General features: G+C 37.4%; 10 protein-coding genes across 21 annotated transcripts in view; 8 read left to right on the top strand and 2 right to left on the bottom strand.

The window, feature by feature from the left end:
• LOC139138690 (uncharacterized) overlaps positions 1–12272 on the top strand; it is a 13464-nt gene extending 1192 nt beyond the window's left edge. Inside the window, exons 1-5 of one of the 2 annotated variants that reach the window (XM_070707184.1) lie at positions 4504–4628; positions 8153–8195; positions 8706–9329; positions 10141–10200; positions 11169–12272. In XM_070707184.1, coding sequence (XP_070563285.1) covers positions 4578–4628; positions 8153–8195; positions 8706–9329; positions 10141–10151 — 729 coding nt within the window. In that variant the 5' untranslated portion in view covers positions 4504–4577 and the 3' untranslated portion in view covers positions 10152–10200; positions 11169–12272. Of the gene's footprint in view, positions 1–4503; positions 4629–8152; positions 8196–8705; positions 9330–10140; positions 10201–11168 lie in introns of those variants that run through there. The other variant, XM_070707185.1, reaches the window with a different exon arrangement.
• Positions 12273–35776: 23504 nt separating this feature from the next.
• On the top strand, positions 35777–64138 carry LOC139138688 (uncharacterized). Of its 3 annotated transcripts, none has more exons than XM_070707183.1 (9): positions 35777–35899; positions 48756–48792; positions 49091–49717; positions 52254–52316; positions 52702–55234; positions 59951–59993; positions 61189–61815; positions 63123–63184; positions 63603–64138. In XM_070707183.1, exons 1-4 carry the CDS (start codon positions 35849–35851, stop codon positions 52274–52276), a joined length of 738 nt encoding a protein of 245 aa, XP_070563284.1. In that variant the 5' UTR covers positions 35777–35848; the 3' UTR covers positions 52277–52316; positions 52702–55234; positions 59951–59993; positions 61189–61815; positions 63123–63184; positions 63603–64138. The 3 variants fall into 3 exon arrangements, with proteins under 3 accessions (XP_070563284.1, XP_070563281.1, XP_070563282.1); XM_070707180.1 differs by lacking the exon at positions 35777–35899 and adding an exon at positions 39090–39231; XM_070707181.1 differs by lacking the exons at positions 35777–35899; positions 48756–48792; positions 49091–49717; positions 52254–52316 and having other exon boundaries at positions 55076–55234.
• A 2892-nt stretch (positions 64139–67030) lies between these two features.
• LOC139138687 (uncharacterized) lies at positions 67031–79914 on the top strand. The gene is made up of 5 exons (XM_070707179.1): positions 67031–67192; positions 72012–72057; positions 75447–76064; positions 79016–79069; positions 79739–79914. Exons 1-4 carry the CDS (start codon positions 67142–67144, stop codon positions 79042–79044), a joined length of 744 nt encoding a protein of 247 aa, XP_070563280.1. The 5' UTR covers positions 67031–67141; the 3' UTR covers positions 79045–79069; positions 79739–79914.
• A 3560-nt stretch (positions 79915–83474) lies between these two features.
• LOC139138700 (uncharacterized) lies at positions 83475–93532 on the top strand. The gene is made up of 5 exons (XM_070707203.1): positions 83475–83809; positions 88839–88971; positions 90532–90728; positions 91285–91463; positions 92364–93532. Exons 1-5 carry the CDS (start codon positions 83707–83709, stop codon positions 92505–92507), a joined length of 756 nt encoding a protein of 251 aa, XP_070563304.1. The 5' UTR covers positions 83475–83706; the 3' UTR covers positions 92508–93532.
• Positions 93533–95748: 2216 nt separating this feature from the next.
• LOC139138698 (oxysterol-binding protein-related protein 9-like) lies at positions 95749–153006 on the bottom strand. 8 transcript variants are annotated; one of them, XM_070707194.1, is made up of 21 exons: positions 152852–153006; positions 135106–135156; positions 133093–133171; positions 130860–130880; positions 127121–127197; positions 123607–123789; positions 116922–116972; positions 115487–115525; positions 112340–112451; positions 111356–111472; positions 106325–106502; positions 105589–105704; positions 105017–105176; positions 104074–104260; positions 103260–103344; positions 102127–102237; positions 101234–101438; positions 100453–100531; positions 100146–100237; positions 99581–99716; positions 95749–99070 (listed from the first exon to the last, which is right to left on the bottom strand). In XM_070707194.1, the coding sequence occupies exons 1-21, from the start codon at positions 152981–152983 to the stop codon at positions 98627–98629; spliced, it is 2655 nt and encodes an 884-aa protein (XP_070563295.1). In that variant the 5' UTR covers positions 152984–153006; the 3' UTR covers positions 95749–98626. The 8 variants fall into 8 exon arrangements, with proteins under 8 accessions (XP_070563295.1, XP_070563296.1, XP_070563299.1 ...); XM_070707195.1 differs by having other exon boundaries at positions 112340–112436; XM_070707198.1 differs by lacking the exon at positions 115487–115525.
• An 87-nt stretch (positions 153007–153093) lies between these two features.
• Positions 153094–171304, top strand: LOC139138697 (DEP domain-containing protein 1A-like). The gene is given in 11 exon segments (XM_070707193.1): positions 153094–153295; positions 154048–154319; positions 155449–155658; positions 156110–156288; positions 157295–157435; positions 158158–159441; positions 163387–163553; positions 164327–164372; positions 164375–164508; positions 166146–166319; positions 169220–171304. Coding segments are annotated over 11 exon segments (2802 nt in total). The 5' UTR covers positions 153094–153247; the 3' UTR covers positions 169367–171304.
• A 6928-nt stretch (positions 171305–178232) lies between these two features.
• LOC139138686 (serine/threonine-protein phosphatase 6 regulatory ankyrin repeat subunit A-like) lies at positions 178233–192840 on the bottom strand. The gene is made up of 14 exons (XM_070707178.1): positions 192611–192840; positions 188716–188825; positions 187697–187804; positions 186740–186988; positions 185868–185954; positions 185223–185321; positions 184700–184801; positions 184438–184572; positions 182212–182343; positions 181550–181755; positions 181056–181154; positions 180339–180751; positions 179190–179550; positions 178233–178750 (listed from the first exon to the last, which is right to left on the bottom strand). Exons 1-14 carry the CDS (start codon positions 192681–192683, stop codon positions 178585–178587), a joined length of 2340 nt encoding a protein of 779 aa, XP_070563279.1. The 5' UTR covers positions 192684–192840; the 3' UTR covers positions 178233–178584.
• A 19888-nt stretch (positions 192841–212728) lies between these two features.
• LOC139138685 (uncharacterized) lies at positions 212729–220380 on the top strand. The gene is made up of 2 exons (XM_070707177.1): positions 212729–213305; positions 217166–220380. Exons 1-2 carry the CDS (start codon positions 212963–212965, stop codon positions 218353–218355), a joined length of 1533 nt encoding a protein of 510 aa, XP_070563278.1. The 5' UTR covers positions 212729–212962; the 3' UTR covers positions 218356–220380.
• A 4056-nt stretch (positions 220381–224436) lies between these two features.
• LOC139138684 (potassium channel subfamily K member 18-like) lies at positions 224437–229355 on the top strand. The gene is made up of 2 exons (XM_070707176.1): positions 224437–225366; positions 226661–229355. The coding sequence occupies exons 1-2, from the start codon at positions 224946–224948 to the stop codon at positions 227602–227604; spliced, it is 1365 nt and encodes a 454-aa protein (XP_070563277.1). The 5' UTR covers positions 224437–224945; the 3' UTR covers positions 227605–229355.
• Positions 229356–233844: 4489 nt separating this feature from the next.
• Positions 233845–240641, top strand: LOC139138683 (potassium channel subfamily K member 18-like). 2 transcript variants are annotated; one of them, XM_070707173.1, is made up of 2 exons: positions 233845–234369; positions 238800–240641. In XM_070707173.1, exons 1-2 carry the CDS (start codon positions 233973–233975, stop codon positions 239723–239725), a joined length of 1323 nt encoding a protein of 440 aa, XP_070563274.1. In that variant the 5' UTR covers positions 233845–233972; the 3' UTR covers positions 239726–240641. The 2 variants fall into 2 exon arrangements, with proteins under 2 accessions (XP_070563274.1, XP_070563276.1); XM_070707175.1 differs by lacking the exon at positions 233845–234369 and adding an exon at positions 235660–236190.
• The last annotated feature ends 2357 nt before the right edge of the window (positions 240642–242998 follow it).

Genomic DNA, 242998 nt, shown 5'->3' with positions numbered 1-242998 from the left:
CCGTTACTTAAAATACATGTATGATACAATCAAGACGTAATAAAAGCAAAATGGGTTGAATAAAAAATTTAAAAGAATACCTACTAACTCACCAAAGAACGTTCATCAATTTCAGACTCGTGTTCTTTGCGTGTGCGGCTAAAATACACTTAAAACACCTCTTAGACCTTGAATAATCTAAACAACAGCCTGCTCCTATGAAGCACTTCGTGATAATATCCCAATTCTTTTGAAAACAGCCATACAATGCACTTTTTTGATATCGAATAAAAGTGCATATTTTCTGAAAATCGGTCTCATTCGGTTGATTCAAGAATTATACAAACTGAAGTCCGTAATGTTGTCAAAATGTTTGTCATACTTTTATCAAACTTCAATCTTCTGCTATGTTTAATCATTGATCTTGCTATACTCGCTCGGAGTGCTTAACGACTGTATAATCCATGACTAAAATCATGTGTACAGCTGGATTAAGCTTTGTGCAAAATCGTGATGGGAATGCTTTTCATCGTTCTACACGAAGAACTAGGAAATGAAGGCAACTGACTAAACAAAACGATCAAAGTGGGCCATCAGTTTATAAATAATGTCGCAAAATATCAAGTATTAAAGCTGTCTTCACAGCTTCTCCCAATGACGATGACCTAAATTTAAAGTAGACGTGACTTATAATGAGACAGTAGTGCCCAAGTCAATACTGGTACTTTTGGTCGAAAACTCCTATAGTGCTCGAAGCCACAATTGCCGATCTCAGAATCTCGCACTAGTTCTCCTTTACATTCACTGTTTATAAGTTCGAGGAAGTTGATCGATTTGTTCGGAGGAAAGAAAGCCCGATAAACAAACCTGTGCCTTCAAGTGCTGCCTCAAGATATCTTAATTTCATTGAAAACAGGCATAGACACTTAAAATTAAATGTAACGTGTATAGAAAACAGAATGTTATTAATTATTACAAGTTGTTTTTAAAAAAATGACTAATTTCATTTAATCGCTGAAACTATTTACAGTTATTTGAAACGCGGACCGTCACAGATGGCCGTAATGGCTCGAAATTTGCTTAATGAACAACTTTATGTGATAAATTTGTTTACTTAGATGTAACATATGCCAATTGGGTAATGCGTTTCATTACGTTTTCCTATTTAAAGTAACCAGGGAGCCCCTTCAGTTCATTAAAGACAATAGAACTTGGTTCTTTTTTTATGAATTGCATTGTTCGGCCTTGAAATTACAATATGGAACTCCCTATGTTATTGATATTTAGAGTGATATCTTTTTCCGAAGGCTGAAATGTTTAATACACTTGTACTTATTCCCACATTTATACGTTGCTCTGAATACAAGATTGTTTTTGTCTCAATCATAGGCAGTAAATGGGACAACAAACCTAAGTTTAAAACTACATTTTGTCTGTTGCATTTCACGCTTGCCAGGTGTACACGCTTTGGGATGATTATTTGAGTAACATGTATGTAATTGACCTGAAATTCAACCTGTTTTCAGTAATTATTCCTAATGCTAGATGCCATAACTGATATACATTTGACTGAATCTCTGATTATTTTACTTACCTTTTTCAGTCGTCTTTGATTTGTTTATGATGAAGCAATCCGATAACTTCGCGGGCGCAAGATGTGATATAAGGTATATTGCATTGTTCATCTTCGCTTCATAAAGACGTTCCATAAAGACGATAGTTGATGTTTTGCTCAGACATCAAGACAGGAATGAGAAAAACATTAAGAATAAAACCCTACGATTGAGGAAGCGGCAGAGCAATTGTTAAAACGACTGATTACAGCAAAGAAAGTAATAAACAGCTACCAAATGAAAATTACGACTGTAAAGCAACACAGGGTGACATTAATCATATGGTGGAAATGGCACGTGAAATCATTGAAAACATGTGACCAGGATGTCATTGACAAGGCGACCTACAGTTTCCTTAATCCAATAACAAACATAATACACGCACCATGATGGCATCTCCTGCCAAAATACTTTTATTTGTGGCTGTTGCAGTTAAACAAACCATATCGTTGAATTTCTAGACTATTTCATAAAACAAATCGTCCAAAGACCACCAACATTTGTGAAGTATGCAAAAGACTACATATATATATATATATAATATATATATATATATATATATATATATATATATATATATATATATATATATATATATATATATATATATATATATATATATATATATATATATATGAATGCAAAACATAAAATACATCCTCGTTCAAGTTAAGGTAAAGCACAAGAATAATTTATACAATGTCAGCCTCAATCCAAGCATCAGTCAGACCAAAACATAACAATTTTAGCAGCTCTCTTTGATGACCAATGGCTACCATCAACCTAAAAACGTGGGGAATAAAAAACAATTCAAGTGACAGATAAAGGGATTCCACATTGTTCTCGAATCACCATTTGGATGAATCACAAACATAAAAACATTTTCAAGTGAGCCACATTACATGACCAGGTCCAATCACGATCAAAACACCGGTTTCTGGCCATGTTTCCCGTTATTGTGAAACCACATTGATCTACTCAACATACCATATCACTAACAAAGGTGGAACCTGTGAGTGAAGTAGCCGTCATGAATGATGGAATTAATTAATTACGGCCACTTCACACATCGTTTTGCCTTTGTTAGTGATACAGTATTGTGAGTAGATCAATGTAATTTCATAATAACGGGAAGCATGGCCAGACATCACATTAATTAACTGACTTATTAATTAATTAAATGAGACAATTAAAAAAATGAATTTGTTGCAAATCAATTAATAGCTGATTAAGTAAGTAAGAAATTAATCTATTTTATTGCTTGATCAATTAATCAATCAATCAATAGATTGATAAATTAATGAGTAAGTCATTTCACGATCTGTAAAATGTTACGTATCGTTTAAATGGACAAATGTGTACATAGATTATAGCTAAAGGATGACTGACCAGATTCGAATCTTGTTTCTTGTTAGAATATTCTCAGTCAATTATTTGAGCCGCCGTGATCAAAGTCATTGGAATTTACACATGCTCGAAAACTAAAAGCTTAGACTAGTGAAACAATACTTGTGATATATTAGGCTTTAATCATTTTCAGAAGTGACCAATTGTTTACGAGTAGGCTGGTTTCGATAAGACATAAAACATAAAAAGTATGCTACTAAACGGATTTGGTGATGTCATTATCCCTGATGACAAAGTGATATTGATCAAAGCTTTCGGATTATAATGAATCTACGTATGTACATGAGGAAATACTGAGTGTGTCCATAATTAGACGTGAATTGGCTTTAAGTAGTTTCCGTTATTTAAGAAAGAACAGCCCTTACTAAGCACTTAAATGGCAAGTTTCAGATGCAAAACATTTCTGAGGTGAAGGCTGTGAAGTTTTTAGAAGGTAACAGACACACTTCACAGATCATCATATACGCTATTTTAGTGTAGCTTAATCAAAACAATCAACTGAGCAATAAAAGAAAGAGCACCATTTTTAAAAACTACAAAAATCACAAACTGAGCGTGACCAGGTAACGGTATCCCCTTGTCCTGTATATTTATGTACCAAATATGAAGAATTCAGTTATATCTTCATCACCGTCCCTATTTACAATATATTTTACTTCACTCTTTTAATCTGAAGAGGACATCTGAAGAGGACATCTGAAAGAAGGGATTCTGTCCCACATTAAAGACGCAATTTCTTAATCCCTTGGTCTTGCATCAGTGAGTTCTCCTACCTGGCAAACACTGTTATTTTTTTGCCCTAGCGTTAGTTAACGTTAACGTTAGTTAACGCAAACGTTTCTCATCTTTGCTATTCCTCCCGGGGGTTACTCCCATAGAAAGGTGTACAGGCGCTCGGCATGTGCCGTCCAAATATTTTCCTTTCACGAAAAATCACTAAACATGGGTCGACTTTTCATCCGAAAAAACTTCCGGACGAAGTATATGGTTCGATGACAACAAATATCCAGTGCTTCAGAAAAAAAAACTTCATACGCAACATATAAAGGTGAATACTCCCACGTCATTTGTCAACCAAATCCCTAACAATGATAACCCTTAACATGCATATATGCATTAAATTACAGTCAATGGTAGAAAGTATAAAATACGGTATTAATTCTTTATCTTCATCTCTGAACATTACCGAGCGATTTTGAATGTGGCGTCTTCGCCAGGTTACTGGATACCGTACGTTGTGAGTTCGAACTCGATCGAAAAATTTACTGTATTTTACAGTCGTGTTTATGAAACGCCTTTATCAGATAAAGATGGAGAGAGTACATTTAACTTTACAGTAATTTCCACGTTTATTTAACAGTTGGTAATAGGAGGTAAAAGATTTCCATAATGGCTCTCAGATCGTGTAATGAACCAATGGTGTGTGATAAACCTGTTGGCTTACATGTAACACATGTTAAGGGGGCATTTCGGTCGACTCCTTATAAATACCTAATGAGAGACAGTTTTCTTTTCATTAACGACGACTGAACAGGTTCGTTATCATATGTACAGCGTTGTTTGGCCGTGACACCGAAGATGAAAGTCTCCACATTGCTGATATTTGGAGTGATCTGCTTCTTCCAAAAGGTATATGTTCCCTTTTACCTTACTTGTTTGCGTGTTTGTTTGTTTTTGTTTACAAGTTTATTCGAGTATCGGATCGTATTTTCATAATTTTCACCTCAATAGAAAATAATGTAAGTTTTCAATCGGGTTCGAACTCACAAGCCAGTTAGAAATATTAGTCCATCTGAGAATAAGGCGACCAATTTTTACCCGTCTTTTTTAAGATTGTAAGCGTCACCCGTTTTGAAATGATTGTTTTGTGTGTAGTTTTGTGTGTTTTGAATTAAAGAACGTTCCTCGCCTTTCGGAATCATTTCTCTCAATGTAACGTGGTATAATTGAAATAATTCTGACTGAAATTGGATTGTTTTTTTGGACAATGGATTTAGAACCATATGGCGGATCAGTTAGGGTGCAATATGCCATTTATAATGTACTCTCTCCATCTTTATCTTATAAAAGCGTTCCATAAACACGACTGTAAAATACAGTAAATTTTCGATCGAGTTCGAACTCACAACGTACGGTATCAAGTAACCTGGCGAAGACGCCACATTCAAAATCGCTCGGTAAAGTTCAGAGATGAAGATGAAGAATTAATAACGTATTTTTTGACTTTCTACCATTGACTGTAATCTAATACATATATGTATGTTAAGGGTTATAATGCGCATGTAAGGTTAAATACTTATCAAATGCACATTTCATAAAAACGTAAAATCCCTTAGACATTAAGGGTGTTTTTCACGAATGTAGACTAGTATAGCTTCTTTCGATGTCGTCAAGCTCTCACTCACTCACTCAAAATTACTCAAAAAATACAACATGTTCCTATACAGTCTACTGTAATGTTAGCTTTTCGGTGAACACAACTTCTGTTATTACATCATGGCTTAACCCCTATGACAAGCCAAGTTTGAAGTTAAGGACTAAATGTAGACTTTCGACTCCCCACTATTGCTTCAGGAATCAATTGACGTATGCGAATTATTAGTTTTACATATTTGTGGATTGACCTTCAGAGCCTAATTTCGTCAAAATAGCATTATGAAACATGGACAGAACCTTGAATCAAGGAACGTAGCTTCAGAAATATATACGCGTACTGAATAAATCAAGAAGTCTTTGATATTCTTTTTTCCAGTATATGGTTATCGCCAGTCCCCTTATCAAAGGGAATCTGTCTTCATTAAAGGTGTTAAAGGCGTCAGATTGTCTTGCGAGGAAATTTACTTACTAGATTACAAATTCAATGGAAAACAAAATGGCTATGACAGCGTCATAATACTCTTACAGACTAGAACAAACTCTGTCCCTAGGATCGAGTCCCCTACCTTTAATCGACAGATATTAGGCAGAAATGTCAGTCTTCTCTTCGCAATCGGGGATTGTTTCCAAATTGAATCTCCGAGAATTGTTAAATTCATGTAAGCTCTTTAAATTTTGTGATTGGTCATACGGCACATCATACTATTACTTTATCTAAGGTATTTTAAGAAGAAAAAGAGTCTGGATATGTTGATATTGTAAATAGTTTTGTGATTTTTTAAAACATTTTTCATTTCATCTTTAATTTTTAAAACATTTTTGAAACATCATTAAACCCAATGGAGATGAAATGTATCCCGGGTGACAAAGTGGTGACACACCGCTGCATTTAGTGTCACAAACCTACGTATGCGCTTTAGCAAATAACTGAATGACAACGTCTGACTTTTCATTTTCAAAGTTTGCCGCAAAGCAGGGGTGTAGTGATCAATGCAGATGGCACATATTCATCATTTCGTATCATGTTTGCTTATTTGTTAAAACCTGACTCGTCAGACTTGACGATAAAAAGACTTACACCCCCGTGCTGACTTAATTCAAAAATCTAGCAAAATATATTTCTTTATATTATGATTGCAATTTCAAAAGAAGACAAAAGACAGAAACGCCTCATAATCTCCTTAACACCTCAGTTAATCCCGATCCCGGGCCTTTCAAACCGGGGTTTAAGGCATAAAACGTGCCTCGGGGACAAATATTCGGGCTTTCACATTTTATCAATTCTCTTTCGATATACCACTGGTGGTCATAAAGCTATTGATGTAAGAAACAATTCTCACCATCTTAGTGTTTTGAGAATCGGAAATTTTATTTGCCCTATAGAGTTGACAATGGCATGGCGGCCATTTTAAGTTTCAAAAATCGGGGAATCATGGGTAAATTTTGTCTCTCTTGAACTAAATTTTGTACGGTGACTCTGTTGTTATTCGTGTATTGCTTAGAGAATGGTCGAAAGTTTCATTGAGGAAAGTTTTAGCAATAGTTTAAGTCTTTCAATATTGAGGCGCAAACTACCTTGAGGCGAAAGTGTGTCACAGCATGTCCTTGTTGTTTTACCATATATCTTTCTTTCACGACTTTGACTGTGTATGTGTACAGATACTTTGTTTATAGTCTGCGCTTTGCTGTGTCGTGTCGTGCTATGTTTGTCATACACAATACCTATGGCATTTTAACTCACGATTGTTGATAACGGATGGGTATGATTGCTATTCATAAACTCGATGTTTCAAAGCCTTTCCTGACTTGAGTCTTAGAGTGTGAGTAATTCACAAACGTTTCCATGTCAAAATTCATCAAAGGGAAGTAAGAATGCATGAAGAAATGATCGAACGGCGTCTACGTGTCCTTTAGCGGTGACATTTCCTCTAGACACGGCAGTATTGATAGCTCTTTCACTGAGTACCTGAGCATTGGTGTAATTGCGATGATATCATAATCAATTATCGATTATTGACGTCGGGTAACGAGCTTGAAAGGAAGCGCGTGCCTTGAAATTGAAAGAGTGTAATAACATATTCAATATGTATAATGAAAACGTTACATAATGTGTGATTATACGCTTCTGCTTATCGGAACACACGTGTGTTGTACGTTAGTGTGTGTGTCGGTGTATTTGTTCGTGTGTCTTTGTGTTTGTCTGTGTGTCTGTGTGACGTCAAACGTTGTCATTGATTACGCATCGATAACTCAAAACGTTCTCAGCCAGCAGTCAAATTATTCGAAAGTGTTTTGATGTAAACACTAATCTAGTTCTGATATTTTTTGTGTAAAGTTCACAGTCAGTGGTTGTTAATTTTGTAGAATCAATGAACCTTAAATTGGTGAAAGTTCATGAAAATATGAATTGCACAACATAACTACCATTAGCATGAGAAAGAAGACGATACCATCTTCATTAGAATTAAACAATCTACCAAACGTCTGCAAATTTTTTGTGTGTCTCAAAAAGCAGGCAGTCTAATTTTGAGTAATCTAACATAAATAATATTCAGGCTTTACAGTTTACAATATGAAGTGCAATACTGCATTTTTACATAATCATTTTAAGACTGAAATGAACAAGAACGCGAACGATTGCGAAAGAGATTGCCCAATCACAAAAGAACTGAATTGAGAGATATCTAGAGTTTTTCTAGTAATAATTGCTAATTTTGATTTGAAGTATATGTTCTTACTGTATTTACTCATGGACCCATTTGGCTTTTGTTCCACAGGCGAAAACTTCAAGTTTTGAACTACAGAAGAGAGCTGAAGACGGTAAGTGCCATAGACGGATTAAAAACAGAGTTTCAAGTAAACACGATTGGAACTAATTTTGGAGAATATGATATTGTAGTAATGTTGGTTTCAACAGCTAATTTATGGTCATCTATTTTTCTTTTTTTGGCGATTCATATGTTTTTGTGGGTGATTTTTAATATTGTACCTTTTAGATAGAAGGCAACTAACACTTTTGATAAATTTGAACAGTTAAAAGATTCTACACACACATACACACATACATACATAAATACACATACATACATACATACATACATACATACATACATACATACATACATACATACATACATACATACATACATACATACATACATACATACATACATACATACATACATACATACATACAGACGTACATACACAGACAGACAAACAGACAGACAGACAGACGTTGTAACCGTCAAGTTCGCCATTCTTTACAATATTTTGGTCCAACGATATTTTGCTTTTAATATCCACCACAATTTATATTCTCTACAACAGACCACCATATGACAATACTAGGCGTAACCACCAACAATGAAATGGTTGTCTTGGATGAAGACGGTGCGTGGACTGATCCGATCGAAAACAGTTGCTGTGTTCTAAATGTGGCGGTACAACCTGGTGGAATCGTTGTCGGAGTGGGTACGGACAACCAGCTCTACGAATGGAAGTCAAGGGGTGGTGTATGGTCCTGGGTTGGCCCCATAGAAAACAGCTGCTGTGTAAAATCTATCAGGATGGGCACAAGAGGGTTCTTGATTGGAATCAGCCCCGACAACAGGCTGTTGGCTAGATCAAAGCTCAAGGGGGCAACATGGCAAAGACTAAAGAAAGGTTGTTGCTTCAAAGCTGTTGAAGTGGTTTCGGACGGCAGGCTTTTCGGTGTAAACAAGAAAAACATAATTAAAATCAAGACAGATATGTTTACTGGAAAATGGATCACTAGTAAAGTTAGCGGACCTAAAGTCAAGGATGTGATACATTTGGATGACGCCGAAATTTCAGTTGGTCTTTCTGTAGATGGATGTCAACTCTATAAGATTGACGACACAATGACATGGGTGCCTTATATGAGCACTGGAGATACTTGCTTCATATCTATAGGCGAAGGAGAGGATCCAGGTTAGTACTTTTATTTCAGTTCACCAATATGAACATACAATTGGCAATGTATGTTTTTGTTCTGTTCTTAAACCAGAAGAAAAACATTCAAGATATCACGGTCGATTCTACCGAGAGTTAGTAATTATTCACTTGCAACAGAACTCTTTTGCATGAGTAATGTTCACAAATAGAAAATCGAGGATAAACGACCTGACTTTTTCTCCAAAAGAAGCAAATATAACAAATTTTATTTGTAGAACATCACCCCAAACAATCATTATAATTGTATGACCCAAGTTAAATTTTCAAGTAATTACATGAGAGTGTTTTGAAGTAAAGAGACTTTACACATCTACCTGTCTTAGTTTGTGTGAAACGTACGTGACAAGGACCCAAAATACTTGACGGATTTTTGTTGCACCCCTTACCCTACGATCCCGCATCGAGCATGTGATGGGAAGATCCACGCAAGATAACACTTAAAGACATAATATTTTCTGTGTGTTTACCTTTGGTAAAGAAGGTTCTATCAATATGTTGGCAAGACCAACATCAGTGTAAAATACCAGAATCGGACAGACGGATAAGCGATGCGGCTTTGAAACTTGAAGCACTGTAGTTAAAATAGATTTTGATAGCTTCTTTATCGTCATATATCTTAAGATATGAAGAATCCTTCATGGATTGAAGGTTTTAGCAAACATGCATATAAACTACGGACACTGTGTATCGTATCTAAAATATTGGATGAATTTAATTACTCATTTACATATCGATGCCTAAAATTCGCACGTTAAACTCTATGTTTTATTCTTTGTTTACCCAACAGTCGTTGAGTGACACAAGCATTAAGTCATTGTCAAAGGGATTGCAGGTGAAAAACACAGAGGTGAGTTTCATTCTGTGCTACCTGTGGAAAATCCACGGCACCTCTCGAACGCTTGATTTGTTGTACTTTTCAGAAAAGGTCACTTTTTTCGATTACATGATGAACTCGATCGGAGAGGAAATAGTATGTTATTATTATTACTTCAGGCAATGTGTCCATACCAGCATTACACAAACAAAAGGAAAATTAAACTGAAATTATCAAAAAAAAAACACAGAAAGGAGAAAGAGATAATAGAGAAACACTTGCGAAAGAAAGACTTAAATTGTGTACAACTGCTTCCTCCAGAAACGGAAAATCCTACTGTGGCAATTCCAGTCTGAATTACATATGACAGAAATCAATGCGTTTGAAGATCTATCAATTCTGCATTTAAATTTGTAAATACTTTGTCGGATAACTTCCCCGAGAGACATAATATTGTTAGACGCAAACATATTTGAAGCACTGCTACCAGCAGATACACCTACAAGCCTCCTCCGAATCCAAACATTGTTATATATAACTTTTAGTTTGTTCAAAACCTTTGATTTGTAGTGCAACCACAAATGGCGGCAATAAATATTCCTACAGTAAGCAGAAAACAACACTTTCTTGACATCAGTACAGCAGTGTTTACATTGTCTCAATAGCATATTGACTCTAACACAGAAAGTACGTCTTTGTCGTTCAATATCGACATCATCAGCCTTATCATTTGTAATAACATGCCCCAAGTGAGTGCGCTAACCTGATAACCTGGTGTAAATTTCATTTTGTATCAGTCAAAGTTAATCTGACTAAATTGTATTCTGATTCCAATAAAACAGTCACAGATATTTTCACCAAGGGTACGCAACGAATATAGGGTTTCAATTCAATTTTATGATATACTTAGTATTTTCCCAGTGTAACCATGACTGTTAGTGTTACCCCTTGGACTACCAACAGGCTGCATGAGTTTTCGTTGTTTTCTATATGTCCTCTAGGTTTGAGCTGGATACCGGACAATCTGCGTACGGACAAGTTTGATCTGACTTCACTTCATTATGGATGTATACGGGAACTATACTCTTTCGTGCCTCCACATTGTATCTTAGACCTACAGTGACTTATCCACAACGTCGATCTTGGTCTTAAAGCCCCACTAGCTGTAACTCTTGAAATTTGTTGACCTCAAAATATCTTCCTATTCTCTCCACGTTTCACTTTATTCTACCATAGGAAGAAATACTGGCTATTACTGCTTGAAGAAACCATTCCTTTGTGAAACATTTGACAAATCATTTCAAATGTTAAGGGTCATTTTGTTTTCCTGCCATTTTCAAAAAGTGGTAATATTACAAAGGAACATTCACATCAATGCATTACATTGGACTGCTCTGTGCAGTTTATGTGAAGATTTCAGTGGAGATATGCACAGTATCCACGCTTTTTTCTTTTTCACATGGGGCTGCGATTTAATGTTTTGGCAAACATTTAATCACAGTGTAATTTTTATCTTGTTCAAAATTGCATTATACAGTCCCATAGAGTAGTTAATAATAAGTGTATACACGCTAGTAAATTAGTACACACTCACAAAATTAGTTTAGCTTGAAAGTAAAATCATAAAAATAATGCTAAAATACACAGCTAGTAGGGCTTGATTGTAGAAGTATAACGGTTCTTACCGGTTAATAGATTTTAGTCCGTTTAGATTGTATGTTTTCTAAGACTTATAAACACTTGCTAGCAGTGGTCCGGCATGGTCCAACTTAATGCTCTTTTACTTTGAATGGATATGATTATTAGACCATTTTCGATGTCATATTGTGACCAACAGGAATTGAGGATGCATACGTAAGAAAGGTGGTATAGATTTATATTGGGCTTCGACGATACGGAATGTATCCGATATACTAATCATTACCTGCTTAAGCAATAATTGTTCATTGGTGATAGGCATATTTGATTGCATGATGATACATAATATTTATCAACAGGATATAGAATTTAGAAAATTGTGTTTTAATGAGAGATAAATAAAACACTTGATAACTCCCTGTAAACACTTCACATGGTATAATATGGTCAATAAAGGTCTTAAATAAACTAAAGCTTTATGGAAATGCTGTTATACTATCATCATCATCATCATCATCATCATCATCATTGCAATAATCATTATTGCCATCACCATTGCCGCCATCACTGACAATATCAGCATCATCGTCATTATATTCGTCTTCATCGTTGTCATGTGGTCATGTGCAATAAGGCCCGTATGACAAAAGTATACACTTTACCTATCTTTCAGACAACTTTACGCATTTTGAATCATTATTTGATCGTATATTTCAATCTTACTGGCGCATTTGCATCAAAATGTATTATGGTAATTGGATATCCCTGGTGAAGTGACTGGAGTTATACTACTCTTTGTATCGTGCCCATTGTTTTAACCCGACTGCTTAGTTTCCATAGCGGACAGTTTATAAAAGAAGCATACTAATTAATTATGCATTCCAGTTGATGGGTACTGTTTTAAACAAAAGAAGTGTAAAAATAACTAGTAAACGTGTACTCTGCTGGTAAAGCAATACAAAAGAAAAGTCCGCAAACGGTTAACCAATACAACAGAAAAAATTACATATTCATTATGATAACAACCGAGTTCACTTACATAATATAAACCAGATATGAACTGAATATGCTCACGTGTTTTATCAACAGGTTCATCAATAGTAGTACGCTTCACAGAACAATGAGATATATGTTATCACTATATGTAGCAGGTTTTTTTTCAACTTCGCACAGTACTCTCAGAGTTTAATCACTAATTACAAAACTTTATTTAATATGCAAATGAGCTGTTAATTAACTTGACACTGCTCAATGCTTTATGGGACAATTAGATATCCATCAGATCAACATTTGTAGCACGTTTTATTCAATTTAATGCTGTAATTTTAGAGTAATGTCACTAATTACAAAGTTCATTAAATATGCAAATAAACCCTAAATTAACTTGACACTGTTCAATGATTCATAGCACAATTAAATATTTATCAAATCAATATCTGTAGCACGTTTCACAAAATTTTGGTGCCGAAATTTCAGAGTTATATACCTAATTACAAAGTTTATTAAATATGCAAATGAACCCTTAATTAACTTTACACTACTAAATGCTTTACAACACAGTTAGACATCTGTCGTATCAGTATGTGCAGCAGTTTTCATCACATTGATGCAGTTATTTCGGAGTTATATGACTAATTATAAGACTTTGTGAAATATGCAAACGAGCTAATTATTAACTTGACACTGCTCAATGCTTCTCAGTACAATTGGATATTTATCAGATCAACATCTGTAGCAAGTTTCATGAAATTTAACTCTGTAATTCTGGAGTAATATCACTAATTACAAAGTTCGTTAAATATGCAAATGAACCCTTAATTAACTTCACACAACTAAATGCTCTACACCACTATTAGATATCTGTCGGATCAGTCTCTGCAGCAGATTTCATCACATTTGGTGCAGTTATTTTGGAGTTATTTCACTAATTACAAAACTTCATAAAAATATGCAAATTACCAATTTGTTAACTTGACACTGTCAAATGCTTCTCAGTACACATACATATTTATCAAATCAATATCTGTACCTAATTTCACTGACTTGGGTGCCGTCATTTCAAAGTTATATACATAATTACAAAGTTCATTAAATATGCAAATGAACCCTTAATTAATGTCACACTACTAAATGCTTTACACTACAGTTAGATATTAGTTGGATCATTATCTTCAGCAGATTTCATCACATTTTGATGAAGTTTTAACGAGTTATATGACTATTACAGACCTTCATAAAATATGCAAATGAGCTATTTATCAACTTGACACTTCTTTATGCTTCTAAGTATAATTAGATATATATCAGATCAATATTTGTTGCAAGTATCATCAAGTTTGATGCAGGAATATCAGAGTTATCTCAGTAATAACAAAAGTTCATTAAATATGCAAATGAGAAGATAATTGACATGACACTCACAGTATCATCATAATGTTCTTAGATTGTCATCTGTGAAAAGTTTCATGAAATTTGTGCAGTATTTCTTGATATATGTCTACACTGTCATTACCGTCTCCATAGGGAAACCATTGTACGGAAAAAAACGATATTGTATAACTTCATTAATATGCAAGCCACACTAACCAAAATCTAATCAGTTCTTGCAAGTAGCATATGGTACCTGTGTACCAAATCTGACTTGAATCCGTTCAGGCGTTTTTGAGTTATCGTGTAAACAGACAGACAGACAGACACACACACACACACACACTAACACACACACACACACACACACACGGACAGACAGACAGACATCGCTATGACAATAGCCCACGTGTTTACACACGTGAGCTAAAAATGCACATAAAGAAACATGTGACAAAAGTATTTTCCGACTGCAATATTTTACAATATTTCAAAATTTTACTTCAAATATCACATCACCTTTCACGACATTTATTGTGACAAAGAGTCGGCTGATTTAGTGTCAATTTTGATGGTAGATTGTTCATCGTTTGAGTCTGGTGCTTTACTAACAGTGGCAGTACTGGGTCGTACGTCTTTCAGTTCAGCACTTACATTAATACCTTGGCTCGACGATGTATCGGTATACTCAGATTTCATCAACTTCGATTGTGGAGGCTGCAAGGCATCCGACACAGATTTAATTAGATCATCACTGGTCCGTTTGTAGTTTCGTATTGCCGAACTCCTATGGCCTGTCCGTTCAGCGATCAGTTACTCGTCAAAATTGTTGCAAAATAGAGTGGTTGCCTTTGTGACCTGTCAACAATAAACGATTTATTAGAAGACAAATTTCCAAATTTTATTACAACATGATATTGTTTTAACCCTGCCAAACACTATATAGAAATAAACCTTGATTACCTTTCCGGAGTGCCCAGTGTGGTATCCAGATGTACCTGCTTGTGTTGTCATTTGTTTGCTATAACTTTGCAGTGTATGGATTCCAATCTTTTGTGATGAGAATTTAATGTCACCAGCTTTCTTAGAAGTTATTGGTCGGCGATAGAATGGTCCCCCTTTTGGAAAGTGGGATATATATTTGTTGAACAATTTGACGACACAACGAGGATTGTCAGCCTGAGCATAGTGTTTGACTGTCTTATACTTTTGTCCGGGTTTTCGGTAAAAACCACCCTTGTCGATTTTGACGGGTTTCCTTGAAATACGACGTATTCATCGGTGGTATCGTGATGGAATAATTGGTCTACTGTCAGCGAGGCGTATTCATCTGCAGCACTTAAACAAAAGATTTTACACATTGTAAAAATAAACTGCGTAGCTCAAACCAAACCTAGCGCGGTGTTCGTATCAAAAACATGTTCCCATAATTTTTCTTCGTCGGCAAGAGAATACGACTCTGTCTGTTTCTTTCTAATGCCAACACCTGAATGAGAAAGCGCTTTCATAACCCCGTCTAAAGTGTTTCTAAATTCTAGAAAGCTAGTATTACTGTCTTTGGTCCATGAAATTTAAATCCGGCCTGTTACATTCATCGCGCAAATACCTGTAAATAGCGCAACGGAGCTGTCGCAACGATTCTGGAGGATAAACCTGGCCGTCTTGTCTTCTGCATTCTATTACGAATTAGCATAACCAGAAATTCAGCTCATGGGACTGTAAACCTCCGTCCAAATTTGGAACGAATGTATACGGCTCAACGGTTTGGACGACATTAATCATTTTTTGGTTTCTTTGCAATTGCCATATATCACACGTGGAAACACCCCATTTCGTAGCCTTACGAGTAGCTTTCAGAATACGTTCTTGTTGGTATTTGTGGACCGTTCCGTTGTCAACCGGAGGCGGAAAGCGAAATTCTTTCTGGATATTCGTTAGTTTGAAATCTTCAGCGTCGTCCACATCTATCGGTGACAAACAATATTCCAAATCCCAGTCAATTTCCGGCAAGTTAGATTCAGAAAAATGAACTGCCATCGTACTAGTGACACAATCGCTCAGCACAAAGAAAATGTGCGATGACTAGGTCTGCCGACAAGAAACAGGGATGAAATCGAACCATGAGTGCACGTGATAGAGCTGCACCTGCGAATTTGAATAATAAAACTTACCCAATCAACTACCTGATAGTTCGTTGTTTTCTATTCGGCATCTGTTTGTCAGTTTATGAATAAATGGAAATGATTACAGATTTCAGCTGCATTGTTTTGCGCTTGAATTTTGCCCCGTGAACATTGTGATATAAAAGACTTGCGTAACTTCAGCAACACGTACACAATTTTCAAGAATGTCGGCTTTGGGGGGAAAGTCGCTGAAAACTCGCCAAAATCGCAGTATAAATGGGTTATAGTCCTCGTACTGGTAGGTTTACTAGGAAAAGCAGACACTTTTGGGGTCTCAGTCAGGTCACAGACAAAGAGAAACACGGATATTGTTCAAGGCGTGAAGCGGTTACGTAACCCATCCATGTTCGCCTCGCCTCAGGTAGCTCTCGCCTCTCTTTTCCGAAGAAAATTTTCGGATTTTCGCCAATTGTCAACTGAAAGTATGTTCGGCAAAGTTTGTGTTGTTGTTGTCGTGTGGTGCTGAGCGGAATTGGCGTGCTGGCGAAAACGAGAGTGTTTTGAGCTTCAGGAAAGTGAGTTTTACCGTTTTAAAAATTCCTCTCATATTTTTATGAACATATAATGAGTGTGTTTGAACCAAATTTGAAAGTCTTTTATCGATACTGTCTGGTTTTACTCAATGGTTTACGGTCAGTCATAACGCCTTTTACACGTTCGTCAAGGAAGGACATGTTTATGAAACTGCTGGCGTGTTATGTTTTGATTGGCGTGAAGCAGTGTTTCTGCCCTGAGAGCTCACAAAGTAACTATGGTTGCTACGCGACTGGCAGCACGATTCCATCTCGTCGTATTTTTCGCATAATCTCTTGCAATTATCAACCACAAACAAAGTGTCCAAAAGTTTAACACCTTTGAAGCTCATTTTAATATGAAAAGGCCATAGTCTACCGAGACGACCATGGAACAAAAGGCATGCCGCGTTGCTAGTCAGGTAAAAGTCCTCGGCGCTAAGCGCCTCGGACTTTTACCAGACTGAGACCCCAAAAGTGTCCGCTATTCCTAGTAAACCTCCTCGTAGTCGTTCTATAACTAACCATTTAACTATTAAAAAGTGTCCGCGTATCGCTAGAATAAGTTTTTTACAAAATGCTGGTTGAGGGGGCCCGTTTTGCGCTGGCATGCTGCTATTTCACCACAGCCGGCGTGAATTCTCGTACAACGAAGACGAATACTGCACCCACTGATTTTATTTTAGACGTTTATCTGAATTTCAGTTCGTGTGTCCTTATTTTCGCTGGAGTCAAAATGTTTTCTTTTTTTGTAAATCATGGACCGTAGATACGACGATGTCGCAACCACTGTCCGTCACTTATCTATAAAGCGTGTTATCGTCAAACGATCGCTTTACAATGAATATTATGTATATGCTTTTACAAGTTATGAATTGAAACATGTTTCTCGTCCATTTTGTTATATTAAATATAAATAATACGTTCCGCAACTTAAGCACTTCTGGCAGAAAGTGAACATTTGCCTGTCGTGGTCGTTCGTGTATGATGAAGCAACCATGACACACCGGATCAGCGTGACTGTAGTAATTAAAAGATTCGGATACTGTCTATCTCCACTTCACAAGTGTCATGAACGTGATTAATACTATAAACGTTATATTAAAAAATGAAGACAAGGATACGACCAAAATGATTATGTAGAGGTAAACTCTGTGATCTATAATTACAAATTGCTTTTAAGTATTAAGTACCAGGTTTGTAGCATAATAAAGGTAGAATGTCGTTTTGGGCATCTTTTAGATAAAAGATGATAGGTCTTCGTACAATGAGAATTTCTAACTGCATCATGTAGGCTTAATCAACAGTAAAGTGGCCACGGGTGTATTTTGTTGTCCTTTAAAAGCTCATCAATACAGCAATACAACATGTACTTTCAGTGTCCAATTTTGATAAGAGCTTTTTTGGTGAACAAAATCCCTTATTTCACGTTTTGATCTTTCCTATCTCAAGCCAAGTCGCAATTTCAGCACTTAATCTGGACTTTCGGGTCACTATTATGGTTTGAGGAAAGATTCATTCATTGGACTAGTGCACTCGATATGTTATTAATTGCTTTGATTGACCTTCAGTGCCAAAATTCATCACAATAGCCTGCATCTATCGTGAGAAAACCAAATGTTAGGGAATGTAACTCCAAGAAAATACCAAAATTCTGAGTCTATCGCGCAATTTTTGGTTTTGTCATGAATTAATCGCGCACTGATTCATATCCATACATCAACTAGTACATAGTCATGGCGAATTGCCTCATTGAAGTAACAATGGCAAGATGTCGTTATATAGATCTTGATTGACAGATGTCATGCAGACATGCTTGATTTTGTTATGTCGTCACTGCTTTAATACCAATATTTAATTTTGATGCTAATTCGCAAAAGCAAATTTCAAAAAATTAAAACTCCCTCGGGATATCAGAACAATGGTGCTGCCGCACGGCTGTAGCCTGCAGGCGGAAGAGGAGATAGTCGCAGATTACAACTTTTTCTATGTGATTATTTAATTCATGCCAGTTACTCTGTGATGGGTCACATGCCACACCGTGCCATTACTTTGTCTATCTGATTACCTAATTTCAATAAAATACCATGGGTATACTGTGGTTTGTTTTGACGCATTGGCATTACACGAACTAGACATATTGTCTAAATTGAGTTGTTGCCAACACTGTGTGGTGTAATTATCAGCTCAGCAGTAATTCAAGTCGATTACAATAGAAATCAACTCTGCCAAAGAGTAAGCATGCCATTATGTACTCATAGTTACTGAGGCAAAAATATCATTATGAGAACAAATATTTTGTAAAATATTATGTTTTGCTCGTTTTGTTTATAACCTGAATGACGTTCAATAAGGTCATTATAGGAGCCTACGGGGCAGTTCAGTTGATCTAGATAGTTGTGTGTGCAATACGTTTGTTTCTACATTCAATTATACGCAAGTTTTGTATGTAAGATACAGAATAATTGTACATTAAGGTACAACGCGCCTCAGGGAGAGATATTTGGACGATCAAATTTCTACGATTCTTTTCTGATCTACCACTTTTAGGGGCTCATTTTAAAGCTTTTGGAGAAAGAAAAATTCTCACCAGTTTAGTTTTTCGATTATCTAAAATTTTCTTTGTACCCAATAGAGTTAACACAGGGATGGTGGCCATTTTTGAATTTCAAATATCGCAAAATGTTGAGTAATTTGTATCGCTGGTTTCAAACTATGCTCGGTAACCCCTGACTATATTGGTTGAAAGTTTCAGGATAGTTTTATCAAAAGTTTTGAGTCTTTTACCTTCGAGGGGCATACTACCTTAAAAACAAATGCGTTTTGTTGATAGGGCTATCAATAAAAAGAAACCTATTTGTATGTTTTGACAACAAGCTCATTAGAGGTATTTAATTACTTAGTAAGGTCATGCTATTTCATAAGAGCCTAATTGGGCTAGTCAAGGAAGCTAATTAGTGCAACATCATTATCTAAATAAGGAAACATGGGGTACTTACTAATTTGTACAAGGACACCTGTCGCATGCTGTCGTACTGTAATGTTATTCGGCCGTATCTGCAATATTGTAATCACATGAAGTTAGTATAAAATTGTGCAAATTGTGGCGCTATGGAAAAATAACCTTGAATCTGCAGATATGTGAAATTCAAATTATCGTCATTCTTGTATTACCTCGTCTAGAGAAAATGAAAAACAGCCTGAATTTTCACAAAAGTAAGCCGGTGAAAAGTGTAGTCACTTCATGAGCTTCAATATGAGCCCTCGCAAGTGGTCGACCAAAACAGTATCATAAAAGTTTGAGAGTCAGAATATCTACCCTCTAGGCGCATTCTACCTTAATGTGAAAATAATGTTGCTATCAATTAATCTCAAATGTTTTCTCATATATGTTTCTTTATACTCTTTGCTTTTTTTTCTTCCGGAAGACCAAAAGAAATCAGTACACATCCATATTTTATTGACAGCACGTGCATGAGACGAATTTCTCTAGATTTTAGAGTAATTATCGGTTTATATCATCTTGTTGCCGTCACTTCTTTGTCAGCTCAATGTAGTATATGTTATCAAAGTCCTGCCCAGTTGGCAAGTTCTGCTGGTTGGCTAGCAAGACGGTTCATGGTCGGTTTTGATATTTATAGTGTGTGCTTCAAAGCAATTCATACTTGGACAGAAAATAAAACGCAAAAATTTTGTGTATCAAGGTATTCTGTTTTAAATTGAAAAAGTGACAGTGGTTATGCTTACATAATAAGACTAATTGGGAATAACAGCTGCTTGTCAGTTGAATGACTCTGTCAAGTTGTCTTCATAGATGAGCACAGATGTCTGCGTAATTCGTTTACTTTCCTTCTGTCACGTAGATCACTGGCCATGTTGTCCTAATTAGTTCCACACTCTCTTTAGATATAGACAGTCTTATCGACAAAATCTATATATCTTAATTACAAAGCTTGCACAAAACGATAAAATGAAAACGTGACGCACATGCAGGTATCATGATTACTCAAGCAGTCTCATAGATTCTTACATACAAACATACATACATACATACATACATACATACATACATACATACATACATACATACATACATACATACATACATACATACATGCATGCATGCATGCATGCATGCATGCATACATACATACATACATACATACATACATACATACATACATACATACACACACATACACATACATACATACATACATACATACATACATACATACATACATACATACATACATACATACATACATACATACATACATACATACATACATACATACATACATACATACATACATACATACATACATACATACATACATACATACATACATACACACACATACACACACACACACACACATACATACATACATACATACATACATACATACATACATACATACATACATACATACATACATACATACATACATACATACATACATACATACATACATACATACATACATACATACATACATACATACATACATACATACATACATACATACATACATCATACATACATACATACATACATACATACATGCATGCACGCATGCATACATACATACATACATACATACATACATACATACATACATACATAGATACATACATACATACATACATACATACATACATACATACATACATACATACATACATACAAACATACATACATGCATGCATGCATGCATGCATGCATGCATGCATGCATACATACATACATACATACATACATACATACATACATACATACATACATACATACATACATACATACATACATACATACATACATTCATACATACATACATACATATATACATATATACATGCATGCATGCATGCACGCACGCACGCACGCAAGCACGCACGCACGCATACACACATACATACATACATACATACATACATACATACATACATACATACATACATACATACATACATACATACATACATACATACATACATACATACATACATACATACATACATGCATGCACGCATGCATACATACATACATACATACATACATACATAGATACATACATACATACATACATACATACATACATACATACATACATACATACATACTACATACATACATACATACATACATACATACATACATGCATGCATGCATGCATGCATGCATGCATGCATGCATGCATGCATACATGCATACGCATACATACATACATACATACATACATACATACATACATACATACATACATACATACATACGCATGCATGCATGCATGCATGCATGCATGCATGCATGCATGCATGCATGCATGCATGCATGCATACATACATACATACATACATACATACATACATACATACATACATACATACATACATACATACATACATACATACATACATACACACATACACACACACCTACCATACATACATACATACTACATACATACATACATACACAACACATACATACATACATACATACATACATACATACATACACACATACACATACATACATACATACATACATACATACATACATACATACATACATACATACATACATACATACATACATACATACGTACATACATACATACATACATACATACATATATATACATATATACATGCATGCATGCATGCACGCACGCACGCAAGCAAGCAAGCACGCACGCATACACCACATACATACATACATACACATACATACATACACACATACATACATACATACATACATACATACATACATACATACACTACATGCTGCATGCCTGCATGCTGCATGCATGCATACATACATACATACATACATACATACATACATACATACATACATACATACATACATACATACATAAATACATACATACATACATTCTGGATGTAGATCTAGAGAATGTACGGACAGACTTAAAATGGTGAGGTATTTTTGGCCAAACCTTTTAATTTTTGTTGTGGTTTTTCGATTACATAATCGCTTGATGGGCTTTCCTGATTTTCTGCCCTGCCAACTAAGTCAATTGCTTTATTTTGTGATGCATCAGTTTACATGTACACGATGGCTAATGTTACCAACGTTGCATTGTTCGGAACAGCCAGCGTATAGAACTGCTGTTCCCATTCCTTTAGTGATTGGTTTGATTGTTATCTTCTTTTATCCTCTGGTAACGCCAAAACCCCTGGCGAAAGCCCCACATCAGTGTTAGTGATGCGGTTCCCTGGCCAGCTGCAAGCACTTATAAAATAAGGCATACCCAACTTATGCATGTACGGATGCAAAGGGCCACAAAATGGGTAACCGTTTAATGAAAAACGGTAACTGTGAAATCCATCGTGCAGGACAAACTTGGCGAAAAAGAATAGCACAAAGCGTATGCCCTTGCAATGACTAACCTTCTCATACCTGGGATAAAGTTGTAATGGTGAAATAAATGTGAAATGCTACAAAACTGGTGGCCAATAAACTGCCGCAAAGAACATTTTTCTTACAATTATTAACATGCTCATAACTGTGAAATACGTGAAAAGTGTGCTACAAAAAGGGAGACCAATGAACGCAGCTACATAGGTAGCTCATTTAATCTTGCTCCGATCTTGTGGGGCCCAAAACACATAAAAGTCCATATATGGATATATGGTCAACTGCGGTGGTAAGGGGAGAAGATGTCTGTTGATAGGGCTCAGATGGGGGATAGCGGCAGAAATGGCAGCCTTGGAGGTACCCTCAGACGAAGGACCAATGGCACATTGGGGCGCTGTAACAAGATTGCCACGGGACAATAGGGAGAGCGGGTGGCGTGAGTTATTTCCATCGAATCGACAGTCTGTTAACAGTGGCAATACAAGGTGCTGTTTTTCGGATTTAATTCTCTCTCTATTATTCGGTTTCTTTAGTTCTTCATTGCGCTATATTATCGTTTTACAATGTCACCGTTTCGCCATTTCGCTGATTAACATTTTCCCTGCAAATTTGAAATTGAACAATGTTGCAAAGTCATTGGCGAACACTGGACAGTCAACGTTAAATATTATTGCCTGAATACATGGGTTTATGTGCCCGAGAGCAGGTGACAGTTTACCCGACGGCAGGAGGGCAAATTGTCTCCTGCTGCGAGGGCACATAAACCCATGTATTCAGGCAATAATATTTTTATTACATGCCTCTTCACAGTTAATGCTATATTATGACATTTAGTTACACGCAGGGCATTTTCTATGAAAGCCCATAAGGGACATGTTTAAAGGCAAAAAATAAAAAAAATTATCTTGTGCTCCCAAGAAACTATCTCGTGATCACAAGATCTTTTCTTGTGCTCACGAGATCTTTTCTTGTGATCACAAGATCTTTTCTTGTGCGCACGAGATCTTTTCTTGTGATCTCAAGATCTTTTCTTGTGGTCTCAAGATCTTTTCTTGTGATCACAAGATAGTTTCTCGTGATCACAAGATCTTTTCTTGTGCGCACGAGATCTTTCTCGTGAGCACAAGAAACTATCTCGTGAGCACAAGAAAAGATCTTGTGATCACGAGATAATTTCTCGTGAGCACAAGATAGTATCTTGTTATCACGAGAAACTTATCTCGTGAGCACAAGATAGTGTCTTGTGAGCACCAGATAGTTTATCGTGCTTTTGTGGTTGGCCTAGGGAGTAAAATTCCAAGCCGTGCGTTTTGCGGCCATACAGTTTAAACTTTGTGTATCTAAAGCTCAGAAGCAGTATATGACACTACAATTTCAAATTTCATGCCAGTTAAATAATAAACGGAATCAGCGATGTTTTAATGATCTGATTTATACTCTCACTTGTCCAAAATTAGGTTTGGATGGCTTCTTAATTCGACTTGCCGAGATCAACAATAATGCTTTATCAATCACACAGTCAAGTACATTTACTGTTATTAGTTGATAGTACTCTATTCAGTAATATAATGTGCTACCTGTATTTGTATATTACTTTTACTTTGATCAATGTCAACTTTAAATTGTATTTGCTCATTTTTACACGATGCGAACTGATCGTATTGTATAGTGAACATTGAAAGTGTGATCAAATTAATTTAGCATTTATTTGTAATCCATAACTTTCAAGAGATGAATAATTCAATGTTCAAGTTTATAATTGTCAACATTTTCATGGCCTAAGTTTTAACTTTATCACTAATCCATCAACTTGGTGATAAGCTATTTGTTAAAAATCAAATTTTCAAAATTCTGTAAAATATTAGAATAGGTTGATACCGCAAGATCTTTTCTTGTGCGCACAAGATCTTTTCTTGTGCTCACGAGAAACTATCTTGTGCTCACGAAAAACTATCTCGTGAGCACAAGATCTTTTCTTGTGCTCTCAAGATCTTTCTTGTGCTCACGAGAAACTATCTCGTGAGCACAAGATCTTTTATTGTGAGCACAAGATCTTTTCTTGTGCTCTCAAGATCTTTTCTTGTGCTCTCAAGATCTTTTCTTGTGCGCACAAGAAACTATCTCGTGAGCACAAGATCTTTTCTCGTGATCACAAGATCTTTTCTTGTGCTCACGAGAAACTATCTCGTGAGCACAAGATCTTTTCTTATGATCACAAGATCTTTTCTTGTGCTCACGAGAAACTATCTCGTGAGCACAAGATCTTTTCTTATGATCACAAGATCTTTTCTTGTGCTCACGAGAAACTATCTCGTGAGCACAAGATCTTTTCTAATGATCACAAGATCTTTTCTTGTGCACACAAGATCTTTTCTTGTGATCTCGAGAAACTACCTTGTGAGCACAAGATCTTTTCTTGTGCTCTCAAGATCTTTTCTTGTGCTCTCAAGATCTTTTCTTGTGCTCTCAAGATCTTTTCTTGTGCGCACAAGAAACTATCTCGTGAGCACAAGATCTTTTCTAGTGATCACAAGATCTTTTCTTGTGCACACAAGATCTTTTCTTGTGATCTCGAGAAACTACCTTGTGAGCACAAGATCTTTTCTTGTGCTCTCAAGATCTTTTCTTGTGCTCACGAGCAACTATCTCGTGAGCGCAAGATCTTTTCTCGTGAGCACAAGATCTTTTCTCGTGAGCACAAGATCTTTTCTTGTGCTCTCAAGATCTTTTCTTGTGCGCACGAGAAACTATCTCGTGAGCACAAGATCTTTTCTTGTGATCACAAGATCTTTTCTTTTGCGCACAAGATCTTTTCTTGTGATCACGAGAAACTATCTAGTGAGCACAAGATCTTTTCTTGTGCTCTCAAGATGTTTTCTTGTGCTCCAAACTTTGGCATTTTACACCAATAATTTCTCCTTGTTTACCTTCGATTTTACCAGATTTACAGTATTCAATGAAAATTTTCTGGTTGTTGGACTTTGCGATATGATGTTATTGTCCTTAGTATAACATTTGAGTATGTGTTGCATTTTCCCAAAACAAGACATTAACATATTTGCCAGAGTGAACATTTTTACTCTTTCATATCTTACCAATGTGAACAATATCCAGTGGTTCCCCATGTGAAAGGTTCCAACTTTGACAATGTAATATTACGTTTAACACATGTTTTCTTTAAACTAAAGAACGAGTTTTATGTGTTTACGTAGTGGCAAAGAACTAATTTATTTGCAATAATTATTTAGAGGATACAGTCTATCACCTGATCGGAAAGAAACCCATGCATTTATTTTTGGTTTGATATAATTTGAGGCGACCATAGTAGACACCTTAGTAGTGAATTTATTATCATGGTCACGGTATGCTGTAGATTAAAATGGCGGAAGACTTGAAATATACATCTTGGAAAGTTTGGAGATTACTGTTAATGCGCGAAAACGAAAATTAAACTGACATCTGCAACAAAATTAGAACTCTAACTTTGTATACGTTTCGTATGTTCGTTTGTCAGTACAGTGCAACGCAAGGTGTGAAACAAAGCAATAATTGACCTAAATCCCAACAGACATCGCATACTGGAAGCTGTCACTTCTTTTGGTGTTTGCCGCAGTGCTCCGGCTCTCTTGCTCCACTCTATGGCAAAATCAACTCAGTCTTAGTTTCTCGCAAGCACAAGAAAAGATCTCGTGAGCAAAAGAAAAGATCTTGAGAGCACAAGAAAAGATCTTGTGCTCACAAAAGATCTTGAGAGCACAAGAAAAGATCTTGTGATCACAAGAATAGATCTAGTGCGCACAAGAAAAGAACTTGTAATCATGAGAAACTATCTCATGAGCAAAAGAAAAGATCTTGAGAGCACAAGAAAAGATCTTTTGCTCACGAGATAGTTTCTCGTGAGCACAAGAAAAGATCTCGTGAGCACAAGAAAAGATCTTGAGATCACAAGAAAAGATCTCGTGAGCACAAGAAAATATCTTGTGATCGCAAGAAAAGATCTCGTGAGCACAAAAAAAGATCTTGTGATCACGAGATAGTTTCTCGTGAGCACAAGATAATTTTTTATTTTTGCTTTCAAACATGTCCCTTACGGGCTTTCATAGAGAAGATCTTGAGAGCACAAGAAAAGATTTTTAGAGCACAAGAAAAGATCTTGTGCTCACGAGATAGTTTCTCTTGAGCACAAGAAAAGATCTCGTGAGCACCAGAAAAGATCTTGAGAGCACAAGAAAAGATCTTGTGATCACAAGAAAAGATCTTGTGATCACAAGAAAAGATCTCGTGCGCACAGGAAAGGATCTTGTATGCAAAAGAAAAGATCTTGAGAGCACAAGAAAGATCTTGATAGCACAAGAAAAGATCTTGTGATCACGAGATAGTTTCTCGTGAGCACAAGAAAAGATCTCGTGAGCACAAGAAAAGATCTCGTGAGCACAAGAAAAGATCTTTTGATCATAAGAAAAGATCTTGAGAGCACAAGAAAAGATCTTGTGAGCACAAGAAAAGATCTTGTGAGCACAAGAAAAGATCTTGAGAGCACAAGAAAAGATCTTGTGATCACGAGATAGTTTCTCGTGAGCATAAGAAAAGATCTTGAGAGCACAAGGAAAGATCTTGTGATCACAAGAAAAGACCTCGTGCGCACAGGAAAGGATCTTGTAATCACGAGAAACTATCTCGTATGCACAAGAAAAGATCTTGAGAGCACAAGAAAAGATCTTGAGAGCACAAGAAAAGATCTTGTGCGCACGAGAAAAGATCTTGTGATTACAAGAAAGGATCTCGTGCGCACAAGAAAATATCTTGTGATCACGAGATCTTTTCTTCTGTGCACGAGATAATTTCGTGTGATCTCAAGATAGTGTATTATTCGCTTATTAATTTTTCTTTTGTGCGCAAGTCGAAATATTTTTCTATAATTTTCCTACAGTTGGTCTTTTTGTCAAGGAATTATAGGCCTAGACAAAATTATGACAGAATGTAATTGACTTTTTACTTCATGTAAATTGAAAATCGAGAAATAACCATAATTAAGATTAAATTTGTTGGAGAGACAATTTCGACCATGATGTATCATCCTCACAGCAGTATCAACCTATTCTAATATTTTACAGAATTTAGAAAATTTGATTTTTAACAAATGGCTATTCACCAAGTTGATGGATCAGGGATAAAATAAAAACTTAGACTATGAAATGTTGACATTTATAAACTTGAATATTTAATTATTCATTTCCTGAAAGTTATGGATTACAAATAAATGCTAAATTTGATCACACTTTCAATGTTCACTACACGATAAGATCATGTAACGTTGTATTAAAATGAACAAATGCAATTTAAAGTTGACATTGATCAAAGTAAAGGTAATATACAAATATTGGTAGCACATTATATTACTGAATAGAGTACTATCAAGTAATAACCGTAAATGTACTTGACTGTGTGATTGATAAAGCATTATTGTTGATCTCGGCAAGTCGAATTAAGAAGCCATCCAAACCTAATTTTGGACAAGTGAGAGTATAAATCAGATCATTAAAACATCGCTGATTCCGTTTATTATATAACTGGCATGAGATTTGAAATTGTAGTGTCATATACTGCTTCTGAGTTTTAGATACATAAAGTTTAAACTGTATGGCCGCAAAATGCAAGGCTTGGAATTTTACTCCCTAGGCCAACCACAAAAGCACGATAAATTATCTGGTGCTCACAAGACACTATCTTGTGCTCACGAGATAAGTTTCTCGTGATAACAAGATACTATCTTGTGCTCACGAGAAATTATCTCGTGATCACAAGATCTTTTCTTGTGCTCACGAGATAGTTTCTTGTGCTCACGAGAAAGAACTTGTGCGTACAAGAAAAGATCTTGCGATCACGAGAAACTATCTCGTAATCACAAGAAAAGATCTCGTGCGTACAATAAAATATCTTCTGATCACAAGAAAAGATCTCGTGCGCACAAGAAAAGATCTTGTGATCACAAGAAAAGATCTCGTGCGTACAAGAAAAGATCCTGTGATCACAAGAAAAGATCTCGTGCGCACAAGAAAAGATGTTGTGATCACAAGAAAAGATCTTGTGCTCACGAGAAAAGATCTTGTGATCACAAGAAAAGATCTCGTGCGTACAAGAAAAGATCTTGTGATCACAAGAAAAGATCTCGTGCGCACTAGAAAAGATGTTGTGATCACAAGAAAAGATCTTGTGCTCACGAGAATCTATCTCGTGAGCACAAGATAATTATTTTATTTTTTTGCTTTCAAACATGTCCCTTACTGGCTTTCATAATTTTCAAACAATTTTACGGAAAATTTTATCGATTTTAACGGAAGTCAAAATAGCAGTGCGCGCATGGATATTTTACATCTAGCGTTAAGCGTCTACTTTGACGTCGAAAACGTCGAAGGGCTCCACTGGACCGTATAACCATGGAAACCGGTTAGTACATCGTTCACCTGCCCGTTAACATCCCTGATGTTCCTATTCAAATAAATGCACTGATTTGCACTCACATCGAGGCATGTAATAAGGGAATACCAGTTCGCCTGAAAGCCTAAAGATGAACAAAAGTTTGTTTAAGCGCGTAAGTTGACGCGATTATCAAGGCCTTGCACGTTTTTGGGCGAATACCGAACAGCTATCACACAACCGCCGACACCCTAAATTAGCGGTTCATGGCAGAAAATAGTGCAAAATCCCTTGATTTACTCAAGAGAACGTTGTTAAGACTGTAAAAGAGCTTATAGGGCTACAAAATCCGACCATAATATTATAACGACTGAAGTTCACCAAATAATAAAACACGTCGCCCGTCTATTCACCGCAAGAAAAGAACGTGTACTTACACTTGCTGAAATTACTGAAGGAGTTACAGCACTTATATTCCTCAGACGAAGGATGAATGAATGCTCAAAGGGAATAACATGAAAGTGATATGTTGTTACAAAACAGTTAGGCCAAGAAACAAAACGTTTGTTTCTCAACCTAGACATATTTCAAAAATGATGCGATGACGCAGGGTTTTTCACTCTCACTTTTTTATTCTCCAATCAACAAAAACGCGGAAAACATGAAAACAGCATAGGAATGCACGCAGAGATAAATGCACAGCAGTATTGCTTTATTTTATTTGTATAGCAACAGTTCTGCGGTTTGACTTTTAGTGCAGCAATACACAGTTTTGACAGTTTAATATAACAGTGACATATGTGTACAGTTCTGAATGGGAAGTTAGTGTCAATTATTTTGTTTACGGTTCTATTTTATACAGCACTGTGTTATGTACTGTTGTTGCGTACTTTTGCGTTTATTTTTTATTTCCTCATGAGCAGAAAAAAGGTTGACGCAGCTGGTCTGAATTGACCCGCGCGAGGATGAGAAACAAACTTTTTTATTTTTCTTGGCCTTACATAGCTATCGCCTGTGATGATCAAGTTTAGATGAGGGAGATCGGCAGAAAATGCAGTCTTGCTTGGGGGACCGTCGGGGGCAAAAAAGGATCAGCCTTGAGGATGACCTCTTGACCTCTGCAGTAAGGTAAAATTACTTACGTTGAACTCCTTATTTTTCGATATCATTTTCAGTGCGTTCTGCGAGCATCGTGTTATTTTTTGAAGGGGATGTTCACAAGGGCCAGTTATGTACCTTTGAAATAGGACATAACTTTGTGTTGTCAGTTGTATGTGACGTCCATTCAATTTCAGTTTAAATGGGTGTTTTATGGTTTGTTTGAGTCTCAGAGTGTATCAAATTGTCACTTTATAGCTCAAATTGTTTGTATCGAGTAACAGCTGGATTCTGTCTGGGGGATTAAATGTTTGAATGAATTTTAAGCCGTTTCTGAGCATGGAGATTTCAATTTTTACAAGTTTTGTTTTGACAAGGTTTTTAAGAATCTGACATTGTTTGCAACTGGGCTGAGTTTTGTTTTTGTGGTATTCTGTTATTTTGATCATACTATGACTTTTTATTTCTGTGTTTTTGTTAGCCGTATTTTGCTTGTTGCATTTTTTGCTATTAAGAATGATGACTTCTCGCCAACTATATAGAGATTCAGTAAAAAAAATCCTGTATTATGGGGCGGGTGTACAGTCTGAGCTAACAGCTACACATATTGTACATATTTTTAAAATTGTAAACATGAACAGATTAATTGTTTTGTCATAGTACATTAAACACCAATAAACAAGATTGGAAGTAATTTTGGATAATTGGATGGTGAAGTAATGTCGATTTAATCTACAAATGTTATCTCATCTGCCTTTTTTATATATTACACACTTGTTTTTATGATTAATTTGCTATATTGAAACATTCTATATGGCACCTAACACTTTTGAGAAATTTGCAAAATATGAAAATCCAATTATCCCCAATTAGTTCCAATCGTGTTAATACAAATTACAAATAGTGCCGTATACAAATGATATCCGATGTAACTTTTCGAAAAAAATATGCGATTAACAAAAACTGATTAGAATCACATGACTGTCTTACATCTTAATTGTAACGCGTAATACCTTTAGAAATCATACATGTAAGACTCTCGAATCAGCTTTATAGTTCTTTACAAAATACGGCATATTTGTGGAGTATTTTAGTTCATTAGTATGTCACACATAACACGATTGGAACTAATTTGGGATAACTGGATTTTCATATTTTTCAAATTTCTCAAAAGTGTTAGGCGCCGTATAGCTGAATGTTGCAATATTACAAATTACTCATAAAAACAAGTGTGTAATATGAAAAGAAATGCAGATGAGATAACATTTGTAGATGAAATCGACATTACTTCACCATCCAATTATCCCAAATTAGTTCCGATCGTGTTACATGCATAACAACATAAACCTTCGGTTTTTTATAATGAATCGTTATTATGAATAAGTTTATAGCATGTTTATAATATTTTTAAATTAATGTCCAAGGATTTAATAGCTTACTTTTAATAGATTCCTAGTGCCAAAATATACCAGAACCCAATTTATATCAGAAGCTCTTAAGCAATGGGAAATTATTTTGGTAGTCATGTCCGATTTATGCCAAAGTGCCATTGTAAAACCCTGAACCCCCCAGATTTGCTTCTTCATGTCCAAGAAACGTATTTAAACTTTAACATCACTGAAATAGCTTGTTCAATACTTGATGTATTATTGTTCTACTGATTTAGTCGTTAAAGAAACAAGGCCGCTTGGAGATAATCTTACGTTTTTACACCTGTACATTTTATGACAATAAATACAGAGTAACTATAGGCCTATATTACCGCCGAGACGCAAACAATAACTTGTGTTTCATCAAATTTATTCACTTTATATAATGAAACAAGAAGATAGTGGCTCGTGAAGTGTTTGATTCAAAAGGATGTTTCATATCATGCTCCATGCTCTACCTTCTGTACCCATTATTACAATCTTCTCTATTGTTGCTGAAAGTGCAGTTTGACCTATACAGAGGAAAATAGACTGAAAGTTGGAGCATTTCGAAGTGACGAGCAAATCAATTTGTTAACACTCCGTGTACTTAAGCTAATAACCACATTGGTATTGATGACTTAAAAGCTAGCATGAAATTCAATTGTCAACAAGAACAATACGTAGACAAAGTAGTATTAACGAATTTAATAATAAACTATTATTTATTTTAATTATTATTTATATTTTAAATATAAACCATAATGCTTTTCGAAGTAGATCAAGAAAACATAAATAAATAATACAGAAAGCAGTTCTGCAAAAATGTCAGTCGGACTCTCAATTTTCTACAATTCTTTTCTGATCTACCACATGTGGGGGCTCATTTTAAAGCTCTTGGAAAAAGAGAAACTTTCACCATCACAAATTCTTAGTTTTTCAAAAATCAGAAATTTAATTCAAATCCCCCAATAGAGTTAACGCAGGGATGGCTGCCATTTTGAATTTCAAATATCACAAAATGTTGGGTAGTTTGTTTCGCTAGTTCCAAACTTTGCACGGTAACACCCGATTTTTATTGTTGATTCGGTAAGAGGATGATTGAAACTTTCGTTTGGGAAAGTTTGAGCAAAAGTTTAAGTCTTTCACTTTCGAGGTGCATACTAACTTTAACTTCACACATGGAGATGGAGCATAATGGTCCGAATTTCCATTTTAGTTTGACTGAATGGACAAAAATAAGTGCGGCCATTTCGATGAACATTGTATTTAATTGTCCTTGCCTTTATAGACATATCATTTTCAGTCTGCTAACCGTTAACCTTGAAGGCAGGCTTAATATTTTGGCAAGACCAAAATCAAAGTCAAATGATCGACTCGGACGAACGCATAAGCAAAAGCCACTTTAAACCTAAAATAACTTTTCATCAAAGATGCTCTGTTTAACGAAGGAAGCACGTCATTTTCTTCAACCTCATATATCGTGAGATCTAAACAGTCCCTCATGGGTGAAAGGTCTTAGCCAATTTGCACATGAACTGTGAAAATTTTTTCAACACACTTAAAATACTTGCCGTTTTATAACATTTTATGGGTCTTCAGATGAACATGGTCAAAAAGTTTAATTCAAATGTTCTAATACATGTTGTAATGTTCTACTCTTTCCCTTTTTACACGGTTATTGAGTTACATGGGCATTAATTCCCATTTAAAGGATGTGAATATCACAATGCAGATGTCAGTTTCGGTCTGCCTATGATCAATCTTTAAAAACAGCTGGCTGCCCTAGGAGAATCCACGACTCGTTTCGCCCTCTTATTTGTTCGATAAGTTTCAGAAAACGTCACCATTGTTTGAGTATATGATTCACGCTATCAAAAAAACACAATAGTATTATATATACATTGTAAAACATCGTGTATGGGACGGTTTTTACATCAACCAAGATTAATCTGACTAAATTGTTCTTCAATTATCATAAAAATAAAGTAATCAAGTATATTTCCACGAAGAGCTTACGCGACTGAATATAACGAATATAAGGCTTTAGAATTAGGCTTTAAAATATAGATGACATAATGAATGCTGACGTCACCCTCTTGGACTACCAACAGGGTACGTGAGTTTTCATTGTCACCTCTTTGCCCTCTACATTTGTATTGGACCAAGAAAGTGAACGATATGACTTCGCTTTGTTTCAGATGTATATTGATCTTTATGCCTGCATATTCTCACACAAGACGCCCAGTATGGATTCGTATGTAATATGGATTTGAGTGCAACGTTGATCTTTGACTACAACTAAAATTACCTAAGACCTTACGGGTTAATATATTTTATCATCTTAAACTATACCTTTCACGAGACTCATAACCCACAAACATGGAGGATGCCAAAGAAAGATTTGTCAAATTGGCTTGTATTGGACCTCGAAAATAGGTACCGCCCCGACAACGTTATTACCCCTTCGCTGAACCGATAACAGTCGTTTGGTGATGGACACGCCTTATCGCATGGTGACACATTATACTCATCAACAGGTTATAAACTTAGAACATGATGTTCTGATTAGGAAAATGCACTTGACGAATTTCTTTAAAAACTTAAATGATGAAATTTTCAATAAACATCTTGCATAAATAAAAGCTAAATGCAATGCTCTGTTTTGATCAAATCAGTTTCCCCCTCTTCCAATCCCCCCTCTTTTCATCACCATCACTATCATCATCGTCGTCGTCGTCGTTGTCACCGTCCTCCTTACTGTCGTCATCGTCGCCATGTACACTAGGATAAGACATTTATTTATTAAATATAACTTACATTTAATTTAGAAAGTTATGTGCTTTGAGTCGTTAACCGACCTGTTTTTTTATTTTCAAATGCGTGCATGTTTTTAAGAACGGGCTTAGATATATAAGAGTATCTCTGGAGAGGTAACTGGAGTTTAATAATTAGTGGAATTATAAATCCTACTTGATGACCCCTTTTATGTTCGCATTTGACTATAGCGAGAACCAACTTTCGTCCAATTAAATTACATAAACGAATTTGATTCGCTGATGGCCTCGGCCATATCTTATTTCCTGTCACATCATTAAGTATCCATATTTCGTACCATCTATGTTACTGTATGTAAAGTTGTCCCTCTTGATGAAGATGTTAGAAACAAAACAGGAGTCTGAGACATAAAGCACATAAAATAGCTATTTATGTAGGTTCCTGCATATTTACTACCCACTGGGAATGTGTCGAATAAGACCATCAGTGCTTTGAGACAATTGAATTAATAAGTGAGCAGTCCGACGTCTACTGCGCACACTTCCTGAAACTAGGCCATTAGCAAACTGTGTTTGAGCACTTTCTCCTTTGAAAATTTTCTTAAAAACACCATTGCATTTTGCTTTTTGTGACTAAGTGTCCTTACAACGAGATGTTAAACTAAAATTATCTGTAACGGTTTACGGTCTGTGAAAACAACCAATAGTGTATGCAAAATCTGTAGATGTAATCTAGATAATCTTGCATGTAACACATGTCAAATTTGAAGGGCGTTCCGATCCCTAATACCTACTTAAGATAATCGGGGAGCTCTTTATGTTTATTAAAGGCGACTGAACTGATTAGTTGCCATTTGTACCTCGTTCCTCGGGCTTGAAATCAAAGATGAAGATTTCGGCCTTGTTGATATTTGGAGTCATATGTTGCTTCCAAAAGGTAAAGTGTTCACAATCATGTTCGTTTTTGTTTATTTTTCCTCTTCAGACGATGTCATGTCTTCGCGTCGATCGTACGTATTATTCTAGTTATGTCGTAAGCGATGTATGTAAATTATGTTTAAAGCTTGTTTGTGTTTAACAAAGTGGTTTGATTTATGGTGGGGACAGCTTTAAAATAACGGTGAATTCGGTTGAAATGCGTTCCTTCTTTTCTTGGTAAATATTCATATTAATGTTATTTGTTTCAACTGAAATAATGACTAACTTTGAAATAATGATTAACTTCTGAAATAATGACTAAAACTGAAAATAATGACTAAAACGTCCACCAGTTACCACTATTACCAATGGCATTTCGGAATAATAACCATGGCACAAGCATATTACAACAGTTGTCAAGCAGCCATCCGGCATGACTCATAAGAAGCCCGACATAATAAGCCAAAGACTATACTGATTGCGACATACGAGATGGCATCTAGTTACAGTAGAGACGATTATTAGAACTGAATAGAGTTGCTTACTGTATAAACACGTACACGGGAGCATTCTGATTTGACATATACGCGCTGTGTAAAGCTTCATGTAACCAGATGCCGTCTGGTCTTTCGTAGTCTTTGTTTTGTTTGGCTAATTTTATCGGACTTCGTGTCAGTATTTCGCGGTGTTAGCTTGACAGTAGCTGTACTGTCGAGCAAAATTTCGTGACTTGGACTTTCATGTACCAATAACTTAAATTTGTTGTCATTTTTTTATAGAACTTTTAAAAGAATGATATCCTTTAGATCATACAGTTGTTGCTAAGTGAAAGCTTTTGTCGTAGTTATTTTGTACAGAATAAAAATAAATTAAGTGCCTTCAATACTGTGTTGGAAATGAAGAATTGAATTATTATTCCTGAAAGAGTAAGCACATGGAATAGTGACATAAAGATTATAAATATCATCATTGGTGGCCGTAAATTTTAGTCAACCTGGTCAGACAGTTTTACCCAAGGAAACTTGAATATTTTCAGATTTAATTATAAAACTTGAAGTCGGAAGATGTTCAGAAAAGTACCGGAAAGGTTCAATATTTGAATTCTAATACACCCAGCATGTTAAAGAAGAGAACGAATCGGACAGAATGGTCTATCATGCAAGTTTTTTTAGTCCAGTGCTCATGCATCTATCATTAACATCACTTCTCCCCAGGAGCCTTCATATGATAGACAGTGGAAAGATAAACGTCTGCTTGCTAGCATGCTGTTGTAAGGGAAACCACATTCATCGCATACATAACTGTAAAACTCCAGAAATGGGCTTCTTTCGATGTCGGCGATACCGTGGACATTCAAAGTCACCAAGCCAATTACTCCCAAATACCCGAGACACAATCCGAGACATAAAAGTCACAGTCCACACTCATTACTAATGAGGAACTTGGAAAGCCGCTGCTACATACAACATGTTGTATATATATATATATATATATATATATATATATATATATATATATATAATATATACTTTGTTTCAAAATATAATAAGTACATCATAGATCAGTTGCTGTCAGGATGCATCGTACTTGTCCGTGTCGCGCTATCTTGGATATAGCACAGACAAAGAGATGGAGGTAGTGCGCTAGACTAAGAGACCGTTGAGAGAGCGTTGCCCTGTCACCTGGCACGAGCGTTGCCGAACGCACGTAGGTTGCTTTCACTCTCAAGCGATAAACTGGGATGATGTTTTCAAGTTTCAAGTATTAAATCATAGGTATAATGTTCAATAATTCAAGACCTTGCATCAAATTACAATGGAACTTTACGAAATTACTATTTTTACTGAAAGAATAACCCTTGGTAATAATGGTAAAACATCTTATAATAAATCGAAGTGCACAGTGTAAAATATTTACCAATGAGGTATAAAGTCCGTACAAACGCATGTCACTCCCAACAACATGCATATAACCAAGACATTGTTACTTCTTTGCAGATAAAAGTTGAAATTGTATGCTGGTTTTACTGACAAACAAATCAATAAATGATTGACAAAAACTTTGGAGGCACTGGTATATCCTGGATAACCAAACAGCCAACGAAATGCATTAGGTGCACAACTGTGATATTCGCCTGTAAAACAACTATCTGACAAAACGTGCATATTAGTTAAGCGCGGTTTTGTCATATGGTCGTCTTACATATGCTCAACGCTCTTGACAGGTCTCTGTTTCTCCAGCACTGGTTTTCTGCTTTCTTGCTCCAAGATTTTTGAATGGGATTTCCCCAGACTGTGTTGGGGCAGCCGAATGAAAGCCCCGCAGTGCGAGACTACCCAGCAAGACAATATGTGCATTCCGTGTCTGTTTTGACGGTAGCTTTCTGGTAAACAGAATTAAAATGTGTACATGTGTAAGTTTAAATCTTAGCGCTGAATTTGAACTTTGGATTTAGCATTATCGCGAAAGACCTGTATTCATTTATGTGACGTGGAAATTTTCCGATCTAGACTTTCAGTCCCTTATTTCTTTAAAAAGGCATGTCTTACCACATCAGCATTCCATTTTAATTCTTCATCCTGCAAGGACAGTTCGCATACACGTTGATCTTTATTTTTTCCAATATTTGCATTGCTTTGCGTATGTCACATCAGGAGTATTCATATTCGGTATCATACGTGGCGTTAAATACAAAATTAATACTTACAAAAGTTACATTCCCACTGTATCCTTGATAGGGATTTTAGAGTACATCAGGTGTCGCAGACACGAAGCAGATCAATTGCGCATTAGTAGATTTCCGACTAAAAACTGCATATTTGTCGATTGGCCGTAAGAGTGTTTCAAATTATTTGACAAAATAAAACTTGCTGCTCCAATTCTACTAGATTGCACATCTTCGGCGTTTACCAGGCAATTGACAAAGTGGACTCTTCGAACACTTTCACAAAATATCTTAATATCATAAGAGCTTTATAATACTCCTAACATTAAATAACGATAAATCAGATAATTAAAAACATTTTTCTTTGATAAAGCAGTTTCATTTGCTCGTTGAAAGGATGTTTGTCCTTCAAAGCGAGACTTTCAAATTAAAGATACCAGCGACGGCCAATAGTTTATGCAAAATCTGTAGATGTAATCTAGATAATCTTGGATGTGACACATGTCAAATTTGCAGGGCAATGCATTCGCTAATACCTACTTAAGGTAATGAGAGAGCAATTTCAGTATAATAAAGGCGGCTGCTATCGTTTGTTATCATATGTAATGTGTTGCTCGGTTTTGAAGTCAAATATGAAAATCTCCGCAGTATTGTTGATATTGGGACTGATTTGTTTCTGCCAAAAGGTAAAGTATTCCCTATTTTTTCGTCTGTTTATTTATTGTGTTTGTTTGTTTGCTTACTTGCTTGATATAACTCGTTTATGTTTGTGTGTCGCCGTTTTTCCTCTTTAGTAAATCTGATGAATTTGCGTTCGACTTGCACTCGGGACTAGGCTATATTGTATGTCACATTCGTCAATCCCCAAGAAAGCTTATTTGTTTCTTACAATGTGAGTCCATCATTGATGGAGACGATTTTTTAAATAACGACGGATGCACTTGAAAATTGTCTCCCGTCTTTGTTGGAAGTGAAATAGTTCAGACAGAAAACTCCACCAGTTTTCATCACCTTTCTATGGCATTGTCGTTCTGTGTAAGAAGGAACAATCGTCATAAAGCTGAATCAGGGAAGGTATCAAGTATTATCTATCTCAAAAATTTCACCTTTTTTCATATATACAAGTGGAGACATTACATGTAGGTATACTGTTCAGTGTACCAACGAATTGATTATTGAGAAAATGGTTGACATAAACGTCGGCCATCTAAGTTTCAGAAAATCCAATCGTGCAGTGAAGGCAAACTTTAACATGCGTTCGGCGATAAAAGATCGTTCGACTTTTGCTGTTTGAAAGCTTTTCACGTATTTATTTTGTATGGTAGATAAAGATCTGAGTACTGAAAGTATTGTGTAGGGAGTCAATAATTTGATTTCCCTCATAGAGTGACCATAATGATTATGAACATCAGACATTGGTGGATGTTTCTTTTGGTTAGTCTGATTCGATATTCAGATATTTTACTCAATGTAACTTTTCTCAACATGAATTTAGTTTTTAATTTATTATAAAACTTGAAGACTTCAAATAGTTTTAGCAAATCACACGAAAACATTCAATATTTGATTTTATGGGTGCAGCAGAGTTTAATAGAATCAAACAAATGGTTGATCATAAAATTTTTCTAGTTCCTCGGCGTGTAGGCCTATTATTACAGTTAATTCTCCGAAACAGAGTACTTGTACATGTGTTCGACAACGGCAAAACAAGCCTTCGCTTGCTGCAATGTAGTTGTTTGAGAATCAATTTCATTGAATAAGTAACTGTCATATAAAGCCCGCGAAGTACGCATTTTTCGATGTCGGCAAGTTAGTACACAGTAAAAATTATCTCAGCAAAACTATACGTGGTTTTCGCATATATTTTGATGTTACCTCTTCAGTGAACATAATTCCCCGTTTTCGCGTCGTTGCCGTGCTTGAATCCCATGCCATGTTTAATTGCTGAATCTGATGCTGGATATCGAGAATCGTCTCGTCAAAGGAGGCACTGCAAAATACCTTCATTAAAGATATCAGTCCACAGACCAAAGAATGTTTATTTTTGCTTCTCCTTCGTTGTTTCAAGACTATGATTCACGGTTATATTTGTAGCTTAGCGGTCCGGAGTAAATTTGAATGGCTGAAATCATTTGGGACACAAAACACTTTGCAGTTTGGGTGATGGAAGAGCCGGATATGCTGAGAGTCAACGCATCTGAAATTGTTAAACTCACATGATTATTCTTAATAGCGAACGGTGCTATAACTTATTCAGGTTTGTCGACATGTATAGCAGCTCGGGATAGATTTCTCTAGGTCAGTGCCTTTTTAGAATTTTATCATGAATAAACGGTAAATATTCAATACGCTAGTGGTCAAAATTGTATAATATGGCATCTAAACAATTCTGAAACGTAAAATGTTTTGACAACATGAAGGATGCATGATTCATTATTTAGAAATATTAGTCATTATTCTTTAATTCCATCTCCCGCAAATTTATGAATAAAGCCATGCACATATATGGACTATTATTGGTTATTTCTTCCCTCAGTGGTGACATTTAAATTAGACTTCTTTGGCAATACCTTCTCCCTCAGCGAGATTGTGCGGGAATCTGTAGCAGCTGTGGCCCGGGGCGAGGGAGTATTTTACAAAGAGTGGGGTTATTATCATCACTATTGTGTAGCCAAGTTTCTGTGCCTATGAGTATGTCCATATCGTTTTCGCGAATAATGTCAGAGATTTGAACGGGTTTATTACTGATGTACCTTGTGATCATGGAGCAGTATCCATAATTCTTAATATTTGGTAAACTTTTGTCCAATGGCATACTCGGCAGAATAAAATGACAGGTTTCCCGTGAATGGCTGTAATTTGACGGGTTTTTTTCTCAGCGAAACGGTAATATGCCATTTTCATTGGCAGTTGTAACTCCTCCTCGTTGATAACAAAAACCCAGAGATTTCAGCTCATGCCAGGTGGATGAAGCCAATTTTGATAATCAGGAATTGGTCACTGCATTCCTCATGCTAAGAAGCGATAACCTGCTGTACACTAAAATACATAGCAATTGCACCTTTGCAGAAGACGCGTAACCATTCTTCTAAATCACGTAAAGTCAGTAAAGCCGTAATTCGATGATACAATAATGAATTAAATAACAAGCATTGGTCTTCAAACCTTTGAAATAAGTCAGAGTAAGTAAAAATCAAGACGTTCAAATAAACTTAAAGTAACAATGGGCAAGTAATTAGGGGGCATAGCAAAATCGTTATAAATTCTGCTGTTTGAAAGTATAGTATGGAAGCAAGTTATTACAATTGAATCACTGGAGAGTGAAATTCATCTTTTGGCGTTTGTAGATGAACTACACTGTGCCCTTATAGAGAATACGATTTTACCAAAAACAAATGAAATATCTACAGAAAGCCCAAAGGTTAATGTCAAGACTCAGCAACAATTGTCCGTGGCCAATAGTTCAATAAACCTATCAATAACTAAATAATAAATACAAAAATAAATATGTCAGTTAGTCAGTAAGTCAGTAAACCAACCAAACAATCATCAGTCAACAAACCAACCAGCCATCCAACCAATCAATCAATTTTATTATCTTTATGTCAAATTTTTATCACGTCATCAAAATAGTAAACTTTTGCACTGAGATAATGAGTTACTGGTTAATAAACTGAATTTTAGCAGAGTACGGCGCGCCAAATGTTTCAAAATATTTATCGATTCAGTGCAAAAATAAACTGTTTTTCTCAATTGAAATAAAATTCGGTCTCATTAGGAAGGAAATAAGTAAGAAAAGTATAATTAAAAAATAAAAGACAGAAATGCCATTTAATACTTCATTTTAACTTGAGAAAAAATCTTTTAAGCGTAATTAGGAAATAAACAATTTTCAACGATTTGAAAAAGTCATACATCCATACTTATCGACATACATACACGTATAATAGTTCGCGAAAAAGGTGCAATGAGTGCTGATTTTACAAAAAGAAAAAAGAAAAATATGTTATACAGTGATACGTCCAAAAAATTCACAAGAAAATCACTAAAAATCACTACTACCACTCGGAAAAAAATAGTTCAAAAATAAAAACGTGAACCACATACAGAAAATAATTGTAAAAGAATCAGACAAAAAAGCCATGCACACATAAAATTATTTATGTACTTCAGAAAATTAAAAAGCACTACGTCTCATAATAAACGTATTATAGATAATCAAAATATAATATGAATCACCAGCCGCTTTGACAGTAAAGAGAAAATCAGAGAAAAAATCGGCAGTGATGGCTCTAGACAAAAGTGGATCTCATCTACAAAAAAATAAAATAAAATGAAATAAAAACGAAAAAATAAAAAAATGCCATGAACAGAGATACAAAAAAAAAAACGCGTAGGCCTGTGGAAAGAAAAAAATAAATGAGGACTCGCCACAGCAAAAAAAAAAAAAAAAAAAAGAAAAGAAAACAAGAAAAAAACAAGCACTCGCCACAGAAAAAAATAAGCCCAAATTACAATTATTTTATTCAAAAAACTCATGGTTCACGTTTCCTTCGATCGATGAATCCCCAACAGCAGGGAATCCGATCACCACATACTCCAATGTTTGACGAAATATTAATCGAGCATTTCAGTGATAACGTGACATCTTGAAACCTAGCTCTGTTTGGCTGGGCCCTGCTCTACTTGAAACCATACTTGATGAAATGAAGTGGGCAATATCACCTAAAGAACGTCCAAGTTAACAGTGAATAGTTCCAGAGAGTCAAGTTAACTGAGCCAATTTCAGGCAGTCCACAGGTCAGATCACGAGCGAGACGTACAACCCATGACCCTTCATAGCAACACTGCGAACATATCAATGCCTTAGGCGCGGTATGGCAGGGAGCCCACTGCAGGCCTTCCACCGAGCCGCACTGTCATCGCCGTTTGGCCTACATGATTTCTACATAGTTTTATACGTATGGTTCGATACATCGGGTTCAAATACCATGATAATAAACCACCTCGTTGTTTGCTAATTTCTCGTCTATCCTCAAAGATCACCCAAATCATGATAAAATGAATAGTTTTGAAGAAATCTGCCGCGTGTTGAGAGAACGTCCATCGCTTTCCGTGTTCGACAAGACAAGCGACGCAACTGTACAAGCCTTACCTTACGACTACGAGTATGGCGAGAGTGTCCGGCCTTCGCAACGCCAGACACTCTCACTATACTCGCAGGGCTAGACAGGCACATACACGACATGTCGATCCCCATTGCAGAAATCTTTATATCCACACAGTCCAATATATGGAGCTACGATATTTGTGCAGTAGCCTATACATAGCTCTTGGTGGCAGGGCAGGGCTGTGAGTTACCGACGTTATACGGCCTGGCCGTATAACGCCGGTGTTATACGGCCTGGCCGGATCCGGTAACTCACAGCCCGGCCTTGCTGCGGTTCCGTAGCCCTACCACTCCCTTTGCTGGTTGTGTTGAGCTACAGTATACAGAGAAATAGCGGCTGCTTGATCAGTGTTTGTCAAGTCGGGCGCGTTCGCGTTCTACAGGTACTAGTGAAAACGTTGCCTCGAATTTAAACGGAGTGTTTCAGCCCGAGTATTTTTGCCTTTGCCACACTCCGTTTAGAGGCTAAACCCACGGGATACGTGTGTGGTTCGATACATAGCGGCCGCTGCTAGCTTTGCATGGCAGGGCTGTGTACGTGTTATAGGCGTTATACGGGAGGCCGTGTCACGCCGGTAACACACAGCCCTGCCATGCAGAACTAGGCCACAGCGTGCTGCGTGGTATGCAATTTTACTATGCATACCCACACGGCGGCCGCTGTGTATCGAACCACACGTAACCGTGGGCTAGCGGCAAGCCATCGTTTTGTTGGGGTTTGGGCACAGACTGTCTATGGTTTGGGAGAGGCGGCCCTACACTTTACAGCGAGGGGATCGCTGGTTGCCGGCGTGTAGGCCTACTGTACTAGCGACGGGACCGCCGGCCGCTGGCTTACCACCTCGAGTGTACATTGGAGCGAGGAGACCGCTGGCAGCCGACGAACCACCACGAGTGTTTTGTCCACTTTTAACCAAAACTGGTAACTGTTTAATATAGAATGGGACGTGTACGTGTCGGTAACTTGGGCGTCCATGAGATGATATTGAAGACTAGAAGCTGAGAGTTATCGCTGAAATACCCCAAATATCATGTCCAACATCCGAGTGTGATGATCCCAAACCCTCTGGCATTAAACTGTAACAATCATGACGTTGACAATTATTCAATTTTCATGTTGGGCTTTTTCTGCGGGGTGTCCCACTCTGTTTTCTTTTCTCGAACGGGCCTCTTTTTTTCTACTGATTTTTTTTTTTTTTTTTTTTTTTTTTTTTTTTGGTAACCTCTTTTTTTTTTTTGTAACCTCGCTTTGGTTTTTTTTCCAAGCTGACCTCGTTTTGGTTTCTTTACAGCCTCAACGCCGGCGGCGCGATCTCGGTCGACTTTTCAATTGTGATTCTCTTTCTTTTTTTTAGTCAGACCTGATGGTGGTTCGTTTTGTTTTTTGGTAGTAGTGCAAGTACTAGTTGTGTTTTGTTTTTAATCATTTCAATATTTTTTGTGTATGCTTGATTTTTTTTCTTATTTCCCTTATAATCAGCATTCATTGCACCTTTATATCAAATACACGTGTATGTGTACGTCAATAAGTATGGGAGTGTGGTATTTCCAATTTTTGAAAAGTTTATCTTCTCATTACGATTTAAAATATTTTACAATTAAGCATTACATAACATTCTGCCCTTTTTTCAATAATACTTTTCTCGTTTATTTTCTTCCGTAATATTTCAATCAAGAAAGACGGTTGCACGTCATCTTTATCTGTACAGGCACATTCAAATATTTAATGACACGTATTTTCAAACGAATGCTATTTTTTTGAAAAGGTACATTAATAAAATGCAATGATATGGACGAAAGAACTTTTTTCTTCATTATTCATACACGTTTAAGACTTTTTTTATAAATAAAATTTGACAGTTTATTTTTACTCTATGACGATAAATATTTTTGAAACATTTGGCGCGCCGTAGATGATGTATCACAATTTTATCCTCATGACACTGGGGATGCCAATGAGCAAAAAATAACATATGTTCGCAATGAGGTATGTTTTGGCAGTTACCTGTATTTAAGAAAGTATGTAACGTGAACGATGTATTGAACAGCTATTGGACTCAATTGTTTCATAAGTAAGTTTTCAACACTGCCTTAGGCGATGTAGTCAAATTCTCTGACGCGTGATTTTACTAGCAAATCACCAAGCGCATATGACATAATTGGGCATTTGAGTCAACTAAAGGCCAAAAAAAGAGTTGTTTCTGGTCAGCGCGAGTGTCATTTCAGAACCGGTCCGTCATTTCTTTTTTTTGGTTACATACTCATTGGCACAGCTATCCTTGATATCCCTGTTTTGCATGTCCAAAATGTTAAAAGGTAACAAACCGAAATATTGTGCAGCCAGTGATAAAAGAAATAACTGTAGCGTTTATAGTGTTAAATCAGCATTGTTAGGATTAAACAAAATTGCATCATCGCATCACTCTTGAATATAAAGGACCAGAAACAAACATTTTTACCCTTATGAAAAAGCTTTAAATAATGATCATTTGCTTCAACGTCTTTTCATTCATATATAGCGGTTGACAACCGCAAATGAGCTCATATATTTATTTTTTTATTTTATTTGCTCATCAATAGCGCCATCAGGCAGCCACTTTACAGACAAGAAAAAAAAGAAAAGGATATAATACAACAATGACAAAAATAAATTAACATATCTTTTAAAAGTTGAATGAGATTCTTCAAAAACATCGACATCGCAAACCTTATCAATCAATTATCGTTAAAAAGTCGTGACGTACGTCCAATCAGGCCATTTTTTGTAACATCAACTCTACAGTAAGGGATGTGTAAGAGAGGTCTATGTCTAGCAGAGTATCTAGGCACGCAGAGGCCATAAACACCTGTACAATCTGTAGAGTCATAAGAAGATAAAAGGTATTAACGCACAAATATACAATCAACTAGTTTCCTACGTAAGAACAAAGGTTGAATTTTAAATAGATTACAGAGCAAGTTATAGTCACAATTACACCAAGATGAAGAGTCACTGTGACATCCCTGCTTATGATGTAAATATATAAGAAAATGTTTCTGAATTGACTCAATACGGTTTGCCTGACTGTCAGAAATTGAATTGAAAATGCCTGTATTACATTCTGAAATTGGACGCACCATAGTAATAAACAGATGTCGAAGGACAGCAACTTGAATGATCATGTTAAAATTGCATTTAATGAGACCAATTATGCGATTGACTTTACCTACAATAGAGTCAATGTGATGAACAAAAGTGAGTTTGGAATAAAAAATGATACCCAAATCCTTAATGTGAGAAACATGATCGAGCAAACAATTATCCACATGGTAATTAAACTTAATAGATTTCTTTTTTAAGGTGATGGTAAGTACATTTACTAGCATTCAAATTTAAGCGCCAAATTTTTGACCACTGAATAAGTTCTACTTAGGACTTTTGTAAGTGCTTGCTATCATCAAGAGTTTTTAACACGACTGAAAAGTTTGGCATCGTCTGCAAACAGCAATGACTGAACAGATACAGTCATCGGCAAGTCACTTATGTATAATGTAAATAACAAAGGCCCAAGAATGAAACCTTGTGGCACACCGGATGTTATCTGGCACCAAGTCGACGCTGCTCCATTTACTAGGACACATTGCTGTCTGTTATTCAAATAACTTTTCAACCATTTCAGAATATTCTGATGAATGCCAAAATACTGTAATTTGTAGAGCAGCAAAACGTGGTCAACTCTATCAAAAGCCCTGCTCAAATCTGTACAGATAACATCAAGTTGTTGCTTACTATCTATTGTATCAATAGCATTTTTGACAAGAACAGCGAGATTGGTTGTGCAAGAGCGCTGTCGAACAAAACCATGCTGATTTGTTGTGATGACTGGACTAACATGAGTATAAATATTATCACAGGTTAGCCTTTCGATCAATTTTGCTGTAGTTGGAAGCAGCGACACTGGCCTATAATTAGTGACCTTTTCCCTCTTCCATACTTGTGTATTGGTATTACATTAGCCCCTTTCCAGATGTCAGGAAAATACCCTGAGAGAGTGATATCACAAATAGCTTCCAAACTTGGACTGTTAGTCCAATTGAACATTTTGATAAAACATGATTACTAATATTATCAGCACCCTGGGCCTTCTTAACGTTGATATTTGACAACAGATCATACACGTGTTCTGTACTGATTTCTACATTTTACATAACCTTTTTGCATAACCTTATATATATATATATATATATATATATATATATATATATATATATATATATATATATATATATATATATATATTATACAGATATAATCGAGCGAAATTAGAAATCACACTGCTCAATGCAAAAGCAGATCATTTTTAACATTAAGATAAATTTCTTTACGTAAAAAGTAATAATATCTGTTAATTAGGGAACGAGTACAATAAAAGACAGGAGCTCGGAAGAGAACGTTAGGGCTACGAAAAAAATCTTTCTCTTTAAAAGGACCTTGAAAATTCCAGAGTAAAATGACGAGGCATCCAACGTTTTATTCAATGCAAATCGCTTTGAAATGGTCAGATCACAATTCTTTCTAAGGTTATACAGTGAAACAACTGTTTTTGAATGACTGATGATCATAAATAGTTTACGAACACTACAGTGCCGACTGGCAAAAATCACTGCGTCAAAAAGGTGGTTCAATGAGCGAGCTATATGCGCGCACATGTGTGGCTAGAAAATATATGTTTATGTTACATCAATTAAAAGTAGTTTCTTTTAAAGATATATCGTAGCGAATTTACCATTGTAAGCTTTGCCATTCGGCATTAAAGGTATACTGTCACCTGTTCTAATTTTGCCACAGTTACCATGAAAAGAGAAAATCTAACCAATCACAGATTTTAAGCAGGTGGTTTCTTTTTAAAACCAGCGCTCAACATGGGCATTTTGAATACCAAGGAAGACCCCTTTGACTATATGTGGGCATATTTAGATTACAGGCGACTGTATACCTTTAAAGTACATGTTCTTATTCTATAAACACGTTAATCACACTGACATTAATTTGCCTTGCAGGCAACAGCATCAAGTCTTGGAAGAAGAGCTGCAGAAGGTAAGTGTCAAAAACAGAGTAAGCTCAGCTTTGCATTTTTGCATTAATGCTCAGGCAGTACAGATGGGGCTATATCAACTTGTCGGTCAATTCATCATTTCCCCAATTATTTCCACAAAGATAACAATTTTATCTTAAGTCGTATTTACCTTGCACATTTGCTCGCATGCATATATGCATGCAAATAAACATACATACATACATACATACATACATACATACATACATACAGTGTGCTTAGACTTTCACTCTATACTATCGTATGAATAGATATTGTTATTAAATTTCCTGTCGGCAGAACACCATTCAACGTTAATTGGGGTAACCACGGACAACGAAATGATTGTCTTGGATGAAGACGGTGAGTGGAGTGACCCGATCGAAAACAGTTGCTGCGTTCTCAGTGTGACGGTGCAACCTGGTGGAATCGTCATTGGAGTAGGTACAGACAACCAGCTGTATGAGTGGAAGTCAAAAGGAGGTAAATGGTCTTGGGTTGGCCCTGTGGAAGACAGCTGCTGTGTAATGGCTATCAGGACGGGCACAAGAGGGCGCTTAATCGGAATCAGCACCGACAACAAGCTAATGACTAGGGCGCAGCTCAAGGGAGCAACGTGGCGGAGACAACCGAAAGGTTGTTGTTTCCTATCGGTGGAGACCCTTGGAAACGGCATGATGTATGCCGTTAACAAGAATTACAAGGTTAGATCTAAGATAGACATCTACACTGGAAACTGGAGTCCTGTTAAAATCACAGGAGCTGAAGTCAAGGATTGCTTATATTTAGATGACAATAATATTTCACTCGGTCTTTCCATAGATGGATGTCAGATCTATCAACTTGAGTATGAAACTATGACCTGGCTACCCTATTTGAGTCTTGGAGATAAATGTCTAATATCTTATGGCGAAGGGGAAGACCCAGGTATGCACCGATATTATATTTCACTTTTTTTATTTAAGTGAATCCAAAATGAGGATGGAATCATTACAATCTAAGCAAAAAGCAAATGAGCACACCTAACTTTGCTTCAAAGTATAGTTAAACATCATAAAGGGGAGAAAGATGATCTTTATAAGTATTACCGTATTTCAACTCGGGCCAGATGGTTTGCAAGATAAGGTGTTAAGGGCACGTGCCATACCGCTAAAATGGGTTTTGACGACATGGTGCTTTTAACTTTTGCTGAATGATTTAAAAGTTCCAACTGTAATGCATGTGTAAAACCAACACGGACGAATTTGTTCATTCACTTCGGGCCAGGGGCCTGTGGCACTCATCTCTTTGTTAACGAGAGTGTCGAATCAGTTAGATTATTTACAAATTGCACTCAAAGCCAAACGGAACTGACGATACAACCAACATTTAACGAGTTCGTATTCTATTTATTGACTTCACCTCAGCATTCAATACTACGCAACCCCTTCTTCTCCTTCAGCGGCTCTCTGATTTGAATATGGATGTACAATATCCATTCCATACGATAAGGGATTTTCTACTTTACAGGTCACCAAAAGTGCTATGAGTGTCACTTTTTTGTTTCACTTGTTTGAACAGGGGTGCCCTAAAGGTACTGTACTCAATATCTCAAATCAAATAAAAATTCAAACTCCAGTTGCAAGTTTATGCAAATATGATGATGACGTGGCTTGTACGGGTCTCTTCGTGGAAGAACAAAACATGCTTTATGTAATGATGTAATTGGACCATGTTTCGATCTTTCAAAAATGGTGTTAGTCAAGTAAATGGAAATGAACTTTTTTTAAAACAAAGGAATTGAGAATTGATACGAGTGAATGGGAAAAATGACAGTGAATGGTCAGTCTGCTGTTAAGATTGTTGACTGTTTCAAATCCCGAGTCTCAAACTGACAAAATGTTTTAAAAATAATTCTTTGCTATTGCAAAAACTCTTCTAAACTAAGACATCATCAGGAAAAAGCGCTGACCCCACGTTGCCGATTTAGAAGTTTCTGGTAAGCGTTTAATACGATGACAGGTATATTCTTGGATGATAAATTTTTTTCCATGTTTTCCACCTTAATGTTTGTGGAGTGAAAAATGATTTTTCAAATTTTCTTAAAATAATGGACAATTAAGTTAATTTAGCATGTAACAGGGTTAGCATGAGAACCGGTGCAGCTTACCGTATTGATGAGACAGATGCCGACGTCTATAGATAGCTTCAGAGCAGTAATGGCGGGGTATCGGAGCAGTTTTCCAAGATACTCATGATTTGCCTGCATAAGTCATAAGTAAAGGATACAGTGAGTTGCTCCCTGCCTCAAAATCACAGAAATATGCATGCTTTGCATGTTGCACTAACTGAAAGACATAAAAGTAGGCCAAATGTCATCCGGTATAATTGAAAATCAAAGAATAAAAGTTTGGTCCCCGGCTTGTCCAAACGCGTAGGAAAAAAACAATAATGTGCATAATCAATGGGTTATGTCACTAATTCAAGCCACAGCGCCCCCCACCCCCGATCCAAAGTGTCTCATGGCACTGAATAGGTCACACTTCGTTATTTATGGATACATTTTGGTCTGTTTTTGTCCCTATGCAAGGCATCCTAATATTCAATGAGGTTAAAAATCGTGAAAAAGCGAATGACTACGTGATGTCTGTTATATAACCAAATAAATGTTGATCTGTACTAGTTTCAATAGGTGAGATAAGTGAAAGTGGGTCTAGGATTATTCATCCCAAAATTTGGAAAAACACTCGACCCAATACCGATCACTATCAAACAAAAAACCTACCCTCTGACAACATTTAGATATGCGCAGTCAGTGAGGTGGAAAAGTGGTTCAATAAGAGCCTCCAACATGTGGCCTATACCCTTTAATAGTTGTTGCTCTTAGTTATTGAGATACATGAAAGTATAGCAAAGGTCATGTAAGGTCATTCCAAAATATTGGAAAATGAATTTATCCTCTACTGCTTCATATCCAATAAAACAAAACCCCTAGCCCTAGCCCTACTGGTTAGCTTACAGTCATATGTAGATATACTGTGCAGCTAACACAAAGATACATTGGTCAAGGGTCATAAATATCTTAGAGTTAAAACTTAAAAATCCTCTTCTCAATTGTCATGAGTTGGGATTCGTTCATTTTCGCCTGTTTTCCAGAAAAGCCCGTATTATATATATTTTTATGTCTACCAAACCAACTTTGGAGTCGGAAGAAGGGATAAATTTGGATTAAAACGTAGTTGCAGTTCAATGGAGAATTCGTTAATCCCATCCGCCTCGTACTTCGTAAGACCAACAAGACCCCGCACAGACAGAAGTTTAAACTTGAGTGGTAAACAAACAGTAAAAATTGTGCAAGATTGTTGTATTTGAACATTCCACAAGCTTTCTTACATTAATTTTATGATTCTTCAGAATGTACATGGTTTTGAGGTCAAATTCAAATGTTCTACTTCCTAACTTATATTGTTTTGTTTCTCCACAGTTATTGAGTTACACGGGCATTGAGTCATGGTTGTAAGACGATTTTGGATGACCAACTGCCAAGGTGAGTTTTGTCTGGCGCATGACTAGTTTTGTAGAACAATTTCCTGCCTCAGAAAAACCTAGTGCACACCTCGCGTTTCAATTAGGTCCAGGAAACTCAATCAATATATAAGTACCAGATGTATAACTCTATCAGCGAAATGATCTGATATTCTACATCGGTCAATAGTTACAGCGACTGGGTCTAATCTCACTAAATTGTACTCCAAGTGCCGCTACTTACATCACACTCAACCTTTCTTCATTAGAAGTTCATGCCATGAACATCACTCTTGAGAAAGAATTTACAACATCCATTCAACTTCCAAATCCACTATCTCTGGTTTTGTCAGCATCTTGCGATAAAAGGTACATTTTAGGGTGCATGTCTTTGTTATTTTCCCTAGATTTTATTGGACCTAGACTCCAAACGAAACATACCGGAATAAGCTCGTCAAGCTTTATTGGACAAGTCACTGATACGATTATATAGAACCGATCCCACCGTTACTATTGCATACTGGACCAATAGACTTGGAAACCCTCGTATCGGATGTCAGCAGTACACGGGTTTATGTGGAACCTTGACCTTTGGAACCTTTGGTTATACGTAGAGGTCTATCGAACTCAACGAATGATTAGATTTATAACTGATTGAACCTTTAATTTTGCATAAGACTTGAAACCCACAGAGGTGGAGGATATTCACAAAGCAAGACTGTATATGTATTTATAAGGGACTTGGGCAACATGGCATCGCTCCAAATTGCTTATTTGTCCCCCTGGTGAAGTAAAAAAAGTTAATTGGTGGCAGGAAAATTTGATTGCATGATGATACATGATATTAATAAACTGAATAGAACATATAGAAAAAGATTCGTCAATGTAAGACACAAAAAGGACCATGAACGATTCCTTCAATTATTTCAATGGTATAATGTGGTTAATAAAGATGCATAAACATAACCTACGTGTAAATGCTCTGTCGCCATAACAAATATCTTCATTTTCCTCGTCCTTCAAATCATCATCGTGATTACTGTGATCATCGTCACCATCATCGTCGCCGTCGTCCCGTAGTCGTCATGTAGCCGTTTTCACTAGGTAGGGACATTGCAAATATTGTACAACCTACATTTCATTAAGCCTTTGAGCGCCAAAGTCAATTTTTGTCGCCTTTATAAACTGTACCTCGGTCCATTTTTTCAGATTTTTGCCAAAATTTTGATGAAAACTGTAGCCAATAAAATGTGATGTCCGTTTGGTCCAAAATTATCGAAAAATTACATAAAAATTCATAAAAAATGTTAAAATGTTGCACTAAAATTCTGGTCGGAAAAATTACAGCTCTCCGAGGGTTGAAATAATTGTCTTATGTTTTACCATATGGGGCAATAGCTGTCCGTCAAATTAAGACGCATACACTGATAGAGTTACCGTGACTCTTTAAGGTAGAACGCGTCTCGGGGACAGATATTCGGACTCTAAAACTTGTTCAATTCTTTTCTGATCTACCACATGTGGGGGTTCGTTTTAAAGCTCTTGGCGTAAGACAACTTTTCACCGGCTTAGTTTTTTTGAAAATCGAAAATTTAAATTTTATTTTTTCTCTATAGAGTTAACACAGGGATGGCAGCCATTTTGAATCAAATATCGGTAAACCTCGAGTAATTTGTTTCTCTTGTTCGAAACTTTGCACGGTGACCCCCCGATTTTTAATCTTGATTTTGAAAGAGAATGGTTGAAATATTCTTTGAAGAAAGTTTGAGCAAAAGTTTAAGTCTTTTACTTTCAAGGTGCATACTACCCTAATAATAAATTAAATTTAAACAGACACGGTGACGCTAGATTTTCAAGCCGACATTAGGGAAAAATTAATCGGAATAGTTATTTAATGTCATCTCATAATAGAAGAGCAGGAAATAATAATTTTGAACAAGCAGGCACTTAAACATCATCAACGACATTTGAAATACTGAATTCTCCACGAAGAATGTCAGCATATGAATCATAATCAGTGGGGTGAGTTAATACGTTGTAGATGAACTAGTCAAATGAAAATTCATCGACAAACAAAGTAGAAATGTTCACTGCTTTCGTCACTTTAGCTTTAATCTACACAAATAAAAGCCAAATCCCCTGGTTATTAATCTTCAGGCTGCAAAAACGGTTGGCTTACTTGTTGACCTATGTGATTCATAAATATATGCAATGGTTTGCATATTTCATGTGACCCATTGTGTTTACTGCAAATACGCACAAACGCTTAACTCCTACGGGGACCTTGATAAAGATATTAGACATACAACAGGTGTCGCGGACACGAAGCGGACTAAATAGTTAATAATAGATGTCTGTTTATTAACTGACCACTGCAAATATGTCCGTTAACAGCAAGGTGCGCTTAAATGATTTAATCAAGAAAATGTGCAGCTCCACTTCTATTAAAATACACTTCTTCGACATTGAAAGAGCCTTTTAACTAACTGTGGTTTTCGAGCACGTCTTCAATATATCTCAAGTTCATTAACAAGGGTCATATAATACTCTTCTTTTGACATTAATTAAACAGTCTTATAATGAATAAATTAAAAACATTTGAAAAAGTTTCTTTAAAGAAAAAAATCAATTCATTTCTGTTGTAACATAGCGCGTCCTTCAAAGTGGGATGATCAGGTTAAAGATGACAGTGACGGCTTACAGTCGTCGTACACAACCAATGGTGTGTGAAAAAACTGTTGACTTAGATGTAACATATGTCAAGTGGGCAGAACGTTCCATTCCTTAATACCTACTAAAGGTAGCTAGGGGCTCCTTTGTATCCATATGCAAGACGGGCTGAATTGGTTCGTTATTCTACCGCTGCGTTGCTTGGTCTTAACATCAAAGATGAAAATCTCCGTAGTGTTGATGTTTGGGGCGATCTTATTCCTACAAGAGGTAAAGTGTTTTCTGTCGTTTTGTTTGTTTGTTTATATTTCGCACGGTTATGTTCAGTTACTGTCGTTTTCTTTCTGTCGATTTTATGAATTTGCGGCCATCGCACATGAGAAACTAGGCTATTCGTACGCGATGCATATCAATTCCATGTGAGTTGATTATTGTGGGGACGGTTTTCAAAAAACGCTCTTGAAAAATTCTTCTCGTATATTAAGTTATCAATGAACACGATTGGAACTAATTTGGGATAATTTGATGACGAAATAATATCTCTTTGATCGACAAATGTACGCTCATCTGCTTTTTTTTAAGTTATACACTTGTTTTTATGAGTAAATGGTAATATTGCAACATTAAGCTTTAGAACACCTACCACTTTTGAGAAATTTGAAAAAATATGAAGATCCAATTATCCCAAATTAGTTCCAATCGTGTTAATGATACTAATGTTACGTGTTTCTGCTGAAATGATACGGACTGAAACGTTCACCTGTTTACATTGCATTTCTGCGGTTTCGCTGTTCTGTGTATGATGGAACAGTAATTACAGAACAGATCCAGCCTGATATCAAGTATCGTCTATCTCCTGCTAATAACAATGTTTCATGCATACAAGTGAAGAAGTTACGATTGGAACTAATTTGGGATAATTGGATGGTGAAGTAATGACGATTTAATCTACAAATGTTATCTCATCTGCTTTTCTTTTGAAGTTGCACACTTGTTTTTATTAGTAATTTGTAATATCGCAACATTCAGCTATAGGGCACCTAACACTGTTGAGAAATTTGAACAACATAAAGATCAAATTAAAGATCAAATTATTTTTAGAAACATTAACCAAGGCACTCATATATATCATGTACTGCATATATCATTTTGAAATTCAAGTGTGCGGTGAAGGCAGACATAAGCAGACCTTTAAAATTAAAGCCTCTAGATCATCCAGTTTGTTTCATGTGAAATGTTTTCCCGATCGCAAAAAAATCTGAACTCTTTTTGATATTGTATAGGAAATCAAGATTTTTTTGTCCCATAATGATATCATACGTTGGCGGACGTACATTAAGGTTACTCTAGTAAAATATTCAGACAAGTTTGCTAAACGTAGCCGTCCTCGGCGTATATTTCTTGTTTTACAGTGCCAAAACAAGCCTTTGCTTGCCACGATGTCGTTGTTTCGGGGAATGAATTTCATTGAATAGTGGTAAAATTGCGAGACGTACTTCTTTTGATGTTGGCAAGTTCATACTCATTCAACATTACCTTGGCGATACAATATGCGTCTCCCGCGCCTACTTTGATGTCAATTCTTTAGTAAGCAGAGTTTCTGCCTTCGCGTCGTCGCTTCGCCTGCATCACATGCCCACGTTTCAATCTTAGCACTGAACTCTTGGTGTTATTGCCAGAGACCAGTAAAAACCGGTAAAGTGGCGTGTAACCGTGATTAGGTTTATCAATTTTGCCACTGAGTTTCAGTACAAAACTTCAAACAACAAAACGTATGAAACATGAACATATCTTCTATTGGATACTTAGCTCCGGTAAAATAACCCTTTACCCGTTTTCAATCAATTCAAGGCAATAATGGTCATCGCAAAGGGCTTTGGCAAAGTAGTGTTGCAGTATATCTTCATCAAACGCATTAATCGACAGATGTTACTCAGTAATGTTTGTTTTTTACTTCGTCATCGCTGTTTCAACACTGTAATTCATAATTAAATTTGGTAATCAGCTATCCTTTGTCAATTTGAACGGTTGAAATCATTTTAGCGTACCGAAGACAATAATGCAGCTGTATGGTTGCAGCGAGCAACAGCAAGAGTGATAGTTCTGACGGTTCTTCTAGAATTGTTAAATTCGTGTCATTATTCTGTGTTAGTCTCATGACATATGGAGCCATCACTTGGTCAACCAAATTACGTCATTTTCACAAAATAAAGGTTCTTGGCGACACATAAAATGGCTAGGGGCTAATTTCTGTACATTGTAATTTTTCCGTTTTTTCCTTCTGAGAATTGCATCATGTACATAAAGCTTAAAATTGCGTACAGTAATCGGTTAAAATGTACTATGCGACGTTTAAACAATCCTAGAAAGTCAATTGGAACAGGAGAAGTTGTTTTCCCTGCAGGAGTCGATGTTTTAACAATTTTAACATTATTAATCTGTAATAATGGGTGAAAACTAATTAAAAACAGATGACAAACAGGAGCAATGAAAGTCGATGGCAAAACTAGCACATGAAACATGCAATATTTTTGTCAATTCTGCCGTTTTCAAAATTTACAATTTGTCTCACGAGTACAGTATCAAAGTGTTGCAAGAGAAATGTGAGAATGTGAATTGACTTGCTGGCATCTTTAAATTACATCAAGTACGCATGTCTCTTAATTCAGAATACGATTTCACGTGAAGCAAATCAATCAATCAATCAATCGATCGAGTTCAATACCCGGTATATCAAAGGTCTCGCGTCGCCAAATAATGATCATTGTCATAAGCGACATGCCCCTTTACGGCATCAGCTTTGCGTTACCTTGGTTTTTGCCTAGATCCACGGAGCGGAAATCATGCTCCGGCTCGCGACAATGAACAATGATAGGGATAACGAATAATTGTGTATTACACTGACAATCAGTTTGCTAGGACTTCAGGGCTATTTTTGCACCAATTCTTTTCTCAGAGTTTAATGTCAAGTTTCAAGTGTTAGAATCAAGATATTTAGTTCAAATTTCCAGGATAACTCCCTTAGTTAATACTTTCTCCAACGAATATGAAAATTGTATATTTGCAGCCATGATTTGAAATATGACACCAGTAAATATTAAAATTTAATTTTTCACATTTTTTTACATATTTGAATTTAATAATAATGGATAGTATTAATATTACCAAATTAGTTATAAATATGTCGACACCATTTATTGTAAGATTTGCATGGCAGGATTTGTAAATAAAATTTGTTTTTATGATTTTACATGGGTTTACATATTAAAAATTCTTTCAAATTTAAATATATGATTTTTCAAAAAGTACTTCAAATATAGGTAAATTGTGCCATACAAATCTTATCTGTAACCTTGTTAATAGGCTGTAAAAATTCCATGTCTATATCTCATTTCAAAGGTTTGATTAAATTGGTATACAATTATGTAGGAAAACTGTTATTCTGTCAAAAATGTTGAAAACAAGCCATATTTGCACCCTCTTTTGAAGTCACAGAGCAGTTTTTTGGTTAATCTCACTTTTGACACCTCTTTGACACTCAAAGAATCTAAAAATGCATTTACAATAGCAGTCACTCACTCTGAATGCCAGCACCGCCTTGTCAAACTTTCCTGAAAAACAGCAAATAATGACTTTCCCTTTTCAAACATTTTATTAAAAGCTAGGGGACCTCTACCATAGTTAATACACTAAGGACTCCCCAACTTCTTCTTATTTGGTCAGTTTTTCAGAAGTTTCAACAGGCTATAACTCTGCAATGCCTTTGTGCCCAAATGTCTAGGTTTTTTTATTCCACAGAGAATGTTGACTACTTTTATATTTTAATAGTTTTATTGAAGTTTATAACTGACGCTCTAGCCTTTCCAACCACCCTCATGTTTCTGAATTAATCAGTGCCCCTGCACGCGAACCTTAAGTAGCTGCATTTTGTCATCAAAGAATCTTTTGTATGGATGAATTAATACTCTAAGCTTTTTTCCGAAGTGCCCAATCGTTGTCGAGTGGGCTGCTTTCGATAAAACCAACAAAATATTAAGTATTACGTCGTTAGGTTTGAAAAGATACACAGATTTGGTGATGTCATTATTCCAGATGACAAAGTGATGATGCACCAAAGCCTCCGGTGTTATGAAACCCATAATGCGCATGAGCAAACAACGTCATATATTCAGAATGAGGCGGGCACAAAAATTCAGTTGTTTTCATGGTTTAAAAGTACGTCGCGATGTCCCGAACAACGAAAGAAACTAAATTGTTTCATCAGCGAATCTCCAACGCTGCCATAAACGACTAAGTCAAGCTCTCATACGCGTCTATTTACGAGGAAATCGCCGTCAAAGTTTGAAATGGATCAACGGCAAAAGCATCCGTATGAGTAGCAACTTCTTTTAAGCGCTTCTGACATAATTGGGCAGACATTCCCACTGTTGAGAATCATGTCCTCCGGTGTCATATTTTGTGACAATGATTAAGTTAGAACGGTTAAACTTGCACTAGCATATACACAATGAAGTTGCATATGCCATATCCATACTAGATTTGCCCTTCTTTGATGAAGACATAATATATCTAAGGTATGTTTTAATGTTGTCAAATTTCAGGGTTTTTAATAAAGCCGAGACTTGAATAAATTTGGGAGAATGGAATCTTTTAATTGTTCAAATTTATCGAAAAAAAGAAAGTAGATGAGCTTAAATTTGCTGAGTATACCACCATTACTACAGAATCCTTTCCTCGCAAACTAGTTCTAATCGTGTTTAAAAACAATATGAGTGGAATTCTGCTGGGTTTCATTGAGTTCTGCAAGGTAGCAATATATTCTTAGTAATTTTGGTAACAAGGAAAGTAATATATGCTCGCCTTCTTTATATATATATATATATATATATATATATATATATATATATATATATATATAGTTATTATTGACATTCTTCATTTGAAGTATATACGTCGTGGCCATACTGGCTTTAATTTCTACCACAGGCGGGGGCATCAAGTCTTGGACTGCAGAGACGAGATGAAGACGGTAAGTGCCATGCTATATGCGGGGTTATTTCAACCTTTCCATCATCTCTACGGCAGCTCTTAGACTGTTTTTTTAACATTTTGGAAGTTTTCTCATTGTCGATGGAATCACCTCACTTTAAAATTTAACGATTTAACAATATCTGCATTATTTCCCAATTCTCGGCAGACATTCCGTGTCTTCGGTCAGTCTCCTCTACCGTGTGCTTGCAATGAGGGGTTGTGATTTATAAAGTGACGCATTTAGGGCCTACATACATCGGTGTGGGTCAGTCCCAAAAGTGGAGACAAATTAGTATAACATCCCATAATATGTGATTATCCGTTAAGAGTCATCTGAAATGCGCAAGGCAGGAGCAATGGTCAAACGTCATATCCCTCGGCTAACCCCTGCGAACTGCTTTATGAGTTCCCTACCCAAGCTGTGCCGCTGGCTGCGCTGTGCCAACGAAATTAGCCAGGCGTGCAGCATGGTACTATAATTTATCCACAATTAACTTTGATTAAATATTTTCAGTCTAATAACCTATTTTCATATTTACATATTAGCCATAGTGATTTAGTTATATCAAATTAAAGGCATGTGTTGGCACCAGATTGTCTCATCAGAAAATTTACCAACCTGATTACAATTTCAATGGAAACAAAACAACTATCGCACCTCCGTAATCCTCTTACAGACTAGAACAAAGGCGATCCCAGGGATCGCGAGCAATGCCTTTAAAGCACGTATAGATAGTATAGGGAACTTTCAAAAGTCACGGTAAAACAACCACAAAAGTTGTTGTCTGCAGGTACTATTTATGCCGTAGATTTTGAAAGAAAGCTGCGACATTGATACAGATATATACGTACGTATACATACATACGTACCTACCTACCTACCTACCTACCTACCTACCTACCTACCCACCCACCCACCCACATACATACATACATACATACATACATACATACATACATACATACATACATACCTACCTACCTACCTACCTACCTACCTACCTACCTACCTACCTACCTACCTACCTACCTACCTACCTACCTACCTACATACATACATACATACATACATACATACATACATACATACATACATACATACATACATACATACATACATACATACATACATACATACATTTTAACTTCAGGCGTTAAACGTTAAACGAGGGCTTTTGATATGCTGTTGACAGATCACCATACAACAATACTTGGAGTAACTACTGACAACGAAATGGTTGTTTTGGATGAAGACGGCGAGTGGACTGATCCGATCGAAAACAGTTGCTGTGTTCTCAATGTGGCGGTACAACCTGGTGGAATCGTGGTCGGAGTGGGTACGGACAACCAGCTCTATGAATGGAAGTCAAGGGGTGGCGAGTGGTCATGGGTTGGCCCTATAGAAAACAGCTGCTGCGTAACCTCTGTAAGAATGGCCTCAAGAGGACACTTACTTGGGATTGGTACCGACTTCAAGCTAATGGCTCGATCGCAGCTCAGGGGCGCAACTTGGCAGAGACAACCCAGAGGCTGTTGCTTCCGAGCCGTTGAAACCACTGGAGACGGCACGTTGTATGGCCTCGCCAAGAACAACAAGATCAAATCGAAGATAGACATTTACACCGGCAACTGGCGTAATGTCAAAATCGCTGGACCCGAAGTGAAGGATATCATGTATTTAGATGAAGACGAGATTACACTGGGTCTTTCCATGGATGGGTGTGAAATCTACCAACTAGACATGGATACAATGTCCTGGCAATCCTTTGTCAGTCTTGGAGACGAGTGTCTCATGTCTATTGGCGAAGGGGAAGGACCAGGTTGGTAGCGGTTTTCATTTCATCTTAGTCACTGATATATTGTAATAATGAACCGAGAATGAAGACGGGACAATTGCTATTGAAGAAGGCAATTTCTACTACTGTGGTATACATGTGTACTAGAACATACCAGTACACACTATAATGCAAACATCACCAAACAGGTGTGATACTATTTATACACATTATTTATTTTAACAAGTTTATTTTATGTCACAACCCTCCCTCAGGAATGCAAAGAATTCGACTTTAATGACATATAGCCAAGGTGAATAGGCATATAACCCCATGGCACAAGACGTCCTATAGGCTTATCACTGAAAATCCTCTCTTAGGATTCTTCTTAGTATTCTTCGCGAAAGATTGATAACCTCAGGTGACTCACTACCCTCCTCCCCCAAATTAGTTTTGCGGAACTTTAGCAGGTTCGTTATCATCTAATAATTCACTTAGTCTTGTTGGACGTGCGGTATTTGTTTGCCTAACGACATTCGGAAAACCAGCGTTGAGCGTAAACTTATTCAGCGGTGCGGATTTGTTTCCATTAAATAAGTATGTCGGTTTTCGTAATATTAATTTAATTAATTTCGTAATATTAATTTTCAATATGCAGCTAGTCGCAAAGAACAAGTAATTCTGAAAGCCCAATGTTCCAAACAAAGTATGATAGTTCCATAATATATTTTATACTTCCTGAATTGAAACATATTATACATGATTGAAAGCTCGGATACGTCTAAGCAGAGGCTATTGTGAAAACACTTGCAGCAAAGAGGCCACGATTTACAGTGTCAGACCACTATCTATTTTTGCTTCAGCATTTTGCTTGCCAATATAGTTTTGAATACTTGTATTATTTATGGTAGATAGACAGAATTTACTGCTCACCGTATTATATGACCCTTGGTTTGAAACTTCCTCAAGAGCAAAAAAGACACTGTTATATTTTTCATGTCGTATATAATCTTGTCGCAAGAGGGGCTTAAATAAAGTGATAAGATATATTATCTGCCTAACACTGATCGAGAACCGTGATTCAATATTGAGGCTTGACAAATGTCAATTCAAAAGCGGGTAAATTGGGGATAAATGCATTGAAAGGAGAACGTAGCTTAATACAATCCACCGCATCATCAGTAAGATCTAAAGCATCCCTCCTCAACAAAGTTTTCACATAAATTGTTCACAATCTGTAAAGAATGTCTAACGTCCGATTTGTTTGTATTACAGTTCAGGTTGTTTTTCCACATTTTGTGATACTTTTTGATATTCATTGTTTCATACTACACTATTTCGTTTCTCCACAGTCATTGAACTACAGGGGCACTGAGTCATGGTTATAAGACGATTGTGGATGACCAATGGAGAGGTGAGTTCTAACCTGCGCATGGCACGTCTTGCAGAACAGCTTGCTGCCTCAGGCAAATCCGTAGTACCTCTTGCCTGCTGGATTTTTCGATAAGTTTCGGAACACGCCACCACCGTTTGAGTTTTAGACGAAGAACGATATCAGAGAAGAGCAATATTACTACTCAAATACATAGGTCAATTTTATATCAACCAAATTTAATCCAAATAAAGTGTGTCCGTTGCCATAAATAGCACAGTATTCAGTTATCTTTCATCAAAAGTTCATGCGACAAATATAAAGCTTCAAAATGCACTTATAACATCCGTCGTATTTCCCAATTCACTGTTACTGATGGTGTAACCCTCTGGGACCACAAGGTACATAAAAGGGTAATTACGGTTTTGTTTGTTTGCTTGTTTTTTCTATTTCCTCTTAGATTTGTATTGGACTTCGAACCAGAACGAGATACACCGGACTTCGACCTGCAGACGTTCAATTACATTGCAAGGACATCCAACTTATGATCGTATACGGGACCAAAATAGGCTTGCATATCCTCGTATCGATTCTTAGAGGTACACGGGTTTTTGAGGAACCTTGACTTTTAGCTAGATGCAATAGTATATCAGACCCTACGATTGGTTGAATTTATGTATGAGTAACCTGTAAATTTGCATAAAACTTGTAAATCATGACGATAGGAGCATGTACAAAGATAGAAGACGATATGGATTTATATCGGACCTGGGCAATATGGCATAGCTCCGACATTCTCATTCATGTGATGGTGTGAAAACGGTTCATTGGTGATAGGAAAATCTGATTGCATGATGATATATTACATTTCTAAACTGAAAATAAGGAATATAAAACGGTGTCTCCATGTAAGAAACAAATTAAACTAGACAAATAGCTTAAAAATATTTAAAAGGTATACGATAGCCAATAAAATATCCTACATGGAAGGAGAAACGTGTCAATGTGTTGTTGCCATCAAGTGTATACGAAGCTGCTATAGCGTAGTGTTTATATGGCCTGCATGAAGCGGTCGAGAAGGCGGCGTCTTACAGCCGTGGTGAAAAAAACGCAAGAAAGCAGCAAAAATCGTCGGCAAAAGAAACATCTTCAGTTAGATTGATAGAAGGGACCACATCGATGTAGACTATGTGTAACTATACAGTCCGTCGATCCCGCCTTCTCTTCCTTGAACACTGAAATAGCCACTGTAGCAAGTGCCGTGTTGTGACTTCTCACTACAACCGATGGCCAGTAGCCGGAGGCTAGGCAGGAGAAGCGCTTGGGTGGTTGTCTGTACGTTGGGTGATGGAAGCAAGCACGTGAGTGCCATAATCTTCCAAATTGGCGCAAAAATGAATATTTCACCATCCGATACTTTGGCGTCCTTGGCGATTGTACGCAGAATACCTCCACGTGTCACTGGGTGAATTTTTCAAATGTGTAAACGAGTTTATACCATGTTGTTGACACCATGCTGGCATTTCGTGGCGCCAGCATAAGTATTGTTATTTAGTGGAATTGCGGAGGGATTTATCGCCTTCAAGAATGCAAATGTATCGAGAGCGTAAAATTGCGCCATATTGGAAGATAATGACATAAGCTTAAGCTTAACAGAATACCGATCTCTGTTAATCTGGAATAACGCAAATTTTTTGGTAACGTCTGCTTTTTGGTTTTCGGTTGTGATGTCACATGCTCTATAATTATTTACATTTCGCTCATTAAAACTTGGATGAAGCAAGCTGTCAAAAAATCTGATTCGATGCTTTGCATCTGCAAACCAAATTATATCAGGTGTTTATGCAACTTGACATGCCCATCCATAAATTAAAAAGATCCAGCTACATTTTGATATTTTGAAAATATGTTCGATTTGTTCTCCGTGTCAATTCACGAGTGTGTCACCAATCCTTCGCTGACAAGCTGCATATTGGTGCTTAAAAGCTCTTCATTCTGGCTTTACAATAATAAACTTGTTTCGATGCATAGAACTCTGTCACGCTCTATCTAGCCTAGACCCTATTCTCCGCATTTTTTGCCTTCGTCAACACTCCATGGGCGAGGGCCAAAATCTCCGGTGAGGGACTAGGCTACGCTCTCTCAAGAGATGGTACACTATTAGGAACTATCCAGTAACCGCTACCAGTACTTAAACTAACATATTCAGTTTCTGAAACCTCTTTTTTCCACTCAAAAGGATCGATTCAGTATCCCAGCTGTCTATGTGTTCAATACGCATACTGGTAATGTCAACGAACCTTTTAGCATCAAGGGGTTAGATATAGGTCTTTTGCATGGCAAACGTGAGCTCGGAAGATAATTTTGCCAGCTGACATTCCAACTAACAGAAAATTGTCATCGATGAACATCATCATTTTCCAGTGACAAAACATTAAATAAATATATGTTCCAAATGTATGGTCTTGTACTTCACCCAAAAGAATTAACCTTTATATTTTTGGTTTTAGCGCCACTGACCAAAATAGCGAAATTGTACAAACTACCTCAAATAGTATCGAGTTAACTAATAGAAAACATGTTTCGTCAGCCATACGGTAGATTCGCATTAATTATGTGGTTTCAGTTACCAGCTTCAGTTTTGTTCTGTAAAGGTCAAAACCTGTTTGTGAATGGAGGCATATGCCAAATCAAAACATCCTCAAAACGTTTGGAGTCAATCGCGTGGCTTTTCCGAACTACTTTTGCCAATACTTCAAAGTAACATGGGTCAATTCCACTTGGCGTTTCAACAAAATGACACAGTTCGAAAGTATCGAGGGCGAAACGACAATTTTGCGAGAGTTAGTAATATTAGAAACTTCAGAAATATGTGATTTCTTCCGAGAGAAAGTGGCGTTCTTGTGGAGACAACAGCAACATGACGAGTGCTTTGTCTTCATATGATTTGATTTCCATGACCTCGTAGTTTTGTCTGAATAGTAATACAATGGATTATTGCTATTTTCAACAAAAATAAGTCCACAGTCTTATAGAATACTCATCTGGTGACAACCCACACCCCTGGGGAGGTTAGACTGAAAACAAACAAAGAAGAAAACAAACCCGTCCGCCCAAGTCCGCCCTTTACAGCGCGTTGCCGGCTGAGATGTCCAAGTATCCAAACTCTGAATCTTTCCAAAAAACCGATCGACACACAATTTCTGTAAAACACAGAGTCGGACATAGACAGATAGGAGAACAGACAGACAGACAGACAGACAGACAGACAGACAGACAGACAGACGCAAATACATGCGAACTCAGACGGGTACTCGCTCGGCATGGTACTAAACGTTTGCGCACTTATGGATACTTTATGTGTATAACTACATGTAAGCCCATCCGGCTTGGAGGTTTACCCTTTCTTGGATTTATAAAATGATGAATTTTTGAATTCGCAGGTATGATATCGGCTCCTGTCATGATAAGAAGTTCGGTCGATTATCAACTTATACGCTTATTACCGTTACATTGACGTATTGACGGCGGTGTCTTGTGCAGACAGTCAAAGTGACGAGCTGACGCAGATAATCAGTCATCACCCGTAGCAAATTACGTGATAAAAACTAAAACAATGGAAAACGGGAAGACTAGTCCTTTCCAATAAATTTCTAATCATTTCCGTTGTGATGAGATATTTTGTTTAGCTCTTTTTTTACCCGGTTTGTCTCTTTCTGGAGTGATGCGTTCATGACAGATCGGCCACAAAAATGATATTGAAGTTAGTGTGATTTTTAAATGTTTTCCCCCTTGCTTATCACTGTTAGTGCAAAGACTATTTGCATGACCGTCACCGAAATTACGTCATCCAACTTCCTGCCAACCTGACAATGTGCATGCGACCAATGAGCACCATTTTGAAGGTGTCAGCTGATGGCTAGATAAAGCTCTTATGAATGAGCTTGCTCCATTTGTTTACCGGCGGCAGTACTGGTTGTTTCAAGTGGGACATTCGTTATGAAGCCCCTTGTCGTGGTTCTACTTGTGGCGTCCGTTTTATTTGTTGGGGTAAGTATACAATATGACATTTCTTTTCAAGGCCGCCATAACGAAGATTCCAATACGCCAGGCAGCTGTTACAGATTGGAATCGCAATATCGTAGTACGGCGTGAAATTTTGACGAATTTTGACAAGATGCTGTACAAAAGCGAAGAAGGAGTTGTCTTTTCTGCATTGCAGACTGCGTGACGTCATCTAATCAAGTACTCAAAATTTACTCCAAAGTCTTTCAAGCAACCTGCTGCTTACATTGATTTGATTGAGAAAATCAAATAAAATTTGTAGTTGACGTTAAATCCTGATAATACTTAAACTCATTATTTGCTTCCTGGGTAAATTTAAGAGTTTGAGTATAAAAATATCCATACTCAACCGTATAATTGTAACATGGATATCTCCAAGTCAAGGCAACTACTTAGTTTGATTTCAACATGAGAAATTGTGGTCAGTGCTTACGATTGAAATGCGTTCTAGCACTACAAATACATATTACTGCGAAAACAATTGGGGATTGCTTTCAGCAACACGTTTCGTTGGCTGACTTGACTAAACCTGCGCTGCCAGTGTACTATTTCATTCCCTATTGCTCAGAATTTTGAAATTTCGCAAGTTCTGTGAAAACGGTATAGAGTTTATGATATGGATGTACTACTGAATTAAAAAATTTGTACAGATATGTGCACAGGATCGAGAAAGCAACTTTCAGAAGAACCAAATAACTGACCAATGAGAAACCTTGTATGTCTTGAAGTTCTTAAAGTTAGTGGTATCTTTAGTGAAACTTCAAGGACAGTTATCATAGTTATTTAATCTTCGATGGTTCTAAATTACATAAATCAATAATTGAAAACTTTTCTTCAGATGGTTTGACATTTTCTTTTTTTTCACCATAATTTTTATTATTTACAAGGAAAACGAGCACTTACGTCAGGAAACCAATATTTTCCTTGAACATACTAAGAAAAATGAAATCATGTGATGAAGTAGTTAAGAGCAGACACATCGTCTACGGATTATTGTCTTTTTAGGATGTTGTACGCCAGACTTTCTCCTCGCAGTCGCAACTTGAAACGCTGTCATTGCGGCAAAGCAAATCATGACCTTATGTCATAGTTTTTATTCGTTAACAGTGCACGTAGATACATGTGAGATTAATTTGACCGACGCCACACATTTTGTTTCAAGAAAAGTTAGTATTGACCTCTTTATACGTACAGAGTTCCAAAGCTTGTTGATAAATTTGTGTGAACGATCGGTTAGTAGTAAAAGTAAAAGAAATGAGATAATTATGTAATTATGTATAATTATGCGTTTCTTGCATCCAAAATCGCTCTATTCTAAGGTGCGGTTGCACTTTTACACCTTTTTCGAAGCAATATTTGTCATCAAAGATGACAAGACAACACACTAATTAAATACTATACTTTATTTTCAAAAAGCAGAGAATCTAAAGTTTAGTATAATAGCAATAATTTACTCGATGGATAAAAGGGGTACATATAGGGGTAGAAAACCTCAATTTTGGTGTTAATAATGACAATTCAAGTAAAAAGCTCTACATTACATTGTGGAATTTAATATTTCATTTGAAGCTATAGTTTATATTGAAATGAAAGACAATTTATTTTTGCATTATCTGTTGTCACTGTTATCACTCTTAAATAGCGGGAATTGAAAGACAACAGATCATAATGAGCGAAACTGACATGACTCTCCTCCAAACTGTAAGAACTTTACCGCCAAACTAAATCGTCGTTTTGTTGCAGTATTTCAAGAATCAAATGTAAAACTTTCTCGCAGCTTGACCAAGCTGGCGTGCACTCATAGAAAAGCCTTGAAGGGGAGATTTGCATACATTTGCATAAATATACACTTCTTTCTGACAAAACGTGTGACTCCTTCCCATGCTAAAAAGGGAAAGCACCAAAGTTTCATTCTTGGTTAACAAATAACTGACAATTTTATGAATTTTGACAAAAAAGAAATAAATCTCGGGCAAACAACGCTGTGTAACATGCAACGCCCCCTCGACCACGTCGAGTTTAGCTGTTTTAGTTTGCGTACATGGATCACGGAGGGTTGCGTACAAAATTGAACAACGTCTCTCCCAAACTAGAGGAATTTAACTGATTTGAAAGATGCTTTCCAAGCTATATACATGTTATTTTCGAATAATCGGTTGAATCGGCCACAATTTTTGGGAACGCAAAGAAATTGACCCTTGTAAAACACTGTCATATGAGCGCGGTTATATCTTGGTATACAGGGTTCTAGTGTATCGACATCTCAGGCAACTGAAAGATGTTCAGACTGCTAACTTTCATTCTAGCGAATTATTCTTAAACATGGATTCATTGGATCAAGAACGTATCAATTTGTAAAAGCCATTCCAAAAATGATGTTCAGTACTGTGCGACTGCTGGTTACATTTCAGATCGTTGGTACCATTACGTAACACATAGTTTTAATCTCTATTCATCTGCAGCTGTTCGCGTCATAATTGCTCTAAGCTGCTTAAAAAATGTTTTCACTTTCAAATTACGATGTCCCAGATGTAGCCTTCTTAAACAATATGTTCGATTACTAACTAGTAAATCTCGGATGAAACTGCCCCATATTTTTATTGTATGATATCATCAGGAAAAAAATTGATGCAGCAAGCCAATCGTTATAAAAACGCCTGCAGACAGCAAGTGTTCACATCTCGCAGTGAGAACACGGCGTATTGCAAACAATATGACCAATAAATGTCATGTAGTATTAACTTTTTATCATACACGCCTTACCTGTGTCGTTTGTGTACCTATTAATCTACCCTATTTCTGTATAGTATTTCAAAGAAAACAGCCCGTGTCTGTTAATTGCCTTCCCTAATCCCCTTCATTAATTTGTTTTGCCGATATCACCAACGCGGAGGCTTACCTGACCGATTATGACCGCTATGAGCTGCTAGCTAGCAGGTTTATGATATTACCATCATGAAAACTTAATAAGTGTCAGAATGCTAATATGTGGTCCCTTCTGATAAATGAAAACGAAAGGAAAATTATATTTTATACTATTATTGCTTTCTGTTTTCATAGAAGGGAAGAGGTATTTGTGAGTCCGTTTACATGTTTTCGCTCTTCTTTCGAGAAGTGGCAAAAGTGGACGCACTTAGTTCCTCCAGTGTGATCTGAACGCATCTGCCCATAACCCGTTTTAACAAGGTCAACTACAAACGCAACTTGCAGATGAGTCACAATAGCGTCTTTTAATAAATGTTGAGTTCCTATTTCTTTTGTGACGTATCGAAAACGAAAGAATTGTAGGACTCATTTTGCCATGGATTCTTCACAAACTACTTCGTTATATCAGCGGTAGCTACGAATACAAACTTACAACACAATTGTTTTGAGGGTGACAAGTTTCATTTTTTTGAGCTTCTTTTTTTTTGAAAAAGATAAATTTATTCCAACATTGTCACAAATAAAACAAATCTACATAACTGTGAATGCATTAAAATTACAATAATAAAATTAAATAATTAAATAATTAGCTGTTTAATTACAAAGATCATCATATGAATGCATTCAGGATGCATTCTTCTCCTTCAAGTCTTTACAAGGCTTGAAAACTTTGTGATAAGGCCAGGAAGAAAAAATAAATTGTTCATCGGAATCGCCGCTTCTAATTTTGCATATTTGAATTTTTTTTTTTTTTTTTTTTTTTGATCGCGGCAAATTCTTACTTCCGCATTACAAATATTTTTAGTACTGCCGCTTGTGGCGCCCTACACTGTGTCGGGTTTTCGCCAGGGTTTTCGCGGGCACGGGATTTTGAATGAGACTTCATACTTGTTTGGACTTAGTTGACCGCCAACACGTTGTTGTGACGTCTGAATTTGGCGAATCATGACGCAAAGTGGGTCGATTTGGCAAGAAATTTGCTCGTTTTGTAAAGGTTAGTAAATGTCACATCATGAGTATTAATCATTGATCGCCAACATTCGAGTGATGGCCAACAGTTAGTTCCAAAGACGCTATTCAGTGTTTGTCCTGATATTACGTTCGGCGATTTGTTCAACAAGATCGTGACAGCAGATGGACGGTGCATCCGATTGAATGAAAATTGCATCGAAAGTATACGAATTTACGGCAATGACAAAACACAGTGTTGCGTCGATGCTAAAGTACGATCTAAATGATGACTATATAACTTCACTCCGATCACAGCACAGTGTTGTTAGACCATTGTGTAAAATGTGTATATATAAACAGTGGTAAAGAGGCCAAAACATGGGGCCAAAGTAAAATGAAAAAACTCAGATGCTAGGTCCCACCAGGACAATATTAAAGGACAATACTGAATTGTTGAATTTCAGTGATTTGCTGTACATTTCAGTTTTATTCTGAGAGAATGTTGAAATGCTCAGAATATGTTGTGCAAACACTAACTGTGAATGTAATGGCCTATGTTATTGTTGGGAAATATAGTATTGAATTCAGTTACCAGTATCAGTGTTTCTTGTCTGAGATATTTCTGGTAAAAAGGGAAACAATTATCTTGCCTTGTCTGCATCTGTGCAAAAATGCCAGAGAACCGCGTTTACCTTCGGCCTAAAAAAAAATCAAAAAAAAAATTTTCGCTCGCCGCTCCTGGGACTTGGTCCAAAAAATCGGATGAACAAGATTTTTTTTTTCTCTGGCCTAAAATCCGGTTTCTTTTTTTTTTCTGCTGCGTACTTTTGACTCGCGCCCTCAGGCGACGGTTACCAAAAAATCTTTCTAGCGATGAGCAAAGGCCCTATACATGTAATTGTTCTCGTGTTCTTTTTTTATCTCTAAGGGTGAGACGTCAGCAGTCAGACGAGTCGAGAAGAGAGACGATGCAGGTAACGATGCAGATGACACGTCTAAACTAGCCACATATGAGCTGCACGAGTACTGCCATAAAATCTGTTACATTCAATGGTCACTTATTTCAGCAGTCTGACTGTTGGCATCCTTGAACAGCCCTCACATCTTAGGCCAAAGTAATTAAATTCTTTGTTTTACGTCCCCACCCACTTAGGTTTTTAAGGTTTTCATGAAAAACATACACAGTGTATTTGAATAGGAAATTTTAGGACATGACCGCTTAGCTTTTCTGAACTAAAATTTTGTGACAATTTTTCATTTGCTTCAATCAAATTACATTGTGTCAATTTTCTTGTGTGTGTTTTTCAGTCGCTTAGACGCGTACCTTTTCCCATTTAGTGTGGACGCAAAACAAAGAATTTAATTTTATTTTATTTGGCCTAAGATGTGAGGGCTGTTCAAAGAGACAACGGCACTTATATCTACAATTGTTTATACATAATATATGATTCACTTTAATACCTCACGTTAATGTTTAAAAACTATTTACACTTTATCGCGGTTGCATGTTATTTAAAGGGATATAGTCGTCGGAACTGCGCCTGTGCGAGTTTCTTGTTTACAAACAATGTATTTCCGTGAACGATATCAAAATGCACCTCATCATCACAGCTGCAACATTTAGATTATACGATAATAGACTATGACAGACATGTCTTAACTGTCATCAATCACAATTGTGCCTTGGATACATTGTTGCCATGGGGGTCGTATGGGTCCCATACGACGTTCGAGCGCAGTTCCGACGACTGTATCCCTTTAACTCTCTTTACTATGCATCCACACGATTATACGATTTGACGTGTCACTAAAGGGCGCTCATTTGTCTCTGCAGTTGCCCCTCGTACCTATAAATCAAACAAAATTTCAAAATACGCAAAACATAGAAGCAGCACTTTCGATGCAAAGTGTTCTCTTATTTTCTCTCACCTCGCAGTGAATTTTTTCTGTGTTTAGACAGTAAAAGACAAAACCCATTTAATTATATAGTCACGTGTGAACTAAAGCGTGCAATGATTTTTTTTTTCGTTCATAACGGTTACTAGAATGGCCTAAGCTTACCGGTCGACAATGTAAAAGATACGACCGTTCGTTGCGTGCAAAATATTGACGATGGGATATCGGTTCAACCATTTTATGTACACACTATTCAATTGGCGACACCACATGCACCGTGTCGTTTGTCTAGGGTTTTGTGAATTATAAACATCAACCTCAGAGGAAAGGTGGGCCGCACTGTATTTCTAAGAATCTTTCGCAGGAAGGAAAGTCCCGCTTAAACAAAACGTACTTATAGATGGCTCCAATCGCTCTCACGCGACGCAAGGGGTCGACATCTTAGGGAGCGTTCAGTTATTACGGCCGGGGGTGGGCCGGCAAAATCCAGGGGGTCATCTTAAATTTGAAAACTGCAAAGAGGGGGTCGTGTATTTTTCAAACAGCTCAGGGGGAGGTCACTTAATTTTCATAAGTATCCGTCCCGTCAAAAAGCAGTTTCAGTGTTCAGAAATATTCTGAGAGATAAAAATGATTCGCTGCATGATTTCATTCTCTGAAGTCATTTAACTGTAAATCTGAACAAAAGTATAATTATCTGTCACATGAACTGAACATCTTGACTAGGTAACTCTGAGGCTCCGAGACTATTTTCGATATTGTATGAGTGACAAAGGAGATATATCCGCTTTGCACCCTCAATCCGAAGACTTGCCTTACAGTAAGCGAGAGCGCCCTCAGATGATATCACTGTGTACCAGTCCTTCAGCTGAAGTCAGTGGCGTATGTATGTATGTATGTACAGTATGTACGTATAGTATGTCCGTCAACATCAAAAACTCGCAAACCGCTGCACATTTCAGCTTGGTATTTGGTGTATTGATGCATCCTGGGGCTATAGATGGTATTTCCTTCAAATGAAGTTAACCTTGCCAAATTTATGCAAATAAGCTTTAAAACTGTGAAAATGGCCAGAATTAATAACTCAAGAACCGATGTTTTGCGAGTACCTTAGGTGAACCTTATACGGTATTATGAATATCTTAAAGATATCTTTAATTTTGTATTTTTGCCGAATGTTTGGTGATTTTTCTCATTTTAAGTAAAAATTCTTCTTCTCTGAAACCGCCAGCCCAATTACTCCCAAATTTGGATTGATGTTTTGCAAGAGTGTTACCCTTCTAATTTGTTGAAATTATGACAAAATTGGAAAAATTACTGTTTAGGGGCAATTTTTGTCATTTTTGGTCAAAAAATATTAAAAAATATTTTCTTTTTAAAGCCCCTGGACAGACAGCTTTTATATTTGGTATACAGATGTCCAGGGATGATAATACTTAGATATGTGGAAGTTGTCCAGAAATATACAAATTTGTATTTTTAAAACAATTTTGTCATTTTTGGTCAAGAAAATTTGTTCTCAAAATTACTTGTCTGATAGCTTTGTAATTTGGCATAAAAGTCCCGAGGGATGTTATTAGTTAAATTTTCTGCTCCAAGTGTTGGGAAACCCTCAAATTTGTGTACTTTAGGTAATTTTCTCAGTTGGTGACCTTAAATGGCCAACAGCAACCCATGATATGTTGTGAGACAGTTTCGAAGGCTGTGAACATAATTTTGTCATTTTTGGTATCCATTTGCAGGAAAATATGATCCAGAAAACAAAGCTGAGGTGAATTTTTTCTTTGCAGACCAATTTTTGCAACTTTTCTATGTAAGACACACAAGAACTGATGAGAAATTTGGATCCAGGATAATTCCATATGTCGTAATCACCCCAACAGTGGAAGGCGTTTCACTATCTGTAACTAACTTAAGTGCGGTTTCCATTCAAATGATAGCACTCACAGCATTAATTAAAAATTCTCAAGGTTGAAAATACATTTCTTGCCACCTGGCCTTATGTAAACATGGCCAATTCAAAGGGGTGGAACATTTGATATTCAGGAGGGGGTAGGGTCTAGAAGATTGATGAGGTAGCATTACTTTTTTCCCAGATCCCTTGTACATATTTTCCCCACTCCCACCTTTTCTTGTTATCTTCTCTGGCTAATGTTTTTGTTGACATTTGCTTTTGAAGTTGGGATCTGCTTGTCCCATTGCTATAGAAGTTGATTTGCATGTTCCTAAAGATGACCTCCAGTTGCAGACCTTATTTGCTTTTTATCATCCTTTTTTTGTTTAAATATTTCTTGAATGGACCAATTCAAACCAAATGTGAGCACATAGTGTCCTTGACGGTATTTTTTTGGTCTGTACAGAGTATCTGTTGTACTGAGTATTTGTTTTACCGGCGTGTATTCAGATAATTTAACAGCTCTACCATTCCTTTGTTCCAACTTAACTACACCACAACGTCTAAACGAAGACGATAAAGTTTACTTCATCGGTGTGACGACTGATAACAAAGTCATTTATCGTGAAGAAGATGGCAAATGGGTCAAGTCTGCCCACAACTCATGTTGCGTCCTGGCGGTGGCAGCTGTCGCTGGCGGTGTTGTTGTCGGGGTAGGCACCGATCATCAGTTGTACGAGTGGAAGTCGAGAGGTGGGGTTTGGAGCTGGACTGGCCCTCTTCCCAACAGTTGCTGTGTGAAGGATATTTCGGTAACGAACTCGGGTCTGCTTTTGGGTATTAATCTTGAGAACCGCTTAGTCATGCGGTCCTCGGCGACCAGTCCCTGGTTTGTGGCACCTAAAAGTGCCTGCTGTGTCACCAGCGTCGAAAATGACCCAACTGGACTGCTTTTTGGCACAGCGACCAACGGAAAAGTGAGAATGCGAGACAATCTGTTCCGCGGAAGTTGGCAGAGAGTTTCCATCAATGGACCTACGCTACGCGACTTGGCGACGCACCAGGGCGACACGTACGGTCTGTCCGAGGATGGGTGCAAGATATACCATCTTGAGAAGGACGAGATGGAATGGGGAGATGACATCAATGATGGAACTTGCCTTGTGTCGATTAGTATCCTCGTCAATCCAGGTATGTTGACATGGTTTATGCTCTTCGGGTTGGTTGAATAAAATAGTGTCAGGTCACACTCTTACATTTGATTGAAACTTAATTAAGGTAGTTCGCGCCTCGGGGACAGATCGGACTCTCAAACTTCCACAATTCTTTTCTGACATATCACTTGTAGGGGTTCATTTTAAAGCTCTTGGTATAAGAAAACTTTTTACCGGCTTAGTTTTTCGAAATTCTAAAATTTTATTTTTCTCCATAGAATAACTGTTATTTTAAATATCGGTAAATCTTGAGTTATTTTGTTTCTCTAGTACCAAAAGTTGCACGGTGACCCCAATTTTGTTCTTGATTTTGAAAGTGAATGGTTGAAAGTTTCCTTAACGAAAGTTTGGACAAAAGTTTAAGTCTTTTCCTTTCGAGGTGCGTACTACCTTAAACCAGTTTCTTAAATAAGGTTGAGATATATCTTAGATGACACTTATTTCCAAATACCTTTTTCACTTTTAAATTGAACTTAGACAACCTTCCTGTACTACATTATCTTTCACTTCCGTAGATGAAAATGATAGAAATCGTGTTTAATTTGGAGAAGTCGGGTTTATGCATGACTTTTAATGTGAAATCTGTATTTCCAAGTATTTTTTTTACTTAAAACACATGTTGTTAAAGGCAAGGACTATGACAGTTTGTTAAGGGCAATATGGACAACTGTGTCTTGGATTTTTTCCTGTCTGACTTTGAGACAAATAATGAAACTGTCACGACATAACTTTCATCCTTGTATTCCCTTTCCCGGCGACTGCCGACTTGCCACTTTACATGGTTCACGTGTGACCATACAATTTATTTTACACTTTTTATAGAGCGGCCGAATTATATTGGGAGGTAATCTTCACCGGGGCTCACAATTACATCGGGAAAAGAAAAGAGATAAACAAAATGTAAATCACAAAGGCACGTTGCTTTTGACATATTCTTTCACTTCACATTCGAATGTACTCAGGCTAGATAGCTCCCTGATTTCAGTCGGTAATGAATTCCACTCTTTAGTGGCGCCGAAATGAAATTTATGTTGTCACTCATTAACCCTTTGAGTGCTGTAGTGTTTTTCCCACCAAAATTTTAGTGCAACATTTTACCAATTTTTGTGTATTTTTCAGTGATTTTTTTTATAATTTTGGACTAAATGGACATCAAATTTCATTGGCTACATCGTTTTATCAAAATTTAGGCAAAAATCTGAAAAAAATTTACTCGGATATATTCTTTAAAGACGTTGACTTGGCGCTCAAAGGTTTGAAACATATCTAGGTACATAACAATCCCGACGAGACGTGGAGCCAGTACAGTATTCATGAACATTACTTCTTTGGGTGAATAAATGAGATAAATACTGCGGTCCAGAACATTCGTACACTTGAAGCTTAACATTGCCATGAAATAAACAATTCTCTGTCTGATTGACATGACATTGAACGTAGAAAATAAAGCATCTGAAGGAAATTCAATTCCTAGTTCAATAAAGGGTATATTCGTTGGTATAAATAAGTCGTTGTTAGTGAACCTTAACACTGCACTCACAGGATTCTGCATTCTCCAACTTCTGTTAAAACGTAGTTTACTAACCAGTATTTTCAAGTAGAGAATAATTGCATTCTCTAGTGGCAATGACGTGTTTCGAATACCACATACCATTAAAGTAACAGGAAAGAAAAATCTTACAGGGACTTGAGATATCAAATTGCCATCATCATGAAAATCACATCCAATTTTGCTGACTGCAATTAAGAACTCCTTTTAGCAGTTTCTTTTTTGGCTCAAAATGTGTCTTCTCTTTGCCAAAGCCGATCACCCCTACGTTGTAGTTTATACAATAGTTCGCTACAGAAAGGCTTGACTCATTCTGGGAACGGATGGGCGACAAAGTTAGAAATAAGTCACATCGAAGTCAAATCATATTTGTCATGTTCAGTTAACGGCAAAGGTTTCAATTCGTCGTGCCTTTTCTACTTTGTCGCTAGAGGACTTATTGGTCTTTCAGTGGCCACTGATAGTATTATTTACCTGTAAGTTGTGGACTCGTTTCGAGGAATGGGGACAGCACAAAGTCTCCTTATGCTAGTTTTGCTGTTTTGCTAGCGCAGGCGTTCCGAGACAAATAACTGGAGTGGAACATAATCGAATTCAATTAAATTCAATTAAAATTCAATTAAACTATGAGAGTTTAAAGGTTGGGTAATCCATCCCCGGGATCAAATTTGTTCTAGTCTGTAAGAGGATTGCGGAGGTGTCATAGCCTTTTGTTTTTCGTTGAAATTGTAGTGTAGTGAGAAAATTTCCATGCAAAACAATCTGGCGCCTGTCACTGGCCTTTCAGTCTTCAGTTTAAAAAGATCGCAAGGCATTCAAGAATAACATCATAAACATGATAATTTGTTATCTATACAAGAAATTACGTCATCCTTAAATCTCCTAGCAGAATGAAGGCGTCTTTGACGCAGATATGTCATTTTCGGAGTACAAAAAGTAACAATAATGGTTTTTTTTTAGATAATTCAACATTTGTTTTTATCAAAATAACAAAATCGTAAAACATGTCAAAGAAACGTTAAATTCACTAAAATAACTCGATGAGTACTTTATCCATGTGAGAGAAAAATATGACGCACATGTCATAAAATTTATATCTCGTAATAAAATATCATGATAGAATAAGGTAGGGCGTTTGAATATGGTAAATATTATTCTTATCTCTTTTATTTTGTAACGAAAAGAAATAATTTCTTGTCAAAGTTTCACTCGTTGAACTTGAATATGAAACTTCAGAAAATTTTGCTATACATTAGAATGTCCCCTTTTCCAAATAAAATTCAACATTTTTTCTATAAGCAGAAATACCGAGATAGTATAGTTATTTTTATTTAAGGAAGTTGTGCAGTGAAATGACTTGAAAAATTTCTTCTTCACAGAATACGTAGAGGGCGTACTTGAAGAGTAAGGCTGAACACTGACACACGTTGAAGGTATGTAGTATATGTGTTTCCTAACCCTTTCAACACAGTGGTTTCATCCAAAGCCATTGTTTTCAAAGGTGCTTGTGGACATGTTTACAAGGGATTGGGGCGAACAGGTAGAAGCATTCCAAACTTTTGACCACATTACGCTTTTATGTAACCCATCTCTAGCTAAACTGTTTATTCAGTTCTACGTGTGAGGGCTCCCTATGCTTTGTAAATCACAAAATTATTTTCTGAAAACCCTGAAATGTTTACAGTATTTTCTTTCTTACAAAATTTTCTCTTTCTTCTTTTCAAGCCCATCGGGTAAATGTAGTTGTATCTAATCGTTATTTTTTTGCAGGAATCGAACATTGATTTTCCGTTTTGAGTTAGAGTATATCGACCATTTCTATATAATTTCATATAGCGATTATTTTGTTTTCCATATCCCAAACTTTGCGCAGCAACATCCGAGTTTTATTTTCAAAATGAAAAAGTAACCTGAGTTTCAATTTTCCATGAGCGAAGTGTCTGCAAAAGGGTACGTTTAGTTACAAGGCGCGAACTGCGCCAGGACAGAATTTAACGAGTCTTCTACGCCCACGACGATGAGATCACGATCGCGGAATGCTCAAATTTCGACACTGTATATTTCTAAATAGATGTTTGTTGTTGTCCATTTTTCTTCCTCAGCAAACTAAAGACAAAATATCGAATGGTGACGGAAGAAGAGATGGTGACTGGACAAAGTCAACGCTGCTGTTTATCAACGCACATTGATTACAGCGTGCGATTTTTTTTCAGTCAAATGTTCTTCTGATATTTTTATCTTTTACTTCAGAAATAAAAACAGCATGTTGGTGCAGGGATGTGCTGAGCTCGTGAGTCACTTTTTTACTGGTGTTGAAAGACAAAACAAAACAAACCTCTTAGTAAGACTGCTAGTAAGAAATGATACTAAGGAAGCCTTCAGTAATTACAGGGGGCGGGCCGGGGGAATTCCGTTCGCACATGTACTGTAAAATGTGACACTTCCCCTATCCTTGTGTCTAAAATGTGACTTTCCTCCTTCTCCGGTATTTTAAAACTTGACCCCCCCCCCCAATCACTGCAGTATTTTCCCCCATGAATAACTGAAGCAGTATCAGCTAATTTACATAACTATTTAATTGTCATGGAAGTTACGAAGAGAAATTATGGGAAGAGGCTGGGGCTGGCGTTTTTGGAGGGAGGGTTGCAATTTATCACCCAAGCATGTTGGAAGGCGGGTTATGCATTTGCGGGAGGGTCACCATATTTTGCGCAACTATAAGGCGGAAAAATGTGACTGATATAGTGCTTCACCCAAAATATCAATATATGGGAGTCTATCAGGCAAACTATTGATAATTCTCTCCACACAACAAACTATATCTGTACATTTATATATGTTCGATAATATATGTAAATATACTTTGCTTGAAATGGGAAGTAAAACGTGAATGTGTGTACAAGAAATTGGATTTTTGGATTTCATTGAAAATGTTGATTTACTATACATCGTAGTCTGTGAGGAAAGTATGGATATTTTTTCCAATACAAAAATATGTAAATCTGTGAATTTATGTATGCTCGCTTATTCATATTGATGTACTTGATTAGCCTAGGGCGGATACAAATATATGTGTATGCAAAAAATTGGATTTTGGAATTTCACCGAAATGCGGATCACTATATATGGTAGTCTACGAGAGAATTATGAATAATGTTTTTTTCCAATATAAAACATAAAACCAACAATATCCGTGCATTTATAGACATTTGGTAATTGATATACACTTTGCCATCTGTCCCATATGTTTTTGTCTCTTGTCTTTCATCAGTTTGAACTGTTCCAGGTGTTTAATGTAGGATACCACTGCATCTTCTTTGCTTGTGAAGCTTGTCGGTAATGTGTATGTATTTCAAAGAATCAATGTATTTCGTCGGCAATTTCCTATTCAGGAAATATCAAATACAAATTCAAAGATTTGGCCGTAAAATCATCTTCTGTTAAAAGTGACCATCCCCCAAGTTAGGTTTATAAAAAGTTACCCTACCCCTTGGACAGTTTTCCAATAGGTTACCTTCCCCATCTCCCGGCCCACCCATCGTAATTACTGAAGGCTCCCTAGGTATTTATCGACCGACTCAACAACCACAACAGCATTGTATAAAACTGTGACTGTGGTAATGCTAATGCATGTGAGAGAGAGAACGAGAGAGAGAGAGAGAGAGAGAGAGAGAGAGAGAGAGAGAGAGAGAGAGAGAGAGAGAGAGAGAGAGAGAGAGATTTAAAATGGAAAAGCAGAGGATGTGATAAGACCTTAATGACCTCTGTGGCATTTGGGTGAGCTGGACCCTTGTAACTATACAATTGAAGGACATTTATATGTTTGATGAACTGTGGACTCCTAAGGAGTCGAAGTATAATGAAGTTGGTCACAATTCTTCGTCACCTTTACACCAGTGATCAGAAACGTCGTCAAATGATGATGGTGATGGTAATTATGGCGATGACTACGGCGCGTATGGTGACGACGAGAGTTATGAGATGTCAACGACGACGATTAAGATCATGAGGCTAATCCTGTAATGTCGGTGTAGCTTATGTAGATAATGTTGATGACGATGATGATAATGATGATAATGACGATGATGATGATGATAATGACGATGATGATGATGATGATAATGATGATGATGAAGAGGAGGAGGAAGAGGAGGAGGAGAATCGTTGTTATGGTGGTGACGATTGTGTTTGTATTGCTAACATACCTTAGTCAAGGGTTAGACACACTACGTGTATAAAACTAAGACAGAAAATTCAGTACTTTGAATCAATACAACGTTTCATCTCGAGAAACCAACCTCTATAAATAATCTATCTTGCAGTATAACGAGATACTGTAGCCGTAGAGTCGACGAGGGCGACTTGCTTTAAATTTGCGTTCAGCCAACAGGCTAATTTTACAAGCTACAGGTTTCTTGTATATGGCGTGATTTTTTGTAATTTATGTGCAAAGAGAGGTCAACGGACTAATGTGTAAGGAGGTGACAATGTCATTGGGTCAACAGTCAAATAAATTAAAAAGAATACTACTGTTTTTATTACATTCTAGAATGTTCGCTGGGGGAGTTTACCATGCATTCTTTAAATTGCCGTCTTGTTCTGTCACCAGCACATCTCTTCTTTAAGTCAAAACACTCGGCCCTAAATTGGATGGCCATCCATTGACACAGACAAGTACGTGACTGTTTCATGCTTGGAAATGTGTCGAGGAGGGGGATTTCCCTATGACACACATTGCTGTCCCTATGACACTCATTGCCGACTATGATATGTATATGTTGACCCCGCCATATTTTCGGATGGACATTAGTTCAGGGAAGGCAACTGAAAAGCGTAGCTTTGATTTTGACTGTTACGATTGAAAAGAGACAACGACGATTCTACTAGCAGTATGTCTTTTTGTTCGGTGATCATGCCACATTTTCATATATGAAGTACTCTAGCTTTGATTCATTGGTTGCGTCAGGGACAACCGACAAGCCGTTCGTGCAAAAAATACTTCGGGATAGTTAGTTGGGATCTCATATTTCTACAATTCTTTTCTGAGCTACCACTTGTTTGGGTTCATTTTAAAGCTCTTCGAGACAGGAAAACGTTCTACGCCTTAGTTTTTCGAAAACCCAAAATTGAATTCCCCTCCTCCTCCATAGAGTTAACACATGGATGGCGGCCATTTTGAATTTCAAATATCGCAAAATTTTGGGTAGTTTGTTTCGCTAGTTCCATACTTTGCACGATGACCCCAGATTTTATTGTTGATTTGGTAGAAGAATGGCTGAAAGTTTCGTTCGACAAAGTTTGAGCAAAAGTTTAAAACCTTTCACTTTCGAGGCGCATACTACCTTAAGCGATGTCTTGAGGGCGAAGTTTTTATTGGTAATCAGACTGGAACGGTATAGGTCGGGCAATTTTTCATAGCGGACGGGCTGCGAGTCTTGTCAGCGGTCACTTATTAAAAGGCCCATTGCTTGGACAAACAGTACAATTTGCTGCTTTTCGGCATTGCAGAAGGGCTGCGAAAATTTGTGACAAACGAAGTGATGACAAAGGGAATACATGTATTTACAGTGAGGAGAGGGCGCGGTTGCAGCTTTTTTGATCGGAAAGGAGAGAAGTGATATTACCTGGCGGCCAGGTGAGCGGGAAGAGTGGGAAATATACGAATCATAGCAGGAAGGCAATTACAAACAGCTCGTAATTTTTTTTCAATTTCGCAAGAATGGCTCACTTACGGTTAAGATTTTTCACGGGCTTGGCAGCTGCCCTTACTCACCATGGCGTGTTTGGTCGACTGCCAGAATAGATCGTAAACAGGTAAATACCCTAGCATTAATCATCGCCATCAAAGTATTGTTGAATTATCGGCATACGTCACCAGTTAAGTATCTGTTGGCTAGTATATCTACACTCTGATAACACTGGAAGTAAGTGCGTTGGCTTTTACATTACGTGCATTTCAATGACGAATGTCCACCCGAAAGCTTGCGCCACACTTTAACCAAAAAGGGCTAACTCAACCCAGCATCTTTGTCACGTGGTTCCCCCCTCCCACTGAGACGTATGCTCAACTATGTACAACTCTTCTCATAGAAGAAGCCAAATGACATCCTTGGTTATGACGCTATGGCACTTCTTGGCAGTGGTGACGTTTGTCAGAGTGTCGACATCTCAAGGTAAGAGATTTGAAGTTAGCACTAAAGCTCAAAGTTGTGAAATGCGTATGAACAAAATGGACCATGGCGGGACAATGAAGGGAAGCTTCGAGATCGTCAGAACTTACCACTCACTAGTTATTATTCACCGTGAGTTAATTTTCACAGCCGACTTTCCCTTTGAAAGAGCAGCCGTGCTGGAAAAACCGACTCTGAAGTCAGTTCAAAGATTCGTCTCTAACTATTACTGTATCACGAACGGAAAGACATTACAATGCCAAAAAAAAACTTACTGTTACATAGGACCTCTAAAACCTCTAAAAATGACTGCCACTCTATATCTCATGGATATCTGTTTATAAAGTATTTCTCGTGTCAAGGTTGTAATACCGTTACTATACCGACATTCTGAGAGGTTCATAGTACAAAGTATAATCCATGTTGACGGAATGAAAAGTTCTCAAGTCTACAAACCCCGGGCACAAACCAGCCAATGCCGCCCTGACGACTCGATAAGGAAGTGAAAAATGAAGATGACTTAAGGTGGTCACCTCGGAAGATTACGGAAGTGTCACCTCTTGTGTATTTAAGGTGTCTAAACAAGCTTATAGTACTGATTAAATCTAGTGACTCGTCTTCCTCCTTTAGTCGAAATCAATGCATGGTCAGCATCATTGCGATTACTAGGCTCGTTCAAGGAAGCCTCATAGTTTGAAATCGTCTACTAGTTTTTCTCTTAAGGTAATACGCGCCTCGAAAGTGAAAGATCTTTGCTCAAACTTTCCTCAATGAATCTTTCAACCACTCTCTTCCCAAATCAAGAATAAAAATCGGGGGTCACCGTACAAATTTTTGTTTACTGGAGAAACATATAACTCAGGAGCTGATATTTAAAATTCAAAATGGCCACCATCCCTATGTTGACTCCATGGAGAAAAATCAAAATTTTCGAATTCCGGAAAACTAAGCCGGTGAAAAGTTTTCTCACACAAAGAGATTTAAAACGACCCTCAACAAGTGGTATATTGCTTAAAGAATTATAAAAGTTTGAGAGTCCGAATATCTGTTCCCGAGGCGCGTTCTACCTTAACAAGAGAAATTGAAACTACAAGGAGAAGCACGAAATGCTCACATTCTCTTGACGATATATTAGTGAATTTTCCAATGAAAACTAGAAAAAAATATTATTCTCTGTAAAACAGTCTCCTCTTCCTTTACTTAACACTATAATTGCGACGGTAAACCTCTAATCACTTGACCACACACTATATTGTTAGTCCATAAACACTGCTTAACGAGTTAGTCGCGATACACTAATAACGTGCAGCTCCCGTGGCAATACGTTATCAGTCGATACCATGCGCAAACTTCACTGAAATGGGTTTAACATGGTGCAAGAAGAGAAACCGTTTGTTTTATCCACGTTTTAGGTGAAATGAGGGACTCATTTAGGCACCATTTTACAAGTGATATAGCAACAAACTGATGACGTCAAATCGCCATCCACAATACACAGTGCCATAATTACAAGGCGTCTGTGTTTTGTGTACGGCGATTTGACGTGATCAGTTTGTGGCTATACCACTTGTAAAATAGTGCCCTCATTTATTTTTTAAAAAGTGCGTTACCATTAGGCAAAAGCCGAGTGCATGATTCAAGTACTTTTTTCCTTTCCTCTTTTTATGAAACAATTTAATATATGATAAGAGAATGCAATACTTGGATAGTTGGAAGACTACTATGACTTTGACGATTACAGTATGCAATCTACTTACACTATATCTGTTATTTCCTGGTGGTATTTACCATGGGAGAAGCATGTTACTAGTGTATCGCGACCTATTCGTTAAGCAGTGTTTATGAACTATTTTATTTAGCCATGAAGAACGAAGCTAATCTCTGTCTGGGATTTATGGAACAAAGGCATTCCTTTGATTCAGAAATGTGTTATTTATGATTTCGACCCCGTTCCAGAAGACATAACTATTCATAACGCCTTATGGCCCCATTATTCAAACTGCACAACCATCAGTTTCTATAACGAGGGATAAGTGTAATGAAAATATGATCTCATGATAGACAGTGTAATTAAGATAGTGCGTGTTTCGAAATTAAAAATTATCTTTTGCTTGAATTTTCCTTGATATAAGTAAACTTTGAACCATTCTTGTACCAAATTAAGAATAAAATGTTGTATTAGAGAAACAAATTTCCTGAAAGAATACCGATATTTGAAATTCAAAATGACCGCCATCCCCGTCATGGTGTTAAATCGAAGGGGAAAATTGTGTTTTTAATTGTCATAACAATAAGACGCTGAAATTTTACTGACTCGACGAACTTCAGAATGAGACCGCACGCCGTGACGGGCGACAACCAAAAAAGTAGCTAGTGTAAAAATTCGGGAGTCCAAATATATCTGCCCCAGGCACATTTTATATTTTAATGGTACAAAGTGTATATGCAAAAATAGAATATCTGCCCTTTTCTACTCATTAAGTACGACTCTGTATCATGTTGTTTTAACAGATCGCAATGTCCAATATCCATATACAGTACTGCACAGTAATTTGTGTTGTTAAATATTTAGGGGTTATTACACGAAGTTTGGGCGATACCGCGTCGTATTCGAGTGATGTGTCCGTATTTTGACTAGTTGCGCAGCAACGAGTCAAAATACGGACACATCACGAGAATACGACGTGGTATCGCCCAAACTTCGTGTAATAACCCCTTTATCATACATGCATGCTTTGGTTATGACTGTTTTCCTACAGACGCTCCGAAATTAGCGACGAAATCAACTTGAAATCGACCTTGCTTCCTCCAGGCTGTACTTATAAAAAGTTGGTTGCTAAGGAGTGATGACAACCGTATCACTTCTTAATATTATTCCGCTATTGGGCCATTCCACTTCAAAGGAGGGTTTATGGAGCACTTTTAAAGCAAACAATTTAAATATTACGATGTTGACACAGGTTTTCAAAATTTGAAGAAGATTTATTTTTAGTTTAAAATGACGGTGGATGTAAAACATAGGCGGGAGTTAGTAAAATGGGTGTGTTTTCGTGTTTTGATACATAATCTCATCCCTGCGTGAAAGTTATGAGGCCGCCAAAATCGGGTCAAAATACTCGCGCCACGCTCAAACTCTATCGAGTGTGAACAGCTGAGAGCACAGAGCAAGCAGCTCTGCGACATCTATGAATGCACATACAGTGGATATAATACCCGTACCAGTCAGTTTATCTCGAAGAATTATACATGTTCCCAGACGTAAAATATGCCGAATTTACCATCTCAGTAAGCGGATTAGTGAAAACATGAAGTGAGTACACTGTAAGCTGTAGTGTCGTAACTCGTTCGTGATTTTTATTTGTTGCTGTACGAATAAAACATTTCAAAGGTATTTCCGTCGTCTGCTCGTATATTTTCGTTCCTGGCTTGGCTAAATAGAACTAAACTTCCTTTAACAACCTAAGCGAAAGTTTTACTTTCCCTACTAGATGGTACATTGTATCTGAAACCCGCACCGCATCGGTGCCACCAGACACGAACATGACCCGTGCACTGACAGGTACAAATATCAAATATCATGTGCACCTTCAACCTTGTCTGTAGCGAGTATTTTCGTGCGATTGGATTTTCGTGGCTCATTTACGACTGTAAACGATGTAATTCACCGCTTGTAATTCAAGCTCATCAACAGGAAACTTGTCGTAAAGCGATTCTATCATGATGCTCTGTCAACCGATATCTTCACGTGTAATCATACATCCATGGTGTAATCTTCAGCAGCGTAGACGACACGAAAACACTGCCGCCACGGGACCGGCCGTGAATTGACAGGTGTCGGCAAATTATACAAATTTTCAATACGTTTGTTTGTATGATTTGGTACAACTGTAGTTGTGCCTACAGTAGTTTGCTTTGAAGCATTGGCATTAGACGAACTAGACATATTGTCTAAATCGAGGTGTTGCAAAAACTGTCTGGTGCAATTAACAACTAAGCGGTAACATGAGTCGATCATAAAAAAATCAACTCTGCAAAAGTTGAAACATTGTCTATCAGACTGTTTGACGTTGTCTAAACAACATTACCACATATGTCCAGGCACTGTCCAAGTCTTATCACTTGCTTTCAGGTGTAGTTGTTTTGCCTACATCTAAACCTGCTGCAAGACAATGTTTCAACTTTGGTAAAGTTGATTTCCCTTTGGACGACTGGAATTACTGCTCAGCTGATAATTAAACATGGCAGTGTTGGCAACACCTCAATTTAGACAACATGCTTTCTTCGCGTAATGCCAATGCTTCAAAGCAAACCACTGTAAGTGTAATGCCCATAAAGTGACTGCAAACAACATAATTTTGACCATAATCATAATGACATTTCGGATTGTCATTTGTCTTATTCGCTCAGCTGTTTTATATATACCAACGATGGTCATGCATACAGCGAAGGTCACGCGTACGCGTCGCTGTAAGTAGTTCGGTTACAGTGAAAATATAATCCATATTTTCACTAGTTAAAATATGGGCTCATATCAGTACCGTCTGAACAATAGAAGAATGGCAATACAGGCATAGCATGTATGATAAAGGACGTTACTGTCACGTGGAAGAGGGCCTTGCGTATACTCTTTGAGCTGCCTTATGGTTGTCCGTCGGTCGACTTACATGACTGGAAACTTTCTATAGTACCTGTCTGATGGCGTTAAATTTCTAAAGTAGAATTTGTCAGTACAAACCACGTTCCATTCAGAAAAGAAAGTGTACTATTCCGAAAGTTACCCTGAGTACATTGTCAAGGCCAGGGAAATTTCAAGTATCGTTCTAGCACTTTTGGAGTATGCTCTCAATGAAAATGATTTCAAAGTAAAATTGAAAGTGTTTGTAGAGAAATGTTTCCTTGTAACGTTTTCTAAGTTTTCCTTATTGCGTATTGTGATTTTCTCTTCATGTCTTTCCGAGCATTTGAGTCCGATTACTCTTCCGAGTGACTCGACTCTTTAAAATCTGATTGTCTTTTTTTTCTCTCTCGGTAGCTTGTGAGCTTACATGTGGACCACCGACAGAACTGGACTTTGATTGTCCGAACATGAATTGCACCGTCAGTTGGCAGCCTCCTGGAAATGTAACCGATACAGAGGACATTCGATATGCTGTGAAATATCAAATGTGAGTCGCTTATCCAAGGGTTTTTTTTTTTTGCGAAATGTTTCGTTGTTCTGAGTAAATGCTGTCTTCATTACAGGCACGATATCTGTTGTCTGAGTGCTTAAGATTAGAGTTGTTTTTCTGCTCATTTTTGCTCATACTTTAGAATAAATATTCATCTTAAATTTGTAAAAGAAAACGAAAACCTTTTTAGACATTATATTGGTAAAATAGTTCATAAAGTAAACCTGGTAATAGCAAATTGATTTAGTTAGGGTTTCATTTCTAGCAGTCAACTTTTTCTTGTCCGTTCGCCATCAATTCTTAGAATTCAGATGAAGTAGGTCATTTTAGTTTGGTTTAAGTGTATTTCTTCATCAAACATTTCAATTTTATCTTTCACTTTCAATTTTATCTTTCACTTTCAATTATTCATACTGTAAATTAGTTTCTGATCGGTGTTGACACTTCAAAGAGGTCAAACTAAGCACCGTGTGGAGGGACGGTGAACTAAGGTATGTTGTTAAGTCCTCCTCCTCGTTATAGCGTATCATGCCACAGTCAAGAACCAATGCAAACCCACGAGGGAACTGTCGGTTTACAACCGAAACTGAAATAAGTCATTCCATGGCAGCTATTGGGAAATCCGACTCCGAGATCGAAACTAACATGGGCGTGTTTGCTTTATGTCAGATTCTGTTAAAATAACGCACAAGCCATACACATCCAGTGACAGCTGTTGTCGCGAGTTAAGAAAATTACTAACCGACGCCACTGACCGGCGTCAGAGACAAATCCTGGTAAAGAAAAAACACAAACACGCATGGTGTCGGTAGTTTTCTTACTAGCTGATACAGTTTATGTGGCTGTTGTATGAAGTTTGATGATGACGATGACCCATAGATGCGCCTTTTGCAGGACTCGAAAATAATTGCACTGGCATAGACAAATGTGACATATTTGCATGCTATTGCACGGTTAAGGTGTTTCATTCAATCTTTCAAACCATTCGTGTGGAACCTGAAGCTGGGTTAGTTTCATTCCATTCAAATTATTTATTGCCCACGCACATAAATTACAAACAGTACAATGAAACAACTTATTAAATACCATTGAAAGATTTCACAATACAAAACAAGAACTTGTAAATCACTGAAATGAAACACTGACATTCTGTGCCTCCTGTGAGTTGTGTACCTGCTTTATTCTGATCACGCATCGGGGACAGATATTCGGACTCTCAAACTTTTACAATTCTTTTCTGATCTACCACTTGTGGGGATTCATTTTAAAGCTCTTGGTGTAAGAAAACGTTTCACCGGCTTAGTTTTTCGAAATTCGAAATTTTTTATTTTTCCATAGAGTTATTTTAAATATCGGTAAATCTTGAGTTATTTTGTTTCTCTTGTACCAAAATTTGCACGGTGACCCCCGATTTTTGTTCTTGATTTTGAAAGAGAATGGTTGAAAAATTCCTTAGGGAAAGTTTGAGCAAAAGTTTAAGTCTTTCACTTTCGAGGCGCATACTACCTTAAGTTGTGTCGACGTTGGTCTTTTATCAGCATGACACTTTCATCACAGGTGTCACAAGATACCCGAGGACGGGCTTATTGAGAAACCCGGATGTGCCGACACGGACGACTCGGAGTGTAACCTGGGCGCCGACTTAGAGGACCCAAACAAGTACTGGTGTGTGTTCGTTGAGGCGATTTGCGGCGAGAATGATACCATTAGTTGTATGCCAGAAACGCCAATCGTAATTCATCCATCCAACGATGGTAAAGCTCATTTTTATTGTTACAATTTTATATTTAAAAAAAAGTGAGGCCGCTCTACCATGGTGTTTGTTTTATAGATTTGCATTTGTTAGCTGCAGTACAGTAGCTCGAGGTTTTGCCTTGGTATTTGGGTCTGACGGTAAAACGGTTTTGCCGTTCGACCCAAATACCAAGGTAAAACTTCGAGCTAGGCTGTACTGCAGCTATGCATTTGTGCGACAAATTGTGAATCGCGGCTTTCGATGAAGGAGTAATACTTTTTGGACTGATGTAATACACATTTACAAATGCACTAATTTTTTTTCCCTTTGCTTGAAGCTAGAAAAGATGAAATATATGTTGATGTATAGCAAGATGAAATATATGTTGATGTAAAGGAATAGTCTTGTGTGAGTTTTTTACCCAAGCTGCACTGAAAACATCAAGACTGGTTCGCAAACCGCGATCTATCCTGAATCTTGAAACACACTGGTGACACCTAACACTTCTTACAGCTAGAGTGGGTTACTTAACCTTCTTGTATTGCTTGTATCATTCAAAATTTTAAATCTTCCAGCGACATTGGAGGAGCCGGAGATTGTCGAAGTGACAACCACCAATCATTCCATCTTCGTGTCGTGGAGGGCGCCATTAACACCGTACAGCAGTCCCGAGGGCACTGAATTACGCGTTGACGATTTCCAAATGATCAAGTGCGAGGTAAAAAGCCGGATCGTATCAGAAACAAAACACAAAGTGAGTGTAATGTCTCTAGGGATGGTGTAACTCTACTTGAACGATAACTTTACTTCAGAGCCAAACAAGTCGCCGATAATTCAGGTACCTGCATATGTTGTGAACGGAAAGTTCATTCTGTAGGATATATGAGGACCGTTGCTGTACTTTTGATATTGTATTTGACCATTTTTTATTCCGAACTATATCAGCAGTTTCTTGTCTTACTCCACAAAGCATTGAACAAGTGAATAGTACTGCATTGTTATACATGTTGATAAGTGAATTCTGGTCCGGACTAGAATTCAAATGCAAACAATGACAGTGCATTTTACACGTATGGAGGATGTGTTTGCAAGCTAAATCACTATAAATAGAGCGTCGTGCTTTGACATTATTTGAGGAGTAGTAAAGGAGGTTGTAGTTGACATTCAAAACAAAAATTATGAAAAATATCATAGAAGTTAACTGAAGATACTGGCCATTTCAACACCAAACAAAGAAAATGTATATCACTTTAAAGGGATACAGTCGTCGGAACTGCGCTCAAAGGTCGTATGGGTTCCATACGACCAATGTAAACACTGTATCCAAGGTACTACGGTGATTGGTGACAGTTAAAACATGTCTGTCATAATCTACATAGTAAAATTTAAATGTTGCAGCTATGATGATGAGGTGCATCTGGATATCATGCAAGAAATACATTTTTGTAAACAAGAAACTCACACAGGCAGTTCGACGACGGTTTCCCTTTAATCAAAATATGGCGACACACAACAGTTCTACATAACAGGTTTTGCAATAGCTAATCCAATCAACAAACCCATTCATTCGACAGCAATACAAAATGCCGATATAAAAGTCTTGACAAATTTGAAAGCTTGATAAGTATACACGCTGTTCCTTTTCCGTCAACAGCGCCACCGTGACGTCACGATGAAAAGACAGTTCAAGCTTCATCATAACATACTGCCAGGAACAGACTATGAACTTGAACTCTGGGGGTATATCAACTCAAAGGACGGGACACCTACACGGATAATGGTCAAAACCGAAGAATAGGTCAATGAAGCAATATTTTCGTCGGCTTCTTCAGGGAAGAGTTGTTCTCTCAGTTTGAGCTTCAGTGTATCACCGTCCTAAAATTATCTCGGGGCATCCAGAAGTACGAAGAATTATAAAAATATAGCTCTTTTCAAACACAATACCTGTATGAAAACAAATCATTATGTAGATTAGGAATAGGAATCCTTGACATCTTAACTAAATTTCAAAAACTATTTTCTAACACTGAGATTGTTCTAGTGATAATATATGTTACTCCATATAAATTCCTTACAGATTTTGACGTTAACTAGATTAGATTGCATGGCGACATTGAAATGACTGGCAGTTCTGATATTTTCTCAAGGCTAATGTGGTTTACGCGTACACGACAATCGAATACAAACTTGAACGCTCTCTACTAGTGGTACAAAATGATTGCGAATTTGGTTGATTGCGAATATACTGCCACCAACGACAAGACAGCGATTTTTTTCTAAATCCCTTATTTTTCCTCCTTGTCCTGTTCATACAAAGGACCTTCGGAGGATGATTTTGTAGATACAAAGAGAATTCAACATTGACCAAACTTTGAAACAAAAAAATCACAACAACAGGACTATGTTAGGGGCCGTGAATAATTAAAACGCGCACGGTAAAGCCAACTTCTGTGGAGGGGATTTGGATATAATTCGATTACCGTGCGCAAAAATCGCTCCACATGTTTTCATATCGCAACATCTCGCTTCACGTTTTTATGTCTCGCAAAATATCGAGCTATATTTTTGGCGTGTATAAGGCCAGTGTGATAGTCAAAGAATATGCGAAATCACAACGAAATTTATTATGTGAAAACACCTTTTACTTATTCTGCTGACTCATAATGTCACGGACACTGCATGAGAGAGAATTCTTTGAACTGCCTCTTCTATAGGAAATATAAATAAACTCAGTATGTAATCAAAGGGTTACCCCTTGAATTTGTAATGTAGACATGCATTATTCTAATGATAAAGTTTAACAATAAAGTTAATATTGTTCGACTCTCATGTGTCTCAAAAATCTTTCTTTAAAGGGGCAGTTCTCAATCCCTGGCTCTCGCATTAGTGGTTATTGACAGCGGTTGTTTATGTGATTTTGTTTCTTAGTTCTCCTTTGAAAGTTGTGTACAGGCAGTCAGTTTGCTCAGAGACAAAGCTGATAAAGAACCTGATTCACCGATTCGTTATTCACATACTGAATGGTTTTACCTTAAATAGAAAACGCTACGGAAAAAGACAGTTTTTGCAAAACATAGCAAACTGCCTACCATCACACCACTGGTTATGCTCTAACTCTTGACATTTCCATAAGCTTATCAAATTTTGGGTAAAAGCCAAAGAAAAAAATACCGCAATTATACGGTGTCGCTCAAATTTGATCAGAATTGGTATATACCAGTATGGGTACCAAAGATCAACAATAAATGTTGTTTCTATCTGTTCAGTGTAGGAAAATTCTACGTTGATGTTATGACAATGATTTCTGCACAGTACAACCAGAAAAACAACAAGAAATATTTAAACCAGAAAAACAAGAATGACAAAAGTAATTAAGGTCTGAAACTTTAGGTACTGGAGGTCAACTTTAGCAACATGCATAGCAGAAAGGCAGCTAGCCCCCCCTTAGTTTGACCATAGACGGTCTTCCTCCCTCTACTCTACTGTCTATGGTTTGAGCAGGTCTGTTAATAAATATGTAACAGTTCATAAACAATGACAGGAAATGACTCAAGTCAGTGGAGTAAGCCTGTTTCAAGCCTGTTTCAGAATTTCGCTTTTTCTTACCTCATTTGCACATTTTGACACTGATGTGTTCATTTGAACAAATTCACATCTCAACCCCTACATCTACCTGTACACCAAATACTGAGACGGTAGCTTTGGCGGTATGGGAGCCTTTGTGTGTGACGGACATACATCCGCACATACCCACAAATATACAGACATACAGACGCCACTCAGACTCATCATATAAGCTCTTTTTGGTATTTATATATAAAACCAAATATGAGCTAAAAATGGATCTAGTCCAACTACAGGTCTCTGTTGAGGACAAGTATCTTCCACAATTCTTCACAGCAAATAAAATATTTTCTGATCTACAAACAAAGAAGATACATAATTGAATATTAGGATGAATATTTCTGACACACCTGTTATAATTAGGGGGTTAAGGGACAGGGTTCAGCTGAGTGTCGGGGGGTCAATGTCGGGGGGTGACAGTCCTAGAACCCAGTTCATTCACAGGTCTGCCAAAATGTCTATTTCAATTCAAATTGATGCACATCAAGTTGGTAGAAGCCACCAATATGTTGTGCTGGGTTGTCCAGTGAAAAGTAAGCTTACGCATATAGTTCCTGACTGGATTTATGCATGAATTGAGAGAATTCACCCTATAAAAATTTACACCAGTAAATTTTGACGTTATTATCTCTATGGGCCTAGTGAGGTCACCACTTGGAATTTACAAATTAGAATTCAATGACATCAGAAAGGTGACTTTAGAAAAGACAATTTTTAAGAACACGATTGGAACTATTTTGGGATAATTAGATGGTGAAGTAATGTTTATTTAATCTACAAATGTAATCTCATCTGCTTTTCTATTTACATTACACACTTGTTTTTATAAGTAATTTGTATTATTGCAACTTTAAACTATCTGGCACCTAAAACTTTTGAGAAATTTAAAGATTATGAAAATCCAATTATCCAAAATTAGTTCCAATCGTGTTTAAGTCTAAAGGAAAATAATTCTAAGAAATCTCAGTGCAAATTCTATATATGGCAAACATCGGAAATTGACATGCTTAGGAGTGCATTTTGCTAAGTATCAATTATCCCAGGATACCAGAGATTTGATTTTCAGTTATTTTTTCTCAACTGCATATTTCGGGGACTACCATACATTCCACCAAAATCCACACTTCAACCATTATGTCTCTTTACACAAAAGTCTGCCGTGATCTATGTAAAGGTTCAAGTCTCATACACGTAGATAGATAGATACAAGCATGCATACATATATACGTACATACATACATACACATCTTTGCACATATATACATGCACATACATACATGCACTCATGTGTACATAAATATGTGTATATGCTTTTGTGCATACATCTATACATACATACAGACACCAACCCATTTATACAGGTCCCAATGCTGCATATATAACACATGGGAGCTAAAAACACACCCTATTGACTCTTTATTCTTTTCATATTACTGACTTTATTCAGATCCATGGTCACATCTGCAGAAAGCATTTCTATTTCATTACTTTATCGTTATTGTCATCACGGGTCAATACAAGATATTTGCACTCCCAACTTCACATTAAATCCTGACAAATTTACTAAAAGACTACCGTACCAGTTTCGTCCCTATTAAAAAAGGACAGGTCACGCCGGGTTAGAAATGTTAACCAAGAGTTTGAGGTATTAAGTCAATTAGGTGCGCTTTGCCAACACACATGTCATGGAGAGTCCAGTTCTACAGCATACCGCATATACACTAAATTATTCTTTCAAATGCTGTAATATCTCTCAGAAGTTAAACCCTTGGTACAGCTTAGAGTGAGCTAGAAAATTATTTTATGCACGCACAATACTTGGGAGCAACCAAACTTTGAGAGAAAGACTACCAGAACTGCAGCCAACAGTTTACCATATTGCTGTTTTTATGCACCATTTCAACTTACTATTTACATTGGCCGGAGTGAGTGAATTCTTTGTTTTGCCAGAATGAGTAAATTCTTTGTTTTGGATCCACACACACAGGTTTTCAGGAAAAAATTAAAACTTTTCTTGTGGAATTTTCAATTGTTGACCATCTTCTGTGGTAAAATAAAGCTGTGACTTTCACATTGCAAAATTTCTTCCTCAACTACCGGTATTAAGCCATGTGGTGAAGTAAAATTGTATCCTCTAAAAGCTTATTGTTACAGCAATAAGCAGGTTGTATGAGAACTGTGTCAGACAATGGCATGTTGATTTGAGTTAAATAAATTTGTTTGTTATTGACTGCTTACTTGCATACTTTTCAGAGTTTTGAGTGGACGCAAAACAAAGAATTCATTTCTTCTAGCCTTGCTGGCAATATAGATTTGCCATGAGAAAAATGGGTACACATGAACGATGCTGTCTGCTGGTGATAAAAATTGTCATATTTTGTACGCTTTGTGTTGGTGATTATTGCTTGAGCTTGCGGTCAAAGCCCTTGATGGCGATATGTCATGGTTTTTGTTTGAACTTCAATGCTGGAAAGATAGCATTTTTGTAAGCCTGTCTGCAAAATTCAAGACATTGTGTCAAAACAGTCCACACAAAATATTACGCTTTGCATAGAGCTGTGACATCTTTTGGAATAAGCCCTAGATGATCATTTCATATGCAAATTTCAAGACAGTTTGTAACCTAAATTCACAGTACTGGTTATCTTCTCTAAAGATTGACTCATTCCCATGTATGAACCCAGACTTTCACAGGTCCAGTCATACGAGCAAAATTACTCACTGCTATGCCATAGGTTTTATTTCATTCCTCTTGCGTTAATAACCTTGACAGGTCAATGTAAATTATTGTAACTGAAGTATTAACGCTTTATGAAAGACTGAGCAGGGCTCAAGATATATGTATAAGTATTTATCCTGCCCTTCCCTACAATTCATATACCGGTAGGTATCAATCATATCGACGACAAAATTTGTCAAAAAAATATCTCTCATTGAAACTTTCAAATTTCCTTGTTTTATATTGATTAAAAATTGTAACTGATGAGTATAGTGGATGACATATCATTATTACAAAAATAATATGTATACAAGAAAACAAAACTAACACAAAAATTAAGGGTCTGTAGGTACAACCTATTGTTGTGTCCTGAAACCTATCGCATGTTGCCTTGGACTTTTCTTCACTAGCCTGGGGGTACTTGTCTATAAATACCAGTTTCTGTTCACCGACCAGATCACTAATGAGGCACCCTATGTTCCCACAAAATGAGTTTTTTTCCCCCATTATGTTGAAAGCCCCCTAGCCCTCTGAAAAATCTTCTGCTTGCAATCTGTGTTCCACAGACAAAGTCTAATCTACTGACACTCACTGCATAGTACACTAACAATTCTACGATTTGCTTGTTTTTTTCTTTTTTCTCGAAGCATTTACAATTACATGTACAGCACCAATGCTGGAAAAGAAGAACAAACTTACATCCAGAGACATTTGTATGTATAAGAAATATGCATAGTTCATTATAGTACAGATATTTTCCACTCTGATCTCAACGTGACCATTTTTCCTTCTTCTATCTTTCTGATCCGAGTATCAAGGCCATATTTACATTCTAATTTCTTGCACAAAATGAGAAATAAGTGGGCCCTGATGTAGGTAACTTCTGTTCTTCAGGATAACGAAGGAGGTATATGTCATAATGCTGATTACAAGAAGATCAACCGTTACACTTTGATTTCAAATGAGCCAGTATTACACATCAGTCTGATCTGAGGGTATTGCGATAAATAATCATTCCTTAACAAGTGGGGATCAAACCTTCGCTTTGAAACCTTTAATTCAAATTGCACTATTTTTCAAACGCCCCTCACAGGAAAGTTGATTCTACCCTCTAAAATAACTGTGATTTTCATCTAAATGAACCAAAACATCCTGATTATCAGGAATCTTGAGAATTGTTAATCTCTGGGAAAGAACTAACAGAAAAGAAATTGAGATGATAAAAAGTATGTGGAAAGCAGGTGAAGATTTTGAGGAACTTACAGGCAAGAGAGCACTCCCTCAGAGTGGCATTATTGAACGTTGGTGGTCGGGGAAATGATTGGTGTAAGGGTTAAAAAAAATAATTCTTTAATTTCCCAATAACTTGCTTACTTCCCTTAAAAACGAAGGGCTCATCAAAGTGTGGCGAGAGCATTTATAAATCAATGAAATTTTGACAACTTTTCCTTTCCTAACGACTTAAAAGATCTCATTTTACAGTGCTCTGGCATTGCCATGCCCTTCACAAATATCACAAGTTATTGTCCTGTTGCATTGGTTTAGTAAAATCCTCATCTATGTACTCCAAACTTTCATCCGAGCAAATCCTGAATCTGTTGTTGAGCTAACTGCGGCTGTGACTGAGACGCCCTGACCGGGTCCGCGGCACTGATGGAAGCTAGCTGCTCCTGCATGTTTGGCTGGCTCTCTGCCGTAGAGGGAGTTGTTTTACTTGAGAGTTGCTGCTGCTGCTGCTGCTGTTGTTGTTGTTGTTGTTGTTGTTGTACGTCTGACGAGGCTTTCTTGGTTCTCGGCGGTGGCTGCGGCTGCTGTTGAGATGCTTGATTGGCCAACTGCTGCTGCAACTGTTGCTGCTGCTGCTGTTGAAGGAGCTCGGCTTGCCGCTGTTCTTGCAACTGCAGTTCCTTCTCTCGCTGTTCTCGCTCTCGGTCTCTCTGCGCCTGCTCCAGTTTTTCCTCAAGTCTCTTCTGTAAATGCCTCTTGTAAATGTAACAGTCACCATCCTCATAGAAATGCTGCCGTAGTAAACAGGAAAGCACAACTGATCAATTGGTTGCATGTATCTCACAATAGCTTGTGGCCACACAAGTTACTCAGTCACTAAAAATTTGCATATATCCATATATGGTAAAAGGGAAGGGTCATCCATGTTTACTGATAGGACGTCAAGGGCACTGCACACTTTTTGGCAGAGCAGTTGAGTCTGTCTTGCCACTTGTGTGATTGACGACCATAGATATCGGTGACCAAATTGTACAACTGTTTGTTCACCACAATTAGGTTAGGTTAATATCTTTGGGGAATGTTGTCATGATTAAACTAAGGATTTCATCAACCTCACATAATCATTTGTAGCCGAGCTGATAAAAACAAAGTTATAAAATATTTTTTAAGACAAATAAGGCACATTTACTCAGAATTTTCCAATTACTGATATTTATGATATATCCTAACTGATCTTTCAGCGACTTTGTTTTGAAATCAGAGATTCAACCCTCAGTGTAAACTCAAAGGGAAACGCTCACCTTGGTAATCCACTTTGTTCCTGTTTCCTGTCTCTGTTTTCGCTCAGCACGCTGCCTCTCCTCAAGTTTGTGTTTAGCAGCTGTCGTGGCTTCCATGTTTTTCATTTTCAAATTGTAAGTTACGTCCTTCCACAACCTTTGAGAAATCAAATCATGTCACTCAAAATTTAAAAACGTACATATATATATTGATTTGCTGAAGTATTTGGAGACAGAAGTCCGTTGAATTTCTATGGAAATATCTGAACATTTGCGAGTGAAATTTAAGTTTTTGATATTCATTTTAATCTTGTTTTTCATGAAAACATCGCTATCAACTTCTTTCTACGGTAAGAAAATTCATCATAAACTAAATAAAATAAAGCTTTTGGAAATTTCAAATGTATGGTGCAAGATTGAAAGAAACACACAATATCATAACATAGAAAAAAAGAAAAGTACAGCTGTACATGTTGAAACTGTATGCCCCAGATCATTTGCATATGACTCTCTCAAAACACCACATATTTGAAAACTAGTAATATTGAGAGACAGTGCAGAGATCTCTCCAAGCTAGAACACCCACCTTCTTGATTCAAATTCTCCCTGCTGATCTATAGGCTTCACTTTCTTTTTAAATGTTTTCATGGTAGTCGTATCAATGAAGACTTCAGTTTGCTGAAAACAAAGAGAAAGTAAAGCAGTGAGTGATGGGGGGATGATGACAGTGAAACATGTCATGATTCTAAATCCAATACACTGATCTACCAATATATATACATATATATATATATATATATATATATATATATATATATATATATATATATATATATATATATATATATATACCTGTATTATATACATTTCACATACAGCAGAATTCAACTTACCCCATTGGCCCATTTTGCTGTCATGACTCCATTCCATTCGCCAGTGACAGTAAGGAACGGCTTACGATCTGACACATGCCTGCATGTCAAAGGATCAAATGTAATTTTGTTATCTTATTTTAGGCAGGTTCACATGTATTACTATTGACTATTCACAATACTATGTCAAGGCATGATGTTACCTTGGCAACGCATGGTGTGAATCAATTTTCAGCCACAGCAAGGTTTTAGTAGAATTAAAATACCTTTTCATATCATTTTTATACCTTTGTGAAAGATTTTAAACAAACTCAAGATAAATTTTCAATGTCCACTTTTTCTGCATTATGGTTCACCAGTGACTTATAAGTTGATAAAAAGAGTCAATCCAATATAGCTCATGATGATGTTATTACGCTTGCACACTGATGAAATTCTTTTACTGAAAGCTGTCGACTTCCATAAAGTGGATGTTGAGAAAAGGGAAGTTGAAGTATCTCAAGGCTTCAAAAAAGTTGGTAATGTAAAATAGTGATGTGTTGCGTTTGATACCACCACGTGGTAAAGTTGATACAACATACCGGTATGGCTAGAGAGCCTTTCCTATTTGTGTGCCTTCTTTGTGGAACTCACTGTCATCTGAAGTTTGCACCACTAGAACTACTGACTGTGTTAAACCAGGCTTGAAAACCCATCGTTTCACTGGGTACTATTTACCATCTTTATTGTCTTTTTCTGAATTGTACTATGCACTGAGAAGCATGTATAAGAATGAAATAATAATAATTTTCATAGCACTTACGAAACTTCAGCTGTGATTCTGTGCTTGCTACCACCATAGAATGGTTTGGTATGGAAGACCACGGTGGCACCAAAGCCAGTCTTGGCACATGATATGCTGCACTTGCCACCCATTTCAAACCATGGCACAGTTAAAATAGACCGTCCGTACCCGTTTGGAAATGTTACAATGTATTCTTCGTCGTGTTTCAGATCAGACAGCACACCTTCCATGAATACAGAAGAGAGAATTAAAAGTCACTTTCGTAAAATTTCAGAGATATTTTCTTTGGAAATCAGAGAGTACACATCTGAGATGCTGTACAAAATGAGCTGGCTTGATTGGTATTAATTATTCGATATAATATTCTTATACAGGACAGAGGCGTGATAATTGAAAATGTTCAGACCATCATTACTTTGTCACATGATCTAACTTTTGTTGGTACGTACATATATGTGAGCAAAGCCTTTCAATTTGTAAATCCCCTTGCAAAACTGATATCCCATAATGCTCACATTGCCCTTTCAAGACTGATATCCCATAATACTCACCTTGCCCTTTCAAGACTGATATCCCATAATACTCACCTTGCCCTTTCAAGACTGATATCCCATAATACTCACCTTACCCTTTCAAGACTGATATCCCATAAAACTCACATTGCCCTTTCAAGACTGATATCCCATAATACTGACCTTGCCCTTTCAAGACTGATATCCCATTAAACTCACCTTGCCCTTGCAAAACTGATATCCCATAATGCTCACATTGCCCTTTCAAGACTGATATCCCATAATACTCACCTTGCCCTTTCAAGACTGAAATCCCATAATACTCACCTTGCCCTGTCAAGACTGATATCCCATAATACTCACCTTGCCCTTTCAAGACTGATATCCCATTATACTCACCTTGTCCGATCATTTCAACACCGATAGAAAGACCTAGGAACTTGGATTTCGTCCACATGTGGGCATTCAATGATACTCCCTTGTTATAATTTTCAGCATAAAACGCAGAAACTGAAAAAAAGGAATAAGTAAATCACATGTTGAAAAGTTTGCATTTAACAAAAAGAGTAAAACATCTTGCAGAACTGCAGAATTTGCAGAATTTATGTCTTTCAGATATTATTTATTGAATTTACCTTCATGATATTTAGTTGATGTCAGTATTCATACAACAGAATGCACCTTGTGAAATATTTGAAAAACTCTTGATTATTGGAAATATCGTGCTGGTATCACCCATGAGAATTTACGGCAAAGAAAGACAAGACTATATGATTTGTGGTCATGTTCTGAGAGTAAACTATAGAATGCATTTTTATATCAAACTGTCTTGCTGGCTCAAGTGAGTAGCTTTAAGATGTAAGTACAATATTTCTTCGCATAAACACTCATGCTTGGGCAGGTGCCCACCCGCAACTGTCGATGAAAGTTTCAAATCGCAGAAACTAAGAGTTTTAAATAGTGGTATTCTCACTATTCTGATTTTCTACTGTTTGGAGGGGAATTGGAAATAAAACAATTTCAACATCACTGTGTGTGCTTCTAAGTCATTCAACAATTTTGGTTACATTGGTATTCATATTTAATGGCTCTTGAAAGGGCTGTTTGTAATGTATTTGACATCAAACACATTACGTGACATATTTTGAACAATGTGGCATATGTTGCACTTTTCCTGCCTTCTTGCTGACAATGAAACCTATCAAGCTCAAACCCCTGATTGCTAAAGAAAATTACACTGTCTGGACCCTGGGCACTTACGAGGATGAATACCCTGCTTGTGAGGACTTGGCAAAGTGTATCTATGCAAGTCACATTTGGGAGAGCTGAATAAACACTACTACAGTTCTGACATCATTTACATGCATTCTCAATGTGCCATCACTTACAAAACACTTTACAATATCCTTCCATCATCTTGTTAGCACTTGTATAAGACATTATATTTCATTGTTTGAATGGGAAAAAAATTATTGACATCAGACAATGGTAACATTTTTCTGCTCAGTTTACAGTTTGGCAGAGTTACTTACTTGGAGGATGATGGGAGACTTGCTCGGCAAGCACAGACACATCATCTTTGGTTGCCCATGGAACTGGACCGTCAGGAACTAAATCCTGAAACAAAGAAACATGAGATTCCATCAAATATATTGTCCCTGAGGAGTTGTTCTGGGTTAATTACTCCATTATACCATCAGTGTCCAGACCACTGCATAAATATTGGAGTCAGTGTGTGCACCCACATTAGCTACCCATATTCTTGTTATAAATTCAATGATATGAAACTATCATGTGACAATTTCAACATCAAAAAAGCAATGATGGACCAATATTTTGAAATTTCTATGACCCCTCTCATATGACTCAACATTCTAGTATACTAAGTGTTGAAGGTTTTTAAAATGCAACATTTGCTTTGAAGAAAAATTTATCGTTTTCCTTGCAGAGGGTTAATATGAGAATTCAGTACTGTATTCTGGAAATACGGTTTGCTGGTACAGAGTTTGTAAATAGAATGGTCATCTTGGGGTCATGGATATGAAAAGGTCATGTTGGGGTCATGGGTATGGAAGGTAAACTTGGGGTCATGGATATGAAAAGGTCATCTTGGGGTCATGAATGTAGCCGTTTGCATGGAAACAACCAACCCAGTACCCAGTACAATATGAATAACAGATATAGAAACAAATTAAAGAAAGAATTTTAAAGATGTTCTTGATATTTGATTGGTAGTTTCAAAGAAATTTTCTTCTTTTATTCACAAAATCAGTATTATAATATTAATGAGGTGAAACCTGGAATAGACAAAGTTTTTCTGATAATAAAATTAAAAATTTTACTTACGTCTTGTTTTTGCTCCCTGTACTCTGTGCTGGCTTCTGATAAGTCATAGAAACACTGGAAAGTCTCGCCTATGATTGGATTGTAAGGTTTCTTTGCAACAGAGCCTTTTTTACCGGCATGGAAGGCCGACAGGAACCACCTTGTCACTTGTACTATCCGATCTTTAGGATCTTCAAAGTCTGGTATACTGGGGATCATTGAAAACACAAATCCATGTGTAGTGTCAGTGTCTACATTTTTAGTCAGACATCAGACAATATGACATGCTATTTTTGTGGTATTTTTCCATTTGTTAATTCTGCCCCCTTCTCTGGCTACAAATTGCCACCGTTTAGAACAATTTTTGGACATCCTGTACAGACATCCTATACAGAACTTACATCTACAAAAGTTCCATAGTGGGCACAATTTTTTGTTTGCTACCCTCCAAAAAAACACACAACCATCGGGGCCGTCTATAATTTTGAATTTGGCCACAAACCCTAAATTGTATTTTTCCCATAGATTTAAAATTGGGATGGCAGCCATTTTGAATTTCAAATACTTGTATTGGTATATGATAGGAAATTTGTTTCTCTTGTACCAAACTTCGCACAGTGACCCATGTGATTTTTTTTTCCTGATTTGGTATGAGAATGGTTGAATGTTTCATTGAGGAATGTTTGAGCAGGAGTTTACATCTTTCACCTTTGAGGCGCATATTACCTTACTGGGGAAAATTTGAACTGGACTTCTCCTACTAACATGTGTCTGCAAGTTATTTATTAATTTTTAACTTTACAACACAAGCACAAATACTCTATTTTCAAATGCATACCTAATGTAGCATCATCTCAGCGTTACTATGTCTAGCATATGGTATGTGCCGATACCTATATGTGGGAGTGCAGTAAACCAGATACAAAACTGAAAAACAAATATAAGAACAGTTGCTGGTACTCACTTTGAAAACAGATCGGGATGAGCAAAGAAGTCGGCAAACATTTCTAAGAGAGACCGCCGTTCTAGAATAAATGTGGGTAGCACCACTTTTGTGAGGTCCATTCCTATCCTGACTTGTGACAGTAGATGTGTGATGATGCTTCCGTGCTTCCCACAGTCCACTGCAGCGGGAAAGATGCAAGAGAAAAGCATGGATTGACATGGCCGGCATAGCTAGAAATACTAAGTGTCATGATGGAAAGGCACAAGTCACCATCAAAACAAGAATTCTACCATTTTGATATGCTAGACATCATCAGATATTTGTCCCCTTAAAAAAATTTCAGCAACAGAGGGTATTTTTTTTGCAGTTGTCTTAAGCACGTTGTTACACCTATATCTAGTCTGGAAACAAAATCATTGTTGTTGACTGGAATGTTCAGCAGAAATAAATGCCATCTATTGTAAATCTTCTTTTATTTCTCACACTGACAACTTACAAATGTCGTTCTGATTGAGAATGGGTTAGCCTATATTCTTGTTGGAACGTAGTATTTCATGTCATTATGACAGAAAGTTGTCATGCCAACTTACATTCTTCCTCGTCTTCCTCTTCATCGTACATCTGAGATGCTGTGATTGGATCGGGAGACTTCACTTCCACATTCTTGGTGTCGATGTCTGGAGTTGGTGAATCTCTAGCCGAGCCCCTGGAAAGCATGAACATGAAAGGAGAAAATTCAACACTAGTTTTCCCATAGGGTGAGTAGAGGTGCCTTTTCAAAATTTCACCGTTCTTGTTTTTTAATCTTCATTCAGAAAGGTCATGTCAGAACGCCTAGTATTCACATTATCATCACAGCCAATACAGGTATATATGTATTATGTGTACAATTACTGTTAACACACAAACTGAAGACAATGATTGTCTTCATTTTTGTGACGTTCAACAATGAGATCAATTTGAAAGAGCATTTCAACAAAGCGCATGTTCAAATACAGGCAAGCTTTAAAGATCCAATAGGGTTAAATTCCTTCAAGTAGCATGGTAATTTGAGTATCTTTCATTGATAAATCAATTATAATATTCTCCTTGGGATAATGTTGGTTTTTAAAATGGCCGTGTGAAGTACGTATTCTTTAGTTTTTGTGTATTTCTGTAACATGTTGTAGAATTAAAAGGCAAGGTTAAAATAACTAGTTGACATGTCAGTCCATTGAATATATCTAGTGTGAAGGCTCAGCTGCCAAGAGGACAAATTTGACTGGCTTGATAAATGATTATATTGCCTTCCATGGAGGAGTCAATAAAAGATTATAACTGCCCTACCATTGTGAAGAATCTTCATAAAGGAGGTACTCGTCGGCGTCATAGAATGAATCTTCCTCATCACTGCTGGAATAGGATAGGACAGGTACTGGAGCTGATAGATGGGTCACCCTGTTTGGAGAGACTGGAGGACTGGTTTTGTGGTTGGCTGACAATGTGACGGGATCGCTAGCTGCATCTGAAATCAACATAAAATAGCTGCATTTTAGTTACAGTAAATTATTGCCTTTTGAGCCAACCACAGGTTAAGATGAGGGCGCTTTTGGCAATACCACGCCATGTAAAATAGCGGCTGCCTAAGATTTGGAAATGTTGATAGAAAAAACAGATTTTTGTGTGAACTAAGCTGAGAACAGAATATGCCATTGAAGCAAATTTATGCATGGTTGTGTGTCCAAAGTTTTGGTAATCTAATCACACTGAGTACTTATTCTAGATTATTTTGTAATAAATTTTCTCCAAGAATCTAAGATTTTATGAGTTCTCACACAGCGTGCAGCATGGATTTGATTCAGTAACCACAGCATGACTGTACTTGAAATGAAAGCCATGTACTCTGTCATTTCTAAACAAAACCTGAGTAGGAAATGACCGCCTGCCTACAGAAGGTTAATTTTTGACCATGCAGGTGAAACATTAGTTATCCGCCCTGGGGGTAAGTGAAAATAATTGATGGAGTTTAGTTTGCTGAAATACGAGGTGAGGTATACCAGCTTTACATAATGTGTGACACGATTATCATGCCGGGTTTGTTTTGCTCTGGTAGGAAAATTTTTCAGTTACCTTCCTAGATGTCAGGATGTTATTTTCAATGAATTTTCTACACTGACAAAATCACAGCAATAGTCTTGCAATATGCTACCATCGACAGAGAAAGAGTCAAAAACAGACTTTTTACTATTCTTATTATGATGCTGTCTAAAACAAATCCATCTGTAATTTTCTATAATATATGTCCATGAAAAAATTGGGGTTTCTTAAAGATTTGAAGAATACCAAGGTTCGAGACAGATTAGAAATGTCATGAGTTTTGGCAATTCTCTATACATTTAAATCCTTGATGTCATTTCTAACAGGAATGATTTTAGCCGTGAAAGGTTTTTTAATGGACATGTAGTTCTAGTCTATTATAACAATTATAATATTTCTATTATGACACACGTTTCAACATGTGTGTTATATTTATAACTGTGTTTCTCTTCAAACTCACTAAAGACAGAATTGTTCATAGACAGGGCAAAATTCTAATGAAAAAACAGACTTTAATTATGGAAACAAAATGAACATCATCACAAAAATTGGATATACAGATTCATTTTGAAAACGTCTGAGCGCAGGGCCGGAGAGGTGTTGATCGGCAAATTTTCAAACAAATGACTAAATATGGCAGGATTAAACTGAAACCGATGGTTTGAAATAAGAAGCTGCCGTTCAGAGAGTTTGATAGCCAATAGTGAGGGGATTGCCAGACAGACAATATTGTCAGACAGGACATAGTCAAACATCTCTTCACATGTACTGGGTGGGGGTGGGAGTTGACATATTAACCCTTTGAGTTTGAGCGTCAAAGTCAATTTTTGTTGCCTATATCAAAATGTACACAAGTCAATTTTTTTTCTAATTTTTGCTAAAATTTTGATAAAAATCTAAAGCCAGTAAAATGTGATGTTCATTTGGTCCAATATTGTCAAAAAATGACAGAAAAATTCACGAAATAGGTAAAATATTCTCCACTATAATTTTGGTGGGAAAAATTGCAGCGCTCAAAGGGTTAATTCTGGAGATAGAAATGCTCCTTTTTTGTGCAGTCATATATTTGTATGATGTGCCTTAAGGAAGTGCTTCCAAACACTGACATTATTTATTGCAAAATGTTCAAAAGTTTCAATGTAATTTTGGCACTAGAATTTACATCCTGACTTTTTGCTGTTTTTCCTAGTGGTGGGTTTCCCACTATATTGGTGGTTGAACTCTGTGAATGGAAACAATAAAAGGGAAGAGTCAACGTTTGGTTTTGAAACCATCAAATGAGGATTTAGTTTGGAGGCTGAGGTTCCACACAGAATCTGTATAATATCGTTTGCAACGAGGTTATTTTTTATTTGGTCCTACCATAAACAATGCTTTCTCTTTTTGATGCTACAAAGCATATTAAATAGTTCAGTAATCCCTTTGTCACTGCAGTTTTTGTATGTTTATTTACATCTCTTTGTTACTCACCAATAAATACAACACTTGATATTAATTTTGATAATATTATTAATGAAAAATACATTTTGAAATTGTTAAGAAAACACAGGTTAATCAAGGGTACTTTGTAATATCCACACCAGGTAAATGAAACTGGCTTATTTGCAGAAAGTCAAAGTTACACAAATTCAAATATTAACCATGATGGCTACCGCCTTCTTTAAGTCAGACATAGCTGAACTTTTAACATGAATGAACATTATTGGGTTGTTTTCCTAGTATTCAGGTTATCTATTAATAGTTTCCTACCAGGAACAGAAAGTAACAAGGTTTAGCACTCAGAGGGCAAAATATCAGCCATAAAGGTGAAACACATTTCCTGAAAGTAGTAAAGTTTGTACAATTTTCTAAAATCTGACAGAGTCATTTCGCTCATACATATCAAACTTGACTTCTAAGCTCGCTCATGAACGACAATGCCTTTTTGTCATATCATTCCATCTTTTTTCCTATTTTAACAAATAATAAGTCGAACTGCACCATCAAAACAGAGCCTATATATAAAAGAGGACTCTCTCACAGACCCCTTGCTGGCTATCAACTATGGCTGGTAAAGCCTGGCTTATACCACAAGTCAGAATAGCTGACTCACCTCGCTCAGTCAGGCAACACCAGCTATATTACATAGCCTGCAGGAGCTGTGAGAGAGTCTAGGGTCAATAGTGGTCAACTTCATCGAAGGTTAAAAAACATGATATGACCAAGTGTTTGTAAAAAAATATTGTTATAAAGATGCTGCCTAGACGATTGCTAAAAATTGTACTTTCTTTAGCTTTCCTTTCTATAGAGAATTCAAAGCTATATTTCCAAACATAGGGGTCAAGTTAACACAATTCACATATTACTGTATACGATCAGCTGATTCACTATTATTACATTGTTGTAATATTATCTATTATTACAGCCCACAATAACAGACCATGGCTTGCTTTTACATTTAAAGCGCACACCACAAAGGAATCAAATAAACGCATGATACGCTGACATAACAATGTGGTTATATTGTCTGAAAGTGATTTAACACTGTCAAAGTGAGGACAGAAAATAGCAAGTTGAATGTAAAATGTCAGCTGCCTAGGAATATTTTTAACTTGGTATTACTGTTGTTAAATCTTCTAATATTGCTTCACTAAAGGCATGGTCAGCTTTTGAACGTGATACTAAAATCATGATAATCTGTTTTCTTTAATCTACTTATATTACACAGCGATGACAGGCTTGGCATGTAAGGTACTGACTGTATGTGTAGTTGATATTTAACATACACACTTGGGATAGGAATGTTACATTGCAGTGCGACAATCACTCTGATATATTACATGGAAATGACACATTCAGATTAATATTACACTAAGAATACGTTATGGGGTGAACTACATTACCAAGTGGAATACAGACAAACTATTGAAGTAGTATTTATATTGACATGCATGCATGAAATATGTATGACAGTCGAATACATGAAAATGGAACTATATGACGAGAATTCTGATATGCTAGAGAGAGATATATCTATTTTCAGGTGTTTCAATTAAAAATTGAAATTATTCTTGAATCACAAAATTGCACTGACATGAACAATAGCACTGGAACATACAGTGAGTTCACAACATAACAATTATTAACATTTTAACAACACACTGACCTTTTTTGTAAATATGAAACAAACATTTCACTGTGACCATAAACTGCAATTTTAATAGACTTCATGATTTAGAAGGGTATAATATCATACACAGACAGGCTGACATGCTATGGCAAAAACAGGTGCGAATAGATTAACCCACTAAAAGTGAAAGTGGGAAATTTTGAACGGCATGCTGTGATCATAGACAGTAGTGATATGCTGTGATATGGTGAAGCTTCAAACCTGAATGAACGTAACAGACACTGAAACATTGCATATCAGTTACATGGCTGGGCTATAACAGTACTAACGAGATGAATATACAACATTATTAAGACAGTACCTTCATCCTCATTCTCCTCTACACGCACATGTAAATGTTGCATTTTGGTCAAGATAAATTGAAAACAATCAGTACACGAGCCGGACAACATAGCAGGTCACCTGAAGGCACACCAACAACCAGCATGGGGCCCGGCATTTACACTACTCCACTGTGTTCATGCTTGTCACTTCCTCCAACAATGCACTGCTATTTTTATAACTCTTATCATCACCATACCAGCATTACTCCGGGTTCTTTGTGTAATATGCATATTGAGAGTGGGGGTGTTGTACTCTAATTGTACAGGCAATGATTGGATAGGGGCCGGAACAATCGGACACCAAAGAATGCCCACGTGAGCACCTAATACCATTGGAATAGATTTTAATCATGTACAATATATTGGGGGATTATTACATGAAGTTTTGAATTAATCGTTCGTGATTACTTTTATCCAATGCTGCATTTATGCAAATCAAGTCAATATCAACATTTGACCTCACTCTACAGACACCTAATTGGCAAAACCTATCATATGCCTTGTCAAGGCTGGTAAGTTGAAACAAATGACTCATAAATTTGCAGAATTTTCGACTGAAACTTTGGCTTTGTACATCGGTGGTGTCTTCACAGGTAGGAAGGGTCTTGTGGTTGTGCAGCAGTGACAGTAGAAGATTGATTCGAGAGCTGAGTATCAAACATTGTGGTGAGAATTCAAGTGGAAGAAGTCTGTGAAGAGGCATGTACCGGTATTACCTCTTGGAAAAGGAATGAATAAAATACAGAATATGACCAACAAGATGGGATGATGACCACTAAAGATACGTACCTGCCCCAGGCGTTTGTACAGACACATCTGGGATGACGCTGGTGTTTTGGCCATCACCAATCTTGATGTCTTCCACACACTCTATGGCTTCCTCTATGCTATTGCTGGACCCTGAAGCTGAGAAAGAAACACAGAGAGATGGAATGCCAGACATTTGTAGAGATCTTTGCTTCTTTCAGAGCCTGAGGTTTGGTGTCAGATTTGGAAAAATTTTTTGAGAGCACTGTCACATCGCAACCTTGCTAACAATGATGAAGTCTATCCACACAGTACACTGGCGATAGGTTTGACTAAATACAAGTGATTAATATCCCCTACTAGTCATTATCTTACACACAATGATCACAATGGCCACAAAGCAGAGATATTAAGTTTCCTTATCTCACATCAATTGAAGCATGAATATTTTAATTAATCCGCATAATGAAATGTTGTCGTTATTTTATGCAACTGTTCCTGATGACTGATTTTGTACGTTTCGTAAAACAGATTACACAAAGAACCAAAGACAGAATTCAGAATGTTGAGAGAGCCCTCTAGTGGTGGCTTTGGGGCAGTTTTGTATAGGCGAAAAACTTCCATACTGGATGTATGAATAAAGAATTTCTCGGCACACTGCACTGTAGCAAGCTGCTCTTTGAAACATAAGAAATATCGAATCTCTGAGAAAAATTAATTTTCACCATTTAAACGGATAATTTTTATTGGTATGGATATAAATTTTGCACAGATAGGGGGAACATTTTGTTTGAATTTGAGAAACGTCTGTCATGTGATAGAAAGAGATTACATACACAGATCATTTAACCTTCATTCTGTTATCCAAAATTATCTGTTTTAGTGTCAGGCCCTTGTCACTGTTCAGCAAGCAAATACAACAAAGTTGTACTTTGACACATTGATATACAAACTTCACAGTTTAACACAGAAGAACATTGAACAAGGTAATTTTTCTTTCTGATGAGTTTATTGACATGTACTGACCTGATGATTTGGACTTGATGGTGCCCTTGTCTCCGTAGCCATCGCTTTCAGGATAAGATTCTAGCTGAATCACTCCATTCATTGGATTGACTGCATTCTGAGAGAGAACACACTGATAAATAAAGTTACAAAAGCTTATCACAGTGAGAGAATCTCTCTCTCTCTCTCTCTCTCTCTCTCTCTCTCTCTCTCTCTCTCTCTCTCTCTCAGTACTCTTATCAGTTGATCACAGTGGCTGAAGTCCATCAAACCCCAAGAAATTTCACGTTTTTAAATTTTTGGGGGAATTATTTTTACAGCAGAGACATGACAATAAGACTTGCTGAAAACCAGTACAGTATTTTTTTTAACTAAAATAGAATGACCTGGAAATTATTTGTCGACATTCTGCTACATGGCACTCTGTATCCTAAGAATTTTGGACTGAATGCTACAACTTACAAGGAACAAAGCAATATATTGACCATTTGATATTCCACATAAATCACTTCAGTTGAAATTTCTCTGATTGAAACACTGGTAATTTTGTTTCAATGGGCCTTTAGAGACTGAAATTGTTGGTGTGAAATGAAAAGATTTCAAGTTGATCTTCATCAAATTCAGAAGACCTATCCGTTTTTAAACCTTTGCACCCTGACCCCTTGGTGACCTTTGACATCATACAGACACGTTTTACTGAGCCCGGTACAAAGGGTTAAAAGATCAGAAAGAGTTTCCAAAAGATATGAGTTGACAGTTTACGAAATACAATTTTTGAAAGAAATAATGCAAAAAAGGAAATTTCTCAGGCTTTGATGGTGATTTCTGTCCTTATTTGGGAAGTCCAACTGGTCTATTCAAAGATCATTACTACAAAGATTAAGAATCAGAATCTAATATGCAAATTTACGATGATTTGAAATGTTACAAATACAGCACACACATTCAAGGTGAAATTTGACAATGGTATCAACTCTCTTTTCATCCTCATTTTGTGAAAATATACAGAGATCACTTTCCAAATGGCAGAACTATTGTCCATCTTCCATCGTTATTTTCACCAAATCAAAATAAATCCTGATTGTACATTTGTAATGGGTTTTTCTAAAAAAACTGAACACATTTTTATCAGTAGTGTAACATTTGAAATCATCAAGATTATCATATACTATTCTATGGCTTTGTTTGCAACCTGGACACTTTTTAATACATTTTAGAGTGCACTTTGGGAGTATTTACAACAATAAAACTTTATGCAAGAATAAATATTGTACAAGAATACAGAAGTAAGAAAGCTTTACAGGAAACTGTTTAGATGCATTTTAACAAATTATTATGATCTTTCTGCAGAACATTGGAAAGTAGGCTGGGCTGGCGAGTTTTGACTTTTTATGATTTGTGTTAGGATGCCATGAATTTCAATCAACATAAAAAAGCATACGGCAGAGACACTAGTGCATTAATGATGAAATTATACAAACTACTGATGTTCTCAAAAAACATTTTCAGATGAATAAACATACTATCAGATAGTAAAAGAACAATGCACAAAGTCAACTTTTTATTTCCAGCCTTCAGGTTTTTTATAAATTACACGACAGAAAAGAAAGATGTTGTTCGTAAGGTCTTTATTTATCAACATTTACCAAATTTATTGAAGTTTAAATAATTTGAAACGAGAAAGAAAAAGGAATGGATATGTAGCACACAGAAGACTTGAGGAGTGCATAAGTTAATGTTGGTACTAGCAAAGAAATCCTCTCTCATAGACAGCCATGATTTGTCAACTATAGTACGGTATAACTACAATATTCGTCCGAACATAATACCCTGCTTGTGTGTAAGAATACTACATCACTTTGGCTGAGAAAGTGTTGCTGAGTTTTACTAGAAAAATCCATTCATTCAGTATTGATTCCCAGTTACCATCTACCGATATTCCTAGTTTTACCATCTTTTCAACGACAGTTGTCTATCAATATAAGAATCTGGTTTCTCAGTTGTGAAACCCTCCCTTGGAATTACAAAGTCTTGTGTTGCTAAATAAGGTTAGTATACTCGGACGAATATGTAGTACTTGTAAAATTGCAGAGGCCTGCATATTGTATGTATCTGCAGTTTGTTGTTCAAAATCTCCATTTTTTTCCTCTCAGATATAAACTACGTATGCAGAAAAACATGGCAACACATTGTAGAGGATTTCTTGCAGCAAGATCCAAGGTTTTCATATTTGAATTTTAATGGCACACAGGGAAAGTCAAAAACGTGTTAGTAATGCTACGACAGAACTTTACAGAAGGATATTTTCAGAAGATGCTACCATTTTACTGAAAGATTTACTAACACTGCATCACTCTTTACAGCAAAGGAACGCAGCGTGTGTGCAAACAAGCGCTTTTTACCTTTGAATGCCCTAAGATATACTCTCAAATGCATACATCAATAATCTGATATCAGACTGGCTCCCTACGGCTGAACTTTCAAATCCGTAAACGTGTGTATCTGTATTTTGATTTGGAGCCAAATTATATCAACCCAAGAGAGAGATCATTGACTTTTTTATCTTTAGTCTTTCCTCAATATCTTTAACCCAATCTTTCAGGTTAAACAACCAAAGCTAGGGGGAGTATCTATTCAATATTACGCTGTACCATTTTGAGATAAAAACCATGATGCTTCAATTTGTTGAAGGATGTAAGTTGAATTTAATTTGTATTTTGCAAGCTTTGTTCTGTTTCTCTGTAATTACATCATGAATATGCCTCTTTCAAATTCTGTGAAAGTGGCCATACTGAGAGATGGGGCAAACCTCAAAATGAAAAAACTGAAAATGGGTTCCCTTGCAATGTGAATTCTTTATGTGCTCAGCATCATATTTTTTCACCATTAGAAAGTTGGTGCACGCTAAGAATTGCAACCCATCGAGACTATTAAAGACAAAGACTGGCTGACGGAGATATTTCTGAGGGAAGAGAGAATCATTCTGAGCATATCATGTAATGCATTATTGCTGGAGTGGGTTGCATTAAGTTTTTGTGCTTTTTAGAGAATACTTTGAGCAGGGGTGCCAGAAGTTGAGATAGAACCTGTACTACCGCTATGAATGTACAAAGCAATGTGTTTGCACACAGTCACTACGTCCAAAACTGTAAGCACAAACTCTCTTACCCCTGGACTACCATCAGAGTCGATCTCCTCTACAAGTTGCTGGGGATGGCAAAAAACACAGTACATGCAAGCGGGTAAGTTATGGGAGGTTTTACACAGTAACAGGTAGCCATGCTTAAGGTCAGGCGCCCTCTAGAGTTACTACTTTGAAATGATATCATTGAGCATAGCATATTCCCATAAAACTATTATTTCAAGGGCATTCTCAGTTGTAGTTATAGACTTTACAAGCTGAAGATTTAGCAATCACAAGCGTCAAACAAACTTTTGGTTATTTTGGAATAAATACGCATGTTTTAGTTGAAAATTTCACATCAAAGAATTACTGACTTTTGACCCAAAGCCTAGAGGTGACTGCAAAGATATCATGATTATTAATCAGACATCTGAAATGCTGTTTTCCTCACAAACAGCAGGTTTGAACTGATGCTGAAGATTAAATATTTCCTACTTGACCAAGCTATGCCTGGTACACCAAAGCATACATACTGAATAAAAAAAATCAAGGTGAACTTTGAACTTTTTTGGAAAAAAATAGCGTAACAGAAATCAGACAGCCCACCCCATGTCCATCTTGCGATAAAATCCCATTTGTTTAGACTTAATCAAAACATGTGACAAGACTTTTGTGATTATATATGACACAGGTGAACTATCGAGCTTTGGCAACAGATTTAGAATGTCTGATAGGGGACTCACACAGCACTGCTACCTGGACTAGGGTGAGCTGGGTGTTAGTGGGGGATGTATGGCAATATGACGACACTTAACCAACTACAAACAAAAGCTACAGATGAAGGCATTACTGTTAACCATTCGAATGGCATGGTAGTCAAAGGGTACCAAAACTTTCACCGTCAACCATTCAACCATGATCACTTGACAAAAACAAATTTCTCTTCCTACCATCTACTCAATGGGTAAAAAAGTACTGTGGTCTGGAATGACCCAGTTTCAAGCAACAACCTCTCATCTAATACCAATCAAAGTAAACTTGGTTGTAAAATCAACAGTTGATTACATGTAAAAATAGTAGAAATATGAACTCATGTATTCTAGATGATATACTCAATTTCAAAAACATGTTAATTGCATGAAAAATATTTCATTTTTGTGATTTTTGACTGATTATCAGAAAACATCAGAATGGCCTTGAATTATTGACTGCAAATTGAAACTCATCAACAAGTGAGGAGCAATTCTTTTTGCCAAAGGTGAAAGGCCTTGTAATATGCAGAGTACAAAAAATCTTGCATAACGATGCTGTTACAATTCACAGAAAATTTGAAAAAAAATGGCACCAATGTACAAACAGTGTCAAAATAATTTGGAAAGTGTGAACCTACAAATTTTTCTGGAAGTAAACTGGGTAGACTGACATATAGTGCAAAAATACCCAAATCAAACCAGGCAGAATATACCATAGTGTACTTACCTTGGCCAATTGCAGTAGTACTATTGATTGCTTTATGGACTCCAGTAATTCCTGAAACAGAAAAAGAAGGAATTACACATAAAAACAGGAAAAAAAAAACAGGTGATCTTTTCACAGAACAAGTTCCACTTGCGTCATATAAACCGTGCTACCTGACTGACTGCAGAAAGTAAAAAGCTGGCAGCAGCTGGGGCTGTGGAAATATAGTCTTCCTATAAATAAATAAACGCCTCAGTCTGAGAACCGACTTATGTGAGAGATATTTGCTATATTTACAGAGGATGAGTTTATTCATATTTGATTTATAACCTGAGAGCCATGCTCTGAAAGTCCTAAACTGGGGTTAAGCCAGGTAACAGAGAAAATTTATGCAGTAGTCTATATGTGGACTGCTATGCACACATGCTGACGTTCAAGATTTACACTGATTATGTCACCTGACAATAAAAAATATCAACAACAAAATTTCTGATGGTCTTCTTTCATGATAGATCTCAAAAAAATTGACAATTTAAGAATTAAGTTCCCTGGCACATGAAAGGTATCTTGTAATTTTTTGATACTCTACGAGCACTGCACTGTGACTTGGTCATTTTATCAAAGGCACTATGAGTCACACGGAGAAAGGTCAATTTTTGTCAAAATAGTCTGATTGGCACTGTTTCAGGTCTACATCTAAAATGACTGTCACTGACAGTGGAAATGGCAGCCAAGAAACCGGCGACAAAATTTTTGAAACAAAAAAATCAAACCTTTGAAGAAAAACCAGTGACTTGAATCTGATGATTCCTTTTATACTGTACCTTCAAAATTTCTTTCTGGTTAAAATTCAAAGCAAACAGATTGGCTTCAAAAAGACATACAAACTATATTCTGGTATTGACACTGTATGCTGAGAGATTGTTCTTTCCAACAGTAACTTAAATATGGGAGAGTTGAACTGGTGAATTGTGGGCAGATACGGGCTATCAGAGTTTCAAGACCAGATTAAGACTGTAAATCACACACACACTTCCCAACAGCCACTGGTGTACCTGAACAAAGCCCGGATTCAAAAATTTTATTTGAATGCCTGAATAACAAGACTTGATTGCTTTATAGAAAGCAATAATGCCTGTCGGGCACTTCAGTTTTTAAAACCCTGTCAAAATAAAATAAAATAAAATGCTGTCAAACTTGGCTGTAGTTGTTGTGATTCCAGATAGGAAGTTGTAAAATGCTCTATCACTAGATAGCAACGCAACCAATTGATAAACCTTACACACTACGTCTGTGGGAATGGAAATGTATCTGACATTTTGGCTGACATTACTCTTCTTCTGAAATGACTTAGAATGACTTGTTACACTGAGTAAAATTCACACAAAGAAATCTTTGCCAAAAAGAATCACTCAATATTTACTAGAACATCTGACACATTCATATTTGTGGCTGCAATTATTACAAAATTACGTTTTCTTGTGTGCCTACTGTATACAGAAATTTGTACATTGGATCTTATTGCACCGACATGACAAAATTTAAGCATGTGTCCATATCGTTTATTCAGTCAGATAGCCTTTGAAAACCTTCTTATTTTGTCAGGTACTGACAGGATGTGAGTTTCTGCTCTTTAGAAGACAATGTATTGTTCTGGGATCCATGCAGTGTACTGACCAACCCATCTGTAAAAGTACACGTGTACCAAGACTAGAACACTACAGTAACATAGTTACCATCAAACAATTAAAATATACAAGTCAATGAGTGGGATTAAAGCAGTACCTATTACTTGTAAGTACTCCATAATTTACTATATTGACACAAACAGATTACCGGTAGCAAAACTAGCCAACCGCATGGAAACTCAACATCATATATCAATGACACTGCACTTTGATTTAACTTAAAAAAAAGACCTAGAGTTTGTTAAATTGTACACCAAATTGTCACTTGAAGTTTTTTTGCATTCTTGAGGTTTATGTTGTCAAAGTGTGGATGCAAACAATTTTGTGGATACAGATGATACAACTGATCATTTCAACATAAAATTTTTCATTTTTTATATTTTTCACTGACTTCAATCTTCTTTAGTTTTCACATTCTTTAATTTTTTGAATTGTCATTTTATTTCAGCCAATATGTATCTACAACTTACAATTCAAACATATGTCCAAACATTACCATTTTCACAAATTTGTGTATCTATCTATCTATCTATCAATATATATATAAATATATATATATATATATATATATATATATATATTACTGAACTATTATTTTAAGAGCCAGTTACTCAAACTGTTGATGATTTTTTCATAGTTTTGCCTTTAATGTCAACTATGGTTTGTTGTTCTAATCCCCAGTACACAGTATTCAGCTTGTCAACTCAGCCTGTACATGTGTTGACTGCATTATTATTGTTGTTGAGTGAATTCTAGCCCGGACTAGAAATCAAACGTAAACAATAACAGTACAGTTTACATAATAGATGCAATGTTGAAAAGCTAAATAGTGGGTGTTGTAACATGTTTAGGGAGTAGAACAAGAAACTACAGTTGACAATCATATGAAAACAAAAATAATGGAAAAAATAAACAAAAGTTAGAGAGTAACCGTCCCCTTTAAAAAATGCAAGATCTGACTGTAAGAGTCATCCATATCTACCTTGATGTAAAATTAAATTAAACAGATTTCCACAAACATTTGTGATATGTCAAAAAATATTTTGTCTGAGCTCAGATTTCATGGATTTATAAATTACATTATATCCTGCATAAAAGAGCACTGAAATGTCATACACTGTGCAAACAGAATGATACAGTTTACGAAAAGCAGAACAATATTCATTGTATTTTTCTAGATACACAGAAGTTTCTTTGAATTTCACAGCTGCCTTGTCATACGGAGCACATACGAACAAAACTGCCAGCCCCTCCCTCAAGTCAAATGAAACGTTCTAAATTGCATATATGACTTGCTTGGTACATGCAAGTTTAAAAACCAACACTTCCCATGAAAATCACACACTGTACTTCTGCTATTTGAGTCATTGACTGGCTATGAGTCAAATACATATCTGGCTCCATGCCTTTGAAAACCATAGAAATTAACTTTGACGACTTCTTCTGTGTCATTGTTCTGTGTACATCTTACATTTTCTTGGAATATTATTTACAGCATGTTGAAATACCCCATATTTAGCTTGACATCAAATTGCATTTGATGGGCTTTGGTCAGGTGAGGTGCATTGTTATCGTTGCAAACTGAATGCAGACAACAAGAAGACCTTTACTCCTCAACAATAACAGTGCATATCAAGTGTGTGCGTTATGTACAGGTGTACTGGTGCTTGGGTGTATGCCGTATTGACAAACTCAAAACAAATATTGTACATGTTTATCTATGCATTGTCAGGAATGGACAAAGGAACTAAAATCAACACAATAATATAATTACATTGAAAAACACTAGTATAACAGTTAACAGTGACTGGGGTTTTAATGAAAGTGTACCCTTTTCATGGGATCTATGCTTTTGCTCTGACAATAGAAGTCAGGCCTTGAGTCTGACTGTGGCACAGACAATCCAAATCAGGCATTGAGTTTGACTATGGCACATACCATGGAATCTCCCCTTCCGTCATGTAATAAAGAATTTGACATTTTGGGCCAAGTCAATACTCTCTGAATAAAAATTTTGTATCTTCCAAAATTGAAAATCATTACATGATTTTAAAGATCAAAACATTATGGAGTGTACAGTGTACGGTATGTATGTGTGAAAACCTCATAGGAACACATTTTAACAGGCATCTTTGGTAGCCAATGGTGTTTAAGTCCCAAGCCATATTGCCCATGCGGTCAAGTTCAAAGCACAATATTTGATTTGGTGGTACATCACCAAGATTACATATTACTATGCAACCATATCATATCACTAACTATATTTACCGTGTCATTTCCAATTACCTACAACTATAAGAGTTTGAAAACTTGATCAATGTGATGTGAAAACTGAAAAAAGCCCAGGGTGCATCCATCTTGCATCCGTCAACTTCAACGCTAGATGAATATAAATTGTAGCTGGTTCTCTCCTGTATATGTACCTCTATTGACTCTGAAACTTTCAAAATCTAACTAAAGTCAACAACATCCCTACACCATGTACTTGGCAAAGCTTCACTTCAAAATCAATGATCAACAGTATGTAAATCTTTTCTTTAATTTTTAGATCACTCTGGTTTTATTCATAGCTGAGAAAAAAAATTCTGGCTTCTTTGATCACTACAGTCAATCTAAAAGGGCGATATACACCAAATGACATAGTTGCAGATTTTGAACCGGGACAAATTCAAAACAAAAACTAGCACTGAGCTTGGACAAAATAAAAACTGGCATTAGAAACAAAACTAACTCAGTAACTGACATAGAATATACTGGACTATGCGAACTTGTGGGAATCTTGTTTCAAACGATGTATCAAAATTTCACTCATATCCGTATGTTAGTTTAAACATCTTATTGACTAGCTGGAAGTACGCTTTATATGAGGGTTGACTAGCAAAGAAAATTTTTATCGACTATCTAACCCAAGTTCCTTGTTTTAAACCCATTGCCTCTCTGGGGCAACAGCTGGAGGTATCAGCGTCTACCGTATTCTGGAGCTAAAATAAGCTCCGGCTCGTAAGAATAGGCCTAGTTGTGAGGAACAGTTCCCAGAAAAAATTCGTCATTTTTAACAAGAAGCTAAAAGTAATTTATTCTAAGTACCATTAGAACAAATCTACAGACAAAAAGTTCTTCAAAAATAAAATGTTTCATTCTGGCTACAAAGGGGTTTCTTTTTTGTTCTCAGTGCCTTCATTCAAAACGTTTGACAACGGACAAATATTTTACATGATGCTGCATTTCATCCACTCTAAGTCAAACATCACTGGCGGATTTTTTATGGATTAATGGCGCCTAATAAAATTGTGGTAAAACACTTTGTTATGGTTACCAGGATAAATAAACTTCCTCCGTTGTCAAAGCGCAATACGTGGTGCATTAAAGTTGTCCATTTCACAGTGCTTCTCATCCATTTCCGTGTGTTGAATTTTACATTTTTTTGTAAAAACAAACAAATCTACGTTATATAACTCTTTATATTTTCTGTGCTTTCTTTTTGTCTTTTCTATACCACACTTGCCCACTTGAAAATATTCACTAAAACAAGTAAATAAAATATAGCTAAATATAGGAAAATTGTACGGAATGCTATGGAAAATTTGTGTGACAAAGCAACAAGCATATAGCTAACATGTCACAGCAAATGATATTAAATAATACAGTATTGTAGCTATATTTAGAACATGTAACAGCTGAGCATGGAACAGTTTGGTAAACACTAGTTCTAAATAGTCTCCCATTTTCAGGTACACAGCACATGGGAGATCAGACACTGGGACTCAAAATCACTGCATACTGTGAACGTTTGATTGAGAAAAAATAAATGCTAATTTCACATTTTCTGTGCCTGGAATTTACTCAATGATACCGATGATTACAGAAGCAGATTATCCATGCTCTCTGGTTCAAAGTATAAATAATCATTTTACATCATACGTTAATAACGTCAGAAATTTGCGTGTGCTCAAAATGTGGCACTGAAGACCTATTCCATTACTTTGACTGTTTCAAGGAACCCCTATCACGATGCCTGTGCAGGTACATGTGTGTGTGTGTGTGTGTGTGTGTGTGTGTGTGTGTGTGTGTGTGTGTGTATGTGTGTGTGTGTTTCACAGTTTCTGATTCTTCCTATATACATTCTCTCTTATCGTGTAATTTACATGGTGTCCTCTCTATCATACTGGTACATATATTTCATGCATAAATGTCTACAAGACTGGTTCTGAACATCCATCATTTGTTTGATTTTACTCAAAAGAGGACATCTCAGAGAGATGGTACTCTTTGTGATGTACCTCAACAATTGTCAAAAAGTCTACTACAAAGGTATCGCTATCAGTTGGTTTTGAATGTAACACATATCACATACCAGTGTAACATTAACCCTTTGAGAGCCTAAGTCAATTTTTGTCGCCTTTATAAAATGTACCCAAGTCCAATTTTTTTTCAGATTTTTGCCAAAAGTTTTGATTAAAAACTGTAGCCAATAAAATGTGATGTTCATTTCGTCCAAAATTATCAAAAAAATTACAGAAAAATTCATAAAAATCGTTTAAATCTTGCACTAAAATTCTGGTGGGAAAATTACAGCTCTCAAAGGGTTAACCTTTGAGAGCCATTATTTTTCCCACCAAAATTTTCGTGCAACATATTACCTCTTTTTTATGAATTTTCCTGTGACTTTTTTGATAATTTTCAACAAAGTTGACATCATTTTTCATGGGCTACAGTTTTTCATAAAAATTTTGGCAAAAATCTGAAAAAAATTGACTTGGGTATATTTTGTAAAGCCAACATAAATTGACTTTGGCGCTCAAAGGTTTAATCTGTACCGTAAGCAACATTGACATCAAGGAAAGTTATTGACTTTCTGCCAAAATCGAGGGCCGGGTTCATCTATATAGCAAATGGATGTACCAACTCTTCCCTATTTCTTTGTTTTGGTCCAACTACCCAATGAACATAATAGGGCTGTACCAATGTATGGTGATAGGGGGTCGAAAATGCACATCTAAAAGAGAGATACTCCTTACCGAAGCTGATGTTCTGAGTTTTTGATATTTCTGTTTCTCCTCTTCATCCTCACACTTGTCGATTTTGACCTGGAGCTGACTCTCTTGCTCGATCAAAATTTGAAGGTAAGCGTCCGCCTCCACCAGCTTCTTGTCAAAGTCTTCCAGAGTATAAAGTGTAAAGTTGTCAGAGATATTGGTGTACTGCAGAGGAAATGATCAGCAAAAATTAGAATAAATGAGAAGGCCTACAATCATAAACACAAAATTGACTTGCATAATTATGACTGCAACAGTACTCTTGTGCCATGTTGGAAAGAAATTGGTTCAGACAGTCCATGGGTAGCTTGGATTGTCACAAGACAGAGGTCTGAAAAATTTTGTACTTAGCAGGAATAATAAATTAATTAATTCTGTAAAAAATTGAGGAAAGGATGTGTAAATGTACATGAAGTTCAATATCTAAATCTCCAAATTCCTACATGGTTACGGTTTATGGATTTACAACTCTTTGTCTTCTCTCTGCAAACAATTGTGTGTGCAAGGCAGTCCTGTGTGACCATGACCCTGTGACCATGACTTTTGTACTGTGACATGACTGATCAATGTATATTACCATGTTAAGTTTGACGCACTATGCAAGTATGAATTCTTGTACTTTGGTTAAACCCTTGATGAGTGGCTTATAAAGTTTGGATGACGAAACACTTTATGTCTGCTTATATGCCAGTGAATTATTTACTCATAGGTTTAAAACCATTTTCCGCAGGTAGTTTTGTGATTCTGCAATGTTGACAAAGCTTTTTTAACAAAATTTCATTGTTTTATGGAACGGCATGCCCACAACACCACAGCGACATTTTTTAGAAGATACTGGAAGCAATGCAATGGTATTGGGGCAGGACAGTGTCCCAAGCTGATAACACTGAATAAATTCTTGTGTCATCAAGCAGATCGATCTCCGCTTCCTGGTGTGAACTTCATGTCACTGAGCAGGGCACATTGCTCTTGAAACACTGGAAAATACTCTTATACTACACCAACAGCCATGAGGAAAATTTCCCATTTCTTTTCAATTTTGGACTTTAAGTACAGAGAGTAATATTTTATGAATGCACAGAAGTGATTTGTCACTTGTGACGCTATTGAAACATTTACCCCCGATACATAAAAGAAACAAATCTATCTTGTAATCAATTTCCATGGCTTTTAAAATACCAATATGATAATAAATTTGATATGATAATAAGAGTTTGTTTAATTGAAGAGACTAACGTGACTTAATAAAATCAATTTTCTCTACTTTGGAATAATGAAATTGTAAGTATTATCATCATCAGAAAAGCAGTTCCCCACCACCTGTTGATATCAAGACATGAAACGGATAATTAAACTGTTGCACATCTCAACAACCAAAAGCTGAATTTAGCCTGTACAACAACCGAAAGCTGAATTTAGCCTATTTCATTTTTCAGCATATTTATGGGCTGTATAATTTATGTTAAGCCTGTGTAAAGTCGTCATCATTCAGTTAACCAGTAATGACATAATGGTGTTGAGACAACATTGACATATTATAACAGCCAAAAAATATCTTTCATATCTACTCTTCAATCATGTCAACAAGCAAAAAGTCAACAGACATGTCACAATGACCTTGTATTTGCTAAACAAGTTGCATTTTCAGTCATAAATAAATTTTCATGATCAAGAATTTAAAATCTTTAAAGTCATATCTCTGATGAAGTAAAATTATACACTTAACATTCACTGCTTTTTTAGATAAAATATCATCTAGCATAGTAAATTACTAACTCAAATATTTCAAATTAGTGGAAGATGACACTATGATACCAATGATTTTCCACATTTTTTGTGTCATAATGTTTGTCACTCCACAACGCCTTGGCAAAATTAAATGGCACAGTGCCGCAAATATATGTTCCATTCTGTGAAAAATACGAAACATGCTTTATACACTGCCAGGCACTTCAAAATAAAACAAATGTTAGCTATATACGCAAGTGCTTAAATAATTTTTAAAATTTACACTGAAATGATTTAAACATTATACTGAAAAGGGTTCTAGGTTTGGTCGAGGAAAGGACTGAATTAGCGTACAGCATCTGATTTTGTTCAGTGTCTATTTTTATCATTGATGTGAGTCATCTTCCGTAATCTGTACCCTGAGTGACAAACAAAATATGGAAAACAAACAAACCTGGGGCTAAACTGTTCATGTAGATGAAAACCACTGGAAATGATCTGTGCCGGGAATGATTATGATGTTATCGTGATCAACAGGTGAATGAATTGTCATTGAGGGAGAGAAATTGATGTTAAAATTAAGCCTGTTGTTTGTAATACTTTTGGAATTTTTTGCATATGTATCTAAATTAGCGCTGTCATTTTAATACACAGACTACAATATTTACACGGACAGATTTGGAAAGGTCAAATTATGAAGGCCTCATTGGAGGTGCCAGGTTGTACTGTGGTGCGATATTTATATTGATTAACCCTATAAGCACCAAAGTCAATTTTTGCTGCATTTATAAAATACATAAACCTGTCATTTTTTTCGGCCTTTTGCCAAAATTTTGATTGAAACTATTAGCAATAACATGTAACGTCCACTTGGGCCAAACTCATCAAAAAATTCCGGAAAAATTCATAAAAATTAGTAAGGAGTTGCACAAAAATTTTGGTGGGAAAAATTACAGCTCTCAAAGGGTTAATATTGTCATATCATGCTTTGAAACAAAAATAACATTGTACAGGTAGTCACAAGGTCAAAGTATGAAAAAAAAAATGAACAGATCCAAAAAGTTAATATTCCATCTAGATCACAATCTTTTGATCTTACAAGTGAGACAATGGTATGTATGAAGGTACCGAACAGACACCCATGAAGATGATTTGTGTTTTAATCAACTTGCAATACCAGAGGAGAAAGTGAATATAGGTTTAAAAATGTCAGTGTGTGAATGAAAATGCAAATACAGAGCGGCATAAAATGGTGATGGCACGTAAACACACTACCACAGTAGATGATGCACACAACACGTTTAGGGTACAAAGGTGTCATCCACTCTTGGCATCTAAGGTGGAGTCCAGCCAGATTACAGTCTGACTCATTTCAAAAGCTATGATCATAGAAAAGGTGTGAAATGACCGGATGGAGAAATTTCAGGGCCAGAATTCAAAATTGACAGGAAATTCATGTTGCCTGTGTTGTACATTCAGACATCAGACTGTCAACGTATGGCGATCGACAGCAGTTTCAAGGATAAACTGATAATTATGAGATAGTCACAACAGAGTACAAGCATACGATCACGATTTGTGAGCTAAAAATAATAAATCAACTCAACTATTACTGCCGCTGCGAATACTCATGGAAGTTCTATGTTATAACACTGACATTTTCACAAAGAGACATTGTGTACAAATACACTCAGGGTACAAAAAGCACAGATCTAGGAATCTTGTTCCTGTTTTGATGAAAATGACTCATAAACTGATGGTCACTCACCCAACGTGGCTGCGAATGTCTCAAGATGGTCTCTTCCAGGGCGTTCACCCACTTCTTCCGTTCCTCGGCATCGCGAGCTGTAAGAGGAAGTGAGGGATGGCGGTGATTGTGATGGTCGGGATTCGCCGACTTGGCCGCCCGTGATTTCTTTTTTCCCTTACGGAACTTGCGACTGCCACGACGCCACATTTTGTAGATGAATATTTCCTTTGTCATTACTGCAGTGAGGCAGGCCAGGCGGGCAGGCAGGCAGGTAGGTTGGCTTATTTACACTGTCACTTCACCAGGGCCTTGCTGACGTTCTAAACTTAGCCACATATGTGGTAGTCATTCTTAAAATATCACAGAGTGAAAAATAAAACCATCAAAAAAAGCAGCTGGTAGGAGAGCTACAGCCCCAATACACCACTGAGTAATTCAATGTCCAAATGATGTGGTTAATCTATACACCTGATACAGGTTTTACACAGCAAGCTTATCGATGACGTGCCACACCAAAAGAGATAAAAACGTTTACAGTCCAGGGTCAAAGTTCACCAGGGTTAGCATCGGGACAACCCCTGTGGAATCCAGCTATGACAAACAGGAGTGACGTTCTTCCATGAGCAGCTAAAGTGATGTGGCAGGATGGTTTGTGTGTAATGAGTGCCCTCTTTAGGTGAATAATGGGTTGTAGTCGCTGAAGCTATGCAAATAACTGCATACGGCAGCTGTCTGTACAGAAACACTACAATTGTATCATTTTGGATGTCAACGTAATTTAAAGCGGAGATAAGCTTGATATACATCGCTGTGGAATAAATTACCATTGTGAGGTAGAAAGTATGGTATTAACTGAATAGATTGGTTGAATACTCAAGTTATGACAAATGAATGAGCCCTATTTCTGAAGGCATCTTGCTCCTAATTATCCATTAAATACATAGAGTGGTAATGTGAACCATACATATATTACTAGAAGACCCTAGCCACTAAACTATAGTAAAATTGATGGAGACAGCACCTCAGTGAGCCTAGTGATATGATCAATCATAAGTACAGAATAGCTATACAAATTTGATATATGATTCTAATTTAACAATTGAATGTTGGTCTTTGCAGAATTGTGTCAATGATAAATGCTCACATGCACTGTTCACAGTGTATTATACTATGTGTATGATTATATCGGATAAACATTTTTCGAAAAGAGAATTTACCAGCGTTTTTTATTTATCTTTTTGTGGATTCAAAACTTGTCACTTTTTACCTGTGTACACACAACTCCCAAATTAAGAATGCATATTTGCCACTTAGAGCCGGATTATTACGTGAACAAACAGATGATGTGCTAAAGAGTACTCAAACTTTGCTCAGTTCTTCTTTGCCAAGCCACACCTGATGGGATTTTTTAATTCTTCCTTTCTTGTTTCCCGTTTCAATTAATCCTCGTTGAATTTATTATTAATACAGTTGTCAATGCTCATACAACGAGTGTGATGTCAAGGCAGAATGACTATCTATATTCTGTTTGAAAGCTTTTTCGTTTTTTTTGCAATGTTTCCCCATGTATCTAAATATGATCAGTTCAGAAATCCTTCATTTCGCAACATAATTTACCATTACATTCAAACAAACAAGCTTTTTAAAACAACAAGTTTTAAACTTTAACCAAATCTTCCTCCTGGAAACTTGACACAATTCCCCTTCCAAATCATGAATAAATTAAACTAAGGGTCAATCTACAAAGGTTTGGATTAGGGAAACATATTATTGTGTACAGTATCGAAAATTTTACAATATTTGAAATTCACAAAGGCAACTACACCCTGTGTTCACAAGTGAGCTAAAAACTGTTCTATCTTTTTTTTCACTTCTTAAATAATAACCTAATAGCCAAATCAATAAAAATTGGTGTTTCTTACTGTAAATATATATATACTCATAACATACACAGACCCATAGTCCAAAAAGTTAAAAGTAATTGAAGTTTTCACTTCCATAAAAGCAACACATAAAAATAAGCCATCCTCCAAATTACAAAATGTGTCAACACGAGCAGTAGACCAGCAAAAGTTTTGTCAAGATTTGGAGTGTCCAGCAATCTTTTCCCCAACGCCACATTCTTCAATGCCTCAAACAGCCTGTCTCAGGAAAATACCTCTATTTGCAGACAATAAGTTTGACCCGATAACAAAATACTGAACTCTCTTTTAAAGACAATCTGACAGCAAGAGGGAAAATAAAAAAAAGAGTGACAGGCTGTAGCCTGTTCGTAAGAACAGAAGTGAAACCTTGTATACACGTACAATGCCATTCGTATTATTGGAATCATGAATCAATGAAATTCCTTCACAAAAAAATTATCAAACTCAAATGGTCAGTTTACAATGTAACGCCATCCTTCTTTCACAGATGGCAGCTTGTTACGACAGATGTTAACTCACAACTTGTAGGTTTTAAAGTCAGTATCAGAAATGTTCTTTCTGAAGTATTTGCTGAGGGTGAATCTTGTCAACAAAACTTTCAGCATGACTAAGACAAAAACACATAAACTTGTGATATTACAATAATGTACACATTTCAAGAGATAGTCAGTTTGCCCCTATCAGAGAAATCATTCAATAAACATATGGAGGTACATCATGATGACAAAAATACTATGGCAGTGGTTTTAGCCTTCGGTCTAAAACTCTGCAAATGTACTCTGAATGAAACAAACAACCAATACAATAATGGGTACAGAAAAGACAAAAATTCTCAATTAGTGATCCAATAATTAAATGACAATGCTTATGCAATCACAACTTTTTTGAAAATACCTAATTGTAAATCAGATTCCAATCCACATGACTAGCAGGACATTCACGTATCACTCAACCGTACACGTACTGAGAATTACAAAATGTCAAGTCCCTGCTCACTGTTCCATGGACAATCTCATCGGTAGAGGGCGCTGTTAATGTACCGGTAAGTGTCAACATCTCAACTCCTGAATTATTCCAGACTAAAATCCAGGTCTACTGTAGCATGCATGGAATTTCAATGGACGTAAGTCTGAAAGCCTAGACAAAAAGTGTAGCAAGTATAGTTACATAAAAATAGGAGTCTGATCTCATGAAGTATCAGAAAAAATGTAATTAATGACAAAAATGAGACCCCTTGTGAATTACAAAATACAGTTGTTACTGATTAGGAACTAGTACAAATATCATGCTATCCCTGGTGTAAGGTTGATGAACTTTCTTCAGTACTTTGGACAGACTGTGTAACTCAGTATCAGAGCATTTCTCACATATCAATTCAAGTCTTTGAAAGTCTGCAGGTCTCTAACTTTAGTGATTTGAATGAATCTCATGGTGTACTGGACATGCCAAGCTACTTCATACCAACTAAGGTACTAGAGAATTTTCTTGACAATATTAACAATTTTTCACATTTTTTCATTTTTTTTAAATGAGGAAATTTAACAGGGAAGGTCACCCCTGTTTTGCAACGGCCAGTTTTTATATGCTTTTTAATCAAAATTATGTTTTCAAGACAACAGATTATGCAAATTATGGATTATAACGCACATAAGCTAGCCCCTATTAATTTGAAAAGCCCATATTTGTTGGCAGAATTTACAAAACCATGTTAGTGACGGTTAGTAAACTAGACCTCTCAGTGGAAAGGTCAAACAGTTACTGGGTGTGAAAATTACATCATTGCAGTAAAAAATTGAGAACAAACAAAATTACGAAACAAAACTAGAGGTTACCAGATAAAATGAAGAAGAAGGCTAATACGACAACAGGACGCGATGACGACCCAATGAAATGGTACATGACAGTGGAGAAGAGAAAAGAAAAAAGAAATTGTCATGATCACATTATCAGAAGCTGAAGAAAGACTACAGCAAAAATAGCAAATACACAACTTTAGGATGGAAATATGTAAGGAACAGAAATAAATTAGAAGAAAACACTCAAAACCTTTAACATTAATTATATATAGCGTTTGCTTTATATCTATTCTGAAATTTGGTTTATCTGAAATGAAATTTAGACTGTTCAAAAACACCAGACTAAGATTTGTGATTGATATGAATTACACCCATCGTGAATATTTTCCCTGTCATGTTCCTTAACCCTTTTCCTGCCAAGTCCATATTTCACAATCAGGTCAAGATGGTTAAAATTAATGAAACACAATGTATTCCATATAATGTATTTCAACATAATAGTGTACACTTGAAGGCTATTGAAAACATAATACTGTGAAGTTGATTTTTTTGGACAAAAGATGCTAAAACATACCAAGCCAAGTGATGAAAATACGTCATTTGTTGGCTCAATATCACTTTTTACTGACTCAGCTGATTGGGAAGTGATACAGTTATAACTGTCAGGCAGGAAAAGGGTTAAACAAACCGTGTCACTACACATATAACAATATTTGTACTTGGATGAACATGTCAATGCAGTGCAAATAGCCATGACTTTACAGGGACAAAATCTGTAACTTTTGGTGATATCTTTGTCGCTATTTCAACAGATCAATGCGTTTTCTTACTCTTCTCTTTAAAATTTGTTGAATGGCAAAGTACTACCTGCAACCTTGTGTATATGATGTTATTGGGTACAATATACAAAGTTCTTGTTGAGAAATGAGTTCTAGACAGACTTTGAATCAGTCGTCGACGCTAACATTACACATTACCGGTATGGTATACACAGATTTTGGCAGTACAACAAACTTCAATCTTACTACAGACAGGAATTAAAAGTACTGAAAACTTCTTCAAAAGTTACACCTTAAATTTGAAGGTTTACAGTAAAACTTTCTATTCTTTAATTTTGGTAGACTAACAAGTGGTAGCATTATGATTTTGCACCAATCCCTCTATCTTCCATCTCGCATGTGAAGACAGATCCAAGCACTATGAAATTCAGATTTGGAGAAAGTGGTACCATAGAGGTTAAAAGGCCAGAACACTTCTGTTGAAAGAACCTTAGTCAAAATATGATTGTCGAACATGTCATATTTAGACACACAGCAGGAATTAACAGAGGCAAACAAATAGGTTCATATTGTCTACAGTTCAAAATACAATGTTATGATATAATAATTATCAAACAAACTGGCAATACATCTTTCGCAACAGATCAACATACCGGTAGACACTGACGAGGATTTCTTATGTTCCTTTTTCTCGATTTTAATGGGACATGCCAGCAAGTTAAGAATAATTGGGACAACATGGCAAATAATTTGCCATATTTCAAGAAGTCAATGTTGGTTGAACTCAACCATAACTAATATCTCTTTAATTCTTTGTTGGCTATATCCTGCATTTGTATACTTGCATTAACTGTGATAGAATACATTTCTATGTTATATGTTATATGCCTTAATGACAATTAGAATAATAATAATAATACTTTATTTGCTGTGTGTATAAAAATGTACATTGGAATTTATTGTGGCTGTGCAAAGCCAAAGTGGTGGTTACTTGACCAATATCATGGATGTCTCTATGTATCCGTAAAATACAAAATATCACCCTTTCCAAAGGGTCAACTACCTCCCACAGACCCCCCGACCCCCCATACTCTATGCAAATACACAAACACAAAAACAAAATCATAATGATACTTTGATATTGGATTTATCTGTGATTAATTGACCATAATACATATCAGAAGACCAAACTACTTTGCTATAGGGGGGGGCTGGCCCAAGTGTGTGTCACACATATCTTTATTGTACTTCTCAGCAGCAAAATAACAGAATCTCATTTCCTTTCTTGTTACGAGAATGTTACCATGGAAACATATTTTCATCAGGAAATAGATGCATGCATTATGAATGTACCGTACTCATTTTATTCTTTGCTTCATCACTGTCCCCAGGCAACGAGCTACGACAAAAATTTTATGCTTTCTTGAATTGCCACCGAAGTTTAATTTAACTGATGCTGGATTTTTCTCGATAATATTACGTCGGCTCACCTTGAAAGTGGAATGTCTTCTGGTCACAAGTGATGGTGAAGGTAGAATCGTCTTCGTCATCAATTCCGATGAGCGCTCCCTTCAAAAAGATAAAAAAACACACCGTCACGTAAAGAACAGACTGGGTAGATGTGACAAACAGAAGTGGAACTGGTCGTGAAGCCTTTGAATGCACACTCTGGTAATACCGTACATTCCTGGGCACATTTTACATGTACACTGACAAAGAATACGCAACACTTAAAACCAATACATGCATATCCTCTTTCATGTGGCCGAGTGATAAAATATCGCTATGGCTCAATGGTGGAATTCTCATCCTGTGTTGTCATGGTGATGTCTACAAAGTAGTGATTATTCTTTGTATTTTATTGCTATGGAAACTAATTCCGTTTAAATTTAGACAAACTAATTACCAAAATCTGTGTGGATGGGGAAATTCACACAGCATTAGATGGTAAATGGCGTACATAGGTCACAACTGTACAGTATAATTCAAGAAGCTGACAATGTTTATGCCATCCATTTTAAACCAAATCTAGAGCAACTACAGAGTCACTGCTGTTAAACCTGAGAATGTGCACATTGTATTTTTAGAGTGACAGACGGTTGTTTGGATAAGCTGAATTCATATTTTTCATGGTGATAATCTCTCTGAAAAGGAGTCTTTAAATTATGAGCCAGAACTGAACAGATTTCTACGAGATTTGTAGTTCCAAATTTACACAGTCATTAGTGTAAATGTTGAAGATTCTTGGGGAAAACGATTGATGAACGGTAATACTGCAAGATGTACGCATATTTCACGTGGATATAGACCAACAAAGCTAAATTTCCACAAAGACACAGAATGATTTTGCCATAGACCCTATCTAGAGCGAGATTTTGCATGTGCTTGATACTTAGTTATTCTCAGATCACATCACGTTTTGTTTTGACGTATTATTCTGAGTAACCTACATTTTGAAAATTTCATTTCACTTCAGTGTGTAGACTAGAACAAACACTAAACTCACAACAGGCTCTTCTGCAGCAGTGCATGGGAATGCAAATACAAAATGAGTTGAAAAATTTGCAAAAAAATCAATTCCATTGGGTTTTGTCACGACCAACAAGTACGAGTAAACATAGTCTCAGGTGGCGAGACTGCTCGAGAATGATAAATCTCAAATTGATGGTTTTTTGAGCGCATCAATGAGCAAATACGCAGACCAGTACAAATCCTGGATGGTTTAGAGTCTAATTCCATGTCATTTCAGCCATGTCTCGTGTGAATTGACAAGAACGTGACTCAAGGAATCTTCACGGATTTACGTGCCTACACTGTCTGTGCAAAACCCATGCAACACAAACCCTGGGAACTTCAAGAAGAAATGTGACTGTAAGGTTCTGATTCACAGCTACTTTCAGTTCTAACTATCACTCAAATTATACAATTACATCAGAATAAATACAGCTTTAATTAGCCAGGCCCTAACCGGAGCGATTCAAGTACTCTACCTTGACCAAAAATATGTGTGTCCCCTGAAGCAACCTTTCTTACCTGTTTGAGTCAATTTTACAAGTATAGAATTTCTGTGAGTTACTCAAAATTTGCAGCTCTTACTTTCACACAAATGTCACACATTCAACACCCAATGCTTCAACTTAACTTGAATGTTGTAAATTACACCCCTACGCTACAGTTGTATTTGAATGTTGTCCATTCCAGTGCCTACCTTTCAGGTATAATTCAGTCATAATTACAGCATGTAATTCACCTCGGACTGTTATATACACAGTACTTGAATAGAAATTATCTGTTCCCACAAATTCTTACCATGTCGGATAATTTACGTTACTGATTTACCAGCTACAATAACAGAACTTACCTTCCGTCAAACACTGCCTGCCTGGGGTCTTATCTACCAGTTACAACACCAGTAATTACAGTACCTTCATTTTGTTGAGGGACTATGGTCTAACACAGCCTTTATTGGGGTCTTATCTACCTGCAACAATCCAAATACTTACCTTTAGTCTAACACAGCCTCGTCTTGATCCTCTCATCATCTTCTCTTTGGACTGAAACGACACAAAAGATTGTCCATTATTAAAGTAAAAACGACAGCACTGAGTTCATCTGAAAGTGACGGTGTCAAAACATACAGTGCAGTGCATGTCATGATTATTGTGTCACAATATGTTGTCTTTCAAAGTGAACATCTGAGTGCTTTGATTAACCATCACGCTGTAGTTCACAGACCTGAGAGAGAGAGAGAGAGAGAGAGAGAGAGAGAGAGAGAGAGAGAGAGAGAGAGAGTGTGTGTGTGTGTGTGTGTGTGTGTGTGTGTGTGTGTTTGTGTGTGTGTAGTACTGGTACACTTTGTAACAGCTCAATATTCATTATGAGCTTTACACGGTACTTGTATGCCACATATGATTTTATATATTCTACCGATGTAACCATACAGGAAAAAGGCTACCTTTTCTTCCATATCATCAGCATTAAACGTTATCCTTGCAAGGTCATATGTCACCATCAGGTCAAGTTGATTAAAACCAATAAGGCATAACAGGTCCAAAAGGTTGCATTTTTAATATTTGAAGACCCAAGAATTCCTATTATGTACTGAAAATATGATTTTTACTAACTAAACCGTACTGTAAAATACAATGCCAGGTTGGTGAAAATACGTACTGATTTGGCTCAATACCTCTTTCACCAACTTGTCAGATTGTAAAGTGATACTGTTTGGCAGGATCAGCATTACAATTCAGATGGAAGATTCTGATTTATCGCAAAGGTGGTGAGTTGTGGAGATTTCAAAGAAAGATTTCAGTACAATTTTGTCTGACCAAATCTCCTGAATAAACATCATTGTAGCATTATAACATTCAAAAATCATTCTGTCAACTGATCTAACCAATTTATTGAAAACTGCTTAAACAGAAGTCTGGAAAGAAATTGATGCATTTTGTATCGACATACATATGAGAATACGTGCTTGATGTAGATGTACTGTGTCAAATATGGTTTTGCTGAGAGTGTACAGTGTACTTCCTAATTGAAGACCATCCATATGTTCAATGAATGAAACCAACATACATGTATAAAAGCTTGGGACAAAGAACGCAGCCAGCTTGGCACGCTTTTTGAGTGACAACGCCAAGCAAGATGAATGAAAATTCTCCATGGGTACAAATAATATCTACCTTACCATGTACTGTGACATCATGGTATATAACATAGGGCAGTATCAATTGACTCAAGGCAAAGCCAACCAACACTTTTCAGTCCATACAGTTTAAATCTTGCGTTCTCACTTTTCATCAAAGCAATGATTTAACATTTTACATTTGACATTTGATGGTTTCTTAGAATTATGAAATCGTACCCATCTAATTACGTATGACAAATACAAAACACCCACATATGATAATATGAGTAACCTTTAATATGCTATATATAATTCCATACAAAATTCATCATTCCTTGATACAGATTTGTTACCCAAGGACTGCGTGTGTTCGTCAAATATTGAATCTGGAATAAGTTTTCCATATGATAAATTTTGTGTGATTACGGCGTATAAAATTTCCCCATTTATCCAGGATGTCAATATTGAACTATGGATCTTATTTTGAAGGCAGCCAGCCAGCCACGTATCAGAGCAGTTTCTGGGTAAATCAGTCACACTTGATATTTAATTGATATTTTTTTCATTCCAGACACTCCTAACGTCAAAACCTGTAGAAACACTAGAGCTTCTACAAGTTTCTACCGCATCTGTGATAATTAAAGGAAGCTGTACAATGGTTATCAAATAACAGAATAAAGCAGAATACTTGGCAATTAATTAATGTGCAATTAGTATCTCTACAGTGCAGCTTTGTCCTGTAAACAGATACATTTAATGTTTCACCGTGCAGAACAACAAAACCAGTGCTGAAATTACTGTAAAAACTATCAATGACATTGTACATTGATTTCTTCAAACAAGTCATTGACAATGACACAGTCTCCACTTGTACTTTAATTACAAGTCCTTTGAGAGGAAAAGTCTTCTTCATTAATTAGGTCTGTGATGAAAAATACTGCAATACAGATGGGGCTTAATGGTCAAAAATGAATTCCATGGTGGTGAAAACATGAAACCAATGTAAGCCGCCATACTAATTACAAAAGGTCATTAAAATGAATCAATTAGTACTTAATCAACAGGATGTTGCCAAACATTTTTGCATCCTATCCTAACACTGACAGATTATCACCGGTAAAGTTTGATGCAGTACAATTCGTTTAGACCTGCCTGAGTTATGGCTAAGGACATGAAAAAATTGTAACAAAATGGCCGCCATGCGGCCATATTGGATCACATAGTGAAACAAATTGACGTGCATATGTACGATATAGGTCAATGTCCTTGTACCAACTTTGAATGAAATTTGTTCAGACCTGTCTGAGTTATGGCTAAGGCAATGAAAAAATTGTAACAAAATGGCCGCTATGCGGCCATATTGGATCACATTGTGAAACTAATTGACATGCATATGCATGACATAGGTCAATGTCCTTGTGCAAACTTTTAATAAAATCGGTTGAGACGTGCCTGAGTTATGGCTATGAACATGAAAAAATTGTAACAAAATGGCCGCCATGCGGCCATATTGGATTATATCGTGAAACAAATTGAAGTGCATATGTATGATATAGGTCAATGTCCTTGTACCAACTTTGAATAAAATCAGTTAAGATGTGCCTGAGTTATAGCTCTGTACAGGAAAAAATCGTAACAAAATGGCCACCATGCGGCCATATTGGATTGTATCACAAAACAAATCAATGTGGATATGCATGACATAGGTCAATGTCTTTGTACAAACTTTGAATAAAATCGGTTGAAAGGTGCATGATTAATGGCTCCGTACATGAAAAAATTGAAACAAAATGGCCGCCATGCCGCCATATTGGATCATATTGTGAAACAAATTGACAAGCATATGTATGATATAGATCAATGTCCTTGTACCAACTTTGAATCAAATCGGTTGAGATGTGCCTGAGTTATGGCTCCGTACATGAAAAAATTATAACAAAATGGCCGCCTGGCGGCCATATTGGATTGTATCACAAAACAAATCGACGTGCATATGTATGACATATGAAGTAATCCTTGTACCAAGTTTGAATGAAATCACTCCAGGCATCTCTGAGATATCTGCGTGAATGGACGCACGCACGCACGCACGCACGCACGGACGGACAGACGGAAGGACGGACGGACGGACATGACCAAACCTATAAGTCCCCCCGGACAGTGTCCGTGGGGACTAATAACAGCATATAACTGTCATATATGCAATTCATTACATAGCAACTAACATTGCACGACAAAAATTTGTATATTTACAGGATGTCCATTCAAAATGTGTGTCAGCATTCCCAGATTTTTATTCCAACTGTGATTGTTTCAATAATATCAGTTATCAATAAGGTAAACTGTGGTGTTGTGTTTTTTTTTTGAGAACAAGATTCAAACCACTACAAACAGAGATAAAACGGAAGGAGCAAAGACCGTGATATGGCTTACACTATCTGAGGTTTATAGAGTAATCCTGAACTCAGAAAATGAATATGCCGGATGTCCACTGAACTGCAACTATATTTTGCAGCAGGATTTGTCAGTGGAATACAAGGTTTGTTTGCAGATTAGATTCTACCTGGAATACCCAATGCCAAAATGCTCATACGGCTAGACAACACCAGTACATTGTGGATATTTTCAAACAGGTGTATTTCACAACAAGACCATTCTGCAGTCAGTATTGCACTTTTCTTCAAACAATCCTTTGAGTTTTAGAACCAAAATTGCGAATATGAATTTCACTTTGTAAAGGAATTTTCTACATCAAATTGCTGGAATAAAACTGAACTTCCTTTCCGTGTAAGCTTCAATGTACACGTATACATCCTTATTTATTACCAAAGGCTAATAACATGTCAGAAATTGTTTATAGGTTGCTCAGAAAGCATAACCTTGGAAAAATATTTCATTTTGATAACGACAATCCATAGGCCAAAAATTATATTACATGATTTCACTGGCACGGTCAGAGTGAGTTTGCCCATTAGAAACTTGACAACTGGAAGAATATTAATCTCAGTGTTATTCAATTGTTTCCGCCAACAAGTTTCATGGGCCAGTAAATTTTACCAAGCTTTAAAAGTCACTACATATAAATGATGAGCTTACCCATGTAGTGTGACGCAATGATATCCATAAGCTATAGACATCTTCCTGTACTTCCCAAGATATTGGCATTTATTCCCTGAACCTTTGAATGAATTCTGTTTTATCAGGAGATTCGATCAACCTTTCACCCGACAGGAAGTTTTACCATATGCAGTGTTGTCCTCAGAAGCCGGGTGCCGGGTAAATAACCCGGCTGTTTTGCATTTTTTCCCGGCTACTTTTAACGTCATTAGATTATTTTTATAGACCTGTAATTTCGGGATTGCACTGCCAGCTGTTTGACGGCACACGTACGATCAGCAGTTTCGCGACCCCTTTCCCCGCATGGAATTGCACAAACATAAAACAGTTTCTAAATACCCGTTTGTGGCTTTTAGAGCCCGATCTTTTATTTGTTAAATAGTGTGATTGGCTGATGGACGCGCCTATGGTGTTGTCTTTGTTACGAGCAGTGTAATTGGTTCAATTAGTATGAAGGTCATCTTTTTTAGGTCATGATTTTTAGCGATGACGTCAAAAAGAAATGTGGCGTCGACCACTGGCATCTTGCCGATGGAAAATTTTTTCCCGAAGAAAGCCCGTTCAAAAGGTATACTTAATTCCAATTTCGCTGAATTTGTTAGAAAAAAGCGCCGAAAAGATGTGATTTTGATCGACGATTCGAAGTTCATGAGACTGCAGCTAGTTTTCCGCCGCCGCGCTGGCTGCAAACGTCACGGTCACAACGAGTACGAGTATGATCTTCTTAACAAGTCAAGTTATTCTCAGAGCAATACCGAAATTTTCTAGATTTAAAACAAAATGACCTAGAACTGATTTTTTTAGAAGCAACTGTTTACTTGAATGGGTATTTTTTTCATTGATTATTTTACGTACTAGAATCCACGGTCACAGGCATGTGTGTTGCCGACCGTTGCCGACCGGCGCATCATCGTCACGCGTACGGCTCACGGCTCCACCGTGGAGCTGATCCCCTGGGTTCAATTTCACTGCGCCTCTCCATGTTGTCCGTGTTGGGTTGCCCGATAGTGTCTTTCGATGGACCCTCTGAATAATTTTTTTCACGGACTCGTGGAGCAAAATTGAAAGAAAACAGAATTGTTTCCTTCCGACGCCATACTGCATACCTGCTTTGATCAAATTTGGGGACAGCGAGACGCGATGATCGTGTGCGGTTTGCATTTAATTTGTTGCAACATTTCTGTCAATCACTCACTTTGTGTCAGAAGTTTCAGAAACTATCGCTCGCCTGAAAATTAGCAACGTAGTAACTTCATAGGCGCAACTGACATGGTAACGTACCTCGGACTCGACGATGCCGATTTTTCAGACTACACTCAGAGAATCCGAAACTTTCCACACAAAATGAATGATTGACAGAAATGTTGCAACACTCACTCATCTCACTCATCTCACGCAATCATCTCGTCTGGTTGTCGCCTAAGCTCAGTCACGGAGAGTGCTTTCGCAAACATTTTACTATTATCGTTTGCGTATAGAAAACTCATAACAATGAAAAAATGGGTAGAGACTCAATCCAATGCGTAATATTATTACGCATTGATCGACTCTACGCATTTTTTCATTGTTATGAGTTTTCTATATACGCATTTTTTTTCGTAAATGCGAACACTGTAACAGTGAATTATCTTACCGATGTTTTTCTTAACAAAAGCGAATTTGTTTTGATGAGAATAGAATGGGTTTGATTGTTTGGGGGAAACTACTATGTGATAATGAAGAATTTGAAATGAGCAATGAAATGAGCAGACAGCGGGTGATTTAAGATTAAATGTTACATCTTCACTGCAAATAAGTACAAACAAAACAAAAATCATGTTTGTTTGTTTTTTTGTATGTGAGCCACGTCTAAGACACACAACAAAAGTACTGTTTCAGTCTCGGCTAAATGTCACCTCAGATGCCACCAGAGAACACCATTTCCACTCCAAAATTTCATTTTTCGCCTTGCGACAGGGGGGACACCCCCCTCTCGCGCTCTTCCCCCCCCCTCGTTCGCTACGCTCACTCGCCGCTCGGTCGCTTCGCTCCCTCGCAGTCAACCCGTCTACTTTCTTAATTTACCCGGCTACTTTTAAATATAAGGACAACACTGCATATGAAAACTGTAGAACAGTCCCGAGTAACATGCAAGGAGAAATGCACGTAAATTGTACCGATGTCAAACGTCCAATTTATGATATCGTAAATCCTTATTACATCTACTTCCTCAGGCATGAAATAATTACCGTTTAAGATTGTTTGTGCTCGGCAGCACGTCATGAATAAAGCTGTGAATGTCTCTCCACAAAGTGACCACAATCCTTGTAAAACAATTCACATTTACCTTGCCTCAAAATAAACAGTTGCAGTGCAGTGAATTAATTAATTCTGATTATCTGAGTGAAGCCTCTACAGAGAAAAGACTGAGAACAAAGCTGTAATATGAAAAGAAAAAGGTATACTCAGGGCCAATACACTCAAAATCATTTAAATTCAAGGTCTTTTCAGCAATTTTCCCAGACTTTTTCAGGTCCAAAATACCACTTTCAAATCATAATTTTTACAGTATATCATCTTATCTATCATCATAATGATATCATGACTGATCATCTTGTCATTTTTGACGACAGTAGGTGGATTATCCATTCTACAGGATTTCAAGGATTTCATTTTCAAGGACTTTTCCAGGTCTTTCCGGGAGTGTATGGAAATTGTAAACCAAACCACTCCTTCTATTCTGAAGAATGATCTCTTACCAGCAGCATCTTAGTCACAACTACAAGTTTACTGATATCAATGGTGAGTGTGGACCTATTTTACAGGAAACTGGGGCAAACAGGATTTATAAGTATGCAAATTTGGATTCAATAATTCATTGTCAATGGTGAATATAAATGCACCTCAATTGTGCACTACATGCAGAAAGTGTAGAATGGATCAAATAAACATCATACAAGTAATAAGATCGTAGTAATATGAGCAATAGTGTGAAACTACTTTGTGATGATGTAAATATTTTTACCAACTGATCGAGACGTTCGCATTGAAAGCAGCATCCTTTCTACGACATCATCAAGTCGTTGGCAGTATTTCATAACAACACAAATAGAAAAGTGCACAATGTCTTTTGACTTTCTGTTTCGAATGTTAGTGCATTATTGTATTTATGTATCTTATCACAGTATGTATCATAGACAGTAGAAGCAAGATCTCACTTCTACTGTCTATGATCTTTCTCTATCTACCACCTAGTTACCTTATTATTTTATCTTCACAGAACAAATGACGTATTTTCAAAACATGGATGAATAAAATGAGCACTCAGGGAAGTCAATTATGATTAATTCTACAGCTGTATAAAACCATTTTACCGGTGGAAATGTCAAATCCAAGTTCAGTGGCTTCTGATATGATCATGATTGTCCTTTCCAATGTATTTTCCAAACACTTTACATAAACGTGCCACATGCTCCATAAATCCAGTGAAATATAGAAAATCAATTGCAAGTGAAGGAAGCATGGATCAATGGAATGCTTTTCAGCATCCGTGAGTCAATATTCTCTATCAAGACTCCATGTATAGCAGTGGTTCTGAAAAAAAACTCTATGCTCAATCCGAGCAATTAGGGATGAAGAAATCTACCAGCAACTAGCGCAAAAGCTGCATTCTGACCATTTTCAATTTACAGTTCCTTGATTACATCATCTTCCATGAAAACTTTTTATGATATTCAGACAAGTATTAGCTCTAAAATGATTCCACTGGGTTTAGGTTATTGTATCGACAAATTAAAGCATCACCTAAGTTACAGCACATCTTTAATGCAGTATGCCTGAGCGAATGTTACTGATGGGACTAAGGTAAATAAATTGTAGCTACACATAGTAGGTATAGTATTTTACAAATGTCTTGCAAAACCTATTTATTTAGCTCTGCTCAATTATCACAGAAATTTGAAACTTTCTCATCTTCATTTCTTTGATGCTTAAAATTAGATACATACATGTAGATGTATACATGTAGCTACATACATAGATATGTAGATACATACGTACATACATACATGTACATACGTACGTATGTGCATACATAAAAACATATATACACACATATGTACATACTGTACATACAAACATACATGACTATTAATCATTATCTTTGTTGTCAGAAATTACGGAAATGTCTGACATATTGCAATATGTGACACCTAATATCAAAACAATATTATTTTCTGTTTGTGTAATTGCTTTCAGAGAGATCTGAAAATATCAACAGAAAGATAAATAGTCTACTATTAGTAGCATAGACCTACTGTTCAATTACAAATGATTATATTACAGTGAAACCATATTTTTTAAACAGGGGTGGACAGGAAGTCTACCTGACAACACTGAAAATGATTTGGCGAGTTTTGAATATGATTAGGCAATATCAAGGACCACTTTAAAAACATTTGGAATTTCAAATTTTCACTTTCTGTGATATTTTGTCATGTAGGATGGTGTCGACAAAGACGTATTCTAGGAATCCAATCTTATTCTGTGACATTTTGTCTTGAAGGATGTTGGCAAAAAAGATGTTTCTAAGAATCCAATCTATTGCTGCTTCCTTTGTTGGACTGAACGGTCACAGAGGTCCAGTTTATATATGGTTCAACTGCAGTCATATCATACAGAGGCCCAACTGCAATTACTTCATATAGGGTCCAACTGAAGTCACTTCTTACAGGGGGTCCAACTGCAGTCACTTCAGACAGGGGGTCCAACTGCAATTACTTCATATAGGGTCCAACTGCAGTCACTTCTTACAGGGGGTCCAACTGCAGTCACTTCAGACAGGGGGTCCAACTGCAGCCACTTCAGACAGGGGTCAAACTGCGGTCACTTCAGCTAGGGGCCAAACTGCAATCACTTCTTACAGGGGGTCCAACTGCAGTCACTTCAGACGGGGGTCCAACTGCAGCCACTTCAGACAGGGGGTCCAACTGCAATTACTTCAGCTAGGGGCCAAACTGCAATCACTTCAGACAGGGGGTCCAACTGCAGTCACTTCAGATGGGGGTCCAACTGCAGTCACTTCAGACAGGGGTCCAACTGCAGTCACTTCAGACAGGGGTCCAACTGCAGTCACTTCAGCTAGGGGTCAAACTGCAATCACTTCAGACGGGGGGTCCAACTGCAGTCACTTCAGACGGGTCCAACTGCAGTCACTTCAGACAGGGGTCCAACTGCAGTCACTTCAGACAGGGGTACAACTGCAGTCACTTCAGACAGGGGTACAACTGCAGTCACTTCAGACAGGGATCCAACTGCAGTCACTCCAGACAGGGGTACAACTGTAGTCACTTCAGACAGGGGTACAACTGCAGTCACTTCAGACAGGGGTCCAACTGCAGTCACTTCAGACAGAGGTCCAACTGCAGTCACTTCAGACAGGGGTACAACTGCAGTTACTTCAGTGATCAGATAGGGGTCCAACTGCAGTCACTTCAGACAGGGGTCCAACTGCAGTCACTTCAGATAGGGGTCCAACTGCAGTCACTTCAGATAGGGGTCCAACTGCAGTCACTTCAGTGATCAGGTAGGGGTCCAACTGCAGTCACTTCAGCTAGGGGTCCAACTGCAGTCACTGCACAGGCCTGACTGCACTACATGTACTAGTGCACGCATGGGTACCACAATGCAGTCTGTTTATTTTGAAAACTCTGGTGTTTTCCCTCACATTTACACTAACAAACGTGAGATTCAGAATCAGATTAATCATGTCACTACATCCTATCTGTGATTTTTCAGCAAATGACATTTTATCTCAAATCTGCCATAATGTTTTCAAACAATGAGCAACTGTATTTGTACATAAGCACACAGTAATCCAAGATTACCAGTATATAATACCACTGCACAAAGTCTGGTAAGGAGCAATTCTTGAAGGAGGCACTAGCGGATCATGTTGCTAGGCAACAGATGCTGAGTAGCATTTCAACAGGCTGTGGAACATCCGTGAATTTATAACTTTTCCTTGTGATGGCTGAGAGATTCAGCCAGCTTAAAACGCATAGCTTTCCTGACAGTCAATGTGGGGAACCTTGCAACCTTCATATTATAATGTGCTTTGAAAAGAAACATCTCACAGCTGGAATGTAAGAAACCTTGTTTCCATGAAGATCTTTTACTTGAATCAAGGATATTGCTGTCATACTACATGTACATGTATTTACAGTTTGTACATGTACATATATGTACAACTTAAATTGCGAGGTTATTTATATTTCTTTTATTTTTATCTTTTGAAATGTTTTAGGTTCACGGAAGTTGCACAAAAAATGTGAAATTTGATTTACAGACACACTTGGTAACGTTTAATGCTTATTTCCATGACGATTAACTTGGGAACAGTCAATTGTTTGCACCAACGTCAACAGCAACTGATAGAGTAAAGTTTCTGAAAATTATTCAATACAATCTTGACATGTCTTTTGGGTAAATCAATGCAGTAAGTATTTCATTCAGGGACCTTCATCACAGGTGAGTTGCACCATGGTATACAGTATTTTATAGTCTCAGCTGTGTAGAGAATACATGTACATGTAGCTTATCATTATCAAAAATGCTTTTCATAGTGAGGAAACGGAGCATTAAACCAACACTAATTTATAAAAATACCATTAATATACATGTATATACCTGTAAGGACATCCATTCACTAGTGAAATAGATTTTTTGAAGATATTACTTGAGAACAAGAAGACCTTCTCCTGTTCTCATATTGATTTTAAATCAATAAAATTCATTTGAAATTAACAATATGACTTATTTGTAGGGGAATGAAAGAATTGCTAATAAATCCTAATTTTATAATTGGATAAAAACTTTCTTTACTGTTAATCGGGAAAGGCCCTGCATTGCTAATTTCTTCCAGAAAACCATAAAATTAACCTGTGCAGTATCTCCTAATCAATAAGGGGCTGTCAATAATAAAAGCTGACGCACGACAAACGTAATTCTTCCGTTTAGGGTGGAGGGGTAAAAGCCCATTTCGTTTTGCGTGCGTCAAAATCGCATAAGGATTTTTCGTCTATTGTTTTCTAAATCAAGACCACTTGCGCTTGTGGGGAAAATGCGGAGCTGAATTTACTGCAGGATTGTGGAGTAAAAAAGAGTTCAAACATGAATCACAAAAGAAACACTGTCACAATTTTATTTTTGAATTGAAGTTGAAACACTTTTCTGTATAGAGCTGCGCAGTGCAGTGACATGTGGGGTATGTGGTGCGGTCAACAGACATTTTGAGTGTGCATCATAATATGAAATTGATTTCCCATAAGAGCTTTGGATTTGAGGGGGAGGGAGGGAGTTTCAAGTACAACGAAGGAATTACATTTCTTGCGTGTCAGCTTTTAATTTATCGACAGCCCCTAACAGAGTTGAATCTTAAAGCAGCAGAGGACTAAAATATGCACAAATAGTCAAAATAATAGAATACCATATACAGGTTTTTTTTTCAGTAAAAGCATTACTGTAATGCCCCATTTTTCAGAAGTCTACCGGTGTTACATGTATATGTGAGTTTTGATGTAAACAAAATATCTCTAAAATTCAAACCTTTGTAATTTATCAAAATATTAAATTTTTTCACTTGTGTTTGCAAAATTATTGATTATCATTTATAAGTTTTCACTGATAGTTTGTTTATGCATATTATCTAGCCTGTGTACCATTGAAAATCTCTTTCCTATTTTGTAGCCAGAAGAGCTCCTACAATTTGAAGGTATGGGTGAAGAATGATTTGATCGTCAAGTTATTGCAATGATAGCTACAGCTCAATTTCATAAGTGGGTATGACAATCATGATACAAACTTTTATATGTACAAGTATAATGCTATAGTTTTCCTACTTTGATATTTTTCAATTGATTATCACAAGATGGAGAAAAGGAAAAGAAAATGATCGAAAATTGTGTTCAGTATTATGTTCATTGAAATTTCCTACTGGCATCATAACTTGCTTGTGATGTTGAAGAAATGCTCTGAGACAAGATGCAATGCCTGGGCATGACGACCTCTGCCTTTTACAGCATCCTAAAGTAAAGCCCCAATAGCTGCAAACGTTGAACAACAAATCTCAAAACATCCCCTGTTTTCCAAGAGTTTTCTTTGAATAAGACCCATCAAAACCTGAAAAAGTGTATCACACTGTCATACATGTAAGTGTCAAAAGTGGCTTGTACATTCAAACGTTTTAACATCATTTTAGATTTCTCGCCATTTTTAAAAACTAATCAAATGACAGAGAAAAAAATAAAAACTAATCATGTGAAAGAGAAAATAAAGATTACAACAACAAACTGTTGGTCATCCTGTGTTGTGCATTCAAGTACGTGCACCATGTTTGTTTCTTGTATGGTCACAATGTGTACGTGCAGGAAATACTGTATTTTTATATATTTCCGTGGGGCGCTATTTTATGAGTGCAGCACCCATTTATTATTTAACCTGTTACAGAGCATAGGCAGGGTCCAAATCAGCGAGCAACGATACATCTATACATTTCCTTCAGTTGGCATATTTATACCAACGAACTTTGGTTGGAATGTAAATTCATGAAATAATGCATAAAATTCAAAGCTATTGGGGCTTTAATATAAAGCCAGCATTGAACTCCAAAGCCATTTTGTTTGGTTACTATCAGGGTCTATGGTTAGTGTGTTTAAAATTTACTTTGCTCCATTCTGTATCATCTTTCAAACCCAGTTTATAGTACAACATGATGGGGACATATTCATATATACATATAAACCCCATGCAGGGTGACCCTAATGAGGAGGTGAAGATGACAAAGAATGTGAAGGAGACAATTATATTCACAGTAGCCTCCTCCATGTTTTATTCCCCCTCCTCACAAGATACTGGTCGGTGAACTGCCCCGTAATTATGATGCAACTATTATATGGAGCCAGTTTTCAAATCACTTTTAGCTTTGCATCTGCGTACATTAAAAGAGAAATGACCGGGTTAGTCGAGGTGGATGTGCTTATGATTGGAATTTTAAATAGGCAATAATTTGTGTAATTTGATGGAAAGCTGCAACAATAAATCACTGTATAATCTTCCTTCAAAGTCACCTGCCTAAGAGCATTGGAGTGAAAGGAGAATTTTTTTCTGCAAATTAGTTCTCCTACATAATTGTAAATGCCTTACATGAATATCAGTTTTTTTCATATTTCAAATGTTGATCATCATTCCCTCTTTTGTTTGATTGTTTGTTAATTCTTTGTCACAAGGACATCCTTACATTTTTAGAAATGGTCATCATTGGCAAGTTTTACGCGTTGTCCAGGTTTTAACTTTACTACTGCAAGTTTGAATGAGTGAAATCTGGTCAGGATCACTAATGAATGACTTGCAGCAAAAAAAATCAACTTGTAAATACCGAAATGTTATTGGTAAAGATGCTCCACTGAACAATGTATTTGTACTTCAGCATTCACAGACCTGCCAAATTGAAAGTGGGTTTTACAAGACTGGCCAAGGCTGTTTCCTTTGACTGACAAATCAGTGCTTTTTGTATTCTTAGACTTGATCATAATGACATGGTCGGAACTGATTGTTTCCTTTCAGATGCATAAACACTAGACCTGCAAACGAAATAGAGACTGAAGGTCAAATGTTGTGACCTTTCACCCCACTTGCCGGTCTATAATTTGACTTGAAGGGTTGACACAATACTGTAAGTGTGCATGTCCTCACAGAATGTGTTGAGACCGTTCATTCAAGTGGGTTACATGTAACACAAAGCAGACATAAAAATGATGACAGATGGTACCGTACAAAGTTGCCTTCTGAACTCAGCTTTATATTAACCTCTACAAATCACACGAGACGGAAAACAGAATCTGACTCAAAGTGGATTAGTCATTCAGTGACACAAATCAACACAATAGAAACCATTAAAATAGTCTGTGTTACCGACGATGTACAGGTAACCAACAAGTTTGAATTTCGTCCTTTTTTATAGAATCTTAGAGAGAAATGATGGTTACTGATTCTTCCCATCTGGCATACAAGCACCATGAAAATGTTAACAATCATGTCATCGTCTACTGCATTTTTTTTTCCCGCCAGAGTTCGTTTCAGGTGACAGACCAACTTATGTGACTCACAAAAAATGTACTATTACTAGAACCAGCCCAACATGATTTGAAATTCAGGGAACTTTACATTTCCCTTGGATGAATGCTGATTATCACAATTATACAGTATAAACAGTAAAATCCTGACAGCTAACAAAGTGCGGTGACAAGAATATAACAAGTACTTAGTGAATTGACGACACAATTCTACGTGATAGCAACTGCTTGTTCTCAATTCAATCGCACTTTTGCTTTTTACAGATTTTCAATGAGCAAACCATCCACTGATACATGTACCATGTCAATTTGTAGATACTGTACGATTGATGAATCACTGTGTCTGTCAAGAAGAATTTTTCTCTGAGGAATATATCTCTCAGGGAATTCAGTGTCTTAAAACATGGGGATTTATCACACTACTCATAGTCTACCTACAATTTTAGCGAATTGCACTCAAGTGTATTTGTCTTTGGGGACTGAAAGAATCATATTTGAGAAAGAATGACACGTGGGCGCATCGAAACAAACTTTTATCCAAGTGTCAGCATATCTTCACCAGCGTTAGTTATTGTTAATCCTAGTAATTTCAAATTGTTCCAGAGTCTAAATTCTACAGCAACACCAACATCAAGTTCAACACTTCAGTTAGATGTCTGAATCTCTTTAGGTTATATGTTAATGGACAATGTCACTATCTTTTCAAATTATTTTGATAGTTTTGTTTCGTCAGAAGTCAACCCTTTGAGTGCCAAAGTCAATTTTTTTCACCTCAGGCTCTAAAAATATACGCCAGTCAATTTTTTCAGATTTTTGCTAAAAGTTTGATAAAAAACTGTAGCAAATGAAATTTGATGTCCAATTGGTTCAAAATTATAAAAAAAATTACAGAAAAATTTATGAAAATTGGTAAAATGTTGCACTAAAATTTTGGTGGGCAAAATACAGGACTCAGAGGGTTAATCATATTGTTCTGCTCACTGAAGCATGTTGACTTATCAATCATTAGAGTTAACTTAAACTCACACCTTGCTCATATGCACATGTAAATATGCTTATGACATAACTTCAGGTACATTGTATGTACCTTAATTAAATTATGTCATCAAAAAATTTATTATCACATCCACAAGATCAGGCTTGTGAACAACAGACATAGTTATCCAAAACATGAAACAAAACTAGCTAAATTCATGGCAAAAAATAGTTACTTTGTCCCTTTTGCACATCAGCAGTCCTCAGATGACTTGATTTTAAAAATAATTTACTGAATGTTACTCCTTACTGTGGTCGTCTACCACTTGTTATGGGTATAGTTTCTTATTAATTAAAAGCTGGGTCTAGAGTGAGGAGATAGTTTTTGTTGGTAGTCAAAGGACCACTTGTCATTCTGTATTCAGTGACCTTTGAACCTGATACAGTGGTCCTGCATATACTTTTTATCATGCACCTTCCACTATCATTTACTACTTGTAGTCTACTGTTGAATTTTTATCAGTGATAACTATTGAAGGAGTGTTTACATACAGGAGAGATTTACACCTGTCGTACATAACAGTTCCTTCAAGCTGAACTTAACAGTGGTTTAATATACTCAAAAAGAACGATGGAATCATTGGTCAAAGCAATATATTTGGTTGTCTCCAACTACTTAATATGTCAGCCTTAGATATAAGTAAGAGCAATATTCTGCATTTAGTCGCTTTGGGAAGGGTAGCATGTACTAACTTATTTCTGCATTGAATTTGTTCGCATATCTGTGTGAAGTAAATAATTAAAATGTATGGTATTGCTAAAAACTGCAAAGAAAACTGTAACAAGCTTACCATTATATCAGCCAGATCACAAAGTTCCTGATTTCTGTTTCCTGATTTGTAAAATATCATGTTGCAACTCCAAACTTGTCTTTTAAATACATGTAACAACTTGAATATTTTCAATAGTACAATCTAGGATCTGTTTTGAAGTTCAGTACTTTGCCCTGGCGACAAAACGATCGCTGGTAATTTGGACTGATACAAGGTAACCACAATACCTGTGGTTACTTTTTTACCAAGAAAACAGCAAGGGTCAATCAATGAGTACATAAGTGGTTCTGTTCCTGCTTATGTCACATTACAAAACTGTAGCCGGGACGACTGAAATGCCACACTTTGCCCGTCTTGTTCGCAGTATTTGCCCATGACTTTTTCAAACAATCAAATATGTTACAGCACTAATGAATCTAAACCAACCGTTCAAGAACCTGTTCAGCCGGTAAATACATTAAAATGTGAAAAACTGGCTTTAACAAACACACGCATGATGGTGTACAAATACATTGTGTTGCAGAAATTACACTGATGCAATGAATATTGTGCATCAAGCTCTGGTGCTGCTGAATGACTCATCATTGTATTGTAGAGCTCCAGTGTGAAGAATTGTCAAGTAGCTTGTGGGACTGGTCAAAAATAAATCTGTGCAAGACATTGCTTCCATGAATAAATCTGACCACCGATCTACATTAGCCTACAGAAAGTGAGAAGGACCTACATGTGGGAATGGAGCTAGCTCCATGATGTGGGCTACTAGGCACTAGTATTGTAAAACGATGAAGGACACCTATCGTTCATTCTGGACATTTGATTACCTCCTCCCCAAAGTATTTTGCTTTAGTTTCTTTAGTGACTAGATGATGTGAGATCAACTCGTTTACAGTTCGTAATCATTTAATCAACTGCCGTTAACGCCCCTCGCGGGGTACTGGGTAGCTACTGGAGTTTAGAAGGGGCCGGGATAAGTTCGTCACATGACATTGACAGGCCTGAGATAGGGTCAATAGCCCACACTTCACTGGGTGGAGGGACCGTGACTGGATGAAGTTTCTGAACCAACTCGGTTCCTTCCTAGTCCCGAGAGAGTACATAAACTGCCTTGAAGCACTGGAAGTAAAATAAACGGTTGACGCAAAAGGACGCATGTTCGATAAAAGTAAACTTTTGTAGCTGAATCAACGAGTAACCGTAACAGGCCAATGCAGACAGTCCTGCATGCTGTTGTGCTGGGTCACGGTTGGATCAATGATTGCCGTATTTACATCTTCAAAAAGAGTTTTCGATTCGACGGTCTTTGATTTTATTACGTGAAATACGTTGGACCTTAGAATGGCAGAGGTAAAGTCACAGTCGGCCGCCTGTGATGAATTGGGAAAAAGAAAGCGACCACTGTCGAGGCACACACAGCGACCGCCTCTGAGTTGGACTTATACATACACTGAGTTACAGCACGCAAGTGACAGTGTCATAAATGAACATCCGTCTTGATCACTCGGCGAGACGGCGATTCACTGATTGTTCTCGCCTATTTGCCCAGTTTTCTGGTTCCTATACTTCACAACAGTCAAGTAATACTTACCGTGTAGTATGAAAGGAGCCCGGTTTGTGGATCCAACACAAACCACCTATACTGCCATCCCTTCATAACGTTTGTCCACTTGCTGAGCGGTCCCTCCATTGCTGCCATTTTTTCTGGTACGCATTGATCCATGGGAAAATCTCAGGGCTTCTCTGTACGCCCTCTACAGGCCATCTTTTGTAAATCTGTTTTTGATACCCGCATCTCGTAGAGCCTATTACATTGCTCAGACAGAGTCACATGATCAACACTACCAATCACGTTTGTTGCGGGTTTTTTAAATCACCACCAAGCAAAATGGCGACATAATGGCGAATGTCGAAAACGTACCGATGTTTGCTTTGAAGGAACCAAAAAATATCACCTTCTTGCGTGGATAAATTCCATATTTCTAACATGCAACAGTCTGGTCCAACTCTAGGTCCTTTTAGGGCCACAAGATTGGTAAGTGAATAGGCATTATTGCTCGAAATGCTGATGTGATCGCAATTCGCAGTTTTCTCCGATTGAAAGGGAAATGTACGCGCAGTTTTTAACTTGCACATAGACTTAACACCATGATATTATCAAAACATTTCAACGAACTGGAGATATCTCCTTGTCGGAGGTTATTTTATTATTGCTGATTTGCATTATACTCATGTAATAGTGGTACGTCCATGGAGGACTTCACTGGCCAACCCATACTCGCGTATACCACCATGGTAAACAATGGCAGACAGGCATCTTGAGTAAAACTTGTCGTGTGTGTAGCTGCAGTACAGTAGCTCGAGGTTTTGTATATAGAAGACCGAAATTACAACCTCTTTGAATGAATTAGTGGGTGTACTGTTTTAAACAGCACCGCAGTCCATTTCATGGACTTTCTCACGGTCGATCAAAAGCAGCAATAACTAGCAAGCTGTATTTATAAAGTTACTGTAACACCACTGTCTCAGCTGCCTGGGTGCCTAAGGTTCCAACCATAGGTGGAGGGACTATGTTCCAGTCGACCCGGCCAATTACTGCGTTTGAAAATAGATTTACATCATGCAGTCAAAATGTGCATCATGAATTTGATGCAATTATTATAGCCCGGAGCCATGCACCGGCTTCCCACAAAGGGCTGCAATTCCGAAGTATGAAATGCTGTGTGCAGAAACGGTCACACTGGCATGATTTATGCAAGCTACGTTTATTTTTCTTTTCAATTTTAGTGGAATGAGCTGATCCAGACTTTCCGGTCTGGCATGCCCCTCAAGAAACACCGGTGGAGAATGCGCCTCTACGACAACTGCTTCGCCGCATCCGATGCAGTTGACTGGCTCCACCATCATCTCCGGTCCAACGTCAACTTTGGTCCTGAGGTGACCAGGGATCAGACACTCAAGCTGCTGCAAAAGTTTGTGAAGAGCGGAGTCATCCAACAAGTGAAGAGAAAGGATGGGGAGAAAGAGAATGCATTTGAAGACGACAGCCACCTTTACAGGTAAACATTTCCTTTCAGAATTTTATCACTGCATTTAATTTACATACCTTATTTGCAAGTGTGACAACTGTGACCATTGATAAGTTGTTTATAATTAGTGTACAGGAATAAAATCTTATTCATGCAAATAGGCTTACATTCACTCATTCATTATTCAGTGTATGTACTCTCATAGACTGTAGAAACAGACAGCCGGGAGAAACTTTCTTGACTGTCTATGGTAGAAACAAGAGTCACCATTGATAAGTGTTTATAATTAGTGTAACTGAATAGAATCTTAGAATTAAGTCTTACATTCATTATTCAGTGTATGTACTACACAATGGGTCAGTTAGATTTGAGACAGATAGATAACATGCCTTATAGTTATCATTTCAGAGTCAACTGTCATACATTTAGGGCAACAACCCTCCTAACCATATTGAACTTAAAGCCGCACTTTTCAATCCCAGGTTCTCGCATTAGTGGAGTTCTCCTCCCAGTCAAACACGTGGCCAGTACGATGTTTGATTTCTATAACATTGATTACACAAACTGATCTCAACCTTTTGTCACATTTTGCTAATCCTGAAAACAAAGTTTATGCAAGCTTTTGATTGACGGTCGGTTCAAATCGCCAACGGTCATTGATTCCCCACTACAAACACTCGAATTTCCAAAAAAAATTGTCTTCTTGTCGCATTAGACTTTGAATATAGCCACAGAGTTTGATCGGTAGCAACTTTGCGCTGACCGCTTGGCAGTCTGTCTGTGTTTTTGCGGCCGGGGAAAACTAAAAAGTGGCATTTTTTGGAGCATGTGCCCACGTGTTGCCTGTTTGATGTCCTCTTACAAAATGAACGCCGCCATACCTTGGCGTCCTTTTAAAGGGAGGCTCCGCCTTTAAAGCTTTCAGTGCTCTCAGCTTGTCTCATATTTTAGAGAGCTTTCCTTTGGTCAGCTGTTTCTATTTGTGCAACCATGGATGTACTTACCTCCATGGTGCAACTTACACAACTACCCTAACGCATCTATTTATTTGTTGAAAAACACAATTTCTGAAACTGTTGTGTTTTCTTAGAAATGGCTTCAGTCAAATCACAAACAGATTTCAGTATATGTGCTGATATTTGTGCCGTTTGCTCGACAGGTTTACCAGGACATCACCAGTCAAACCTATAAGGCCGTCGACACTGTCCAGTAGAACGAATCTGAGGCAGTCCCACGTGGAACAGACAATTATAAAGCTTGACCACAGTCCAAGCAGGCTGGGAAGGCAATTACCAGAGTGCAAATTGGTGTTCAAGACACTTACTCAGTTAGACATAGAGGAAGCATGGAAAACAATGCTGTTGGCAAAGTATGCACATTTATAATGATCATGGAAGCCAACTATTCGATCAGGGACAAAGTGATTTTGTTTGTCGAAAAAAATGTTATTTGATCACCAAATGTCTTAGATTATCAAGATTTTGTCTCAATAAGCAAAAGCCTCAAAAGCTATTTTTTCCAAAATTATTTCAAAAAAAAACTCAGTATTTTATTCTTCATGCAGTCTTATTGCGCAGTAACAATATCATGTCTGCACCAAATGCTGTGTATAACTTCTATAACACAATACTTCATGAGGGCATAACGCCCTGAAGATGGTAGTGCAAGATAACTTCATAAGCGGAGCAAGAATATGTAATGTAACTTCCTATTTCCAGCTTGTTTACTTAACATACTTTTCTGGTAAAGCGAGAGCATATATTAATTATGGCATGGCATGCACATAAAATTGTCATGTATGTCGGTTTATTTGTTCATAGTTTACAAAGAACTCTTGGACTGTCAACGTTGGATGAGCTGATAGGTTCCGAAAAAATTGTAGCCAAGAACATTATTCACAATGCAACCAACATCAACAGAAATGGTGTGGTCCTGGTGCCAAACAAAGATGACGACCTGCCATACTGGGTCCTGTCAGCAATGAGATGTCTTGCAAACTGTGAGTCAGACTTATGCTTCCTTCGGTAACAATAGTGTTTTCTATGTGAAAGCCCTCCTTGCCGCCAGTGGTTAATACAATGTAAACAATTTTTAAACAAAACTGCCAGTTCAGTAGAGCTAGTATACAAAATCTTAACACAGCATGATTTAATTTGTCTGATAGATATTGATTATGTTTGGTATAATCTGAGATTTGTGGCTACCCAAGGTATAATGCAACTGATATATTAAACATTTCTGGCCTAAACCCCTATATTGCAGTGGTTTGCATTGAGCTATTGGCAATAAGGGAACTAGGCATGCTATCTAAATTGAAGGTATGCGGACACTGTGTCAGTCATAATTATCGCCAAGGAAGTGATATCCGTCAATATCACAGAAATCAACTCTGTGAAAGTTGACAAGACATTGTCTGGAAGGAGGTCATAAGTAGTCAAAACAACACCACATATCTCTTTCAGAACACATTACTTGCAAATGGTTGTTTGTGTGAATCTGATGATGTTGTTTTGACTACATTGAATTTTCTTCAAGACAATGTTTCAACTTTTTTGCAGAGTTGATTTCTTTTTGATTGACTAGACTATAGTTACACCCGACATGGTCGGCAACTCCTTAATTTAGACATTGTGCCTAGTCCCCATATTGCCATCTCGTTCAACGCAAACCATTGTAAGAAACCAGAAAGTGCCGTCTGAAATGGTTAAAGGTGGGGTATATCTCAATACCCTGAAACCAAATGATTAAATTGATATAGGGACCTGTTATATTACTAAACGACTCTTGTGAAATATCGATCCCCATTAGTTAATGTGAATTCTGCAATCTAGTCTAGACTGAGCTATCAGTTCAAAGCATATTTAAGGCCAACTATTGTGGATATTGTGTTAAGATATTAGAAATGTATTTCAAAGATTTGCCCACACAGCTACCAATTTTAAAGAAGGGTTTTTATTGAAAATATGAAATTTTATAATTGTACATAACATTCTGATTGACTTCAGGGCCAAACAAAATAGAAGAAGGCCTACCACGCTATCCAGGATTTGAGAGAGATGTATTCAAAACTGTCAGCGATTACTTTCAGGGTTTATCGGAACCCATCTTGACGTATGATTTTTACGACTTGTTCACTAATGTACTTGGTAAGAGAACAGAGCATTTTTCAACAGTTCATCACTTTAAAACCTTTGTCTCAGCTTTTGTCACGTGTGGAATTTGATGTCAAAGGCAAGCTGCAAGTATGCATATGCATTGTCAAAGTAAATTTGCAGCATGGTTTGTGTCTTTGCACTTGAAAGATATGCACTTATGGGCTGTACATCATTTATTTCATCAGACACATGCCTTGAGTCATAGATTCCAGCTAACTGTTGAAGACATCCAAACTACGTACTTTGTTTCCGCATACTTTTTATTTATTTGTAGATACTATTTAGCGTGCCTACAATGGTTTCAGCTCATTTCTCCCTTTTGTACAAAATTTTGCCAATCGTAACCATTTCTCGGTGTAACTCACAGGGATGTCAGGTTTTACTATAACTATGTCCTTTCAAAAACAAATACCCTGATTTTGCACATTTTCAATTTACAAGTGAAGCCAAAAATAAACCTGACAAAAAAACACTACATTCCACTCCAGGTTGTAACATGTTAACATTTGGTATGTAAGGCATGTCATACACTTATGAACTTAGTTTGTGTTAATGAACTAATCGCATGTTTTATCATTTTCCTTCCTTTTTACAATAAATACCACCACCCATTTTCCATCCCATACCCTTCCTTCCCCTTGATTTGTCTCCCTTAAAATCACATTTTCCATTCCTACACCATACATGCACACACAAACATGTCATACACACAGTTATGGCAGAGAGAAGAGACCGTGGTTTGCCAGCCATTGAGGAGAGCACCACAAGTTCCTGTGATTTAACACCGGAGCAACTGTCACTGAACACACTCCGATCGTTTCAGTCAGTGGAGAACCTTATGCTGGATCTCACGAACGCAGGCAGGGGCTCCACTCTACCGCCGCCTCCAAGTTTTTTCAGAAAGCCGTCTGACAGAAGTGTGAAACGAGAAGGCCATGCTGTGCAGCCACCGAGGCAACATGTACCGAAACAGCAATCCTTCAGCATTACTCAGAGAGTGAATCAGTATGAAAAAGTATGGTACGCCTCAGAGGACAACTTGCAAGCCATGCTGAAGAGTGTTGAGGAGGATGTCAAGAGACAAAACAGGATCCTGGGACGCAACGTCATGTATGAGACAAGCATATGGACCCCGAGTAACAAACCAAGAATTTACGTCGACGAGAGGGATACCAGAAAATACACCAATCACAACAGGCACCCTGCAGACAAAGAGGAACTGAAAAGTCGGGGTTCAAAAGCACGCAGCAAGAATGAGCACACACCACCATTTAACATGCAGAGTTCTCAGAGATTCTCATCCACTCCTGATATTAGCAAACCACTTGGGAATGGTCGTTTGGCAAAGAGTAAAAAATTCGGATCTTTGAACAATGTCAGTGCAGGTGATAAATCTGATGGTAGCGGTTCTAACTTGACGAGATCCAAGCGATTTGGTTCCGCCACTCAACTCTTTGAAAAATTCTTCAAGAACCCGCCGAAGCTGCTTCGCAGCAGTAGTGCTCGGGATCCTTCGGCGCACGTGCCAAAAGACGTTGACATTCGGTTGTTTGATGTACCGAGAGGTCAGACTGCCAGCAGCACTCCTGAGAGTAGGAATGAAACCGCTTCCTTCAGTTCTGGATACAGTTCCACGACCCCGAGTTCCGCAGAGAGCTGCAAGAGTCTGTCCAATTCCAGAAACCGGTTTGTTGCAGCGAGCTGCGCCGATCTGTCTTCCATTCACGGCCACACGCCGTCCACTCGCTATCCCGGCCCAATGAGAGCCACCCTGTCTCTGGCAGACTTGTCGTCAGGAAGTGCAGTGAGTGACAACAGCAGTGTTTATTTCACACCGCCCTGTGAGATGCCTATCCAGCGTAAACCGAGTATGAGTAGAGCTAACTTGGCTGGACACACAGACGTGGTCAGCAGAGCTAACTTGGCTGGGTACACGGACGTGGTCAGTGGTACTGATATTGCCAAAGCTACCATGAAACGAGCAGATAGCCTAACAAGTAAGATCATTAGTGTGAAATATGCTCTTCTGGTAGATTTAGAAAGTTGAACAATTGTTTCCAATCTACACAAACTACACAAACATACTACTTTTCTTGTAGTTTAGTTCTTTGACTCCAGCTTAAACACACTTTCAGTGAGTGGAAGGTGTCATGTAATGGGCAATGTAGGGTGAATCAATCTTGATTTTTGAATGTATCTGTTCAAACAAAATTATTTTTGAAAGACTGAAGCAAGTTTAACTTGTAAAGTAGACATGCCATCAAAGAAATTGAGTATGACTTTGTCAGTAAAACCGACCAAATCTGATGATCCACCAAAACTAGTAAACTACCCTACATGTAGGATAGCAGACATAATTATTAGTTTCTGCCTGTCTGAACAACAAGCCTTCTAACGTTTTTTTGTACTTTCCTTTTTTTGCCTCTTCACAGCAACACATTACAACAACTTTCATACAAACTCCCTGTCCCCTCCCACCTGTCACAATTCAGTCGTCCTTCCTAACCGTCACATATAATGAAGATTACATGTAACAGCTTAGTTAACTGAACCATATTTTACCTCACACCGTGTGTTTAACAAGTTTCCTACAATAATCATACACGTGCATCTTGTTTACTACCAACATGTGTTTATGTCACTTCAGCTTGTTGATGTTTGTCTAATTTTCTTCTTCTATTTTTACTATTTTTATGGATTCCCGTGTAAAATCATCTCTTTTCAGCTGTTGATACTGTGCTAGAGAGGAAAGTATTTCGATGAAGAGATTGTCTGCATTAGCAAAGATTATCTACCCCTTACAATAAAAGGAGTACAGGATTCTGATATTTTGAATTACTAAGTCTTGCAGGAAATATTAGTAATTCACTATTAGATCATATTGAAGGTTTACAAGTCAACAAACACAAGCAAAGATATGGTGCAGTCAACTGCAGTAAAAGAATGTAGAAAGTCAGATGAATTTAGGAACTCTATGGTGTGCAGAGAAAGTTAGGCATAAAAGCACCAAGCTGCATGTCTGTTGTCCAGTGATTAGTGTCTTCTTTGTTTCATCACTGTGTATCTTTGTCTGTAGTGAGAGAGGTTGATTTGCAATTATTTTACTGCTAATACTGGCAAAAGAGAAACTTGCATCAGGTAACAGGGTAGTGTCACAGACCCTGATACCCTCACTCAGAATCTTCAATCAAGCATTGATAGGGACATACGTTAAGGATGATAAATACCTTTTAGACACTTTCAGATTTTTATTTTTTTCTCAATTGAACATGTCCCAAACCCCAATAAAGTATACATTTTCTGAAAGCCCTGATATAGAGCTATCCAACCAAGAACAGTGCACGGTCATTATTTGCATAAGAGTCACGTGACAAGCGTTTTGCTGAACCTTCCAAAAACCGGTTTTCCCGGCCTTATGCGAACACGCTGCAAGATTTCCGGTTCGACTTTCTTCATTGACAAGCCTTGACAATATCCTTCAAAACCGTGTCTGCGATTTTTTCTCGGAGGCTCCATTCAAATTCTATGGCGTGATAATTAAAATTCCTTGAAAAGCACCTTCGTCCAACACCTTTAAGAGCGCATTAAAAAATAACAAAGGCATATAAAGGAAATCCCAGACACGGATTTTCAGTTCATTATGTTTCCAATGGACGGTGTGAATTTCAAGCAGCTAGTGTTTGTGAGCGCGAATTGACGAGGTGCCAAAGAAGGGTACTTCATTCACACATTGAATTCGAGAAAAACGCAAAAAACGTTTTGATACTTCTACGCTACGGCATTTGATAATTAGACGTGCACGAGCCTCAACACGGAAATACTTTGTTACCAAGTGATGATGTCGGCCGGGAATGACAGTTGTTCAGAGAAAAAGTCCCAGGAAAATAAAATAAATCGCGGAAAACTACCAATTTTTGGAGCCTTGCGCGTCGACACATCGCCACAGCGAATGGCTTCAGTGGGAAAAACAATGACGTCAGCAGTCATTACTGATAGCGGGCGTGTCCTAAATTCATATGCAGATAAGCTTGTTTGCGTTCCCCAGATCACACTCCCCTCACACGCTATAAAGACATTGCAGAACCGTAAACTTGATAGCGTACTATATCGCACTAATTGCAGAGTTAATTCTAGGACGCGCCATTGCGCAATAAAATCTCGAATGGCCCTCATTTCTACGTTTGACGCGCCAGTAAGGGCGCAACATTATATGAATGGGTCGATCACGCAGAGTTCACGTAGTTCATACATTCGCGTAGCTCCCCGAAGGTCATTACCTCAGTCATAGTGTGACATGTAAAACGATTCAGTTACCTATCAACCTTTGCAATTAAATACCCACTACAGCATATATGGTGGTACATAGGAAGCTGGGTAGAAAGGACTGATGTAGGGGCAACGGTGTTTTGGAGCCGTACGCATGTGGCATGGCCGATGAATAAGCATATAAAACAACGGCACTGGCCGCTGCGTAAAGGTGGAAAGCTAGTCGACATTCGGATTTTTAACGCCGGTATAGTTGATGAACCCAGGATGATCGGGCAGTCCCTTAAATTGAAGCGTTTGCAACATCTACCGTCCGTACAAACGAAACGTTGAACACTGCAAGGAAAACGTCCATGATCGTTTTGAAGAGCAACACATTTTAGGTCGGACACATCTCGTTTTCCAGAGTAGCCAGGTCTTTGCATTGAACAACACCGCTGTGTAAAACCCTTTGGCCAGAACCAATGATCGTAAATTTGCTAATACATACAAGTTATGTTTAAAAGTTGATGTATCGATCACTTTATTTAGGTCGTACGGGTTACAGTCTCGTGCTATATCAGTGTATAAGTAGCCTAATTGTCGATGCGTGCAAATCGAGGGCCACTCCCGGAGAAATCCTACCGGTGTTAAAGCTTTGATCATGATCGTTTTCACAGTCAAAATCACAGTCCTTAGCAATTTGTACAGTTGTTCAAGTCCGACATATCAATAATTCATCACATAAGTTACGTAAACAATTGAATCAAACCAAACGGTTTGCTGTTGCCGTTATTGGGCCTGTTGCGTACGTACAAGGGACAACTTTGCAGTAGGCTTGGTTGGTTACGGGGGGGGGGGGGGGGGGGGGCGATCTCCAGTATTCTCCTTTTCTTGACTTGGTAGACTATTGTATTTTCTGCAGAAAATTCAAGGTTTTTACATGTGTGATGATGATGGCCCCCCCAATTTTCTAAAATGGCCCCCTTGGAACAGGAGTTGGGGCCAACAGTGGCCCGTTGTTTTTAAATCCTAGAATGAACACTGTGTAATTGTTTATCTAACATTGCGAAAAAGACGTCAACCACCGTAAAGCGGCGTGTGCAGGCTCCGACCAACCCTAAGCAAAGAGTGATAAAACGTCGCACTGCTGAGAAATCGTCGTTGACACTATGTCTTGACCACACTAAGAAAAATGACTTGCTCTCTGGTGTAGACTATGTCTGGAACTGTACGAATACTTGTTTATTGGACTAGGCTTCGACAAACATTTAATTACGGTTTATTGTTTACAGACGGAAGTAATCCTGGTGTTTGGAGAAGTCACAGCACGTCATTATGTAAATTAGCTAGTGCAACGCAACGTTGTGTCACTCAAGATGGATTATGGAGATAGCAATGCAAATGTGTCCACAATGTTTACAAAAGCTCCCCGGTTTAACCGGGATAGCCACGTGCATTTGTTTTGATTTTTAAAAATCGTGAATTACACGGAAACCATTCCTTATCTTGAACTGGCGACACATCTCAATTCTGGGTCTTACTTCAAGGCGTATTCTCAGAGAATTTTGAAAATTTGACAGAAAAATGAACGATTTGGTATTTATCATCCTTAAGTTCATACGAGCATAGTCTGTACTACAGCCCCTGCATGAAACTTTGAGACAGCGTCAGATTAATGTTTTTTGTTTCTGCAGGTCTCTACTCCGGTGACAGTTCATGTGCGCAGGAAGCCTTACAACTCTGCTGCATGATGCTGCCAGCGGGAAACAGAAAGAAACTCCACCTGCTACTCAGGATGATGTCTAAGATGGAGAACAACACAGACCTGAATCTACATGACACTGTATCCACAAGGCAGCTGGTAAGTGTAATCAGGGCACAGCGTAAGTTCTGAAATTTGTTTTTTTTTTGAAAGGTTATCACTTCCATCAGAAGCTTTTCTACAAAGCCGTGGTCATTCTCTGTCCAGAACTTCAACCCTTTTGGAATTTATGAATTGTGTATCAAGAGTGAAGAGATGTTAATTATCAAGTGTTCATGCTTTCACCAACACACAATTGTCAATATTTTAATTTATATGATAGCTTTGTCAATGCCAGTGAATTTGTGATGTCATCTCCCCGATTGTTACTGATAATGTGTACGATTATCCAGTATTGTGGCCCAAGATGTTTTCTACATCTACAAATTCACTGGCATTGCCAAAACTACAAAATAATAGCAATAATGTATCCCTTCCTGGCCATAATTATTAACTCAAGCAAACTTTACACTATAATAAGTTTGCTGTCATCCATTATGGGCTGGGGTAGGGTACATTATTGTGTGAATATGTTTACTAAATATGTTTACTGAATGAGATTCATTCGTTGCTTTCAAATTGAAATTTATGTAAGGTTCCCCTGTTTTCTGTTTTTTCCATCATGGAAAACTTACCTTCAATAATGATTTCACTGAATCATTCACTGTGTACCGGTAAAGTGAATGGTGCGATAATGAGTTACTGTACTCCAAAGTTCTTACAGAAGCAGTCTATTGTGCCATTTGACAGAGCATTTTGGACTTTTTCTGTTTACATTGGGCTTTTTCTGTTGTTCTTGATCAATACTCTGATTTGTCTTTGTTTGGTATCAGATTCTCCAGACATTTTCCCGGTGTATCCTGAGCTGCATTGAGGAGGTGGGCTGGATGAAATCCTGGCTGTCAGACTGGTCACCTACATGATGGACAACTACGCTGAAATCCTCAAAGTGCCCGAACAACTCCGATCCGATGTCGACAACAAAATAGCCTATCTTAGGAGGGGAAAGGTACAAGTAAGTGGAGATCTATTGACGTGATTTACTCAGTGTCACCCTGAGAAATGAGAAAAAATCAAAAGTGGTTCTTTATAAGCATGCTTTATCATGGAAATTCCTCAGATCAGTAGTGTCTTCATTTTGGCTATCTTCACTGTTCATTGTATTTGTTCATACACTCGGGAAACTTTCTGATACCTTGGCAATGTCGCCTCTTTGTTGTGTTCTTTTTATGTGCAGTTTTAACTGTTTTTGCTTTCACATTTATTTTCCTGGCCATCCACTATAAAGCTGTAAACTTTTATTTCCTCAGAATAAACCTGTTGTATGTTTGTGGACAATAAATAAATGTGCACAACTCTAGGGTTCTACCCATCTTTATATTCACATGTGATTACAAATTCAAACTAACAACTTATGAATGACAACTTTACAAGGTTTATTGTGTGTGTACCAGTAGCTTTAATGTGGTTTATCATGAAGGTCATTGAAAGTGTCTCTGTTAGTGGCTATTGTCATATGTGCTTATTGTTCTCAAAAGCTACAAGATACAATGTATATTGTTTAATATTGTATTTGTCAACTTTCCTTCTAGTTCCGATGTCTCAAAAATTGTCTCATGTCTGGCATACATGTACATGTATTTTTGCACCAATTCTGCATTCATTGATACTAATGTTACATCCAAACTAAAGACTTCTGTAGTGCTGTTCTCTTTCTATTTTCGTTTCCTTACATCAAATCTATCCATCTTTTTTTTTCCTTTTTCATCTGGTAACGATACAGCATGTTAGTCTATTGCATAAAACCTTATAAATAAGTTCAGAAAGTGCATTTTTAAACATCGTCCGTTCATTTCTAGTCCATTATTTCATTATTTCACAGCCATGGTTTACAACATAAAGAAATTCATTTCATTTGTCTCAGGGTCATTAATAATCACGTCCATACTAATCTCCATTTTTTTTCATTTTACTGATAAATTGAAGCACACTTCTTGTAAGGATTGCTAGGTCTATTCCACCATTACTGACACAATTACATCACAGCAATATTTTCTTCTGCAGTATTCTAACATAAAATGAATAATAGTTGGTTCACATAGACTGCTTGGTAAAATTTTATGTATTTTACTTTCTGTTAATACCATTACATGTAGCACTACAGGTTACCATGTACACTGTAGCACTACAGGTCACAAATTGTATCAGTTGTATGATAAAGCAATAAATGTAGATTGTTGTTGTTTTCGTTGTGGTATTATACACATCTTGTACCACCTCAGTGTGTTGAACTTAGAAATATGGTGTAATTATTATGGAGATTAAAGTAGTATTTGCAAATCCACAAGCACTGTTCCATTATCCATCCAGGCACAGTTGTCATGGATGTTAATTTGTGCATTTTAACCCTTTCACCACCATGGTTCGGCCCAAACCCATTGTTATCAATGGTAAGTGTGGACCTGTTTACAGGGAATTGGGGTGAACAGGTTAGACACCCACAATGAAACTTGCAAATACCTGTTAGTGGACCTACAATTATATTGTACACTTACTGCAAGCAGAGTATCTGTTAGTTTACTCATGCAGATACGCGAAATACATCTGTGAAACGTGTCATTCTGATTGTATGTATAACATTTTTCTGACCAGATCAAATATAGTGAAGATGATGAAAATGAGTGGGCATACTGCGAGCAGGTGTCCAGTGAAGAATATGAAAAACAAAAGTTGAGCACATCTCACCAAGCGATGGCAGACTTGCTGGAAAACATCATCGGCGACCAGCAAATGCCGGTAAAGGAGAAGAAGAAGAAACTGAAACAGGTATGCTGTCATTGTTTTCAGATTTGTTGACAGACTGTGTAGCTGAAGTGTAACTAGCCTCTATTCTGCGTATCAAGAGATTTTGTCATATCAGGGAAACTAATGTTCCAGCTTTCTTTAATAAGGTAGTATGTGCCTCAAAAGTGAAAGATTGAAACTTTTGCTCAAACTTTCCTCAAGAAATATTTCGACCATTTACTTCCAAAATCAAGAATAAAAATCAGGGGTCATCATGCAAAATTTGGTACTAGAGAAATGAGTTCCCTTAAAGGTTTACTAATATTTGAAATTCAAAATGGCTGCTATTTCTGTGTTAACTCTATGAAGAAAAATAAAATGTCTGATTTTCTGAAAACTAAGACGGTAAAAAGTTTTTCTAAATTTTTAGCTACTATAGACTATAGTCTATAGAAGCTATTGGGATGGGTATCCGTCCGGCGTCAGTCTGTATGTATGTATGTATGTATGTATGTATGTATGTATGTATGTCCGTTTGTGAGGCGTCCGTCCACTCAAATATCTTGAGAACCGCAGTACTTACTGATTTGATATTTGTTGTGTAGATGAAAAATACGATTTTGAGAAACTATTTTTTTTAATTTTTTGATATTGTTGAAAATAGGCAAATTAATGCCAAAAAAGGTTTTTTGGTAAAAAATCTTCTTCTTCATAACCGCTGGTCAGACAGCTTTGTTATTTGGTATACAGGTCCCTAGGGGTAACCCAACTTAGACTTGTTCAAATTGTGATGAAATATGCAAATCTGTATTTTTAAGGAATTTTTTTGTCATTTTTGGTCAAAATTTGACTTACATTGTATGTAATTCTTGTACTGTATAAACCCTATCAATTCACCCAGAAAAAAATAATTAATATGATTTTAAATAATTGAATTAATTAGGAAATCATCAAAGCCAAAATAATTTTAGTGTAGAATTATCAGAAAGTTCAACTTTTTTTGACAGTTCATAGTGAAATGCTTACCATCTTGGAGGATTAAACATATTAAAGGCAACTTTCCTGAATCCCAACTTTGACATATTCTGAACCGTCATTTATTGTGCCCTGTATGTTATCTAAAAGAAATTGCTCAAAATAGTCAATAGAGATAGAGATAGAGATAGAGAAAGTTCTAATTTCCATTTATGGTTGACTTGGTAAGGATAAAATAAAATTACTTTTTGAGGAAAAAAATAGAGTGGTCAATTAAAAGAGTGGTCAAAGTGATAGGGTTTTTATGGTAAAGCTGGGCTGTATAAAGATTCCTCATGTGCTATTTATAGCAATTATGCAATCTGTGTAAACAGTGCAATGAAAGTGTAACATGATTCCTTATAATGCTTTTGATGACCTTGAACTTCTTAAGTTTCAAACCTTTGTCTCTTCAGTGTGCTTTCTCTGAGTATGTACAGTCTCAACTTATTAAACAGAACTCACAATGTTAATCAAAGATATCCACCTTCTTCATCAATACATGTGTCACAAAAGGTTATTCTCTACATAACAGAGCTCTGTCAACTGTTGAGTTGCTTGTTCTTTCATAACCGCTGGTCAGACAGCTTTAATATTTAGTTTACTTGTCCGTAGGATGACCTTAGTGAGATAATTTCATACAGTAAGGAAATACTTAAGGTAGCGGTAAAGGCTAGAGCATCAGTTATAAACTTCAATAAAACTATTAAAACATAAAAGTAGTCAACAGTCTCTGTGGAATAAAAAAAACTACACATTTGGGCACAAAGGCATTGCAGAGTTATAGCCCGTTGAAACTTCTGAAAAACTGACCAAATAAGAGGAAGTTGGGGAGTCCTTAGTGTATTAACTATGGTAGAGGTCCCCTAGCTTTTAAAAAAACGTTTGAAAAGGGAAAGTCATTTTTTACTGTTTTTTAGGAAAGTTTGACAAGGCAGTGCTTGCATTCAGAATGCGTGACTGCTATTATAAATGCATTTTTAGATTCTTTGGGTGTCAAAGAGGTGTCAAAAGTGAGATTAACCAAAAAGACTGCTCTTTGACTTCAAAAGAGGGGTGCAAATATGGCTTGTTTTCAACAATTTTGACAGAATAACAGTTTTCCTACATAATTTTATACCAATTAAATCCAACCTTTGAAATGAGATATGGACATGGAATTTTACAGCCTATTAACAAGGTTACAGATAAGATTGTACGGCACAATTTTCCTGTATTTGAAGTACTTTTTGAAAAATCACATTTTGAAATTTGAAAGAATTTTTAATAATTTTTTGATATGTAAACCCATGTAAAATCATAAAAACAAATTTTATTTACAAATCCTGCCGTACAAATCTTACAATTAATAGTGTCAACATATTTATAACTAATTTGGTAATATTAATTTATTAATAAATTCAAAGATGTAAAAAAATATGAAAAATTAAATTTTAATATTGATTGGTGTCATATTTCAAAATCATGGCTACAAATATACAATTTTTATATTTTTTGGAATAAGTATTAACTAAGGGAGTTATCCTGAAAATTTGAACTAAATATCTTGATTCTAACACTTGAAACTTGACATTAACTCTGAGAAAAGAATTGGTGCAAAAATAGCCTTTACCGCTACCTTAATTTTGTATCCATGTCTATTGTAGCTTCAGGGACTTTGGCCCTATGTTTAAAATGAGCCTCCATAAGTGGTAGTATTTTGATAGTTTGAGAGTACAAATATCTGTGCCCGAGGTGCATCGTACCCTGAAACCAAATCAGTTCTTATTGGTTATAGCAGTTCTTATTGGTTATATTTTTAGCAGTAGCCAAGAGGAGATATTTATTTTTAAAAATCATGAGTTGTTGACAGCAGTGCGTTTTTAAGGTCTTGTATGAACTGACAACCTTCATACAATCAATCTCATAATTTTTTCTTGCCATTTCAGTTCCAGAAAGCCTATCCTGATATCTATGCCAAACGGCTGCCAACCACTGCCAGTGAGGCCCAGCTATTCCCGGAAAAACCCAAACTCAAACAGCCAATGCTCAGTATGAGAAAACCTTTCTCCAAGCTACGAAGTATGCGTTACTAACCACAGTCCATCAGCGCTAACTTTTCACTGCCGTCTACTGTCGACAGATCCGTCCCTGCAGTGATCATGTGATGTTAATTTGGCCAATGAGGCTAAGAGATGCAGGAAGACAAAAAGTACTAAAATGATGAAATTTAAACAGGACTCTTTCCACCAATTTGATGGCATCATGATATTATACCGTATGTTAAAGAGGCTTGTTCCTAGGACTGATTTTATCATGTAGGAATCATGTTATCTAGCTTTTATGCAATAAATATGATTTAGCAGCATATACCGCTTTTAAGTCCTTAATAATGGTTTTGCTTGAATATTGAAATTTCTTTTACGTGACAACATCTACATGCAAATTTTTAAGTGATGATGGTAGCATGGCAAAATTGCCTTACATTTCTGATATGATCAAAACTAGATTTATTCAGTGCCAGTGATATGACTGTGGCAATACAGTGTATTGTTGCTAAATAGTTTTCTGAACAGTCATATTTTTAGCAGTAGAAAAGAGGAGATATTTATTTTTAAAAATTATGAGTTGTTGACAGCAGTGCGTTTTACTTTAAGTGGCATTGAAGCAACAACACATGCCTTGTTCCTTAGACGACTGCAGACAAATTGAAGATCATGGGCGCTGTCAGTGAAGGAGGCATGCTGTGTTGTGCGTCCCTTAATTGCAGCTCAATTGGACAGATAATTAAAAATTGCCGATTGTCAGAGGCTGTCAGGGAAGATGTCTTCTACACTGCAGTCTTTGCCACTTGATTGATTGATGCACAACAACTCATTTCATGTAAATATTGTACATAACACATTCACTGCCACTGACTGAGTTGTCAGTAGCAGTGTCTTTGTAATGATAGCCTTTGTAACATTTGACTTCAGTAATCTGAAATGGACTTTCTTCAAGTACTCCCTTCTTTTTAAACATTTTCTGTGATCCCGTTTTTATTCTCCTTTAATCTTGTAATCTTTGACCCTATGACCTTTGAACTCTCCACAGAACTTTACTTTAATTTCAAATGAAATTTTCCCACCTTTAACATTGTTAGATATTATTTTGCAAAGTCAAATTTGATTTTTTTCATTTTTAGCCGTATTTACATTTTAAGATGGCAGGAGGAGTCTTGGTATCACTTTTTATTCATTCCATTGGTAAACCTTGATGCATGGGTCTGAAGTAAGAAATGCTCCAATGGTATCAACCGTGGATGTTTTTATTCATACTTGTTATTTTCAGGGATATTGTCGTAAGTGATATAGCAATCATGACTACAGCAAAACAATGTAATCTATATGGTTCTGTTATCCCAACCATATTCAGTGACTTTCTAAAGGAGAAAAACTTACACTGTCCAGAGAATCCAGAGTACCACTATTACATGGGTTCAATCTTTTCAGTGCCTGAGCCAGAATGTAAATACAGCGGTAATATTTTCCATTACAGATATAAATGACCTTCCAGAACACTGCCAGGTGTCATATAATATTTTTCATATTTCATAACTTTTCTAGAGATAACAGCTGTATTACAGTACTTCTATACCATTTGTCAATGCAAATCAACACTGTATTACATGTTATATGCTTTGTATACTCGTTTCTCTTTGTGGTTATTTTTCAATTTATCAAAATATAAGTCTGAAAATCTGTAGTTTCAGTTGGATGGGAATTATCTCAAATAATAGATATAAAAGCCCAAGCTTTGCACACTGATGATAGGATAAAAGCAATGTCATATGAACATGTACCCCTTATGGTACAAACTGATGTTACAACAGTAACTTTTTTGTGGATTTTGTGCACACATTACAGAGAGCCTTCTTGTTCTGTGAAAATGTCTCTTGTTCTCGTGGAAAGTACAGTCTATAAGACCAGCCCTTCTGACTCTATTGTAATACTTGTTGCGCTTCAGGAAAATAAATTTGACTCAATTTCATGATATTGTTGGCTTTGTTGTTCTACTCCTGTCAAGGATACAAAACCTTTTATCCCCCCCTGAAGCATGACCTGTCTACTTTTTGGACAACTTTAATACTTTTAAGGGACAAGGTTTCTCATTTTTGAGCCTTTTTTCATGATCTTTGTTTGGTATGAAAAGTAGTTTGTGTCATTTGACTTCTTGAAACAAGCTAAAATACTGGAAAACTGCACAACCTCAATGCTTGCAGCCAGACAAGATTAAATACTAGGTGAAACATACGGTGTGTATCAAATAATCAAGTTCAAAAAATTTGAGTGCACAAATTTCACCATACCATGAACACACAGTTTCACAAGGTTTGGATCTCACGCCAGTGTTTGTTATGAAATCATAATTGGCAGATAATGATAAATATAGTGTTCTTTTACATTTGCATTCTTATTTGTCTGTGGAAAGTATGTCAGAATATGACAAGCTATAATGTTTTGAGGCTACAAATGAAATGGTAGTTTGTTTGCATTTGTTTTTCAAGAAATTTGAAATCTTTATTTAAACTTGCAAGTTTGTAGGCGCAAAGGGAAGACCTCACTCAGATTTATTTAACGGAGGATAAAAATAGTAATGGGGGAACTGTCAATTGTTTTTCAAAACATTGAAACTGCTTTCTCAATAGCTGACCTATGACTTTTGAGATCTGAACTAATGTTTGTTTGAAAATTTCTTTGAAATACTGCTTGAATCAAGATTAAATGCCAATTGATTAGGCAAATGGCCTTGACATTCTGTCTAAAACATGGAGATACTGGACGTTCAGTTTATGAGCGACACCCACATTTGGGCTGAGTGACTTTCAAAGAAACGCCAGTAACAATGTCTCTCCTGGAGACCATCGACTTTCAAATGAACTGGTTTTTTATGCTATAGCGCTAAAAGTGGACCTCTAGGGTAGACGGAGTAGGGTTGGAGGCATGGAGGCCGTATATTAAAGCGATACACGCGACGGGGTCTTGGTAAGATCTTGCTGTGCTTGTGTTTCATTCTCTCCATCTTTGCCATGCTGACTAGTTTGCTTTCAATTTTCTCTTTGTCTTCCATTATGTGCTGCTATAGCCTGGTTAACCCTTTGAGCGCCAGCATCAATTTTTGCCGCCTTTATAAAATATACTCTTGTCAATTTTTCTCAGATTTTTGCCAAAATTTTGATAAAAATCTGTAGAAAATGAAATATGATGTCCATTTGCTCAAAAATTATCAAAAATTTCATAAAAATTCATAAAAAATTGGTAAAATGTGGCAGTAAAATTTTGATCGGAAAAATTACAGCACTCAAAGGGTTAAGTGTAGCTTGTTTGAATGATGTTAGAGTCTATTCAATATAAGAATTAGTGTAGTTAAGCCACGATTCAATTTTCTATTAATTACATGTAAATTTATTTATTTTAATCAGGGTCTAGGCGCTAAGGCCAATAGAAATATAAGAAAAAAATACATAACATAGATACACAGTAAATACAATTTGCCCAGTAAATATAATACTTACAGTGCGCATATCATCATTCTTCATAACTCTCACACACAAAAAATACCAAATACAAAATGGTAAGAATAGCATGTAGTGGCTTCACTGACGTTTATCGTTACAATGTATCAGTACATAATTTCCAGTCAGCTGACTTCATTCAACGCAAAAATAAACAAACGACTGCTGCATGACGTTCGATGAAACTTTTGGGTTTATTTATGGTTACTAATACTTACCGAGGTTCGGTGATTTCAACAAATCTGCAATTTCTTTCTGGACTTGAATCACTGTTCGTGGGCGATTTTCGTTTGCTGGGTCAACAATTTCAAGCTGAAAGCTGACGTGAAACATTAAATTTAGAAAATGAAAATAATATTGACATTGCCTGATCGGTTTTGTGTTTCATTTTTTATTTCGAAAAATAATAAACAAGATAAATTTGCCGGAAATCGGGGAGTATCACAATAAAACATATATACTACCCAGCTGCAATAAATGAAGCCTTGGTTGGCTGAAGCTTGGGCTTCTGTCGTGCGGCTCGTGCCTTGGGGCAAGGCGCAAGCCGCACGACAGAAGCCCAAGTCCCACGGCCAGCCGTATGGGGTCAGCCGAGGCTAAAATTATATACCCACTCAAATTTCAAAGAGAGAGCGTCGCCAGATTTTGTCGTCTGCACAAGTACAGCGAGTGCATAGATACAACTTGCACTGTAAAAGTTATGAAAATTGCTGGTTAGTTAATGCAAAAACATCGGTTACCGCTTTCTTTCTCGAAAATGACAAAAAAAATATAAAAATTTGTATCTACTCACGAATGCTTGGTGGCCATGAGTTCTAACCCAAGTAACCCAGGTCGTAACGCAGGAGAGGCTGGGGCTCATTTCAAAAGTCTAATGGACATAATTTTCTCATCAGAGTCAGTCCAATCAATTAACCATATTAGGAGTTGTTATTTGCATTAAAAATCTACATAAATTGATATTCAGAACGCCAATCACGCCACTGGCGGCTCACGTGTGAATAGAGAGGTTTAGTTGTGCGTTCCCGAGTATTTTGCTGCATATTTTCCTCAGAAACATGTGAAATTCGTGTAATTTTTAAGAAACATGAATTTCGATACGTGAGGACCACTCTTATAGTAGCTCGTTGTACCCTCGAACAATCGGCCGATTTTCTTTGATACAGTTATTAATGTGGTTTAGAGAATTACTTTTGGAAACGTCAGACAAAAATGGAATGCGACTACAACATTTCGTTCATGTAAGGAAATTATGGCAAGTATTCCTTGTACAGTTGCAAACTCAACGAAATATTCTGATATCAAAGATGTTTGTTAATTTACAATGAGTAATTAGTTAGTAATTAATTACAATGAGTACAATGAGTTTGCTTGTCTAAATTCGTGGAAATCATTGAGAAAATCTCAAAAATACTACACTTAATTATGACTACGTAAAACAGTGCTTGTATGGGTAATAGGACGCGCATTTGTACCACTGTTTTCGTCATGTATCCGTCATAACATTTAAATATTCTATTTTATTATGATAAGGGTCTGAAGGCTTAAGAGATCCAGTCCATAACAGTCACATGTGGTACAGTTGACGTTTCTGCAGTAGAGACGATACGTTTCTTTCTATTAGGCCAAAGTAATTGAATTCTTTGTTTTGCGTCCCCACCCGCTTAAGTTTTTAAGGTTTTCATGAAAACTACACACAGTGTATTTGAATAGGAAATTTTAGGACATAACCGCTTAGCTTTTCTGAACGAAAATTTTTTTACAATTTTTTATTTGCGGCAATCAAATTACACTGTGTTAATTTTCTTGTGTGTGTTTTTCAGCTGCTTAGACGCGTACCTTTTCCCGTTTAGAGTGGACGCAAAACAAAGAATTACTCACTTTTGTTTTTACGAAGTCCAGACTAAACCCAAAGGGAAAGGTGAGGTGTAGGCGATGTGAAGTTTACAGTAAAGGCATTCGCACAGAGATTGAGCAGTTAGCAGCTGCAAATGCAATATGTAAGCCGACGGGCTTTGCACTTGAAGCTATTCTGTCGTATTGGCTGAGTAGCGCCGGCTCGTAGGGGGCCTGAACGAAGAGGGAAAGAAGAGAAGAGGAAACGAAAAAGAGAGACAGAGAGCGAGAGAGGGGAACAAACAGTGGGGGGGGGGGGAGCAGTGATTTAGCCGCGGAAGCGAACGTGTTCCGTCTCTGCCAAGACCATATAATCCCTGGTATGTTTGCGTGCAATTTTGAGATACCTCTTTGATACTCAAGACCCAGAGACTTTCATTTTTTTCTAACCAGTAGTTAAATGAGTCGGCAACTTAAATGTCTGGCTTATCAACACATTCTGTGTACTTTTGAAGAAAATGTGTGTGATGAACATGCAAGTGTAAATGATGTACATGGGCACCTGAAGAGAGAAGCTGAGCGAGTGTTTGCGAGGGTGATCGACACAGAATACGATATAATATTATATACTGTCTACTCGACTAGTGTGTGACGAAAGCTGTGAGCGCCCCGTACTTCCACGGCGGTGTTCAGGTGTGCTGTGTTGGGCTTCCCTTCAACATGGGTGTACAAAAATAGATTCTATTTTTGTACATCCATGCATTGCAGGAGGCCGACGTTGACTGAGCCCATATGACAATGGTTCACACCACAGTACCTCCATCAGGAATTTCGTATCACGTGGATGCTTTGTAGCCTCTGATCACATGTGTGATCATGACCAGACATTCCTTTTGAAGGGCACACATCCTCCAAAAAGAGATATGCCGTTATTTAACGTTTACATTACCAACAATATGTGTTCCACTATTTGTTTATCTATTGCATAATTTATTTCATATTTTGTTTTCTTCTCATTTCGTCATTAACGTGTTTGGATACGGCCCTGTTCAGTCGTGATTATACTATATAAACAAGCAAATTATATTCTAGTAAATGCAAAATTCATTTATGCTATATTTGTAAACTTGGTGTTCCCTTCTATTTTCAAAAGGAACTGCATGCAGAACCCTGATGAATGAAATAGTTCCTGATCATGTTGTGTAAGAGCTTTCTGTGCTACCAAAATGATTGAGAAGCAAAGCGTCAGATCCAAAATTGCTGAAGTGCCTGGACATGATGGGTATAAAGATGAAATTTGTCACCTACACCAATGTCCATGACCATGACATTATTATGCCATTTATGATTGTTGTGTATTTTGTTTCTAATTCACAGATATAGTTGGTAACCACGTCAAATTTCTATACTAGAAAGTAAATGTCCGATATGTAAACGTTGTGCAAAGTCGCGTCTTAAAAGTGATTTGACATTGATTTGCCTCGGTCATCTGTAAAAATAACATTTTTGTGATTCGTCTTTTAACGTGGGTTTCGACACTTCAGCATTTTTTCTCTTAATCGGTTGCTCTAATTTTTTGTATTCTCTTTTTGATTTAATGGTGGCCATCGTCCCTCGAAGAGGAGAAGCCAGAATCGTTTATGAAATAGTCAACAATTGTATTGACTCCATGTCCTAGATTTGGTTTAAGTCGGTGAATTTTTAAAAAATAAAATTATTTATAATAATTTCTTTTGTGTCTCTCTATTTCGTACCAACCTATTCGGAGCGTAAAGAACGCCCTCGAGCGACGGATCTTTCAGTCCGCCGGTACCATAGCTTTCAGATTGGCTTGATTGATTTGGAGATGACCTATATACTGAGAATATGTTCATGACTAAATTTTGATGTGGATATCTTTGGTCAATTTCCTCATTTAAACTGTCCATTGATTATTTTTCTCACATAGTTCTGTTCATTGAAATCATGACATTTTCGTGTTCGAACTCAAAGGGCCAATTTTGTTCTCGTCAATTCCATTCTCTGAAAACAACTATATTTTCGCTTGCACATCTGCTCTTGTAAGTTTCTGTGTATGCAATTATTTTCATTTGTCATAATTTGCATCTTTATTCTCGATTATTTGAGATTGTCATAAATCATGCTCAAAATATTTCCTTTACCCATAAATTGCTGACGTGATAGATTTATTGAAGATCATATTGATTTGTAGATTATTTCTTCGCTCTTTCAGATTAATCCCTGGCAGTTTCAAGTCAGCCGTTTTTGTTATTTTCCTTTTTGAAAAATCTTCCTTCTGTATTAACTCTCGACAAAAGCTCACTCCCAGCTCTCAAAAATGTACGCCCGCTGGTGGCGCTGTGACTAACCTATGGGTAGCGCAATTCAAAGTTACAAGTTGTTCATAATTATTTTCGTGGTGATGGCGTATTCGCGCATCAGTTTTCAATCGTTCCTTTCCCATATGACGTGTGAGCATTGACAGTTGAGCGGACGAGTCTCCCGCTTAACTGTGTATGGTTTCAGCAACGTATTTCCTAATAGATATATTGAAGGCATCCATTGGTTAGCCATTGTGAGTTTTACAAAACCCAGCAATCGACGATCCCTCAACAAAGTCAAGTCGGGCTCAAAAGCCCTACCATTTGGATTAGGGGGACCCTATGCTTGATATATTGGGATGAAACTCAGGAATCCAAGAAATCATTTATAATATCCTAACCATATACTTTGATTGGAAACTTTAAAATCGGTACGGCAATTCCTTCCTGTCTTGTCCTGTTCAAACCTTTCGTCTGCTGTACCAGATTCTAAAGTAAATACTAGGATGGTATAAAAAATGATCACAAGCGCTTCTTCCAAGGGTGAACAATCAGGTATTTTTTTATTTCGTCGTTGAATAGTAGTGCACAATACATACTTGATCTACAGACTTCTTTAATATTAACAAGTTGAAATTGATTAACAAGATGGGAGGTAGAAAATTTATGGCACTAATACGTGGAATAAACTAACTGTCGACGGTCCCGCATGCTGTTCTCAAGTGGCAAAAGCAATGAGCGCCTCTTCTGGGTCAGAGGTCACACGAAGATATCAACCGTCGATACTCCACTCACTGCACAGTACCTCCAGTGTCGCTCTACATACATACTGTAATTAATAAATGACTCAACACATTGCAAGGCATTTACTTCTAACAGTCACCTAAACAAACGCAAATACATGAGAGACTGTCGACAGCCTAAATCAAAAGAGGATATACGAACTTCAGAGTTGCGTTTCTGTGGTTCGTGAAACAAAAAAATAATCGGCTATACGTGTACATGCTAATACATACCAACCGGTGTAACGATAATTTCTTTACGAGCTCATTGCAGAACTTCACACACTATAAATGTGATTAAAATTAGGGTCAGAGATTGGCTCGTTTTGTTCCTCATTGTTTTGTCGTTGGTGTTGGTGTTTAAGGCTAGTATTCACCTGTAGGCAGGGGAAAGGGAAGGGCAAGACAAAAATAGAATGGAAAGACTGACCGCATCTTTACATCATATTCAATCAAATGAAAAATCTCCTAATTTTGGCATTTCCAAGATTTGTTTATTTGTATCTTTTACATGTTCATTTCCTTTTGGCGGGAGATAGATTACAGTACAGTCATTCACAATTTTGTAATGATCGTTTTCAATATGCAGTTATGAACACATGGGCATATTATAGTCTTCATATCGTTTGCTCTTTTCCACTGGCTATCAACATTGGGCACACAATACCCACTATAAAACCAAAATTAAATAAGGTATCTGAAAGAAGACACCAACAAAAAACTTCTGGGGCTGAAGTTGGAAAGCACGCACAGGCCAACCAACACCTAGTTGCATATTTTTCTCATGTTCAGTAACTGTAGAGGGCGATAGATGCGTGGGCTCAGGCTTCGCTTTCGGTCTCCTCGTTTATTTCGGCGAGATTGGTTGATTTCAAGGAAACGATTCCTGGGGTTTTGGTCTGTCTTCGAGACTGGAGTTCGGTCGGGGTAACCCTTCCAGAGATGTCATGACGTTGAGTGTTCGATGGTGACGTGGGTGAACTGTCACTATAGAAATTGAGAAAAAAACGACTGGTAAGGTCGGACAAACGATTCGAGTTTTTCTATGTTCTAAATGACTATGCAACAATGGTAGACCTACCACTTCTGGGCAATATTCACCCGAGCAAAGTGCACGATACTGCATGTGCAAATCGGCCATCTAGGAGATGCTTTTTGACTGGATCCCTGAGATCAAATTTCGATACTGTTGGGGTCAGGGTGATCAACCAATGGCAGCCTTGACCACCATGCGATAATGGAGTAACCAGCAAGAAATGAAGAAGTTCAGATAAAAATTTTACTTATTCACCTTTCTTAATTTTCTATTTTCACATATTTTGAACGATTATTTGCAGAGTACTTGATTTAATATCAAAATTTATCCATGTTCTGTGCTATGGGCTGAGGCAATTATCAAAATAACACCGAAGGGTGAAGAGCCTACCTATTATTCGTGTCTTCGATGTTTGTCGCCTTCGGCGGTGTCACGGACACTGAGTTTGCCGATGGCTTTTCCGTCGCACGCCTCGATTTGCCTTCGTTATTCTGTTGGGTTGCAGGAGGGGTCGACGCATTGCTTTTCTGTGGAGTCTGTTTGCTGGAGTGCGGTCTCGGGGCTACCGGGTCGAGATACGTCGCAGTTGTACCCCCAAAGCTTCTGTTTGGGGAAAGCTGTCGTTTAGTGTTCGGGTCGAAATACCTGGATGTCTGCAGGACCGCCGGGGGAGTGACTTCCTTCTCGATTAACATGGGGTTGTAATGACGTGAGGTTGGAATCCATTTTCCCGTCTGTTGCGCCTTTGAACCTGAAAGCAATGTGATTATTTCAACATGTGGTAAACTTGACAAATTTGACGTCAAAAATGTTATTTGACACAAATATTATGAAGACATAAACACTTTATATAAAATACGCTGCGACTATTTCGATGCAAGGAGAAATATGTATGTTTTTACATACTAAACTGTAGATGTAACTACAGGTTGCAATTGGTATAAAAAATGCTCTACAAATACATACAGAAGGTAGGTAGGTAGGTAGGTAGTATGTATGTATGTATGTATGTATGTATGTATGTATGTATGTATGTATGTATGTATGTATGTATGTATGTATGTATGTATGTATGTCTGTCTGTCTGTCTGTATGTATGTATGTATGTATGTATGTATGTATGTATGTATGTATGTATGTATGTATGTATGTATGTATGTATGTATGTATGTCTCTCGCTCTCTATCTATCTATCTATCTATCTAATAGACTGTCGACAGTCCCAAGTGCCCTTTCTTTTTTATTATTGGCGTAGTCTCCCTCCGGAGACAAGCTTTGTGCTGGTGGCCGGGCACTCCTGGTCATTGCCTGCGGCATTCCAAGTTCCCCTTCGATGCTATGCATGCGAGCCCCTCCCACCCGCCACCCCCGGTATGTGCGAGAGAATAAGGAAACGTAAAAGGGAATGTCGACAGTCTATCTGAGTGTACAAATCTTACCTATATATGAACTTTTATACAATGTCATGTGGGAAGATGACATACAAATATTAACCGAATAGCTTGTCACTCACAAGCTACCTCCTATAAAAATTCTTACCTGGTATAGTCGGTTCTCTTTGTATGCTGAGAGTGGCCTTGACGGGAGTTGACAGAAGGGTGCTGTCATTCCACGCCGGTTTCTTGCTGGGCTTCTTGAGCGGACCTTTCTTCACCACGGGGGCCGAGTACACGTAAAGGAAGTGGTCGGACTGCTTGGTCGTTCGCCGCGGTTGGAAGAAAGTTGCCGGTTTATACGGGTTGTCTTTGAACAGTTCTTCGAAGTCGGTGTCGGTTCTGATCTGCGTCTGGGGGATTGTGATGCCCAGTTTCTTCAGGATTTCAACTTCCCTGTCATATACCGTGGCGTTATAGTCGAGCAAGAGCTGGCTCACCTCGATGTGTCCCTGGATCGCCGCCAGAAACAGCGCGGTGTCGCCCTCGTCGTCCTTTCGGTCTATCCACGCCTGCATTCTGCAAATGGTTGGTCAAAACTAGAAAGTCATACGTCGAATCTGATATTAATCAGAATGACATGATACGTAAAGACAAAATCTCAAGGAAATTCGGTTTTCCAGAGATATTGTTGATGACGACACGACACTCAGACTCAGTGTGGCTTATTGCTCAAATACTTTGCATACAATACATTCATGTCTAACAAATGACACTGTATTCTCTATTTATGTATGTATCGTGTGGGTATTTTACTATAGGCCATTTCTGGCGCATGTTATTAGCCGAAGCGATGGTTTGCATCATATCGTACCATACTTACTCGATAAGTTTCCTTGCTATCTTCATCATTGAAATGACTGCAACGAGCAGAGACACAACTCGAGTGTGGCCCCCTTCAGCGGCATAATGGAGCGGTGTTCTGAAATATCGGTAAAAATCGCATCAGTTAGTAAGTAGGTCATCTCAAATTTTAGAAGTGTGGGATAATGTCGTATTCCATGTCATGATCTACCGAGACGGAACACTGTGTCGTTTCACGGAGTTCTGAGAGACTTGAAGTGCGCCGCCCAGTGGTGTGACATGCGTCTGCGCATTACAGGCTGTAGTCCCTTTATATAGACAGGGACTGTGTTTTAACTTTGATTTGATGAGTAATTGATGCTTTTATCATCGATTGCACAATATTCAGTGCTTCTGGTTGTTAATGTTTTTCACATATTTAATGCCGATCAATAATTTGTGAGAAAAGAGCCATGAATCAAAATGATATGGTATATTTTGTTTCAAGACGACAGCACTCTGCTTTTTACCTACCTTCCAGTCTTGTCGATCACAGTCAGACTTAGCGCCCCCTTCTTGATGAGAGTCTTGGCCACTTTCACGGCACCGTTGGTGGCGGCAATGAAAATGGGCGAGTGACCACGCTCATCGCGTAGATCCACATCGAGACCGGCATCGATGAAGAAATTAACAAGGCCGTCCTCGTTCCTCGACGCTGCGTAATGTAATGCACCCCAGCCCTAGCGATTGAAAGAGTATATGATGACAGTAATTCGAAAATCATGACTGTTTGTAGGCATGTTGGTTTTCCGAAGGCATACTAGTAGGATAAGGTCAAGTTCGACAAATTGTTATCTTCGAAATGTCGCTTGCTTTCACTTCTAAATGACTGTGTCTTTTAAAATTATTGTGAAGATTGTTACGTCTGGGGCTGAAAATGTATTTACATAATCTCCACTCCTCTTTTGGTTTTTAAATAATGCATTGAAAGTACTTTTATTCAAAGAAACAGTCTGCAGCTCGCTCGTACGGTTAATAGCCCTCGCAAGTCGACGTCGATATTGAAGGTTGCATTTTTTCTTTATCCAAAGAGTAACAATGGGAACTTCCGATTCAAAGCTTCTTATTTATCCATGACACTTTTTTTACATTACTTTGTATAGATATACGATATTCGATACACGCCAATTGCTCACCATTTTGTCCACATCATGTAACGTCTTATCATTAGCTGAAATCAGCAGCTCGCAGGTACTTTGATCGCCAGAACATGCTGCGAGTAACAGCGGAGTGAGCCCTCTTGAGTTCTTAATCGTGAGATCGCAGTCCTGTGAGAATGATAGCAGATAAATGGTATGTTACTGTAGTCGTATTTCAATGTCAGGATCAGCATATTTTCTTTCATGGCCCTGCGTTTCTTTGGTTAAGTGAAGCGCCCCCTCTCTCCAGTGACGGGAAAGTCCAGAGCCTGAGTTCAGTAGGGCTGTGTTCACAAACACTTCTGGAGCGGAGGGGGGGGGGTTATTTCGGGTGGGTGGGGGCGTTTGAAAAAAATTACAGCATGCCAGGGGGATCTGAAAGATTGACATTGCAAAGGGGGACTTGAAAATTTATTGAATATCGAAATTCCTTTCCAAATACCTTCTGGCACTTCCATTTCCTGTAATTTCCATTTTTGGCGCGCTCTTCGGGCGCAAGTTTTAGGCTATATTAAACAAAGTATTGATATTTCAAGTAGCCAACTAGTACTTCAGGCAAAAAAATTTAGAGTGTCATGATTTGTACTTACCCAAACCCCTCTTATGTGCACTGTTATTGTTCAAAACTGTCTTCTATAATGACTGAAAGTTTCAACTAAACCTTTCAATTACAATTTAGGAGAAGATAACTTATTTGATAACATTCTCCCATTGACAATACATTTAGTCTAGGTCAGTGTCAAACGTTCATGTCGCCGAATGTACATTGTTATTTTTGATGACTTCGACAGAATGCAAAAACGAATAGTGAATATAGTGTCATCAATGACAACTGGAAGCTTCAAGTCAAACAACCTTTAAATAACAATTTGGGAGATGATAACCTATGAGCCCAAATCCTTCAATAGACAATACCGTACTCGACCGAGTATTGTACGGTGTCCTCCAGGGCATGAAAAGAGAACACCAGGACAAACAACAGCTTTGAATAACAATTTGGGAGATGATAACCTATGAGCCCAAATCCCCCCACAGACAATACCGTACTCGACCGAGTATAGTACAGCGTCCTCAAGGGCAAGAAAGGAGAACAACAAGACATATTGAGTAAGGTGTTTATATCACTGTACATGTCATATTGTTATTAACTCCTGTAAAATTAGATCTATACTAGGTAGAGATATATGGCAAACATCCACCCTTTCCCTGTGTCTTTGGCAAAATAACGGGCTGGTACTCTGGTTGTGCAATTATTCATTTTATATTTGAAAGTCCTCGCTCTGCAGCACTAGGTTATGGGCCGGCTATAAACGAATATAAAATAATTTCAAAAACTCGTGGTAGGGGCTTATACATGGACAGGGGACCTTAATCAGTTGAATATGGTACATGGGCCCGCTTGAGGTCCAATGGTCATCTTAACCGATGAAGATCTTCATTTCTACTGAACTCTAAACAGAATATATTCTATTTAGAATGCTAAATAGTGTCATCAATAAATAACTGAAAGTTTCAACTCGAATAACCTTTAAATAACGTGGGAGATGATAACCTATGTGTCCAAATCCTCGTGAATTGACTCAAGCTGGAAAAATGTATGATCACTTCTCTCCATACACCCTTCAAAAGTGTTTGCAAGAAAAAAGAGTGACCCTCCCTAATTTCCATGCGCAATAAACACTGACCCTCCCCCCTGCATGTCACAGTCCGTATTAATAATATCTTAATTGACATACAATATCTCATTTGACCTTTGAACTTTCACAGAATATTTTTAGCCTATGCAAATAATCACTTTGGTGAAATTCTAATATCATATTTGTTATTCACATCTGCTCTTTCAAACACTATTCTCATCACTATTTTCATATCTGTTGGGACCACAATGATGGTAGGTTTGGTAGCGGAGACATCAAAATTTTCCAATGTGAGAAGGGGATTTGGATGTTAGGGTGTGCGAGGGGTTACTCAAATTTTTTTTACAACATTTTTAAAGGTTTTCCCGCCCCCCCCCTTCCAGAAGTGTTTGTGAACGCAGCCTGACGATGCAGGCTTTCTCATGACAGTTGTTATATTCTCCCGTTCTCCTCCCGCTACGTCATCAAGCAGATTATTAGACTCACGTCAATGAGTGTCTCACGTGATCAATTAAAAAACATATTTCACTGTTATAATAGTATCATCAGCAGCACTTCCAGAAACTGAGCATATAATGTAACATACCTTGTCGACCAACAACTCCACTATTTCTGGAAAGTTGAGGTGAACAGCGTAGTGGATTGCTGTCTGGCCCATCTTATCGGCTCTGTCCAAGTCGTTTGTCTTTGAACCCATCAACAATTCAGTCACGCAAGGCATCTGTGTAGAACGTTAAAGTAACGTGAACATCAACATTACACGAGTCAATCAATGTTGAGGAGGCTGCTTCCGAAATTACTGTTAAAGTTTTCGTAAAATAGTATGTGACGCCGTAGTGTATACTTACAGATCCTTCGACTACAGCCCAATGTAAGGGCAATCGTCCCATGTTATCTTCGATAGTGGATGCACCCCAGTTCAGCAGCAGCCGAATGATATCCAAGTTTTCCTGCAATCATCAGACAGATTGCAAAAATTCAACTGGAAGTTTCCCAACGGCACAGGGGAGCATATTTATTACTCGTGCCATTCAAACATCGACTCTTAGGTCAAAGGAGACAATTATCAAGGCTGTTTTAGAAATTAAATTTGCGAAATAAAACTTATATACTATATATGTCCAGCACTGTAGTGAAACGCGATGTCTTGTTAGGTGGCGTTTGCGAATACGCCCTCTATTGTCACAAAGTCCATCGGTAACAAAACGCAGTTTCACATGCACTGCACCTGTTGTCTGAGAATAGGGTTATGTCATACCTCGTTTGCCCCAGAAATGGCTACCTGCAGGGGTCGGTAGCAAAGCAGTTACCTGTAAAATTTTGAACGCTCGTACAAAAACAAGATAGCAACAATACTCCTGAAGAGTTTACCTTTCCTGCAGCCAAATGTAGAGGTGTTATGTTGAACTTGTCCCGCAGGTTTGTTGTCGTTGGGTCCGCCTCTAGCAGTAACTTGGCACATTTTGCGTTCTGTATAAAAAGATACCTAAGTGAGCACAACGTAGGTACAACAAAGGAAGAATATATTGCAGTGCCACTTTTGAGAGTAGAGGCAAGGGCGACTATGGAGTGGAACGAAACGCTTTGTCCTCAGGCTGCTAAAAATGAGTGGAATTGCTGTCACTCAACCCACGGCCCCTCTATCAAGGACAGTGCTCAACCCCACGGAGTAACCGTAGTTGAACCAAACTAACTGCGGACTCCTTTATTCGCGATCATAATGTGAAAGATACAAAAGAAGTAAAGAACTCGTGTATACACAGCTGCCATTGAAATCCATTGTAAACAAGACCAGCAAACTACATTGTGTAATTTCCACAGGCTACAAGTAATTAAATTAGTGAAGTTGTTTTGTGATTTTGAGTCTCAACTTGACTTTGTGGTATTGTACTAGATTTACAAGTAACAAGCTCAATGTTCTGATCTACATAACAGTGAACCTGTTGCTGACAACAAACACTTATGATCTTCCTTATATAAACGAGATAGCGAAGTTATATTTGTGTTACATCATACCGAGTTTGTTGCCGCCAGGTGTAAGGCTACCCGTCCATTGTTGTCAGGCACCTTTGGTTTGGCTCCGACCGCCAATAGAAGTTGTACCTGCCACGAGAGAGAGAGAGAGAGAGAGAGAGAGAGAGAGAGAGAGAGAGAGAGAGAGAGAGAGAGAGAGAGAGAGAGAGAGAGAGAGAGAGAGAGAGAGAGAGAGAGTTATCTTCAAAAACTAAACGAGCGTGATCGACATTTTCGGAAACAGTCCTGTACTTAACTGAAGTCATCATGAAATCTTGACTTTTTAAGTGTTACGATATACTTGGTTTTTTTTTTTCTCTGAGAAGGCGAGTCTCTGATCTTATTATTTTCTTGATCTCGCTTGAGCTCTCTGTTTTTAATCATTTAAGTAGTTGGCCGCTCCGTTCATGAACAAATTCATCATCACTACATATTAAAGGGCCAGTAATGCTAACTTTGATGATTTATTTTGTATATCAATGACAACTTCTTATTCTACTCTTCAAAGAATATTGAAACACCCACTATTCAGCTTGTTAACTTGGCGTCTGTATGTGCAAAATGCATTGTTAATGTTTACATTTGAATTCTAGTCCGGACGGGAAGTCACTTTTCAACAATAACAATGAAGTTTACACATGTACAGGCTGAGTTGACAAGCTGAATACTGTGTATATCAATATGCTTTTTTGGGGGGAGTAGAAGACGGAATTATGATTCACATTCAAAACAAAAGTGGTGAAAAAATTATCAAAAGTTCAACTGAGGCTCAAGTTATCTGACAAAACCATTGCACGTCGAGCAAGCTAGACGATACCTTCACATTTTATACAGTTGTCAGCAGTCTTGTCAAAAATACTTTTAAAATTCTATACCTTCTTGGGATCATCGCTTTCCGTGGCTGCCATTAAGGCGGTGACTCCATCTTCACCAACATAGTTGGCATCGGCGTCGCAGTACAGAAGCATCTTTAACATTACACTGTCGCCATAGAACGCTGCTACCGAAATGAGAGACCGCCCTTTCTCGTCCGAGATGTCAAGATATAATTCCTTCTCTAGGAGCCTGTGTAAGCGTTCGTGGTCGCCGTTTCGACATATCCTGAACAAGCGTTCCTCTACTCTCTGCATTAACGTAGGAAAAGTCACACCGTATTAAAATCTTGATCAATACCCTGTACTCTTCAGCTATTCTTTGCACGTTTGATACCAGAAATTAAACCATTAGTTCTGTCGTATAACTACAATCCAGGTTTCGCTATCATTAAGGCAGTATGCGCCTCGAAAGTGAAGACTTAAACTTTCGCTCAAACTTTCAACAATGAAACTCAGAACCATTCTCGTTCCAAGTAAAGAATGAAAATCAATGGGTTACAGTGTAAGGTTTGGCACTATTTAAGCAAGATACTGTTATTTGAAATTCCAAATGACGGTCATCCATGTGTTAGCTCTATCGAAAAAAAATCAAAACTCCAAGATGGTAATTTTTTCTTACCGCAGGAGCTTTAAAATGAGTTCAATAAGCGGTAATCCAGAAAAATATTGTAAAATTTGAAGGACCTATAGTATCTGTTTCCGAAGCGCATTCTACCATAAGTTAAAAAATAGGATCGCATGTGTATTTGGCACAAACCCCTCAGTAACTGTGATGAGTTTCTCTGTTCAAACCTTCTAACAAACTCAATGAGTAAACTTGTACACAGTACTTTACAATTACATTGAGGAAACAACAAAATGCTGAGAGCTTTTCTTCAAATTCATGAGCTTTTTTCAACATGCAGATACGTTCATCTGATGTCTTCTGCAGGTTTTTTATTGGCTAACTCAACTCACGTGATCGATCGATTCTGTCCTTTCGTTCACCAGAATGACGTCCTCTTCCCCTTCACTTTCTTCTCCGCTTTCATCCAGTCGGATGAGCACCAAGTTCTTGACCTTAGCCTGTCGTCATAGCGATAAGATGTGGTTAAAGTTACATCATAATGGTAGTGACAGTCTTCGATATTTTGCCTTCATCTTCGACTTGCCCAAAGTCTGTGGGCTTGTAAATATCTTAACACTGTGAATTGGTCGTAAGGTAGTATGCGCATCGAAAGTGACACACTTAAAATTTTGCTCAAACTTTCCTGAATGAAACTTTCAACTATTCACTTACCAAATCAACAATAAAAATAGGGGGTCACCATGCAAAGTTTTGGAATAGCGATTATTTTGCGATATTTCAAATTCAAAATGGCCGCCATTCCTAGATAACTCTATGACGGAAAATTAAGTTTTGGATTTTTGAAAAACTGAGACGGTTAACTTTTTTTTCCTCCAAGGGCTTTAAAATGAGCCCCCACAAGTGGTAGATCAGAAAAGAATTGTAGAAATTTGAGAGTCCGACTATCTGTCCCCGAGGCGCATGGTACCTTAACACAGTGAATTCGATTAACAAACTTGCAAAAGATAAACATGACAGTTGATACGAATAAGGGACATGGAACAACTCAATAAATCGAAGACGTAGGAAAAAGCCACGCGACTATACCGGGTTAGTCACAGACAGTTCTCGGAAGCTTCCACTTGTTACTAGGCCAGATGAACAAGAAATCACAAATAAACTGTCCTATTCGCCGAGTGCTAAAGTTTCGTCAATCAAATTAATACTGACTTTTCACATGATAACAGAGATATTTTCGCAACACATTTTTTATAATACTATAGTGAGATACGACGTCCGTGTACTAGAAATTCGTGACTTTATAAGTACTTTGATTAAAACTTGATGACATATAGGTGTAAAAAACAAACAAGGAACACAGGCAGATGATGATTTTAAGACGCAAAGTAATTAAACTAGCTGGGTTTACCTTGCGCAAGTTGTACCGGTTATGGCACTCTTGTGAACAAAAGTACTTCTCCTTCCCGCCATATTTACTGCTGTACTTGGCGATCTCCATGCACACGGAGCATCTTTCTACTGTAAGGAGACGAAAATCAAAACAAACACATTTGATGAGATATGTGCCGCGCGATGACAGGTTTCAATAGATGTCCGACAGAAGTCAACTTTGAGAAATGCCCGGCCCCGGCCTCGTCTAGACCGAATTGCCCTGAAGTGTTGACAAGGCGACCAGACGAATTTGAAACATGAGTTGTGGAAGATGTGTACTGCGCGAACGAGCGAAAATAAACAGTGTATATATATATATATATATATATATATATATATATATATATATATATATATATATATATATATATATATATATATATATATATATATATATATATATATATATATATATATGTATATATATATATATATATATATATATATATATATATAAATATATATATATATATACACACACACACATACCAATCACCTAGTCCCATCTATAAATAGTTGTAGTTGTAACTAATTAATTGTGAGTAGATTACAGTCGAACAAGGCTCTTAAGGTTTTTTGAAAATATACAATAGTCAACTGACTCTAAAGGGATACAGTCGTCGGAACTGCGCTCAAAGATCGTATGAGACCCATACGACCAATGGCAACACTGTATCCAAGGTACGATGGTGATTGATGAAAGTTAAAATATGTCTGTCATAATCTGCATCGTATAATTTGAATGTTGCAGCATGGAGGTAGTACTCTCTACTACCTCCATGGTTGCAGCTATGATGATGAGGTGCATCTCAGTAGATATCGTGCACGAAATTATTAATTCTTGTAGCTAAATACTGCACAGATGAGTCTGCATCATTGTAGTAAAATTATTAATTGTTTGTAAACAAGAAACTCGCACAGGCGTAGTTCTGACGACTGTTTCCCTTTAAGAATATTCCTGGCTTGCTTCATTCCGCAATCTCAAACCATAGACTGTTTGTCTAGGGTCTCTGCTAAAACTCAGTGTCATCTATTCATGGGGGTGTTGGAGGAGTCAAATTATCCTTGTTTTATATAGTAATTTTCCAATTCGCAGAATTCTGTCTCATGTGTATTTTGAGGGGCTATTGATAAAAGTCTACGGCACAAATTTTATGAACTACACTTCCCATCAGCCGTTTTAGTTATTGTGTATTAAAGAAGTTGTTTTAAGTGTAACTGTCGTTATGAGTAATCCCTTCGGCGGATTGCGATACCACGATATGTCAACATAACGGCTTCAGCAGATGTTGAATATCGATCTGCTGAAGAACTGTGGCGATGCACCGCTGAAACGAGCCCCCGGGTTTAGATGAAACTTCAAATGGGTCAGATCGGTAACACAGTCCCCCAACTTCGCCAGAGTGTGACGATAACTAACGATGGCGGAGGTTAAATGAAACTCTATTTTGACAACGCGTCATGGACAATTGTGAGCACTAATTAACCACCAGCGTTGCTATTTCTAACAATTGTGTCCCAACAATGGACGACGGTAAAAAATTTTAACGCCTCTGACGATTGCGTAATCGATGAAATACACGACAGTGTGTCGTTATTAATTAAAAGTTTTGTTGGCTAAGCGATGACTCCAATCTCCAATCGTTTTTGCACGACATCTAAGTTTCAAAGGTATTTTAACCGCGAAGATTGGGCAAGATTTTCACACTAAGATTGAAGTGATACTAAACACCATGTATGTAAGTCTTAAGATTGTGTAAGCAATAGACCCCGGAGCGAGGGTCTATAGACTATGGTGTAGGTCGCTTTTGAAGTGTACGTTTGTCTATGAGGGTATCTCCATGGTTTGTCTGATTAAAATCAGCCCAACTTGTACATGCATGCTTACACAAACAATTCTATGATTCCTTTATCTTGTCTTGGTAGCGTGAGTTAATATTACGATGATATCTTTGATTTCTCGATTGCGTTCTGATAAAATTCTAGTTATCTTTCAAATATGATATCACTCTATGTTCCATGTCGTAACTTGAGGTCAGCTGACCAGTTCAGACTTCGTCCGGTTCGATCGCGCACAAAGAAGTATGGAGATCGTTCGTTTAGTGTGGCAGCTCCCATACTCTGGAACAGTCTTCCATTAGATATTCGGCGTTCTCCTAGCCTGTCAATTTTTAAAACTAATGTTAAAACTTTCCTTTTTAAACTTGCTTTTTAGACTTTGGTTTTAGATGGTTTTATTGTAGTTTTTTTTTTTTTTTTTATTATTATTATTATTACTGTTTTAATTGCTTTTTGTGATATGTAAATTTTCTCACAGCGTCCTTGATCACTTTGTTGTGGATATTGACGCTTTATAAATAAATTATTATTATTTAGTTGGAATCAAGACGATTCACGTCTCAGATGGGCACCGGGTGGACGATAGGGCCCCTGACACCAGCATCCACCCAGCTCAGTATCGTTTTCGACTCCTCACACTCATGTGACATAAGCGATCAAAACTACTTAAAGCCCCCACTCAATTATCAGATTTATCTAATATAAATATTAGTAACTTGATGAAATATTCAATGGAAAACAAAAGAATGACAAACTGTTAATGGGCTATTGACACATTTGCTAATGCGAGAACCTGGGATTGAGAAGGGCGCCTTTAAAGTCGGTGTTATGGTGAGCTTATTTAATACGTTGTTCATGTTTATCAAGCTTCCAAAAGTCAATCATCAATGCTTCCGTCGGAAAGATTAAGTTTTTCTCTCACGACTTGTGTAGTGATGTGACTGCGGTCCCCTTGTGAAGGGACAGCGGTCTGTTGTAGCACGGTCCCTCTTACGTCCATGGACCAACCCGCAGTCAATGATTATTTCACGTTGACACTTTCAGAGCCAGTATAAGCGTATAAATATGTATCATCTGGCTTGTTACTGTCAGTTATTGACACCATGGGAGTAATTTTTTTGCCTCCATGATGTCACGAAAATGATGAATTCACAGAGAATGCCAATTATAGTAAGCAGACGAAATGGAGACTTGGGTGCCGAAGCTCATGAACCACAACAACCTGGCCCATCAAAAAAGACTAAAGGGAGTGTTGCCAGACCAAGATGTCGGTCGACGGGCATAAGCCCAACAGCTTTGGAAAATTCCTGAGAGTTCATCGACTGAGAAATCATTTGCAGTTAATTCTCTGATACGATAATAAATCAACAATGTGTGCCTGCTACATGTCAACTACATGTTGATTCTCGACTCTGGATCGGATTATCGAGGAAAAAGCCGAAGCTGATGAGAGCCGCCCTGTCTATTGGAGTGTCCGTCATACTCTCGATCTCCCTTTGGATACACTGTACAATAGCTTTGCTAAGGGCATTGATCGAGCTGTATTGTCTTCTAGATGGCAGCTTTATCGATTAACGCGCAGAATTGTACAATAGACGCAATACAATAATTGGCACTTATAATCGCTGGGGGTAACACTTTGTAATTGTTTGAGAACTTTTAAGCCATAACACGGACTTTCGCGTTTGAATTTTGATATCAAATATCAGTCATGTCGAAGAATAAAAAAACATCAGGATTCTAGTTACATTGCATTAAACCCACATTCAAAGGAAAGGACGTCTTCAATTGAACCTTGGCTCTGTGATACGGTGACGTAAGAAGACTTTATCACACTATTGATAGCCACAGACAATTATGTCTCTATGTCTCTATTATTCCATGAGAGCTTGGCAACCAAAACATCCAAGACATTTTTGAAAGGAATGAGACAAGTCTAGGCTGCATTCAGGTTGAAATATTCTGTCTGTGATGATTACGAGACCACTAGATTGTTCACCAACTTTCTTGGAGAGCACATCACGAACACTTACCTATACTTTTCATATTAAAAAAAGGTGATTGTCTTCGCTGAGCAATATTGTAATGAAACGCGACTTCTACCATAGAGCCGAATGTGTGAACATTCGCAGGGGAGAGGTGCAAGCACCCCTCCTCTTGTTAAGGGGCCATCTTCAACCGAGGTCCCATAGCTGTTACTAAGTCCCTGTCACTCTGTTGGCCGGGTTCTTGGCAGGTTCAAACAAACACTGAGGGTGTTTTACGTTCGCCTGCAGTGTATTGCATCCTTATTTGCATAACAATAGACTTTACGTCACTGTCGTTACTGTCACTAAGCAGCGCCACCTATTGAAAGGCTTGCGCCGTGACGAGTACTGGTGAAGGTACTTTTGTTTTGTTTGTGTTTCCTAAATAATTATTTCAGAGACAAAACATGTCGAGTCGGAATGCAGATAACGGGATTGACCCGACCGCGCTCTTATTTTCAAAACTTTGTATATGTTATGATAATTACTTCAGAATCGCCTTTTTGTAGCTAAGAGAGACCACATCACAAGTTTTGTGTCACCAGAAACGCAACTGATTGTGGCGGCGTTGACCTTTTGATAACCGCATAGACGCAGCCTACCCCGTCACAGATAGCTAAGTTTCCTTAACTAGCTATCCTTACTTCATAGTCGTGAGATTTATCACGACGTCGTTCGGAAAGTCTGACATCTCGATAAATGCCAGTTATCCTTAACGCAACAAAAGCGGCCTGTCAACGTACATGATGTTAGTCCACACACGGTCCATCCACAAACAAATGCCCAACATCATGCATTCGGAGATTGGTTTCAAACAGAAATTTTGTATCATTCTGAAATTGGTCTTTCGGAGACAATTTTTTTAAACCTATCAGAGGCTGCACCGTGACACAACATGAATTAAGGCAGACATAAAAACACCTGTCAAATTGGTCATTTGATTTCAAGTCTATGACCGACTTGCTACTCATGCTTGTGATAGTACGCGTGAGGGTGGACAGTGGACACGTTACGGGAGAAATATCCTCGAAATCGAAACTTGCTAGGTCAGGGCGCAGACCTTCGAAAAAAATCTTTTCAACTTTTTTCTCGTGGGCCTGTGTTCAGGATTGCGTCCAGCAATACCGCGCAAACCCTCACTTTGAAACGAATCAATTTTTTTATCACCGTAGAAATGAAAGACACTCACGACTGGGAGCGCCGTGCATAACATAGAATAATTGATTTTTTAATATACCCTACATGATTTGTGCGATGTTCTCAAAAGGCACCTTCAGAAAAATCGTTAAACTGAGATTCATAAATGGACAAACTAAAATTCAACTTCAATGTGTGGAAGGATAATCATTCTCAGTTTCAAAAGCTCTCCCGTGGCCCTGACAATCCTAAAAAGTGAGATACACTAAGGCTTCACGGATGTTTTCGATCTGTAGGGGATGCTATGTATACTATTATTCATGATCTGACCTTTTGTCAATGTCATTTCATCTAGTGACCAGCAGGGTTATGTTTTCAATTCCGACACACACTGGTGAATAGAAATATTTGACCCTGATCGGTTTTAAAATCGTCAACTATAGTCGACAAGGAATTCAAATAGGACCAGAGTTTTTAAAATTATTTCGTTCAGATTGTGGTTATAGAGTTTGTGTACGTGGAAGTATTTTATGCCGAATTGCATTTTTGCACCGAGCACTTTCCTTCACTGAAAAGACACCTGCACATCCATTCATCCATTAATTCCATTCGAACATCTGTCCGTCAGTCCGTCACATGACTACGAGTTTTTAGGCTTTAGAACTTTCTAGTATTCAGGTCGTGCAGACGTGTGTTGTCTTGCAGCGCCTCGTTGTACTTGCACTGGGACCTGTCAATAAAGCTTTCGTTCAAGTTCAATCAGGTTTGCGTCTTCCCTCTCTGTCCATTTGACGAGCCTAATCACCCACAGAATCCGATGAAACAGTTATATGTTAACAAGAACAGTTGCCAATTAAGACAATACCAGGCGTTGTTTACATAACCGTTCCATCAGCATTTAATGAGCATTGTATTTATGGGTATCACGATCGCCATAGATTCAGTCTGCGCTCATTTCTCATTCCACCTTAAACTACACACGTACTCACACAAATATTCAACATTTTAAACATTCTACATCACCCTGATATATCTCTTTTTGTTTCATGATCATGACATTGATCGAAGTCTTGGACAGCCACCTTCACCGAACACTGTGTCTTTTTACTTATATTCAGGAAATTGTCTACTCTTCTGGCACCAAAATACTATTACTACATGTCTAACAAATACCAGGGACCATTGAAAAAGCCAGTTACATTGCACAATGAAACTATACTAAGCGAATGATGTCACACTGGCTCGAGGACTCGGAATAATTACAATTTATGCATACAGTTTATTCAGCATTACTAATTTATTTCCAGGGAGTCGATAGACTTAAAATAGCGGAGACTTTCCGTGAGGGTAAAACGAAGTGTGAATGAGCAGGTCGATGCTTGTCTGAGAGTCTCCCACTTCTTCATTAGAGGTACAAGCGTTACGAGTAGAAGTGGCGATCTTTCTGAATGTTTTTTATATAAAAAGATGTGGTTTAAACAAGTTTTCCCTATGGTTTTCCCTGAGAATCTACGCTTAGATACGTTGGTTCAGCTCAGCTCTTTTGAATAAAAGTGTTGGATATTTGGTATTTACCGGTGTCGTTCTGTTTATCCATTTTTATCTATCCAGCAGGTCTACCCTATCTTTTATTACACGTATCGCCTGTTATAAAGTATTGGGAGAAGCACTAGTACTGTGCAATAAAAGTGCCCTTCGGGACAAACCATCGCACTCTATCTCTATTAACCGTCTTTTTAGGATAAGTCCCCTATACTGGGCAGGTGTACGTCACAAACTCGTCCTTTTTAGACATTTTTGCTCCACTGGAAACACCGACCACAAAGCATGCATATCTGCCAATGCCGCTCGTGCTACGGTAATTATGTGAGATGGTCTGGACTTCTGAGGGTGATATTACCAATATACGGGTTGTTTTGAAATCACTTGGCAAGACCGTGATGCATTGCTAAATTCTAACAGAATATTAAAAGCTACATGATATCGGTCATTTAAGTCTCCAATAGTTTACAACATGACTAAAAATACCTGACAGGTCATGTCAACAATATTAAACTGTGTTTTAAGCAAAGTAAGTCCACTTTTCTGTTATACACAGTAGAGGGCGCCCTTTCCATTGTTTACCATCCATGTTAGTGCTAAGCTGACTATTAAAAGTGGGTCTTATCCCGACTTTTATGCAAATAAGAAACACCAAACTACACACATACTTAGCGTGATGCGGTGCTTCTTTACTGACTGCAAGCTCCCGCGTTTATTGAAAAAAAAGGACTTAAAAAAAGAAACAAGAAAACAGATGACCAAACAAGGAAAACATGCAAATCGCTCGATAACAAACTACGATGTCGAAAAACACTCGGTGAACTGCAAAAAGAGCATATAGCCGTCAAGGAAAAATACAGATAAAACCCTGGATACAAAACAAAATTAGGAAAAACTCTGGAAACCTGTACCCGAATACTATGCTACATATGCTCGCAACAGATGTCGGGTATCATCTTGAAAATTAGGACCAAGATCCTAATGGTAAAATTGACATGACAGAAAAAAAAATCGAAACAAAATAAGAAAATTTATAACTACAGTAGAAAAAAAAATAAACCTTACAATGTCAATGTCGTTTATAACTACACTAAACATGCACGGAGGAAAAGCACTGCTAGACTGAAATCACAAAGCTCTCAAAACTTTATAAATAACACGATTGGAACTAATTTGGGATAATTGGATGATAAAGTAACGTCGATTTAATCTGCAAATGTAAGCTCGTCTGCTTTTCTCTTCAAGTTACACACTTGATTTTATGAGTAGTTTGTAATATCGCAACATTCAGTTATAGGGCACCTAACACTTTTGAGAAATTTAAAAATTATGAAGACCCAACTATCCCAAATTAGTTCCAATCGTGTTAAATACACCACAACAACAATACAACACCTGTACTGAACCGCATTCCGATCACTTGATTGGCCCCGCACTGGCACGTGACATCTTTACAAGACAATAATTTCCCGCTCTACTGCGAATCACGGGAAATTTCATTTAAGTGTCCTTCTAATAGCAAATGAATGAAGATGCTGAGTAATAAATTAATCTTAGCCTTCATCCTTATGCTCCATGTTGTTTATGGAGAGTAAATTGTTGGTAAACCAATGCCATAAAGTAACAGTCAGCTGCTTAGATGACAGTTCCGTTGCCACTCCATCGATGTACATCATGATTCTGAATAACAGCAAACTGTAATACTGTCATTGTAATAATAGCGAGCGCAGCGAGAGCGGCCAAAGGCCGCTCGCGAAGCGAGCATTAAGACTAACGCGTGTACAAGAAATTTAGAATGGAATCTCTATATACCTACGAGTTTGAAAAGAGAGCACAGTTCCATGGAGGCGGCCATTTTGAATACTTTTACACGGATTGCGTGAAATTAAAGATATCATCTACCACAAAAACTACTCGACAATGTGTATTGCCGACAAAAGAATCTCTCTGTTCCAAAGAAAGTGTGAAATTTGTTTCAAAATGACTATTTTCGATCACTTTTGAAGGCCTGGATCTGTCATCACTAGGCGCCGCCATTTTGAAACAAGCCTACTCTCGCGAGAACGAACGGTCAACTCACGCGAGAATTAAAAATAGAGTGCTGAGAGCTACCGACACGAATATCAAGTACGTGTTTTACATGAGACTGCCTCTGTTCCCGCCCCTGTTTAATATAAAAAACTGATCGGAATCATATTATTTACCAGTTTTAAATAATTTTCGTTAGTGAACTTGGCATTTCCGAGTTAAATTGCTATAAATGTTATTCTAGAAAACAATTGACTACAATTCAACCTCAATGCCAGTGGCCAAGATATGCATCATGCATCAAACACAGAAATTAGCATGCTATTGCCTGAAAACATCAATGGCGATATACCCTACGCTGCGCTCGCTCTCAGGTCAGACCTGTTACATATTAGTCGCGCCAGCGGCTTACTGACTACGCATGCGCTTATTCATAATATACTATGCGAGTAACCGGAAGTGTACCCTTCTTTCATGGGCGCCGCCATGTTTTTTTTTTTTGAGTACTCGTAAATAAACAAAAACGAAACAAATTACTATTATATAACATGCCTTTTATAAAATTTACCTCTTTTATTAGCCAGTAAATGTTATTATGCACCTTGTCGCTGATACAAAATATCGTTAATATAGATAAGGGAGCATTAGTTATTTACGGGGAGGGGGGGGGTCGGTGGAATCAGGGGGGGTTGACTTTTACAAAACCGCTTTTCAGGGGGGGTCAAATTTTACAATCAATGATTGAAGGGGGGGTCAAATTTTACAAAGGTTTGTGTTGAGTTATGGAAAACAAAATTGACTTTGGAATTTCACCGAAATGTTGCTTGTGTAACCGATGTTTCGAGACGGCAGAATAATAACCGACCGAAGCTCAGCCAAATTTATTTCTCTAGCAGGGCCAACAAGTCCGAGACTGGCATTAACCTCTCTAGAGCAGCAACAGAGCATGTAGCCCTGAGTACAGGTCTGTGTGTTCCTGGCGTATATGGCCTCCACCACGCTGCCCTGCAACGGTCTGTGGAGATAACTGGGGTCTCTGCAGCGAGATTCAAAATGGGGATCGCCATGGGTAAACAACTTGTCGAGTATGTTATGTTTCAGAAAATGAGCGGTTTTGGACGTTAGGAGAAGTCAATCGCATCTTTTCTGGGATTGGTTAGGAGGTAAAGGTAGGCAGGGAAAGGATTTTGCCCCAATAGAGCAGAATTTCGGCCAAAAAGACCGTTTAGTCTTCATTGCGGTCCAGATCCAGGCCGCAGAGACCTCAAGTCTGTTCAAAGACCATTGCAGGGCTGTGGTAGAGGCCATATAATGCTGGGAACACACGTGCACACACCTGTACGCAGGGCTACACAGCATGGGGCATGAAAAATTGCCAAAATGAGGGGCACACAGTCCATGTAGCCGACAATGAGATGCAAATGATATGCGGTCAAGGTCTCCTCAACTAACTTTCAGCTGGTTCTTCACTTTCTACTATTTTTTTAGTATTTTTTACAAAGGCACAGACTTATTCTACCTGCAACTTAAAACTGATAGTGATTTTGTAGCTCATTCTTTACTATTTTTCATAGTTTTTGATAGCCGGTAACACACACTTCGTGTTCGTGTCGGCTACATGGACGATCTGCCGAAATGAGGAACCAACACACAGTCATATAATGTAACAAATAACTTCTGTATATATTGTGTCAAATATCGGGGTCTACATATAAAATAGTAAAACCGTACCCAAAACTATAAATATTACTCCATGGTAACAGTAACCGTACTGATCGACCTCCCGACGGCAGGAGTCGAACACACTTTCAGAACAAAACTCTGTTCAAACCCTTTCTAAATGCTTAACAATTTCTATGGAAAACTTAACGGTACCGCAGAGGTACCTCAGACTTGACGACGCGGCTGGGAAACACAAATAGTTCACACGCGACTTTAACTAATGTTCGATGATGAGCACAATTGTAAGTCCCGTGTAATGTCTGCACATGAAAGTCGGCGACAACACACACAATTCACTGCTAAGCAGCGTCCAGTTCAGCTACCACGGGAGCAGCCATCTTACTAATATTCTTAGATCTTTTGTTTACTTCCGGTCGGGACATGCCGAACTAATCTGAAGTCTTACTCTGCTAACTCCGCGCATCGACAAAAGTTCAGTGGAACAATCATAAATAATGTTCTCATGACAATCTCAGACATCTGACTGAACTCATAAACGGAATAAAGTTCACAGTTAACACACAATTTGCTGCAGAAAGATCAGCTTTCAACTTGTGGTGATATTATCATCTTAGCAGTGCGTATATTGCAAATATACGGCACGGCTTTCACTTGTGTGAGCAATGTTCGTTCCATCGACTAAAGTAGAGCATGGCGTAGGGTTTAAATAAACTGTCTGATCCGCACAAAATTCGATCTCTGCCACTCACCGGTTTCTTTACATATCTGCTGACTTGAGTAAGACTCAAAATAGAGAAATATCTGACTTAAAAAGCACACGCTGACACTCAAACCTTCCAGTGCCAGTGCAGCATGCAACGTAAAACACTCTCTGGAAAGTTCCCGTCTTGGACTCCCTAGGTATACAGTGATAACACACAAGAACTCCCAGGCAAAATAGAAAATACACAGGTCCTCCATACATAATCTATGAGAAGCTATGAATAATTTCTTTTAAATACAAAACTAGCTAAATCTGTGTATTATAGATTCTTGATTATTGATGTTAATGTACTTGATAAGACTAGGGTAGTTACCAGTGCATGTGTGAGCAAGAAATATGATTTTGGAATTTCACCGAATTGTTAATTCACTATCTTGTCAGAGGAAACTATGAATAATTTTTTTCCATAACATAACTAGTTAAATCTGTGTATTTATGTACGCTTGATTATTGATATTAATTTACTTGATTAGACTAGGGTGGTAACAAGTGGATGTTTGTGCAAGAAATTTGATTTTGGAATGTCACCGAAATGTTGATTCACTATCTTGTATATATGGAAACTATGAATAATTTTTTTCCAATATAAAACTAGGTAAATCTGTGTATTTATGTACTCTTGATTATTGATATTAGTGTACTTGATTAGACTACAGCGATTACAAGTTCATGTGTGTGCAAAAATTTGATTTTGGCATTTCACCAAAAATGTTGATTCTCTAGTAGTATGTGAGGAAACTTTTTCAGCCCGGGGCCACAGGGTGCGAAGGGTTAATGAATCAAATCTGATAATTTTTTTTTTTCATGGGGGGGGGGGGGGGTCACATTTTACAATTGATGAATTGAGGGGGGTCAAATTTTAGAAATTTGATTTGGAGGGGGGGTCGCTTTTTACGTTTCATCTGTCGCTCAAATTCCACCCCCCCCCCCCTCCCCGTAAATAACGAATGCTCCCTAAAGGGAGAAAACTGTCGTGCATATGAACGGGGACATACGCAAAGAATGCTGGGATTGAATTATAGAAGAGCGCCCCCTGTGTCAATAATTAGATTCAAAAATTGCCAGTTTTTAGACGGAACGCTATAGTTTTCAGCTTGCAAGTGGAAGGTGGGCAGTGCGGTTACCATTGCAATGATAATGATTGCATAATACGTCCCTTGTTTATCGCAATAGGCTGTTATCATTGTAAAAATTGCCAATTTTTGTCCAAAATTTTTACACGCTACAGAAAATCTATACCTGCCCTGCTGCAGGGTTTGACGTCGTGTACATACGTGAACTGCTTTCATCAGAGGGAAACTGGGCATACCGGTAGTTGTCATATAAACGTTTATGAAGTAACAATTACAGTTTATCATGAATCAATACAAATAACATTGTCAATCTTTAATAACTCCTGGCGCGACACCAAGGGCTGAGCCCTATATAATATTAGCAATAATAATAATTTGAATTTACATGTCCCTTTCTTGTAAAAAAACGATCATTTTATTCAAAAAATAGCCCTACTGCTATGCGTTTGACATGCGTTTGAAATTACTGAGTACTCTGAAAGGGGTTAGAATTGACACAATTCTCTTACTTTTACAAAATCATATAACAACAATGACGTAAAAGATATGCGTTGTATCATCTCTGCATATCGAACGTGTAGGTTAATAACCTTGTGTGCTTATTTCCCGACCAGAATGCAACCATGGTCGATTATGCTGTATATTTTTAGCCTAAATTTGTGTGATCTTTTCAATGGCGGGATAGTTGTGGGATTATTAATAGAACATTTTGTAAAGGTGAAGGTTCGTATTTTGTCATTGCTATTTGTTATCCTGCAATTCGATTATATTTGCAACACTACAGAGAAAGTGCCCTCACATTTTAACAAACACTGTTCCATGACCCTCTTCTCGTATGCCAAAATTAAGTCTGAATGACAAAATGTGTACAGGCATTTATCCTTTTGTAAACTTCCAATTATGCATGACACATGGGTGTTTAAAATATATACTCAATATTGTTACAAGCATGGAATAAAAATGTAGACAAATTAAGTTTCATGCATGACTGCAATATTCAGTGGACAACATATCTCTTTAGAAGCATTTGCCGCAGCCCTGTATTATAACGGTTACTTTTTAATTCATCAGATAGATTTGTCTCAAAAACATTTTCATCAACACTGCCCGAAAGTCTGCCTGCCTGCCCGCCTGCCTGCCTGCCTGCCTACCTGCCTATCTGTCTGTCTGTCTGTCTGTCTGTCTGTCTATGTAATATGTATGTATGTATGTATGTATGTATGTATGTATGTATGTATGTATGTATGTATGTATGTATGTATGTATGTATGTATGTATGTATGTATGTATGTATGTATGTATGTATGTATGTATCTATGTATGTATCTATGTATGTATGTATGTATGTATGTATGTATGTATGTATGTATGTATGTATGTATGTATGTATGTATCTATGTATCTATGTATCTATGTATGTGTGTATCTATGTATCTATGTATGTATCTATGTATCTATGTATTTATGGATCCATTAGCTAAGTATCTAAATATCTGTCTATGTATCTATCTATGTATCTATGTATCTAAGTACCTATGTCTATATGTATGTATCCATGTATGTCTAGTGAGCACATTCAGCTACCTAGATGATTAGACAGATATTCAGAAAGACACAAAGGTGGATAGACAAAGAGACATAAAATCGATAGACAGATATACTATACACGATGCTTGCACACCCAGTATCAATTACAACAGATAAACCGATAACCACAAAAAATTTTAGGTGAAATTAAAGTTTGATAGAGTCCCAGAGGAGCTCCACGATTCGTATTATGCTACAGTCTTATTAATTAAATATCACGAATGAATGATTTAAATAACAATTTTCACCAAATGAGGTACAAAATATTAGCATTAAAAAATCGAAAATTAAAGATTGATCATTCTGCATCGTGAAACATGGATGCAATGATGAGAATCGGCCATCTACTGTAACTATTGTATTTGACAGTACCGATATACGATTCTCTTAATTGGAATTTGGAAGGGGTCGGTCGTTTCTGCTCGTGTGCTAGCTTGATAATATTTTGCCTAATTATTATTGTTCGGCATTATTTTTGGGCCTGAAGCCTTAGTAGTTCGCTCGACTGGTCTTTGTAATTACTGTTTTGCTACCGGCAAAGCAATCCCCCACTACATCAGTAACGGAGAGGTAAACAACACCATCAACGAAGACAACGCCAACAAAAGCAACTACAACACGGACTTGACGGACTGAAGCTCTTGTGGGTGAGTCCATATTTTTGTCTGGCCTGCAATCTATGCACGTGTTTATCAACATATGGAACCGAACATGAGCCAGTGTCCATGCTTCTGCACAAGAGTTCAAACAAAACGACGTCGACACTTTCATCTAATCCGACCCGGAGTTCAAAACATAATATTGACACTTTACATTCAATATGCCATCCCCCAATAATCAATCATTGTGTGGCAAAAAATTCTACCTTGCCAATGCCACGCATCAAACCATTGTTAAACAGGAAAGGAAAAACATACAACCACCGATAATTTGTTATATATCCTTACTGTAACAGGGTCATATTGTTTATGTCTTTAATCAAAACCCACTTTGTAAAGATATGTAAACCCCTTTTTCATATATGTCTTCAAAGGAATTCCAACACACCCCTACAGAAAATGTCCACTGGAATTGAAACATTATTGTTTGAAAAATTGTCCTTCCGGATAGTCAGAAAAACTCTCTACAAAATTCTAATGCATGGACAGATACGTTGACACGATGCAACATTGTCTTTGTGGAATGTATTGTTGATATTGTGTGGAGTGACAACTGATGATACTGGTGTTTTGGGGATAATACACAAATTGTCAGTACGTTTACGTAAATGAGGTACGATCGAAATTCCACGTCAAAGGTGGTTTCAGACAAGATCGTCCTCTGTACCCCTTTTGTTTATCTAAAGATAATTGAATGAAAATAGCTGTTCAAATAACCATTCTCTCTACTTGTTTCAAGATAATTATTCGCGCAGTGTCAAATTGTGTAGTGGATTTTCACGATCTGAAAGGGCTATCTCGCGAGATTAAAGATGGTTTCCCTCGGCGTAATTAGAAAATGATTAAGCCATCTCGGTTAGCGTCGTGACGTGTCTGACTTTGCGCGGAACATCTGCAGAGCACAAATGATCAGGTGCCGCCAACTGGTAAATTTCATCAATTTCGCAAAATCATCCCAAAAATGTTTTGAAGGCTGATATACTGATTTTACTTATTTTTGACCTTGACCTAAAATTTGGAGGGGAAAGTAGAGCTGTTTGTAACTGACCTCCCTCTGGCATACACGGAAAATGTGCCCTCCCACTGAATTTTGATGCCCACTGCCCTCCAGTACCTATGGTCTGCCCGCTCCCCTCTCCCCACAACAATGCAAGCTCCCCACTGCCCTCTCCCCACTACTGAAATTCCCCATTGGCCACTAGATGCCCACTAGGCAACCCAGATCAACGAAAAACAGTGCGACCAGCTAGCAGTATACCTTGGAACATTGCTCCTCACTAAGTAAGGCGCTCTATCTCCCCTCAAGTTCTATCAACCAAAACTTTCCCCTCCCTCTACGTATCTTCCGGTGCCCACTGTCAAAATTTTCTCCCCGCCCACTGAAAATAATGAAATCTCTTCCCCGCCCACAGTAAATATAGATTTTTTTCTCTCCTCCCGATGATTAGTTTTAAAATTTGCCCGCCCGCTGAAAAACTGCGCACGAACACCTTTTTGCACGAACAGCTCAATTGGCGGCACCTGAATGATATTCTCATAGTGAATGAAAATCGACTGCATTATAGGTAGCGCGAGGAATTGCTGTTTTAGTCTCACATTAAATTTGAGTTTTCGATCGGACTCATTTTTGTGAGGGTGTGGCTCGCAGATATTTTAAGTTCATTTGCAGAATTTAATGATTATATATAGAAAACAACGGGTAAACGTTGACAACGAATGCACATAATTTGATGAGAATTGCTTCAAATGTTGATGAACAATGTTCAAAGAAAGTACGGGATGACATGTAAGTAAATTGTTAAGTGCATATTTAATGATTTTCCCAATTAGGGATATATATCTGGATGGACTCAGTCAAAGTTGTCAAAATTTTTATTTTATTTTTTATTTTATTTTATTTTATTATTTGATCATCAACAGCGCCATCAGGTAGCCACTTACAGACAAGAAAATAAAGAAAAGGATAAAATACACTAAAATATTATAACTTGCTATTTACATTGGAGATACTATGATATAACATTAATGAAAGCCATCCATCATTTTTATTATAGCCAATTACTAATTTGCGTATTTAACGAACTTTCCTAATTAGGGATATATATCTGGTTTGACTTAATAAAAGTTAATGAAACTTGCTATGTACATCGGAGGTACTATGATATAAAATTATTGAAAGTCATTAATTTTTTTTACTTCGGCTAATTACTAATTTGCATACTTACTGAACTTTTCTAGGTAGGGATATATCTGAATTGACTCGATCAAAATTGAACGAAACTTGCTATGTGCAATTAAGACATAGTGATATAACAATAATACAGGTTGTTGAGCATTCGAGATCAACTAATTACTAATTTGAATATTTAATGAATTTTCCTAATTAGGGATTTATCTGAATTGACTTGATCAAAGTTTTACGAAATTTGCTATGTACATCGGAGATACTGTGATATAATATTGTTGAAAGTTACATAGCATTTTTACTTCAGCTAATGTGTTCACACAATATAATTGCCTCATCAATACAGTGCATAGTAAGTTTCATACACTTCTGTACGGTCCTTCCAGTCTTATGTCCTTAATTTGAAAAGTTAATTAAATATGCAAATTAGTAACTAGCAAATGTAAAAATGCTAAGCGACTTTCAGTTATATTTTATCATAGTATCTTCGATGAACATAGCATGTTTTATCAACTTTGATCAAGTCTATTCAGATGTATCTAGTTACTTCATTAGCCCTTTAAGACAAAGTTTCATGAATATGAGGCCAAACTCGATTAGCTCTAAGCTATTATTTCTGACTCCAACATTGCCTTTTTGCTTGTCATGTCATTCCGTAATGAGACTGTACATTTGTATACTTGTATATTTGTATACTTGTATATATATTTGAAATTGGCAATAAAGTAAAATAAGTAAACCAAGCTAAGTTCGTTTTCGACGAAATGTATGTGCAATGTCAAAATGAATTTTGAATTATACCACTTAATGATAAAAACACAATGTCTTCACTATTTATATACCTAAAGCTAACTGAGATGGCGTACTTTAATACCAATGGCCTCATCTCTTCGCTCGATAAAATTAACCATACAAGTGAAAGTGCGCCACTCCCGGCAGAAAATGTCATATCTGCATGAATATTTGTCTGCACCATACAGTTTTGAACAGGGAACTTTTCACTTCTCTTTACGTGACAGAATTACCTCTGCAATATCATGGAAGTTCCCGTTTTGATATTTTTATGTTGGTAAATGATTCCTGTGAGCTAAATACAGAACCTCAAAAACAAAGTATACGCCAACGTCACCGGATCACAAATTTATCTTTTTCTTGGCATTCTTGTGAATCAATGTATCGCGTCACTTTGATAAGGGCGACATTTTTTATTTTTGTGTTTCTCATCTCCCGACCGACCGTAAATTTCAGCTTCGACATGAAAATTAAAAAAAAAACTTTTTTATTTGCGCCGCCTCTGAGGCGATCATCCTAGCAACAGCACCACCATCATCAAATTGTGAGATTGCAGCGACTCAGACTGAAAGGACAGAGAGCACAGAACACTGAACTGAAAGACAAGAAATTGAAGTGACTGAATGGACAGTACATTAAACTGAAACAAATACCCCTTTTTGTACTTAAAAATTGTAGAGAATGAATGGACAGAACATTGAATTGAAACAAATACAGTTTTATGTACAGTTTTTTTTTGGTACTTGCTTTTTTTATTGCGACCGCCCGCCCTGCCCGAGTATTCCTCTGAAGATGAGAAACAAAAAAAATAAAAGGGTCACCCTCAGCGTTTTGGTTAGCATGTCTTCATACGTGAATTTCAGATCCCGGCAAAAGTTCACAAATTATTTTTACTTTCTAAAACGTACAATGCACAATAGGTCTTTCACAGGTTGGAAACCTATGGTTATGCGTACTGAGTGTGAAGTCAAACACGTAATTATGAGCTTAACACGTGCGTGAATTTAGATGTGTAGACTGGTAGAGTTGATACCGTCTACCGATATAAACATAAATGCAAGCCGTATGATGTATACTTGGTCCAACATCGCAAATCACTCTGGTTTCTCGGAGTCAGTGTAACGTAGTTTTGGGACGCTGTACCGCTAACGAATAGAAACCCGCCGCCATCACAAAACAACGCCATTGGATTCCCACAGTCCATGTGCCGCTGTAAAACACGTATAACCTTCCAGTGGTTTTTAGACGGAGCAGAACACCCGCCCATCTGTTATTGGTAACACTCATGTATTTGCTAATTAGTATCATCTTCTTTAATAAAAACTATAGATACAAAAAATATGAATGCATAAAGTACAATAAAACAATAAGCCACTGACCATATGAAACCTTAAAAATATCTACAAATTTAAGCATGACCTGCTGACCAGAATGAGTTAGGGTAGCATGACAAATGACAATGACACATTTCAATTAGACTGAAGCGATGATGTGTGGCACAATTAATTTACTGTATTGATGTTGTTGTACCCGCATGAATCAACGTCATGACCTCCTTAAATGTGAACTATGTCAACATATGTGGAGTGAAAAACTACGGCAGCAAAATGTTCCTATTTCTACATGTCCATTGCGATCCACGACAAACACGTCTGCCTGTTGTGACTGAGCTGTGTCCATACGGTTGATCATGATGCAGCGGATATTACTTGTGGCGGAGCCTGGGGAATGATGTAGTTTGAGAACAAGGGAACCTTTACAAAGTTGTTGTTGCTCATTTACGTTCTCGTTGGAATCGGTTATTTTTTCAACTACAACGTTCAGGTCATCCACAAAAGCACTGCGTATTTGACAACATATGTATACCTGCTGAGAATCTCTCATGGCACAAGGCAAAAATTATTATGGTATTAATAATCCTGCGTCCCTGACTCAGAATTATTTAATTATAAGCTTTCATTTCAGTTTTTCTGTCGTCGTCGGATATTTCATTTTCAGTACATTGACATAAAAGCATCAACATTTCAAATATTCATGATATTCTGACCTTATCAAACCTCGATACCTCCCCTTTTCTAGTGAAGTGTCCATGTATAACTTGATGACCAGAAAACAGAATGAAAGATGCGCAATTCTGTATTCATTAATTATAGAAACCAAGCGAAAACGTTGTAAAACGATGGCCTCGTTAACTTCCATTTGAAAGTGGCAGCTAATCCATTAAATAACTACTGATCTCCATTTTGAGTTGGCTGATGTTTTATTTATCAAGCAATGTATTTTTATTTTACTTGATGTATTTTACCATACAGATGTCTTATGAATTTAGCGCCACCTTATCTTATAGAAGCAATCGTTCCACTCACAAATGTTCATGATTATCACACACGTGCAGCTTCCACATTGGCATTGCTTTTTCCGAAATTATGTACAGCAAGTGGACAGAGAACGTTTGCTATGCGTGCTGCTGAACACTAGAATTCATTACCGGACACTACAAGATGTAGCACTAATCTCAATGTTTTTTAAAACTTCTATTGTGGCAAATGTAGAAAAATAAGCTTTTTGTATTGTTTTTATTCGCACTTGTATCAGTTGAGTTTATTTCGCTTCGTAAGAGATCGGTTGTTCGGAGATGAATCTACAGAGCAAATGCTGGTAACAGTTGCTACCTCGCTGCATTGTGGGAAATGAAAATACCACAGTGACTTGTGGTTTTACATACACGGCGCACAGCTCGTCTGACGCAAAAATCGAAGACGTAATTATATAATCGCCCCTATGAGCACGTATAGTCAAGTTCGCAGACTGTTTCTCCTCACAAAAAGGGCATAATTTATTTTGTATTAATTACAAAATTGCCAAATGTTAAATATGGCCCTCTTCAAGGCTAGCTTTGCAAAATGTGACCCTCCCCTAGGACAGTTTGTAAAAAAGTGACCCCCAATTTTCTAGGCGGCCCTAGAATGTAGATCTACGAGACTTATCCACAGTTCAATATGTTTGAATTTCTCAGTATTTCTGTCCTGGGTCATTTACGCATGAGGCACTTCATTTGATAAACCTCTAATGTGCTGTAGCCTCGGGATAAAGGAAGTTGCGATAATTGCACTGCACTGCGTGCCATCGTCTCATTTGATAGAAAGATAAACCGACAGCTTTGTCCCGATGGCAACCAAACATCAGCGGATAATTGCAGAGATCTATCATCAAAGACAGCGTATATACGTGACGAACTCTTGTGTTTGTAAGCACATTTTTGCATGTGTCCTGTTTATGCGCTTTCTTTGAGTGACGTGTTTTGGGCTCGTTTGACGTACATCTGTCGATCAGAAGTCTGACAGATCGTGCCACTTGAGATGTACAATTACATCGGAGGAGACAGCAGAAACTAATTTGCTGTGTCAGTGTTTTGAGAAAGATTAAATTTTATGTGACATGGCCATGATCCCAGGTGACGGTCGACTAAGTAAAGAAATGACTTTGGTTTCAGTGTTTTACAACACAACAAAATCCCGATGGAAAAACTGAAATGATGGCGGGAACTCTAGGTTCAGAGCTTAGGGCCCAATACTTTTCAAAAATCAAGAATTAAATTCAGGGTTTACCGTGCAAATTTCGGTAGTTTAGAAATAAATAACCCAAGATTTAACTATATTTGAAATTCAAAATGGCCGCCATCCCTTCGTTAACTCTATGAGTTACAAAAACATATTGTAACTTTAAGTTACATCAGAGCCCTCACACAGGACATTATACAAATATAGACTGAACAAACAATTATAATGTAAGAGAATAAATATAATCACTGGAAAAGACAGTGAGTACTTATTGATACAATCCGGAAACATATTTTTGAAATAAAGCATATGACAATGGAAAAACTAATTAATCCAGAGAAGAACCTTCATTTATATAAATCAAGAATAAAAATCAGGGGTGACCGTGCAGATTTTGGTAGTAGAGAAACACATAACCCCAGATTTAACTGTATTAGAAATTCGAAATGGCTGCCCTCCCTGTGTAAACTCCATGGAGAATAAGTAAACTTTTCGATTTTCGAAAAACTAAGACGGTGAAAATTTTTCTTACTCCAAGACCTTTAAAATGAGCCCCCACAAGTGGTAGATCAGAAAAGAATTGTGAAAGTTTGAGAGTCCGAATATCTGTCGCCGAGGCGCGTTCTACCTTAAAATGTATTGCCTTTTAAAATTTGCCGTGTGATAGATTGAACTTTCGATTTTCACGTGAAGACGATTAAAACTACATCTACTCATCATGCTTCCGATTAGTTCACACTGGCAGCAGATAAACAAAGTATTGTACAAAGCTGTGAGTCCGGATTTCTGTCCCCGAGGCGCATTCTACGCAAATAAAGAACATAATTCATAAATCCATTAAAACGCATATCGCTAATGATATTGCTAATGCCTATCACCACACGTCAGGCTTTTAACGGACTGAAAAATTACGGCCGACTGATTATTTTCTTGATGTATGGACGATTAATTTAACGACATGCACTGTAAAGTAACTTTTGTCTAACAATTGTAGGTATAATGTGTATTGCTTTTCGTTTCATAGTGTTTGCTGATGAATTCTGTGACCACAAAAGGTTCTTCAAATACCCATAAAAACTATTATCGTGCAATAACCAAATGGAATTACCCGATGTGGGTTGCAAAGGTAATAGGCATAACGAATATGAATTCTTTTGTTTTTAGATCGTATTTTTCACTTCGGGAGTTTACTCCACTATCCTCTATTTTAACGGGAAAATAAAGTTTTGATATTTTGCAAAACGAACGACGCCCTTCGATCTCTTCACAGGTTTGAATATGAGTTTACACAACTTATAGACTGAGAAAGACCTTTGAATTTTTGGACTTTAAACTATCTTGCCGATACAATATGAAATCTCACTCAGAGATCACCGAATAGGTTGTCCTATATTTTGTTTCCCCATCCTATGATTCATTTTTTGAGTATCACCACACATTTTATGAACTCAGCTTGGGTTGATTACACAATATGTTGTCGTGTAAATGACCGGTAGTTAATTTATAACTAATTTAACCTCGATTCCGAGTTGCAACGAAGCATTGTATGGGAACCACAAATTAAATTTTCTCTTCGCCTGTTTTCCAAGATGTCTTTTCTTTATTTGAGTATTTTGAACTGTTTGTCGACGTCCATGGTCAACGTCGATCAGCGGACTTCACCAGCTGCTGCATTGCGTTGGCTGCAGTATGAGAAATGACCGGCAACAATTCGATGATGACGTAACACTTGATTTGATAGTGAAGATTAAACAGACCTCATGGCTATTGCAAGGGCTGTCACGCACAGTTTGCTATGTATGGCAACAGTTATCTAATGGTATCGATGTCAATAAACAATATTTGAGTTTAAGGTAAATTTTGACTACGTATATATACCAGTGAATACGAAAACACCGGGTTGCCCTCTACTGGTTCTGGCTAGAATTCAAGTGACTCAGTGCGATTGGAACTAATTTGGGATAATTGGATGTCGATTTAATCTACAAATGTAATCTCATCTGCTTTTCGTTTCACATTACACACTTTTTTATTAGTAATTTTCAATATTGCAACATTCAGCCATAGGGCACCTAACACTTTTGAAAAAATTGAAAAATATGAAAATCCAATTATCCCAAATTAGATCCAATCGTGTTAAAGTGAATTTACACTTTATAGACGCTGTGTTGCCAAGCGAAATGGTAGGTGTTTAACCCTTTGACTGCTGTAATTTTTCCCACCAAAATTTTAATTGCATTAAAATTTTACCAATTTTTGTGAACTTTTCTATAATTTTTTTCATAATTTTGGACCAAATGGATATCATGTTTCATTGGCTACAGTTTTTTATCAAAATTTTGGCAAAAAAAAAAAAAAATGGCTAAAGGTGACATAAATTGCATATGGCGCTCAAAGGGTTAAACGTGCTTGGTGAGTAGAACAAGACCTTGTACATGAACCAGAAAGAAAAACAGTGAAAAATATCATAAAAGTTACAGCTACTTGACCCTTAACAAAGCATTTTATGCTGTGTTTTGAACCACTATTACTTGGTAAATAACCAGGGAAATTCTGTTAAATATTCCTAAATTAGTTTCAGGCCAATATAAGCTGGTAGCTGCATATAATATAAGTCATATTGGATCTTTCAAAGGTAACTTATGTTTGAACATAGAAAGTGGTATTTTGTGTGACTCACAGTATAACACCATCGTGAATATAATTAAAAAATAACCATCTTTGTTCGAAATGCATTTGTTATTATTTTGATGTCCACACACTGCATCAAAGCTCGGACAACTATATATAAGTTTCCAGAGTCTCGAAAAAATGGCAATTTCGCCTGCCTGTCGCGTTTTTCCCCGATCGTAGACTTGCGTGTTTTATCATTTCAGGATTGTATGAAATAATTATAAGTAATACCAAGTAGAAATACTCCCTAGCAGATTTGTTTTAAAGACGAAGCTATAGGGTGTGGTTGTCGGCAGACCGTCAGATAAAGTGATTGTACGAGTGAAAAAGACTAATCGAGGGAGTCCCATTAAGGTATATACTGTAATTACTAGGTTAATATCTTCACGCGTAGGATTTTTACAAACCGTTACGTCATCGACGCAATATAGGATGCGTGTTAGCTTTCTCCACGGTAGGTAGATTGTCGTTTCTGTCAATTTGTGTTTAAATATAACTGCCAAGATCTCGAACAGCATTTTTACCTGCTGCTTCATAGGCAACGGAGTTAGTTCGTGTGTTGATTGACAGATAGAGGCAAACGGCTACCTCGCCAAATAACAGTTGACTTTTTTTAACAGTGATAAGGGCGACACGTTGTGATGTCAGCGTATGCTGCGGGGACCCTGCATGTGTGATGGATAGCGAACGACGAGCAGGTACCGCCAAGTGCCAAGTTTGCCGCACAAGCCTACTGCTGTTCACTCTTATCGCTCTCTATCTAGCATTCGGGGCCTCTGTTTTCTGGCACCTGGAGAGTGAAACTGCCACAAATGGCGCTAAATCACAGAACTTCGGCGTAGACGTGGACGCGATTATCCAGAAATTGGGACGAGCGTTGCGTCCCAGCGTTTCCAACTGGACAGAGCTGGCACGAGAAATCCTGATAGAGCACGAGTGCTTCGAGGAACACGATCCAACGTCTCCCATGGAATTCAGATTGGCAATCGAACTGTGTCTGTCGATCATGACAACAATAGGTGAGACTATAATAATTTTTGTTACTGAAAATTTTTTCTCTCAGTTTCTACAGTTTTCAGCGTAGTTTATACAATTTTCCTTTTCGGGCTTATGAACTTCACGACAACAACATTTTTCGATGCTGATAACACATTGACCACATGTTGTTATTTTTGTCGACATTTTGAGATTAAATTCATCTAAAATTTTTGCGTTCCTAGTTTTCATCAGAAAGCAGGAAACATTAATTGATAAATAAAAAGGCTCGTCCTACATCCACTGACGCGGGTAATCCAGATTTTCCCAGGAGACACCATGTCAAATGTGTCATAACAGATCAACCGCTCCAATTATTATTCTGTCTTCATTGAACGCGAATTGCCCAGCTCAACTAATTGCGCCAAAGGACTTCAACGGAGGAATTAAATAATAATTATACAGTAAGTTTACATACACACGCTGTCGCTAATGAAGTCCAAACAAAGGGAAAATAATTACAAGATACATACGCCGCGCCAATATTCCTGTTTCTGACTCTTGCTGCCAACCCAATGGAAAGGCAGTTCATAGAAAAGCATTGGGAATGGCGAGTTATTATTTCGACGTTACGTCTGATTATGTGTCAAAAATCCATTGCTTAGAAACCGTGTAGAAACCAAACGTGTTACACCATGTTTTGCTATATACACGTACTTAATTGTCAATAATCGCATAAAACTATAGATTTTGTCGACTCGCCTGAGTGTTTTTCTTTTCATCAAATTTTCCATCATATTGAAACGTTATGTTAGAATTGTGTTTGCCAACTTTCTTTTAATATCTCTTAGCTCGTGTGTCGGCGTCATGGAGTTACTCGCAACGACTCAATGTACGATGTTGAATACCCGTGCGTCCACCAGATATCCAAATTAACATTATTTTCCACATGAAGACTACTGTTGTAATTACAGATCATGTAATTACATTCTATTAATTTTGTCATGGCAGAAAAATTAACACGATTTCACGCCTCGCGAAGCCTATTCACTATACCTAAGCACACATCCTACGTTATCCGAGATCAGTTACAGATAGTGTCATAAGCGCGGGTGACGAATAAGCAAGATTTGTTGCTCACCGTACAGTCTACCCCATCACAGTCAGTGTTAATAAAGATGGTTTTGGCTGCTTTCTGAATGTTTGACTTTACTTCACGCTCTAATCCTCCACTGAATTAAAAAAAAAGGTTTGAGGGACTATAAAACCCATCGAAAGACAAACAATATCAAGATTGAAACTTTTTAACACGAGGAAGAATTGATATTTTCGGATTTGATGCGAAAAGTAAATTCATTAGACTATTCCGTCGATCAATCTCCTTTTTTTAATTAGTTAGTTTCAATGAATATTTTACAAGAAAAAGGGTCACCATTGCTAGTACATTGATTTGAAAATGAATATTCATCAAAAGAAAATGCATTAAAATTGTAAAAATGAAGAATTACCAAGGTTGATTTCTGTTAGAATCTTCTTCATTCACGATGTAAAATCTAATTATTTTCTGAAATTTGTCATAGTACATACGTTTTCAGGGGGGATTCGATAATTTCAGCTCAATTTAACCTGGAAAGAAATAAATTAAGGAGAGAGTGACAACAGGGATCAATTTGAATCGCTGAGATAATTTAATTAACAAACCATTAGCGTTGGCAATATTGAATCCACATTTTGTCTCAATTCCAGCTGTAATTGTTACTAAAAATAGTAAATAGTCTAAACAGTGAAAAAACAGTGAATAGTCTAAACATATGATGTTATTTTCGTAATTATTAAAAATAATAAATCCTAATTATAAAATACTGATATCACCAAAGCCGAGTTAGTATTTCATCCGGGTTGACCTTCCTACCCGCGTACCAGTACTCGATTAAATCATTGTACGTGAGTGAGGTGTATGTGTGACACAAGCGGCCCGCCGGCTGAGGTGCCCGATATACAGTATATTGGACACCCCATATATTGGACACGCCGGCCGCCAATGTCACTCATACCTCATACACGTACAGTGATTTTATCGAGTGCTGCTACGCAGAAAGGAAGCTCAGTGCTTGCAGCTGACAAGGGCACCGCATCGTCACCAGTAATGTGTGGCAGCCTTGGTCAGGGCTTACGGCGTTTTCAGAGGATAAATTATACTTTAACGGCCCCATTATCGCAAAGTATGATTGGATTAACAAAGGAAACCGGTGTTCGAGGCTGCAGAAAGAGAGGCGATCGGGTTTCATACGCGGTGTTACCCAGACTGCTCTGCGGGACTCTCTTCCGGCCGCCTCTACAAAGAGAGCCCCGCAGAGCAGTCTGGGTAACCGAGACAAACGCGATGTTCGAATTCGATGAAATTTGATAACCTCAGAAACTGCAAGAGCCAAAGACAGATGATTTTTCTTTCTGTTTATAAATTGAAACTGATGGACGAACCTGGCATGCCTGAAACAATACGATCGTGATTTCTTTCGCCTAAATTGTTATCTATTACGAGTGTATGCTCCTCGAAATTGAATGACATACACTATGGCTCAAAGTTTCCAAACGAAATTTTAAACAATCTCCTTTCAATATCAAGAATAAAAACCAAGGGGTTACTGTGCAAAATTTGGTACAGGGGAAATAAATTGTCCGATACTTACCGACACTTTGAATTCAAAATGGCCGCCACCCCTGTCTTCACTCTACAAGGCAAATAAGTAAAATTTTCTATTTCACGAAATAGGTCGAGTTTCAGTATAAGCCCCCACAAATGATAGGCAAGAGAGGTAATGTAAAAAAATGAGAGTTAAAACAGTTGTCCCCGAGGCGCATTCTGCCTTAATTTGTTTCTCTGACCCTGACATTAACCCGAACAAGTGCAGGGTCAGCCCTGATTTGTATTCTCGATTACGATACAGCACCTTTCAAAGTTTCCTGGAACAAAGTATGGAGACAACAAGTTTAAAATATTATTTTTTTGAGGTGCGAGTACTTACTTTTAACACTGTTATTTCAAATTGTCCTGTCCTTCTGAAAGTACTCAACGTGGCATTTGGTCGCATTGATCATTACTGTATGTTTTCATAAACTTTAAAAGTGTGGAGTAAATATCACTGTGTATGCTGTATCAGTATCACAAGTGTTATATTGAGATGCTTGACAGCAAGGTTGGTGCCAGCAGGCTTTTGTTTTCGGCCTTGCGATCAGTTTTTGTAAACGACTCGAACTTAGATCCTCAGCACTTCTGGTCATTGTTTGGTGCAAATTTAACGATCATGAGTGCAACAAGAATATGATTACGGCATTCGTTATAAATCAACTGTATGAATAACGTAGTAAAACGAAACGGACTCTCAAGACTGAAAGACCAGAATTGTTGATTGAAGGAGGGCGAAAAAAGTATAAAAAACAATATTACCATAGTCAACCTTATTAGTTGTTTGTGCCACATTTAGGAGAATGATTTTAAAAGTTGACCTTACTTCATTTCTTCGTTCGGATGTCTCTTCGTATATGTTTTGCATAACCATATAAAGACAAGAAGAAGCAATGATATGGAACAGAATTGTTCACACCAGTTTATCTCACAGTGCTGAAAAGATAAAACTCCATATGAGATTTTACAAAAATGTTCAGAATTCTATACTCGCGACGTCAGTGTTGTACTACAGCGCAAAACGTCTTTTCTCAATTCAACAAAGATTATGCGTAGAAAAGGTGAAAAGATATGCAAATATCTTATTTCAAATATAAGCTTAAGTGCTATCACATTACGTGGCAGTATTTCTTTCCAATTTCTCGCTGATTCAAGGAAAAAAGTCTACTCTTGCTTACCTGAAAATTCTGATAATATGAAGTATTCATTTCTTTTCAGGGTACGGGAATGTTACTCCAAAGACACAACATGGAAGACTATTTTGCTGTTTTTATGCCATGTTTGGAATCCCGCTTTTTCTGATAGTCATTTCGCACTTCGGCAACATTGTCGCCCGGAAGTTGCAAACCGCCGAACGAGCTCTGATAGCGGGTGCGAGGCAGTGCGCCAACAAGTGGCGCCAGGGTCGCTGGCGCAGGCGCAAGGCGGCGAAGTTGGACCTGACAGCCGATCGCGGCATCTGGGAGGAAAATTGGTACTTCAAAAACAGCAGGTCATCGATCAATGCTGTTGTGAAGGAGGGGAAGGAATCAAACGAAGGGATAGATAATATTACCGAATGGGATGCAGAGTCACCATACTGTCTGAACCCACAGGGCAAAGATATCGCAGTTGTATATAATACAATATCCAAGAGAATAAGAATGAGGGCGATAAAGGAACAGGTCACGTCGCCTGTCTATGAGATCGCCACATGGTGGAGTGACTACACCGTACCCGTTGAATCTATTTGTGAGACTGCCATCAATAATACCGCAAATGGGCAGATGCATATGAAAGAATCGGATGACAACGGTCCTATTTTACCCTCAGATTGTCAAAGCGATCAGCCGCTCCACGGTACGGGCAGCCGTTCCCAATACCCCGGAGACTCAAACGTGACTTTATCGGTCACCGAGCCACACGAATTTCAAATTAAACGCGATATTCATGACGGGGCGCCTTGGGTGAACGCATCATCTTCAGAGTACCCGCGAGACAATCAGCTTTCGTTTCTACGACGTGACCAAGGAACACAGGCATCGGCGTCAGATGAAAACGATAGACATTTAATATGTGTGATGATCTTTGTGATGATCGTCTTTATGGCAATTTGGGTGACGTCACTGTCCTACTTCAAACAACACTGGACAATCATCGACAGCATATACTTTTGCACTGTGTCTATTACAACCATTGGCTTTGGAGACTTACAGGTATATGTTAGTGATGACGGTAGCCGGGTCGCAGACACCGCCAAAGCGATGGTATCATCGGTGTTCATACTGGCGGGGCTGATTATGCTGTCGGCGTGCTTCAACATCGCTCAGGTCAAGATCAAATATGTAGCGTACAAACTCTTCAACGCCATATTGAGTCTCTGCCAGTGCAATATATGCAAAGGTTGCACTGTGCACTTAGAAAGTTGAGACAGACAGACAGACAGACAGACAGACAGACAGACAGACAGACAGACAGAGACAGAAAGAGAATCTGTGTGTGTATGTCCTCGTCTGAGTATAATGCAGGCACGCATGTGTTAGGCGCAGTCAGCCTAACACACCATCAATCAAATAGATACCGGGCTTGTGGAATATGACGATTAAAAAATGACTTTATTATAACAATATTTGACAACGCTGATGAATAGTTATTCTGGTCAAACTTACTAGTCAGTTGAATTTCTCACGTTAATAAGACAGTCATCGGCAAACACAAACTTAGCCTTGTCACGTCTACCACGAGAATTGTCACGTCTATCACGAAAGTTGTCACATCTACCACGAGAGTTGTCACGTCTACCACGAGAGTTGTCACGTCTATCACGAGAATTGTCACGTCTACCACGAGAATTGTCACGTCTATCACGAGAATTGCCACGTCTATCACGAGAGTTGTCACGTCTATCACGAGAACCATGGAGGATAGGAGTTAGACCTGGCAGAAGAAGTAATTTTCTCTTCCCTCTTCCTCAACAACGTGATTTATTGATGGCATGGCATCCTATGAGATATCTTCGGTGGATTGAGACAAAAAGGAGATGATTGCACATTCAAAACGATTTTTAATAGATGAAATTTTTACTATTTCACCGGTGATAGACGAGACCGGGCTATAGACAGATTATGATCGATCATTTTGAAATGAATTGAAATATGTTGTGATAATTATGTATTTTACACCTAGCCTTCAACTTCATTATTAACAGAGTGGAAATTGGTGGGTTTTTAAGATTCTAACCATTCAATAATTTTTACAAATTTGTAAGTGCCTAAAATGTATGATGCATTTTCCTATTTAAAATAAAGTCACCAAGCTATTCAAACTTATATTTCATACAATTGATTGAAATTGATTTAAATATGCGTTTCAAGGATTCGATCTTGGCAGTTCGATTTCATTTGTATTTTATCCATTTTCTCTTTATTGCTGCTCAGTGCAATGACAGATTGACTGTAAAATCTCCAGACAAAGGACTGGATACATTGGATAAAATGAACACAGCGCTATTTCTCTGAACATTTTGGAATCTGGTTTTAGAAACTGGTCTTGGACTAGTTTGAGGATTCATGGTGCAGAGTGTTTTCCTATGACCAATTCAACGTGCACACTTATCTCTCCTGCCTGCTTATATCGAAAAGTTTGACGATTCATTTAAGGTAGTATGCGCCTCGAAAATGAGACTTAAAAATTTTTTGCTCAAACCCTCCTCATGGAATCTTCCGACCATTCTCGTTCATAATCAAGATTAAAAAGCAGGGGTCACCGTGCAAATTTTGGTACTACAGAAACAAATTACCCAAGATTTACCGTTGAAATTAAAAATGGCCGCCACCCCTGTGTAAAATCTATGGAGAAAAATACAATTTTAGATTTTTGAAAATCCAAGACGCACGGTAAATTTTTTTCTAACACAGAGAGCTTCAAAATGAACCCCCAATAGTGCTAGATCAGAAAGAACTGTGAAGCTTTGATAGTTCTAATATCTGTCACCGATGTGCATGCCACCTTAATGGAGAATATTTTTTTCAAATAGTATACTCTTTATTTCATAACAAATAGGGATATAACAATATCATTTCCAGGCATTGAGAATTTTTGTAATAACCCTACTCTTCTTTGAATTTGATTATTACAAATCAATTCTTTAATTAGTGATCTCTGAATATCCCTATGGTGTGTTTCCATAATAGCGTCAAACTTATTCAATAAATCTATTAATTGTCTGTACAACATATTTCCAAAAGTCTCTCACAAAGATACATCCGAAAAGAAAATGCTGACAATTCTCAATACATTTACGGTATTCACACATGGGTGAGTCAACTTTCTTCCATTTCCATAGATTGTACCTGTGTGGTATTTTATTAATTATACAAGAGAAAAATGTTAAATTTGGCATATTTTCTAACTGTCAACCTTAATAAAGAATAATATGTTTCATTATCAGTAAACTCAGGCATCATTTGTTGTTAATTCTTGGGTTTAATACATTTCAAGGATACCCAATTTAATGCTTTCTTTTAATCTTTGTTGCTCAAATATTTTTGTCGGTGCTCGTTAAAGTTCATTGACCTCTGCTGACGTCACCCGGTGAATATATCGTGACTTCCACCTGTATATACTTAGACTTCATACTAACTCTCTGTCCTCAATTGTCCTCGTAAACTGTGTTTGATTTTGTCGATGAACGAGTCGACTGTAGCAGAACATAGCCAACCGTTGAATATTGAGAAAGGCAAATTGTTCATGCTTGTAAAATTGTACTCGATTAAGTGAAACATTTACGCCTCGAAAGTGAAAGACTTAAACTTTTGCTCAAGGAATCTTTCAACAATTCTCCTTCAAAGTCAAGAATAAAAGTTTTGGATTACGGTGCAAATTTTGGTACTGGAGAAACAAATTACCCAAGATTTACCGATATTTGAAATTCAAAATGGCCGCCATCCCTGTGTTAACTCTATGGAGAAAAATAAAATTTTCGATTTTCGAAAAAATAAGAAGGTAAAAGGTTTTTGTTTCACCAAGAGCTTTAAAATGAACACCCTCAAGTGGTATATCAGAAAAGAATTGAAAAAGTTTGAGAGTCTGAATATCTGTCCCCGAGGCGCGTTCTATCTCAACGCACCGATTGACAAATGAATAACATGGTATTTGAGGTATTACAGTTAGCTTGTGCAGTCAGAGTTATATGCATATTTACCCTAGACACCTGGTCTATGTGTTCATCATCCAGAACTTGTAGAATTCACACTCTTCAAGGCTTCGTCTCCACTTAAACGTTTAAATCTGTCTAACCTATTCATGGCAGTCCAATTTCATCAGAACTATCCCCCTCTACAGCACTAATGAAAAAGTAGTGCATACCATTGGCCAACTTCATACTTACGATGAAGACGAAGTCTTCGTATCTAATCCATGCGCAGTCTTGTCATATCTAATACATTTATCTTCATATCAAATTAAAGGTTTACATGTTTATATGTTTTCACAGTAAGGATTTCAGCAGTAACGTCTGGCTACTGCAAGCTTAAACCACAGGGAACAGATGGAAGGACCCTGGGGTGGGGAGGAGGGTTTTTTGTGCAACGGTTTACCTTATTTGATTTTATTAATTTTGACTGATATTTCAAATAAAGCTTTCGACTCCAAACTGTCTGACTGTGTTTCCAATACCTACAATTCCTTATCTCGTCTTCAACAAGTGCACATACCACTCTAATTGCTGCGCAAACATTGCCAACTTGTTAATGACCGAGCGTATCAGCGGATTAGCTTAGTAAGTCAACACCACAGCCGTCCCACACGTTAATGCGTGTGGGACGGCTGTGGTGTTAACTCAATCACTTAATCCGCTGATACCGACAGCGGATTAGCAAGTTGGCAATGTTTTCGGAGCAATTACAGTGGTGTATACACAAGTTGGAGAGGAGATAAGGACTTGTCGGTAATATATAATATAATATAATATATATTTCTTTGAAATATCACAGTCAAAATTAATAAAATCAAATAAGGTAAACCGTTGCACAAAAAACCTCCTCCCCACCCAAGGGTCCCTTTATCTGTTCCCTGTGGTTAAACATTCCAGAAAAATGTCAATCCCACTTATGCTACATTGACTTCATTATCGCTAACATCTGGAGGATCAGTAAGACTCTGTCACCGAAACCTTTGTCGATGAAAGGTCGATCAGCGTTTTGATACTGTATTAAAAACTCACATCGAAATCACACTCCGCGTTCCGCATCCATCGATAACTTAGACGCACATATCTGGTGACATTAGGTAAGTTTAAAGTGTCGCCATAGTTACTGTCTGAACCACTTTAAGTAAGCACACAGACAATAAACATGCTGATACACAAATACAGCCATTTAACGAAGTTCTTTTGAAATTGCACACCATTACACAAGCTGAAGAAAAATTGGCAACTTACAATCATTAAGATATGCCCTCGAAAAGATAATGATGAATTAACGCGCCCTTTGATGAAAGAACAGACCGCTGCAACAAGTCTCGAATCATCTATTCAACACTGGTACCTTCTCGTATCAGTCAACGATACTCCTAAACTCGGTCAGCGGAAAGTTGATATGCTGTAAATGAAGATGATGTTTAAAGCATAGAAAGTGTGAAATACATTCACAGCTCATTTAAAATACAGTTCATTCAAAATGTACTGTATTCAAACTTTAAGATTGACATTTTGAAATTCCTATCTTACAACTGACATGTCAACAATTTCATTAAAACATAGAATGACTATTTATAATATAAATATATGTAAAATGTAAAATATATATATATACATATATATATATATATATATATATATATATATATATGTATATATATATATAAATTTATGTCCACCTTTTGTTTTACCTATGTCGCGTCCCCGGGGGGGGGGGTCCACCTGTTTTCGAAATTTGGAATAGGGGATCATCCTGTTTTCAAAATTTGGAATAGGGGGTCAGCCACGTTTTGACGTTGGCAAAAAATAATCCAACGCCCCCCCCCCGGCCGAAGAAACTGACTAGTCCCTTAGTATAGTAGATCCGACTCTCGCCGACGGTGTTGTTCACAGAGGGCGCATGGCAGCTTTGCTCTCGGAGGTATCGTACAGGTCTATCTATTTGTCGGATCTGCTGTGACTTTTCGACTGGAAGGGAGTCACAAAGTCAAGGTTAAATCCGCATGCCCTAGACGAAGAAACTTTCGGATTGGGAATCGTTGTCAGTTTATGGAGAAACTTGAAACTGTGACAGGGCGCCCTCTGGATTCTGTCGTCGTGGGTTACCTCGATAAGCGTTTTGAAAGCCAAGACATTGTTGAAATGTGTACAATCAGCAAATTGTAACTTTGGCAAACAAAGTATAACAACTGCTCGAGTCTGTACTATTGACTAAAATCAATGGATGATACAATGTTATCAATCATATTGTTAGTATGCGCCTAGAAAATGAAAGACTTAAAGTTGTGCTCATCTTCCCTTCAAGAAACTTGAAATCATTCTCTCATTCCAAATCACGATAAAAATCAGGGGTCACCGTGCAAAGTTTGGAGCAAGCGACACAAATTATCAAACATCTACTAATATAAGTAATTAAAACTCGCCGCCATCCCTGTGTTAACTCTGTGATTGGGAAAAATGAAAGTTTCTGAGCCAACACGCGCGGAAGACCAGAAAAATAGTCGACAAATTTGACTAGAGTCCTAATATAAGTTATGTCTTCGAGGCGCATTTTTTCATGACGTGAAAACAGTCTTAGCTGCAATGTGGGTTCAGAGGCATGGTAAAAATGCCAGGCTATGGATCGTTCAGATATTGGACACAGTGCTTATTCTCATTGATAAATGCACTAGTATGTAAATGAAAGTAAGTACAGTCCGACATTTTTTACACACTCATTATTATGAACAGGTAGTCCAAGTGTCGTAAGTCGATGTATTTCAAGGCGCTACCCAGTTGGGCCAACACGGACGTTGGATGACGTCATAATTTCCGTCTAAATTTTACCACTTCGATGTCGCTCCGTACATGAACAATCCTACTGATACGAACAATTCTCGAAAATCGGAGCGAACGTTGCTGAGAACGGAGCATCGCAACACAAGCTTTCTTGCCCAAGCCTCTATGCATTCACAACCAAGGTATTGTTTTGGAGAAGATTGGAGGAGACAGTTGTGTTATTTGATGAAAAGAACAGCCAGCCATACCGTTTTGTTCAAATTCTTCTCCAGCCATTCATATAATTAAACACAAAAGGAATTAAGTGATTCGTCGTTTGTTCGTGTCGTACAATCAGAGAAAGTAACGATTAAGCCTTATGTCAACGGTGGAAACAGCTGCTGTAAGCAAATACAGTATAGTCCACCAAAATGTATAGATAGCGACCGAGTAAGTCAAGAAAAACGGGGAAATTTCTGCGCCTCTGGCTTGACGACTACTGATTTGAAGTTGTGGCTATCAAGGTTAGTATCACTGGCCGCGGTACCCTGCGCTTCTGTATATAACTTCTGTGAATTTTCTGACTGCCTTTATAACAGTGAGCTGGCGAAGTGCCCGCATTTCTGTTCCGCAACATCGCTGAAAAGCCGCGATTCTGACAAGCGTAAATGCCAAAAATTATGATGACCATTCGACACCCCTAATTAACTATCTGCAAGTGAACGGACGATAGCTTAACGGACTGTGTGTCAGTCTGTTGTGCTGGCTTCGGTAGCTGTACGTCCTATGGAAGACTATTGTTGTTTATTTTAAGTTTGTGAGAGTTGCATCGTTATGCAGTGAATCTCGTTGCCTGGCCACAATTATGTAACATTTAAATGGTGTCATCTGTACCGCCAATCATCATCAATGGATACCATATTGGATAATGCGCAATATGTGACCATACATGTACAAATTAGAAAAATAATATTTGTATTTGTTTCATCGCAAATGTCCGGATGTTGACCGACAAGCATCAGGAATCGTTACTTTGATTTTGGTTTTACTTCAAGACAGTCACTGATGACCCCCCCCCCATCCATGTCGTCATCAAATGTACCCATGAGTCACGGTCACTCAGTAAGCGTCGACAAATCGCCATCCTGTGGACGTTTGTGCTCAAAGAGAGTTCAGGGTAATCTGCTTCTGGCAGGGATCGTGCTGGTCTATCTCGTCATAGGGACTGTTGTGTTCATCAGACTGGAAGAGAGCCACGAGGAGGAGGCGAAATCCACCCTGGAGAAAGAGAGGGAAGACATAGTTCGCGGTCTGGAAAGAGACTTGAATATCAGCGGGTCCAACCTGTCGATCGTCATCTACGGTTACCTCGATAAATTCGAGAAAACGCTGGCCGAAGCCCAGGATGAGGGCGTCCGACGTGAAGACTTGAAGTGGACCTATGGGAAAGCATTCATGCTGAGCGTGACAACAATCAGCACAGTCGGTAAGACACAATGCCATTGTCATGGTATGGCTGTGGTCTAAATCTGGTCATCCTGATCAGATAGCCCTTAGGAGAATGATACTTTCGACCATTTTTTCAGATTGTTGTGACCTTGACTGGTAATATGACATTTTTGTAAATGTAGCACAAGATTTAGAAAACATCAAAAAAGGGAACTTCAGATTTTCCTTTAACATGGGTTATATCACTTGTGCTTTCCGCAACTGCGCTGAAAACGCTTGACTATTCATCAGAAGATTTTTTCAAATCTTCAAATAATATGGAGTAGTTGGAAATGCTAATTTCTATTTTTAACACGATTGGAACTAATTTGGGAAAATTTGATGAGAGTAATTATAGGAAAATGTAACGAAATCGAAATTTTTACTGCTGAAATTTTACAAAGTGAATGATAGAATAGTGTAAAATTGAAATATTATTTCATCGGACAAAACAACGAAAACACAACGATTATTGCATACCTCTTTCATCGGATTCATTTTATGAAAAATGTTTTAGTTTTGTGTAAATGTTATAAAGAAACGAGACAAAATGCTTAAAATTTCTCTAATTGACGAATTTTGAGTCGGGGCACTTTTGAAATGCCCCTGACTTTTTCATGAATTTAAGGCTTCATAAACATAAAATTGAGTCAGGGCACATTTTAAGAGACCCTAACTGACTTAACTGTAAATCAATCGAAAAGCTTCATTTTGGTCGAGGAAAAATGACAAACTGAGATTATTACTAGTGTTTCAGTAATGAAGAAACTACAGACAAACTCTCATATTTTCATCCAAATGTGAATATTGTTCATATGTTTTGAACAATATTGCATTAGATACTATCATGCACTGATTCTTACTCATAAGATTTCAACAGCATCGTAAATTGTGTATAAAATTTTAAAGATGGTAAGCAAATATGGTGTAAAATTAGAGAAATTTCTAAAATTCTTGAGAAATTCTGCCAATCCAATTATCCCAATTTAGTTCCAATCGTGTTTTTTTAAGAGTAAGCGATTTCTGCGATGCATAATTGGTCTCAGGCATTCTCAAAATATCCAAGTCAAACAAAACGTTTAACAATCACAGCTTTCTAGAAAGAAATGCAGTCGTCAAACTGAACGCCACTCATTACACAACCACCTCAAAGAATAGAAAACAGTAACAGGATTAGAGAACGGGCTATAGGGAGAAAGAAATGATACCTACTGTACTGTTGCCAAAGAGGGCGTCCTACACTAGGCAAGATACGGACAGTTCGTTCAAAAAAAATTGCGTATATTTTACAGGTTATGGTGATGTATCTCCGATTACTAAGGAAGGAAGACTATTTTGCATATTCTATTCCATCATTGGTATCCCTCTTTTCCTGCTGTATCTAACCAGCTGCGGTTCTGTCTTGGTGAAAGCCATCGAAAGAGACAACAAAAAGGAGATTAACAACGTGTGGCAAGAGGATGCTGAGCAAAACCCAGGGTTTGAACGACGCAGACAAGGCGAGATACGGCCGGGCAGGGCAGTTGTTAAGGGACATTATCGAACAGAGGGTCTCGCACATACGGATATGCTTGTGAACGTCGGTGACACAAGCTTGCAGAAGACTTCCAAAACTGTGGCCGACACGGAGTATGACAGTACATTTTTCAACGCAGACGTCAGTACAAAAACCGATTCAGTTCTCTATTTCTGTCAGCGTCCCAGAGAGAATTCGTCGGCCACCGCCCGGGCGGACGAGCGGAAATATATGATGGAGGAAGTTGTATTGCGACCAAACTGGCTTGTTTACGAACTACCGTGTGGCATTGCGACCAAGGACAAAGAGCGTCGGCGTTACAGTGAAGCCCCGCCTCCTCCAGACAGCGACGAAGGAAGCACTCCTTTCCGATCGAAGGCAGCGTGGATACTGCCCTCACTGTTTCTCATCTACATTACAGCGACCTCTATCGGTATATACTTTTCAGAGCCATATTGGGGCGTGGTCGATTCCTTTTATTACTGTATTGTAACCTTCACAACGATCGGCTACGGTGATCTTGTATTGACAGAAAACAACAAAATCCTGTCCAGGGATGACTTCCTCAGACCATTCTCTACGAGCCTTTTCATCATCATCGGCTTGATTTTACTGTCTGCCTGTTTTACTTTAGCACAGGAAAAAATAGTCGATTGCGCCAAGGCTTTGTTCAGCAAATTTGAAAGTTGTCGGCCAGTTAGAGGTCAATGCAACTGCTGACAGCCTTCAAGCTAAGAAACTCATGTTGGAGACGGGCGGGGAGAGACTAGCACATACTGGCAAAAGTTAAGAGTCAGACAAGGTTGGACGCACAGCGACCGGAAGATTGGGAAATATACAAGGAGACATTAGGGCAAACAAGACAGAAATGCGGGTCTTTAATACGAATATCAAAGTTGGATATACTGACCAACAAGCAGACACAATTGAATCTTTAGAGGGTTAAAAAGTCAGGGGTACAGAAAGCTATTTCTTCTGACACTTTTCTTCCTTAGATCCACTCAGCAACATTAAAACTTCTGATAATGAAAATGGGAGGCCAATGGATTACACATCATCTTCAGTTTGATTCTAGTCAGAACAGAGCAGCATGGTGTTCGTTATTGACTTGATTTGGCACTGGGCAGCACGATGGCCGTTATTGAATTTATTTCGCACGCGGTAGAACGATGGTCGTTATTGACTTTATTTGGCACAGGGTAACACGGTGTTCGTTATTGACTTGATTTGGTACTTGGCAGCACGATGACCGTTATTGACTTTATTTCGCACGCAGAAGAACGATGGCTGTTATCGGACTTTATTTGGCACAGGGTAACACGGTGTTCGTTATTGATTTGATTTGGCACTGGGCAGCACGATGGCCGTTATTGACTTTATTTCGCACGCGGTAGAACGATGGCCGTTATCGTACTTTATTTGGCACAAGATAACACGGTGTTCGTTATTGACTTGATTTGGCACAGGGCAGCACAGTGGCTGTTATTGGCTTTACTTGGCAAAGAGCAGCACCTTGGTCATTACTGACTTAAATTTGCACAAGGCATCATGATAACCTGTTATTGACTCCATTCAGGACAGGGACTGCATGATAGCCGCAGTGACACTGGTCGGGAAAGGGTTTCACGATATCAGTTATCGATTACTGTACAGCGTTAAAGGTGTCAAGTGTTATTTCGTTTGCTACTCTGTGAAAAGACGAAGATTAAAAAAAGATTAAGGTTGCGTTACACTTAAACACACTTTTTTAAAACAATATCTTTTTTTATCAAAGATGATATGAAATCTTCTCATCATATATATCCTCAAAAGGTAATGAATCTAAAGTTTAGTATGGTAGCATTAATTTACTTGAAGGATGATGAAAATACATATTTGGAGTAAGAAACCAAAATTTGGTATTAATGATAAAAATTAATGTAAGTCAAAAACTTTATACTACTTTATGAAATGTAACATCTCATTTGAAAGTAAATTATATGGAGAAAAACGAAACAATTTTTGTTTTGCGTTATCTATTTTCATTCTTGAACGGCAGAAGTTGAAAAACTCATTTTAAATAAAGTGATTAAAATCATGATGAGTAAAATTAAAATGACGCTTAATTTCAAAATGAAAAAGCTTCATTGGCAAACAAAATTGTCGTTTATGATATAGTATTTAAATGACCTAAAGTGGATCTTTAACAAAAATTAGACCCCGCTAGAGTAGAGTTAAATTGTTTTGAAATGTTAAAAACAGGAAGCCAGGAATTCGGACGGTTTGTACAAATTTGCATAAATTTAAACTCTTTTCTCACTCAACTTACTGCTTGTAATGTTAAAAAGTGAACCCAACCATGATTTTAATCCAGGGTTTATAAGTTAATGAAAATTGAACGAATCTTTTTAAAAAAGCGATTTTTGGCAAAAAATGCGCAACGCCATCTTAAACGTGTTTTATTATAACTTTAAATGTTCAGCGAATAGTTTCAGGAACTTCACCGTAACGAGTTTTAACTAAAACTTCGCTGGTTGTATAGTGAGCATGCGCACGATCTCTATAAAATATATATCATTTTAAAGTATGATTTATGACCTGTCCGTCAAATTACCACATCAAAGAAAGACAAACAATGAAACACCGTAGCAGCTTGCTCTTACACGGCATATCACCAGGATTAACAATGGAATTTCCTCAGGCCGCTATAAATAGGAATCCATTCACAAAACGGGACAAATATTGTCTGTATCTGAATGAAATAGTTGACTGTCAGCGCAGTGGTTTTGAGTGTATTTTCAGCATGTACAAATGAGAGTTATTTATGTGTGTTTTTTAGTTTAAGTAAAGGGAGATTTCTATTTAAGTTTATGTTTTGGTGTATATTGCCAGTTTGAGGGCGCTGCGGCCACGCGGATGTTGTGATTAAAATGGGATAACCGTTATTGAGAACTAATGGCAATGTTTTATGGCCCCATATCAATATTCCTAAAGTTTAACATATTCTGTAGAGTTTTGTTCGTATACTTACTTTATTCGTCACCTATTTATTTATTTATTTATTTCCGTATTGTTTTTAAGCCTGTCAAGTAAATCAAATTGCATGATATGAGAACATACAAATTACACTTGTAACGGAGGAGCCGTATAAGTGCACAGCGGTATGTACTTTGCCTCCAAAGTGAGTATAGTAAGGTGGCGGTAAAGATCTTATATGCAGGCCTTCTGTCATTTTCAAATGATCAGTTGTTGGCAAGGCTGTTGCAGAGAAATAAATGATATGCTCCTTGTGTGTCTGAAGTGTTGAAACTAGTGCATTCTACATAGTGGACAAAGTCAGAATTTCGCAAAATTACTTCTTCTGGAATTTCAGGCTACATTGTCAGTGATCATGCTAGACCCGTACTCCCGTCGGTAAATTCTACCCACATCATCATCATCATCCTCATCATCATCATCATCATCATCATCATCATCATTTATTGTCATATTTAAGCGTAAAGAAACATAATACAATTCAAATTCGACCAAATACATAAGCACATTAATACATAGCAAGACATTCTCGTAAGAGAGGGTCTTTCAGGGCTTTTGTGAACTTATATCTAGTTGTTTGATTTTTAATAGAATTCGGTAATGTGTTCCATTGTTTTCCACCTGTGTAAGAGATTGAAGATTGACCTACAGATGTATACATTCTAGGCAATACTAAATTCATGTCCACCTTTTGGCGGGTATCGTAGCAATGGTTTACAATATGAAAATAATCTGATAAGTCGTGAGGAATATTTTGTGGAGTAAATCAAACATAAAAGTACAGACTAGCAACTTGTAGAGCTTATGAACATCCAAAATACGTAAATTGTAGAACAAAGATGAAGATGGCTCTCTAAATTCAGAGAATGTTATACTACGCATACACATTTTCTGAGTGATATAAATTGGATTAAGATACGATGCAAATGTATTCCCATACTTCTAAGCCATATATTACATGGGGTTGAATAAATGATACATAGTGCAAAGTGAGGATATTTTGTGGTACAACGTGTCTTAATCTAAATAATATTCCAGCTTCTTTTTATCATCGCGTTTACCTCTGAAATGTGTGGTTTCCATGTAAGGTGCTCATCAATAATTACCCCGACAAATGACGCTTGGTGCCTCTGAACAAGAGATTGATTTTTCACACACTGATTACCATGTAAATACACTGCTCTACGTTTTTGATGGAAAAATACATAATTTGTCTTATTTATGTTTAAGGCGAGCATATTAGCGTCACATCAACGTGTTACATTTCTCAAGTGATTTTCTACTAGTGAAAGTTCAATACAATTAATGTTATTAGCATATGTATGGAAAAAATTCGAGTCGTCTGCAACTAGACGAAAGTCGAAATAATCACTTGAATTGGGAAGATCATTAATGTAAATCAGAAAAAGTGTTGGACCAAGTATTGACCCCTGAGGGACCCCACATGTGACAGGTAATTGAACAGAATTAAAACAATCTACAGACACATACTGACATCTCTGCTTTAGATAGTCTGCAAATCATAGTAGGCTAATGGATTTCCTCTCACACCATGATGTAAAAGCTTTGCTAAGAGGATTTTGTGGTCAATGGTATCAAAAGCCTTGGAAAAATCTAAGAAGATTCCTATTGTACTATTTCCTTGGTCAATTTGTGATGTCAGGTGACTCAGTAAATTTATAAGAGACAACTTTGCGCTATGTTTCTTAAGAAAACCATATTGATGCTTATAAAAAAGTCATGTTTGTTAAAATAATTTACTAGACGGCTATTGACAGCCTTCTCCAGAATTTTGCTAATAAGAGGTAACGCTGAAATAGGGCAATATTTTGCAGGAATCTCTTTTGGACCTTTTCTAAAGATGGGTACTACTCTAGCCACTTTAAAAGCATCTGGAAATTTACAATTTGCAAAAGAAAGATTAAAAATATGACAAAGTGGAGCTGCAATATATTCAGCAGCATTGACTAAAAGTTTCGCAGAAATGTTGTCATCATACCCAGCTGTTTTTTGCATATCTAGACCTCTTAAAATATTAAGAACTTCAGAATCAGTTGTTGGATAGAGAAAGAAAGAAGAGTTGGAGGGCTGTGACTGAAAATCTACATACGATGTACGAGACGTTTCAATTTTGCTAGCTAATATAGGTCCTACACTCGTGAAAAACTCATTAAGCCCATTTACAATGTCTTGAGAATTATTGTAAATTACAGACATGCCATCTTCCACATCAGTAGTTAGATGGTCTGGTAAACATACGCATGGTTTTCTATTACGAGTACAAAGTAAATCATTTATAATATTCCATGTTGTTTTGGAATTGTTACGATTTTTGAAGAAAAGAGAAGCATAATAATCTCTCTTTGAGGTTCTTAAAATATTTGTAAGTACATTTCTATATCGTTTATAACGTGCACAGTTGCGTAGAGAACGGTAACATGCCAAGATATCCCGCCCGGCAAAGTTGATGGAAAATTCACAAATATACACATGTGGAGCAACGTGAGTCTTTGTAAATTGATTAACACACTTAATGTTATTAAGGACCGTGACACTATGATGAACCTCAGAAAGGTGCTGGCATGAAATAATACAATGCGGTAGGTAGGCCGCTGCATTGGTAGCAACGGAAACTCGGCGGTTTTGTTTTGATCGTTAGTTGTGCAACTCTAATTGTCGTTCATATTCGGTGCTGACATAGTATAAAATGTATGGGACGGAAGATATCGGTGAACAAAGGAAATTGATTACGTTGGTCAAGTTCGACGTTTTGGTCATTAACGGACACTTAGAACGTTAACCATTAAGGTCTTCACTTCAAGAAACTCTGGATTGGTGGTCAAAAGCCAACTCAAAGTAATCATATTGTTTGATCGTTTCACATTAACAACTCATGCGGTGAATATATGACAGAATTCAGTATGACATCACATACCCGTGCCAATGTCGCTCGACCCTTGCAAAGTTTACAGTAAAATAATAGCCGTGATATGTTATTGTCAACGTTGAAATGAGCACCATAAACGTCCCTATAGCTTTTCGCCTTTCCCGACCCTATAACTAAACAGATTAAATAAAATGACCGCCATTCTTTCCTCGTACGATGATCTGACGAGATTGAAATCGAAAATCAAAGGGTCATGAAGCACATTAAAGTTTTAAAGGAAAACAATTGTAATAGCACATTGGAGCATTAATATTTATTTACAATTCGACAGCTCATGAGTCCCCTTATCGTATTGTGTGTAAGACATGGAGGTATGTCGTGATTGGTGTCAGTGCGATAAAAAATAACACAATCACTTTGTGAATGAAGCCTGCTTAAACCATACTTATGAGCTTGGCGGATAAAAGCAGAACCGCCAAATGTAAGGCTCTTCCTATTAATCGTAGAGCACTGGACATGGGTACATGCCTGGTTAATGCGTTCAAAACCTAAAAGCAGATTTTTCTTTCCTCGAATATCAGAATTTGTGTAGTTTGCGCTTCATCAGAGTGTGCCCCACTCGACTTCGTCTCGTGTCTGGTGCACGACAATTGATACCCATAGTGCCACGCCACAGGAACAGGTGTCTCTAATTTGGTAATACCATGGTCAAAATACCACCTGAGTGAGTGACTGACTCCAGTACCTATCATTAGATCCTTTCAATTTACATCACTGATTATGAACATTCTTATGATAATAATTGTTTATGTGCAATCCCAGGCAAGCTGACGCTTGTGGCTATACAAATAATTTATCTTCTTTTTTTAATGTGCCCGAATTTATGACGGGCTTTTAAAGTTATTTTGAAATCTGCAAAGTTATCCAATTTAGTTTATTGAATATCGTTTTGCAGCGATTTCAGTCACAAAACCCAGCTCTTTTCTGCAGAAAAAAAAGACACGAGTGGTGCTGACGGTGAACTTTGGGTCAGTATGTTGCTTTCGTCATCTGGCGATTCCAATCTTGTTTGGAACGGGTCAAAGTTGAACGCTTGTAAGTCGCCACTTAGTTTGGAGTCGCCTTTATCGGGATAAAACTAATTTAGCGACGATGGTAAGAATGCACTGATTCTACGAGAAATATAATGTTGGCTTTTCTTTGCTATGACGAGACGATCATCGGTAGCTCAAGATTTTGCCGAAAATGTTGCCCTCTAGACGTGAACGGCAACATTATTCTCGCAGCGATCGTGCTGGTCTATCTCCTCGTTGGAGCCGTTGTGTTCGTTCGGCTTGACGAAACGCTCGATTCGTCGGAAAAATCTACCCTCGAGAAAGACAGAGAAAAGATTGTCGCCGGTTTAGAGAGAGATTTGAACTTAAGTGGAAGCAACTTGACTTATATCGTACATGCCTACTTGAATCGATTGGAGTCAGTCTTGTTAAAATCTGAGCTACCTGCACAGACCTTAAGGCGGAAAGATGGCAGTTGGTCGTACGGGAGGGCGTTCATGCTGAGTGTTACAACGATCAGCACCATCGGTAAGTCAATAGAAGAGTTTAATATTACAGCATTATAATGAGTATTAAACATCATTATGGCTATTTTGACCATTGCAGTTTATGACGGCAGGAAATAATACAGCGTTGATAACAAACTGGACTATATTATAAAATAGCACTAAAATGATGTTAACGAGATGAAAAATGCTAAATTATGCATTTTTCTTTGACCGAATAGATGTATTCCAGATGTATAGGGTATGTATGTATGTATGTATGTATGTATGTATGTATGTATGTATGTATGTATGTATGTATGTATGTATGTATGTATGTATGTATGTATGTATGTATGTATGTATGTATGTATGTATGTATGTGTGTGTGTGTGTGTGTGTGTGTGTGTGTGTGTGTGTGTGGTATGTATGTATGTATGTATGTATGTATGTATGTATGTATGTATGTATGTATGTATGTATGTATGTATGTATGTGTGTATGTGTGTATATGTATGTATGTATGTATGTATGTATGAAAATATCTATCTATCTATCTATCTATCTATCTATCTATCTATCTATCTATCTATCTATCTATCTATCTATCTATCTATCTGTGCATGTATGTGTGTATGAATGCGCATGTGTGTACAAAAACTCATAGTGACATAATCAGCGTTATCAATGCTGCTTTGAATAATTCAATAAGCGGCAGATGTGGCTGTACGGCTATAAAGCCACGATATAGAAATGCTGACTTCAATGACGTATTATGTAAAATAATGTTGGTTTGTTGCTGTAAGAAACTGAAATCAGAACGAATCTTAAAGAATTTCAAACTAGTGAATTCATAAACTAGCCCTGGATTATTTTTTCGTATCATAATTGAATTTTTCAAATTCATGACACCGCCAGTGCGCGGTTTTTTTTCAATTAATTATCAGATTCCAAAAAGTTGAGAGATTTGATATGATTTTGACTACATTGTGGATGGTACCTGATGCTTTCATGATCAATGCTGCGAATATCAGAATAGTGTAAAGCGAGGCCAATCTGACGGCTGACATTCATCACTTCGGTTTCACATTTATTAAGGTTGCTAAAAATAATGATAATCACTTTTAGATTAATGTTTTTGCCATTGTGTGCGAGCAGCCTGACGCTTTGATAATAGATCGGAAATATGCATTTCTGTTGTCACATTATCGCACTGCCTGACAGATCTCTTTGATAGGCAATCATTACCATGTGGAAATTAACGGGACCGCATAGTGACGCGCTTTTAGTCAACGGTATGCACCGACACCGCTCGCGATATTCAGATGTTCTGTTTTCTGGTGGAGTGAGGGATTCTGTCTTTCTATGCTACGGTCTCATTTACGGTCAATTTCGCATTATCGTGCAATAATTTCAATGTAACGGAAGACTGCCAAGTTGAACGAGTTGTTAACGCTGGAGAAAACCATTAATATGTTGCTCGCTGTCGGATACAACGAAGCTGACATCGATAGTTCCGAAAATTGCCGAGGGTGTTGCTCACGAGGCGTGCACGGAAATGTCATTTTAGGAGCGATAGTGTTGATGTACCTCCTCTTCGGAGCCACTCTGTTCATTAAACTTGAAGAGAGCCATGAATCACTTGTGAAGTTCACGCTCGAGAAGGAAATTGAAAGCATAGTTACCAATCTAGAAAGAAACTTGAATTTAACCGGACGCAACCTGTCGCATATCATACATGATTCTGTGAATCAATTAGAGGAAGGCTTGTTAAAAGCTGAGATACAGGGCGTAAGACGCAACGGTGCTAAGTGGTCGTATGGGAAAGCGTTTATGTTGAGCGTAACAACTATTAGCACAATTGGTAAGTCAACTGGACAAGTACGTGTATTGGTATGTATGGTCTGTACACTTCTGTCTGTCTGTCTGTCTGTCTGCATATGTATGTATGTATGTATGTATGTATGTATGTATGTATGTATGTATGTATGTATGTATGTATGTATGTATGTATGTATGTATGTATGTATGTATGTATGTATGTATGTATGTATGTATGTATGTATGTTATGTATGTATGTATGTATGTATGTATGTATGTATGTATGTATGTATGTATGTATGTATGTATGTATGTATGTATGTATGTATGTGTATGTATGTACGTATGTATGCATACAAATACGTACTTACGTACACATGTATGTCTATTTGCCTGCGTACATGTGTTGTTGACTACTTGTACATGTCTGCCGAACTTATTCTTTCTATGTTATGTTTCTGAAAAACAATAATCTACGAATTTGTGCACAATTTAAACAGGAAATAAAAGAGATATTTCTGAGTTTGGTTTCCGGCACGACTGACAGGGACCGAAACGCCCGTCACTGAATTGGAAAACGGATATTGACGGATTGAAATGGATCGAAAAATAAAAGAGAACAAGTATAGTATACATGCAAGTTGAATATACCTGAAAGTTTACAAAAGAACATATTGGTGTTTTAACATAAATTATGATATGAGTAAAACATGACAAATGAAAAAAGACAAACACAACAAGAGAACGTGTCTACATGGATGACCAAAGTGTCAACTAATTTATCCTGTATCTTCGCGATGTCATTCAGAGTAAACGAAATCGAATGAAGTCTAGAATATTACACCTTGAAACTATAATCCTCCGTCTGATACCGGTTATGCCGCGCTATTTTTCCCTTGCCTACAATGGTATTAAGAGGGTTAACTCTTACATTTTTACACCCTGTACTACAGTTTTGCCCACATTAATCTGCATCTTGTACGTTGGAATGTTTTAAGGTAGTAGGCTCCTCGAGAGTGAAAGACTTCAACTTTAGCTCAAACTTTCCTGAGTGAAACTTTCAGCCATTCTCTTACTAAATTATGCATAAAAATCGGGGGTCACCTAGCAAATTGTGGTACTAGAGAAACCATACAATCCAAGATTTACTCATATTTAAAATTCAAAATGGCCGCCATCCCTGTGTTAACTAAATGGAGAAAAAATAAAAATTTTCGATTTTCGAAAAACTGAACCGGTGAAAAGTTTTCTTACACCAAGAGCTCAAAAATGAATCCCCACAAGTTGTGTATCAGAAAAAAATTGTAAAAGTTTGAGAGTCCGAATATCTGTCCCCGAGGCACGTTCTACCTTAAATGATGTCAGAATATTTCATGTACTAATTTTGTACATCATTGATATTAAAATCTCACTATTTCTTGATTCAATTCTGGCTTTTTTCTCTGCTTAATGAAGGGTGTCCATGCAAATACAAAAACACAGGGAAAATTTACGGATCTCATTGTCGTTTACTGGCATGTGGGACGTGCCATGTTTTATTCGACCTTCATACAGTCAGAATCTGCGTACACGTAGTGCACGCACCATGGTTGGGATGTTGTAGATCAGACCCATTTGTCACCCAACATCATAATAACGGAGTAACTGATGATGTGATAGATGATAGTAGATGATTAATTATGCACAAATTACAATGATGGAGAAGAAGTGGAAGCAATAAATTTGCACCTGTAGCGACGGTATTTTTCAAATCTAATTCGAAGGAAAACTCACTTTGATGATGCGACCCGATTTAGTATTTGCATAAATTTGCCTGGCGAGGCAGAGGGTTAACAGAGTAATAAAATCTGTCCCATGAAATAGTCGCAAAATATATAGATGAATTTTCGAACCACAAGTTTCACGCCTCGTGGACTAACATTTACTGAGTTATTAAGGAAAATACTCGGTGTGAACAAGTCGTCCAAAAATGAAACGAAAGTTAAAATATAAATGTGTAAACAAACTAATTAAGCAAGGTACACTTTTGCTTCTGGATTATTGATGTTGATTTATATAAGCTTATCGTTTAGACTTTGATGTGCAATTTTTAGTCGTAGAGAACGAACTGATAAAGGGGCGAAAGGTCATGTAAAGGCCTATGGTATTGAGGCAAAAAAACTGTGTAGTAAATTGGGGAGGTTGGCAGAAAATAAGGTAGATTGCGCCTCGGGGACAGATATTCAGACCTCAAACTTTTACAATTCTTTTCTGATATACCACTTGTGGGGGTTCATTTTAAAGCCCTTGGTATAAGAAAACTATTCACTTGCTTAGTTTTTCGAAATTCGAAAATTTACTTTTTCTCCATGGACTTCACACAATGATGGCGGCCATTTGGAACTATAAATATCGGTACATCTTGGGTTATTTGTTATTATAGTACCGAAATTTGCAGGGTGACCCCCCGATTTTTATTCTTGATTTTGAAGAAAATGGTTTAAAGACTCCTAAAGGAAAGTTTGAGCCAAAGTTTAAGTCTTTCACTTTCGAGATGCATACTACACCTTAAGATAGCCTTCTTGAGAGAGGACATGCAGATTTAGTTTGTATCGAAAGTCATTGTCAGCTGTCAATCAAAACCAAAGTTGTGCTCGATGTTTGTCTTACAGGTTACGGCAATACGGCCCCATCCACTGTCCCAGGGAGACTGTTCTGCGTGTTCTATTCAATCATAGGCATTCCGCTGTTCCTGCTATTCCTGTCCAACTGTGGTGCCATTTTGGTGAAAACGCTGGAACGGCTCGGAAGTACAGTAAAAACGGACATGGCAACTCAAGGCTGTGGGTTATTCTGGTTTTGTCGTCGCCGTTCCGTGAAATCAGAATGGCTTTATCAGATGGTGGGAGACGAGCCATGCGACACGGAAATCGAAATGACATCAGAAAGTAGTGTGGGCATCGTTCACCATGACTCCTCCTGGGACGGAGACTGTCCTAGAACGGTGTCAGCATCGGAGATTTATCGATCTCCGCACTGGAAAGCGGGCACCAGAGAGTGTTTGGAAGGCCGTAGTCAGGAAGGCCGGAGCGCGTTTGAACTCGGCAGGCACGCTGACTATTCACGAACAGTCGCCTGCACCACTTGCTATGAACAACATGCGCGGGAAACCCCGCCAGCAAATGCGACCACGCTTAAAATTCTCCCCGCAAAATGGAAGGTGCTATTAATATTGTCGATCGTCTTTATTATTTATATCACAGTGACTTCAATTTGTATATATTTTGCGGAACCTTATTGGGGAGTGATAGATTCTCTTTACTATTGCGTAGTTACCTTCACAACAATTGGTTACGGTGATCTGGTGCTGACCAGTTGCAACACGAGTCTCTTTGAAGGCAATCATTTAATGCCCGTAGCGATAAGTGTTTTCATCATAATTGGAATGATATTGCTTTCGGCGTGCTTCGCCTTAGCGCAAGAAAAACTGATGGAATTCGCCAGAGCGGTTGTCCGGAGACTAGAGTCGTGTCGTCTATGCAGGTGCAGACGGAAGTCACAATCCTTCCACCAGAGGTCCAGAAACGGCCTTTATTAAACCTGATTTTCAGCTTAGTCCTTTAAAAGGACATAAGAATGACGTAATCAATTTATTGATTCATTATTCATGTACCATGAATTAAGCCCATGGGTGATCTAGTTTTTTTTAATGCCTGATTCGTCTTAAGCGCCCTTCATGATTAGCGACCTTTGAACTTGATAATATCGCGACATCATCATAACCCAGCCTCCATGCTCAATTGAAAGCTTTTTTTCAAATTATGAAATGTTGTGTGATATTTACGTTTCAAAATTATGCAAATATTGCCTATTTGTTAGATTTTAATATTATGACACTGCATCGTGCATTGATTTCATCTCATCAGGAGATGTTTTTCTTGGTCATGTGATATTGAGTATCATTAACTGACTTTATGGAAATCTGGCATGGGTGCATTATTTTGAGATCTTATCCCTTTGAGCGCCAAAGTCAATTTTTGTCACCTTTAAAAATATACCCTAGTCAGATTTTTGCCAAAATTTTGATAAAAAACTGTAGCTGATGAAATTTGATGTCCATTTGGTTCAAAATTATCAAAATATTACAGAAAAATTTATAAAAATTGGTAAAATGTTGCACTAAAATTTTGATGGGAAAAATACAGCGCTCAAAGGGTTAAATGCACAACCATAAAGTACACTTTGAATCGGGTTTGCTATGCAAATGAGTGCGCAGAGACAAATTAAAACTGCATGGGACTGGTAGTCGTTTAAATGCTGCTAGACGATGTGGCTTCAACTCTATATCACCGAAGAGGTCATATTTGTCGAGGCAACGAAGGAGAGATATTTGGAAGAAAACGTAGTTTGTAAAATATCAACTTCAATTCATTTAAGGATTTTAAAATTACAATAATTATGATGAAATTTAGTACTCGCTGTGCGAGTTCATTATCATTATGCGAAATAAATACCATGTTATATGCAAATGAAGTTGCTATAATTGCATTTTGTATTCAGTTCTGAAAATATTTCCATATGATTACTGAGGTGTGGTTCACTTAATAATCTTTTCAATATTTTTGTTGTTTGGCAATTAAGAAGGTACGTAACCTTTGGTCGAGAAAGCGACTAAAGTACTAAACGATTATCATTTCATGATCATGACGCCAGTTTAATTTTTATTGTCTTATCGAGAATTATGTTCCGTATGCAAGAACTGGTATCATCGAAAACTGATGTTTATCATCGTCAACAATAACCTCAGTTAACACGATTGGAACTAAATTGGGATAATTGGATGGGCACAATTTCTCAAAAATTTAAGGAATTTTTAAATATTACACCATATTTACTAACCATCTTTAAAATTTTACTCAAAATTTGCGATGTTGTGCTCATGTTATGAGTAAGAATCATTGCATGACTCCATCTAATGCAATATTGTTCAATACTTATGAACAATATTTATATTTGAATGAAAATATGTGAACTTGTCTATAATTTCTTTGGTACTGAAACACTAGTTTTAATCTCGATTTGTTACTTTCCCCCAGCCAAAATGAAGTTTTTCGATCGATTTACGGTTTAGTTAGTCAGGGTCATATTAAAAGTGCCCTGACTATATTTAATATTAATTAAGCCCCAAATTGACGAAAAAGTAAGGGACGTTTTAAAAGTGCCCCGACTCAAAGTCATTAATTAGACACATTTTATGCATTTTGTGTCGTTTTTTATGACATTTACACAAAAATACCACCTTTTCATAGAAATGAATACGATTTAAGGAATATACAATAATTGACGTGTTTTTGTTGTTTTGTTCGATGAAAACAATATTTCAATTTTTACAGTATTCTATTATTTTGTAAAATTTAAGCTGTAAATATTTCGATTTCATCAAACTTTTGTTATATTTACTGTCATCCAATTATCCCAATTTAGTTCCAATCGTGTTTTATATAAAATCAGGTTTCCCTGTCTTAAGAGCGAATAAAAACTACAGCGTGTTTGCACTGAGTAGGGAAAGCTCCACGTTTTGGCAAGTTGGAGACAGAAACAGAAAGTAAAAGAAGAGTTTGATACCATGCATACGCAATGGCGTGAGGAAAGTAGCCATAGGAAAATGGCGCCATTCCTCCATGCTATCGTAATCCCTTGACTCAGGACGCCTGTAATGATAAACCGATGGAAAATTACAACATTGGTTGCGTCAAACTTTAACAGGGGCATCTAGATACTAGCATTCCATGGTGTTGACGTATGTGGAAGGCATTAAGATCGAGGTCTTTACTGAGGATGGTCAACAGGGACAAAAACAAAATACGATCATTACATTATGACAATATAAGAAGTATCTGGTTAATAGTCATAAAACAAGCATATTGAAGTTTGCATAGTTCCAGCTCTGTCTGGCGGAAGCCTAGTGACCGGCACAGCACATTGTTTCGTTTGCTTACTCTATTTTACTGTCGATATAATTCTCATGTTAAAACTTTCATTGTAGATACTCACTTTATTTTCTTGTAAGTTAGCAAAAAGCCAAGGGGTTATACAGCAGTTTAATCACGAGGGCAGCAAAATACAGTGGAATCCACCCATTTTAAACGGGATGGTTCAGTCCAGGTTTGTCATAAAAAGAAGTTAGTGACCGATTACACAATTCACAAATGACCGTCATCCATCTATTAATCATGTATCATTAAAATATGTTATATAATCAATGTCTATCATTAAAACGGCAGGGAGACTAGAACGATTTTTCACCGCCTGCAACAATTTTTTATCTTGTTTTTACTTCACTTGTTAGGGCAATGGGCGCTGTTTCTCAACGTCACTCAGCAAAGCTGTACACTTACAACAACAGTGTGTTGAAAAAAACTGCGCACTCCATTCCCATACTTGCAAGGTGCATGGAGTAAAAGCTAAAACCACATTGTGCGATGGTAACATCCATGTAAAGTCTGACTATTTCGTCGCATTTTCATCCACGATATAGAGGATCAGAAAATGAGTACTTTTGCCAAGATTTGAACCAAGACAAGGTTGCTAAACTTGACAGTGAATTGTGGCTGCTTTCGCCGACTAACTCACGACAATCATCGAACGCAATAGATCGAACATTAGACAGCTACTCGACAATCTGTCACTTTCTGCAACGAGGAGTTTCTTTTCGATGAAGCGAAGGCCTCCGGTGGCTGCTTATACCATCGGTAACCATGGTTCGAAATGAAATTTTAATTGACCTTGCTTAAAATGTTACAATAAGTAAGAAATTGTGTGACAAGATAACAATAAATTTTGCGCATATCGCCCATCTCTTTAAGTTGAA

The sequence above is a fragment of the Ptychodera flava genome, chromosome 8 (assembly GCF_041260155.1).
Source record: "Ptychodera flava strain L36383 chromosome 8, AS_Pfla_20210202, whole genome shotgun sequence".
NCBI classification, from domain to species: domain Eukaryota; kingdom Metazoa; phylum Hemichordata; class Enteropneusta; family Ptychoderidae; genus Ptychodera; species Ptychodera flava.
This window is presented reverse-complemented; position numbering and strand designations above follow the sequence as displayed.

Excerpts from the sequence above, each read along its gene's own strand:
- LOC139138688 (XM_070707180.1), top strand. The coding sequence starts at position 39,094 with ATGAGAGAGCAATTTCAGTATAATAAAGGCGGCTGCTATCGTTTGTTA. Across the intron at positions 39,232-48,755 it reads TGATTTGTTTCTGCCAAAAG|GCAACAGCATCAAGTCTTGG; the intron begins GTAAAGTATTCC and ends TTTGCCTTGCAG. Across the intron at positions 48,793-49,090 it reads TGGAAGAAGAGCTGCAGAAG|AACACCATTCAACGTTAATT; the intron begins GTAAGTGTCAAA and ends TCCTGTCGGCAG.
- LOC139138687 (XM_070707179.1), top strand. The coding sequence starts at position 67,142 with ATGAAGCCCCTTGTCGTGGTTCTACTTGTGGCGTCCGTTTTATTTGTT. Across the intron at positions 67,193-72,011 it reads CGTCCGTTTTATTTGTTGGG|GGTGAGACGTCAGCAGTCAG; the intron begins GTAAGTATACAA and ends TTTATCTCTAAG. Across the intron at positions 76,065-79,015 it reads TAGTATCCTCGTCAATCCAG|AATACGTAGAGGGCGTACTT; the intron begins GTATGTTGACAT and ends TCTTCTTCACAG.
- LOC139138700 (XM_070707203.1), top strand. The coding sequence starts at position 83,707 with ATGTACAACTCTTCTCATAGAAGAAGCCAAATGACATCCTTGGTTATG. Across the intron at positions 83,810-88,838 it reads CAGAGTGTCGACATCTCAAG|CTTGTGAGCTTACATGTGGA; the intron begins GTAAGAGATTTG and ends CTCTCTCGGTAG. Across the intron at positions 91,464-92,363 it reads TATCAGAAACAAAACACAAA|CGCCACCGTGACGTCACGAT; the intron begins GTGAGTGTAATG and ends TTCCGTCAACAG.
- LOC139138698 (XM_070707194.1), bottom strand. The coding sequence starts at position 152,983 with ATGGATCAATGCGTACCAGAAAAAATGGCAGCAATGGAGGGACCGCTC. Across the intron at positions 112,452-115,486 it reads ACTCTGATGGTAGTCCAGGG|TGTGTTCTCTCTCAGAATGC; the intron begins GTAAGAGAGTTT and ends TTTATTTATCAG. Across the intron at positions 105,177-105,588 it reads AGAGGAAGACGAGGAAGAAT|TGGACTGTGGGAAGCACGGA; the intron begins GTAAGTTGGCAT and ends TTCCCGCTGCAG.
- LOC139138686 (XM_070707178.1), bottom strand. The coding sequence starts at position 192,683 with ATGGTAGAAGTCGCGTTTCATTACAATATTGCTCAGCGAAGACAATCA. Across the intron at positions 185,322-185,867 it reads ACCTGGCGGCAACAAACTCG|AACGCAAAATGTGCCAAGTT; the intron begins GTATGATGTAAC and ends CTTTTTATACAG. Across the intron at positions 182,344-184,437 it reads TGGAGTTGTTGGTCGACAAG|GACTGCGATCTCACGATTAA; the intron begins GTATGTTACATT and ends TCATTCTCACAG.
- LOC139138685 (XM_070707177.1), top strand. The coding sequence starts at position 212,963 with ATGGATAGCGAACGACGAGCAGGTACCGCCAAGTGCCAAGTTTGCCGC. Across the intron at positions 213,306-217,165 it reads GTCGATCATGACAACAATAG|GGTACGGGAATGTTACTCCA; the intron begins GTGAGACTATAA and ends ATTTCTTTTCAG.
- LOC139138684 (XM_070707176.1), top strand. The coding sequence starts at position 224,946 with ATGACCCCCCCCCCATCCATGTCGTCATCAAATGTACCCATGAGTCAC. Across the intron at positions 225,367-226,660 it reads GACAACAATCAGCACAGTCG|GTTATGGTGATGTATCTCCG; the intron begins GTAAGACACAAT and ends TATATTTTACAG.
- LOC139138683 (XM_070707173.1), top strand. The coding sequence starts at position 233,973 with ATGTTGGCTTTTCTTTGCTATGACGAGACGATCATCGGTAGCTCAAGA. Across the intron at positions 234,370-238,799 it reads TACAACGATCAGCACCATCG|GTTACGGCAATACGGCCCCA; the intron begins GTAAGTCAATAG and ends TTTGTCTTACAG.